The 288,358-nt window shown below is 36.4% G+C and overlaps 3 protein-coding genes across 3 annotated transcripts; all 3 read right to left on the reverse strand.

Annotated features, from left to right (window-relative positions):
* Nucleotides 1–30,866: 30,866 nt before the first annotated feature.
* Nucleotides 30,867–71,388, reverse strand: LOC145670753 (nose resistant to fluoxetine protein 6-like). Its single transcript, XM_081739521.1, has 5 exons — nt 71,202–71,388; nt 48,332–48,464; nt 42,770–42,959; nt 33,848–33,990; nt 30,867–31,055 (listed from the first exon to the last, which is right to left on the reverse strand). The coding sequence occupies exons 1-5, from the start codon at nt 71,360–71,362 to the stop codon at nt 30,909–30,911; spliced, it is 774 nt and encodes a 257-aa protein (XP_081595647.1). The 5' UTR covers nt 71,363–71,388; the 3' UTR covers nt 30,867–30,908.
* A 13,055-nt stretch (nt 71,389–84,443) lies between these two features.
* LOC145670633 (nose resistant to fluoxetine protein 6-like) lies at nt 84,444–131,439 on the reverse strand. Its single transcript, XM_081739424.1, has 6 exons — nt 131,375–131,439; nt 123,839–124,059; nt 118,595–118,680; nt 103,375–103,571; nt 87,947–88,113; nt 84,444–84,630 (listed from the first exon to the last, which is right to left on the reverse strand). The coding sequence occupies exons 4-6, from the start codon at nt 103,561–103,563 to the stop codon at nt 84,444–84,446; spliced, it is 543 nt and encodes a 180-aa protein (XP_081595550.1). The 5' UTR covers nt 103,564–103,571; nt 118,595–118,680; nt 123,839–124,059; nt 131,375–131,439.
* Nucleotides 131,440–202,456: 71,017 nt separating this feature from the next.
* On the reverse strand, nt 202,457–273,707 carry LOC145670486 (nose resistant to fluoxetine protein 6-like). Its single transcript, XM_081739208.1, has 13 exons — nt 273,370–273,707; nt 262,319–262,563; nt 252,071–252,288; nt 250,303–250,385; nt 245,268–245,464; nt 239,239–239,399; nt 235,827–236,037; nt 233,610–233,797; nt 230,040–230,169; nt 226,734–226,923; nt 221,052–221,194; nt 219,858–219,966; nt 202,457–202,661 (listed from the first exon to the last, which is right to left on the reverse strand). The coding sequence occupies exons 1-13, from the start codon at nt 273,617–273,619 to the stop codon at nt 202,549–202,551; spliced, it is 2,238 nt and encodes a 745-aa protein (XP_081595334.1). The 5' UTR covers nt 273,620–273,707; the 3' UTR covers nt 202,457–202,548.
* Between the last annotated feature and the right edge of the window lie 14,651 nt (nt 273,708–288,358).

A 288,358-nucleotide genomic window follows, 5' to 3' on the forward strand; every position in this document is an offset into this window, starting at 1 on the left:
TTTTTATTGTAACTAGAGTTTGATGTTTATGTAACTAATTTTTGAGATTAAACAGGTAGTGATGCTTAGTACATTGATTGAGGGATCATAAGATTAGATTTATACAATGTTGTATTAATTAGATCTAAAAGCCTCTTGCTAGTAAAAGTACAACTTTCATGTTAAGGAGTAGTTTATATGAGTAAATACTTAATCATATTTGTGAGAATCAACTTGTTAAGTTAACAATAATTGATATTCAAACATGTTAGTTTAGTGCCTTCCTGAAATAAGTTATTTTTGGTAAGTCTTCTCGGTCTATCAGCCAGGTGAAGATATTGACATTCGACATTTCGAATCAGACATGGCATTCATCTTCAGGGATTATGATGAAGAGGTCGGAGATGTATACAGGGTGGTAGATAACTCCACCGAAAACTTTGGGAGGCGGTTCCTTATACGAGATGAAAGAAAAAAAACTTTAATAAACATGGGACGAAAAAGGTCTCCTTTCAGAGTTATGAACTACAGAAAATTCGAAATATCTCGTTTCAAAACGCCTAGGGTTAGAAACTATAGGGCCTATTCCAAGCGGTTTAAGTAATTACACAGGAACGCTCTATCTAAATATTCATGTTTCAGAATTCACCGGTACCAGCGAAACGAACGCACAATTATGCCTTAAAGGGTATCCCTATACTTCAACTTTCTTTCTACAGTTCCTTTCACTGATAACGGAAGATGGTAAAACATGGATATTTAGATAGAACACATATTAGTTCCTGTGTAATTCCTTCAACCGCTTGGGATGGATCCTATAGTTTGTAACTAAGTTAGAGAGTTTGAAAAGTGATTTTTCGAATTTTCAATGGATCATAACTCTGAGAGGATTCGTTTTTCGGTCTATGTTTATTAGAACTTTTTTCTTTCATTTCGTATAAGGAATCGCCTCCCAAAGTTTTTCGGTGGATTTACCTACCACTCTGTATAGGTGACTATTTAGGGGCAGAGGTATGAATGAGAGCTTGTGATTGGCTGATTCAAATGCTGCCTTCTGATTGGAAATGAAATCTTTAAGTTTTACGTCCCACGGATATGCCGGTTAGGCTAAAGGAGACAGTGATGATGAGAAATGAATGAAATGGTGGAATGAAGAAAGCGGGAGGAAACGGGCGAACCCCGAGAAAACCCACGAGCACGGTGTTTGTCCAACACAAACTCCACACGGCGCGAGCTGGAATCCAAACTGGGATTCCGAGCACGGGAGGTGAACGCTCAACCATTGAGCCACCGCGTCCTCTGCCTTCTGATTGGCTGAGGGAAATGCTGCCTTCTGTTTGGCTATTGTTATGGGAGCGAGAAACAGCTGTGTCGAATGTCTGTTGTTTGTTCCTGAAAAGAGCCGAGCAGGTAGAGTTGGGTTGAAACCCATTGCTCTATTGAATTTGTTCCTTTCACGTGGGATAGGAAAGCGTCCATTCATCATCACAATCCCTGAAGATTAATGCAATGCTTGCATTCGAAATATTGGATGTCAATATGTTCACCTGACAGATAGCTCGAGTAGACTTAATAAAATCACATAGCCACTAAAAATTCAAGTTATTTTTAACTTGGCAAAAAAATAAAAGTTTAAATTCCCACATTTTAGGATTTATTTTCCTCTACGATGGGATGTAAGACAAATACTGAGAAGAATAACATTTTTGTTATACATTGCTTGATATTTATTAAACATGTAATTAAGCCCACTCCACGATGCACACACCTTCTGCTATTAATTACCTTTGAAAATGTGTTTAAAATATATACATGGTTTATCACATAATAGGGTGGGTGCGCCATATATGGAATACGTTCCTAATATGAAATACCAGATTATTTTGTCTGTTATGTTCTGCCACTGAGTGGACTGTACGTAAACTTGTACACCGTGGCGCCCTTAATCTGCGCATGAGGGGTTTGCTGCCGAACGATAACAAGCCATTTTCTTTTGTTGCAGAATATTTTTCTGAAGAACTTGAGTTTTTCGAACGGATCTTTCCATACTGCTGAATGTACGCAAAGAGTTATGTATTATTGTTGAGTTTGTGATATTTAGATTACATATATAGTGTACCATAAAGGCATAAAGATTCAGTACACAGAGAATCACGGAAGCGTGCGTAGGAAGAAAATTATCCAAAATGGCGATTTTCCCAATATGGAATACTAGCAGCATCCTAATTTGGAATATTCCTAATTATAATTACTACTACTACTACTACTACTCTTAAAGAAAGGAAGAAGGAAATTTATTAGCTCAAGGAAAGGAACAAAGGAAATGTTCGGGCCTCGAACTCCGAGATCACATCGGCCTTTAAATTAAGTCTACGAATTGGAAAGGACTCGACCCTGGCCTAAGAAAAAAGTATCATCTCGGAATACGCCTAATGATACTGAGGGAAAGCAGGGAAAACCTCATCAAAGGCCGGCGCCAGGATAGGCGGTCTGAGCAGGGATCGTGCCCATCCTCGAATTATCCAAACATCGCACTGTAGACAAATGAGCATGTTTTGTTCTAGTATTCCATTTTAAGAACAGGTAGTGTTCCATATTAGGAGCGGGGTGTGCCTAATATGGGAAATTGAGTTTCTTTCAATTTTGTAATATTGTAAAAAAATCATTAATGAGGAACAAACTTTCATACTTGTATTTTGTTTTGCAAAGGTACCACAAGTAGTATGATGCATAATATTTTTATTCTGGAATACGCATTTCTGAGAAATAAAGAACAAACAAAAAGTATTCCATATTCGGTTCCTTTACCCTACTACTAGTGTTGAATTTGATTTAATAGGATTTTACGTATCTAATGCATTTGATGAGCTCAATCTTAAAATTGTAATACTTAGTTTACGTAACTTATAATCAAATGTTCATCTTCATTAATTCATACTATAAAATCAGGGGAAAATAATAAGAAAAAATGTATAATTCTATTTAAAAATATTATATCACGTAAACGCCATAAACTCACTTTTATATTCATTTTATATACTAGCGAATTGTTTCGAAACTTCATGAAGCTTAATTGATTAATGTATGCTTCTGACAAAAATAAATAATAAATCTAATAAGATTTCTGGGATTGTATCATTTTCTTCAAATGTAACCCCTTTATTGTATGAAGGGAGTCAGTGGCGGCGGTTGGACGTTAAAAGTGGGGGGGCAAGACATGATGTTAACAATTGTATATCAATGTTAGATTTCGTGGTGTTTCCGACAATGGTTGATGAAAGGTTGCATAACTAATAGGATACTATATTTTTTCACTTAAAATGCCATATATCGTATTTCTGTTTTATTAAGTAAATTCGTAAGAGCAATACAGGTAGGTACCTAGCCCTTTATACTCTTAAACAACGAAAGTTAAGAAGATATTTGATTCCTTGCTCATGAATATCTTACAATTCTGTCTGGAAAATTGTGTGATCAGATTATTTAATAACAAATTTGCAAAACAAATAAATAGAAAGGATAATATTAATCATAGTAATGAATAATGATGCTTGTTTTGCAGAAGTTATATTAAAACTGGGAATTAATGAACAACTTATACTTTTAATTCCACACATGTCATTAAATGAATATTTTTACTCTTAGAAAATGAAATTGCTTTAAATTGCAATTAAAACGCAATTCCTGTAGCTTTCTTAACTCCACGGGAAGACAAATATCCAATTCGTACTCACGCAGCGGCAAATATCATATGGCATTATTTTTTCCTATGAAACAGTAATACATACAAAACCTTTACAAGGGTGTCCACATTCTTGTAAATAAGTGAAAGTCAGGGAAAGGTCAGGGAAGTAAAAATGTGTCAGGTGAAGTCAGGGAAATGGCAGATTGGACAGGGAAAGTCAGGGAAAAATCGATTTCGGTCCATTGTTCAATTACTGAATTTATGAAATAGGGTTGATTTCTTTACTGTTACTGGATGCAAAATGTAGTGTTCTCTGATATAGTTGTTGAAACTAATTTTCTGCGAAAAAGACATATCTAACTGCATCCTGGCATATTTGCTCAAAAGAGTAGACGCTATTCTAGAAGAATTGCATGGTGCCAAGAGGATATCTGATCAAGTGGCTGAGAACGCGAAGAAATATTATCTCCAGCTTACAGCAAAAGCTCAGACTGAAGAATTTAAAAAACACTCGAATGAATTCATAGTCAATGATAGAGATGGTATTGGACTTGATCAGTTTTTTACTTAGTCTTAGGAAATGGGAAGAACTTCGCTGACTTATGGTCAGTTATGAAATTGTGTTTTATCTTTTTTCACGAAAACGCATTTTTTGAAAGTGGTTTCACAATAAATAAAATTCTCATTGTTGACAACTTACAAGAAGAATCTCTGGTGGCTCAACAGATCATATATGATTCTGTGATGAGAATATGTGGATAATCAGGATTAATAATTACAAGAGGTATGATAAATTCAGTGAGAAGTTCGATGAGACAATACCATGTGTATCTGGAAAAGGAAAGAGAAATAAATGCTGGAGACGAGAAGAGGAGAGAGAAATGGAAGATTCAGCAACAACTAAAGGAGCTGGAGGAAGAAGAAAAGAAAAACTGCGGAGACAAGAAGAAGGATATTCAGATCAATGAGAAGAAAAGTATGCGAGAAAGGATGAAAACAAATTTCAAAATGTGTTTGCATTTAACAACTGCACCAGCAAAAGTATCTGTTACATAATGTGTTCTTTTTTTAATAATCGGTAAAATCAGGACTGTTTATTACTATAGGCAATATTATAATGCTGTGTAATTGGTATTATAATGTGTAAGCATATAATGTGTATTTTTTTTTTTTCATATCTTAAGTACTCTGTATATTGCACACTTTCGTTTGTAACTTTACATTTTGTGTATATAGGCCTAATCAATATCGGCCTAATGCATATTTTTGTAAATTTACATTCCTTTGGAAAGAAATTGAAAAAAGAAAGAAACAGAAGCGGAAGAGAACAAGGCCAACTATGGAGAGTGTGAAGGCTGGAGTTCCATTCTTTTTCCTATATGTTTAAGTTATTCAGGGGTCAGGGAAATCTGGAACTTTCGTCATGGAAAGTCAGGAAAAAGTCAGAGATCTTTTCTCCAAATTATGTGGACACCCTGTTTACATTTCCAAATGAAATTATATAAATTAGGGCGTCTCTTCAAAAAAGTGGGGGGGGGGGCAACTGCCCCCTCTTGCCCCCCCTAATCGCCGCCCATGAAGGGAGTACAAATTTAATGTAAAGAAATAATGTTATTTAACCCTTAAGTGGGGCACCTGGGTCCTAGAGACCCAATGCAGATTTTATTCTCTACCGTTCAGGTCATAATTAGCTACACTGAACTACGATTTTTCTGTTAATTCTCTGCTGTCAGTTTGCTTTTATTTGGCATTAAGAGTGGAAGCGTAATATCACCAGTCTCTATGATGTTGCTAAAGTTGAGTCTTTAGGACCCAGGCGTGATGTTCCTAAGTTCTTGTGTTGTAAACTTTTTCACTCTTAACTACAATGAATGAGGGATACATTTCTGCAGCTCTTTTTGACTAATACTGATGATATTAGTGATGATGATGATGACTATGAACCGGATGATTACAATGCAGATTCAAGTGAAAGTGAAATGAAATGTTCGTGATATAGCTATACAAAACAGAGAACAGATCGTAATGTTTGGACGAAATTGACTTATCGTAAGTGCCGTGAAACTACTCGAACTGAAGTCAATGTTTTTGTATTGTATAGCGGAGCCAAGGAAACAGAGAAGTTGAAATTCAAACAGTACTTCATAACTTTGGAATGCACTTAGTGGATGATTATATGAAACCTCATCTGGAGTCATTTTCACCAGATCAGGTTCATCAAATGGAGGGAACTCTCAACCTCAAAGGCAGTTTTGTTAAAAAGAATTCCAACAAAATGTTATCAAACAGTCCTTTTTGTTTAGTTATTTGTTAATTACGGTTACTTGGTTAATTTCCCATAGTGAAATAAAAAAAATAGCTCATAAGTAGTTTAGAAATCAAATAATTATATGGTAATGGGTTCGATTAGTCTCCTCTTTTTGGGACTACCTGGAACATTTCCTTTGAAGGTCAGAAGAGATTTAATTTAAGTACCAGACTCTTTTATTATCTGGCCATAATATCAAATATAATTTTATTTCCTATGATTCCGGCCATGCTGGGTAGACAACCAGGCAAATACGAGTACTATTTTCTACTATTGACAGTAGCCATGCAGAGGCGGATCTAACCTAGGGCCGGAGAGCATAGGCTCCCCAGGTTTTTGAGTGACAAAAGTAATTTAAGCTATTATTTATTCTATTATTGAATGTCTGGGTTCTTACTACCCCCCTTCCCAGTTCGTACCTTCTAGACCCGCCAATGCAGCCATATGTGTGAGTGAGTGCTTGAAAGTGTGTATATATAATAACATTATTAGTGGAAATAAATCCTTAGAATATCAGAACAACAAGCAAATGATTACAAGTAATAGTTCTTGCCACGAGGTGTTCCAGCGTAAGAAATCTGCCTACCATATACTGACATCTAGCGGTGTTATTTAGAACTAAGAGCGCCGATTCCAGACTGCAATGCAATATACTTAATTTTCGCCTGCGAAAAAAGATATACTACACAAGGGAACAAGAAACCGTCATCGTTCTGACAAAAGCCATTGCATGCAAAATGAAATCATTCGGTTTTATGTCCCAATATTATGACGGATTCGGTAAAGAAGACGGTAATAGTAGCAATGTAAATGAATGAAATGGTGTAATGAAGAAAATGCAAGGAAACTTGCACATGCCCACCACAAAGTACGGGTGTTCGATAAGGCTGAGGACCTATTGAATTTCGGGAGTAAAAATTTATCGGATTGTCATCGGTTACTCGAAACCGTTCGAGTATTTGAAATTATCGAAGTTTCGAGTATTATCGAAATTTCGAGTATTATCGAAGTTTCGGGTATTATCGAAATTTCGAGCATTATCGAAGTTTCGGGTATTATCGAAATTTCGAGTATTATCGAAGTTTCTGGTATTATCGAAGGTTCGAGTATTATCGAAAGTGTCTTGCAGCAAATGATTCCTTCTTGCAGCCAAACTAGTCACACAACTTTTATCATCTGATTAGTTATTGCAAAGTTGTATTTGTGAAGAGAAAAGAAAAGCATACAGAAAGGGACTGCTTTTTCAACAGACACACACACATACATACCCCCCCTCCACACACACACAGGAAGTTTAATTTCTTCTTGAATTCTAACTCTTGTTTGTTATTTGCTGATCACCTATCGTGTCAGTGTTGCCAGACAAATGGTTTTAAACGTACAAATACGATAATTTGCTCTTCGTACGATATAGTACACGGTCCAACACCTCAACCATATTAATCATGTGCGGTGTTGCTAAAATTTTGTGGAAAAATTCTATTTTTAAGTTAAATGTTTTATCTTCTGTCATGTTTTCTCTCTCTCAATGGCCTCTAGTTCACACATTGCCGCAATCAGATATGATGATGCTTTGGGCGCAAACACCCCATTTCACCTTTCAGTAAAATAAATGTTAATCAAATCAGTGGCGATTTCAGGGAGTTGTTCAGGAGAGATATTCCCCCACAAACATATCTCTGATCGTGTTCACCGTGGGTTGCCAGTATTTTTGCTACTTTCACCCTCTGTGTATTCAAAATCTTCCGGGGTATGATAACCATAATTTCTAGACTCCAATCCCAGACATTTTTTAAAGAATGGCGTGTGTTTATTGAGGAGTTAAAAGAAAGTCTAACCCAGCGTTTCCCAACCTTTTTCAACTTGCGGCACACTATGGGTGTAACTTGAAATCTCGCGGCACACTCATACATTTTATTATTTTTAAGTATAAAATACCATGGTATCTTTTTCTGTGATTACTGACTTCCTCACAGAGAAGAAAGCTCGATCACTGGTTTTCCACCATGGTAAATCATTATGCTTATTTTTCATTTTAATTTAAAAATAGAAAACAATTGCAATGAAATATTGGACTTAGGTTTTTAAAAATACGCTTTCGTTTTCAAAAACTGCATTCAAACTTTCACTAACAAGGAAGATCACTGAATAACGAACGAACAAACAAATCTCTTTTACTTTTGGGACACAAATGTAGGTAACTCGTATGCATGTTTGTTTTGTCGAAAGGATTGAATATTTTAAAATTTGAAGTTACGAAATAGTCTGCAACAATAAAGAAGCAATAATGGTCATTACGTCATAACAATGATAACAAATGCCTTTTTCAATATTAAAAATGTCCAGAAAAGTAACACGGTATGAAACTTAAAATTGTAGAGTCATATTAGAGGTTCATAGTAATGTGAAATACAAATATACATTTTTCTCTATGTCCTGCAATTTAATTGCTATAGCATTAATAATTTTGTCACGCGGTTGGAAAACGCTGGTCTAACCTTAAGTTCCAAAAATGCTTATGCTCATTTTCTTTACTTAAAACATATTTATATATTATTTTCTCAATTATTTTTCTGAGTAAAGTATTCTTAAGAAGAATACCTTATCGCTATTGATTTTTCATAAATATCAACACAAGACCATTTGCAAGCCAACCACTTGACCAAACGTAGCGAAATTTCCCGGCCTTCCATTTCCCCTAAGATTTCAGACATTAGTCAATTCCAGACAATTTTCCGTACACAGGCTTAAATCCCGGACGAATGATAAGTCTACCCGGGGGAAGCTTTGAAATCATTGAGTTTAATGAAGATGAAAAACGGAAATAAATCTTACAATTTTGCGAGCGGTGATTATATTCAATGAGAAAAAGCATAAAGGCTATTACTCACCGCAAAAAAAAAAAAAAAAAAAAAACTATATATATGTAGCAGAATTTTCTTTCACATGCAACAGGTAGTGCTTTCGAAAGATGCAACTTCCTTCTTCAGCCTGTGATAGACTCCAAAAAGGATTTCTTTTTAAAAAAATGAAGGAAGATTTAAAAATGGTTAAAAGTTTAGGATATGTAAAAAAACAAATCTTCTGTCAAACATTATTCCCCTGTGTTTTAATGTTTAACAGAATATTTTTTTTTTTTACATATCCTAACCTTTTAAACTTTTATTCGTAATGGAACACTTTTAGTTTAACTTAGAGCTAAGTTAATATTCGTATGATTCCGGTTTTGATCCCAATGAAGATGCTTGCTTGCCTTTGAGAAAAGTCAGAGTAATGTTTTGAATCTCACTTTAGGAAATAGGGCTTATCTCATATAGCTTTTGTGTTGAACTGTAATATTAATACCCAATCAAACAATCGATTGTGAATTTTACATTAGGATACATGACGATGCATCAATATAGATTACACACACACACACACACACACACAAAACTCATTTTCTGAATTGCAATCTAAAAGAATCAGTAGACCTGGTAATCCTGAACACCTGTGGAAGAGAAGAAAGTCAACAAACGTTCTGATAAGACTAGTTGCCACCCTCCCCACTGCCTTCATTGGTAGAGGAGTTTCGTTATCAGAATGTTCTTAGAAGGGACACAAAAATCACAAAGAAAGCTTGGTTTCTTGTATGCATGAGCAGTAGGCCCTCTCTCTCTCTCATACATTGTCCATCTTTTCTGCAGTATTGCTTTTGTCTGATTCCATCAATCCATCAACTGGGTCTACTCTTGAACTTGTGTTGTTTCATTCCGTCCTCTAGTTCCATTAACCGAATCCACTGTCTCAATCCGTCTCTTCTTTCCTCTGAGCGAATCCGTCTTTTGATTCCGCCAGTCAATCCGGTTCCTTTCAGAGATTCGATCCTTTCATTCCACTAAAGGATTCGTTGTTTTGGAACGAATCGTTCCGGAACTACCTATCACTAATTGAAAGTAGAAATATTATCGAAGTTTCGAGTATTATCGAAAGTTTGAATATTATCAAAGTTTCGAGCCTTATCAAAAGTTCGAATATTATCGAAGTTTCGGATATTTGAAAGTTCTAGTGTTATCAAAATTTCAGGTATTTTGAAAATTTGATTATTACAGAAATTTCAGGTGTACTCGAAACTTCGAATATTAACAAAATTTCTGGTATTCTCGAAACTTTGGATATTATCGAAATGTCGAGCATTATCCAAACTTTCAATATTACTGACATTTCGGTTATTGTCGAACCATTACGAAACTTCATTGGTCGAGTATTCAAAAGTTTTCGAATGTCACTAAATTTTGTCAATCATGATTTCTTTTATTGATGTGGTTTTAGGCCCGTCTCTTATGCGCGAGGCTAATGCCACCAAAAGAAATATATATGCCTGACTGACATTCGAATCAAGGATCCCTAGCTTCGGAGTGCAGCAAGCTAACCCTCTTTGCTAACAAGGTTGGCATGAAATCTTAAGTGCCGATAACAATGCAGAAATTAATAATAATTATGTCAGGTATGAACAAGGTGACCAGACATCCCGTTTTAGCCGGGACAGTCCCTTATTTTCAACCGTTGTCCCGTTTTCTTCTGAATCTCAAACGGGACACCTAAATGTCCCGTTTTTAAACAAAAATGACCCAGGTGTCAGGTGATTATTGTCAAAATATAAATGATCAATGCAAATTCTACACTCTTCCGTACCAACACTCTGGTGTCTGGACTTCTTCCGTGTCTGGAACTTCTTCCGTGTCTGGAACTTCTGAATATTCAAATGGGAATATAGTGTTCTGTGGTTCAAGTAGAAATTGAGTGGGAATTCTGAGTGTTCAAGTAGTTAAAAGTATTGTTGGGTTGTACTTAAGTTAGAAACGCTGTGTTATCATTCTTACTTGTGTATTTTGTAAATTGAAAACACTGCTGAGTCCCAAAATGCAATGTGGAATCCCCTCCCCTCGTCGCCGATTCATATGCGTCCCGTTTTTGAAAGTAAAAGTTCTGGTCCCCTTGGGTATGAAGGAAAAGTGCTTATTAATGATCGATATTTTACCTGTAATTTGAAAGGTTTAGAATTTATCAATATCTCCCCATAGGAGAGGGGATGGATACTACTAGATGTTAACATGACTTTCCAAAAAAATTGAATTCAAACCTTATAGCTGTCGAGCAGCCCACTCTGACCCATTTTTTCTTTCCATTTTAGCCCACCCTAAAGGGACGGGCTAAAGTAACGGCTCGCGCCGTGTGTGTGTGTGTGCGTGTGTGTGTCTGTGTCTGTGTCTGTGCCATGCAAAGGGCACTAGATAGAGCGATGCGCTTTTGCAGGCACTAACATTGTAAGTTAGTGCGACAAACAGAACCGGCATGGTAAAAGTTGTCAGTCGCACCATTTCAACATGGTGGCCAAAAGAAAATGGAAGCAATGGGAGAGTGACAAAGTATAATCATGCTAATATTCTAAGCTGATGAACCGAATCGCGTGATTCTTTGCACGATTACTGACTTCAGTCACCTACAAGTTACAGGCTTATAATTTCATGGGGGGCGGGCTCCGGGGGATGCCAAAAGGAATGTTCGAAAACGGCAAAAATGAGGGTTCTTCTGCGAACCTTCTTATCGGAGGGGGGAATGGGTCCGATTACTGCGGTACGTGGTTATAGGTATTTCAAGATGGCGGCAAAAGGGAAATTTTGGTCATAGAAAGGCGCGTTAAAAATATAAGGGAAGTCCCTATTTCTAATCGTTACATAGTACTGCAGTACGTGATCATAGGGATTTGAAAATGGTAACAAAGAAGAAAATGGAAGGAGAACACTGACGGAAGGGCGGGTCTCAGTGGCGGCGTAAGGCAAACTGGGGCCCGGGGCCAGCGAAGTAGATCGGGGCCCCTTCTCGAACAATCATGATTTATACACTGCTATTTTTGACATTCATTTGCATAATCATTCTTCCTGCTCACTCCTCCTCTTCCCTTTCGCATTGGCGTGTGTGTTTAAACCATCTTAATTTGGGATATATTAAATAAATGGGGGTGAAATTCAGCATTCCTGTATATTTTTATAATGTTCAGAATCGCCTTTAGGCTGGTATCTAAAAATAAAACGGACTTAATTTTTAAACAAAGGACACGATAGAAAAAAGATTAGAGACACAATTGTAACGGAAACTACAACCCACGCCAGAAATAACATAATCTTAAGAACAAACAAAACGCAACAACAAAGAATCCAGGATTTATCCTATACCTATCCTGCACTATTCCTAGTTTAAACGTGTAATGTAATTAGATGGAATAGTGGAAGTAATCTCCTAATAATACATTTAGAGAGAAATTTACGCACAAAATGTAACAATGAGCTGATATTGAAGAAAAAAAATGCAAATAATTTAACCGATGCGATTTCTAAATGAAAGCTCTGTTTTCTAGAATTTTCTTGTTCGGTTCTCGTCTGTGGTGTTTTTGCTGTTCAATTTCTCATATGGTTAAGTTTTATTCATGGTTTCTCATCTGTCTGAGTTTACGCCAAATGGGTTTTATTTTATTAGATTTTTCTCCTACAATTAGCCCCATTCACTTTAACATTCGGTTTCTCTCCAATGATCATACACGATAATTAAACACTTTTTTTTTTTTTTTTTACCGAACTATTAGTAAATAGTAGCTAGAATACATTTCTCTGTTGCGTGTCTTTTTCATTGATCTTTTAACAAGACTGCTTTAGCCGAAATGTCAATGAACAGTTAAGCACTAGAATGTTCCTCTCCAGTTTGTCTTTATGGATCAAAAGATTCGATATATTTCAATCAAAAATTTTCTTGTACGCCTTATGTCTGACAAACTACATATAGTGTATTCTAACCCAAACTATTACTTAAACTCAGTATGGTGTGCTTGTTCCGTTAAAAAAAAAAAGAAAACTCAATTTAGATGCCGTTCAAAAATTTTGTGGCTCCTGATCCAACATCTAATTATTGGCCAAGATCTCAATCTTTTGATGCATTGTTTGGATCATGCCTAAAATTCTTGTTTACTATTGTTTCCAGATTTCATACTTGATTTATGATTACATTACTTTGTATTTAAATAATTGAATCATATTTATATTCTGTCACTTATGACTGTTTCCATTACCACTTACTAACTCACTTAGTATTAGAAAATATTATAACAAGAAAACATGAATTTATTGAATAATTGTGGATATATCATAGTTTAAATATGTGAGCTCAGAATTCTACTACAAGTAGAATCTACTACGTACTTTTCATTACCACCCATCACCGTTCAATTGACAGATTTTGACGGCTTTTTATTATTCTTTTGGCATTTTTGTAATTTTATTGTCTTTAAGTTGAAACATGAAACTACTTTCGACGATAGTTCCACTACTTTATTAGCCTATTCCACCAGCATTCAGAATACTATCTTTCATGCTTTGATAGCTGTGAAAGTTTCAACTATATTATAAAAATCCAAAGTATATACTATTTCATTTTCGATAGAAAGAATGGCCAAATTTGTGAGTCTTTCTTGATTCATTTTGAAGATCAAGTATGATTGTATCAGCTTCATTTTGCTAGAAGACCTTTAACGTGATGCGACAGATACGGGCAATGTAATCAAAATCTGAAGAGCGGTTGCCAAACTTTTGTGAGCTTCAAGCCTCATTGAAGGCATATTTCAGTATGTCTTGTGGGGAAAAGTTAAGTTGTTCTTTAGTTTTCTGAGCATATCTTAGGGAATGGATTATATCCTCACAATCCTGAAATAATTCTACGGCATCCAGGTCATTTGGGTAGAACAAAGCCAAATAAGAGCAACATGCTTTTAGCCTTTCCTCGCTCTCAACATGTAGCTGCTGCACAAAGTTGGCAAAGTAAAAGAATAGTCTGTATTTTATTTTCATCTAAATATAGAAGGAAGTAGTATAACATATAATTCACGTAAATTATTTTTTCTTTTGAATATTTGAACATCTGTTTTCTTATTGAACATTTTCTTCACTCTAAATTTGTGGGCTGAAGTGTAAATTCATACGCCAAAAAACAAAAGCAAAGAAGGGGAAACCAGCTAAGGAAAAGGATTTCGCTCGCTGAAAATTAGACTTGTGAAGGACAAAAGAAACAAGACAGAAGTAAAACAAGTGAATCAGGACTATAGCGTCACCATAATAAAGCATTATGTACATTGATCACTTCTTTCTGCCCTTGCCTTGAACTGATAATAAATAAATAAATATATAAAAAATGATATTTTAGAAGCAGGCTAGCAAACGGGGCCCATTACTTGCATCATAAGACCTTAGAATGAAAACAGCACAATATACTTCGATTTTTCTTGTATTATATTTAAATCTATGCTCAGCTTTTTCCTTTAAATTTCTCTGAGGTTGTTGAACAGAGTGAAACTTTTATTTTATTCGTATTGTAATTAGGGATGGGCAAAACCGGTTTTTATAAAAACCGAAAACCGGTTTCCATAAAAACCGAAACCCGAAAAACCGACATTTCGGTTTTCTCCAAAACCGGTTCGGGTTTTCACCGAAACCGGTTTCGATTTTCTCCAAAACCGGTTCGGGTTTTCACCGAAACCGGTTTCGGTTTTCTCCAAAACCGGTTCGGTTTTCACCGAAACTGGTTTCGGTGCAAACTTTTCGAAAACACAAAACTATTTCTGTGGAAATGGATTCGGTTTCCGGAGAACAACGAAACACCATTCTGGGCAGAAATAGAACAAATTTTGGAAAAAAAACGGAAAACCGAAACCGGATCAGCTGAAAAACCGAACCGGTTTTTTCTAGAAAACTGATAACCGGTTTCGGTGAAAACCGAACCGGTTTTGAAAAAAAAACGAAACCGTTTTTTTGAAAATTTTCAAAACCCGGTTTCGGTTTTTCTAAAAACCGAAAAACCGGTTTTTGTGCCCACCACTAATTGTAATACACATTGGGTTTTTCCTTTAAATTTCTTTGGGGCTCCAAGAGAGTGAAACTTTTATTTCATTTATTTTTCACCTACATTTAGCTTTTTTCTTTAATTTTTTACGGGCCCCAAGAAAGTGAAACGTTTATTATTTTTTCACCTACATTCAGCCTTTTCCTTTACATTTCTTTGGAGCCCCCAAGATAATAAAATTTTTATTTTATTTATTTGAAATCTACATTAAGTTTTTTAAAATTTCTTTGCTGGCCTCTAAGAGAGTGAAGCCCTAAGCTATAGCTTGTTTAGTGTATACGGAAATCCGGCACTGATTAGTTTTATTCAGCAGATACATCTGTTATTTCATCTGTTATTTGGTGTAATATTGATTGACAATTAATTGCGTTTACTTTTAGGAAGGGTGTGGATTATAAACCTTGATGGCCTTTATAATTCTTATGCTAACAAGTTTCTTAATAATTATTTTTTACCTACCGTCCGGGGGCCCCCACAAAGTGAGGCCCGGGGCGGGGGCACCGCTCGTACCGCCCTTACGCCGCCACTGGCGGGTCTAGCTCGTTTTTCATTCACATGCAGCAAGTATTTGATGAAAAGAGATCTTTAGCAATGTAATGAAATTTATTTTTCTACTACCATTCCAGTATTCGCCTTTTTTGATTGTAGTTAAAATTTAACTGAGTTGTATAACTTTAAACTATTCTAAAACATATCAATCGTTTGGTGTGAAATCTAGCTACTTCACAAAACTTACATAATACCAAGAGTCTACTATGAAGAAAGGAAAAAGGCTGAAATATACAACTGAAACGTATTAAACGCCAGATCCAAAAAGACAGTAAAAGATTATAGTGGTAATAGTAATAAAAGTAGTAGTAATATTAATATTGAGAAAACCGTAATATTAATATTAGTCATAACATCACGAATACGCTCAAAGTAAGAACAAATATTCGAATTCAAGCGAGTTTCCCTTCTCATAAGGCTACCAAAAACAACAGGCGTATAATAAAAGCAAAAAAGAACAACATCTTAAAGTAAGTTCTATCAAAATCGTGCAATCAGTTCGAAAGTTATCGTCGGACATCACATACAAACAGACAGCGCGATCTATAGGGAGCTTCTCACCCAAAATTCCCAAAGTGTGTTTCAATGATACTCGAAGTTCAAATATTACACGAAATTTACACAATCTCAAATACTCGAAGGGTTTCAAGTACTGGATAATAAATTCTCAAAACCGAAGTTCGATAAGTCTCCAGCCTTATCGAACTTCCTTACTTCTACCTTTATCAGAAGCTGTCTCCATCCAAAACTTTAATTAAATCCTCGAAACCAGATACAAAATTTTCCTTTTTCTGCCTACCCTGTTGTTGACCCAATCGGTAAAGTGGGAGTTTCTAGACTAATGAGGCCTTATGCAGAGTCGTTTTGACGTATGATTAGTGTCAAACTAAATGATGACTACTGCAGGAAACATGTTAATCGAACTCTTTAGTATGACACTAATCACGGGTTAGAGCGACTCTGCATAAGGCCCATGGTGTCTTGGATTCCAATCCTGTTCGGGTGATGCATGTTTTACCTTCCTTTGACTCTCTCACTCCCTTCCCTGACAGATTACTTAATCCTTGTACATACATAAACATTGGTCTTAAAGACATGTGAGTAGAAACTCTTCTTTCACTTAATTTCAAGGGAGGCAACTTTTAAAATGAACACTCTGCGTATATGTAATACACACGTAGGCTTACACGTATGATAACATCGATTGCATTGTTTCTTCCAGATCTTTTAGTATTTGCTGCTTGCAAACAATTCGAGTCTCTCAAACTCGTTGAATATTTCTAATACTTCGAGTGTCTCAAACACTTCGAGTGTCTCAAACGTTTCGAGAGTCTCAAACAATTCGAGAGTCTCGAAAGTTCGATAATTAGATAAAATTAAAATTCTTTATCGACGAAACGGTTTTGAAATTTTATCGAATTGTTATCGATTACTCGATTATCGGAACAGCCCTACCAGAAAGCTCACTTGGTGCTAGTTGGAATCGAATCAGGGAAATTATACAATGACTGTATGTTTGCACATAAATTGGTGCGAATGAAATGCCTATGTTGGGAAACTCATCTCAGCAAGACAACACAAAGCCGGATTAAGGCCAACGAAGAACATCACAGACTTTGTACTTGTCTAGCAAACAGGTTGGGGTTCCCAAACAATCAGAAGGCAGTGAATTATTGAAGAGAGTCGTATGAAATTGCATCATAGGGAACACAATTATAAGCGATTTTTCTTCATGAAAACAGACTCTAACACTCTGCAGAAGCGAGCCGCAAGAATCAATTCTAGTGAATTTGAGCCAGGTATAGCTAACGAACGCACCATTCGTCGTTGGTTTGTCACATCTTGTTGTAGATATCACAGCATCAAGCATAAGTTTTGTGGGTACAGACCAACATCCTCTTGGGATGAGCATTTCAGAAACCTCGACGAAACGGACACTCAGAAAAATGTTCGTGCAATCACAGAAGAGATAATTATACCACCGTAGTTATTGAAATTTTCTTCTGACGTAAGCACCAGTTCGGCCGGGATTTCTTGACCTCTATATAAAGCATATAGATAGATTTTATTTTGGGTAAGTAATGGTATATAGTACCAGCATCTTTCTTCCGTAGTAAAAAAAAAAAATGAACTTTAAAACAGCTATTGTTGCGGGAGTCTTAAAGAAGTCATTGGAAAACGTGTGCTTAAAGAGCACAATACTGATTTGCTTCCATATGCTATGATTTTAGATTATATGTTTGACCAGAAATTCATGGAATGGCGTTTGGTGAAAACAAAATTAGAAAATTATAACACAAATTCCGCTTAGCAGAAGAAAAGCGGATCATTCGAGTAAAAAAGTACCAATAATGCTATTTTCTTCGGTTTTCCTAGTTTTATCAATTCTAGAGGCATTTTAGAAAACGTTACGTATGGTTTCACTGTTTTCTGCGTCGAGACGTAGGTGATGATTTTAAGTTTTTTTAAAAAAAATTTTTCTTAGGCCTATTTTTATTATTTTTGGGCTTACTTTTGTACCTAGAAGATTGAAATGTTGCACAAACTTTTACTCCACCGAGTAGTATTTATCGCATTTTTCAGATCTCTGCGTTAAAAAAGGGGTAAAAGGCAAAAAAGGGGTTGTTTTTTTTTATAAAAAACTTTTTCCCGATTTTCGCGCTGTAAATATATGATGGAGACATATGAATGGTACCATTTGAAAGGCAGTTTTATTTTGAAGAGAACAATGGGCGAACCATGATGCTAGGGTAAATAGAATGTCTCAGAAATGTTTTACCTGAGATCCTGAAAAGAAAAATTGGTTAGGCCAATTATTTATTATTTTATGGCAGGCTTACTTTAGCACCTTGAAGATTGAAATTTTGCACAAACATTTATTCACCGAGCAGTATTTATCAGATGGCTTTCGAACTCTGCGTTAATACAGGAAGGTCTAGAGGGGCAAAAGGGTAAAAGGTAATATATTTCTTTTTACCAAAAAAAAAAAAAAAAAAAAAAATCGAGATTTTCACGCCTTAGATACATGATGAAGACATGCGAATGATACCGTTTGAAAGACAGTTCTATTCTGAAGAGAACGATGGGCGAACCATGATGCTAGGATAAATAGGAGGTCTCAGGAAATTTTTAGCTGAGATCCTGATTTTTTTTGCCTAGGCCAATTTTTTATTATTTTATGGCAGGCTTTTTTTTCCACCTAGAAGATTGAAATTTTGCACAAACATTTACTTTATCCAGTAGTATTTATCATATTTTTCTCAGATATCTGCGTTAACGCAGTGGGGATCCAGAGGGGTAAAAAGTTTTAAAAAAGAATATTTTAACCAAAAAATCCCTTTCTAAGCGATTTTCGCTCCTCAAATACATGATGGAGACATGTAAATGGTACCGTTTGAAACTCTGTCCTATTTTAGAGAGTGATGGGGCGAATCATGATCCTATTATAAATAGGGATGTCTCAGGAAACTTTTTTTTTTACCTGAGATTAGGGTCTTTTTCGGTAATCTGGGGCATTGTGGAGATTGTTAATGAATATTTTTCCCGCCTTTACTATTTAAGATGGAAACTTGAAATTTCGTACACACATTTAGTACTTCCCTTAGTATTTTACAGTTGATTTTCAGGTCTCTGGGGCAACACAGGGGGTCTAGAGGGGCTTAAAATTAAAAACTAAATGTAAGAAAAAATTCGGATTTCTTTCAAACTTTCTCGCCTCAGGGACATGATAGGGAAATGTGAATGGTACGATTTGAAAGATTGGTCTATTGTAGGGATGCACGCGAGACGAGACGAGACGAGAAATGGAAAAGTCTCGTCTCGTCTCGCAGCCTCAAATGTTGGTCTCATCTCGCGTCTCGTCTCGTCTCGCATAAAATTTTAAGTCTCATCTCGCGTCTCGCGCGAGAATTTCTCGCATGGTCTCGCAGTCTCGCATATATTCTAGGTCAAAATTTTGCAATGTGTTATTCTATGGCTGTTAATGAATGATGATGTGATATTCTATCCGAAGGCAGGTATTTGATCTAAAAGTCCCTTGGCAAGGTGAATCCATAGTGGTTTGCCATTGCTTTTCATGGGATGAATGTTCATAACATCCTAAGGAGGCGGAACCTAGAGTTCAACATGGTATCCGAACTTGTGTCCTCTCCGATCCAAGTTAAAAGAAAAGTTGTGCTGGAATTTGATTGCTGGACCATTATTTTTCGTCAAATTAATAGCATAATTTACAGCAAAACCAGCATAAATTGTTGCTGGATCCAACATTGTTTTCCAGCTTAGAGGTCTCCAGCAATATTTGGCTCTTCTAAAATATCGTCGCCACTTTCAACATTTACACGTTTTGGTCGTTTCCTTGAAGGGTGATTTTCCATTATAAAGATGTTTTTATACCACCAAAAGCGCTTGTAGACAACAAAAGAACTCCTCACAACACAATACGACCCAATTCTTTCGGTTCGTTCGCGCTTTTAGCAATGTTGCATTATTACATTTTACCAACTTTCGCTTTCAACTTTTATAGTGTTGCCAGATCTAGAAAATAAAATTACTGACAGATATAGGGCCATTCCTACCATCTCCCACCAAACCTATAGGGCCATCCTACCAAACCAGTGTTTGAATTAATCTTCCGAACTAGAGGGGGATGTTTTTGATACATATATAGAAAGAAAATACTTATTCCATGTAAAAATATCATGTTATTTCTGCGAGCCGGGCCGGGGATAAACTTTGACGAGAGGGAATTCCCCCGCCATCCCCCAACATGAATCGCTAGTAATAATGTGAAAAAGACAGTAACAACAGAAATATCACATTTCGCAGCAATAGGGAGTCTTATTCGCTTTTCAGACCAAAAACTGAAGTTCATGTATTCGTGCGCACCCGCGTGTATGTGTTTGTGTCGCAAAATAAAGTCCTAAATCGATGCTGTAATAAATTTCCAATTTACAAACCTTTTCTTTTTTAATGATGTTTAGAAACTAAAGAAGGCTTTAATTCTGAAAATCAACCTTGAATAATAATAAATCTCATAAAATGTCTATTGCCCCAATCACTTTTTTGTTCCTGGAGGCATTAATGCAGAACCTAGAAAACTCAATAAATGTAAAATCACTAAATATACAATTAAATGTAATTCATAAATGTTACGAGACTGCGAGAAGTCTCGCGAGACTTCTCGTGCGAGACTTAACCGAGTCTCGTCTAGCATCTTGTCTCGCATGGTTTAGTCTCGTCTCGCGTCTCGCATAAAATTTTCAGTCTCGTTTCGTGTCTCGTCTCGCAAATACGAGACGAGACGAGACTTCTCGCATCTCGTGTGCATCCCTAGTCTATTGTGAAAAAACGAGGTATGAACCATGATCTTCCGATAAATGGGGATGATCCTGTAGCCGTTTGACTAAAAGTCTATAATTTACCTTTAAAAAATCGGAATTTAAAACATTTTAAGCACAATTGCAATGTCTTCTAGTAATTGTCAAACGGAATTTCCTCACAAGAATCATCCACGAACTTCATCTAGGCCATCTCTGCTTGTACGGAGTTATTCTTCACTCTTGTTTCTCTGATGAGGATGATAGCTTCTCAAAAAAAAAAAAAAAAAATCTACGAAATATTATGTGTACCCATCGCCGGTCCAAGATCGGTATTCTTCAGTCGATATGGAAAGAAAGAAGCTATCTAAAAACGACGAAGTTACATCGAACAATACACTAAAAGTATGGAAGTTACTATAATAGCACACTTATTCTTAATACTATAATCTTTTTCTTTCTCCAGAAGAAAAGCTCTGTACATGTATAAACTATAAAAGTGTGAAGCCAAGATAATTATATGAATGTAATATTTGACTATTGCAATTTTAGAATTTTATAACGTAACTGCAAGTTGGCGGAAGTCACATATTACGCAAGATTCTGAGTTACTGTGTGTGCATCGCTAATTTTATCTTTAACAAACTCTATAACAATTAAAACATATGTGACCCATTGTATATTATTTAGTTTAAACCCTTTTATTAAATGATCTGAAAATACTAACTGTTTAATTATTGGTAGTAACCCTTAAATGGCACATATAAAAGAACATACAACGCACACCTGGGTTCTAGGAACCCACTTCTTCTTTGTCAATACGAAATAAAGGAAGCGAAAACAAAATAGATACGTTTCTGAAAATTAAGGCTGAACGATTTATGTTATTTAAAGAAAATTGTAAAAAGAAAAGTTTTGCTTGGATAGCAAACCCAAAGCAAACAAAAATACATTTAAAACTTTAAAAAATAACATGTTTATTACATGCTTTAAGAATATTTTGAATATCCTAACTAGGGATAGGCAAAACCGGTTTTTATAAAAACCAAAACCGGTTTCTATAAAAACCGAAACCCGAAAAACCGACATTTCGGTTTTCTTCAAAACCGGTTCGGTTTTTTTTCGAAACTGGTTTCGGTTTTTCACCGAAACTGGTTTCTGTGAAAACTTTCCGAAAACACATAAAACTATTTCTGTGGAAATGGATTCGGTTTCCGGAGAACATCGAAACACCATTCTGGTCAGAAATAGAACAAATTTTGAAAAAAAAAAACGGAATCGGTTTTGAAGGAAACCGAAACCGGATCAGCTGAAAATACGAACCGGTTTTGGAGAAAACCGATAACCGGTTTCGGTGAAAAACCGAAAGCGGTTTTGTGAAAATTTTCAAAAACCGGTTTCGGTTTTTCTAAAAGAAGGAAACCGAAAAACCGTTTTTTGTGCTCACCACTAATCCTATCTATATATACAACTACATGAACTGACATAAAATAAAGGAGTACTTCCGGTTGACGTCGAAAGTTGAAATTTTGCATGGTTGAAGCTTTTTGGGACTAACCTACAAAAAAGAAATGCCAAAATTGAATATTTTTAATTTTTAGGGGTGTAAAGCGGGAATGAAGAAATTTCCAATGTTATTTAAATGGGCCTGCTTATGGACTTATAATTTAACGTTGTAGGTACTTGAAATTGGAATAAAAACTTGCAATTCGGTATGCTTGTACGTTTTCGTTAGCGTTTCCTAAGTAAATCACCAAACATAGAAATTTCCAACTGTAGAGTGGTTTTATGGGAAACTGAAAAAACTTCCCCATGTTATTTACATGAGACATCTTTTACACCCCAAAATGTTTAGGCACTTTCGGCAGCATTAAAATGATAAAATTTGGCATGTCTGTAGCCTCCCACTAATCCACAGTAAAATTTCTAAAACTGAATATTTTTATTTTTTAGGTGCCCTAAAGGGAGCATGGAGAAGTAAACATGTTATTTAAATGAGCGTTTTCTTCGGCTACATAATCTTATCTTTTAGACAATTGAAATGCGAAAAGAAACTTGAAATTTAGTGAATTGTGGGCTTGGGAGGTGCGAAGCCGTAGGTGGAGTAAACGCGGCACGGCGGGGTTTAGAGATATCCTTGGAATAAGGGGTCAGATAAGTCAGAGGCCGAAGCCCCAGCTGGGCTAAATTCAGGAAATGTTAAGAGCAAATGCACGAAATTCAATGTTGATGCAAAGGCTGATACAACGAGACAAGAGGCCGTTGGCAAGCAAACGCGGGGGTCTGCGGGCGGTGTCCTCAGCTACGCAAAAGCTAATCACTTTATATTTCCGGTATTGACTTTTAAAAAAGCAATGATACTTCAAATAAATATCCTAAAATGTTGCCAAATATCCATAATGAGAAAAAAAAGCAAACAAGGTTTGATCTTATCGTTTTCCTTGTGTTTCAACGTAATTCGAAACAGAAAAAAAAAAAAAATACAATAGAGAAGTAAAAGTGCACAGTATGTGCTTCTGTGGCACTTTTTCTTTCATACAACCCTGAGAATCTTTCACAGTCGTCTTTACTGATTGGAACATTTGTGACAAATAGTATTTGCACAATGTATGGATATTGGTATGTGGCACTTTTCATGTGATCCATTGTCTGTCGCAAAATCAGCTGATGGCCTTGTAACTTTTCAATTTAAGATGGCTGGTAAGATTAATGATTATGGTGAAGATGTCTGAAGTCAGCTAAAATATACTTATACACATGTTTCATCTGTAGTACCATCTGTGCTGAAACTGTCTTCTTTTAATTGCTTGATGTAAAGGTTGAGGTATGTTTATTTATGTGTACAGTAAAGCAACGAACAGAATCCAAAAGATGAAATATATTTATTTATGTTACTGAAAATTATTACAATGTTTAATGAATGTTGCATCATAATAATAAATAATAATTCTCTAGATATAAAATAATTAAATTATGGAAAATAATTCTAAAAAGGAAATTGGAAAATAATGAAAGTGAATATAATGCACGTGCAATACCGTTAAGTAAATCATAGAGTAGAGGGGGGCAAGAGTACGTGGGGGGTAAGGATACGATTCCCTAAAATCAGGTGAATATATTCGCGTATGGCAATAATGCGTCACGTGGAGTTTGATGTTAATAGCGTCTAGAACCTAAACAAGTTTGAGTGTGCTGCGGCAAACTACAAGCTATCTAGGTAATTATTTATGTTTTTCTAATAGTTTGATATAATATTGGGACATAAGTAGTTAATGAATAACTTACACAATTTTATAACGATTTCAAAGTACTATAAAGCGTTAGTTTCTAACATATCCATTGTTTGACAGGATGGAGTAAATTGACTTTCTTCCAACAGTTGGCTGTACAACATCATGGGAAAGTCAATTGTGTAGTGAGGGGGCAACGGTACGCAGATACCTTCGGGGCAAGGGTACGCGTGCGTACTCTTGCCCCTTCTGTTCTATGAAAAAGAATCCAATTTGATTTAGATCTAACAATCAAAACAGAATGTAGATTCCGTTGTAATAGAGAGTGACGGCAAACTTTACGAATACTGGTTCCCATATGTAGCCTCTAACGTTAAGAATTCTGAAGAATCATGATATTTTCTTATGTACGAGGGATAAATTTTTATTCTAAATACTATTCCTTACATAACAGTATCTAAGGTGGTGTTTGAGATTTCGAAACAGATAAACGTGTGAGATAGTGACATTTGCAGTTATTGAATAACGTTACGCTTGCTTATTTTATTCAGGTTTCAGAAATACTACGCTTTGTCCTCTTTTATCTTAAATGTCAGTAGTCTTCAGTAATAAATTTCAATGGGCCTTATGCAGAGTCGTTCTGACGCGTGATTAGTGCCATACTAAAAAGTTCGACTACCGTATGTTTCCTGTAGTGGTCAGTCCTTTAGTAATCATACGTTAAAACGACTCTGCATAAGGTGGTATCAGTCCAATGATTGGTATGGGATTCTATAAATATAAAGATATATGAAGCTAACCTAACCTAACATTTGAGAATATGTAGCTTCATCAAGGATAGGTCGAGAAGTTTTCAAGTTACCCTTGTAGGTGACAAGCATTCTGTAACTGATGGAATAAGCTGGAAATGTATTTTTATAAAGGGTCTAAATATTATCTGATTTGTTTTTGTATCCTATGCATTTCCATTACTGATATAAGGAGAATTAAAGATTTTTTCTTTTCTTTTCTTGAATGAGAATCTGCAACGTCTTTAGGTACAATAAAGCCAGTAGGCCTATTTACCGAAGAAATGGAGAACGAATTAGTGTAATATATCACATTACTGGATCAATTCTTCTATGAATTAACTTTAAAAGATCTAAGAAGAATGGGGCATACAATTTTGCTGAACGTAACTAGGTGCCCCATATCCTTTAGTCGTGTGAATCGAATGGCAGAAAGAGATTGGACAGAGTCTTTCCGTCGTAGACATTTAACAATTGGTTTGCAACAGCCTTCAAAGACTGGTCTGGGGAGAGCTCGTGGTTTTTGCAAGCCACAAGTTGAATGTTTTTTAATTGTCTAAAAGATCTTGTAAGACAAAACGGCTTTTCTCCACGGAATAACTACAACATGTACGAAACTGGAATAAATACGGTTCCTCATAAAGTTCCAAAAGTCGACTAAAAATCAGTTGTGAATAAAACTGTATCTAGTGATTTTGGAGTTAACATAACAGCTGTTTCATGGTGAGTGCATCTGGTTCCTTTATTCCCAGATATTTCCCACAAAACAAATGAAACAAAAATTATTCGATGGCTCGCCGCCAGGTTCTGTGGGAATATCTAATTCTGGTTCATCAACTCACAACTTTTCGTAGAATGGTTATATTATTTACACCAACATGTGCGATCAAATTCGGTTTCGAAAAAGGTATTTTTACTTGTTGACAATCAGACCTGTCACATTTCAATCCAAGCGATTGATTTCTGCAGGCAAAATAGGATAGTGATGTTGAGTTTACCACCAAATCCCAGTCATAATTTGAAACTATTCGATCGCTCCTTTTTTTGACCCGATGAAATCCTGGTATTCAACTGTGTGTGATAAATGGATGAGGAATCATCCATCCCACATAATTCCAAGTTGCGAGTTTGTTTACTGAGGCTTACTACAAAAAAGACTCATAAAATGCTTCGTGTGGAGTGTTGTACTGTATGGGGCGGAAACGTGGACATTACGTAAAGGTGATGAAAATCGACTGGAAGCCTTCGAAATGCGGGTGTGGAGAAGAATGGAAAGAATTAGTTGGGTCGAGCGGAAAACGAATGAGAGAGTGTTAGAAATGGTGGGTGAGAAAAGAACACTTTTAGATATTATTAGGAAGAGGAAGAGAAACTGGTTGGGACATTGCCTAAGAAGATATTGTATCATGAGGGACGTCCTAGAGGGTATGGTGATGGGAAAGAGAGGGAGGGGGCGAAGGAGACTACAATTAATGGATGATATAAAAACAGAAAGATCATACGCGAAGACGAAGAAGTTAGCGGAGGACCGTGGAGCATGGAAGCTTCTCAGCTGCGACAAGTGACCTGCTAATAAAGACAGAATACCTATGATGATGATGACTACAACGCTGCAACCATTGGTATCCAGCCTTCAAGAATCTGTAATTGTCCTACTGAATCCAGATGTGTTCACTGAAGATGATTTTCTTCCTTCTATTGTGGATGTGATAGACTTAAATGTAGAAGCCAGGTCTGAAGACGAAAGCATTCCTGAAGCAAAAAATCAAGCATCAGATCTGAATAGAGTCCAAAATCGTTCATCGGATGATTCACTGGAAGTAAAAAGGGACCCATGCGGTGCATCCAGATCAAACACTCCTTTGCCAGTTGCTCGTCCTCCTCCATCTGTTACCAAACCTTTAAACAGTAACGCTAGATCCTCACTAGAAGCAAGCAAGAGCTCATGCTGACTGTCCACTTCAAACACTCTTCTGCCGGTTGCTCGTTGTCATTCATCTGTTACCAAACCTTCAACCAGTAACGCTAGATCCTCACTAGAAACAAGCAAGAGCTCATGCGGACTGTCCACTTCAAATACTCTTCTGCCGGTTGCTCGTTCTCATTCATCTGTTACCTAACCTTCAACCAGTAACACTGGATTCTCACTAGAAGCAAGCAGGAGCTCATGCGGATTATCCACATCAAACACTTCTCTGCTGACTGCTAGTTCATTAGTCCAAACTTTCAACCAGTAAAGTAGATCTTAACTGGAGGTAAGCAGGGGCCCATGTGGACCATTTACACCATGCATTCCTTTGGTGGTTGTCAGTCCTCCTCCAACTGCTACCAAGCACTCAACCAGTAGATCTTGATCTTCTCGAAGTCAATCAGAGATTCTGACATCCTCTCCTTTCAAGCAGAACTTACTTTCGAAACGGCGCCCTCCAAAGAGCAAAGGCAAACATCATCTTGCACCAGAAAAGCTACAACCGAAGTTGTAGCTACAACTCCTCAGGTCAGTGAGGAAGTAGTGTACGAGTGTCCATTATGCAATATCATCTACAGTGATCCACCAATAGAAGACTGGATCAAGTGCGCACGATGCCATGAACGGTTGTTAATGCTCTTTTGGGTGCGTACTCTTGCCCCTTTGATTTCGTACTCTTGCCCCACATATAGGGGCAAGAGTACGAATTTGAATGTTTTCATTCTATCAGTTCTACTTCCTCTAAGAATAGAGGTATATAAAAGTTGAGTTCACATTTCGTAAAGGAGAGTTCAAGCTTTGTGTTCCATGTAAAAGTTTTCCGTTGTAACTATTTTTTACCAAAATATATAAGTTTAATTAAAATTTGCGTACTCTTGCCCCCCTTTCCTATAATAATCAACGATATTTCCTAATTATTATAGGATAATCTTTACAAACAATATAAATATTACAATCGAAATACTAAATATAACTAAACAGCTCAGTTACTATTACGTTTTAAACCTAAAGACTTACATATCTTTCTATGTAATCTACTAATATAAATATCTATCTATTATAAATATATTTCTATGTAATCTATCTAGTCTATCTAATAAATAAAATAAGGAGTTTGTTTGTGCGTGTGTGTGTGTGCGACCTGGGAAACAGACGAGTGGACTCAGAGTTACCAAGTTTTGGTCACGGTTACCTTGGTCCAGGCCCCAGATCAAGACGAAGAGATATTTCCAAATTCGAACCAGGGGGGTCTCAGGTAGGGACGTTTACCGGGACATGTAAAAGTAGTAGAATGTGACCGATATTAGTGTCGAATTCATAGTTTTCGGGGTCGCTGAGATCAATGGTGAAACTCCGATCGCATTAATTTCCCAATACACCCTATTCGGCTGCGGGCTGGGGGTCATCGAAGGGGGATTCCAAGACATATAAAAATAATCCTAAATGACCGATATTAGTGTCAAATCCATAGTTTCGCGATTGCTGAGATGAATTGTGATACACCCACAGACGTTGACTTCCGAATGCAGCCCCCATCGGCTGGGGGCCTGAGGCATTTTTCTTTCAAAATTCGAACCAGAGGTCTGACAGTGAGGTTGCGTTTACAGAATATGTAAAAGTAGTAGAAAATGACCGATTTTTTATCCTTTCGTTGTTCAGTTTGCTTACATAGATATTTTATCTGACCCATGGGAAGAATGGGTATTTCTACTAATGTTCTTTGTGAACGTATTTCATATGTTCGATTCCTTGGGGTACGGGCTTCCCACATTTCGAATTTACATGCGTTACTGTTGCTTGGACTACACTCTACGCTGGCGAATCTGGCTTCTCAAAGTCTCGTAGCGAGTTTTTTTTTTTTTTTTTTTTCAAATTGTGCGTTGGACGAACTTTTTTCTTATAATTTATTTTCGTTGCTCATTGGAACTTGAGAAGTAACTCAGCTTTGTCTATTGGGTCTACGTCGAACATGAAGAGGAAAGAGTGTAAATAACAAGCTCTCATTGCTAAGAAGATAGTAGCTACCGCAGTCAAGCTTAGTATACACGTTATTCAACAAATTTAAAATATAATGTAATATCGATTTCCTCTCAACTGTTTATTTATCTGTAAGTGGGACTTTGTATTTTCTTGTTAGAATTATTTAACATCATATTCTTTCACTAAATTCGGACAAGATCTATAAACATACAGTATCACGCTACACTTATTATTATTAACTTATTATAATAACCTGGCTTCTAATATAATATTTGTAGTAATTTATTAAATTTTATTCTCGTTGCATTCATTAAAAATGATATACAGTAAACCGTCAATTTAACGAGCTGAAACTTGAATTTTTTTCACTCTTCTATAAAAAATAAGTTTCAGAAAAGCGCAGGCTAAACAAGCATTCAATAGGAAAAGAGGACTGCTAACATGAACCAGACATTCGAAAACGGTTTATTAAGACCCTGGTATGGAGTGTAGCGCTTTACGGATCAGAGACGTGGACATTGAGAAAAGCTGAAATACCTAAGCTGGAGGCATATGAAATGTAGTGTCGGAGCAGAATGCTGCGCATATCATGGACCGAAAGTAAAAGGAATGAAGACGTACTAAAGGAAGCTAATGAACGACGATAGATTTTGCTCAAACAGTCACTGCATCCAGTAGTATTTATCAGATCTTTTTCAGATCTCTGCGTTAACACAGGGAGGTCCAGAGGGTCAAAAAGTTTTAAAAACGAATATTTTAACCACAAAATCCCTTTCTTTGCGATTTTCGCGCCTCAAATACATTATGGAGACATGTAAATGGTACCGTTGAAAATCTGTCCTATTTTGGAGAGAATGATGGGCGAATCATGATCCTATTATAAATAGGGATGTCTCAGGAAACTATTTTTTTCTGAGATTAGGGTCTTTTGCGGTAATCTCGGGCATTGTGGGGATTATTAATAAATAGTTTTCCCGCCCTTACTATTTAAGATGGAAATTTGAAATTTTGTACTCACATTTAGTACACCCCTTAGTATTTTACAGTTGATTTTCAGGTCTCTGGGTCAACACTGGGGCTCCAGAGAGGCTCAAAATTAAAAAAATAAATTTAAGAAAAAATTCGGATTTCTTTCAAAATTTGTCGCCTCAGGGACATGATAGGGAAATGTGATTGGTACGATTTGAAAGATTGATCTATTGTGGAAAAACGACGTATGAACCATGATATTCCGATAAATAGAGATGATGCTGTAGCCGTTTGAATAAAAGTCTATAATTTACCTTTAAAAAGCCGGAATTTAAAAGAAGAGAAAGAAGAAACAGCATGGCCATCTTGGCCATGTCTCATTCGGCAGTCTGATTGGGTCAGCGTGCTGATAGAGGGAAAGGCAAGAGGAAAACCAGGAAGAGGAAGACTGAGAATAGAATATCTAGATGCAGTTACGAAGCAGAGACCTACCAAAGTATAAAACAGTTCTCGCAAGGAGAGAAAAGTTTTAAAATTTCCATTTTGCCTACTAACCTATAGTTGAGCAAAGAAAGAAGGATAATACGAAGTAGTGTGTTATTTCTGTTACTAATACGATAACACAATAAATATATTAAATTTACACTAGGCAGCATAATATTAAGTAATTTAAATTATAACATCCTATTTTAAATATTGTTCATAAAATAATTCACGATTTAACCTATTTCCGAGTGAACAGACACATTTTACCGCAATCACTGTGTTAAATGGAGGTTTTATTGAATTTCAAATGTAACAATGAAACACTAATATATGAATAAAATACAACAAAAATTATACTTTTGGGACACACCAGATTAAGCAATACACTAAGAATACAGTTATTAACATTTATTTTAATTGTGTTTCTAAATTTTTAAAAACGGATTAATAAGCTCGATAAAATGGTACAGAAAATTTAATTATCCAAATAGTTAACGTAAAGTTATAGTATCAAATGCTTCAGGGTTATCAAAAAAAAATAATAATAATAATAATAATAATAATAAAATAAATGAATACTTCATACAGTACAAAGTGTAAATCATACATTGGGTACCAAAAATTGAAATATTAGTAAATATCTATATATAGAGAATAATATTCCATGTACAACTCACGGGTGTATACAATACAATTAATCACTGTTAAAATATGCATTGACCTCACTACGTTTCTTTCTTTGCTGTTTCACTAGAACTCTTTTGTCTCGATGTAAGGATATCAGCTACTTCTATAAATGGAGCTTCAACTGCAAGATGCAGAGCTAAAGCGGCAATGATTATATATACGAGGTCAGAGGAGAAGCAGTTCATCTGAAAAATAAATAAATAAATAAATAAGCGAGCATTAGCTGTAAACACAAGATTAGAAAGTCACAACAGTCCTTTTAAGGGGGCAGACTACTAAATATTTTTGAAAAGCTAACAAAGTTTCTTTTGCCCGTTTTTTGTAAGTGAAAAGAGATAATGAAATGTAACTTACCACAACAATAGACAATGGTATTCTACATCCGAAAATAGGAATCTGAGAATTATCAGTGTTGCCACCCATAGAAATTACAGTGTGTCCAAAATTTGAATTACCCAAAAATATAGGTTAAGGCAGCTACTAGAAGAATGAACTCAACGGTAGTTGATTAATTATCATGTTGTCTTGGTTACTTGTTTGCTACTTTTTAAATAATGTTTGTATTTATTTTGTAATAACTTATTTATTTTGTTAATAACTTCTGTGGTTTAATAGATGTTATTAGGTTATTATAGATTGTAAGAGTGTTATCTTGTTTCTCTTCGTCTTATGGTCGACGTTTATGAAAAATATTGGAATACCACATATGGAATAGCGTTTCCCATCCAAAGCGTAGAATGGTGTCCCTGGTCATCCTAGGAAGGCCGGGCTTAGCGTTGTCCTGCAACGGGAGGACCCCTTTGTGATTCAGAAGTGCTGGTTCCAGACTTTTTAGTTTGTCTCCGCGGCTCAACTGCTAACAGTACATTGTTACATTGATGCTCTGAACAGCTTTTTACAGTTTCCAGTGCAGGATGCCGCGAGCAGTCCACTAAAAACCCAGGAGGACCTTTTTCTGGTGCACTACATTTTTCGGCTGTTTTGTAACCGGAGCGTGTGATGCTAACCAGTGATGACGGCATTGTGGAGCTTCGTACAAGACCCACTTCTCATCACATGCCAACACTTTGAAAAAGAAATGGCTCCTTCCTAAGACGAGACATTTTTTAATTTTTTTAAATATTTTTAATGCTCAAATCAGCCTCTTCAGTTTCGGCATCTGAAGACTTTAACCGAAACGGGCTATCATCATCGCATTTTATTTTTCTTTAGCCTTTTTCATCGTCCTTTATTTGCAATAATTGGAAGGAAGAAAGGGAACAAGGAAAAGGCTGGGAAGGATGAGACCACGACACTCAACATCCAACAACGATGAACAAACAAACAAAACAAATAAAAATTTTCAAAAAAAAAAAAAAAAAAAAGAAAAAAAGAAAAACGAAAAGAAAACCAAAAGGCCTTGAGCTATCTATCTAATCAATATTAACTAACTAACAAGAATTTAATTACTATCTAATTCCTACCTAATTTTATTATCATATTATTTAACAAAATTTAATTGGTATCTACCTACTACCTAAATTGGCATGTATATTATGTTGACAATTGTTTAATATTTCCAAAACCTACACTTCTGTTTTCGTCTTATTGATTTTAGAGTTCATTAAAATAACACGAAAAACTTTTCCTGTTATGCTCTGATCTGAACTCAGATAATTTCGGTGTCTGCTACTGCTGATTCTCTTCCTAATCTTGGTTTCTTACCTAAAGGATTTTCACCTGTGTGTGTGTTCATCTCCTGTGTTATGGTTTCTCCTGTGTGGTTAATAATCACTATATAGAAAATACACATTACTTCACTAAACACTACACTACACATCACTTCACTAAACACACCACTTTTCTATAATGCACTTAAGTGTCGTATCGATAAAGTTGGTTCTCTGATTTTTTTTTTTTAAATTATGATTTTGGCTGTATTTGTTTAATGTAGCTGTATCACTCATTGATCTCGGTTCATTCTGCACATCATAAACGGACCGTGTGTATCGACATGAGGCCCAGGACCCACTCGGAGCACTTAGTGCGGGCCCTGGTCAGTTGTGTTCCGCCGCCGTGTACACACGGACCGAAAGTCGCACGCTATCGTAACCGAATCACGAAGCGGCTTCGAGATGATGCTCTATTTCCGAGTCTTCATTTCAGAATTTGGGATATTATTTTATATTATTGTTTCTATTACACATTAGTGTATATTTATTCCCACGGCTCCAGATTTAACACTCATTCCATCACCATCACATCACACACACGCTCCTAGAGCATCCGGAGTTCCTTACCAGTCAAAAGACCGAGAATGCTCTAGGCACTCACACCCCATCACTCAACCTCCTTCCTGGGGGCGCAGAGATCCAGCGCTTCCAGAAATTTCCTTCGGTCCAGGAGGGGGAATCCTCATTCATCCTATTTTCCATATTTTATGTCCACTTAGTTTGTGTTTTCTCTATAAAATGCTTTTCTGCATAGTTCTGAGTATTCCTCTGTTACATGTTCCAGGATTCTATAATCCTCTTCATCTTCCAAAATAGCTTTAATATCTTTCTGTCTAATTTGGTCACGAATTCGAAAGTGCTCCTCCAGGAACGGAGGAGCACTCTGTCCTACGTAAGTTCACGGTGTAACTGAACTTCCAAAATCAGGTAGTATGTTGGATATACTCATACCAACGACCTGACCTTCGACTTATCTCCATTCGCATTCAACTCACAGTGTGGTGGCCAATGGAACACAGGCCTCTACAAAAAGCGACAGAACTTTCTTGGTTATCTTTATGCAAATAAGACCCTGGAGAGAAGACAATAATACCTGCATATGGCAGAGAAAGCATGTTTTCTATGTATCACTACGTTGTATTGCATGGAAATGCAGAACTAACTTTTCCAGTTCACTGGAAACTTAGAGAATGTTATATATAATCTAAATATAAAGTACTAGTACAAGTTTAAAGATAATTATAAAATTATGGAAGCATACTCACCACAAATCCATTTGAGAAATACACAGGATCTTTGAACCTCTGTAATCTCCGTAAAGTTATGGGAAGACTGACCAGATAAAGCGAGTATAGCAAACGATAGAAGAATTCAAAGCCATGCCAGCTAAGGAAAGCGTTCAGCGATTCTAAAATAAAAACAAAGAATTATGTTTCTGTAAATTACAAATAATTCATAAGATATTAAATAGAGTAAATTATTTATATTCTGGTAAGTTTTCCTTTAATATTTGTTTCTAATACCAGAATTTTAAAGATGTCTTCAAAACAAAACATCGCCGAAAGCCCCGAAGTAAATGTTAATATACACTCAGAAACAATAATATCACGGGGAGAGACCTCCATACTAAATTAAATCTTTGAAACATTTAACATTCGTGTACTAGGACTATTTTGAGTTAGCTGTAGTGACTGATAGTCGTTAATACGCTATGTGATGTAATGTGGACTCGTAGAGTGTTGGTGTCATCTAGAGCCATGAGAACGATGATCATATTTCTTGGACAATTAGCCTTAAGTTCGTTATATTAGAATTTCTGGAACTAATTAAAGGTAATTTACTCACTAAATGTTCAATGATCACCAGTGGTCGAAGTGAGACGGTATGAGGTGGTATGCCATACCGCCTCTGGCTTTTCAGTGATTAAAACATACCATCATTGGAAAGTAGATGTTAAATATCTTTAATAAATTAATTTTTGTACACAGCAAGTGACGAATAGCTTTGCACGAAAAAAGGTTTTAGTTTTTATGTAGAAATATTAATTTCTAAGTTGACAACACCGAAATTTTGTTTTTGTTATCTTTCCCCTATCTTCTGTTTTTAACATGAAGTGTCTTCAAAGAAGTTCAACTAGGTTATACCCTAGGTTGTTATTAATATACCCTATAGGTGCATGATGAACCCGGAACACAATGTAACGAAACACACGTCAAGTTTTGAGGTGCTATATTGAATTGATTATTTCTGTGTGTCTATCTTCTTGCCTTAATGCAAATAAATGCCGTGTTTTGAGCATGGGCATGTTTAGGAGTTGTCTGCTGTGCGAGTGTGTCTTCCGGGTGTTTCGAATACCCCGGAGACTAGGAGTTTTCCCGCAAGAAATTATTAATTTCCTCATTTGGTTTTTGAGCATTTTGGTGTATAATTTTCTATAATACAACATAAGGGTACATTTTAAATTTTTTTCAGAAAGTTGTTTCGTGAGATTAAAGTTTTTCCATACCCCATCACCCATATTACCACAGAGAAGCTCTCCAATATTTTTCAATCATTATGTAAATAGAAATGCAATATTTTACACAACATACCCTCACTGCATTTCAACATTTAGAAAGCCGGCATGTCTAGTCAAAATCGTAACAAAACATACCACATCTGTTTTCTCTCCACTTCGAACACTGATGGTAAAATATATTTAAACGTACGTACTTTCCGAAGATTTTCTGCATTACCTTTTTATTTTTCACTAAATTACGTCTTCACAATTGAAAATACATTTCCTATTAATGGCTTCTTTACGTATTATATCAGAACTGTGTAGAAAGACATGTTCAAGTTTGGCCATAAAGAAAAATGATACCATGCGATACGGACTGCCATATGCCATATTAACATATGCATATTTATAAATGTTATCAATATACCCTATAGGTGCATGATGAACCCGGAACACAATGTAACGAAACACACGTCAAGTTTTGCAACGAATGCTCAATAAACAGGATACAGTTTTCTCCTTTCTCAAGCAAATCGATGCAAATCACTTGTTTTCTTCAGTTTAAGAACCTTACAGTAACATCTTCTGTTGTGATTTTCGGATCAGTTAAAAAGTTAGTGAAAGGCAGAATAATAGGAAATCGTGGTAAAGAGAAGACCGAAGCAGGATCCAGGGCCATCAAGCTGAACAGAGACCAGCAAAGCAGTTATTCTGCAAGCTATTGTCTTCATTCGGACCGATTCAAGACCAAGAATATAATAGGGGAGAAGACTTGAGTTTGGCAAGTGACCAACATAGGTTGCAGTCCATCGACGACGAAGAACCAATTGAAGATATCACTTAGACAATCACGCCATCCATCCAACCATAGCCCTTGTAGACACCCAGAAAGAGACGCCCGAAGTACAGAGTCCTCCAGAAAAGTGTATACACTGTTTAAGAAAAAACACATATATCGTATTTCTTAATTACATTTAATTATTGTTCAAACATATGTTACAGACCTTCAAGTAAGAATATTTACATTAGATGGTCAGAATATTGGCTGTTGCTTGGGACTAGGGCTGTGCGATATCCGGTTTTGAATATCGAACTTCGATATCGACCAAATATCGAAAGTCGATCGATATATCGAATATCGAAATATCGAAGGTTTGATAATATATCGGTCGATAATATCGAAAAATATCGAAGTATCGAAATATCGAAAAATATCGAAATATCGAAAAATATCGAAATATTGAAGTATCGAAAATATCGAAAAATATCGAAGTATCGAAATATCGAAAAAATATCGAAATATCGAAAAATATGGAAGTATCTATATATCGATTTTGATATTTACAAAATATCGAAATTTCGATATTCACAAAATATCGATCGATCGATCGATATATCGAAGTATCGCACATCCCTACTTGGGACGCTCGACAACCTTTGCCAGAAGATGAAGGGCATGTGCATTGGTTTCCATTGATACATTGACCGCTGTAACTGCAGCGACCGCTCGTTGTTTCATGCGCTTCAAACCTGCCAACAATGCGTTTCATTGTTAGACGAGTTGGTGGTTCAGTACCAAACTCCATTCTCTACTGACTCTGCTCTTTGATGACATTCCCAAAACAGATAAAACACTTAAAAACATAATTACGCTGCTGGAACGTCAAGCGTGCTCCTGCCATTTTCTTATCTCATTAACCATGTTGACAGTACCGACATCTGTCGAGCGAAAAACCATACTACAACATAATTTTAACTGAAAACCAGTGTAGCCATATCTAGCATCTTGGTGCTAGATCTAGCATAATTCACGTGCATTTAGCATCTAGCATCTTGGCCAAATCTAGCATAATTTCATTGTTCTCTCTGATGAACAGAAAAAGAACGAAAATTTAGATGGTTCAAGGACCGTCGGGAATTATTTTTCTTAGTTGAAGCGATGGTTGGAACAATCAGTATTTCCGCGGTTGTAATTTATTGTTGAATTCAGAGACATATTCAAAAATAGCAAATCGTGACTCTACAAAACATATTTACTTATCCATAGTTTTATTACTGTCAACTGAAACCTGAATCTGGGGTGTTTCTGTCCCTTTCAATTTACAACTTGAGAGGGGAGGAATATGAGCTTCAGGTGACAGCTAGTAATACACTAAACGAAATGCTTCAGGCATGTGTCGGAACCGGCTTGTTGTATATATTTCTTAAAATGTTAGCCATTCATAAGACATAAATTCGACCTTTCTCTCCTATAATGTGCTATTTACCAATTTATTTCATTATCATTCCTGACAGCGTCATATTAGCTTCGTACATGAATACAGTTAAAATAATGAAGATAAGTAGGGGTGGGTCTTTAAAATTAGTTAGGAAAGATAATTTGAAAATCTGGCATAATTTACAAAAATCTAGCATAATTCAGACCCGTGTTTGGCATCATCGAGAATCTCGAGTGTGGTAACCCTGCTGAAAATAATTGTCAATGCCCGTATCCTGATAAAGGATGACAAGGAGTGGATACATTTTTCTGGCGGACTCTGTAGTAAACAATATGGGAGCACAACCAGTGAGTAACATCAGAATTACAAGGATACTGTGCTTAAAAGTTTCTTGAGATCTTCGTTTCTTCGATTACTTTCTACCACTGTTTGTTTTCTTTCTTGTGTGATTTGTTTCATTTGCGGTCTAGATCAGGCACGTAGCCAAGGGGTGGATCTGAGGGGTCCGGACTTCCTAGGAAACCATAAATGACAATATTAAGGAAAGATGAAACAAAAAGAAACGAGAAAAAGAAGAATAAGTGTTATAAATATAACACTACAGCAAACGTTTGGTTACTCTTTTCTATGAGGAGCTTTGTGTGGAGGAAACGGAAGTTGTTCAAGTTTAAAATTGATATTATTTGAGCGGAGCATTCCGAATTCCATCTAGCTCCATGCTAATCCTATGGATCACAAATGACAATCGATAAACCAGTTTGATCATATTGACTCTCAAGTAGAACTTAAGAAATGCCCACTATCACCAATAATATGAGCCTGGCAACATAGATTCCAGTTACACGTGTTAAAGAAATTTTCAATTTCGCAGCAACATTAATCCATTTTGTAGGATGTCTTTACTGCTAAAGAGATCTCATTGCTATCCTTGATGGCATTAAACGAAGATGAGAAACAGAAGAAGAAAGAAGGCAAGAAGAACCTAGTTCGAATAACCTCGGAAGACTATATCTTTTTCAATATTTTTAAAATATTCTTTTACTGGAGGTTTCTTTATAGTTTGTTATTAAAATACTTACTAACATATCCTCATTTTATTGTCCTAATAAACCTATATGGGTATGTTGCCAGCAAAATAGTGTAGATTGATCGAGCCTTGGTGTGTAACCACAATATTTCATGTCACGATCCTCCCCCCCAGTACGAAATCCTGACTAAACGAACTAAATAAGTCCTGCAAGAAAGTATAAAGCTGTAACTTTGTAACCATTTATTGTATTTGTATAAAACTTTTAGTGGACTTGTAAGAAAGTCTGAAATTTTGTTTCCAAGCATTTTTTCAACGCTAAACCTCCAGCTGAGCACCATTTACGTCCAAACATTGCTGAAGTCTTTTCGGGAATCCAAGAATGGCATTTCATCCGTAATACTCCCAATGACATCACGTATATTCTTCCGGAGGTCCTGAACATCTTTCGGTTTTTACTTGTAAACTTCTGTATCATTTTCTTACGAACGATATCGTGCAGCGTTGTCATTGGCACTCGTAGCTCCAAGGATCTGTGTTTCAACGATTTCTTTGGACTTCGCAACACACTTTCTTGCACGGACTGAATCACATCAACACTGGTTGTTGGCCTTCCGCTACGAGGCAAGTCCAAGACACTCCCGGTAGCTAGGAACTTATCGTACCATCTCTTGATACTTGAACCTGCAGGTGGTTGTTTCTGATATTTTTGTCGGAAATTTCTTCTCACCAAAATACTAGATTTTAACTCACAAAACCACGCCACACACTGCGCTTTCTCTTGAGTAGACGCCATCTTTGTCACGTGATTTGCGGTTATGACGTCAACGTTTACATCCGCTCATTGTTGCCAACAAACATTTTGACATTTCCACTAAACATTACAAACAAAATATAAAATTGTAAGTAGTACTTTCAAAGTTACAACTTTTTACTGCAGGACTTTTGGAAGACTACAGTATGTTGCCAGTAAAATAGTTTAGAACGATCCAGCCTCTGGTGTGATAACCACAGTGTTTCGTTACACCCCACCTCCCTATTATGAACTCCTGGCTACGTGCCTGGTCTAGGCATAGAACTTCGTGCTATTTGTTAGTTGTAAGACCTAATACTGACATCTTTCTTATACATTCCTTCAATATTTGAGCTACGCAGATCCGAGAGACCACATGTACAAAATAGTACATAAATTGACAGGGCGCAACGTGTGATAAATACATTTTTTAAGCAATTTGGTCTGCGTGGGGGTGTAGTAGTTGGAGTGCCTTTAAACGTGGGAAGAAGTGAACACAAAATTTTACATCAAAATCCAGCCGTTTTTACCTTCAAAAACGGGTGTGATGTCGACTGAAATGAGTTGCTGAAAGAGCTCTTTTGTTTTCATCACCAATTCTGTCCCGTAAGAGATGCTCAGAAAAGACAGATTGACACATGAACTCAAATTAATTTATGGACACTTTTCCGATTATTCTTGTTAGTTTGAGAATCTAATTCAACGTTGGAAACAGGAACGGTGGGCTTGGACACCTAAAAGCTAATGAAGTAGTAAAATTACATCGATATGGCATAATCTGCACCACGTCACGAAGTAACTTCTTAAGAGAACCCATAATGTTATCAAGGATATAAGAAGCGATATTACCAGGTATTTGCCATGTTATCCGGATAGAAAATTATCTTCTGTCCACTGTGACTAAATCACACTGCGTATGTGTGTGTGTGTGTGTCAGAAATGTTAATGAATGGGACACACAGCATAACAAAGAATTGATCTTATTTCATTACATATAACGACTGTTTCATTTAAAACAATAACGTTTAGTTTAACGGCTGTATGAAAAGCTTATCAAGAAAACACACACACTCATATATATATATATATATATATATATATATATATATATATATATATATATATATATACAAGGGTTGGATTTTTAGTAATGGCAACACTGCTATATACATACTCGGGAACAAAGCAATTCATTATAATTCATACCAGCGGTAGGTTAGATGCCGACCCTCTCTCAGAGCACATGAACTCGCCTGCCCTCCTCTCCATGCGTGCGCAGCGCCAGCAGTTAGAAGACAGGTATGAGAGAGTGCTCATGAATTACAGTCACGCTGCTTAAGTGCTCGCAGAATAGTCTTGTTTTCGAAGCAAGATCAGAGAAGCAGGTTGAAAATTGAATGTATTAGATGTAGGAATGCAAAACAGTGCTACGAAGTATTGCAACATATTTGCGGTGCAAGTGCATTACTATATCGTACAGTAGCAAGGTGGGTCAAAGCCTCTAATGATGGACGACAAAATGTCACAGACATTCCTCGCTCCGGCCATCCTCCTGTAAGTGAAGAAGATGTGCAGCACGTGAACGCGTTAGTGTTAGCAGATCGGAACGTCACGGTTCGTCAATTGGCCAACAATACAGGACTACTGCATTCGACTGTGCTGAAAATTCTGAAGAAGAACCGGGGATTGCGTAAAATCGCCTGAAGGTGAGTTTCACATGATCTGACTGAACAACATAAGTGGCTGTGATGTGATGCCACTCGAACACACTAGAGCGGTATCAACGTGAAGGTGAGGCCTTCTTACGGCGGATCATTGCTATTAGTGAGACCTGGGCCAGATCGTATGAACCACAGCTGAAATGGCAATGAAACGAGTGGCGTCATCCTGGGTCACCGAGAAAAACAACAGTTCGGAATACTCCAACCAATGTGGAAGCTATGCTCATCATTGTATTCGGCTGGAATGGTGTAATCATAAACCACACCGTCCCCAAGGTTTTAACTGTTAGTGCATAGTACTACTGCAATTTTTTGCAAAACAATCTGCGAGCAGCTGTAAGACGAAAACGACGCCACTTCCTGACGGATCCACTCATCATTCTGCATGACAATGCAAAGGCACATTCAACAGGAGCCGTCACTGATTTGTTGCATCGTTGGGGCTGGGAAGTAATCTATCACTCCCCGTATTCTCCAGATTTAAGTCCCTGCGACCTCTTCCCGAAGATGAAGGACTTCGTGGGATACACTTCCGTGCAGTTGATGATCTCATGCGGGCGACCGATCGCTCTATCCGCACTATCCAGAGATTAGGCATTGCCAAGGACATCCAGCGGCTTCCACATCGCTGGGAACGCGTGATTCACAATACTGGTTATTACATCGAGGGCCTGTAAAACTTACAACCTTGTAAGTACTCTACTTCTCAAGAATATCGTTGTTGACATTACTAAAAATTAAACTATTGAGTATACATATACATATATATATATATATATATATATATATATATATATATATATATATATATATATATATATATATATATATTGCAATACCCAAGTGGTATTGTATGCAAATAATACTTTACGCTTCCTCATGGGTTTACGTCAGGTACTACGCATCACGTGGATTTACTACAACCAGCAGACGACGGATCTCTGGCTTCTACGAAGCACACGACGACATCAGAGCAGGAACGCCATCGCCGCAAGGACGCCTATATAATGGGACGCAGCTGGCAGTTCTTTACCAGTTTTCTGGTGTCCCTCCTACTGTTTGCTACGGAACATTAGGAATAACCTAACCCCAGGCCTCTAGTCTGCTTCGGGACTCTTGGCTTTTCCTTTCTCCTGGCTTAGCCTCCTTCGGGGCTCTGTTGGGTATCCTACGTCAGTTGCTTAGCCTGCTACGGGGCTCTGTGACTATTAACCGCTCACTGCTTGCCACGGAGTATTGACGATTCTTTTGTCACTCTGCTTAGCCTGCCATGGGGATGTGTAGAGATCCTGTCCACGGCCTCACGTTCAAGGACTACCTAATTTCTAACCCAATAAATTAGAGGAGAATTACTTTGTAGTGTTTCTGAAATACTGCTACACTGAGAAAAAATGTAGGTGGCATACTTCAAAAGATAGGTTACATGCCTAATTCCTGTAGGTTTTGGATTTAACGTACAGCAGACGTATAACTGAAAACGCATGTTTTATAATACTTTCTGTATAAATATTCCATCTATACGTACTTTCCGTATGAAACAATGTAGGCGGTCAGGATCTCACATACAAATGGACGTATATAACATATAGCTGACGAAGGTAACATAAGTATATGCATGTGATATACGGAAAACTGTTAGATGTCAGATATCCTGTAACGGCATAATGTAACATCTAAGGGCAGTGCCTATGTAGCATACGGATAAGCTTCGTACTGATTTCTGTAGTAAGCAAGAGGATAGCATATCTTTGTCCGGAGAACGGATTTTTCTCTGTGTATACAGTGACTTCTATAATACAAGCCGGTAGTGGGGGTCGATTCCGGACATTCATTTATTTACCTTGCTCTACCTACAACTTATATGGAACAGAGTTTTACGATATATACATTAAATTAGCCTTTATAAAATAATTTGTATCGAACTTACTGTTACGCCCTGAAGCAGAAGCGAAGATTATCCAGGACACTGATAGACTCATAATAAGTTTGTAAGAAATCAGGAAGAGACCATGCTCTATAGAATGATATTTATTATTAGGCAACATCAACCTAACACCATACACTAGGATGGTAGTATTCCCAATTATTGTGAATATCCAAGCACAAGTGTCAAAATACTGAAAAAAGAGAAACATGATTTAGAAATCAGTTAAGACAAGCAAAATCAATGTGTTAAGTTTTCTGATATATTAAATCGTTATAAATGAAATAATTTACATAATGATCACTACTACTCTCTCACCATTAGTAGGTTATATAACGTATAATGAAGTTATATAACGTTTTAATGCATTATGATCCTCTGTTTTTAGTGTAAATAATAAAATAAAATAAAGTTCTTATGAGAATACTTTCTAAAGTTTCGGGCTGAAATAAGCCAGTCGTTGTATATAGTACAACCCTGATAAACAGCACTACCTGTTTACGAAGATACTTATGTATTGGGTGTGACGGATTGCGTGCTACACTAAAACTTAGAACCATGTCGACAGTAGTTCACTCACTACCGGAAGGGCTACCCATACCAGGTTGGTCATTTAGTAGAGAGACGAAGAATATTCTGGGAGAAGGCAACAGTTCTCCAGTAGCCAAGTTGGCGGAAATTATAGTGGTTGGTATGACAATCTGGACGTTAGTCCCAGGGGTGGTCAGAGTGCCTTTAGCGGCTGAGGTATCGCAGAGTGGAAGGCAACAGGAAAGCACCACTCTATTTCCCCCCTAATTTGTTGACACCAGAAAAAATTGGTCTTTCGCAAGTTAAGCAAGAGCTACAGACGTAAAATATCTCCCATTCGTAGGTATAGGGATGTCTTGGGACGACTATTGGGTTTGAAAGTAAGAATGTGAGAAAAATAGATAGAGAAAGAAAGACAAACAAATTGAAAAGTTTTAGAGTAGGGACATGCATCGTTTCAGGGATAGAAGTTAGAACGTCATAAAGAAGAAATGAAACAAAATAATCCAGGTTTAGTAGGAGTTTATGAATTTAGTTAAAAAGGTAGTGGCGTGTTGTACAGTGAAGGATATACTCAGGTAATGAATTTTGCAGTCATAATGATGTAGGAGTAATTCTTGGTAAATATTTAAAGGACAAGGTAGTGAAAGATTTTGTTGATGATAGATTTATGATGTTAGGACTTAAAATAATAAAGAGGAGTGTGGTAGTGGTACAAAAATGCGCACCGAAAACTCTACATACTGCTAAAGAAGTAGAGGAAATTATGAAAAAATAGAAGAAACTGTTGACAGGGAGGAGAGGGGTCCATGTGTTATTGTAATGGAAGATCTCATTGCATTTGAGGGATACAAAGAAGAATGTAGTATTGCAAGCAAATATGATTTAGACGAAAAGAGGAGAGAAACTGATCAATTTCTGTAGCCAGAACTTACTGGTAATTGGAAACACTTAGCTCAAGCAGCACAAGAGAGGAAGACATACCAGAATATCCTCAATGGACATTTCCACTGATTTTTTTATTGCTCTAAAAAATAACTTCAGAGCTAGCTGATTACGGAGAACACTTTCTTTCGCTCATGCGACGATTCTAACATGTCGAAATTTGCGATTGAATTCTGGTCTGCTAGTCGTGCGCTTAAAACAAAGACCACCATGTTTGTACGTCACAGGTCGGTATCTGCGCCGCTCACTAGGGAAACGGCTTAGCGAAAGATACGATGCATGTTTTTCAAATGTGTAAGACGTTGCAAATAACACAAAGAATAAGAAAAGTAACAGAATTTAAGGTTTATTTATAAAGCAAGCTATTTATTTATATATTTATTACCAATTATTTGAATGTACTTAAATATCTTAGGACAAAGTTGAAATGTACTAATTTGCTATATTATTGATATTGTTTGCAGCTTGAGGTAAGAAACTAATTAATATGCTCATGTTTCGGTCACCGACCGACCTTACGAAGCGAATTTTATTCATTCTTAAGAAAAATCAACAATACAAAAGTATAGTTATTTGATAGTAGAGTGCTAATTTCTTATATGCAAGTTCATCGTGGATTCGATAGTTATGCGCTCAGGGAAAGGCCAATGAAATTAATACATTAAAAACGTTTTTCCAAGTAAAAATAATCTAAATTCTTTATTGAATTCAACACAAGGAGGCACAAACTTACGATGATAATTTTGCTCATGAACATTCTGATAATTTATCAGTGCTTTTATCGAACTACTTTACACAATAGCGATATTATTTCATCATAATATTTTCGCGCTTACTGTCGTCTTCTTTAACCCATGGAATATGCTCGTAAATTGTTTATATTAGTTCATGTGAACATTTACCAATTGGCTGAAGTGTTTTGAGAACATGAGTTACCAACAAATAAACAGATATGGTCTCACAGTAATAACAAACTAATTATAGTGGCTTATTTTTGAATAAAATAAAATGAAATTTCAACTTTTATGTTCCACGAATAGGCAAAGGGAGACGGATGATTAATGACAGTGAATAATTATAAAACAATCGGTGGAACGGTCATGTGGGAGGAAACGTCTGAATCGTGAGAAAACCCACGGATGCGATGTTCCCCACCACAAATTCATATAGCTTGAATTCGAACCACGTACCCCTCACACTAGAGGTGAGCGCTCCACTATTGATCCACTGTGTCCTTTGATAATGAATGTGATTTATGTCATGACGAGTAATGAACACAACATTCTGTTCCAGTGAGCGAAACAATATAAGAGATATCAATCTACCGGATGAAGCTTATCATAGGCTGAACTCTTCAAACGTTTGCTTTCATTATTATTATTATTATTATTATTATTATTATTATTATTATTATTATTATTATTATTATTATTATTATTATTATTTTGTTTTGCTTGTGGACCTCAGAGAACGAATCGCAATACTTTTACAATATGATCTTATGCAAATGCACTATCATATACCAAACATTAATCATCTCAGAGCTGAGGGCAGGCTTGTAGAAACTCCAAAAATGTAGGGGGGCCCGGTAGAAGTTAGGGGGGTTAATCCAACCATATTATAGTTCATCAACATATTATAGTTTATTTGCAAGCCTACATTGAAAATTTTAGTCGGCAGTAAAAATTTAGTGGGGGCTGCTTCCCGTGGATACGGGACTATCTGAAGGGGAGAAAGATTATAAATAAACTTATATTTGAACACTAGAACACTATTTCGTGTGAGGTTATTGAAAAGAAAAAGCTGGAGTTTCAAAGTAACAATATAAGTAACACATAATGAATTTCTGTCAATATTCCTCTTGTTCAGGCTCGAAAAATCCTGGACGCCAGGTAGTCAAGGCGATTGTAAATAGGAGTCTGGCTCCTCAATAAGTTAAATCAAAAATAAAATTGTGAAGGCCCATGTACGAAATTGTATTATTATGGTGCCTAGGTTTGAGAACCGGCGCTTAGGTCACAAGAAAAATTCTCTAGCACTTATCTTCCTTATGATGGTCTTTCGGCAGCCTAACCACCTGTCTGCCTTTATTCGCTACAGCTTCCTTCACCTTCAAACCACCGCGGTGACCACAAAACCATTTCCCTTGTAGAAATATAGTAAGAAAGTAACGCGCTATATAATACGATTCTTGTAGCATTAAGATGAGAATAGTTGTAGCAATGGTGTTGGGTGACCAATTGCTAATATGCAAACTAAATAGTGGAAAAATGAAAGGATGTAATAGAATACGAATATTTTTAAAGAGATTAAGAGCTTTCTGTTGCTGAAAGTGCTCATTTGTAGCCACAGTATAATAGCATGGAGATTCACGAAAAATCTTCAAAATAAAGTAAAGCTATATGATAGCCTAGATATTCTCAATCTGCGCATGAACTGATATAGTGCTTAGACTGTAATGTTTTTGGGGTAATACAATAGTAAAGTAATCCTGCTTAAGTGGATAACCGCCTTATGCAGAGTTGTTTTGAAGTATGATTAACGTCATACTAAAAGCCTGACTACTACAGGAACGTTATGTTAGTCGAAGTCTTTAGTATGGCACTAATAACACGTCAAAATGACTCTGCATACGGCCCTAAGTACCTAAAATATTTGTAATGATAGAACACTACAAATGACCATTAATATATTTCATATTAAAATAGGTCTTATTAACAGTTTACGTTTATATCAGTAAGTGTATTACTTATTTTGCCCTTTTTCCTTTCACTATTCTACTAAATTTATTTGTAGTTTGCAGTAAGAAACTGCAATATGAAAAAATTCCCTGAAGCTTCCAATGCCACTTACAGCACGCTTACAGACCTGTGACGTCACACCAAAACCCTTGTCTGTGCTGCCGTGACGTAAGAAGCTCATTTTTTCATTGTTTGAAGCGTTGTATCTCCGTAACGAAGAAATATTTTTCTGAGATTTTTGGTATGCTGTATATTGAAGATTAGTTCTACACGATGGTGTCTTTAAATTACAACTTTTGGTCAAAAAGTAAATGTCCATTGAAGGCCGAAGATTCCAGATAGACTATGTTGTGTTTCAGGACAGATATAAACGGGAAAGACTCCTCCTGGGGTGACGTTTTCTTTGATCATAACCTTGTGAGGGATAATCCTTGATATCATGAAGGATGTGCTAGAGGATATAGTGGCAGGAAAAAGACGAAGGGGGCGAAGGAGGCTGCAATTATTGGACGATATCAAAACAGAAAAATTGTACGTTAAGACGAAGATGTTCGTGGAAGATTATTGACCGTGAAAGCTTCTGCGTTGCAACAAATGATCTATCAAAAATGGCAGAATACTTGTGATGACGATGATGATTGATTTTGCTGACAGTGACACACTCTTAGCACTGACACAAATCCCAGCAGTGGCACATATGTTATTATTACTTTCTCAATAATCTTAACAGTATATATATATATATATATATATATATATATATATATATATATATATATATATATATATATATATATATACAGAACCAGATCTAGGATTTTCTGAGGGGGTGCACCAATAACTATCAGTACACCTGAATTAAATTTTTTTTTTTTTTAAATGCCTTGAGGCATCTGTGATGTGTATGACGAACTGACTTAAACTATTGTGTTTAGCAAAACCGCTTTCTTTTAAGCCCGAGACGGAAACATGACATTAAATTTTAGGAAAGTATTGCTATTTTCACAGCCAGTTTCTCACTTTAGATAGTGTATATTCAGAACGGAGGTGCACGTGCTCCCGGTGCACTCCCCTAAATCTGGCCATATATATATATATATATATATATATATATATATATATATATATAAGTACACTTATAATCCTAACATTGACACGAATACTCTTAAAACTGGCATATATTGTTCTAACAGTGTGTCACATACCCGTCCAATTCTGATTCTTATAATCCCAACAGTGATTCATATGTATTTCAACAATAACGTAGGCCTACTTTTAATTGTTTTCTACAGGTATGCGCAATTTAAAACCAATTACCTAGTAAATTAAAATGTTCATTATAAATTACCTTTGAAGTTCGTAGAGGCTTTGTTTTGTTCCGGTGAAGAAGATATCCCAAAACGGTTCCAAAAATGTATGGTGTTGCTCTTGTGTGAGTTGGAATGTACATACTATATAATAATGCTAATATAGTGTCTATGCTGAAAAATTAATCATAGAAAATATTAGTTCATTTAAGTACAATCATATCATTACAAAATTTCATTTAATGGGATGTGTAAGGGGCTTCGAGGAAACATTCGACTAAAATAAGTGCTCGTTCTTCGCAAGAAGAGAATACATAAATACAGTATGCGGCAAAACAAACAGCACTGAAATTCGCGTACGTGTGGCGCTCAGATGCAATATGGTATGGACTGTGAGTGCCACATGTGTGCTCAGTTGTGTGTGGACTAGCGTAGTGTGCAGTTGGTGCGAAGGTAATGTTACTCAAAACAGAGGAGGAGGTACTTATTGTCGAGCAATATTTCCGCTCATACACTGAGAAAAAAAAATGTAGGTGGCATACTTAAAAACGTAGATTACATTCGTAATTCCTGTAGTTTCTGGACTTAACGTATAACCGTATATAACATCCTGCAGCAAACGTATAGCTGAAAAAGTATGTATTATACGTACTGTCTGCATAAGTGCAATGACGTCATTCGTGTGACGTCATCTGCAGTAACAAGTATATACGGAGGTAATATCTAGCTTTGTGACGTCAGGGTCGTATGTAGCATGTGGGTTAATAATGACGACATACACTGACTATCAGGACGGAGCATGATTTCAAGAAGTATGCAATATACGTTCTGTACGTATGTTTCTTGCGTTCAACCCCGAGACAGCATCTATATTGTACTTGTGCCCCATACGTACGACTAGATACAGTATACGTATTGTACGTATGTATTATACAGATTTTCCTTATGTCGCACACAGCTTGTCCAGATACAGCATACAGAATATCCGTATGCACCATACAGAGTGCATATATGTAGCTTACAGACTGTCTGCATGCAGCATATAGATTATACGTATGTCGCGTATAGGTTGGCCATATGTAATGTATAGATCGGATGTATATAGCTAATAGGTTGTCCATATGAAATATACAGATTTTACCTGTATCGAATACGTATTGCCTTCTTGTAATGTATGGATCGGACATATGCAGGATCTAGAGTGTACGTATAGTGCACCATTATTAAAGTGCTGCAACATACTGCAAAGTGCATGATACATTCTTACTGTAATGTTGTCAAATATTGTTTTACTCTGTATGAAAACAAAAATAGCTTAAAATATGGTTGATCTCCTTTGTGCCAATAATAATAAAATTAACAATACTACACTTTTCAAATCTTAGTTTGGAGCAGTGAAACTGTCCAAAGAAATGTATTTACCTGCAGGGTGTCCTATAAGTTTGGGCTTCCTGCTAATTCGTTGGAAAGCTACTGCAAAGCCAAGTGTTGAAAAGTGACACAAGCGTTAATTTTAAAATTATGGGCACAAAGGAGGTTAACCATATATTAAACTATTTTCGTTTCCATACAGAGTAAATCAATATTACTGTAAGAATTTATCATATGGTTTGCAGTTAGTTAGTTGCAGCACTTCAATAATAATGCAAAATGCACAGCCTTATACAATCCTATATTCAAACTCAAACAAGATTTACGTACAATCATTTATTAAGCTGTTATCATCCATTGCTTGTATGATATAAAGATTAGTTTACCTCATTCCTTTCCTTAATAGTATCTTCTTCTAAAGTGTAGTTGTTACCACAAGAGGCCTGAATAGAATTTTCCAGAAATAACTTCTCTACATTTTAATTAACAGGTAAGTTATGTCTTGTCTTTTTTTTTTTTTTTTTTTTTTAATGTCGCAATAATTAAAAGTGTAGTGTCAGCCGAAAACGTATTCGCTTACAAGATGATTCCTACTCAGTACTCGCTATTAAAAATGCAACACCAAGAAGGAGACTGGGTAGATGCGCCAAAGTTCCCAGGCCGATACCTAATAGTAAGTGCAGAATACTCTTAAACGTTCGCTGTATTCGCTGTGTGACAACGTGGTGACAGCGGAGGCGTTGTGCAGCCATCGACTAAACATATTTATTCTTCCCTGCTATAGACGTTCTGCAAATTTGGACTTTCCTGGATGCATCCTTCTTAGTGCAACATTTTAAGCAACGAGCAATGTAACAGTCTCATACATTGCTTAAAGAAAGAGCAATGATTCTCAGAATTACTCGGAAGATATATACACACAATTTAAAACGGTTATTTCAAACTTTGCAATTCAAAGCACGAAAAGAACTATAGATAAAGGAACACTGATTTTAGCCAAATAGTAATTAGTAAACTCAATCACACTCAGTACCATTAGTTGCTTGGTGTTATCCGTAAGTCAGAGATCACGGTATCTCATTTCGTGTAGATTTTTGCATTTGTTTAACGCTAAAAATGTATTTTATCGCAAATTGAACCCAGTACCATATATATACCGACAGGACGTACCTTAGTCACAAGGTGACATGAGTGAAACACTAAACTATTCGATTAAGACCTGCGGTCTTGTCAACACTAGAGAAAGTTACAAAGTGATTAAGTAAATACGGAACATAGTTCATAGAAAGTATAGCGATGTATGAAGTCTCCGTTTCATACGACTTGGATAAAGGATACATCTGAAATAGCAACAAAGAAATATATAATGATTTCTCTGGATAATTTGGATTAGTCCAGAATTCGAACACACACACAACACGAACACACACAAGTCCAACTTTTTTTTTTTAACTTCTTTCTTCGGATTCCCAATAAAGTTGACTACTGAAAAGCTGAGTTATAGATTCTGTATTAAAACAACACCTTCGCTAGACATGTTCAGTATACACATTGTCTTACATACAGAACAATACATTAGTTATTAATGCATGTCTGAAATAATAGTGCTTCGTATAGAATTTTACTTCATCCAATCGCAATAGCACAAAGATAAAAAATATTGCGAGGGATAATGTTTTTATTACAGAGAAAAAGAATTAAAATGACTTAACATTAACAATCATTTTCTTTAAACAGAGATAATATTTTATTATAATTTATGGAAGAAAGAAATAATTTGTAGTACAGTATCTTTATTAGGGTTATATATTCGTACAAAATAATGTAAGTACAACTGGGTCTGTCTTCAGAAAGGACGTACTTTTAGCCACAACCTACACTGCTTCTTTTGACTGTCTTTCAAGCAGAATCCTGGTTTGAAGCACGAAATACCTGCAACAAAAATCAGAAAATATTTAAAATGTTATATTCAGTGTGTTTAATTTGGTTGTACTTAACAATACAAAATATCTTAACCTTTTTGAGATTAAATGGAAAAAATCTGTTCGGTCAGGTATGGACTTTTGGGTTGCACGTAGAAAAAATATGAGGTGTTTATTGATGCTGAACAACAACTCAAAATGTATTACCATTCAAAAGTAAGTGGGTACCCCAATGGTGTTCGGGGTACCATGGGGTACCTAATGTCTGTATTTTTTAGATATATGGAAATGTATGTCTCTAAAATGTAAGGAACTGATATCTGTTTACCGAAAACCTCAACTCGGTAAGCCTTATGGATATCGAGATATGGGAAAATAAAGAACGACACCATAGAAATGTGGGGTTTGCGTACTAGATGGGCAGTTTCGGAAACGTAATTACGAGAGCTTACAACCACCTCAAAAGTAGTTTCAATTAAATACACTACACACACGCCCTGATGGGGGTTTTCGGGTACCATAATATTCGCAGAACTCTCATTTCTAAACATTCTAAAATATGTTTTAATAACGTTTTAAAGAACCTTAGAGGTGTGTGTTTACCGAAACCGCAAGTCGGTACGCCTAACAGTTACCGAAATATGATGAAATAAAAAGTGACACCATAGGTACGTGGAGCTTGCATATTACACAGTACAATTTTGAAAATTAATTAAAATATGACTATCAAGATATTGTCAAATAAAGGGAGGATCCATACAGTTATGGGGTTTTCGTGTTAGGTGGTAAAATTTCCGAAACCGGCCATGGAAAGTTAATAAGCATCAGTAGCAATTTCATCTTAAAGTAATTAGGTATTTCCATGGAGTTTAAGAACATCATGGGATCTACCAAGATTACATTTTAAAAGCTTTGGAAAATATATTTTGACATTTATAAAGAGTATTAGAAATATATATTTACCTAAAACTTCCAGCTAGTACATCTAGCAGCTAGAGAGGCACTATAAATAAAAGCGTATTAGATCTTGAAATTTCAGAAAACAATTATTGATCCTAACAAAAGTTAAATAAGATGGTACTTCTATGGGTTAAGTGAGTACCGCAGACTCGTCAGTACAATTTCGATCGAAAGATTAATTCAGCTCTAAATTTTCTTTGGACAATTCCAAGCGTTCATCGGGCTCTGAAATAAAGTGAACATTTTTTGTCAATATCTAATATAGCAAACGAGATATAAGGAATTGTGTATTTTATGACGTCGTAAAAATAGAGACCCACATGGATTTGTACTTTTGAGTCTTTGCTGTAAGAAGAAGAAATTTTAGAAAACAACCGTATATACCTTAATAGACAATTAAATTGGCGGGGGCACAGTGGCTTAGTGGTAGAGTGCTTACCTCTGGTGTATTGGGTTCTTGGTTCTATCCGCGGCCAAGTCAGTTTGTAGTGGACATCGTATTCGTGGGTTTTCTCGGGGTTCTCTCTTTCCTCCCACCTTTGCATTCCATCAATTCTGCCAACAACATTCACTTGCTTTAATCAAAATCTCCCTGAGACTGAAATGCATAATCGTGGGTCGCTACACTGAAATATTTCCTTTTATTTAATTTAAAATTAAATAGGGAGTTAAGTATGATCGTATCTCTATGGGTTAAGTGAATACTCCAATAGTTTCTGCAAAAAAAAGATTAGTTAAACACCCTACCACTAAGCTACTGTGTCCCCGACCATTGAATTGTCTATTAAGGTATATACATTAGTTTTCTGATTTTTTTTCTTATAGGAAAGACCCAAAAGTACAAATATATAAAGATCTCTATTTTTACGCCATAAAATATATAATTCCTTTTATCTTGGTTACTATCTTAGATATTGACAGCGAATTTTCATTCTTTTGTACAGCTCGATGAACCCTTGGAATTGCCTGAAGAAAACCTAGGACTGAACTAATCTTTCGATCGAAATTGTACTGAGGTACTCATTTAACCCATAGAAGTACCATCTTATTTAATTTTGTTGCGACCAATAATTGTTTCCGAAATTTCAAGATCTCATACACTTTTATTTCACAGTGTTTCTCCAGATGTTAGATGTACTAGCTGGAAGTTTTGGGTAAACACATATTTCAAATACTGTTTACAAATGTCACATTATATTTTCAAAAGTTTTTAAAATTTAATATTGGTAGACTCCATGATGTTCTAACACTCCATGAATATATCTAATTACTTTAAGATGAAATTGCTACTGGTGTTTATTAACTGTCCATGAACGATTTCGGAAATTTTAGCGAAATCTAACACGAAAACCCCTTAACTGTGTTGGTCCCCCTTTATTTGATATCATCTTGATGGCCGTTAGTCATATTTTAATTCATTTTCCGAATTGTAGCGTCAAGTATGCAAGACCCACATACCTATAGTATCTCTCTTTATTTTCCCATATCTCGGTATCCATAAGGCTTACCGGATTGCAGTTTTCAGTTTAAAAAAAATCAGTTCTTTACATTTTAGAGACATGTATTTCCATATATCTAAAATGCAGAAATTAGGGACCGCATTGGAACCCCATTGGAGTACTCACTTACTTTTGCATAGCAGGGTAAAAACGCCAGTGGTTCTCACTTTAAGGTTGAAAACATACTATTTTGTCTTTTCTCTGAGCATTGTGAATCTGTCGGAGCTATACCGTAGTTGGAAAGACTCACTGATCCTTCCTATAATGACCATGTAGTCAGAATTCAAAAAGGAGTAGAAGGAAAAACAATATTTTAAAATCCTTGCACCAGTAGTCGTCACCTTAAAATCAAAATGTTCCAGTAGTAGTCAGGATTTTCTACCAGTGTTCATCACTCAAATAACTTGACAATTTATTCAAAAACGCACTGTGTATCAGTTTAGGGTTAAGAATACAATATAAAGTAGTAAGCTTAATAACTTTTCATCACTTTTAGCACTCAAGAAAGAAAAGAAAAAAACGTTTTTACATACTTTTTAAAGCAATTTCAGAAAGAAAAATGTTAACTGAATTCTAAAGTTAACTGTATATCACTTTCACGTTAAGAGTACAATATTAAATACTATGTTTAATAACTATACGTCACTTGAAACACTCAAAAATGAAAATAAACGTTTGTACATACATTTTGAAAACAATCTAAGAAACAAAATAAGTTAACTGAATTCAAAATTTAATTATACATCACCTTAAGCTTAAGAATACACTATAAAATACTGAGATTAATAACAATGCATTACTGAAGAATGAAAACAAAAATGTTTTAGCTACCGATATTGTATTTAGATGTTATTTCTCATTAACAATTTTTTTTTTTTTTTTTGAGAACTCGTGATCAAGTCTAGGGATGCGCAAGAGAAAAGATTTGAGATTGTCTCCTCTCGAAAAGGTGCCGCGAAAGTTATGTATCGTCTCGAAAACTGGATCCGTTTCTATTGGAAGAGCTCTGTCTCGTCTCGAATTTCGTAACAAAAATTATGTCTCGTCTTGTCTCGTGTGCATCCCTAATCAGGTCCATAGCCAAAAACTTCATTTCCGAAGGGTTCGATAGGGCTTTGCGATATCGGAATTTAAATATAGATAATCGATATCGACAAACTATCGAAACTTGTTCGAAATATTGAAAAATACAGCAATATCGAAATATAAACAATATCAAAAATCGAAAATATAGAAATACGAAAGAGAGAAAAGAATATGGATATATCGATCAAAAATTTCGATATCGATGTTTTGATATTTGAAAATATCAACCGTTCGATTTAAATATCACACAGCCCTAGGCTCCAACTGTTGTCACCTTTAAAATTAATGTGAAAATTACTGACTAATATTCTGTAAGTACCATAAGACGGGATTATTTTGCACTTCAGGATTAACTTTGCACAAAATACGGCAAAAGTTTCACAGTCCTCTGTCGGTAAAATGATGGACTGTAAAGAGAAAGTTTCAACTGTCACCGTAAGATAGAACATTGACTATTTGGTTGGCGGTTAACATCAGTTCTAATTACCTGAAGGGTTTGTTGTTGTAGAGGTATGGAAAGCAGTCACTGTAAAGGCCGACAAAATTTGAAAGATATCACCTACAAGAATTTTCGTCAAAGTCAAGTCAGTTTCGTAGAATACTCTGTGTATAATGGGACTTTGAGACAATAGTTGAAATTGAAGTGTGAAACGTTTTAAAGTCATAGAAAAATAAAACTGGGAGAAGGTTGTTTCAGCCTCTAATCGGGGCTACTTTGCACCGATCAAACGTAACCCCTCAGATAGGAAATTATTACTACGGGTACCTCCTGCCATCTAACTTTAGGAAAATTTCCTATTCAGGTAAATGTCGGGATGGATTTCTTGTTGGAAAATAAATTACGAAAAGCGGCGGATTCAGAAAAATAGTTTGAGAGTGACTTCACACAGAAAGACTTCCTTTATTTAGAAACGACTAGACTTTTTGAAGGGCTTGAAGCGTAGACGCATAGGAATGACTAACATCAGAATTTTGTAAAAAAGAAATCCTGTAATTTGGGTGAGCTTCAGCCTGAAAGCCTCAAATCCCGTAAATCTTCCACTGATTACGGTTGGGATGATATTCTTGGATATAAAGAGCAACCAAGGCAAATCAGATCTCGAAGATTTTTGCTGTTCTTGAGTTGCCATTTTTGTGGGACATACTAAACTATCAGAACGTGGTTCCTATGTCGGTACCAGAAAATACATAATTTTCTTTACAAATATCAATAATTCGTACTAAGTACTGACACCGGTACCGTAAGTCCAACCTCAATATTTGTAGACTGCATGCAGTTTTGTGTAGGAAGTGAAATGTATCAATAGAAGAGAAAAAACACTGCACAGAAACATTATGTTCGTATGCTGAAAATACTTTTTTGTATGTGTTGCAAAGTATCTTCAGCTATCAGGTTACTTTGCAACAAAGTTTATATGAAATGAAATGAAATGAAATTTTTGAGTTTTACGTTCCACGATTATGCCGGATATGCTCAAGGAGACGATGATGATGAGAATGAATGGAATAGTAGAATGAAAATGTGTGAGAAAACGGGAAAACCCCGAGAAAAATCACACACAGTGTTTCTCCAACACAAAGCCCATTTAGCACGTGCTGGGATCGATCCAGGAACTTCACGCAGGAGAGGTGAACGCTCCACAACTGAGCTACCACGTCCCCCAAAACACAACCTCAGAATATATTTCATATAGAGTAGAAATAACAATATGTTGTAAAAAAAAAAATGGCCGGTCTGAAAGGCATGTAAGCTAAAAAATTACAATTGCTACTCGATTTGTTTACTAGCATTGTTTAATTATCTACGGTACTGAACATCGCAACACCAACATCATTATGTTATGTCACATCCTTTCAAAACTATGAAAACTGCAAAGTACCTGCTTTGCTTCGTGATGTCCGAAGAGTAAGACGACTGAAGGCGAAAGCAGGCAAGTGGCATACAAATTTATGATGTTGAAGGCATTATTTTTCACAGCTATGGAGAAAAGAGATAGAAACAATAATAACGAAATCTTTGTTTTACGTCCTACGAATATGTTATGTAGGCTGACGGTCACAAATGAGTAATGAAAATTTATGATCTTGGAATACGATTTGGTGGAATAATGAGGGAGAAAAATAATCATTGATTAAATATTAAATTGAAAAGAAATAAGAGCCTGACGCTCAAATACTTATCTATCCGGCACCCATCTTGATCCCTCTAAAATATCATGAAATGCTTGATTGATTCTAAACCCAATAATAGTAATAATAAACACAGAATATATAATTTACGCACCTTGAAATGTAGAAATTAATGGTTGTAATTCCCAGCTCTCCAATAGACCTTTGATTTCTCCAAATGAAGATTCGGATATCTTGTTTCTTCTCAAGCAATAATGGGTTACAATAATCAGTTGCAATCCAAAGCCAAGTCACTAAGTTAAGTATGAATATAAAAGAATTCATTAGTTAGATGCATACAAAATCCTACGCATGTAAATCCGAATCTACTTATTAAATTGTAAATTTAAACAAACTAAATTATACTACAGATATAGTGACATCAAACATATATTAAATAAGATATACAGGGTGTCTCAAAAGTCCCCTGACATAGGGTAACTCTGTTATTATCCGAGTTATAACAAAATGTCGGAGGGGAAAGCAACTCCAAATATGATGTGTCCAATCTAAAGTGAAGGAATTTTTAAAATCGGATGACCCGTTTGCGCTGTACACTCTTTATGCGCCCAATGTGAAATGAAAATGCAACGTTGCCATTTACCTGGACCCACAACATAAGTGAGTGAAGTTACTGTCTTTTACGCTAACATGTTGATGGCCAGCCTCCGTTTCAAACAGTAACTTCATTCACTTATGTTGTGGGTTCAGGTAAATGGCAACGTTGCATTTTCATTTAAAATTGGGTGCATAAAGAGTATACAGCACAAACATCTCGTCCGATTTTTTTAAAGTGTTCACTTTAGATTGAAAACGTCATATTTCGAGATTTTTTTTCCTCTTACATTTTGTTGTAACTCTGATAACAGAGTTACCCTATGTTAGGGAACTTTTGAGACATCCTGTATACATCATAAGAAGTTCTTTTCTAAATTCTACACGGATGTGGTTAAATTGAATGTGAGGTGGGTGATACACATTAGGCCTTTTGGGAGTACGTCACACGGACGACCGTAATTTTGTGTTCAAAATTTTTATGAACTGGTGGGATATGTGATACATATGGCCACGGGCTAGAATTTTCTCAGTATGTCAAATATGCAATCAGATTTCATGCAGCTTAATTTGGTGGAAAGCTATTGCCAATTGAACGTTACATTTACCTCTTTCTTGCAGATGTTGAACCATGCCGTTAGCACGTGAGGAATGGATCGAAATAATCAAACTGTGGGGCGGGAGGAGTATATGTGCAGTGGTTGCCGATTGCAGAGTCATCCACAATGTGACTCTGTGTCACATGTTTCAGTGTCACAGTAATTAACTAAATTTGAGAAGACGGGCACATTCGTGAACATACATTGTAGCAGTTCAAACTCGCGGGACCTTGTTCCTTCCCCATTTTGAACCGGTACATGAAAATGCCATTTACTCCATGTTTGCCTGCGCCGATTTTGAAAATTCCTTCACTAATCGATTTCTCCCGTTGAGTACTACAAGAACCAGTTAAAATCTCGCGGGCCCTTTATTCTTCCCCATTTTGAACCGGTACATGAAAGTACGATTTTTTTTCATGCTTGCCTGCGCCGATTTTGAAAATTCCTTCACTAGTCGATTTCTCTCGACGAGTACTACAAGAATCAGTTAAAATCTCGCGGTCCTTTTTTCTTCCCATTTTGAACCGGTACCTGAAAATGCGATTTTCTTCATGTTTGCCTGTGCCGATTTTGAAAATTCTTTCAGTAATCTATTTCTGTCGTCGAGTACTACAAGAATCAGTTAAAATCTCGCGGGCCCTTTTTTCTTCCCCATTTTGAACCCGTACATGAAAATGCGATTTTCTTCATGCTTGCCTGCGCCGATTTTGAACATTCCTTCACTAATCGATTTCTCTCGTCGTGTACTACAAGAATCAGTTAAAATCTCGCGGTCCTTTTTTCTTCCCATTTTGAACCGGTACATGAAAATGCGATTTTCTTCATGCTTGCCTGCGCCGATTTTGAACATTCCTTCACTAATCGATTTCTCTCGTCGAGTACTACAAGAATCAGTTAAAATCTCGCGGTCCTTTTTTCTTCCCATTTTGAACCGGTACATGAAAATGCAATTTTCTTCATGCTTGCCTGCGCCGATTTTGAAAATTCCTTCACTAGTCGATTTCTCTCGACGAGTACTACAAGAATCAGTTAAAATCTCGCGGGCCCTTTTTTCTTCCCATTTTGAACCGGTACCTGAAAATGCGATTTTCTTCATGTTTGCCTGTGCCGATTTTGAAAATTCTTTCAGTAATCTATTTCTGTCGTCGAGTACTACAAGAATCAGTTAAAATCTCGCGGGCCCTTTTTTCTTCCCCAAGTCAATATTTTTTTTGTATATTTTGAATGTATTCAAGTATGGAACAAAAGTATTATATAATTCCCTTAGTAGGCTTCTCAACTTAATATTTTTCAACTTAAATTTTATTTATTTTAATTATTTATTTTCTTGTGACTCAATATTTAATTGCAATCGTTCATTGGGGAGAAGGGTGGCCATTCTCAAATATATAAATATAGTATTCTTAAAATTTATGTGTTCTCGTACTATTAGTTTCTTCCACTAGACCTGGAAATTGCAAAATTAATACCTGGAAAACCTGCAAAATTCAGGGAAATTGAGTTCCATATTTATGTATGAACACTGCTATTTACAATTTTTTTTTTTTTTTTCGAATAGGGAGAACTGTACGAAAGGGTGGTTTGAGAATAGTATAACAGTAGGTTTCTGGGAGTGTTGTTCGAAATGAAATCTTTAAGTTTTACGTCCCACTATTATGCTGGCTAGGCTCAAGATGACGGGGTGTTGTTCGGTGGGGGTCAATGTTGCCAATTTTGGGTAAAGTCGCTAAATAAGGGGAATTGGACCTCAACGATAGCGTAGGGTGACCATAAAATTTTCAGTTAAAAACGGGACAGGTTCTTGCAACACTAGACTTTTAGATCTACCTTTGTTCTTATCAGTGCCTTGATATCAGAGTTCCCCCTCTCTCTCTTCGTTACAGAGCGGGTACTTATGAAAAAGGAAAGACACGTTGAAGTTTGTTTAACACACAACCAACTGCTAAAACCTCTGCTGCCTTTCGAGCAGTACTGCGAACTATAGAGTATGTTTAATATAGGGATTTTCAGTTCAATTTTTGCCGCTTTGTTATTATTAATACTTTTAAAAGGAGTAAAGGTACTGGGTTTGTTATTTACTTCTTTCATTTACATAAAACGGGACGAATACTACTTTTTTCCATCTACTGACGGGACGGCCGCGACACGCCCCTAAAACGGGACTGTCCCGGTCAAAACGGGACGTATGGTCGCCCTACGATAACGACAAAAAAAAAAAATTCCGATTGGAGACTTTTTTGGGTGATTTTTAAATGACGATTTACCTACTTACACATTTAGCGACTTTTTGCTGCAAACAAAATGTTCATCTGTAGAGAAGCATTATTAGTTCAAAAAAGTTTTTACGTTATTTTTTTCTGTTTGTTTGTTTTAATCAGCGCAAGTGGTGAAGTTTGGAAATACAGCGTACTCACTACTCCACAATCCTGCATTGTTATGTTACCCTTGCCCTCTAACGAAGAATAACTACAAACTTGATGTCCTTTAGTTCGCAGAGTTTCCGTTGAGAGACACACGTAATACATCATTACCGATAGCAACAAGATTAGCTATAGATGCGTGAAAAAAGGCGAAGAAGGTGTTTGTTATATTTGTCCTCTGGGGTCTTTTAATTATTCTGCACTTTTTCTTTTACAAAAAATTGCTTAACGTAAGTACTGTAGTGTTAATTATTTCGGAACTATTTTGACCACAACATGAACAAAAGTACCCGAAACAACCTGAAATGATCCCTGAATTAAAGGATTGGTTGCGCCCTGTTTACAAAGATGTGAATAGAACCAGCGGCGCAAATCTGTCTTCAACATTGGGGGGGGGGGGGGTAAGACCGTTACCATACTTTTTTTGGCGATGTCCAAAATACTTATGAAGTTGAAAAACAATGTTGTGGAGGATCAGAGTTGTCTTTAGCGTTAGGAGGCTGCAGATTTGAGGCTTATTCTGGGGGACATCTCACGTTCCTTTGTAGCAATCGGACAAAAATCATCAAATTTCTCCCAAAAAACACATTTCAAATCGGATTATTTGGGAGAAGTCCCCCTCAGTTCCAAGATTGGAGGGGACATGTATCCGTCATCCCCCCCCCCCCGGGATTTGCGCCAGTGAGTAGAACATATTGTTTAGTTTACATCTACAACTTTTACAATGCTTATAGACAATGAATTTCTCGATTATTTCTTATAGCGACTTTTCACCCAAAATTGGAGTCGTCACCTCTCGTTTCGCAAACTTATTGCCAACATTTTAGAAACTGGCTGCGGGGAGAGCTACAATGGATGATTCAAGTTATTTCGTCGCTTCCGCTGTGAACCTAAGTACAAGATTCCAAAAGTCACATTTTTTTGGTTCCAAACAATATGTCTGCTGGGTGAAAGCATAGACTGGAATGTGTTGCCTTTCCTACCTTATCTTTAATCCCATAGTAGCTCCTTTCCCAAAGTTAAAAAAATGCAATTCTTCCTTTCTTAATAGTACTTATGACCCAAAGTATTAAGTAAGCATTGTATGTTACTTATGTAGCTCACAGAGCCGCAGCTATGGGCGAGCAAGCAAAGCACGTGTCCCGGGAGCGTGGTTGGAGGGGCGCCTAAAAGAGAGGTTATATATTAGTACTTTTCCTGGCGGTATTTAATACTTTTCATCAGAGTGCGAAATCATGAAATCAAAGTGAGAGGAAAAAATGAAATGAAATTTTTGAGTTTTACGTCCCACGGTTATGCCGGTTAGGCTAAAGGAGACGGTGATTATGAGAAATGAATGAAATGGTGGAATGAAGTAAGTGGGAGGAAATGGGAGAACCCCGAGAAAACCCACGCACACGGTGTTTGTCCACCACAAGGTTCACTTGGCGGGGCTAGGATCGAATCCGTGACCCCAAGCACCAGAGGTGAACGCTCTACCACTGAGCCACCGCGGCTCTAAAAGTGAGAGGAGACTGAAGAAGTGAAGAGAGAGAGAGAGAGAGAGAGAAGAAAACGCTCGCACTTTTACACTTCAAAGTAAATTAAGTAATTTATTTTTTCTGTCCCCCTCCTCCCCCTCCCCTAAGTTCTACTGTCAAAGTAAATAGCTAAAAACACTCCCAGGCCAGAACCGCATCTACGTTGGAAATTTGATCGAGATCGGTCGGTCGGTGCAAGAGATTAAGAAAAAATGAAATGAAACCTTTGAGTTTTACGTCCCACAGTTATGCCGGTTAGGCTAAGGGAGACGCTGATGATGAGCAATGAATTAAATGGTGGAATGAAGTAAGTAAAAGGAAATGGGAGAACCCCGAGAAAACACACGCACACGGTGTTTGTCCACCACAAGGTTCACTTGGCGGGGCTAGTATCGAATCCGGGATCCCAAGCACCAGAGGTGAACGCTCTACCACTGAGCCACCGCGGCCCCCGGCCGGGAATCGAACCCGGGTGTCCCACGCCAAAGGCGTGTTCACTAACCACTTAGCCACGAGGGAGCTCATCTGTGAGGCAGTGTAAACCCCCCAAAAAAGAAAGAAAATAAACGCACACTGGATGTTTGCGCAACTGAGGATCAAAACATTCTCAATGGAGTATGAGAAATAGTAAACGTCAATCAATGTGTGCTTTTGCTTATTCATTACTTCGTTAATACTTAATTTCTTCTAGAAATAGTGAAACAATACTATGAAGAAACACTAATTAAACTAATAACAATTACGTTGTATTTCTTACCATACCGTTTTTACCACCCATAGAATTTCAACCTAGCACTATACTGCATTAGTCACGCCGTAACGAAAGCTGAAATTCAAAGACCTGGCACTCGTAACTGTTGAAGCTGTGTTGTAGCTACCTGTATATCACGCGGCCTGCGTTGGTACTCCTCAACATAAATACGTCACAGCCCAAAGCCAGGAAACATCACAAACAGAAGACAGGGGCACAAGCAGTGCCTGACACTTCACGAACTCAAACCCACCAAGACTCAACTCAACATGACCTTCAATTACGTTCTAGAAACCAAACCAGTGCTAAGGCACAAACTCACCAACTTCCTATATGAAAACACAAGAAAAAAATCTAACGTTTTGGTTCCAAAGTGATGACATAACAATAATACTAAAAAGGTTTTAATTTTCAGTAACCCAAACATTAATTAACTAGGGAACATAACAAAGCAAAAATAAATAAATAAAAATAAATTAAATTAAAAATAAAAGCCTGACAAGTAAGCTCTCCCTGACTACTTTTTTTTTTAAATTTCAGTAAGGCTGTAAAATATGTCAATATCTTCGTATATATATATATATATATATATATATATATATATATATATATATATATTTCATTGTAAACAAGTTCTTTAAACAAAAGAAAGCTCTGAGAGCGCTTACCTCTGACGCGGTAGGTCCCTGGTTCGATTCCTGCTCCCGACAAATAGGCTTTTGGTGAACACTGTAGGTGTGGTTATTCTTAAGACTTTCCAGTTTCCTTACATTTTCTTGATTCCACCATTATCATGTATCTCATCGTCACCTTCTCTCTTACATTGATGTACAATCATGGGGCGTTAAACTAAAAGAGAAAAAATCTTGCAAATATCCTAGTAAAAATGAGTTTTCTAAACTACACTAGTGGCCCCGCGTAGCGTATTCGCTAACGCTCTCGCCTTCGGTGCGAACGGTCCCGGGTTCGATCCCGGTGGGGGAACTCGGTCGAAAAAGTATCAAAAGATTTTAAGTCCAGCCATCCTGAATGAGGTTTCCTTGGCTTTTCCTCATTCACAGCAGGCAAATGCCGGAGTGGTACCTAACATATAGGTCCCAGGCCGTTTTCTTCCTTCCCAAATCCAAAAATGAAAATGAAACCTTTGAGTTTTACGTCCCACGGTTATGCCGGTTAGGCTAAAGGAGACGGTGATGATGAGTAATGTATGAAATGGTGGAATGAAGAAAGTGGGAGGAAACGGGAGAACCCCGAGAAAACCCACGCACACGGTGTTTGTCCACCACAAAGTTCACTTGGCGGGAGCTGGGATCGAACCCGGGACCCCAAGCACCAGAGGTGAACGCTCTACCACTGAGCCACCGCGGCCCCATTTTTCCCCAATCCATTCTTCCCTTCCTTTCCCCGGATAGTGTGATCACCGAGGGAAGTCATCCCTCATATGCGACGGGCTAACAAGGCCATTGATGCCGAAAGCCCAGAAATCTAAATCCTAAATCTTCACTACACAAGGGAATTTTCGCTCTGAAAACGGTTTATTAGCAATTATGTTAAGCAGCCCTGTAGTAAATCTGCACCAAGTAATAAATCGTCACATATAAAACGGAATGAATAAACACATAACATTCATTTTGCTACCTTGAAATGTAAAATGTTTCAAAACATTAATATTCAAAGATTTCTCAAAATTCAGATTCACCCATTCCATTGTCCTCAATCATTAACGAGTTTTACAATAGTAAGAATTGTATTCATAAACTACATTACTTACTTAGTACTATATTAAAGCAAGTTACACTAAAAGAATATATAATTAATGGAATATTTAACTAAAGTAATAGTTAACTAGTGTACTTACCCAAGCATTTGTTTCCTTCCTCTCTTCTTTTCCGTTTGTAAACAACCTCGTTTCGCAAGGAAAAGACGGTAGTTCAATGACGTCAGCCATGGCGAAAGAAAGAGGTGTCTATAGGCGGCCTGGATCTCACACACAGATGGACGTATTTAACATATAGCTGAAGTATTTAACATACGTATACGTATGTAAAATACGGAAGATTGTTAGATGTCAGACATCCTGCAGCGACATGATGTAATATCTAAGCGGGTAAAAGGCAGTACCTATGTAGTATATGGATAAAGTACGCTCCGTACAGATTTCCTTAGTAAACATAACGAATCCTTGTATTTGTACAATATACCGCTGTCCGGATAATGGATTTTTCTCAGTGTACGGTGTGGGGCAGCGTCTCACTGCAGAAGATTAGCGTGAACCTCCACTGTATTGCTCTGGAGTGTTAGCTATGGTATATGAAAAAGAAGATTTCATCAGCAACATATGTATTTTCAGTGATGAAAGCCATATGTATTTTGATCGCCACATCAATCGACAGTTGATTATTGGCCCTGTCTTGCATGATTTGTGTGGCTTTTACCGGAAGAAAAATCTATCGTTATAACAACAATGGATGCGGGAAGACGAAGCTATTGTCCACACTGCAAGTGAGTCACTTATCCTTCTGCTCACGAGAGTTTGGACATTGCTTGATTTCCTGTGGAACGGATTTTCCATATCCTTCCCACTCCCCTCACCTCATGACTCCAGATGCCTACAGACGGGGTATGCTGAAGGAAGCAATTTTTCGAACAGATAACTTCCTACCACTATACCGGAGTTAAGAGAAAAGATTCGGTCATTTGCTTTGTCATTCCAGCAAACCGTGTTCACTGACATGTTCATCGATCTACAGGACCGCTATGAAGAATATGTGCCATACAATGTTTAACATTTTGAACACGTGATGTACTGGAATAATTCCTTCTAAATTTACAATATGCATTGATTAACATTTAGTTGATATCCATTTGACAACTTTTCTTATGTTTCATTATGTTGTCGATGTGATTTCAGTACTGTTTGTTTTGCCGCATACTGTATTTTCTCGAAATCATTCTAACAGACGCAAGGGGTTGAATCCCCGCTCATCCCCCTAAATATGAGTCTCTAATAGACAGATTCTGACATTAATTCTTAGCATACACTTATTTACTAATTTCCCTTTGTATCCAGACGTACTAATTCTGCGAGCTGTACCAAAGGAACGACAGAAATTTAATTTCCTTTAATTCATTGAAAGATTTGGGGTTCTAATGAGGATATCAGCATGTAGACTATTTGAACCTATTGATATTTCTTACCTATTGATATTTCTACTATAACATTGATATTTCTTACTTATTTTCATATTTTAGAATTTAGATGTTTTGTTATTAATTTTTAGGAATCCAAGTAACTAATATGCAGAGTCCGCCACAAAAATGTACACACTGTTTAAGAAAAAACCTATGTATCATATTTCTTAATTATATTTAATTATTGTTCAGACATATGTTACAAACCTTCAAGTACGTATATGTTTATATGAGATGTCCTCCCCCCATACTCCCATCCTCGAGGTAGCGTAACAGAACATAAAATGAGTAAAGTTTAAGTAGAAATTGATGATTATAGATTTTACTATGTTTTCTGTTGAAAATTAAGTGGATGGGTAACTTTGAAGTAATTCCCTTCTTTACAACTAAAGTTGTGTGTGTGTGTTTTTTTTTAAATATTTATACTAAGTTCTTGTTTAAAATCTTAAATTAAACTCGATTTATATAAAAGAACCACCTAAACACTATAACAAGAAGACACATACAAAAATAGCTAAAAAAAAAAAAACTATAATCTTATTCAAAGCTACCTGAGAAAAAAGTATGTGGCTAACGTAATATTGTGTTACATTTGTAAATCCTGTAGTTTTTGGACTTAATGTACAGCAAGCGTATAACTGAAAACGCATGCTTTACAATACTTTCTGTATAAGTGTTCCACCTACACATACTTTCCATATGCAACAATATAGGCGATCAGGATCTCACATACAAATGGACGTATATAACATATAGCTGACGAAGGTAACACAGTACTTCAAAAGATAGGTTACATGCGTAATTCCTGTAGGTTTTGGACCTAACGTACAGCAGACGTATAACTGAAAACGCATGTTATATAATACTTTCTGTATAAGTGTTCTATCTATACGTAATTTCCGTATGAAACAATGTAGACGGTCAGGATCTCACATAACATATAGCTGAGGAATCTAACATAAGTATATGCATGCGATATACGGAAAACTGTTAGATGTCAGACATCCTGCAACGGCATGATGTAACACCTAAGGGCAGTGCCTATGTAGCATACGGATAACGCAAGCAAGAGGATTCCGTATATTTGTACAATATACCACTGCCCGGAGAATGGATTTTTCTCAATGTGAGTAAAACGCAACACCCATCTAGTTTCGAGTAGAAGCATCACTGCTTCTTTCATGTTGAAATACAACATTATTACGCGTACGCGACTAAGAAATTGTTCCAATTTACAACGTTTTTATATGAAAACTAGCTACTTCCACGGGATCCCCCACCCAACGTACAATACAAAACATTCTGCTACTTAATTTATCCTCTAAATCTTGCAAAATTTTACTAGTCCTGGCTCCACAACCCGGAAATAATCCTTAAACCTAAACGTTAAATATGTTCACTTGCTCAGTTACTCATCTAATTAAGGTAATTTAGTTTTTTTTTTTTTTTTTTTTTTTTTTTTAACGAGAACAAACATATGAATGTCTTTGCAACCGTTACTTTTTCGTTGAATGTTCCACCATAGTTGTTGTTTTACATATCACAGCACAATAATTTACTAGAATCAATCGCCTTTAACGGAACTCGGAGCTCTTATTTCACTTCACAACTAATTGTTCCACAAGTAATCTAAGGTTTGCTGTTGACGAGGATTTTGCAATGCATGTATGTACTACTACACAATAGAATAACAATAACGTACCGCCGTTATTGCAATCGACAAAAGATAATCGCTTTGTTCCTGCTCCTGTTTTTATGATTTGGCTTGCAGTAATGCCTACCTCTCGGATCGCTATTACAACTGTGGCGTGAAGTATTATGAACATATTCATTATTTTCGGGAAATTTGCTTCAATATGTATTGTGTCATTTCATATCGAGATTCGAGAAGACTCATAAACTTTACTTTAACTCCTTTAAAATATGTTTAGAAGTGTTCGTCAAAGAGTTAAAATGGAAAAATTCTTGGAATAATCTCTTTTATATTGCATGTTATTCTTAGTGTTTACACATAGAATTAATCGATATCTTTTGCAAGCCTTCAGTGAAAATTTTAGGAGGGCAGTAAAAATTTAGGGGTGCCCGGCCCCCTTACCCCCGTGGATACGGGCCTGTTCCGGTTGTTACATTTTTTTTCCTTCAATGAGGTATGTCTGTGAAAGGTCTCCAATAAGAGAGAGATCAGTTAGCGTGAATGAGGCGCAAATAAATAAATACATAAATAAATTGAATAAATAAAAAAGGTTATCCCAGTTTTAATTAGCACGTATCATACATTTTATATAAATATTTGATCTATTCTTCGTAAAAAGGTTCTTTCGCATTCCTAGACCAAATAGGGAATGAACTATTCGAATGTGAAAATAACGCTATGAATATTGCGTAAAACCAGATAACTAACTAATTAACTCTATAGTCTACGGAACCTGGACATCCAATGCCGCGTTCACGAAAGCTCTCCATTGACTTCTATCCTTAGCCAATTAGATTCAGTTTCTACTTTGTATTTCTATTTCTGCTAGATCCATCCTAATACTGTCCTTCCATCTGCTCCTAGGTCTTCCTAATAGTCGTATTTCGATTGGATTTCCTAGTTTGAAATCATTCCTACTTTCTTCAATTCTGGCTACATGACCTACCCACTTGAGCCTTCTAGATTTTATGATCCTAACAATGTTTGATAAACTGTACAAATTATGCAGTTCGTTGTTAATGAAGTTTCCGTCATTCACCATGTCTGTTCCTCGTAGTTTCGAATATTCGTCTCAGGATCTTGTTCTCAAATACTTTCATGAGTATTGCACATCTTTCAGAAATTTGCCTGAGTTAAAATGGGGTTACGTGGCGGGCAGTCTTCAACTCCTGAAAATTATATATATATATATATACAGGGTGGGCCATTTTAATTAATCCACGGAAATATCTTAAAAATGATAAAACATAGAAGAAATTTTTGAAGTACACGTTATATATTGCTAAGGGGGAAAACCAATTCCGCCAAAAGTACCCCTCTCCGCCCCCCGTAAATGGGGGTAACGGGGGGTAACTTTGAAATGTCAAATGGGAACATGGGTCGAGTAATACCTCGTTCGAAAGGTCTTGGAAAACTAAGTAACGCTGTACCAAAAGATGTTTCATATTGTGCATCAGTTTCAAAATGGCCGCCATGATATGGTTCGGAAACTCCAGTACCCGTAGTATGAAAACCATGGAAGGTAAATGAATGGAACAAAATTGAAATAGTAAATATCATAGGGCATATCGAATGATGTAATCCCTGTGATCCCAGTGGCCTCCCTGAAGGGGTCTTGTGGGCTAACTTCAAAATTTCAATGTCCGACCGGACAACGGTTCGGGCGTACGCTTGACCTACCCAATGCTATTTGGAAGGCAGACTTCATGCATAGAGAATTGGTGCACTAAGTTAACGCGAATGGCCACAGTTACATTTTGATTAACTATTAGCATTCATGTCATATTGTGAGCTTGAGGGACGAAACGGTGTGTACGTATATCTCCGAAATGCTTTCTGAATAACCAGCACGCATTGCATAAAAGTTTCTCTTTTTTTAGTCACTACAGCGTCATTCTTACAAACAAATGTTTCAACCACACCATACCTATTTGTAGTGTAGTCTTAATTTGCGAATTAAAGTAGAGTTCTCATTTGAACTTTCACAGTTACTTTCCACCCCACTCACATACAGAGCGCAGGGGGAGATTATTTTGCAGGACTTGGATTTCTCTCTATACATTATGGCAATTTTGCTCTAATATTTTTATCTCTGTTGTATTATTCTCGAGCCTTGGAACTCCTCCGTGGTTTTCCTATTTAATTTTCGTTATTTTCATTTATGTCTAACCGTATTCATACTATGGGCACTAGACTTTTTCTTAGACACTGTCACCATGTCTTTGCGATCATTTTGAAAACGGTGTCTCATGTCGAAAATTTTCTTACAGAAGCTGTTTGATATTCATTTGTCTATGTAACGTGATGTTACTCTCTTCAAGTTGCTATTTGAAATTTTCAAGTTGGCTCCGGATACCTTTCAGTTGGCCCTTGGAGTCACCCCGACAACACCTCTCGATGTGCCTTACGTCAGTTAGCTACTCCAGTTTTTCTTTTGTTGATTTATCTCCAATCGCTTTCATACTACGGGTACTAAACCTTTTCTCTGACACGGATACTGTTTCGGCGGCCTTTTGAGAATACTGCCATTTCACATCAATCGTTTTCTCCTGCAATATGTTAGATTTTGCAAGATTTATCGAACGAGGTATCACTCGAATCATGTTACTATTTGAAATTTTGAAGTTAGCCCCCAAGACTCCTTGAAATTATGTCATGGGAGGCCACTGGGATCACGGGGACCACGCCGTTCGATATGCCCTATGATATTTACGTATTTCAATTTTGTTCCATTCATTTACCTTCCATTGTTTTCACGCTATGGGTACTGGAGTTTCCGAACCATATTATGGCGGCCATTTTGAAACCGGTGCACAATATGGAACATCTTTTGGTACAGCGTTACTTAGTTTTCCAAGACCTTTCGAACGAGGAATTACTCGACCCATGTTCCCATTTGACATTTCAAAGTTACCCCCCGTTACCCCCATTTAGGGGGGGCGGAGAGGGGTACTTTTGGCGGAAATGGGTTTCCCCCTTAGCAATATATAACGTGTACTTGAAACATTTCTTCTATGTTTTATCATTTTTCAGATATTTCCGTGGATTAATTAAAATGGCCCACCCTGTATATATATAAGTGAGAGTGGTTCAATTAGTTGTAGTTGAATCTTAAATTAAGGCATTACATCTATTGACAACTACTAAAGATATTTGTTGTTATGTCTTACTTACCTGAATAAAGGATATGTCATGGGAGGGTAATTTTTAGAGATAACCATAAATACTGGAATTACAAGGCTTAAGATGATAGCCGACGGAAATATGAACCATCCAATTCTGGGGCGTTTAGTAATGATATACAAGATCGCTATAGTCATACAAAATAGTTGCATTTCCACTGCCAGACTCCAAGCATGTACAAGGCACTGAACCTTCAAAATAAACAACTATTAACACACAATGATATATGATTAAAGTAAAATTACTTCAAACAGGTGAATATGATTAAAGTAAAATTACTTCAAACAGGTGAATATTATTAAAGTAAAATTACTTCAAACAATAGCAATAAAACATAGTTCTACTAAGCAGGATGTGTTTGAATGATTCCATTAATTTCAAATAATGATAACTAAGATTAATCAAAGGAATTTAGAGGTAACTTAAACATCGAAAATATATTTAACCCGTTTATTTTATTACGTACTACAAAGCAGTGGATTACAATATTAACGGTCATACACCAAGTATATTTCTAAGTTCCTACCAACAATGACCTGCATATAAAGACTAGTTCCTGTGATGACTACAGTAATGTGAACATTGAACTCAAAACAAGAAATAAAATCTTTAAGTTTTACGTCCCACGATTATGCAGGCTAGTTTAAAGGAGAATGATGAGAAATGAATAAAATTTTAGAATGGAAAAAGTGGGAGGAAACGGGAAAACCCTGAGAAAACCCACCACACTGTGTTTGTCCACCACAAAGCTCACTTGGCGCGAGCTGGGATCTAACCTAGGACCCCATGAACCAGAGATGAACGCTGTATCATTAAACAAGCGCGGCTCTTAACATAAAACTCAAGAAGTATAATAGTACAAATAATGAAACAATCACGTGGTTATATAACCATTAATACTCCTATCACATATCCGCATAGTTGATAGAATCCCACATAAAATAAATTGAAATTAGCGATACTAAAGACCAAAATCATTGAAACAAAATTAAAAGAAATGAACCAGTGTGACAGCTGAAGGCAGATGTTCCCACCATATGCGTCAATTTTTAATTACGTTACGGTCTTCTATTTTTTCAAAAAAGAAAAACATACCTAATAGATCACAGATTCCTAAACTGAGCAATATCACAGCCTAGTGACTTGGAAGATCATCAATAGACATTGATAAATGATTATTCAATGAATACGCGTTCCTAACTGAACGAAATTGTAATCTCGAAATTAATTCCAAGACAAAAGTTCAATCGGTGCTGAGCAAATATTAAAAATACGTGCTTGATCCCTGGAGCACCCATGTAGTCGGTCCCTATGGTGATCATGATCTCCAGAATCAGCATGAATAATGTATTGCTGAGGTATATCTCGCATCGAAGTAACTCTTAAAGCCGAGAGGGCAATATGGTGACAGACCACTTTGATAAGACATGAAGTTAGCATGAATTGAGTCCATGGCGTGACTCCATAATCCAGGAATCTTGGAAGCATTCACAATTGACCCTGCATGATGGTTTGGACAACCACCAACTTCAGCGGATTCAAGACCTGGTCGTAATTCAGAGCTGGCGTTGGTAGTAGAACCTGTCCTTCAAGACTTTAGTGTCTGTAAGGATTCAAAACACGCATACTACAACTCAAATTAAATCACCATTTTCAAATTATGCGAATATGTATTATGTTAACATGGGCGGGGTGAAAAGTTCTCGGCCTGACCCAGAGATGGCACTCCAATCAGCAAAATATTATTGTTATTGTTCTCCCAAGTAGTTTGTGTGCAGGCATTGTTGCAGTTAGACGTCTTGCTGTTAGTTGTGGAAATGGATAAACTTGAATATCGTGCGGTAATCAAATTTTTCGTTTTCAATGGATTAACCCCTACGGAAATTCATCCGCAGATGACAAAACTTTACCTGGACTCTGTTGCTTCCACGTCAACCATTAAAACGTGGGCAGCTGAATTTAAACGTGGTCGTACATCCCTCGAAGATGGTCCACGTGAAAGAAGGTCGAAAACCGCAACCACACCGGAAACAACCGAAAAAGTGCACGATATCGTGGTGGACGACAGGCGAGTGAAGGTGAATGAGATAACTGGGAGTGTGGGGATATCGGAGGAACGGGTGCGAAACATCTTGCACAAAGAACTAGGGATCCGAAAGCTCTGCTCGTGATGGGTGCCGCATTTGCTGACTGCCGACCAAAAGCATATGCAAAAACGGTTTTCGCAGCAATCTTTGGACCGATTCAAAAGGGATCCGAACGATTTTGTTCTGCGATTTGTGACAATGGATGAGTCATGGGACAATGGATGAGTCATGACTACACGTCAGAGATGAAGCAGCAGTCCAAGCAGTGGGTAGAAGCTGGTGGTGCAGCGCCGAAGAAAGCGAAGACGATCGTATCGGCCGGAAAGGTCATGGCCAGTGTGTTTCGGGATGCGAAAGGGATACTCTTAATTGATTACTTTACAAAAGTGAGAACAATTACAAGCGAATATTACTTCAACTTTATTGACCAGCTGGATGCCAAAATTCGCTATAAGAGGCCTGGCTTGAAGGAGAAGAAAATCATCTTTCACCAGGACAGCGTACCTGTTCACAAGGGTGCATTGACGATGGGAAAACTGCGCGATTTGCTAGGCCATTCCCCATAGTTTCCTGATTTGGCACCATCGGACTTCTGTCTGTTCCTAAACTTCAAGAAATTTCTTTCTGGGAAGCGCTTTACATCGAATGAAGAATTTCAGAGGGTTGTGGATGACTATTTTCACAACCTTCCAGACTCTTACTTCCGGGAAGGAATACTGATGTTGGAGAAACACTGGACCAATTGTATTGATGTTAAGGGAGATTATGTTGAAAAATAAAATCATTTTTGAACTGAAATAAATCAATCTTTCATTTTCAGGTCGAGAAGTTTTCACCCCGCCCTCGTACGATACGTAGTAACTGACACAGTCGTTTCACGATAGAAGAAACTGAAATCTTTTAAGTCTTACGTCCCATGGTAATGCCGGCTAAGTTAAAGGAGACGGCGATGATGAGAAATGAATAAAATGATGGAATGAAGAAGGTGGGAGGAAACGGGAGAACCCCGAGGAAACGGGAGAACCCCGAGGAAACCCACGCAGTCGGTGTTTGTCCACCACAAATATCACTTGGCGCGAGGTAGGATCGAATCAAGGTCAAGATAGAAGAAATTGTATAAAAATGTTAATCCTATGGGGAATAACATTCTATCAATAAGAGTATGATTAATTCAGTAACAGTAGTAGGTCTATGCCTGTTCATTTTCCCATAAATATAGTGTTGCTGCTATATCATTAAACATTAACTTTTCTATGGAGGCAATTATTATGTTTTCAGAGGAAGACACTTGGGAGTGAATCTCTGACCTTTCCAGACTTTCCATAAAATGGAGTTGGTATTTTCTTTACAATAGTATCCGCATAACTGTACTCATTTTTGTTTGAAATGCCTTTGCATTCTACTTAGATGTATCTTTCGCGGTATGTTTGCAAAGGTTCATGAAAATTCTTAATATACTGACCAGGCCTGTATTTATATATTGTGCGCCTCTGTGCTCTAAATAATTTATCGCCCATAGCACAAAATTTGCCGCCCGCCTTCCCCGTATATTAGAGTTGAATTCACAGTTTTGGGGGCGCTGAGTTGAATAGTGGCAGTTTTAAAAGAATTCAACTTCAAGGTCGTACTACACTCCGCAGGGAGTGAGTGAGATTTTAAAAGACAGATATTAGGATTGATTTCAGTTTTCGAGTCGCTGAGTTTAACGGCATCAGTTTTCATGATATTCAAGTTCATCCTCACCCCTTGGAGTGGGGGTGGGAGAGGATGACTTTTTAAAAATAATTTGATAAGCTACATAATTAGTAACTTCTTAATTTGAGTGAATGAAACACATGAACATATTTTCTCACGCAGGGCGGCGGTGGCTCAGTGGTAGAGCGTTCACCTCTGGTGCTTGGGGTCCCGGGGTCGATCCCAGCCCCCACCAAGTGAACTTTGTGGTGGACAAACACCATGTGCGTGGGTTTTCCCGGGGTTCTCCCGTTTCCTCCCACTTTCTTCATTCCACCATTCCATTCATCACTCATCATCACCGTCTCTTTTAGTCTAAGTGGCATAACCGTAGGACGTAAAAACTCAAAGATTTCCTCACGCATGTGCGGGACTCTGGGGATTGCCAGTTTATAATATTACTTTATTGTGATTTTTTTTAATTCAAAATTTTGCTACCCACTAAATCCTCCTGCCCTGTGCTCGAGAACAGAATAGCACTACCTAAATACGGGCCTGTTACTTACGTACTACCCAATGACCTTCATTTACAAATTAATCCACTCTCCGAAAACAGAAAATAGTATATCACTTACAAACTGCCTTATTGAAGATGATTTTGTAGACTTATTGGAATAGGAATATATATATATATATATATATATATATATATATATATATATATATATATATATATATATATATGTGTGTGTGTGTGTGTGTGTGTGTGTGTGTGTGTACAATGTATGACACATTCAACTACTTGTGGTTGCTTTTGGTATATTATACAATAAGCGCATGTGTTTAACTTGATTTTTCTCCATTTTTAAAAATGTTGGTTAGACCACTGTTACGCTCTCCCCCTCAATTGTTTTCACCTTTTTATGATTGCTATAAAAGTTGAAAAGAAAAACAGATTTGAACACATCTCTTAGATAATATATAATTTAAAATATCGACGATTGGTTTGGGTGTTGTTAGGCTAGTAATTAGTATATTCGGTTTTAATTAGAATAAAGTACGTATGTGCAGGTAGATATGCCATGTTAAGGGTGTTTGATTTTTTATAACCTTAATTTACACGAAACACAAAGAACAAGACATGTGAGTTGAAGAGTAGCGTTTTCCGCCCGTAGAAAAAAAAAAAAAAACGTGGCAATGATGCGACTTACTTCTATTCTGTACCCAAGGTAAAAGAAAAAGTGCTACGAAGTGACATATTTACCAACGCGTGCAAGTAATTATGCCAAGTCTAGGATACTACTAGTAACCTGTAATAAACTTAGCAACTGCTTACATCGTCTGTATTCCGCGAATTAAGTGTTTTAAAATACGTAGCGTTATTATGAAAGTTGTAATTTGTTATTTAGACATATTTGGATACAGTCTATACCTCCGTGTGCGGGGGCTGATGGTGGAAGACCGAATACCAACATTCACCTGTTGTTGAGCGTGGTGAGGGGAAAAACTTCTTCTTTTTCCTATCAGCTTACGTGAAACAGATTATAGATGGATTGTAATTGTGAAACCGAGAGGAATTCTACGTTAATAGATAATTTAAAACTAAAAATTTACTAAGTAAAGACCTTAGATTTGTATCTAACTGATATGTTTGAAGATTATGCCAACAATTTTTCACAATCATCATTATGGTGGCCATCAGAGCACTACCAGAATCAAGTCGAATCACCGAAGTTGTGAGAAGACACACACTTTGCGCGTACGGCTGTGTTAATTGGAAAAGTGACACTTAGTGGTGAAAATTTTCCGGAAAATTTTCCGATTCATAAAAACATACTCCACTTATTACTACATCGTTGTTTATCCGTGATGTAAGGTGCAAAATTTTCCGTTCTAAACAAATATCAGGGATCAAGTAAAAGTTCCTCAGTAATAATAAAAATTGATTGAATTCATGTATAGAAATGTTAAAAAGTGAAAGATCGTTTAAAGAATCTAAAAATTTCCATGGCTCACAAGGGAACCTTCCGAAAATGATAGTTGCAGTGAAAGATGTGGCCTATGCCAATTGAAAGAGCTGTAACAGAGATGAGCATTCCCAAAAAATTAGCTGCCCATAGCAATAGGTTCAAGAAATATAAGGGGTGGAAGTTCGGGAAACAGCAAGGTTGGACAAGGGGGAAAAGTGCAAATTCCGCAAAAAAAAAGGAGGGGTCACGGCAAAATACAATGCTGGCAACTGATGTATAGAAAGAGACTTGCCACAATAGGTAACAAATGGAGGCCGCCAGTAGGGTTAACAGTGTTGCCAACTGCAATAAAAAGTACATGTTTTGCAAAGAGCACTATATGAATTGAGTTCAATATTCAGTGTCATGTAGAACATAAGTTATGGCGTGTATAATCAGTGGTACAATCTAAGAAAAGAAAATAGAAAAAACAGAAGTAGGAGAAATACGGAAAAGACGAAGTTGGCCATAATGCGCCACATTTGATCACGAGCTGTGCATATTAGAATGAACAAAACAAGAAGCACCAACTATGCAGGAAACCGACGTACCTAGAGTCGAAAAGAAAAACGAGTTCCAAAGTTGGCAGCACTGGCCATGAAAATTCAGACAATTCTAATATAGTTAGGCCACTCGCTTCACAAAAAGAAAATACCGGCAAGAGGCATTAGCCTTCGCATCATTTGTACATGCTCGTCCACATTGTACGTGGAATTGTTCGATGAGACAATGGTCCAAACAGAAGATACATTTGTAGTGAGCACAGCGGAATACTGCCAATCCGTCATACATGGTACGAGGATCGCCTGTGAATGTCTCGAAACAGTACTCTAGAGGTGTCGGAACCTTTGGTGGTCTTTCTATCACATATCCACACCAGTCGAAAGCAAACATAATCAAAGGCTTGATCTGCTGTGTGTTGCTGTCTGCAGTACTATCACCGCCTATGATGTATTCAGAGTGTCCCACCTAACTCTGCGACTGAAATAGTTTCAAAGCGAAAAAAAAAATGTGACACATCCAGTTGTGTAGGAATGTACCCATGTCAGCGGGCGAGAAACTTCTGTGAGACGCAAGTGCCCCCAAGTCCCCCATCATAGGGTCCCAGGGGCCAACTTCAAACTTTCAAATAGCACCATCGGTCGAATTATATTTCTTTCGATAAATCATGGAATATGCAACAACGCATATCAGAAATATTTACTATATGGGATTTCAAAATGGCCGCCAAAATATCTGCTCGGTGACAAGAACAACGTGCATTTTTGGCGGCCTTTTGAAACCCGTGCTTCATATGGCAAATGTTTCTTATAGGCGGTGTTGTATCTATCCACAGAAATATCATCCGCCCCTTTGTTCCCATTTGAAATGTTGCGGTTGACCCCTCAAGCCTTATGATGGGGACCCTGGAGACTTGCTTCTTACAAAGTTTTCTTGGCCCTCGACATGAGTACATTCCTGTGCAATTGGATTTGCAACATCTCTTTTCTCTTCGCAATTTGAGATCACAATGTTCGATGTCATGTTAAGACACAACATATATTTGTGGCGGCCATTTTGAAAAACATGCTTCATATAGCAAATGTTTCCTATATGTGTTGTTGCACATTTCATGATCTATCGAGAGAGGTACCACTCGGTCTCTATTGCCATTTGAAAGTTTGAAGTTGGCTCCTGGGGACCTATGATGGGGATTCTGAGGGCACTTGCTTCTCACAGACTTTTATCATCCCCTGACATTGGTACATTCTTGCACAACGGATCCGTCACATTTTTGTTCGTTTCTCAAATCTTTCAGGTCACAAAGTTTGGTGGGACACCCTGTATATTCCCACATTCGACCCAACCATGACATAATGTTTACTTCTATTATAGGTTGTTGGCTCAACCCAACCATTTCATGTTCCCCGACTTGGCGTTGCCTCAATCACTCTAGCATTGAAGCATTCCGAGTGATACCTGTTGCCGGAATTTTCTTTTTGTGAAGCGAGTGGCCTAACTATATTAGACTTATCTGGATGTTCATGGCCAGTGCTGCCAACCTCGGAACTTGTTTTTCTTTTCGACTCTAGGTACGTCGGTTTCCTGCATAGTTGGTGCTTCTTGTTTTTTTTTCATTCTAGTATGCACAGCTCGTGATCAAATGTGGCGCATTATGGCCAACTTCGTCTTTTCCGTATTTTTCGTACTTCTGTTTTTTCTATTTTCTTTTGTTAGATTGTACCACTGATTATACACGCCATAACTTATATTCTACATGACACTGAATATTGAACTCAATTCATATAGTGCTCTTTGCAAAACATGTACTTTTTATTGCAGTTGGCAACACTGTTAACCCTACTGGTGGCCTCCATTTGTTACCTATTGTGGCAAGTCTCTTTCTATACATCAGTTGCCAGCATTGTATTTTGCCGTGACCCCTCCTTTTTTTTGCGGAATTTGCACTTTTCCCCCTTGTCCAACCTTGCTGTTTCCCGAACTTCCATCCCTTATTTTTCTTGAACCTATTGCTATGGGCAGCTAATTTTTTGGGAATGCTCATCTCTGTTACAGCTCTTTCAATTGGCATAGGCCACATCTTTCACTGCAACTATCATTTTCGGAAGGTTCCCTTGTCAGACAATTTTCAATACTATGTAGGAACAAGTGAAACAATTTTTCATGAATAGAAAAATTGTCTGTCCTGTATGTAAAAATTGAAAAACTTTATATGAGTCGGAAAACCTTCATCATTTTGAAGCAAAACGTGAAACAACTTTTTATGAATCGGAAAGTTTTTTTTGGTCTGTAGAAACAAGTGAAAGGAATTTTCATGGATCGGAAAATTTTCATTGCGATGTAGAAAAAAGTGGAAAAACTTTTCATAAGCCGGACAATTTTGGATATTATGTATAGTGATGTTAGGTGGAAATTTTCCCCCATATTTAACTGCAGATTGAGCTATAAAATTCAATTCCTGTAGAGGAAAATTATAATTTTCCAATTAGCTTTCGGGAACCGGAAAATTTTCTAACATTTTAAGTTGGGAAGTAAAAATTTACATAATGTTTCTCCCTCTCTCTCTCTCTGTGTAATGTGCAGGAAAAATACATCAAGAAAAAATTTCCCATTCCAATATTTAAAATGTAATAAGAAATTAAAAAGAAAGCTTTGTGAATTTATCAATTATTTCAAAAACAGAAAATTACACTATTTCTTCACATATAGGCGTGCCTACGTAAGGAAATAACTACATAAAAGTTCCTTATGAAGATTATTTTGTAACAGAAATTAAGAAATACTTTGATTTTATCGTGTTGAACACTCGTAAATATTGATCTCAATATTGGAATTTTGTGTAATCAACATCTTAGAGGAGATATTTGTATTATAAAACTACCAATATTATGTACAAAAATGTCAAATAATGATGATTCGATAGAACAATGACATATATATATATATATATATATATATATATATATATATATATATATATATATATATATATATATATATATATACACATAAGAAATATGTTTTTTATTTTGTAAATTGAAATGAAATTACTCGTAGCTTTTAGAACGCAGCGCTAATAGTGCAATTTTTTACGCTTCTTTTATTATTTTATTGAAAGAACAACTACACATATCAGCTTAAATAACTGTTTGTTTCCAGAAAATGGTCAGTATTTGTTTTCATGGGTTACTTAAACTCGAATTTTGTGTAGTCAAAAATTTACAGTAGGCACTTTATATTTTTCTACTTATTTATAAATGTTGCAGTATGTAAATCTAGAAAAGTAGTAAAGCTATGAGAAAACTTCGTCTTACGCGTATTAAACTGACCAAATATAATTTCGTGAGATCAAAGGTGGATTCTGAGGGAAGAACGCACTGATTTTTGAAAAAAATGATGCAAGATTAGTTAGATTTTCATTCCATGAAACCTTTTAAGACAATATTTATTACCAATAAGTTTTACGGCTAAACAACGATGTAGGAATAAGTGGAATATGTTTTTGTGAATAGGAAAATATTCATCACTTTTAATAAATTTAAATTTTAAATAATAGAATAGGATATTTTTAATCTACGAAATCAATGTATGTTCTCTGCACTTTACACACACACACACAAACACACACACACACACACAGAAAGAGAGAGAGAGAGAAACGCTATGCAAATTTTTACTTCCCAACTTAAAATATTAGAAAATTTTCCGGTTCCCAAAAGCTAATTGAAAAATTATAATTTTGCTAACTAACTTTCCTCTACAGAAATTCAATTTTAAAAGCTCAATGTGCAATTAAATATAGTGGAAAATTTTCCTCGTAAGGTCACTATATATAATATCTAAAACTGTCTGGCTTATGAAAAGTTTTCCACCAGTTTCTGCATCGTAATGAAAATTTTCCAATCCATGAAAATTCCTTTCATTTGTTTCTAAAGAGCAATAAAATTTTCCGATTGTTAAAAATCGCTTTCACTTTTTGTTTCAAATAATAAAAATTTTCCCACTCATAAAAAGTTCTTGAATTTTTCCATAGAAGAAAGACAATTTTTCGATTCATGAAAAATTGTTTCACTTGTTCCTACATAGTACTAAAAATTGTCTGAGCCATGAAAATTTTCAGGTTCTTTAAGTGATCGTTCAGTTTTTAACATTTCTATACATGAATTCAATCAATTTTATTATTACTGAGAAACTGTTAATTGATTACTGATATTTTTTTAGAACGGAAAATTTTCCACCTCAAATCACGTCACATTATTTTTTTTTACTTTACAGCTTTTATATAGGACTTTTGTAAGCTCCAAAAGGAGCTCCAGATAGACCCAAGATGAAATATATCGAAAATGATCAATCAGCCATATATAAATGCAGGATGGCTCAGGAAAACAGGAAAATTTTAATTGATTCAAAATGCACTAATCAACATAGGAAAGACATTTGATTCATGAAGATGATCAATGATTGTGAATGATTGAGATACATGTTAAGAGTATGCCATTAACAATGACATTAGCTATTGTAATTACATTTCACTTTATTTCCTGAAGGTGACATCGGAAATATGTGGCCTTCTTGACATAGACATGATACGAATATGCTTTGGAAATTCGCTGGAATGATCAGTGTATTTCGTCTTGAGAAACGCCAGTGAGTCCCTCTTTAAGCCTCAATTTCAGTTTAAAGATGTATGCAGGATGTGTACTATACTGTTTGCTTTCGAGATGTCCCCATAGATTCACAGCGAACACACATCCCGCACAACTTCAATGAATAAGTATTACTAAATGGCAGTCTTCTTAATGTTATCTGTTCCAAAGAAATGCCAGTCATACAGCGCTGCTAATTCTAGATTCAAAATTTCGCGTCTGCATGCACTACCATGTATAATCAAAGTTATTGTTTAAATTATGTGAATGTACGTACAATTAAATGAAAACAGTGCATCTTCCTGCAGCAACTTTTCTGATGACAATTATTTTATAATGAATGAATTGATTGCAAACCGTTTTATTAGTTACAAAATTCGATGTGGAGCATTGGTTTACCATAGTAGTTCTACTAAAAAGATATTGCAGTCTGTATGGCTATGATCCTTCGTAAAGCTATAGGTATATTAGACATAACGAATGTAATTTATCTTACGTTTGTCTAAATATTACCTTTGCGTTATTCAAAGATTAAGCATAGTTATTGATGTAAAAGAAATACTATAAACAATGCCTCTTGCACTAATACTCCACAGCATTGCCTTTGTGTTATTCAAAGATTAAATATAGTTATTGATGTAAAAGAAACACCATAGCCAACACGTGTTGCACTAATAGACTACAGCATTACTTTTGTGTTATTCAAGGATTAAATACTGATGTAAAAGAAATACTATAAGCAATACCTCTTGCACTAATAGTCTACATTGTTATCTTTGTATTATTTAAGGATTAAATATAGTTATTGATGTAAAAGAAATACGGTGCTATAGCCAACACAAAGGTAACACTCTACATTACTTTTGTGTTAATCAAGGATTAAATATAGTTATTGATGTAAAAGAAATACGGTACTATAGCCAACACAAAGGTAACACTCTACATTACTTTTGTGTTAATCAAGGATTAAATATAGTTATTGATGTAAAAGAAATACTGTACTATAGCCTACACAAACGTAACACTCTACATTACTTTTGTGTTAATCAAGGATTAAATATAGTTATTGATGTAAAAGAAGTACGGTACTATAGCCTACACAAAGGTAACAGTCTACATTACTTTTGTGTTAATCAAGGATTAAATATAGTTATTGATGTAAAAGAAATACGGTACTATAGCCAACACAAAGGTAACACTCTACATTACTTTTGTGTTAATCAAGGATTAAATATAGTTATTGATGTAAAAGAAATACGGTACTACAGCCTACACAAAGGTAACACTCTACATTACTTTTGTGTTAATCAAGGATTGAATATAGTTATTGATGTAAAAGAAATACGGTACTATAGCCAACACAAAGGTAACACTCTACATTACTTTTGTGTTAATCAAGGATTAAATATAGTTATTGATGTAAAAGAAATACGGTACTATAGCCAACACAAAGGTAACACTCTACATTACTTTTGTGTTAATCAAGGATTAAATATAGTTATTGATGTAAAAGAAATACTATAGCCAACACGTGTTTCACTAATAGTCTACAGCATCACCTTTGTGTTATTCAAGGATTAAATACTGATGTAAAAGAAATACTATAAGCAACACCTCTTGCACTAATAGTCTACATTATTACCTTTGTATTCTTCAAGGTTTAAATACCAATGTAAAAGAAAAAGTATAACCAACACCTCTTGCACTAATAGTCTACAGCATTACCTTTGTGTTATTTAAGGATTAAATATAGTTATTGATGTAAAAGAAATACGGTACTATAACCAACACAAAGGTAACACTCTACATTACTTTTGTGTTAATCAAGGATTAAATATAGTTATTGATGTAAAAGAAATACTATAGCCAACACGTGTTTAACTAATAGTCTACAACATCACCTTTGTGTTATTCAAGGATTAAATACTGATGTAAAAGAAATACTATAAGCAACATCTTTTGCACTAGTAGTCTACATTATTATCTTTGTATTATTTAAGGATTAAATATAGTTATTGATATAAAAGAAATACGGTACTATAACCAACACAGAGGTAACACTTTACATTACTTTTGTGTTAATCAAGGATTAAATATAGTTATTGATGTAAAAGAAATACTATAACCAACACTTCATGCACTAATACTCTACAACACACTGTGTTATTCAAGTATTAAGCATAGTTAATGATGAATAATAAATACGGCCACCAATACTTGTATTAGTAATCTACAATACCATCATTGCATTATCCAAAGATTCAACAGAGTTATTGATGAATGACAAACAGAGCTATCAATATTTCTTGTATTAATTCACTGTAACATTACCTTTTCATTATCCAAGGATTCCGCATAGTTATTGATGAATAACAAATACGACCACCAATATTTCTTGCAAGAATCTTCTATTGATTTTACCAAGAACAGATTAAATTTTCCAGTTGGTAAGTATAGGTAAGATACAGATAGTAGTAATACAACAGCTAATGTTGGAGCCAATCTGAAATTAAAGACCTTAATAAAGTATGTTTTTCAATTTAATTTTTTAAAAAATAATGAAACCTCACCTTGCTGAAAATATTCATTAATACTTTAATATAATTTTATACTGACTGTTAATATGCTGATTTGCTTAAGTTTAAATAAACGTATTTATTTATTAATTGACATTTTTTTCTTTTTTTTAATGGTGACATAAGAGCTGAGACCAGTAACGTATTTAGGATTTTGTTTCCGGGGTGGCTTTGCTAAATTTATTCCTGGAAATGTGAATATTCTGCAAAATATTTAATTTACTTCAAAACAGTAAATAAAGTTTCGGGGGGGGGGGATTCAGTCCTGAAGCCCCCTTTAAATACTGTACTGGCTGAGACTATTACCACACGAAAGGCCAATGGACAATACTTGACACAGGAAAAAGAACTTCCTAGGTAATACTAATAAGCAAAAGCATTACTTTAAAAAAAATAATCAAAACATAAGGATTGGAATTTGGATCAAATACACAATAATAATAATTAAAACATGCAAAGTAAAAATTAACACATATATCACGATAAGGCTAAATTAATAAATAACAGCAAAAGCAACACCTAATAATAATAATAATAATAATAATAATAATAATAATAATAATAATAATAATAATAATAATAATAATAATAATAATAAATATAATAACAATGACAAAAAATTGAATTAAATGAAATATTTCAGTTTAACGTCCCATGATTATGCTCTTTAGGCTAAGGGAAACGATAATCAAGGCAATAGAATGATGATAGAATTGGTGGAACGAGCATGTTGGAGAAAACGCAGCATCTTCAGAAAACCCACATTTACGATGTTGACCAAAACAAATCTATTTATTCGCGATCGAACTAGATACTTCCAGAAGTAAAATTAATCTAAAATAATCTCTGTCAAAAAAAAGTACAGAGTATCACACGTTTGAAGTTTTAATTTCGTCCGGTAGGTGTAATCTGATGAAGGATGTGTGCTGCAATCTAACGATGCAATGTTTAGCATTTGAAAATCATATATATATATATATATATATATATATATATATATATATATATATATATATATATATTTTGGTCTAGGAATTAATTCGTGCGGTTTTTAATAAAAATTGAAGCTTTATTTCAAAAACAAAGTAAATGAATACGTTAACAAAAATATTGTCCATCGCTAGCCACTACTTTCTCCCATCTTTCAGGAAATTTACGGATTCCGTGTCGAAAGAATTCCTAATCTTTTGACGCAATCTAATCAAAGATCCATTTTTCGATATTTTCTGAAGAAGTGAACCGCTGTCCAATCAAATCGTTATTCATGCAATCGATCAAGTAGTAGTCAGACGGAGCAGTGTCTGGTGAATATCGCGGGTGGAGTAACACTTTCCATCCGACATTTTCCAAATAGGTTTTGACCGGTTTTGCGACATGTGGTCGAGCGTTATCATCTTGATAAATAAGTTTATTATGCCTGTTATTTCATTCTGGTCGTTTTCAGGCCAGAGCTTGCTTCAAACGCATTAATTGTTGTCGATAGCGGTGTCCATTAATAGTTTCACCAAGTTTCAGAAGTTCATAGTACACCACACGTTTCAAATCCCACCATATATACAGCATAACCTTTGCACAATGAATATCTCGTTTCGGTTGTGAAGGACCTGGTTCACCTTGCTTCACCCAGGCCTTTTTTCGTTTAGGATTCTCGTAATGAATCCACTTCTCATCACCAGTTACAATTCGATGCAAAAATCCCTTCCTTTTCTGTCTTTCACGCAGCATTTCGCAAACGGTTTTTCTTCTTTCAACGTCTTTCTTTTCAATTCATGTGAAACCCAATAAGACATCTTTTGAATCATTCCTATGGCTTTGAGACGTTTGGAAACTGTTGTTTACTCAACTCCAAATGCTTCTGCAAGTTCGTCCTGCGTTTGACACGAATCCTGATCAAGCAATGCTCTCAATTCTTCATCTTAAAAAATTCTTTTGGCTGTCCAAATTGCTTTTGGTCTTCCAAGCTGAAATCACCACCTTTAAACCGTGCAAACCACTTCTGACACATTCGCTCAGCTAGAGCATGGTCACCAAACACTTCCACTAAAATATGATGACTTGCGGTAGCACTTTTCTTCATGTTAAAGCAATGAAGAATAACTCCCCGCAAAAACACTTTATCAGGCACAAAATGCGCCATTTTCAGTTGAAGAAAAAATGTTGTTGTTTCCGCTTCAAGCAACTGACATATACTAAACAAGATGCTCAATGACAGTAGTTTTCAACGCATGTTTGGATCAACGAAACTATGGGACAATAAGCTAGTTACGCCATCTTTTGTAAAACCGCACGAATTAATTCCTAGACCAAATATATTAACAGTATTGTACGCCATATCGACCGTTAAATTCGTCCTTACCCGTGAAAATGTTCACGAATAGACATCATTAAAAAACAGCCGACATAGTTGTTTTAACTATCTATTGAACAAAGGACCATTTTAAAAAATCATTTCCGTTTACCAGTAACCGTGTGTAGTAAGGGGTATGAACTAACAATACAATCTTATATAACCCAGTAGCGTGATCCTACTAATACAGGTAAAGGTTACCCCCCAAAAAAAAGCCTCAGAAAATGATGATTAATAAAATTTCACCAATAAAGTAAGAGAAAGTCCCTTAAAACCACATTATATCCCCCAATAACCGGGTATGAAGCTTTAATTTTAAAGAAGAACGGAAGAAATTAGTAATAAGCTGAGAATTGGTACAGATGTTGGCGAATGATGAATGAAATCCCACCTGATCTTCATCCGCCATATTGGAAAATGGCCGCTGGAAGTTTCAAATGAACAATACCCAGATAAAATTGCAATATCTTCGTTATGGTTGAACATAAAGAGATGAATTTAGTGTCCTTTCACACAACATAGATAGCACAATATTTTTACACGGAAACAATTTTTAATAAAACGCATACTTTTAGAAATATTTAGCTCTAAATTCTAAAATTTCAAATGATAACAAAAAGGTGCTGTCAACTTAGAAATTATTTCTACATAATAAATAAAACCTTTATCATGCAAAGCTATTCGACAGTTACTGTGTATAAACTTGGGTTTATTAAATTTATTTTAGCATCTACTTTCCAGTGACGGGATGTTTAATCATTGGAAAATCAGAGACGGTATGCCTTCATCACTTAAAAACCTGAGGCGGTATGGCATACCACCGTATACCGTCTCACTTCGACCACTGCGAAACATATTTTGAATTTATAATTTCAGAAAACTTGAACTATCCTCACCTCAAGTAACGCTTAAAATACAGTTTCCACAGCACGAAATCATTTCTTTTCCTTGTAATTTGTTTGAGAAAGTTGTACGAAGTCAACAGGCCACTTATTAAGAGAAACACGTCCACCGTGAAGTACATGAAAATCATAAATATTCCTGATACAGGCGTTTGTAACACCTGCAGAGAAAAGTAATTAACAGTATTTATAAATTTAAATTTCGCACCTGATAAAACATAGTGCGAGACAAGAATAAACGACCACAAATGCCATTAAAACTAATGGCGTTTTTGGTCGTTTATTCTTGTCCCTTACTTTACATATTCATATATACATATATCTCTAAGACAATTATTTTTTGTACATAATCACTAAAATCAAATTATTTTATGACTACTTTGACATTTGGTTTCTGAGAGGTTCATACTTTACACTAGGGTTTTCAACCTATGTGTCGCGACATACTGGCATGTCACATAGACCCCTAAGGTGTGTCCCGAAAGTTTAGAATTTAAAAATTACGAAGAATTTAATAATAATTAGTTAAAATCGAGACAGACTGTACCAATCAACACCTCCAGCGGTAGCAATAATGCTAAGTGCTATATAGAGTCATTATAAAACCTAATTGGTTTGACTATTATAATACAGGGTATCCCAAAAGTCACCGAACCCGATATTTAAGACCGTATAACTAAAAAATAAAAAACTAAACGGAATGAGAAAGAGCGCTATTTGCAACAGAAAGTCCTATATTTTGAGAAAATTTTCAGATACAAATATGCTTATTGCCATGCATGATTTAATCATAAACATTGAAAACGTTGCCCGAATCGGTTTTTTTTTTTTTTTTTTTGCAAATCCATTATACTGAATCACAGAAGCCATGCCCGTATTTTTTTTCAAAATTTCTCAATACTACTGAACAATCTGGATGCCCATATATTGACTTTGACAGAAAAAGTACGATGATGAAGTCTTACAAACATTACACACGTGTATTATTGAGCTATTCACAAAATTCATGTTTTTACAATAATATAAACCACGCTCGCAACACTGCTGTTGTCAAGTGTCACTGACAGATGGGTTTCACCACTAGCTAGCACACTAAGGCACTTTTAATAAAAAAGGAGAAAATTATTCTTTTAAAGAAAAAATCTGATAACGTACATACACCTTGAAACCCTGAAATTGACAAATGCTACAAATTACATGAAATGTTCAAAGTAAGTGTCAAAATGTTCACCATTCTCCTGGATACATAAGTTTGTACGTTTTATCATATTTTCGAACACCTTTCTGAGGGTTACAGCACCGATATTCCCAATTTCCTGTGTAATGTTTCTTTTCAGATCCTCAAAGGTTTTGAGTTTATTTTGGTACTTTCACCTTGAAGTAATTCCACGGGAAATAGTCAGCAGACGTCAAAACTGGAGAGGGACTGGTCCATAGTTCTTTGGAAATCAGACACTCGCCAAAAAATTCGCGCAGCATACTAAATGAATCATTGGATGCGTGGCAAGTTGCTTCATCTTGTTGCAGCCAAGCATCACGTTCAGCTTCTTCCAGGAGAGCAACGAATTGCATTATGAGATCCCCGTACATAGCAGTATCCACTGTTGTATCAAAGAATAACGGTCCGACAATACGATGCCTCGATATTGCGCACAACACTCTGATTTTTGGAGTTCAAGGGTTGTTCATGCAACCAGTGTGAGTTTTCTGTGACCCAGAATTTCGAATTCAGGTTGCTTACCTAGCCGTCTAAAGGAAAACAAAGCTTCGTCGATTAAAAAATATATATATTCAGAACATTGACACCACTTCTTCTTGTTAATGATTGGAACCAACGACAGTAACACAATTGTGATGCAAAATCCACCTCTTTCAATTCATACACAACATGAACCCTATATGGATAAAATTTCAATTTCCGTACAGCTCTGTGCACAGTTGACTTGCGTAAATCACATTCTGAGGCGAGCTTCCTAATTAAATTCTTTGGTAATGCCACAATTCTTTGCTCAACAAGCTGCATAACGTCAGCCACCAAAACAGAGAGAGGCGTCCTGAACGTAACCTGTCTGCTACTGAACCAGTTTCGCGAAATCTTTAAACTAGGGAGAAAATGCTTGACTTCTGTGGCAAAGGAGAGTGACACTGTCCGAAAGTATTGTTCCACAATATACACTCTTTCCTGCGTAGAGAATTTCATTTTGAAAAACAAAGCACTTCAGCACAAGTGGACACCACCATCTATCGAACAACGAACAGCTAACTAGATAGCAACTATTCTAGGCACATGAAACAAATGAAAAACTAATCGCTATATTTCAAGGTTGCAAGGTGTATGTATGTTATCAGATTTTTCCTTAAAAAAAATCAACTTTCTCCTTTTTCATTAAAAGGGCCCCAGTGTGCTAGCTAGAGGTCAAACCCATCTGTTAGTGGAACTTGACAGCAGCAGTGTTGCCAGCGTGGTTCATATTATTGTAAAAACATGGATTTTGTGAATAGCTCAATAATACACGTGCGCAATGTTTGTAAAATTTCATCATCGTACTTTTTCTGTCAAATTCAATATATGGGCATCCAGATTGTTCGGTAGTATTGAGAAATTTTGAAAAAAAAAAATACGAGTATGGCTTCTGTGATTCAGTATAATTGATTTGCAAAATTTCTTTTCCGACTCGGGCAACATTTTTAATGTTTATTATTAAATCATGCATGGCAATAAACTTGTTTGTATCTGAAAATTTTCTCAATATATAGGGCTTTCTGCTGCAAAGAGCGTTCTTACTAATTCCATTTAGTTTTTTTAGTTATACGGTCTTAAACGTCGGGTTCGGTGACTTTTGGGACACCCTGTATATATTATTATTTATAATAAAAATATCTAACAAATGTGCCGCAATGTCCTGGATGTTCAGTGAAATGTGTCGTTAGTCGAAAAAGGTTGAGAACCACTGTTTTACACCAGCTAACAAAGACTGGGCTCTGGATTGCTAGCACATTAAGTTGTATTCGTAACGTTCAACGTCATACCAGATTAGTTACAGAAAATATTTTTCTCTGAGTGTCGTAAAGTGGGCGCTTCAACTGCAGTGTGTCCCCCAAAAGTTTAGTCACTCATAACCAAGGTACTTATTATTTTATTGCACATCTTGTATATACATTTTTCAGTTCTAAACTTAAACTGTAAGGAACACACCATAACATAGTTTAGTATATGATATATAATATTACACGTGATGTAATTAGTGTAATTGGTATAGTGTATAGTGAATTATGTAAAAGGCTGCAGAAGATTTTCTTTTATATTTTCAACAATCTTCAAATTGATAGACATGTTGTTCCAATTAAAGATTGTATCTTTGGACAATGGATGACACAACATGGCGGAACATATCATTTATAATTGCAAGACATTGATTCGAAGTTCATCTTCCAGTGATGTGATTGTCTGTGGCTTAGAGGCATAAACCTTGTTCTTGAGGCATACCCATAGGAAGAAATCCGTGGAGGTGAGGCCCGGGGAGCGGCAGAGAATTTAGCAGGACCCCTTTAACGAACCTATATTTGTGGAAATATGGTATCACGATAATCTCTTACATGACTATGGAAGTGTCCCAATTTTTCTTTTGTTGAAATTTTAATATTGTCTCTAATTTCAATCCAAGTATCTTCAACACTAGTGCACTCCGACTGTTCTAAAACCAAGAATCTACTCCAGACTTCAATTTGGTATTCCTCTCTTACTCTAATTTCTTTAAATTAAATCTCTCTGTTTTCAGACATTGAATATTTCCTTTATTCAACGATAATCTCTGTCTTATTATCGCTGTTACTAAGTAGTGATCAGTGTCACAATCAGCCCCTCTAAACGACCGGACATCAATTATACTAGATCGTCTTCTTCTATCTACTTAAACATGATCGATATGTGTTTTTTCCGTCTGGTGAAGTCCAAGTGTATTTGTGAACGACGCTTTGTGGGAATTTTGTACTCTTCACGATAAGGTTTGTACATGCTGCAAAGTTCACGAGTCACCGTTGCCATTACTTTCCTTATGCAGATTTTCGTTCCATATAGTCTGAAAACACCCTCTCGTCTTACCTTTTCATTGAAATTCACTAATATAATTTTCATATGGTATCGCGGGAGTTGATCAAATCTTTTATATCGTCATCCTTATCTTCTGTTGAGACATGTGTATTTAGAACAATAATATCACTGCCCCTACTCTTGAAAGCAATAAAAGAAAGTTTATCATTTACAAATTCAACCTGCTAAATTGTTGATATTATTAGTTTGTGAACGAAAAGCTGTTACTAGTTGGTGATTTTTATTTAATTCCCCGGAAAAGACATAACATTTACGGATTTCACTTTTCCATTTCCTTCCCATCTAACCTCTTGAATTCTTAGTAAGTCCGTCCTGTATCAGAGCCCTGCAAACCCAGGCCCGAAGACGGCCCGGCCCGACCCGAATGGATCTGAATTTTGTGCCCGGCTCGACCCGGCCCGGCCCGAATCTCGAGCCGGGCTCTAACAGGGCCGGGCACATTTCGGGCCGAGCCGGGCCGGCCCGACTGGGCCCGAACACTGTGAAAGACGGATCGGAAACTAATGTTCGCAGACTGTGTTAATCGTAACTCTTTATTCAAGACTGTAAAGTACTGTACTTCTACTACTCTTATTACTACTACTACTGCTACTGCTATTATTATTATTATTATTATTATTATTATTATTATTATTATTATTATTATTATTATTATTATTATTATTATTATTATTATTATTATTATTACTACTACTTCTACTACTACAACTGCTACGAGCGTCAGAGTTGACATGTCTGGTGGTACATACTTTACAATCTAAGTACAGAAAAAATCGAAGAAATACTAGTTATTATGGCCAGTCTGCGTAGTCTGGCTAGTAGATTGCATTCACATCTGGTGCTAGAGGTCGTCGGATCGATCCCTCCTCGTGTTATGTGAGCTTTGTTGTGGACAAAAATCGTGAGCGTGGGAGTTTTCGGATTAGCCCGTTTTCGTCCACTGTCTTCATTCCACCAATTCACCCACCATCATTCATACGTCTTGAGCCGTAATTGCCTAAAGAACATATGAGAAAGTCAAGTCCTTGACCTACTAATTAGAATTTGTTCCGCTACATTAGACCACGGAGGCCGAAACCATGAACTGGCGTGTTCATAAGATTAGCGCAATTTGTAGTAATGTTCAATTAGCACGGCAGACTCCAAATCATATTACATGTTCCTGTATTCTTTATAATTCGATGCTACAATAATAATAACAAAAAACAATGATGAAATAAATCACCCGGACCCCAGGATCGATGAAGTGTTCCTGGAACGGTGCGTAACAAGTAAATAACAGAGCTATATGACGGAATGCGAGGCAGTAAATCAAAACAAAATCCACACATATCATTGTTGATCAAAAAATACCTCAAAAGTCCCCTGAATGAAAAATGTATAGATATCAGCTATCAGAAATGCCTCTTAACATCACATATAATAGAAGGGATAGTTGATATTAAGAAAATGAAAATATAAGGTTTCCTACGAAACCAATAGTGCAAAATGAACATCACTTTACTGTATGTCCTTGTACGCATCGAATAGCACGGAAACAGATTCAACAGTTTCAGGCTTTAGAGCATTTCTCCGTTCCTGAGTACTAAAATCTCTTTCAGTAGACGCACTAGAAGCAGGGATGACGAGATACTGACGCGTTAATTTACACAATTTTGGTAATGTTTGTTCTTGTTGCTTCCACCACTGCAGTATATCTAGTTCTCTTACACATGATGACATGTTGACGTAGATGTCTACTTCATCATCAAATTCACCAGAGACTGAATGTCTATCTTCCCAATCCATTAGTTTATTCTTCTTGGTAGGTGGTTCCAAGTTATGCCAACTAGCCTAAAGGAGACGATGGTGAGAAATAATTGAAATAGTGGAGTAAATAAAGTGGAAGGAAACAGGAGAACGCCGCGAACCCCCCACAAGGTGTTTGTCCACCACAAAGTTCACTTGGCGAGAGCTCGGATCAAACCAGGGACCCCATACACCAGAGGTGAACGCTCAACCGCTGAGCCACCGTTCCAGGAACACCTAATCGACCCTGGCGATTTGGTGATTTATTTGATCATTATATTTTGTTATATTTGTAGCATCATACTATAAACAATACATGAACATGTAACACCATTCGATATTTGCCTTGCTAATTGAACATTACTACAAATTGCACTGATCTTATGAGCACGCCAGTTTATGGTTTTGCCCTCCGTGGTCCAATGGTAGCGTACCAAATTCTACTTACTAGGTCAAGTACTTGACTTTATCATACGTTCTTTAGGTAACTACGGCTCAGGCTGAATGGATGATGATAGGATGAATTGGTGGAAAGAAAACAGTGGGAGGAAGCGGGACCACCCCAGAAACTCCCAAGCACACGATGTTTGTCCACAACAAAGCTCACATAGCATGAGCAGGGATTGATCCGACGACCTCTAGCACCAGATGTGAGTGTTTTTTCTATTGAGCCACTATTCTCCCTCGTAGATCAAGCATCGGTTCACATTCTACGCAGACCGGCCATAATAACTAGCATTTCTCAATTTTATTCTGTACTTAGAAGGTAAATTCGGTACCATCAGACATGTCAACTCTGACGCGAAGTCGTAGCACTTGTAGTAGTATTAGCAGTGGTCGTAGTAGTAATAGTAGAAGTAGTAATAGTAGTAGTAGAAGTAGTAATAGTAATAGTATTACCAGTACATCACAGTCTTGAATAAAGAGTCAGTTTCCCAAACACATTACGATTAACATAGGCTGACAGTAAGACCGTACAAACACGGCAAAAATAGAGGTAGTGGAGGACATTAAAAAAACAAATAGGCTGACAACATTAGTTTCCGAACCGTCTTTCAGACTATCGGGCCGAGCCGGGCCGGCCCGAAATGTGCCCGGCCCGGTTAGGGCCCGGTCCAGTTTGATATTACTTGAAACGGGTCGGGCCGGGCCGGGCCGGGCCGGGCCGGGCACCGGGCCGAATCGGGCGCGCCCGGCCCGTGCAGGGCTCTGTCCTGTATCTCTCTAACTCACTCATTACGGATTTTAACGCGCCTGCTCTATAAGGACTTTTTTATATTCCATGCTCCAAATCTCATGTTCGTTTTACTTTGCTGAGGTCGTGGGAAGTTATCAGTCCTGGTCCGAGGCTTCTATGAATGTTTCTGAACAAGCGCCTTTCTTTACAGGATGAGGTTGTTGTTAGCCTCACGCCAAACCCCCAAGCTGGGGGACCACTCCTTGTCGTCTTTCCGCGTCTGCTTATTCAGTATGTTCGCAGCTAACATCTATACTTAGAGGCCTTCTGCTCGATCCGTCACCTAAGGATGCCGTGGCGACAGGAACGCCCATTACAGGGATATTTTTCTTTAGATGTTGAAAATTTAAAATTTCTAATTAACTTGGTATCATGTTTATTCTACTTTTTCTTTTAAAGTACAAAATCTTTATCTTACTCGGCAAAGTTGAACCTTGAATCTGGGGATAATTTATATATTTCCTGAAAGGGTTTGTCGATCAAGTTCCAAAACAGGTTTCAGTTCCTTGCCCGGATACACTGGAATCTCACTTTCACGCCGTAGAATAAAGTGAGGCAGTGTGAGTTATGTATCACTCGCACCTTAAAAGCAAAAACCGAGTCCGTGCAGCACCATCTTGCCAGGAAAGTGACGTGTGAATTCATGGATCCCACACTGGCCAAAAACAAAAGCCATGCTCTGGCCAACAACATCCAGCCGGAGCCTTCTTCCTTCTCATTACCCGAGTCTTCTCGTAACGAGAGGGCTTAAACCCTGAAGGATGACCAATCGGGTCTATATAGCTGCCAAGAAAGAGCTTTTCTGATAGAGTAAATGAGCTCAAATTACCATCACGACTAGTTTTCATCTAATTAGTAACCCGTTTCCTCTCACTTTCTTCATTCCACCATTTTATTCATTCCTGATCATCACCGTCTCCTTTAGCCTAGTCGGCATAACTGTGGGACGTAAAACTAAAAAAAAGTTCAAAATTTATTCAACGTTTCTGTACCGTGTGACCTATCAAACAACTCGTCTAGATGAGCAGTTGACGAATATATAACGAACGTACAGATCTGACAACATACATAGCTGGAATGGAGGAAAATATACAAATCGAGATACAACGAATGTGTCAAGTCTACCCATAACAATGAGTCACATTAGTAGTAATACCAAATTACTTGCTGTTGACAGAATCTTATGGATATACTTTTCCAAACTTTATAGGTTTCTTATTATAGGATATTTATGGTGAAACAATGAATGTTTTTGGTTTCATTACTTTGATATATGATGTAATTCGGTAGTGTATGTTACATTCTTAATCTGCTAGTCATGCGGAGAACATTGATACAGGATATATAGATCAAGCTGTTACATATATTCGTACCCCTGAAGGGGAGCGGGGTCACTTCCGGGCAAGGAATTGAAATCTGTTTTGGAACTTGCTCCATAAGCCCTTTCAGAAAATATATAGGATTTTCCCAGATTCAGGGTTCAACTTCGGAATCATCTTGGATTAGAGATTTCTAATATCAAAATTGTGAATAGAAAAAATAATTAAAAAAATATTATTAAGACAATTGACAATGGGTATTTCAAAGAACACTACTTTACAACAAGTAATAATAACTGAATCCAAGTACACTGTATTATAGACATAACAGGTTCAGGGATTTGTAGATGTATCATTATTATTCAGTTTGGTGTCACATGGTTTTTACTCCCAAAAAGACTAAATTTTATCTTAGAGCAGGCCTGTCCATGAATTGGCTCCCGGAGTCGAAGCGTGAGCGAGCACGAGCGGAGATAAGAACAGGTGAGCACAGGTGGCTGGTAGCTTCGCCCCTTCCACTGCATCCGATAAGTTTTGCTAACCACACATGATGGCAAAAACCCTACGGCCAAGCCTGGTCAGAAATTCGCACGATGTTGAAGCATTCAGCAGACGCAAGCGTGAAATGTGCAGGTGTGCTCTCCCCCACCCCATTTCGAAAGCAGTGACGCGAAAACACTGCAGGAAATAAAATTGGTACGTTTTTTGATCGAGGAAGACGCATGATAGAGGTTACAGTTAGCGTTGAAGTAAGTAACAAATGAACAAGAAAGAAAGAAAGAAAGAAACTAATATTAAACATATCAGCTTACAGACGTAAAAACGACTGCAAAAATCGGAAACGAATTGTTTCAGGCCTTTTTAGCTTGCTTACACAATTCGTGACGTATTACATTAGCACTCGGTCTGTAACTTGTCACTCGTTTCACGTTTGCTAAGTTGTAAACGCCTTTCGTTGCTAGATTGATAGCAGAACGACGGGAGGTTGAAAATAATAATAATAATAATAATAATAATAATAATAATAATAATAATAATAATAATAATAATAATATAAGATCGTGTTCGAAATATGCATAATACCTGCTTGAGTTCTGCCGTAAATTGCCACTGGATGCTAATGTAGGCAAAGAAACAGAGATGAGGAACAATTCGAAAATCAGATTATTTGAGTAGATTTTATTCGAAAATATATTATTCAATTAGAAATCATCCAAATAGTCTATACTTATTAGATTTCCGTAGCTACAAAATATAAACATTGTAATAGCTTTTATAACTTACCACAGAAATCCGAGATCGTAGACAAAGATCCCAAAAGAAAAACACTTGTTGCACATTCCCAGAGGTTCGAAAAATGCAATCACTTTTGCCGAATAAAGATAGCAAGCTGCGCAGTATCTGTAACATCCGTACTTTCATCGAGCGCCAGGGAAAATGCAATAAACGTTTTCGAAAGTTCCGATAGCTGGCTCAAAACATCATCTGCAAGATATTCTACGCGTCGCGTAATAGTCTGTCGGGAAAGTGGAACCGATTCGAATTGCTGTATTCGAGATGGACAAAAGTCTTCTGCTGATATTACTATACACTCCTTTATTAGGTCTCCGTCTGTGAAAGGGCGCAAGAATCTCGCAATATGCAACGCAATTTTGTAACTCACCCGCACAGAGGCTTCACACGTTCTCTCCCCGTCTTCCTTTTCCGATGCGGCCTTATTCTCTTTCAACTTCTTCAATTCTTCTTTGCGAAAATGTCCTTTAAGTTCCCCGTATTGCTCCACGTGATAAATATTGTAGTGACGTTGAAGGTTGAACTTTTTAAATCCGTGTAATGTTTTAAAGCACACTAAACATTTGGCTACACCGTCATCTTCGACAAAGAGATAATCCTCCTCCCACTGCGTGTTGAGCTTAAGTGTAGGTGTAGGGCAGCGTCGTTTCGCCATCTTACCACTTTCAACTCTTTACAACGACTGTGCTCGATACTGGTCTCTATAAGCAGATGTACACATGGGGAGTTAGTGGCTAGATAACTAACATATTATGTATGCAGGTGCCAAAACTGGAAGCACGGATGATAGTAGGCTGAGCATAAGTGGCACTAGTCGCTGTCTGCTATACACTATTCTCTGTTTCACATAAAAGGATAGGAAAAAGAAGAAGTTTTTTCCCCCACCACGCTCAAGTACAGGTGAATATTGGTGTTCCGTCTTCCACCATCAGCCCCCGCACACGGAGGTATAGAGTGTATTTAAATATGTCTAGGCCTAAATAATAAATTACAACTTTCATAATAACATTGAGTATTTTAAAACACTTAATGACATTTACCTGCATTAGTGAGTAAGTAGCAGATGTGTCATTTTAATGGAAATTTTATTGAACAGTTGTATTGTTTATTTTCCTTCTTTTTTGGCAGTCGGGGTTATGACATAATGTTGGAATGGCAAGGGATGTCAGGGTTGGTAATTGAATTGGTATTTACTGCTTTGATACATGAATTTCATAATATAAAATCGGAAACCAAGTACAATACGTATGTATGGGTAAATTATCAGTGCGTTAAGATAATAACAATAGAACCTGAAATAATAATAATAATAATAATATTATTATTATTAATAATAATAATAATACACTTCTTGTTTCCTCTCTTATATACATGTGTTCTTACATTAAAAAGAACCAGAAGAAAAATAACCATATGTATACACACTGATAATAGTGAATAAATGCGTCTCGCCCCGGGCGCCTCAACTCAGGCAAATGCCCTGGTTTCTATTGATTATTTTTCAATGAAATCATTTTCCTACGTTTTTCTCTTCGTACGTACACCTGATGTGATGGTGGCAAAGTATCTTTTTTTGTTTGTTGTTTATTAATACGCGGCGATAAATTTACGGTAAAGCATCATACATACAAGATTCATCAACACTGAAGTCTTCTGAGTTTATTAAGGGGGAAAATTTGTTATGGTGGACTTAGAAAAACAATCCCAGATTGATTGAAGCCTGACACGAAATAGTAACTACAGATGCTACGTAATTTGAACAGGCCCATGTCTGAGTCTGTCGTTTCAAGCAAAATTATAATATTGGAGCTTAACCATCATAGTGAATTTGACGCCCCTAAAATCCCCTAAAATTTGGCGCCTTGTGTGGTTGCAATCCTCACCCGGCCCTTTCGTTGGCCTTGAGTTTAGCCAATTGATAATAGAGGAAACTGACTTTTGAATTGTTACTTGACTATTTTAATAAAAACGGAGTTGTCAACAGTCCTGACGACCGTTGAGGGGGAGGGAGAGTAACAGATGTTTGGAAATGAAATTAAATCTTTGAGTTTTACGTATCACAGTTATGCCGGGTAGGCTAAAGGAGACTGTGATGAGAATGAATGAAACAGTGCAAAGAAAAAAGTAGGAGGAAACAGTAGAACTCCGAGAAAATCTGCAAAAACAGTGCTTGTCCACCACAAAGCCCACTAAGCACGAGCTGGGATCGAACCAGGGCCTTATGCCCCAGAGGTGAACGCTCTACCACAAAGCCACCACGGCCCCAACAAAACTTTTTAGTTCTCACAGAACTCTTGTCTGGAGGTCAATGCAATTATACATACTTGAATTTCCTTATTTTCAACAGTCTATGGAGAGTTGAGTGAGAAAAGCAGGGCAGTTCATCATCGGTATTTATAGCTATCAGAATTTTATTTAACGTTGGCAATTCATTACGGGAAAAGACCTGATGAACCTTTGATCGAATTGCCGATTTCGTGAAGTCGTCATAGTTTTCCGAGAGGGGAAGTACTTCTACGCGTATTTTTGGGACTTCTTAATTTATTTTCATTAAATTTAGCCTCCCGCCTACTTCTATAAACAGTTGCCTTTCCTACACTTGTCTGTTTCCCAGTCATGTCGGCGAATTCTTCAACAGTTAAATTAGGGTGTTGTTCTCTTAAAGCATGGAAGATATTCAAAATGCAACGCTTCTCACCACTTCGTAACGCTGTCCCGGGCTCATGTTTTATCGCAGAACTACTGCAAGCATCATGAATTGTCGCTTCACAAAGCACTAAATACGCAATTATTTACAATTTAATATGCACTAAAATTTGTTTCAGATAATATAAACTATACAAAACATAATGGATACAGAATACAATTTAATATGCACTAATTTCACACGACACTATATATAATATAGTTACCACACACGCTAAATTCATACAATATTTGCACAGGTCGATAGTCTGCGCACTCGATACTCAGATAGCCAGAAGATTACCTTCCTTGAAATTGTAAATAAAGACAGAATGTCGACAGGATTGGTTTGCTTTCTCTCCCGATTCTTAAGTGAAACAATGATGGAAATTAACTTTATAACGAATTAGTTCTTATTTCTAGAAATGCAATTTAATAAATAGGACTAAAGCCAAAACTTTAATACATAAATAGTAAAAAATACTTTTCTTAAAGACAACAATTAAAAACAGTAATTGTTTGTTTTTCGGGGTTGACAGGTAAAAACAGCAGTCAGTGCTTTCTCACCATCAGGTGCGAGCGAATTGACGTACGAATTTAGTGTGTACACGATTTTGTTTCTTAGAAAAGCTTCCCTCCCTGTGAAGGTCAACGGCTTGATTTCCCCTCCGTACTGGAGAGTGGTGGGAGGAAGGGTAGTTTCCTATCAGGTTGCCTGGAATAGATCTTAGTAAAGCTGTTTCGTCATGTACTTAATCTTTACTTTTGTTACTACTACTACTACTACTACTACTACTACTACTACTACTACTACTACTACTAATAATAATAATAATAATAATAATAATAATAATGCGTATTATTATTATTATTATTATTAGTAGTAGTAGTAGTATTAGTATTAGTAGTAGTGGTAGTAGTAGTATTCGGACCAAAGAGGGATGAAAATGGGGATTGTAGGAAATTCATAACGAGGAATTGCATAGTTTATACCGCTCACCTAACATTGTTAGGGTCATTAAATGTAGAAGGTTCGGGAGGGCAGTCCATGTAGCCAGAATGGAAGAAATTAGAAACGCTTTCATAATTTTAACTGAAAACCCAATTGGAAGAAGACCACTAGGAAGACCTAGGCGTAGATAGGGAGGCAATATTAAGATGGATCTTGCAGAAATAAGAGTACAGAGTAGAAACTGGATGCAGTTAGCTAAGGACAGAAGTTAGTGGAAATATTTTGTAAACGCGGCATTGAACCTTCGGGTTCCATAGGCCATAGAGTTAGTTAGTTAGGTAGGTATTATTATCTAAAACAAATGTTCAAATGTTGTTAAGAGACAATTACACAGAAGAACTGAGTTAGGACCAAACACTAATTTGGCGGAAGGAAATTCCAGTGCACTCCAGCCCACTTTAAGCGTTATCCGTGCAACCCACGTTTCATGTTCAAGACATTGGGAATAATTGTTCGTACCATTCAGTTGGAATGTTTCCTTCCGAGTTTACGCTGTTACAGTAGGCCTACAACATTGTGACTTTCAAAATCAGTCAGCAACTATCGAAGAAAGACAAGCGTGTAGCTTCAGTCGTTGATATGATTTAACATTCTTTTTCACTTTTAACAAGCCACCGGCAAGCAACCAGCCAGGGACAATATATTTTTCCTTATTAGAAAGACACTCCTTGTTAAAAAAAAAAACACACTAATGGTAGTCACTAATGGTCACTCTTAAAAATGGAAAATCTCTTTCGCTCTCTTAACATTTTGTTTGATTCTTTGTGATCAAAGTAACTTTAAAAATGGAGTAAGAAATACTATTCTTCCTATTGATAGTGTAATAGTGGCTTCTAATCTTCACAACCAATCCCTTGCTAAGACTATTCGTACACACATACATGCATAAGCTAATTTTCTGGAGATAATACTTAGATAATTACAAACAAGTGCTATAATATTTTTTTTCGTATCAACAGATTATCTCTTTTCCTAAAAAGCGAAACAACATAATATAACAAACCCACACTCGGATTAAGAACTTGATTATATATATATTGAAAACTGGTTTTCCATTCGGCAAACTAGAAAATTTTTATAAATGTAAGCGATGGTTTGGTTCCACCACATCCTTCTTTAACAAAAGGAAAGAAAAAAGAAGAAAAGGAACGTACATAGTTTATCATTTGATTGCTGTTGCAAGTTTGTGTTGTTTATAGTTAACGGTTACCACATTGTAGAAAACACTTTACACTAAATGGCAATCAGTTACCATACATACTTTTTTTTATTTGGTAAGCTAGTGATTACCACCAAGGTTGACAACACTTCCGCTCCTCTAAGGATGAAACCCGAAGATGCACGAAGTACGAACAATGGTATTTGCACGTAGAATGCTCGTGAGCGCTCACGAGGAGAGTTTCCACTATCTGCTCGCCGTGGCCAGGGCTGTCTTAGAGATTTCTAATATTACAAAAATACTAAATTTTATCTTATAGATTTCTAATATTACCAAAATACTAAATTTTATCTTATAGATTTCTAATATTATCAAAATACTAAATTTTATCTTAGAGATTACTAATATTATAAAAATACTAAATTTTATCTTAGAGATTCCTAAAATTACAAAAATACTAAATTTTATCTTAGAGATTTGTAATATTACAAAAATACAAAATTTTATCTTAGAGATTACTAATATTATAAAAATACTAAATTTTATCTTAGAGATTTCCAATATTACAAAAATACTAAATTTTATCTTACAGATTTCTAATATTAATCTTGTAAATAGAATGAAGTGATTTGCCAAATAAAAAAAATTACACAATATTAAATAAATCACTTAACAAGAGTACTCATAATATAGTTCTCTTGTTAAATATTTATTAAGACAACGCATTTCTTTCATTAAATTTATTAAAGCAAGTTGTAATTAGTCAAGATAATCTTTTTATTGTATTTTACTCTTTAAGAAATTTCTAAAAAAATTACCTTTAGAAGCTCGAGGTAATTAACAGCAGGAATAATAAGAGTGATGTACGAATTTTCATGCATAAAGAGTATAACAGTCATGAAAATAATTTTTAATCCTTTTAGACAATCCATGTGGTCGTCAGAAGGTTTAGATGCAGTAAGATTTTTCCAGCTTTTTAGCAAAGAAAACGCCATAAATACTTTCATCAATTTCCCTGCAATCAAAAGGAATATAAAGCTTATTACAATTGTCGCATAACTGATATTTCTACTAGTAATGAACATATTATAATATCCTCTGCATATGACAATGCTCCGCGTACTCAACAGTAACAATAACATCAAGTAATCCACGAATGTCACCAATCAACATGCGATCCGAAAAAAAATACGAATATCACCACCAGCACGAGGTTGTACAAGAATCTAGCAGGACATGATGTATATATTGGAGCAACACCTTGAAAGGCATCAGTGTGCATTGGGACCAGTCTTCTCATCTTCCTTCTTTTCGCTGCACTGTCTTCTGGGAATTACCTTAACTTCTCTTGGCTGCCTCTGAACCCTGTTATTTCTTCGTCTCTGTTGGCTGCGTGCGGGCCCTGAACAAACTATCCTTTTCTCTTATATTTGTCTGGGCCCTGAAAAAAAACTATCCTTTCCTCTTATTACACTTATTAAAATTTTGTAATAACACCACTGGGTATACTGAAACGAAATAGACTGCTCAAGATAGGAAACTGTGGCCCGAAGACAAGGCTTAGCCTATAGACGAAGAGAGATCACCAACCATAGTATGCGCTGCCATCTTGCTAAAATCGTAATGAAAATGTTAATGACGGAATATTTCAGTACCAGTTGCACTTCCGTCGATGCGAAATTGGCATGCTTTTTGTACGGCATCAATTTTTAGATTTTTTTTACAAGCTAATTGTTTTCCCCCCATTTTCGCGGAAAAATACATTGATTTTTTACACTTATAATTTTGTTAAATTAGGAAACAGGATCGTACAACCGCCAACAATCCACCTAAGTTTAATGACTATTGAACATAACATTCTATAAAATATTACCTTTGTAGGTCATCTTTTTCCACGATTTTTCCGTATCAAAATGTAAAAGAAAGAGTTCTTTTATAATATTAGTTTTGCTATTAAGAAGTTTGTGCGTAGAAATGGATGATTATTGTGTTATTTTTGATTTGAATATCACCTTCATATACTCATTATCCTGTCATTATTGTCAGATCACTTGCCGTAACTGAGAAACTTCCATGCTTCACGGTCTTCCGTTAACATCTTCGTCTTCACGAACGTTTATTTTTTCTGTTTTGATATTGTCCATTAATTGTAGTCTCCTTTGTCTCTCTCTCTCTCTCTTTCCTGCCATCATACTCTCTAGCACATTCCTCATGATACAGTTCCTCCTTAACCAATATGCGAATTAGTTTCTCTTTCTCTTCTTAGTAATATAAAACAATTGTTTCTTAATACCTTACCATTTCTAACACTTTATCATTCGTTTCCAGTCCGACCCAGTTAATTCACTCCATTCTTCTTCACATTTCGGAACTTCCAGTCGTTTATCATCATTTTTGCATAATGTCCATGCTTCTGCCCCATACAGTACAATACTCCACACGAAGCATTTTATGAGTAATTTTTCTGAACCCTTTATTCAAGGTTCTACAACAGCGTTTCCCAACCTTTTTCAACTTGCGGCACACTACGGGTGTTACTTGGATTCTCGCGGCGCACTTATAGATATTATTATTTGTAAATATAAAACACAGTATTATTTTTTCCTGTGATTATTGATCTCCTCCTCGCAGAGAAGAAAGCTCTATCACTTGTTTTTCCTCGTGGTAAATCATTATGCTTATTTTTCATTCTAGTTTTTAAATAGAAAACAATTGCAATGAATTCAGGTTTTTAAAAATACGCTTTCTTTTCAAAAACTGTATCCAACCTTTTACTAAGAAAGAAGATCACTAAATAACGAACGAACAAACAAATCTCTTTTACTTTTAAAACACAAATGTAGGTAATTTGTCGAGAGGATTGAGTGATATTTTAAATTTTCAAGTTACGAAATAGTCTGCAACAATAAAGAAGCAATAATGATCATAACAATGATAACAAATACCAATGACAACATTACAAATGCATAACAGTAACCCGGTATGAAACTTAAAATTGTAGATTCATAGTAGATGTTCATAATAATGTGAAATACAAATATACATTTCCCCCTACGTCTTACAATTTTATTGCTATAAAATTAATAATTTTGTTTCGATTTCTCGCGGCACACCAGCGGCACACTCACGGCACACCGGTTGGGAAACGCTGTTCTACAAAATAGAACTACTTGTACAATAGAATTACCTGAGACTTAAAATTCAAAGAGTATATTATTATCATTTCCTGTGGATTAGTTGACTGAACTGCAGTTTAGTGCGTCTCTTCAGTACACTGCAGAAAATATATCAATGTTTGAAGATGTTTTGAACATCGTTAGAATTGTTGTTTTGGTAATTTTTTTAACATGTCGAAATATATCCAGAAGTGTTGTATCATTGAACAAAAGGGGCCTTATGCAGAGTCATTTTGACATATGATTAGGGTGATACTAAAGTTCTGACTACTGAAGGAAACATATGCTAGTCAAACTCTTTAGTATGGCACTAATCACGCGTCAGAACGACTCTGCATAAGGCCCAAGATGTCCAGAATGTCGCATAATAGTGGACAATAGCTGTTGCCCTAAAAGTATTCAAATTGAACCTGAATTTTAGATGTGTCCTATGAGTAAACGGCACAAAATTTATTTTTGAACAGTGTTAAGATACCTTACACACTTACAAGTCGTTTTTCCTCGCATGCTCATTTGAACTGTTTCAAAATGAATGTCCAGGTTTTAAGATTTTGTAATATTTATTACATTAAACGTCTGTGTATCTGTCTGTCTGTCTGTGTTCGGCCTGGGGACCAGATTAGTGGACCGAGAGTTACCAAATTTGGGTCACAGGTTCAAGCCCCAGACTAAGACTAAGTGTTTTTTTTTAATTTTTAACTAGGAGGGTCTCATGAGAGCGTTTACTGGGACATGTAAAAGTAGTGGAAAATGACCGATATTAGTGTCGAATTCATAGTTTTTGCGGTCGCTGTGATCAATGGTGAAACTCCGATCGCATCAACTTCGAAATTCACCTCATTCTGCTGTAGGACGGGGGTTACCGGGAGGGATACCAAGACATGTAAAAATAATCCAAAATGACCGATATTTGTGTCAAATCTATAGTTTTCTTGGTCGCTGAGATGAATGGTGATACTTCCTTAGGCGTTGACTTCCAAATACAGACCTCATGCGAAGAATGGGTATTTCAGCTAGTTATAAATAATGAAAGAGCACCTCAAACAGTTTTTACTACTAGTGTTCAATGTGACAACCATTCATCACACGGCACACAACGAGTCTATAGGCGAGTTCTTTCCAAACTTTGATCAGTGTGTTTGGAATAATTGTTGCAACTGCTTCGATCCTCTTTCTTAAGTTCCTCAATCTTAAAATTCTCGACATGGACGTCATTGGAAGCTAATTCATGATTTGCCTTCCGAATTGATTTCTTGGGTTACGAATGAAAGAATCTTTCAGTCGTTCAACGAATTTTTCATTCACTTTTGTTTAGGGATGCGCACGAGACAAGATTTGTGGCTGTCTCGTCTCGAAAATGTGCTGTAAAAGTGATGTCTCGACTCAAAAAATGTATATTTTTCTATTGGAAGAGCCGTGTCTCGACTCGAATTTTGTCAGGAAAATCCTGTCTCGACTCGTCTCGTGCGCATTCCTACTCTTGTTCGTCCTATACTTTTCCCTTTGCATAGACAGACGGTGTTTTCAAACTGTTGATACCATTACTTGTCACGGATGTTATTATCATTTGGTGGATTACAATTGGACTTAATGCAGAGAGCACGTAGCACTGTAACTATAGATTCAAATACAAAAAGCTTTTTGTTCACTAGTCGCCATCTTTGCTACTAGCGCTTTCTAACGGTAGACAGAGGAAATAGTGCATGCTCTTAGAGTTACTCTTTCATTTGATGTACTTTTTATAATTGTAAGTTAAATGTAGTAAATACTGCAGAGCCTTAAAGTTCCGATATTCACTTTGAAACACACTGTATCATAAGTTCAATTACTTTTTGACAATTTTTAGGGTAATTTATATTAAACACTGATGCTTACAATGTAGACATTTTGTGTCCAGTACCAAAACATTTTAGACCATTTTTGGACATGTTTAACAATGCCCAAAAGTCATTTTTAAAAAAAGAAAGGTCCAAATACTGATTTATATTTTTAACGTAAACATACAGTTAAGGTATAATCTGAACCGGTTATTATACAGGGGATTGAATCTGTAAGCCGGTTCACCAAAGGTAATCTCTCCAGTAAATAGATTATTATTATTATTATTATTATTATTATTATTATTATTATTATTAATAATAATAATAATAATAATAATAATAATAATAATAATAATAATAATAATATTTTTATTTTAGAGCTTTTTAATCTCGACCTTTTATCTCAAAGAAGAGAACGCGATAAGATTTTTAGAGTCCATTCTAGAAAATAAATTATAGAGTACCAACTCGCAGAGTAAGGAAAGGTAATTTATTGTGCAAGAATGGTACACAGAATTCTTTATTAAGTACCTTACTTGCAATGTTCAATAACAGAAGAGCAGAGTCTTAAAAATTGGGCTTGTGTTAAATTTTTTAGATTTATAGGGCCTTATGCAGCGTTGTTTTGACGTATGATTAGCGTCATATTAAAAGCCTGATTACTGCAAGAAACATGTTAGTGGAACTGTTCAGTATGGCACTGATCACACTTCAGAACAACTCTGTATAAGACCCATAATATTTTATCTGTTTTAACAACAATTCAGATATGATTCTCTTTTATAAATAGTTATATTTATATTTTACTAATAGACAAACTAATCATTAAGATTAGGGCTATTTTTGTGGTTTTACTTTGTTATATTTTGCTTTACATGACTCAGCTTTAAACTTCGAAATTATAATTGTACCGTGTTATGCAAAAGTGAACTAAGCGCCAAATTTTGAAAATCCACGGAAATGCGACGATTGGTTCCTGATAAGCATTAGAACGTTTTGCACAATCGAAAAGAGAGGGAAACCAACACCTTTCCAAAAAAAAGAAACATAATTTCACTTTTGATTACGGCTACACTAATGCTGGACATCAACCTTTAAACGTAATTTTCTCAAAAGTACGAAAGTGGCGCTAAGTTCGTTTTCGCATGACACGGTACAATTGTACTCTAAGAAGATACTAACATTGAATTTTAAGACTTTAAATTGTATTATGCACAAAATATGCAATTACATTGTACAGTGCTATACTTGGCTAAAGCTGTTGTTAGCACTTGAAATATGTTATTAAATTATATTATTATTATTATTATTATTATTATTATTATTATTATTATTATTATTATTATTATTATTATTATTATTATTATTATTATTATTATTATTGAACACTGTGAAGTTTGATAGATGGACCTATCAGTCACTGGGGAACAAAATAAGTTATTATTTTGACTCTACCGGTAATTAAGTATCTCAATATTCATTCTGTTTGCTTTCATTGAAATGAACAAAGAAGAAACGAACTCCTTCTGTTTGCATTTATCTGTATGTAATATAATTAATTAACGTACTTTTTTACATTGCGCTTAGGAATAATACAGACTTTACTTTCGCACAGCAGTAAAAGTTATGCATACGCGGTTCAAACAGGTCATGGTCAATAAATTACAGCTAAATAACAAAGTGATTCCCATGGTTAAGGAAGCTTTGGAATGTGTAGGAGGGTATAGTTATTTGTTCACATACTAGGAAATTATGCGAGGTGAAAAGTTACAAGAACATTTACATTTTAGATGGGAACAGACCGAAGTTCATTATAGTAATTATTATATCAACATACAAGTCAATTAGATCCTTTGTCTTTCTTCTTTTTCTCTTATAATACTCTACTAAATGCTCCCACGTTTTGCTGAAGTCATTATTTTGCGTTCTGCATTTGAAGACCTGAATTGCAAGTCCACTCTTTTCCTTCGTAATTTGCGTTTTTTTTTTCAATGTTAACATTTATGATTTAAGGACTATTCACTTGCATAATACGTAAGGGATAACCAAAACTGAATATATATATATATATATATATATATATATATATATATATATATATATATATATATATATATATATATATATATATATTCAGTTAAACGGAATAGCATGCCAAGTATAATCTTCTCGTCTTTCTTCTAAAAACATAAAAAGTACTCCGGTGGACTTGGGATGTTCTTCAATTCAGGTCTTCAATTGTCATATTATCACACTAACAAATGTATATTTTTTTCTATGTGCGATCAAAAGTGGAATATGATGCTGTGATGTGGAACACATTCAACGACAATGCCGACACCAATTGGAAAAAGTCAAATATAAATTATTATAACATCTATATATTGCCCTACGTTCGTTATTTCACAATTTCTGAAACTAATTAACACGTAGTTTACTCACCAAATCCTCAAAAAATAACACTCAAGATAAAATATATTTATGTAAACTGGAGCAGAATATGCTCTTCTTAAAACAAAATATGTATCGAACACGAAGAAATTGACATTTGTAATAAGAACTATATGTTTAAGAAAACTGTTGTAAATTTATTGGATAATACATCAACACTATAATTGGGCTTATGTATGTCTGTTGCGTTGATCATAAATAAATAAAAATATATAATTCGTATAAACTTGAAGTCTCTCAAGAAATTCGAATGCCTCGTAAGGATATCTTAGAAAACGGTCCTTACTCGTCTTTATTTCATTCCACGTCAGAAATCTAAAACTGCTCAGGCACGTGGATAACTATGTTAAATAAAAATCTAAATACCGATTTTGAAATCTCTAACCTTAAGGGATTCCTCGATAAGTGCATTTTATAACAATAATTAGAATTTCTCGTACCATCCACTTTCACATCTATAATTTAAAAAAGAAAAAATCCTTTTGTAGTGGTGCCTCAGGTGACAAATCTCATGTAATGCCTAAATTTTAATTTTTCATCTTAGGAGCATGCCCTACTAAGCATAATACATCTGCCATTTTTCTTTTGCTTGTTATTCATAAGTGAAAGGAGACAATGAAATGCAACTTACCACAATCATAGGTAATATTATTCTATAACAGGAAATACGAACCTGACGAATGTTTAGTATTGCCATGCATAGAAATTACAGTGTTGCCAGAATAACAACGCCCCTAAAGTCCAAGTTAAGGCAGGGAGTAGAGAAACGACCTGAACTGAATTTGGTTGCGTATCATGTTGTTTTGGTTTCCTGTGAATTACTTTTTAAATAAGAGTTGTATTTGTCTTGTAATAAACAAAATAATTTTAACATACAGTTATTAAAGCTAAATAACAATGTTGTTTAAAAAGTAGATCACAGGAAACCAAAACAACATGATACGCAACCAAATTCAGTTCAGGTCGTTCCCCTTAATTTAGATTTTAGGGGAATTGTATTCTGGAAACACTGTAATTTCTATGGATGGCAACGATGAAAATTCTTCAGGTTCATATTTTCTGTTGTAGATTGTGGTAAGTTGCATTTCATTATCTCCTTTCACTTATGAATAAACAAGCAAAAGAAAAAGGGTAAATTTTGTATTCGCCTGTGTGTTGACCAGTCTGTCAGGACTTCCTCTTTCACACAGAGAAAGTAGTAGTGGTTGTCAACCTTTTGCACTGGGAAGAAATATATGTGACGTACGTAAAATCGTATGTTAGATTTTTAAATTGTGTAGTTTTTGGACTTAACGTACAACAAACGTAAAACTGAAAACGCATGTTTTATAAAGCTTTCTGCAATAGTATTCCATCTGTACGTACTTTTCGTATGAAACAGTATAGACGGTAATGATCTCACATACAAATAGACGTATATTACATATAGCTGACGAATTGAACATACATATATGTATGTAAAATAAAGAAGACTGTTTGATATCAGACATCCTGCAACGGCATGATGTAACATATAAGGGCCGTACCTATGTAGCATAAGAATAACGTATGCTTCGTACTGATTTCTGTAGTATGCAAGAGGATTCCGTATATTTGTACAATATACCGCTGTCCGGAAAACGGATTTTTCTGTGTGGAGTAGGGTGGAGTGAAATAGTGGTCAAAACATTTTTTTTGGGAATTAATTTTTCTAATAGGGCGGAAAAGTTGCCTTACCATTAGAGTACTGTATCAGAAAAATATTAGTCTCGTTAATTAATTCCTTTGGGTGCCACACGGGACTTGAAATTTGGCTGAAATCCAATATTTTTATCCGTATTGGTAAAAGGGACAAAATTATTATTTCTGTATTATTTTTTCTAATAGAGAGAAAAAGTTGCCTTACCATTAGAGTACTGTGCCACAGAAATATTGGTCTCCTGAGTCATTTCCTTTGGGTGCTATACAGACTTGAAATTTGGCTGAAATATGTATTTTTAACAGTATTGTGAAATGAGGCATTTTTTTTCTGTTCGGAAAAGTTGTTATACAACAATATTGTATCACAGAAACCTCACTCCTCTGAGTCAGTTCCTTTTAGTGTTATAGATATAGAGGGCTCGATAAGTTAGTTGTAACGTACTTATATTTTTTACATTATACTTGAATGGAAAAATGAAACTAAGTATCTTACATATATGCTATATTCGAATACAACATCTTTATAATTATTACAAATATTACACAAGTTTCATAACATCAACTTTTTTGTTTCTTAATTTGAAAATCAGTTGGAAAATCTTTATAAACATATGTGAACAAACATAAAAAAGAACACTACCTTGTACGTAAAATTGGACCAGATTTATGTGCAGTCTGTATTACCCTACGTATATACTCGACTACAGGCATCATTGATAAATACTGTATATTAATAATATTAGAGAAGGTAGTGAGGCGATTTTTCATTCTTGTCTGTTTGAATATAAGGTAAGAAAGCTTTATAATATGATATTTGAAAAAAAGATGACAAAAATACACGACTCAGTACAAACATAAGATTTAGGTTTTTGTGTGTAGTGTATGTTACAATAGACATCTTCACACAATTTTTAGATTAATTGCAAATATAAGAAAAGTCATGTAATGACATGAACATTTCTGATCTCACAAGGAACCCTAGGTATCTATCAGAGCCCGATTTTCATGAAACTTTGTATATAGAGAGAGTACCTCGGGAAACTCGCAAAGCCAAAATTGTAGCTGCAGAGTCCAAGACGTTGGGGCACTAGGGCCCGAGAAAGATCAAAAGTGGAACGTCAGTACATTAAGGACATGGTGAGAAAATGCACGTTTTTCTTTAAAACTAATCATTGTAGCGACACGAAATGAGCATACATGGATACGAGATGGTCGATATGATCTGTTAAAAGTTATAAAAAGAATATCCGCCATCTTGAAAGAGGCCATGTTGAAACTGGTGTGATTGGTGTAAATGAGAAGAGGGTCGTCCGATGCATTAATTTGAACGTAAATAGCCACAAAAACCTATTGGTGAAGTCTATTGTGGGATTATATTATTCCTGTGCTTCTGGTAGAGTGGTTTAGGTACAAGATAAGCAGATTGTATGTCATGACACTCGAGCAGGGTATGGAGCGCTATAGATGGACTTATATGACGTTCTGATTTCTGTTCGAATTAAGTCAAGTCTAATAAAAAGTTACTAGTTAATATCAACCATGACATTATTATGAAGATTGAACCCGTCATATCAGTACATCCACACCAATTACATGGTGACTGTGATACAAATGATGTAGTGCTAAAATTATATTTCGCTCGGTTTTCTATTTGAACTGATCCCACTAATTGCGCTCCATAATCTGCATCTGCTTGAGTGTTATAAGATACACTTTGCTCATCTTGTACCTAATGCACAGAAATAATGTAAAACCACAAAAGACTTCACCAACAGACCAGAAGCACAGAAATAATGTAATCCAACAACAGACTTCACCAACAGGTTTTTGTGGCTATTTACGTTCAAATTAATGCATCGGATGACCCTCTTCTCATTTACACCAATCACACCAGTTTCAACATGGCCTCTTTCAAGATGGCGGATATTCTTTTTATAACTTTTAACAGATCATATCGACCATCTCGTATCCATGTTTGCTCATTTCGTGTCGCTACAATGATTAGTTTTAAAGAAAATCGTGCATTTTTTCACCATGTCCTTAATGTGCTCCACTTTTGATCTTTCTCGGGCCCTAGTGTCCCAACGTATTGGACTCTGCAGCTACAATTTTGGCTTTGCGAGTTTCCCGAGGTACTCTCTCTATATACAAAGTTTCATGAAAATCGGGCTCTGATAGATACCTAGGGTTCCTTGTCAGTTTGAAAATAACCTAGGAAATTTTAATATACAAATAATATGTGAAAACATGACAAAATACATTACTTTCTATTCTTGAAAATGAGCTAGAAAAACTTCATATCAAAATAATATGTGGAGATACATGTCAACATACATTACACTGTAGAAAACTCTGTGTTGAAGACAGGCGTACGTCTTCGGGGCTCGAGTCTTGCCCTTATGTAACCATCTCGTGCGCTTACACCACAAACACAAGATGATGCTTCTGTCACCAATTTTACACATCGTTCTACAGCTTGGCTAAGGCATGGAATATTCGGAATTTCAATATTTGTGGTATCACCTTGAATGACTCTATGAATATTCGCAGCAGTGAGATCCATAATAAGTGTGTGTGTGGGGGGGGGGGCAAGTTATAGCCAAATCCGTCCAGTTTATGAGTTCTGTGTAGTCTTCAGCTTCAAAATTGACTAATGGAATGTCGTAATTTCTGATTCCAGGCATTTGCGAGGTTTTTGCTTTAAGGAGTCGTCTTAAGTCCAGTTCTCTGATATGTTTCTTCTCATTTGTCATCATAGAGAGAAGAATATTTTCAGGATGTGCAAAGTATCCATTTCTTTGAAGTACAGGATCAATGACTGCTTTGTACTTTTCAGGAAGGAAGCGCGATAACTGAATTATTTTGAAGAAATGTCTTGATCCATTTGTGCAAAAATGTTTCTGTTTTATACTGAACCAAACTGGCTTTTACAACATTCTGAGAGAGCACTTTTAATTCTTCTGAAGGGTTTGGTGTAGCTACATACAATCGATTAATTCTGTTTGCTGTAGGAACCCACCTGACGTGCGAAATGTTTCCTGGATAGCGTTTTGCCAAAGAATCAGGAAAATGTCCATTTGAAACAGCCCTGCAAATCTCATACAAATATTTCTGATCCGCACTGAGATCATTATAATTCTCGAAAGCTGAAAGGTGGCTCTCAATTATATCTTATTCCACAACTGGTTGGTTTTCACAATTTAATAATGATCTTCCAATCTGTCCAGAAAATGCATGAGGACCTTTTGTCTTACCATCAATTGATTCTAGCAAATGTCTTAAAGGGAGCTCATTTACGTGCAGCAGACAAACCAACCATTGCAAAAGTCTCTGAACAGACTCTCCTAAACGTCGTATTATTCCACCCTTTCTGCCAGTATTTGTAGCAGTACTTGTATTTGTAGCACGAAAATTTAAAATATTTTCACTCTACGTATTCTAAAATGCTTTGGCAGAATAAAAACACACACTCTCCATTTCAATTATTTTAGTTCAAGTTTCTAAGACAATTATTTGGCAGGATATCAACCATTCCTCTAGTCTTCTTGCTCGCCAACCTAAAAGTTGGAAAATTTTGCGAAAGAAAAGGGTTAACCATGGTGGTGGCACCCAAAGATAATAGATTTCAACGAAAATAAATATTGATTTTTAAAATACTTACTAAGGAGCAATAATCCCGCACTATTAGAATACCGACGTGCAAACTTCAATTTTTCACTCCACCCTAGTGTGAAGTCTAGCGCTTCCTTGGATATATATAATAGCTAGATAGATATAAATATTCATTTTTTCTTTAAGGTTTATATTAAGAATTGAAGTCATAGAATATAAATTTTGTTTCTATAATTTGTCTCCTAAAAATACAACATTCTGTGTTTTTTTAAACACACGCTTGCACTCCAGTTTTTTAAAGAAAATGGACCAATGAATAATATTTTTAAAAAGTTATCAATTCTGTTAACTTGTAAATTGCATAATGGCTTTCGTCTAATAATAAGAGAAACGTCTAACAGGTCTTGAAATCTCGAAGACCCCAAGACCGCTTCTTTTTGTTCCAGTACCCTCTTTGGAAATGAGAAAGCACCCTATGGTGCGTTAACGCCCACATTAAGAAGGACTGTTCTATAGTATTTGATATTGTTTTGATATTGTAAAATATGTGTACTCCGCAACAAGATAGCCGCAGTTATGTTTTGGATACCAAAACATATTCATATGGGTAGCTTTTAATATGTTTGCAATGTCAGAAACAGAACCATTGAGAGTTCTCTTACCTATCGTACTTATGTTAATTTATTTATACCTGGCATTAGAAAGTAACGTTAGATATGAATAAAATAAAACTTGAATTGGAGGTACCTCTGGGGGCAGCCCGATTTCTCAGACAGACGAATGACAGACATCGAAATATCATACATCACAAAAAGGTTTACTTGCTTATTATACTCGAAACTGCAACAGAACTGAGGATCCTTTTCAATTTATAACATTGACTGCTTATTTTCAAGAAGTTTGCGTTACCAGGTCTTTTATACGTTTATCTCGTCTGTCTATGCGTCCGACCATCGGGCAAACAAGAAATCGTAGGAATTGCCTCACGAATCACCACCTATTTTAGCTAGAATGTAGGACAAAAGTTAGCAATGAGCTTCTTCGTGGTTAAGCGGTTAGCGTACGCGCCTTTGGCCTGAGAGACCCGGGTTCGATTCCCAACAGGAGCTCATGTGGTAAAGCCTCGCTTTTGAAAGGGACGTTAAACTCAAAATCAACTCACTTCAAAAGTTAAGAATGAAGCTCCCTGATGGAGGTGATCCATGCAAAGAGTGTGGTGGAAATCAATGATATTGACTTGAGTTAAGTTGATTTTGAGTTTAAGATCCCTTTCAGCAGCGAGGCTATAAGAAATATGGACCTACTGACTAACGTTTAATTCGAACCACATGAGCTCCCGCAAGGAATCGAACCCGGATCCCCCATATTAAAAGCGCGTACGCTAACCGCTTACCAACAAAGGAGCTCTCAACCATATCGAGTTTTAAAGTAAATCATTATAGGTCTAAAATCGTAATCCATACCGAAGAATGGTTACCTACAACCGATTAAACGTTCCAAGAATATATTTCATTTCCTTTGTGGTCCTTTTACATTTTATCAAACCCTAAAGTCATAGAAACGAACTGCTTCTTTTCGATTCAATACTGATGGACCTACATACAATACGATAAACAATAGCGAGCATTTTTTTAAAAGAATCGATTTAGCATTCTAAGAATAGCAACTATCTTCTCTCCATAATCCATTTTTTAAGCCGGAAGTGGCTTAAATCAACCAAGTGTGTTTTAACGTTGACCGGTATAAAGTAATAAGAATATTTGATAGCTAAAATCAATTTTAAGATCAATAATATATTCCTTTGAAGTAGATGATAAAGAAAAGAAAAAAGTAAAAGAAATAATCAAATAAGTAGTATCAAAAGAAACTAAATTTGATAATTGCAAAAAATGTCTATTTGAGAATATTTAAACATAGAAAGAAATAAACCTAATTCGAAGTCATAAGCATGGTAACAAGTATACTATAATTGTTAATAAGCTAGTATTAGATTTTTTTTTTTTAGATAATAAGAGATGTATATATCACGAAATAGTGTTATGCGCTAGTTTGGTTTCATTATGGGATAGAATAGAAATGTAATTATGTGTAGTGTAGTTTTAGGTAATAAGTTCTTTATGATTAAATATCTAACGTTCTATATGTTACCTAATATATTAATTACAAATTTATAATCAAGGGTATTTATGTACGAAACTTCATAAATTATTGGGCTAAAATTTCTATTATTAAATTTTGTAATGAAGTTGTTTGCAAAACATGCAACTACCCACTACTAAGAATAAAGTTTGAGATGAAGTGTTGAGCACATTATAAAAACACTTTACCTATCATTTTCAGCTTTAGCTCAATGGAAACTAATAATGAAAGTGTCAGTGGTAGTGCAGGTTTGACATCCGGTTTTGGTAGAAAGATAAGAGTGGAGCTAAAAATTACTTTTGGGACGCTATTTAGATTCCAGCAAAGTTCACTGAGAAAAATCCGTTCTCCGGATAGCGGTATATTGTACAAATATACAGAATCCTCTTGCTTACTACAGAAATCAATACGGATCATACGTTATCCGTATGCTACATAGGCACAGCCCTTAGGTGTTACATCATGCCGTTGCAGGATGTCTGATATCTAACAGTTTTCCGAATACCAGATGCATATATGTATGATACCTTCGTCAGCTGTATGTTGTATACATCCATTTGTATGTGAGATCCTGACCACCTATATTGTTTCATACAGAAGTACTTACAGATGGAACACATAGACAGAAAGTATTATAAAACATCCGTTTACTTTTGTTGTACGTTAAGTCCAAAAACTACAGGATTTACAAATGTAACATGATTTTACGTGCGCCACATACGATTGTTTTTCTCAATGTACGCTTCTCCCTATCTACTATCGTTTTTTTTTTTTTTTTTTTTTTTTTTTTTTTTTTTTTTTTTTTGATGATCGACGTTAAAATCGTAAATGGCTAATTTATATCATTTCGATTCGAATACAAGATTTAATGGGGAAATAAAGTTTAGTCTTGTAATGCTGAAACGATTCCAGATAACTGTTTCTCGCTTTTGTTGTAATACCTGTAAACATATATAGACGGACTTATCGTTTCATAAGATTTATCTTAATTATAAAGAGCATAATTTGAAACTCTAAATATTCAGTTCATTTTATTACATCGCCGCGGCTCAATGAAATAATTTAGGCATTGAAGTATAAAAAAATAATAAATTGGACCAAAAATTAATAACAAAACTACGGGTAATTCTAAAATTATTTTTATAAATATGTTAAATTACCTTTATCCTTGCAGCTGTTCTTTTTATAGAAAACATCGTAACAAGTTGCACACGTAATTAGAGCGCCATATACACCTAGAATAAAACTGTAGAGGAAACAATTGATATTTACAAATTAGTATTTCAACCACACAATTAAACACAATATGAATATGGCATACATATAACATTTCTTATACTCTTAAAATGAGAAAAAATGAAATGAAATCTTTGAGTTTTACGTCCCACGGTTATGCCGGTTAGGCTAAAGGAGACGGTGATAATGAGAGATGAGTGAAATGGTGGAATGAAGAAAGTGGGAGGAAACGGGAGAACCCCGAGAAAACCCACGAGCACGGTGTTTGTCCACCACAAAGTTCACTTGGCGGGGGCTGGGATCGAACCCGGGACCCCAAGCACCAGAGGTGATCTTAAAATGAGAATCTTGATTTAACAGTGCAATATACAGCTGTTAGGAGCAGGCTGTCTGGTATGCTCAATGACAAAAGTGGTTAAAAGTGCATTAGCAATGGAAATCCATTATGTGCGTTTGTAGGACATAGGAGGGCGATTTTCAATGTTACCAGGAGGGAACGTCTTGAATATGTGTAATTCCTCAATGTGTACCGCGTGTCAATGCGTTCCTCATCGCTGAAAAAATATTTGGGAACACCGTATTTAAAGTTTTTCAATATTTGTTACTGAAGTATCTTATTTTCCTTTCTACCTTTAAAAATTGTGATTACGTTTCCATATAAAAGGCCAGCTGCACTCTTCACCCGCAAAAGATAGGGCTGTAAATAGTAGTATTTGAATCCCTTCCACTCGCAGGATAAATGTGGGTGATGAATTTACACTTAAACGGCAGCAGGCAGTCACTACTCGCATCAGTATTCAAGAAAACTAAAAATATCCTTACATGTCAACCCCTTCGTTGACTGAACTCTCAAATTCAAGGTAACGGGGCCTGCAGATTGACTTCAACGACATCAAGAATGCCACTATGTATCTGAACGACCCCAAGAACTATGGATAGTACATTAAAGTCGGATGTTTACGATTATTTTTATGTTCAGACTCTTTTTACCATTTGCCGAAAATATAATTAATTCCTAAGTTAAGTCAGGGTCTGCTCATATATATATTTAAAAAAATCGTCAAAATCAGTGTAGCAGTCTGGAGGAAGCTCGCGAGCGTTTTTCTCATCGTTACATTTTTATTTATATAGAAAATTACTGATTGACTGATCGAGTAACTAACAGTCTAACATAAGCAAAGTCTATTCCACCCTGATAACCGTATTCAAAGCGTAAGATACCAACAAGAAATATTTTTTGTAAATTCAACGTGAAGAAAAAATGAGACAACATCTTCATGTTTTATGTCCCTTGCTTATACTGGCTAGGATAAAAAGACGATGATGGTAAGAAATGAATGAAATGGTGGAATGAAGAGAGTGGAAGGAAACGGAAGAACCCCGAGAAAACACACAGACACGGTGTTTGTCCACTACAAAGTTAATTTGGCGCAAACTGGGATTAAACGAAGTACCCAAAACGCTCTAACACTGATCCACCTCTGCTCCAGGAAGGAGAATAAATTTTATTTGGTATTATTATATTAATAACATGTTCGTATCTTGCAAATCTTTAAGGTTAAATATACAACATTTGTTGTTGTACCTTTATTTTAAAATAACTAAACACGAATTTTCATGTTTTCTCTTATTTGATTTAGAAAGGAAGAGAAAGAAGTGGTTAAGATTGTGATATAAAGTGGATCACATCTCGAACCCGTTAAGACATGAAATTTGGTGTTTTGACTTCTCATTTTAAAGTAATTAAACACATGTTTTTTCGATATTTGACCTAAAAGTTAAGAAAACAAGTGAAGGTAACTCACAATGATGCACATACAAAGTGTTCGAATCTTTTATGAGACTTCGAGCTTAGGGAAATCTTGTTTAAAAATGTACAAAGATACCCACAGTAACATTTGAGGAAATTGGTTAGTTTGTAGTAAGGCCTGAGAGAATGAGCTCTTTTACATTCTTTTTACATAAGAATAATTTACAATATCTATATATGAATCGTCTAAACTCTGAAATGAGCTTCAGACAGACATTCAAATTTATGTCCAAAATGCCCAAGCGTGCTTTTGGTTTCTTTGTGTACTGAACGTACCAGGCATATCCTACGAAATTATCATGGTAGTCTTTCAAAGAGAGTTCGTGTAGAGAGTAAAAAGGGTAGAGTGAAGAGTTCGTCTTTCTTATTTTTTTAAGAGTATTTTACATTCATAGATTTAGAAAAGTAAAAACAAACTTAAGTTATCTTATAAATTTACATTAAATATCATGAAGTTGCAGGCCTTCAAACTTTCTCTCTGTTTCTGACACATTTTCCGGATTTTTTACGCTTTTCTTTATTTATATTGCATGAAATCTAGGGAATGAAATTTACGTAATATCCAATACACCAATGGTAGTAAGTAACTTCGTGTTGTTTGATGAAATCCTTTAGGGGCTTAAGCATATTTTCTGCCTTACTTCGTTAACATACTTCTTCGTTTGACTGTCACTAATTCGTGATAAACAAGGAACACATGCAAAATTAGCACACGTATAACAAGCAATAGTACATTATTCAATGCACAGTTTGTATCAGTATGGATATGTTTAGCGAATTCAGAGTTTGTATCAGTGTAGGTATTTAATTGATTCGCAGTTTGCACCAGTATATAAATATTTAGCAGATTCATAGTTTACAACAGCATAAAATATTTAAGGGATTCAAAGTTTACGCGAATATTTGGTGGTTCATAAGTCTGAATGCAGACGTTTTTCGACCCAAGTGTATCAGTAATTTTTCCTTTCATTTCATATATGAAGTCACCTCCCAAAGTTTTCCGGTCTTGTTATCTTCCACACTTTATAGGGTGTCCCACCAGGTAAGTGCCATATTTTGAGGAACGAGAGTATTGGTAATGACAAGCAATCGATCGAGATATTGATGAAAAACCAAATTTCTTTTGTACATATTGTTTCAAAGGTACTTATCTCGAGAACTAATGGAGGTATTGGAGTCATTCAAAAACGTATTGCAGATAGGTAGCACACGTAATAGCCATTAGGAGCCGTTCACATATTATGGAACGCCTCTCCCTTGTCACACTTCTTAATGGAAGACTGAACCCTTCTCATTTGTTACGTAACGCTTTTTGATTTTTATTTCCTCACCAATTTTGCTTATTTTGGAGGTTATCACAATAAAAATAATTAATGGCACAACTTTTTCATTACAAAATACTTGTATTTTCAATATATTCGTTGTGTTTTTCGCTAACAAATTAAAGTATTAGAAAATGGTAGTACCGTAATAATATTTTAACCCCATGAGGTTGTTTAATTAACCCTGTCTTAATTCTTCGAAATTCCACTGTGGTTTTCCCAAGGAGATCACACTCAACTTCTTAGGCCACTGATGATTGGCAAGGAGAAAGTGCTGCAAGAAGATGCGGGTGTAACAGAATCTAGAGAATTGGCATTTACCTCTTTTTCTGGAATCCAGGATGCTTCCTGTATTTGAAGTTTACCGGTATCGACGATATAAAGAAGTTCTCTTCCCCGTAGATCACAGATTCGACGTGGCTGCGCACGTGAAGGAGCAGGGACATCTCGTTTGTGAACAAGCTTTCCCAAGTCTTTGGACTTCAGTTTACCCCTTTTCAAATTCTTCTTGTCCTAAATCAGTGCCAGAATGCGAATAAACTCGATTTCTCTGGGGAAATTTAAATCTAAAGCTAAAAAATTCAGTATAAGATGAATATGCGACGAATTCGTAATTTGCTTGGATTGTTCTGTCGCCGAAAATATGATTTCACGAAAAAGAGTTTCTTCTGTTTTACATGCGAAATCCCTTGGAAGAATAGAGTTGGTAATGATTCAAATCAAAAGTTTTAGATCTATTCTCTGAAATAGTGATACGAGTGGGAACCTGAGGGCGTTTTCAAGCGGTAGTTACGATCGCTAACAACTAACTCCAGAAAAGCGTGTACCGTAAATGCATTGCGGCGATAGGCACAAAACCGAGCTTTATTGTATTGTAATACACGCAGAGTTCATCACCAGTCATGCTGGTGCCTAGTAGCGTCTTCAAATCACTTCTGTATGATTAAATTTATACAGGCTGTATAGTCTCAATTTTCCAAACAATATAAATATCTATTTGAAAAATGAAAAGAACTGAATAAAAATATTTCTTTAAACGATTTCATATAAAATTGATAATAAAATCAAAGATTATAGAAAAAAGCACGTTACGTAACGTAACGAAGACGTTAACCTCCTTTTCCCTCGTGTTATATTTCGCAACGCCGTGTCGAACTCCCTCCATCCCTTTGCCGCGTTACGTAATAAATGGACGATCACATAGATACGTATCACATTCATTACACTCACAGATTCCAGTATCCCGGACAAAATCCTGGAATTCACATTCAAATTTCTATCTGGCCATTCAAATTTCTGTCTGCCTATTGAATTGAAACAATTGATAGTTCTTTTGTTTCCACAACAATACAAATAAGCGGGAAAATACAGAAGTGTTTTCACTAAATATGTTTTGCTTCTTTCTTTCGCTCTTGGTTAGGTCATGCATGTGTGCATTTACCATATGTCTTTGTACTACAAACGGTTCTGCAAACTCGAAATATTTTAACAACCAGTTCTAGCAAAGCAGTGCGGACTGGGTGAATAGCACCACTGGTTGAAGGTATAATAATCAGAAATTGACTTCTGTGAATAATATTACACTTTTTTCAGGAACGGGGCTGCGATGCTTCAGCAGTATGACAGTCATCTTTAGCGTATGGGATCTGTGGATCGATCCGAGTCTCATCAAGTGGATTTTGTATAGGGCAAACATCTGTTCGTGAGTTTTCTCCAAGTTCTCCCGGTTCTTCCCACTCTAGCATTCTGTTCATTATCTTCATAATCTTCTTGCTTCGCACGGATGAACCTCTCGTCTCCAATTTAATCGTAAAATAATAAAACTAAAAACAAAATAAAAGTTTTCTATGAATACTGGAATAGGACAGGAGTATTACCTACAATTAGTGAAATATCGATCAGCATTTGTTTCCCTCCGCTGCGCACAGTTATCAAAACTTAGTTAATAGCCACTCCAAATGTTTACTGATACAACTATGCACACTTAACGTTTAGTGAACCTACCACTAGTAAATAAGGCTTAATTTTTTACATACTTAGCAGTCAAAGAAACATCATTCTTCAAACTCTGTTTCGACACACACGTTACTTCTTGGACATCGACCTCTGCCTCAATACGTTGATAATTCAAAGTATTTTGCAACTTCTGGACTATAGATTTCCGTAGAGCAGAAGACGTCCAGGTTGAGGGAATGCAAATAAACCAGAAAACACGGCGATCATTGAATAAATATTTCTTCTTTTCTCTCTTAGGTATCTGCAAAGAATGACAAATGAATACCCTTTAGATTGTCATTAAAAATCTAGCTAGTAATATGAAATTCATGGAAAAGTGTTAACGATATTTCTCCAGGTACATTATGAATACTATTTTGTGATCGGTTACTAGGCATGGAAGTAAAGATTTTCATTTGTATAACTAAGAACGAGTAGCAATGGCAGTTTTATGCCAGGTGAATACTTTGGTTTGTATGAATGATATTTCGCCAATTAATATTGAAACCAGAAGCCGTAGATTTCTACTACTTCCGGTTTTAGTACAAACGCTAGATGAGAGATGGAATATATATATATATTTTAGGTCGTTTACTTGATTGCAGAAAATGGTTCTAACTATTTACTACATTGTTGCACTAGAGATCAACGTTAAAATCGGAAGTGGATATTTTTTTTACCTGATACTGTTTGAGTGGAGAGTTAAAACAGAAGATGGTACTCAATCTTAGAAGGCTAACGTCGATTCAAAAATAACTGTAATAACTGTGAAATGAAATAAGGCTAATACTAAAAGCATTTATCGTTCTTTCTTAAGTTGAGAGCTAATATCTGTAATATGAAGAAATCGCACTAAGACCAACAGCAATGGACACTCCTTCTAAAGCGAGAGCAAATGATTGTAACATCAAGAAACGGGGCTGGACAAAATGCATCAATTGCACCTCCAAACGTTGATAGATAATGAGCGTAAAATGAAGAAAAAGGTTAAAACTGAAAGTACTGGGTATTCTTCCTAAGGTTCAGAACTAATGTAAAATATTTTTAAGACATTAAAAAGTATGTCGCTTTTGGCAATAATAAATGGTAGTTTATTCTATTGAAATAGTATGTTTATTTATATATTGTATGTATAAAAATATACATAAATTAAATTGCAAACTGTATTTATTGTTGCTGTCTTCCTCTTACGTCGATACATACACCTAAGAGTGGCACACATGCTCTCCAATCATTCACGCTCTCACTACTGCTATCCCTGGTTATCTGATTTAGGATACTAAAGTTTGTAAGCTGCCAGCCCCACCAACTGTTTTGCATATCAAAATGTAAATATAGTAATTTACATATATAATTTAATATAATTTAAAAGCCAATTCTATTTATGAATACTTTGGTTTGTATGAATATAATTTAAAAGCTATAATTAATATAGCAATTTACTCGACAAATATCATTTTGTCGCTATAGCTGTCGAATCGGGTGGTTCATGGGGTCCCGAAGGCCTTAACTTTATAAAAGAAGTTGGTCATCGCATTCGTTTATCGTCAGGAGATGCTAGAGCAACCTCGTTTCTACTGCAACGCATCAGCAGGGCAGTACAAAGAGGGAACGTTGCATCAGTTTTGGGAACGCTACCCTCTGGTAAGGAACTGGAGGAGATCTTTTGTTTGTAATCTCAGCGAAGGTTTGAGGATGCTGTTGTGAGGCTTATCACAATAACGTGTATTAGTGAATAATTATATTTTAATAATCTGTAAAATGTAAATTGTGCACTGTTCAAGGAATGTAATATTTTGTAGTTTTGCCAGCGGACTTAATGCAAAGTGGGATCTTATTGTTGTCTAATTTATAATTTTAATTAACTTTGAATGTTACAAATTTGAATGAGGCCGTCGGTTTTAACAATATTTCATTGTTAAATTTTAATGTAAATAATTAGGCAAAAATTGCTTTGTTGTTGCAATACATATATATATATTTGAAAGCCAAATTAAGTAATAATTTTAATTATATTAGGATTTATTCAGATATAAATAGGTATAAATGGATGTATTTATATTCAAAAATGATATTCATATTAGAGTTTAAACGTATAACAGAAAAAAAAATCTCTGTCTAAGAAGCACTCATCTTCACAAAATTTCAACTTTCACATCATACAACAGGAAAATTCGAGAAGCCAAGAGTTCAATAACCTTTGAGCTAACATAGTAGCTAACCTAAAGTAAGGGGCATGTCCAAAAGGAAGCAGGTTTATAACGTATATTCTATAAGGAACAGAAATTGGAGAAATGATATGAAGTTAGAAGCATTGACTAGCAACTATTGTTACTTCCAAACTCAACTCTGTTGTTTGCGGGTACACACTTTAATGCTAAATTTTTGTGACAATAAGTGTGAAAAATCCAATCTGACCTGTATTTTCACACCTCTGAGGAAAACCGTTAGTCTGGTAAGCGAGCCTGACCGAAAAAAAGAAAGAAAACATAGCATTTATGTCAGGAGTACCAGATTTAAAGAGTATATTATTAATAAGTAATATTTAATATTAAAATGTTCTTGGAAATTCCGATACCAGTTAAGAAAAATGTCTTACGCGACCCTGCATCGTATTTTGTTTCTCACATGCTTCCAATTCACTCGAAAAGATTTTTCTCAGCCACCCCTGGAGGGTGTCGAGTGGTATGTCTGGGCGATGGAGAAGCAGACGACTCACTTCCTGAGAGGGATTTTTTTTCTTTATCTAACCTCGAAAAAGATGACAACTCCAAGGACTTACAAAAATAAGTAAATTACTCATATACTTTATTATAGTTGTGATTATTATTTGTTGTATGTAAACATTTCATAGTCAAATTAAAAAAAAATGTAAAAGGAAAAACAGAAGCAGACAGGTCCACCATTTCCCGCCTGCAAAGAAGTAATTTTAGAACCTGCCACTAGAGTGAACTAAACACCAGAGACACAAAACGTCTGCTTGGAGATTCCTAACGGATTTCCACGACTGGTAAACAAGATAGAAAATCGTGATTTAATAAAATTGTAATAATTGTTTGGTATAAAAGACATACCGGGGTTGTGTGGATAAACGCTAAGTGTACGTACAGATACAGAAAATGGAGTGACAGTATGTAAATTTTGAATTATTTACAAATTTGTAAAAATGTCGCCGGCTCAATGCGGGTGGCACATCACAAAGGGGAAAAGGTCAACAACCCCAAAAACAATGAAGGTAGAGAGAGTCTCTACGACTTTTGAGAGACAACCAGCGGAAGTAAATACTGAAGCTCAAGGGATAAACAGTTAGTTCTTAGTTAACCACCGGTCCTTTCGCCTTACGTACATAATCATTCTCGTGGGAAGATGTGTTTATCTAAGTCTATCTTGGAGTGGTGATCTTTTAGATGTCCATGTTCCTGGAGGCAGAGGTGAGTACCATTGTATATTTGCTTATCTCTCTTTCAGATGTGCCGCTTGGCCGGGTTCAGGAGAGGCTGTGAACACTCTTTCCCAGTCTTCATTTAATTTTTATCTGATGATAGGAGATCCTCTGGTAAGGGGATGGCAGAGAAAATTGAGTTCTAAAGGCCATAACCAGGGGAAGTCGTCAAAGGGGCAAGACGACTATAAAATATGAACTCACGTGGGAGGAGGATATTGATTTCTGTAAAAGAAGATTAAAATTAATTATCTAAATATTTTTTTGGGTTCAATTGTGTCAAATTTCTTATGAAACCCAATTCTAGTTTTAATTTCTTTTTTTTTTTTTTCATGGTTAAGCAGATTATCTTATATCTGCTAAGGGAATTACAGGTGTCAATATTTCCTCCACCCATCTCTCATGTGCTGGAAATTTGAGAATATATTCTTTGTGATGACTTCAGGTGACCATGCAAACGCATTCATCCAGCTTTGAGCATGAGAGAACCCTTTACATAGGGACTATCCAGAGTGATGCCCTTAACAAGTTCTTAAAAAGAACCTCTTTTATGTTGCATTCTGGAAGGCAAAATAAAATTTTGACGGTTTTCAAATTCAAATTGTGACTAGAACGATTATTTTTAGATGTGATTTTTATACGCTATTTGAAATATAACCAGAAGAGTTTTGCTTACAACATTTATCAAACTTATCGCGTTTTTTCAGATATTACATCAATACTCCTCATGTTTTTCTTTCCAAAGGACTTCCTCAATATTATCTGTAGTTCGAACAGTGCACGATTTTGATAAAGAAGTCTTCTTTAGGGTGCAAGCAGTTTTCCTTGAACTTAGACCTGGAACTTCATGACATTGCAGCTTGAAACATTATGATTCCGATGAATGTTGAATTTCTGGCAAAATTCCCACTGAATAGCAATCACTGACTCATTGCCTAAAAAAAAACTATCTCCAAGATGAACGTTCGATGTTCTGCTGGCTAACGTTTTAGAACGACTGAAATAATTTCAGCTAGCCACAGTGTTACGGTGAATGTCACAATTTCAACTTTGTAGAATTTATTTCTTTTTAAAAAATGTATTCAGTTGTATCTGTCATGAATACGGTTAGGGTTAACATCCATCCCTATTTTATCGGAACAGATCCGATTTCTTTGAAAATGTCCATCGTCCCGACGTGGGCTTGAAGAAACTTTAAAATATTTCGGCTTTCATGATTATTGGTGAAGTTCGTGTCTATTTAACTTTATTATTATTATTATTATTATTATTATTAATAATAATAATAATAATAATAATAATAATAATAATAATAATAATAATAATATACAAAAATATACATATTAATGAATAACATGTGATTGGTTGTTTTGTTTCAACTTTTGCTTTCAGACCATTAATGTGTTTCTACCGTAAGTGAAATTCCGTCACACATTTCCGCAGTTAACTTCTTGTAGATTGCATTTGTAAAATGTTAATTTTTACCAATGTCACTTCCTTCAAGAGTCGGTTTTGCTACGTACGTTAGTTGTTATTCCGTACCAGTCGTCGCAAAAAATCTATAAGTAATTATAACTACAATAACAAGAATCGCAAAGTAAAACACGAATCTTGCATTTCGTCGACGCAAAGAGCTACAAAATGATAGCCCGAAATTCTCAGATAGCCCCAAAATGGCTGCTATGTCATTGTTCTTAACTTAGATTTACTCACTGCGCCTTCGGAAACCGATTCACAGAGAGGAAATCTGCTTGTTTGCCTGCCCGTAAGTCGCTAGCCCACTATCGCTTAGGAACCTACGTGAGCGCTAAAGCAATTATACGTTTCTCTCTGCTGGCAGTAGACAATGGTAACCCAAAGGTTGCCAAATCATCAGTGCCTACGAAGGCGAGTGGGATTGCGTTCTAAGCTTTAATGGCTGCCTTAATACGTATTCACGTTTGTGAAAATATAGAGAAACCATGAAAAGAAGATAATAAACTATAAATTATTCTTTATTACTCTTGTAGGGCTACCACCGGTAGCCTCGGTTGCCCACAAAATATGCCGCTGTTTGTATAGCACTCTCTGTGATCAGTTGGATTCTAATCAACAATGGGTTTATATATGGTAAATCAGTTATTACCAATTATGTAACTTTTATACAAATCTATTTTCTAATATTCAATCTGGTGGTCAGACTGACATTAATTACTTTGATTTCGAAAAAGAATTTGATAAACTCCCTCGTCATTTATTAATAAATATGATGTACAAGTACTAATTGTCAAATCGTATAATAAAATGGTTAGACTCGTGTTTAAATAATAGGAAATTGAGAATTCGTTATTTGTTTATACTTGCTCTATATAAAACAAACTCTGGAATACCTCAGGGTTCTAACTTGGACCCCTTCCTCTTCTTACTTTATATAGTTGATTTACCTAACAAGTTAACTTATAAATATTTGATTATATCGATGACATTAAAACACTTAAAGGAAAAAAAACACTGTTTAAGATTAAGTTATGTGGCAAAATCATTGATTTATTAGCTAATGGCCATTAGTGATAGGGGACTTAAGTTTGGCGAATCTATGTAAATATTCAGAATAGTTGCCTTTGTTTTGAACCCTGCCAAATGATAAGTGGCATCTTAGGTGGTAGGTAAACTTCCTAACGCATACTGAATATTGCTAATATATAACTTTAACGTATATTGGCTAAATATGATTTTTGTTGTATACTCGCTAAAGGTGTTCTTAAGTAGTTCATCATGTGTATTCTCGTACTGCGCTTTCAACTCAGCTTCCGCATTGTAAAATTAAGGTTAGTTTGGTCAGTGCAATTTCTCAACATTCTTTACTCTGCAAGAGAGCAGAGTTGCGTTCTCGAATAGCACCAATGTAAAAGAATATGTTCACTGCAAGAGTATACAGTATTAATCTGCAATCGCCGATTGATACATTTCTTTTTCTCAGATTTCCATACTATGGTACGCATAAGTATACGAAGTATTTGAGAATGATCATGACCATCTGTCTGTCGATCCGTCGGTCTGTTGACAGGTAACCGAGCGAAACGATGATAAATAGCAATAAAGAGTTTCCTGCTATCAATTTAGCGTATCAAGAACATATTCCAACTTCAGTTTTAAATCTCCACTGAAACTAAAAGTGGTAGAACTTAACTACAATTTCCGGTTCCAATATTGATTTCTATATATAGGAAAAAACGGTAAGACGTTACGGGAAACGGGTTTTTTATATGCATCTAGTATCGCCAGAATAGGTTTTGTTTACATTTCTGTATCTCTATTCAAACTAAATAAGATGGAAATCTACATGTCAGACTGCAAGACTGATTACCACACGTAAAAGTAGAAAAATATAGCTAGAAGCTCTTTTTTTCAAAGAAAGGATAAGGCTTCAGTACATGCGTGTTACATTATGACTTAAGCTTTCTACTGCAATTGGAAGTTACAGATCTGCTACTTTTTTGCTTTTATATAGGAGCGTTTTTTTCAAAACTCGATAGAGCACAAATTTTGAGAAACGCAGGTATATATAGGATAGGTATTCTTTCTATCCTTCCAATCGACCTGTGAAATCTACAGTGGTAAATCTCGATATGTGTCGTGTGTATAGCTTACTGAATCATGAGCGTTTGTCAGAACTCGATAGAGCTCATGCACAGCAATTTCTCAGAACTCGATACAACACATAGGTGAATACTACCGAATCCTGTAATCCCACGGAGTTATCAAAGTTAACGAGAACTGGCAAATCAAAACACTGAAGGAGACTTCTCTGAAGATTTTGAAAGCACAGTTGCCATTTCACGTAGGGATGCAACGTGTCATATCCTACAGAAGTATGTACTGTTAGTGTAAGTGTGCAGTGCACTTACATTGGGTGATCTGCGAAGGTTTCTGTTTTCAAAGCTGGAATTAAAACATACCACAAAGAAATGCTGAGATCCTCATGCCTACAGATGAACATGGTGTCCAGTGAGAAGAAGGACGTAAAGAAACTCTTACACTTTTTCGAAATGCCGAAAGAAGCAAGAGGATTTTATGAAGATGTTCTCAGAGACTGCTAACTACAACGCAAATGTATGCTTCATTGCTAACTATTGTAAACATTTTGTAATCTTACATTCTGGTGTTACTTTTTGAAATTTTCCATAATGTCCATTATTTTTTCATTCGTGTAACAATGTAAAAAGTAATCCTGTACACAAAACGAACTCAATAAAACAAAATACTAGTAAAAATAAAATAACGAATATATCATGACGATGTAAAACTAAAATCACAATAGTAATATAACAGTGTAACACTATAAAACAATAATACTAGCAGAAAATTCAGGTTCAGTCACATTCCTTTGTTTCCTGCTCATGTACTCTATCGAGTTTTGAAAAAACCTGCATTTTTAAGTAGGCAATTCTATGACAAATATTTGTATTCTCTAGGAGATTCACGTTGTCTGCACTTGTCTCAGGATATTAACTAGTGTTACCTACAATTACGTTCTTTAATGAAAGATTATGTACTGTACAATAATAATTAAAATGCAATACCTGTAAAAATGATGTTTTGTGCTGTATCGAGTTTCGAAAGAACGTTCCTCATATATATTAAATCGCTTTTAACGGGTTTTGAATCTTTCAAGTGAGCATTATCGAATTATAAAAATAGCGAATATGCAAAGAGGAAGGTTGTTGGTAGAAATAACAATGTAAGTGTAGCCGTTTCTGTCAAAAAGGAATATACTTACGTCGTTCATTCACTTTACTATCTTCCCTTCTGAGAACAAGGTACTCAATTAATGTCATGAAAAAGTTCGTAACATTTGACAGAATTTTCAAATAATCAAAACTGTTAAAAAGAAAATAGCAGGGACTAATTATTAATTAAATTTCAGTTACAGTTAGTTAGTTTACCTTGTATATTGAAAACATTTCTCTTATTTTTTGTCGATTAAGGATAATGTCCAGATGTTCTTCCACTTCTGTATCATGTGTTACATTTTTTAATACATTAAAGTTTAATAAAACGGAACAGAACTGTCCAGAAGATGTCCTACTATGAGAGATGTGTTCTATTTCCAAACATTCTTCTAGACGTCCTTCATCCATAGCCCCTAAAAGGTTATTTGACTTCGGAAATGATATGGTAGACGAGTGGTACACTGTAATAAGACATAATATTAAAAATTACTTTTAGTACATATTCTAAACTGTAAAATGTACGACAGTTCAAAAAGTAGTCGAAGAACTGGAAAAATAGTGCAAACAATGCTATGTATTAAATGATTCATTCTATCAATAAATCATGAATACCAGTAACCCAGAATAGAATGATTTATTATCTTGAAGTAATGAAAGAAAAGAAAATATTAATTCACTTTATATGAGGCGTGCTTCTAAGATAAGTAACGTTTTGTAATTCGGCCACTGCAGCGCTTCGGTCGGCCTCCCACAAGTCCCAGATGCAGTGTTGCCACACTTGGTACAATTGTACCAAATTCAGCCCTTTTCGTCATTCATCGGCCCGTTGGTACCACGTTGGCATTTTCAGCCTCTTTTGTGAAAGAGTTGGTACAATTCTACCCAATTCAGCACCATGTAACAAATACTTGTCACATTTTCTAAAATGTCAGTAAGATTTTCCTACATCTCACGTTACTTATACTTTGCGTTGGACTCTTAAAAAAATGATGTTGAACTTGCATTCTGTGGCGTTGCACCGCTTAACATTAGGAACTTTGTGTGGAAAATTCGGAATTCGAACTATACTGGAAAAAATGACGCGAGACGGGCGCTTCCGCACCGTGCATGAAGGAGACTAGAAGGAAGCAGTGTGGTGGAAATATTATCTTCAAATACTTAAAAAAAATATCACACAAACACGTTGAATCAAGTGTTGAATATTCTGAAGAAGATCAGTGTGTGTTCAAGTAAGTATGTAATTTATGTCATTGCAAAGATTCTACACCGACAGATAATAGCACGAAAAATACATTGACATAATTGCTGACTTAGCGGGCTAAGTTGTTTACTAGTGACGCTATATTGACAAAAATAAAGGTATCCGAAAATTTCTGCGTTTTATAGATATATATCGACACGTTGATTTGTACTCTTGGAAGAGGGGTGTTGTTCTAGATAATTATCTCTTTCAGTTTCGTGTTATAGAGCCGTGTATAACCCTGGTATAAAATTCAGCCCTTTTTGTTTCAATTTGGTACTATTTTTCAGCCCACTTCAGAGCTAGGACTGTGGCAACACTGCCCAGATGTCATTGTGGAAGCATTCGGTCGAGTTTACGTTACTACGTGAGTAGTTAAAAGCCTGAGCCGATTAAGAATCCCGCTGAATGTGAAATACGCTCTGTGACCCCTTTCGTTGGTGCTAAAAACGTATGAACGATGGTAAATTGGTTAGAGGTTTTAAAGATAGCCACACGTACGTTTATGATGAGGAACGAAGTGGTTAATCTGTTACCAATGAAGACTGTGAGGAAAGTTGACGAAGAAATGAAGGAGAATACACGCTTTACGTTTCCATGGTTACCTGCTATTGGTCACAATGTTTCCGCCAATACATTTCTCTAATTTCGCGATGAACTTTAGCCGCTTTCACGCCTTTACCACTAAAAAAAATAAGCATAGCGCGTACTTCACACCCGACGGGATTCTCAATCGCTGGAGGCATTTGAAGTACTCACGGAGAAACGTATTAATAAACAAGATCATATGTTTCAGACAGGTACATAATGCGCATGTACAAGATGCCCACTGCAGCGGTGGAGCGGCAAAAACCTTTAGGATTTTTGGTAACTTTCGTTACTATGGTGTACTATTGTCTTCAACAGCTTATTTAGGTTCTATAACAGGTACTTAAGCCGATTATTATATTAGTCAAGTCACGGATGGACCAAACAACACCTCAGATGCGTTTTCGAATCGGATGGTCTATTTGGCGGCGACAAGTGGGTGCGGAGGAACGTGACTTTCTTTATTTTTTTTAAAGGCAAATTTCCAAAACACTTCACTCCTTTACACAATATCAGATTGGAACTTTGCATACCGATTGTGTGTACTTTTGAGTATTTCGCGAATTTTTTCTGAGATCCCTACGTGAAACCGGGTCCGGGCACGAGGGGCGCAAGTATTTTGAGGTAGTGATTTTTTCAGAAAAATTTCTGGGCTTTGCCAATTTTCCGATTCGGATACATGATTCGGACATATGAAGTGGTACCGTTGGAAATGCCTTATTATACTAAAGAAATTCACTTTCAAAACATGACTCTAGACCAAATAGTAATGACGCAGTAAATTTTTATTATATATATATATATATATATATATATATATATATATATATATATATATATATATATATATATATATATATATGTGTGTGTGTGTGTGTGTGTGTGTGTGTTTGTGTGTGTGTATATAGACAAAGCCTAAATTCAACAATTTTTTCGCCCTTTGTTTTCAAGATACGATATTAAAATTTTGCACACGTATTATGTACATAACAACGTATTTTAAGAAAAACATTCAGATCCCTACGTCAATCCAGGCCTAGGCCAGAGTGGCAAAGTGTTTTGATCTGATATACCAAAAAAATTCCGGGCTTTTCCCTAATTTTCCACTTCAGGTGTACGATATGGACATGTAAGTGTTACCTTTGTAAAGGGCTTGCTATAGTGAAAAAATGGAGTTCAAACCATGACTCTAGGCCAAATAGGAATGACGCAATACATTTTATTATATATATATATATATATATATATATATATATATATATATATATATGTGTGTGTGTGTGTGTGTGTGTGTGTGTATTTACATATATGAAAAAATGGATTACCTACAGATTTTCAAGAATTTCTCCCTACCTCAGTTTTCAACATACAAGAATGAGATTTTGCACACGTATTATGTACATAACAACCTTTTTTTTTAAAAAAAAAAAGTCAGATTCCTACGTGAACCCAGGCTAGATCCATAAATACCAATATTTTGTTATCGGATTCAGATGAAGATTCTGTTTTTCCTGCCCCGGAGAGAATCATCATGATGTCTCACTCTGTCTCATAAATAATTCTCAGGAAAGAAGGTCTACGTCATCGAGCGATTTGAAAAACATCAAGTGGATACCTAGAAACAAAAAATTCTCATGTAGATGTAAAATGTGAAGGACTTCAGGACTTACCTGAAGAAATAAAACAATTATCGACGCCTATTGAACATTTCAAGTATATTTTAACTGATGAGATTCTTCACTACGCAGTTGAACAGTCAAAGCTATATTCAACGCAAGTTCGGCCAACAAAATCATTTGTATACTGCTTATTGAGTGGTTTTCTACATATCAAGTATTCAACTTGCAGCTACTAGACAGTACTGGAACGGAAGGCTTGGTCATGAAACAGTAAATCAGCTGATGAGTTGAAATTGGTTTGAAGAGTTCAAACGATTTATTCACTTCACTGCCAATTCAACTTTTATTCCTGCAGGAGAACTTGACCATGGCATACTTCAAAAGATTTGGCCTTTTCTTGAACAGATACGAGAACGTCTCAGAGATGTCTCCCAAAAAGAATTCTTGGCCGTGGACGAGCAAATAACTCCCATAAAGTGTAGATCATCGATAAAACAATATAACAAAAAGAAACATCATAAATGGGTTTATAAAGCATTTGTTCTGAGTGGAATTTCAGGTTTCAGTTATCATTTCGAAATATTTAATGGGGCTCAAAGTAATATTGTTCCTACTGCGGCTCCAAACTTAGGCGATAGTAGTAACGTTGATATGTGGTTGACTCAGTTTGTACTTCGAAATATAAACCATAAAATATTTTTTGAAATTGGTTTAGAAGTGTATCCTTAGAATTGCATCTCAAGAAGGAAGGCATTCTATTCCTAGGCACAGTGCGTACGAATCGTATCCCAAATTTGGATGTTCTTGCTGAATCTGAAATCGAGAGAAAAACTGGGTTCAATGAAAGAAGAAGTGGCTGTAGCGGAAGGTATTGAAAGTCTGCTTGTGACATTGTACGACAACAAAACTGTAAATACATTGTAGACATACGCAGGGAACAAGGCTCCAAGTGAGAAAAAGGTATTTCAGAGAAAAGAAAACATAGAAAATGATTCCATGCTCATACTCAATTTGCGTTTACAGTAGTCATATGGGTGGTGATGACCTTTTAAACTCAATGCTATTGTAGTATAGAATCAATATTAGATCAAACAAGGAGTTCCGTGTAATTATGTTCCATTTATTTGATTTAGTGTGCATCAACGCCTGTTTTCTTTGGAAGAGAAGTACGAAAGAAACAATATATTTGGTGGATTTCACATTATCAGTAGCACATGGTTTACAAAAACCTAAACAGCCAGGTTCTAGAAAACGTGGAACACGAAGCAATGAAATAGAAAAGTAGTTTAATAAGAAGCAGAAAAAGGAAATACTTCTCTTGCTCCTATGACAAAAATATAAACAAAATTGTAAAAAATGCAATAAAAGGAAAGTTTTATACTGAAAGCAACAAATATGACAATTTATTTCCCAAACATTTATAATGAAGAAGCATATATGTAAGGTAATTGACGCATAGTATTAGGATCCCAAAGAACTGAGAGTATAGGATAGATATAGTAGAAATATAGTATAATATAGATAATACTGCATGAAGTGACATATATATGGCACAATCCATTCCCTACACACTTTTAGGAAAGTTTATCTTACTCCATGGTGTGCTATATATCGTACGTACTTATTTCTCGTCGGAATTAGGTGAAAAATCTAAAATTCAAGTTTTAATTCATTTTCAAGTTTGCATATGAAGATTTTGAATACTGATTATTTTTTACCTGAAAGAAAAAATCATGTGGAAAGGTGTTAAATGTTGCTCGCACCATGATATCCAACTGCTCGAGATTCCCGATGGTTTCAAAACAACAAATAAACAATAGAAAGTCTACAGTCTACCCATTAGAAATGTTCCAAAATATTGGCTAAGCGGATAACCGGTTTGGGTACGATTTAAGTTTTAAACCGAATGTGACGGTTTATTTCAAAAATCAAATCATAATTAGTTCCGTTTGCTTTGAAACAAATACTGGTTTGAATTGTTTGAGAATATTCTTATATACTTTGAAATACAAAGCCCAAATCTATATGTAATGATTTCTTTTTAGATTAAGTAATTGTGTATCTGCTATTTTACTTTGAACGAAATTACGATTTCACATGTTTTTCTCTTAATAATTTACTTTGGAGGAACACGTTAATGATCAGCATGAAATGGATCCATTTTCGGTTCAGTTTGGTTTCGGTTAACCATTTGAAACTGGTCTATATTACGAACAGAAAGTACGATTTACGATTCCTCTAACCGTTCATGTCTACATGCTTTTATCATATCATGGATCCGCGATTATATATATTAATAAATTACATGGTGAATGCATTTTATCTGATCGCAAACGTTCATCGACAAATATACACAGTTAAAGAAGCACTATGATTATCTGGTCGGCTGGTGGTTACATTTTCGAAACGGAAGTAGAGCCGCATTGAATCGTCACATTTTTTGCCGAGAGGCCGTTAGTTGAACATCGCTGGTCCAACGACGCTTTCGTCATGGGATAGATTGAGTTTCAGGTTTTTTACATTATTACTTTTCTTTTTCTACCTTTCACAGAAACAAAACTACCATACAAAACAAAGTGATAAACAAATCATATATATATATATAAGGTATGATTGAGTTTTCGGGGCTTCGCGGGCCAACGTTTAGAGATTTTTATTTCCCCAATATCGATTAAACTGGATGAAATGTTGAACTTGACAATGTCCAATGTAAATTAATGGCTAGTAAAAGAATATAATGAAATACCGAAAAGATAATATTTAAAATATAATTTCACATAATCTTTTCCTCGATGCTTAAACTTCCTCATATCTAAATGCTGCAACAACATCCAGTAATACTACTTCCATTATTCATTTTCCACAATTTACTTTGACAATTTAGATTTGAATTCTCTTGGCTATTGTTTCGACATAACACTTTCTATTTTGATATAATCGAAACAAGACTTTTACAACATTGAAATCGTAAACGTGTGCAAATTTCGGAGGACACTTCACTCCAACCTTTCCCCCTCCTTAACAGCGGTGTGTTATAGTAGTGGGATAAGCATTGATTTAATATCCCCGTGGTAGTGGGTTCGATTCCAGTTGGGTAATTAAAGGAAATTTTTATCATTTGCAATGTATATACATCCAATGTAAGACCACATTCAAAATATTCTATCTCTTTCGGTTTTAGTGTGGAGACGACTTTCTTCACTGCATTCGCAATAGTATTGTGACCTACAAAACACGTCTACAAGATGATGTCAGCCGTATCAACCTTGATTCATACTATCTTGGAACGTAACGTGTTTGGCGAACAATTGATTAAAACGTAAGGCATATCGTTAGTATGGGTCCTAACTACGACTGATCAAAAACAAATGTTATTGTTTGCCAGGAATTGTTTGTGTCTACTACTTTTTCTACCACTACTACTACTACTACTAGAAATTTTAATCTTTTAAGCAATTCACCATTTGAGATATCTTCATATCAACAAAACGGCTTTAAATTGAATAATCAAATACTAAAAATTAATATAATATAAAATATGAACAAACTCCATGGCTCTGGATAAGTAGCTTAACAATTAAAACACAGTTCTGACCAGAGCAGAATGAAATATAATAAAAACTATACTTACAATGTGTTACAGTTTCAAGGACCTAACGTCCTCTTCATCAGACACCAACACTCTGGAGTGTTGGTGTCTGATGAAGAGGACGTTAGGTCCTTGAAACTGTAACACATTGTAAGTATAGTTTTTAATATAAAATATATATAGTGAAGTCTCGACTTTCCAGTAATGATAATGATGGTGAAAAGTAGCAGATTTAAAATACCATACGTAAACAATATCTTCGAATAAAGAAAAAAATAATTGTCACGATGGGATTCGTCCCAGTTCTCTGCCATACGAGTTTCATGCTTTGTCCTTTTTTTATTTTGTCGTAACCGTGGTCTTGTGCGCCAGAGGCACCTCACGTTCTTTCGATTTATTCCAAACACGACAGGCAGACGAACAAAGAAATATCGAGGACACTTAAAATTTCACCATTGCTCTTCAGAGTGAGTCTAACCCCCAATGGGCTTCACCCATAATCGTCAGTAATCTGCCGCATATCCCTCATACAAAGAGAAGAAAATAAACTAGTAGTTGTGCAAGATAAAAATAGAACTTTCTACAAATGTTGATATAATTCAAAGAATGCGAAAATAATGTCTGTCGTATTTTCTTCTTTGGAAATTACAGGTTAAGGTGACGAAGAACAGTAGTAATGTGAATCGGGACCATCGTTAAAAACGATGAAGTAGCCTCAACTTGAAGAACGTTTTGTGACATTTTCTTCATTGACGAAGGTTTATATAACTTGTTTTGGAGTTAAAGGAAATCTCGAGTAAGACATTGTGACATTACTACATTACATATAAGTCACATACATCGTTACATGTAAGTCATTGTACATCACAAAAGGAATGTCTCCTTATACGGTCATTAGTATCTTGTGTATATTCTTACATGTAACATTTTAAGTAGCTAATAGTTTGAGTGTAAGCTGCAGTACCGTGTTAGGTAAGTGGTTTTCGCACTGAACTTCTATTCATCGGACGTGAATTTAAATCCCAGCCAGGTTTAAACCAAATGTTTCAATTTCAATGCATACTCAGTGTGACAAGTAAGATCTTCTCTTCCCTAGAAAGAAAAAAATGTTGGAATAAGGAGAATTGGAGAAGGTGTGTCGATGGGGACAATGATTTATAAACTTATTTCCAGCAGTTGCTGTAGATTTGATAATTTTGTCTACTTTCAAGTATTTTCTGATTCATGAGTGATCAGTGTTTTTATTTATTTGAACTTACAGTATATAATAAAATAATACGTTACATACACAGCAAAATCAAGATTAATATATGGTTTTCATTGGAACATACCCTCTAAACCTGAGAGAGTCATCTCAGAATGGAGAAATCTTTCGTGCGTCATCTACTCACAATTTTACTTGTATGAAGACCTGACTCAGTACTACCAACTGATATTTGTACCGAGAAAAGTTACGTGTAAGTTGGGTTACATCTGGCCAGGCGATTTAGAAACTGAAAATTATCTGGATCCCAAGTAATTTAATTAGAGTACTTTGGTGGGGAGATACTTTTGCTGATCGCGAGAAAAAGTTTTTTTTTTGTTTTGCAATAGATTCAGAGCCATAGATACATCGTGTCTCTATCCCTATCTGTCAAATAAAAACTAAAGTGGTAAATCTTTACTACAACTTTCGGTTTCATTATTGATTTTCGAGAACCAAGAATACGGTAAATCTATATTATATTTATAATTAAGAATTACAATAATTCCGTTTATAAGGTTATTCTTGTATTGACATTGGAAGTAATAACAGCCAGTACAGGTTCCGATTTGAATATTGACTTCTGTTTAGCAAACCCAGTAAGAGATGGAAAAACAAGAATTTTAGAAACGATCAAAAAAAATGATCAGAACAGTGCGATCTTGGCTTTAGAAATGATCCAAAAAATGCTTCAAAAGATTCTAATCTTGGCCAATAAGTACTTTTTGAATCAGGAGCCATAACATTTTTGTACGGCCCCTAAATCGAGTTTTCGTATTTTCCACGGAATAAGATCATCATATTGAGTTAAGTGATAGTTTGGGTTTGACAAAACTATATGCAGTTCTTCAGATATAGGGCGTACAAGAAAATGTTTGATTGATATATATTGGATCTTCGATCAAGGGCCACAAAACTCTTGAAAGGCCCCTAAATCGTGTTTTCGTATTTTTTATGAAATAAACACATCATACTGAGTTAACTGATAACTTGGGTTCGGCTACACTGTATGTAATTCTCAAGATATAGGGCGTACAAGAACATTTTCGATTGATATATGTTGGATCTTCGATCAAGGGCCACAAAACTTTTCAAAGGCCCCTAAATCGAGTTTTCGTATTTTCTATGGAATAAACACATCATACTGAGTTAACTGATAGCTTGGGTTCGGCTACACTATGTAGTTCTCAGGATATAGGGCGTACAAGAACATTTTTGATTGATATATGCTGGATCTTCGATCAAGGGCCACAAATTTTTTGAATGGCCCCTTAATCAAGTTTTCGTACTTTTTATGGAATAAACGCATCATACTGAGTTAACTGATAGCTTGGGTTCGGCTACACTATATGTAGTTCTCAGGATATAGGGCGTACAAGAACATTTTTGATTGATATATGCTGGATATTCGATCAAGGGCCACAAAATTTTTGAATGGCCCCTTAATCAAGTTTTCGTACTTTTTATGGAATAAACACATCATATTGAGTTAACTGATAGCTTGGGTTCGGCTACACTATATGTAGTTCTCAAGATATAGGGCGTACAAGAACATTTTCGATTGATATATGCTGGATCTTCGATCAAGGCCTACAAAATTTTTGAATGGCCCCTAAATCAAGTTTTCCTACTTTCTATGGAATAAACATCATACTGAGTCAACCGATAGCTTGGGTTCGGCTACACTATATGTAGTTCTCAGGATATAGGGCGTACAAGAACCTTTTTGATTGATATATGTTGGATCTTTGATCAAGGGCCACAAAACTTTTGAAAGGCCCCTTAATCAAGTTTTCGTACTTTGTATGGAATAAACACATCATACTGAGTTAGCTGATAGCTTGGGTTCGGCTATATTATATGTAGTTCTCAGGATACAGGGCGTACAAGAAAGATTTTGATTGAATTATACTGGATCTTTCCACCCAAAAATGTTTTTGATCCATATTTAATGATCTATGAACAGGCGCCAATTAAGATCATCCCACTTGGTTACTATCGGAAATAATAGATCTACAATTTCCGGTTTCAGTGTTCAGTCCCTGTAAGTTGGTAGTATACTGTAGTGAAACAAAACTAATTGGTATTGCAAGGGATGATCGGAAACTAAGGTTACAAAGCTGATATTTCTGTAGTTTCGGCTGTTACTGAAGTTCGTCTGGCAATTGTGGAGAGTTTCTGCCAAACGCCACATTCGGCGCAAGTTGTAGGCAAACAAAAATTGTGATTCGTTTGGGAAACTGATCTTGCGAGGAAGTCTGCTGAGTTATTTGATTTCTGTGGGTTAAACATGTAACCGCGGCCGAAATTCACCAGCAGCTGGTACAGGCAAAACATGTAACCTTGGCCAAAATTCACCGGCAGCTGGTACAGGTGAAACATGTAACCCTGGCCGAAATTCACCGGCAGCTGGTTAGGCGAAACATGTAACCCTGGCTGAAATTCACTGGCAGCTGGTACAGGCGAAACATGTAACTCTGGCTGAAGTTCACCGGCAGCTGGTAGAGGTTTACGGAGAGACTGTAATGTTTCGTCAGCATGTCGCAGAATAATGTCGAAAATTTGCTGCTGGTAGGGGAAACGTCACCGACGAGGAGCAAAGTGGCCCAACCAACACAGCAGTTTCGTTCGGACATCATCGGTTCTTCAGCCCTGACCTCGTTCCAAGCGGCATTCTCCTGTTCCCGCCAGTATTGACAGATTGAAAGATCAAAAATTAGCTAGGTTGTGCTCTAAAAGTAGCGGATTTGAACTATTTGTTGCCCAAACATAGGAGCGAATTATTTTGCAACGATACACTTTTACTAATCATATATAATCACGGCATATCTATTTATTAGAAACAAGTGTAGTTGGAAATACGTCAGATGTCTGCGTTGGTACGAGTCAGGCAGCGACCGCAGTTTCGGACTGTTGGCGGTGGTGTGTTAGGACAAACTGCATACTATATCAAGAGTCCTGAATTATGGAAGTTTTTATTGTAACTTCGCCTAATTTTTGTTAATATGAATAAGACGGTAACATAATTAAATTTGTTATGTTCACGTTTATACAGCTCCGTACAACTACTAGGTCTACGTATTAATTGAGACATGAACAAGCAACAGCACAAACTTAACAAAAGTCTAGTGTTGTCAGAAAGATCAAGAAAAACTAAACCAAAAATTAAACTAGTAATGAACATGTTAGTTTTACTATAACTATTGTTCGTTGTGAATAGAATATTCGGATTACTTTTATTGTTGAGTTGATTTTGGGTTTAACGTCTCGTTCAGCAGCGAGGCTATATGAGATCTAGACCTACTGATTAACGTGGAATCCGAACCACATAAGCTCTCGCCGTGAATCGAACCCGGGTTTCTCACGCTAAAGGCGAGTACGTTATTAGCCACGAAGGAGATAAAAAAATTTATTGTATTATGTAAAAATAATAATGCGTGATTTCATATATGAAAAATTAAGAAAGTAGCACGTTCTTAAGGCTTATAGCCTTGTAGCCAAAAGTAGCGTAAAAATTTGAAATGTTGGTAGCGAGGCCACTTAAAAATTCGTCCAATCCGCTACTTGTAGCCCAACCTGGCAACACTGGTTCGCCAACTTAAAGTAGCATCTCGAAGGCCGTCGTTTCGTTACACATGAGGAGGTGATGCACTTCGTTACAACGTGGCTGAATACGCAAGGAAAGGATTTTTATCCGGAGGGAATCTTCAAAATCATTCCACGATGCGAGAAGTGTCTCAATCGATATGCAAACTGTCCAAAAATAACCTAATATATGTATTGGGTGTGTTGGTTGTATGAAATAAAATATACACGTTTTACTGCAGGCTTTCCAACCTTACTTTCACATTGCTCCTCGTATTTCGTGTATCAATGTTCTCTAATTTTTTTTTTTTTTAACAAAAGAAGGTTGCATTTCCTCTTGATTTTTATCCACAACATGTGTTTCTAAATAAAGTTTGTCAATAGTTTGTACTTAATGACAGAACGTTCCGACATGTAACCTTAATGCAACGTCAGCAGAATTGATAAGCAGTTATTACTAGTAGAATTCCCGTCCTTCTCACGGGAAAAATACGTTTCTTTTTACACATAACTAACTAACTAATTAACTCTATGGCCTATGGAACCCGGAGGTTCAGTGCCGCGTTCACAAAAGCTCTCCACTGACTTCTATCCTTAGCTAACTGCATCCAGTTTCTACTTTGTATTCCAATCTCTGCGAGATCCATCTTCGTATTGTCCTCCCATCTACGCCTAGGTCTACCTAATGGTCGTTTTCCGATTGGTCTTCCAGTCAAGACTTCGAAAGTGTTTCTACTTTCTTCCATCCTATCTACATGACCCGCCCACCTAAGCCTCCTAGACTTGACGACCCTAACAATGTTGGTAAACCGTATAAATTATGTAGTTCCTCGTTATGAAGTTTCCGCCATTCCCCATTCCCCATTCCCGTTCCTCTTAGGTCCGAATATTCGTCTCAGGATCTTGTTCTCAAATACTTTCAGTCTATGTTCTTCCCTCAGGGTAAGCGACCATGTTTCGCAGCCATACAGAACAACAGGCATGATTATCGTTTTGTATATTTTAAGCTTCAAATTCCTCGACAGAATTCGCGACGACAAGAGATTTTGAACCGAATAGTAACACGGATTCCCTGCTTTTAGTCGACATTTAATTTCTCGGTGAATATGATTTTCCTCTGTTAATATTGATCCTAGATATTTGAAACTATCCACTTTATCAAAAGTATTGTTTAATACAGTGTGTCTATAAAAGAACTCCGGGGTTTAGAGGCAAAATATTTTAATTAAGTAAAAAACGTACATACATGTGTTATACATGATTGGAAAGCTTACATTTTCAAGTTTTGTTTTTAACAATTTAATAAAGTTCAATATGAGCCCCGCCGGGGTTTTGAGGCAAAATAAGTAAAAAACGTTACATGTGTTATACATGATTGGAAAGCTTACATTTTAACGTTTGTTTTAACAATTTAATAAGTTCAATATAAGCCCCGTGATTGGCACGGCACACAACAGACTTAGTTTCTATGAGCCAAATAACACATTGAGCCTTTTGTTCTGGCGTCACCATATCGCAAAGCGCAACAATCCACACGGCACGGCACTGATTCACTGACTACCGCAGCCGCTACGTCGTCTCAAGTCAACGCTCCGCAGCGCTGCCACCTGTTGATAAAAACATTTCCAATTAGTATGACTAAAACTTTTTGAGCTAGTCGTTTCAGAGAAATTAACTAAATTTTGCTCTCTTTTATCGTTAATAAGATATGAATTTTTAAAACCCCGGAGTTCTTTTATAAACACCCTGTATTTTAAGGCATCCATAATTTGCTGTATTACGGTCCCGACGCACTTCCATGTATTTAGATTTCTCTGCATTTACTTCTAAATCCATGTCCCTGCAAGCGTTTAATAAGATCTCTGCATTTCTTTCTATTGTTCTCCTATCATCCCCTATTAAATTTACATCATCAGCATATGCCATAACCTGGTGAATACCGTTCAGCTGTAGGCCCTGGTTACTATCTTTGATTTTCCTTATAGCGTATTCCAGAACGAAGTTAAATAATAATGGCGACAACGCATCTCCTTGTTTCAGGCCATTTTCGACGTGAAAGCTCGTGGACAAAAATTTTCCTACCCGGACTTTACTTTGGGATTCATTTAAACATATCTTAATTAATCTAATTAGCTTTCTCCGTATTCCAAGTTCTGTAAGAACGTTGAATTTGTCTTCTGTAAGTGCATATTGAATTCTGTATTCTGTAGCGAAGTAACGAAGAATTGAATTCTGTAAGAACGTAAGAAGTCTTTTTACACATAAAGTGGTGAATTTGGATTTAAATGGCATCAGAAGTGTCACTGTTTGTCTCAGTGACCCCGGAAACTATGGATTCGACATTGATATTGGTCATTTTCGATCATTTTTATTTATCTCCCCCTCCCCGAAGTTGTGGAGCTGAATTTGGATTTATACGGCATCGGAAGTGTCACTGTTCGTCTCAGCGACCACGAAAAGTATGGATTGGACACCAATATCGGTCATTGTCGATCATTTTTAAATATCCCCATCCTCCCCCTCCCCAAAGTTGTACCGTCAAAATGAAATAACAACTCCCAGGCCCGAGCCTCATCCGTGTTGAAAATTTGATCGAGATCGGTCGGGTGGTTCAAGAGTTATTAAGTCGCATACGTAGTCACTTTCATTTTTATATATACATAGATTTTCAGAATGCTTTTAGTATCCTAGAAGCATGAAAATGTTTAGACAAATGGTAGGCATGAATCTTCACAATCCACGACAAATACAATTTCCTGTTTTAGAATTCTATTCTTGTATACTAAGAAAAAAACCTATGTTGCATACATGTGTAAATCCTGTAGTTTTTAGATTTAACGTACAGCAAACGTATATCTGAAGAAATAAATTTTATATGAACATCCCGTAAAAGTGTTGCGAATAAAGGTACTTTTCCTACGAACGAAGAAACTGGTATATAGCTGACATATGTAATATACGTATACATATGTAATATATGTGGAAGACTGTTAGATGTCAGACATCCTGCAACTGCACGATGTAATATGTAAGCGAGGGAAGTATGTAGATAACTTATGCTTCGTACTGAATTCCATAGTAAATATAAGGATTCCGTATATTTTTACAATATTTCGCTGACAGAACAACGTATTTTTCTCAGTGTAGGTTAATAGTATGCTACATTTTCAAAAGGTGAAATAAAATACTTGTTTGTTTGACTTTTTCTACGAAAAGGATTGCATTTCATCTTTATTTTATAAACAACACGCATTTCTCACCAACCCTTTTCGGTATTTGTAAATAATGATAGAGTGTTCTGACATTTAACCTCATCTCAATGCCAACAAAACTGGTAAGTAGTTATCAATTTCAGAATTATTTTAGCACTTTACAAACATGAAAACAATTAGACTTATATTATACATGAACATCCGTAATACACAACAAAAACAAGGTTACCGGGAAGTAAGTGTGAGAGCAGGTATAATTAAGTTCAACACGTACACAATTCAATTGCAATAACATGTAATCACGAATGTATTTGCACAAAATAACTTCACACTAGTAACTTATCACAGGAACATGTTTTTGATCTCCGATGAAACAACGCAATTCAGTTCTTTCTCAAGTAGCAAGAAAGCTTTCGGCGAGTTGGCGCTTGCTTGGATTTTGGCTTTCTACGCTTGCACTTCAAACGCATGCTTTCATACAATCTGGCTTTTATTGTATACTTGCAGGTGATGCTTTAAAACCTTCGCAGATCGTCCTAGTATCACTGGTCGTTCATTGGCTATTGACTTGACTTGGTTTGTAAAACGCTTGCGTCAAGCTTGAATGAAATACTCAATGAATCTATTCTAGGTCGTCATTTGTGATTCTCGAGGAAAAAAATCTCCGATCTTCCGAAGTTAAGAACGACATTCAGTTAACTAATTGTATACTATAGTAATCGCAATGCGTCGTGAAGCTTTACCTAGATCAGTGGTTCTCAACCAAATTCCTATCACGACCCCCATTTTATCACATACTCTTGCCAACGACCCCCTTATAATTTCTGGTTTATAGTAAGTTTGTGTGGAATTTTTAATACACAATATCTATTGTGGAAATCTCACGACATTAATCTATTTCTATAATAGTAGAATCCATTTCTTTTATATAGTGGATACAGTAACTTCCCTAAAAGCGAATGGATTAAAATCAAATTTGTTTAGTTCATTCATAATACTAATATCGAATCACACTGTTTTAAAATGGAGGTCGTTTGAAAACCTTAAAACTTCACAACTCCCTTAATTTTGGGTGATATGATAAAAAAAAAGTGATTTCTAATTTTTGTTTAAAAAAATGTTTAAAAAGTTGTTGAATATTTTAATTTGCGAGAGGCCGCTACTTTGAGTTACCTAATATTGTTGTGAATTTGGTACATTCTTGTGTTTGTGTTCAGTATCACCAAACACTGTTAAAAACAGCTTGTTTACATTTAGAATTTGGGAAAATAAATAAAACGACACACCAGAAATCTACTTTCATTATGGCCAGCGTGTTGGAAGAAAGACTACTCGTTCACACACAAACGTGTACAATTCTGCAAAGAACAATAAATGATCCCAAATAAAGGGAATCCCTTTTATTACTGACAGAATAATTTGTCCATTATTGCTTAATCAACAAACGCAACACAGATGTTGCGGATTACTGTTTTCAATTTTAATTGTATTTCAATATGTAGTTCTCATTAGTTTCGTATCGTACCTTTTTAATTTAAATTGATTTTTAAACAACTTTATAGAAATACATCAAATAAACTGTTGAATCGTAAAAATAGTGAAAGATAGATAATGCAAACGGTGGTAGTTTCAGATATTGGCAAAAGAAGAATGTGCAGAGTAGATTACGAATCTCCTCCGCCATCTTGAAATGTGTGATTTTTTTTTTGAAATGGAAAAAGATAGTCATGTGGTGCATGTGTTAAGACTGTGTTCTGATCAGGAATGCAATGCTACTATCTATTTTGTCATATTACTAACCGCTGATGAATTATGGCGTGTTTTATACCTTTGGATACCATCACAATACATGCTTGAAATGCGACAGGATAGACACTCGACAAAGTCACCTCACCCGATTACTAAGCTATAACTTCGTTGCTATATTCGACTGCAGTAGTTCACTTTCCATCCAGATATCACATGCTATGTTCGTCCCAAGTTGTTATTGCTTATGAAGCTGGACAAAGAAAGTTGAGTGAAAAATTTAGGACGTAGTGAAAAAATAATGGTTTATGTACAGTACTAAATAATTGCATTCCAATCTATCAGATTTTATTGTGTTATGATCTATATTAGTAAGTATGTCATTTAACAAAAAGCAGCTACTGTATGTAAACTCCACATTGTTTTAGACTAAAAGCGAAAAAAAAAAAAGGCACAGAGAGGGAAGCAGAAGCGGTTCTTCCACACTGGAACAGTTTTCTTTGGCACTATATGAAGCAAATTGGAAGTAATGTCAAAGATAATAACGTAATAATACAAACTTGCATATCAAATTTCACTGTTAGTTTTTTCTCTCTCTCTTTTTTTTTTTTTTTTTTTTTGCCTGTATATATATTTAACTTACATGTTTTCTTGTGACAATCCAAACTTTCAACATAAGAGTATCAGTCTTCTAGATTTTCGTAAATAATTATAAAGATGATAATAAATCTTCCAAATAAGTACATATATCGATAACTAAATTTCATAATTTACCTTTTGAGAATATGCTGGCCCTAATTGATATATCACATGACTACCTTTGTGCTTCAAAATATATCGCAGATTTCAAAATAGCGGATTTCAAGATGGCGGCGGAAGTTCGTGATCTACTCTGCCCATTCTTCTTTTGCCAATATGTGAAACTAATTTTTGCATTTTCTATCTTTCACTATTTTTACGATTCAACAGTTCATTTAGGGGGCCGCGGTGGCTCAGTGGTAGAGCGTTCACCTCTGGTGCTTGGGGTCCCGGGTTCAAACCCTGCTCCCGCCAAGTGAACTTTGTGGTGGACAAACACCGTGTGCGTGGGTTTTCTCGGGGTTCTCCCGTTTCCTCCCACATTCTTCATTCCACCATTTCATTTATCACTTATCATCACAGTCTCCTTTAACCTAACCGGCATAATCGTGGGACGTAAAACTCAAAGATTTCATTTCATTTTCAACAGTTCATTTGATGAATTTCTATAACATAGCATAGCCATTATCCCACCAACTTTGACCCCTTTCCTTACCGTTTCTTATGGTGCACAGCCTATATAACTTTGCACATTCACATATTTTCACATCCTCTATTAGACCCACTCCGCCTTATGCAGAGTCGTTTTGACGTATGATCAGCGTCATACTAAACGTCTGACTACTGCACGAAACATGTTAGTCGAACTCTTTAGTATGACACTAATCACGCATCAAAACGACTCTGCATAAGGCCCACTGTGTCTCATCCCGCAACTCGATTCATCCATTTAACTCTTTACTTGTAACTGTGCTCCCCGGAACATTTTTTCTTTTTTTGAAAGAACAACTGGTTAGCTCCTTTGGTGCACGAAGTCCAGGGTTCGATAAGCTGTAGAAGAGTTTGAAACTCTGAAGTAATTTGTGTTCCACCTTAAACTATGGGTCTAAGTTTCAACTACATTAATGCCCGTGAACACCAACGAAGTTCAACTGTTGAACGAGGATGATAACCAAGCTCGGTGGAAATGTCTGTATCTCCAACAACATTCAAGGTTAAGTCTCAGTCAAATGGTGGACAACTTGGTTTTAGCTTGAACGGCCGAATTTGGAGTTTTAAACTTCGTTGATCCAAGTCAGTTTGTTTACATTCAATAATGTCTTTGTATTTTTCCACTAATGAAATTACAATACATTTCTCGTGTTCGGAAAAATTTTCTACTCGTGGTTTCATTGTTTTCCATCACAATTTAGATCACTGAAATTCGACTACTCACAACCTTATGCACACAATCTCGAAAGTCGAAAAGACTTTGCTTATTCATTTGTTACTTTGTTACACGAAGATTAGAGACAAAAAACGAGAACCAATCAGAGACGATTTTACAAATTGGTCGAAGTTTACTTAAACGAAATGTACTGAATTTCGACTTTGAATGGTACAAGAAAAGTCCTCGAAGCACGTTTAAAGTTAAAAGTGAAATGTTGAACGAGTTTCAGTGAACGCTTGTCTAAACTTGGTTCGTGCACACGACTGTAAGAGAGAGAGAGAGAGAGAGAGAGAGAGAGAGAGAGAGAGAGAGAGAGAGAAGAACTAATTTGTAGTGTAATCAGAAAGGTAAAATTTATCAGGATTATGTAACACACACACACACTGAGAAAAATGTGTTATTCGGATAGCGATATATAGTACAAATATATGTAATATTTATGTTTACTACGGGAATCTGTAATGAGCATACGCTATCCATTTACTACATACGTATTGTCTTTCCCCGCCTAGATGTTACATCATGCCGCTGAAGGAGGTCTGACATATAATAGCCTTCCGTATATTACATACGTATATACGTATGTTACATATATCAGCTATATGTTATATAACTTACGTTCATATGAATGTGAGCTCCTTATCGCCTATATATACATTTTTCTTCCATACAGAAAGTACGTTTATTCGGAACACTTATACAGAAAGTAGGTATAAAACTTACGGTTTCAGTTAACGTTTATTGCAGGATGTTGCGTGGTGATATACATCAATAGGGCCCGGATAATTATGTACTAAAAACAATGAAAATATGTACATATATATGCACATAAAATCTCAAAAATATGTAATAAAACCCTTCGAAAAGAGCAAAATATGTAAAATGAAAATACCAGCATTTTCTATTACGTTTTCTACATTTAATGTGGTAAATACAATATTTATTCAATTACAATGTTTACTACCTGTTACTTTTCCAGCATGATCTCCGCAACACTAAGAAACAGAATGAGTTTCAAATTTTCAGTCAGAAAACTTATCTTGTTATCGCGTATAAAAGAGTTTCTATGCACTAAATGGTCGTTTCACTCCACACAAAGTCTTGCTGCATATTTATACTTTTCAGGAATCATCCAAAGATCGTTCAACTGTACATTACGGAAGAATTCTAGAACACTGGCCCACCTACCTGTACAAGGATACTAACCTAACCTAACATAGCCTAACCTCTCTAATTAATCTTAACCTTATTTAGGAAGGAATTTTTACGAAAACTTTGTACCATTGTACTTCTAATGGGCGTCCAGCGTTATAGGACCTTCCCGTACTTTACACAATCAAAACATTTTAGTAAAAAATATCGTGAAGAACAAAACATTCTCAATTAGTCTTTTCACTATTTCAACAGACGATCTCCGTAACAGTAAGGAACGAAAATGTGTTTCAAATTTTCAAACTCAAAACCTCTCCTGTTATCACGCAACAGAGCTTTGTATTGACTAAACGATCATTCAACATCACACGAAGTAATTGGTGCATACTTAAACTTGCACAAATCAGAAGGTGTGTATTCAATAGCCACGACATCGGATTTAGCTTCTCTTAACACTAATTGCAAAGATTGTCTTATAGCCTGGATTTTTCTCCAAAACGAAAGTCATCTTCTTATTCACTGCATCCCCAACCGATCCTTTTACACCTACCAGAGAAACAACTGTTGAGCGAACAATTTCAAGATTGTCTGAAAGGCTAGATGATGATTTCTCCAAGGATTCAATAGCACTACTGAGATACGAAAAATTGCTCTGAATGTAGGCAATATCATGCTTCAACTTCCCGTCATCAAACATTTGTTTCGCTATTTCTATGGAAGATGCATCTTCGGAATCAAAATGTTGTAACACTTGTTTCACTGCATCAAAGTTCGTAGCATAGTAACACACAGCATCAATCCAGTTTCCCCACCTCGTTAGTACCGGCTGAGGAGGAAGAGGTAGTTCAGGGAACAGTTCTTTAAATTTCTCAACTCTACGGGGAGCCTTCGAAAATACCTTCTATGTATTTAAAATTAATGCATCCACATGTGAAAATCTAGAACGAACAAATTCTGCAACACGATGAAATGCGTGGGCAAGACAACTTAGATGTAACAGCTTCGGATACAATACTTGCAAAGCTTCTGCGGCTTTGCACATGTACGGTGCTGCATCAGTCACTAGAAGGAAGACATTGTTATGCTTGATACCATCAGGCCACATAAGTCCCATAGCATCATTAAAGAGTTTTGCAATTTCTTGATGGTTGCATCGCGGCAACAAATCACTAGTTAACAGGATAGGCTTGCTGACTTCATTATCTTTCAACAAACCTACTACAACATTACCAACATGTCGCCCCTCTACATCAGTTGTTTCGTCAATTGACACCCAAATAGGACCATCACCGATTTCCCCACGAATAGAGTTCATTGTTTCCACATATAAATCAGGCACGTAATGCTTTCTGATTGTAGATTCATCTGGAACTGTTTCGTGTGTGTATTGTTGCAGAAATTCACGAAGTACTGTATTGTTTAGTTTCAAAATAGGGATATCAGCACATACCATAGCACGGCACAGATCACTTGAAAACTGAGACTTCCGTGGCCCTGGACTACTTTGAGCTTGAGATTCAGTTACTAGCAATTGCTTTTGTGGTTTAGGTTTTGAAGCTCGGGTCTGATGGCGTGATGTGGATATGTGTTGCACAACTCGGGAACGTTGAGCGCATGAGACACCCTTCTCACAAACCTGGCAATAAAGCACTTTTCCATCGGCGAAAAAATGCTCAAATTCTTCCGTGAAATGCTTAAGTCTTATTGACAACGGAGTTTTGTCCTTTGGCATCTTGGAAACAGAATTTGCTGACAGCACAGGAGATTAAATCTATATATATAAAAGAGAACGCACAAATCCTTTTTTCCCTCATCACGCTAATACGGCTGAACCAATTTCTTTTATTTTTGGGGGGTTATTAGGATTTGGACCCTAGATGGTTTTTATCATATCACTTTAATTTTTAATTACCAGTGTCTTGAGATAATTGACCATTCAAGTGTCCATAACGTACAAATCCTTTGTTAGTTCATCATAGGTAAAAATAAACGTATTTATATGCAATCCGCATGACCGTGTCACTCGGCGGGTTAACATAAATGACAGGCGATATAATGTTAACATTTACTGCAATCTACTATGGTAAAAATTATCTAAGTAACAAAGTTTATTGCGTTCCGGGGTGACCGCAGCGAAGCGGGGTGAACGCTGCTAGTATTCGATAAAATAGCTCACACTTTCCCTACAGCATGCGTTGTGACGGCAGGCGCTTCACTTTTGTCAATCAAGAGTTCAGTGTTACCAATTGCGTGAATGCAAACTTCCCCATCTGATTTAATATTTTTCGAAGAAGGAAAATATTAGTGGGGCGAGTTTGCGACAACAACACGATAGGCAATCGTAAAACCGCGTCGCGATAGTAATTCGATTGAATTATTAATCTCACGTAAGGATGTGAGCGCTAGTACCGCGACCGAGAGTGTGCGATTGCTAATCAAACACGGTTGTGTCCAACTCTCCCTACCAATCCGCCAAACTACGCTTCAATACTATTTTAAAAGGGTGTAACGCAGTGAAACAATAAATAAATAAATAATAAAAATAAAAAATAAAGCAAGCACTTTAAATTCAAAGAGAGATGAGTGTTTTCTTCTTTTCAAAGTCTATTGTTGAACAGCTTTTGTATGAAAAATCCCTATAAAACATGAAAATATCAAGAAATATGTAAAATTATGTGCTCATGAATAAAATATGTAATTATATGTACATAAGTGTAAAATATGTAAATATATGTACTTTCAAATGGGTGTTTTTAGGCACTATAGGTCACAAATGACATTATTACACTGATTTGGTATAAAAATATAACCCCTACAAAAATATGTAATTAAATAATTATCCGGGCCCTATACATCAAGTACAAAAACTACAGGATCTACGCATATAACATACGTATGACTTTACTTACGCGAGATACGCTTTCTTTTTTTTTTTATCAGTGCCCAAATTTTTGATTATACAACACTAAATAGTTTGTTGCTTAGCCGGGACCAATCTATAAGATCACAAAAACACGGAAATAATGTGTATTCTCCGTCGACAAGTGTAGCATACACAAAATAATGGTTATATACTTTGATAACTCTTAATCTACTTCAGGCGAGCATGCAGAAATTTTTGTTGGAAGGGGTCCAAATTTTGAAGCGCGGAGGTCCAAAACTACAACCAACCACATCTATCTACAGTAGTATTGAATGGGTATTATTCTGCACCCAAAAAGACGATAAGTAATTGTAAAATACTTCCACCTGTATTTAATGCAAAAAATATACAGACCTGGATTTTTTTTTGGGGGGGGGGGGCATTGTAGCCTAGCGTTAGAGGATCGGATTCATGTCCGTGTGATCCCGGGTTCGATTAACAGCCGGTGCATCATCAATTTTCGGCGTCCATTCAGCGTCATGAGGCTAACTGGGAAGTGGCATGAGTAAAAGACGTGAAGGCCACTGGATCTAGAAAGTTCACGTTAAAACACTGGTTAGCGATGGGGCGACGCGGCGCGCTTACCACGCACTCGTAAAATAGGCTAGACTTAGTTCCGCCAGGCCCACGAATCGGGCTGATTTTTCTTTTGAATTGCTTTTATAAGAAAAGGAGTACAGACAAAGTGTAAGACCAAATTTTCATGCTATATCAATCATATGCATGTTAAGCAAGTATAGTTTTATTGAAAAACTGTAGAACTGTATATTTCAGAGGAGTGTGTCCGGACTGGGTGGACTCCCCCTTGGGTCCGCCTCTGGTCTAATTGTGTACGAACACTATATAGTCTCACTCCGACACAGTACAGGAAGTCCGGAGTACAACATGGATTGCAGTTTTCTTGCTTTGCACGAGCAGCATCAACAAGCCACCTGTGTGCCGTGAATGGGCCGTTGGTGTGCCGCGAGTAAATCGAAACAAAATTATTAGTTCTATAGCAATTAAATTGCAGGACATAGGGAAAAATTTATATTTGTATTTCACATTACTATGAACCTCTAATATGAGTCTACAATGTTAAGTTTCATACCGCGTTACTTTTCTGTGTATTTTTAATATTGAAAAAGGTATTTATCATTGTTATGGTGTTGTGACCATTATTGCTTCTTTATTGTTGCAGATTATTTCGTAACTTCAAATTTTAAAATATTCAATCCTTTCGACAAAAAAAAAAAAAAAAAAATGCATACGAATTACCTACATTTGTGTTTTAAAAGTAAAAGATATTTATTTGTTCGTTCGTTATTTAGTGATCTTCCTTGTTAGTGAAAGTTTGGATGCAGTTTTCGAAAAAGAAAGCGTAATTTTAAAAACCTAAGTCCAATATTTCATTGAATTGTTTTCTATTTTTAAATTAGAATGAAAAATAAGCATAATGATTTACCATGGCGGAAAACCAGTGATCGAGCTTTCTTCTCTGTGAGGAGATCAGTAATCAGAGAAAAAGATACCATGGTACTTTATATTTAAATATAACAAAATCTATGAGTGTGCCTCGAGAATTCAAGTTACACCCATAGTGTGCCGCAAGTTGAAAAAGGTTGGGAAACGCTGAATTAGATTAACTCCTCGAAGAATGATCTCAGTTCTACTTGTTCTAGTGCTCTGGTTACGGGTCTACGGGTAGAATCCAAAAAGAGTTGAGTTGATTTTGAGTTTAACGTCCCGTTCAGCAGCGAGGCTATATGAGACGTGGACTTACTGATTAACGTGGAATCCGAACCACATGAGCTCCTGCCGGGAATTAGAATCCAAAAAAAAGTTTTGTTCCTGCTGGCATTAATACCTTGGCTACCAACGTCCCATATATGGGACACAGCGGATTATACGAGGGACCGATTCATAGACATAAACGTCCACTATAGACCGGTCATAAGAAAATTACCTTACCCACAGACCATCTGCTAGCACGAGCCCAAGTGTCTCACATATGGGACGCTGATCCTTGGTGAACACCAATGCGTCCCAAATATGAGACGTTCGTACATTTTGGAAGTATAATTTTTTGTGTCGGTAGCGAACGTGTTAACTTTCGGATTTCGTAAAGCCATAGAATCAATTAAAGAAACTGACCAATTTTCTAACCTCGCATACTGAATTTGATTGATTAAAGTCAAAAAATGAGACAGTGGTGGCACATAGGCTACCGGCGGACCCTCAGTGGCCATTGACATAATCTGACCTATCCCTCACTGCCCTCAAACATACTGGCTCTTATGCAAAGTCGTTCTGAGACGTGTGATTAATGCCATACTAGAGAGTTCGACCAACATATGTTTCCTCCAGTTGTCAGGCCTTTAGTATGACGCTAATCATACTTCAAAACGACTCTGTAAAAGGCGAACTGTGTTTTAACGTAAGCCAAATAACATAAAACTGTTGTTTCCAATATAATAAAAGAAAAAAAAAAGCTACGCCTGAAAAATTTTCTACTTTTTCCCCAACAAACTAAAACTGTCGTCACCACTGATTACAAAACTACGTAAAAGCAGCGTGTGTTGCTCGTACTTACTTTTAAATAACCATGAATCACGCTTTTGGAATTGTTCCTTGTAAAAGATGTTGCTTTCATCACACATAGAGTTGTTGTGTAAAGGTGATTTTAGGAGCAAAGAAGTTAATACAGATGATAAAGGACTCTTCCAGGTTGACTCACATTCATACTGTTGAGAAAAATATGATTTTGTAGTATTCCCATTTGTTACTGTAACGAATACCGCGAATGCACTAAAAATTGAAATAGCCTTCAGAAAAGCAGACATCTTTACTGAATAGATGCTTTAAGGTTTCTGCTCAAACTTAAGAAAATGCATGTCTTGAACGTGTAATTTATTTATGCAAATTACTGTAGAAAAAAAACGAAATAACTGCGCAATGGAAATTAGTTACGTTATGATATGTTAGTTATTATTTTCATGTACCGAGAATTATTCATCTCCTCCCACTTTTCTTGGCTCTCCCAATGCCTCTTCGTTTCCCATGGATTTTCAAATTATCTATACAATTCACACAGTTGAAGTTTCCGCTTAATTTGCAGTTTTGAATTATAACCACATATATATTTATTAGGAAATTCACATTGTGTAATCCTATGTTACGTAACTTCCCGCATTGCCTTGCATCTCTATCAGTGGAATATATACTGCAAATGGTGTAATTATAAAAAAAAGTACTCTCAACAAAAGGCTTCAGTAAGTCAAATAAATCCTGATCTAAGACGTAATGAATATTTGTAATTAGAATAATTTTAAATAATTAAAAGAAAATGTTAATTGAACACTTTTTTAAACATTTGTTTTAAGAAGCCTTATGAGTCACATTTTAATTTCTAAAGCAAGGTCTTTTTTTCTGATGAATGTTGAAAAGAAAAAGCTTGTAAAAAATCTTATTCACCTCAACCATAGGTTGGTGGGCAACATGGAAATTTTAAAAAATTTCTCTTCATTGAGAGAGCTGTTTTATACTCTGATAAGGTTTCTTCTTCGTAACTAAATCTAGGTACTATACTTGGTCTTCCTCTTCCTGGTTTTCCTTCTGCCTTTCCCTCTATCAACACGGTTATTCAACTGGAGTGCCGAATAAGTATGCTGTTTCTTTTCTTCTTGTTATTTTCATGATCTGTAGTCCTTCGTTAAATTCCTTTAGTAATGAACTTCCTTCATTAACTTCCTTCATTCCTTTTCCTTTCGGTTCATGATATACGCAGCATTCTGCGCCAACAACACATTTCAAATGCTTCGAGCTTGAATATTTAAACTTTTCTCAATGTCCACATCCTCTGGTCCGTAAAGCGCCACGCTCCATACCAGTGTCTTAATAAATAGTTTACGAACGTCCGACGACAGACACATTTCTTGATATTAATAGTCCTCTTTTCATAATAAATGTTTGTTTAGCCTGCACTATTCTGGAACTTACGTCTTTTTCACTTCGTGGTGGACAAACACGATGTGGGTGGATTTCCTCGGGGCTCTCCCGTTTCCTCCCACTTCATTTATTCCACCACATCATTCATTATTTCATCATCACTCTCTCCTAAGCCTAGCCTAGGGATGGGACTTGGATATTTACCCACTGGGTAGGTAAATAAAAATTGGGTAAATACCCGGTAAATACCTAAATTTTATTTACCTACCCAAAAAATGGGTATTTATTACATACTGAAAGATTACATAATAAGAAGAGATAGTGGGTTCTAAAACAGCAGAATAAGACCTTCTATATACAAATGTGGTTAAATAAAGATGCAAACTTGCCACACTGGAATCTCATAACTTGTATCTGGTAACATTGCTTCAATCAATTCCTTTTCGAATTTAGTTCAGTACGGTTCAGTACTTGTATTGGGTTGAGACTTGTTGAGAGTAGACGTGCCTCTTACCTTAGTTGAATTTCCTGTTTTGTTTTACTCAGAGAGAGAAAAGCACTGAAAATGGATAAAAAGAACTGTAATGTTTCGAGCACTTATAAAGTACGAAGTGATAAATCTGTAAACTACAAGTACTGTGGTAAAAGTTACAAACACGCAAATGTGAATAAAATGTCAGATCATGTTAATAAATGTTTCAAGTGTCCTGAAAGTATGAAGAAAACAATTTAAATAGGTAAAGAGAGAAGTTTGTCTAATTGTTGCCAAAATATTAGGATGGAACAAGTGAATGAAAGTGAAACACCTACGTCAAGTTGTATCGTGAAGGAAGTCTTGTTTTATGAAAATGGCATCAAAGTTTTATCAGGCGCCCTCGGCACTAAAGAGTCACCCATGCTCTTATTGGTGCTTACCAGTAAGAACAAAATTCAGATAAAAATTGAAAATGGAAAAGGACAGTTAACAACTTGTGTAATTAATTCAACAATTATCTTCTTATGTATGACATTGCATTTACTCTAGCCCAACGCAAGGGTTTTCTATAAATGTACAAGTAATTTTATTTCTTATAACTCAACGCCTTGCTGTATGACCTTGTGAAACGAGTCAAAAAACGATGGCTGAAAAGGGGTTGGTAAAACACATTACAAGTATTTCCAAATAGATTATAGTTTGTAAAATAATGGCCAAATAAGTTTAAAAATAAGAAATGGTAGAGAGTTATGAAAACAAATGGTAAGCATGTAAGAAAATATTGATGTGTTTTACTTAAGAAATGTGAGGTACTTGTTCTTTAAGACATGCATCCAAGTTCCCAAGGATTCATGTTAATCAGTATATCAGTAATTTTCATTAGAACTCTTGTTATTAGTAAGTTTCCACCGAAATTAAACGAATGAATTACTTTTAAATAATAACAACTTCTACGCGCTTCGTTCAGAATTAAAAGTGCGGGGAGGGCATTCTTAAAGTCTAAGCTGATATAAGGACTATTAATCTTTACTTTATTTCAGTCAATTGTATATATAATCTTTTTAATTCGCTATTTTGTTACCTGGGTTATTACCTCGCGCAGAGAAACTTTTAAACATTGATCCTTTTACCTTCATTACATGTATACAATCAGTGGCGTATTTACGATTTTGTTTCGGGAGGGGCCTTGCTAACTTTCGGGGGGGGGGCTTTGCCTGGAAATGTGAAAATTCTGCAAGATATTTCATTTACTTTACTATACTAAGTAAGATTTCGTGGGGGGCTCAAGCCCGGAAGCCACCCCCCTAAATACGCCACTGTATACAATAAATACTGTTATTGACAAAAATATGTATAATATTTACTAACTTTCCAGGTTGAAAATTCTTACTGGAATTTCCTGCTGGTCTAACAAAATTTCTCAATTCCCATCAAGTGTGAGTGTGTATTGGTCCGATTTGCAGCGAGACAGCAATTTGTGTTTGTATCTAGCAAATAGCAACAGAGCTTTCAGGAGAAACAAGTACATACTGGTGCTAGTATGATTTCAAAAAATGACGATTGTGTGACGTGGACGACAATTGTCAAATGTGACGCCAGAAAGAATTTTTAACACTTGAGAAAGAATCTGTGAAATATAGTTAGAATTGATAAGTACAAGGCCATAATTTCAAATATTATTTCGCTTTAATACATATTTTATTTCAAAAACCAATTCCAACCAAACACAATTATACACACAAATGGTTGAATAGTACTTCGCTAAGATCAGGAACTTTTTCCATTTCTAGATTCCTAGATTGTTAACAAATTTCTATATAAAGGCAACACGTAACCGTTATAGGTATAGCTGAGTTTCTTGTGATAAATTTGTGCCCACAGTGAAAATTGAATGCATATTGGCCGTATGTGCAGACAACGAATTTATTTATTACCGGAATAGGTTAAGATACGTGTTCAACCTTAGATGACCTATTTCACAACATATTTTTATATTTTATCTTTTCAGGCAAAGTTAAACAGAATACTAGTGAAAGCTGCCTACGTAACTGGAGCGCCATTTTTGGTGGACATCATCTTTGGATAGATTTCTTCAAGCGGCTAAGACCCAGGCCCGTATCCAGGGCGGTCTAGAGGGGCCGAGCCCCCCTAAATTTTCGCTGGTCCCCTTAAAAGTTTCACGGAAGGTTTGCAAATGAACTGTAATATGATGATGAACTATAATATGGTTGGATCGGGCCCCCTCTAACTTCAGACGGCCATGGGCTGGCTACCGGCCTGCTAAGACCTTCATTCAAACTTCCAGATAGAAAGTCATTGTCAACTTTGCAACTTGATGCCCAGTTTAATGAAATGCAAACACAGCCGTGTGTTAAGCTAAAAGATTCGAGGTATCTAAATCTTCAATGTGACGGTTGGAGTAATGTTCGTATTAAGGAAATAATCAACTTAATTATTGAGAACCCTCATCCAATATTTCTTCAATTTATAAACACGAAAGATAACCGTCACAGTGCTGAGTACATTAGAGATCAAGTATTTGGGGTCATTGAAAAATACGACCCCAGCAAGTTGTTTGTTCTCATTGGTGATAATGCAGCAAATATGGAGAAGGCTTTTTCTCTTGTGCAAGAAAAGTATCCCCATTTGCAACCCCATTGTCACCCTGTACAGTTGAACCTTGTCTGCAATGATATTTTGAAGTGTTCTTCAATTTCATCATGTATGGCAAATGTTGTATACGTCATTAAAAAGGTTAGAAATACTAAGGTACTGAATGCACTTTTCATACAATTAACAATGAGATAAACATTAACACTTCTCTTACTCTTCCATGTAAAACCCTCAGGGGAAGCTATTTAAAATATCTTGAAAGTTTGAAAGCTACAAAAGTCACTCCACAGAACCTAGCTGTTCATGAAACCCTGCAAGATATACAGCATTTACCAAAGACCACAAACCAAGGTTGCTTGACGATGAGACTTTCTGGGCGACAGTCGAAAAGCTAATATGTATTCTTAAGCCAATAGTGTCCTGGATAAATATATTAGAATCTGAAAATCTGAATCTGTATTAGAATCTGATGAATGTAACATACACCGAATTTTTCCTGGTGTCAATGAAATGGAAGAGCAACTAGAAAGGCTGTATCCGAATTCCCATTGTCCAAAGCAGAAGAAAAAATATTCTTAACAAGTTCGAAAGCGGAAAAGCTACACCAATTCACTATGCTGCAGCATTGCTAGATCAATCATCACAGGGGTTTGACTTGACTCCAGAAAAACATGTCGATGAATTAGAGTTTGTACACAAGGTTGCAGAGAACATGAAAGCAGATCTTGTAAATACGATGATGGATTTCGCACATTATAAGGCAAAGGAAGGTTTGTGGAGCAAGAAGTTCATTTGAACAAGTTCTCGTGAAATGTACCCAGTGATTTGAAGGCAAGGTTTGTTTGGAAGTACCGGCTTATCTGAAGTCACACAAGAGATATCAACAGTACCGGTATCATCATCCACCACAGGAAGATCCTTCAGTACCTTCTCAAAATTAACACTAAGTCAAGGAATAAGTTGAATACTTCTAGAGCCGGAAAAAGTACATATATACCTTATAACTGGAAGTTCCTTCACTGGGAATAGAAGTCAAAAGTATCAACACAGCATAAAGAGACAGAGAAGATTGTTGAGTCAGAGCTGCAGAAAGACTTAGAAAATGGGTCTGAGTTATCGGGAGATGTACGTTCATCACACTTGAAATGCACCATGTACCAAGAAAAAGTAGAATCCTTGAAGAAGACAGTGACATTTCTTCCGTGTGTGAGATAGATGGAGACATTACCAGCGATGATTCGATATATTGATTCCATGTATCCGATGAATCTGATGAGTAATCTTGGTATAAATGCCATCTCATAACGAGATAACGTTTTGCCCTTATGTGTACAGACTATTTCGAGAACCTTGCTAAGTTTTAAATGTTCTATAATTCTTCTGTACTTTTATTAGCTTGATGCTGCCAATATTGAGGTGTTTGAAAACAGAGGAAAATAACTGCATTTTGCCACTTCTAAGTTAAAGCATGAAATCATTTAAATTAGGTATATGAATCTGATGACACACAATCAAAAACGAATTAAAGAAACTGACGTAACCGTCGTGTGAAACCCATTTTCCAATGTCATTTTATCTATTTTTTTTCAAGAATGCTAATTTCTCGCAAAACATGAAAATGCAGTTCCTTTATTCTGGGTTCAAATAGCTCATATTTTTTATTACAGCTCATCTTTTGATGCCCGGCTAGCAAGTGCAGCGTACGTGTGAAAGTTCCCGCAGTTACTCCTACCCCTACTCTGTTTTATTTGTAGTTATTAAAGCATGCATGATGTAGAGAAAATATATTTCAAGTCATGTCAGTTGTAATAACTCATCTACCATAGTCACTTACAGAATGTAAATTAAAAGAAAAGCACTTATCCGCCTTCCATTTATTTTTTTTTATTTTTTTTTTATTTGTAGCAAAATAAATATAGTCTTTTTCAGTCATCAGTCCTTATAAATATGTTCCTCGAGAAACATGCTTCTTTTATATTACTATTATCAAAACAGGAACGACCACATAACTCATTTCTATTAATTAAAATAATAAATTTATTGCCTTTTGATATTTGTTGTATCTTCTACTGGATCTACTGTTACTTTTTCATTATTTTATGCACTGCTAAAGAACGTCTGTATCACATATATGATTGAAAAGAAAAAAAAACCTTATATTTACCCAATTTGGGTAAATACCTGGGTATTTACCCAAGGTAAATATATAAAAAAATATTTACCGGTAAAAATCCCACCACTGGCCTAGCCGGCATAAGCGTAAGACTTAAACCTCAAAGACTTCATTCTTTCCTTTTTCACTTCTTCTGTCCGAGAATATTAGACTTCCAAAATATTGGAACGTTTTAATGTCCACGATTTTCTCTTCATCTAGCCATACGTTTGCCCCTTCCTGTCCTGCTCTTGTGTAGTTTATCACTTTGGATTTCTTCTTATTTATCTTTATTTTGCATACTGTTTCCAGTTGGTATATCAAGTTTGAAAGTGCTTCATAGAAGTTGTTTTCGTTCTCTGCTATCAGTGATATGTCATAAGCAAACCTTATTGTGTTGACAATCTGGCCATTTACTTTTACGTCTTTCTCTTTCTTATCAGAGAATTCTTTTATAGACTCTTCTACATACAGGGTGGCCCAGAAGTAATTATACAATACCATACTGATCAGCTCATTGCATTTTATATATTTTCTTATTGTTATCCATCAGGTAGACTTAGTTTCTTTATTATTTGTTCATATTGTATTTTTACTTATACCTTAAGCTCGGAACAGCTGATGCAAATAAACCCATCAACTAGAATGTTATATACTTCATCAATGCAGGTGTGTATACCTACTTTTGGGCCACCCTGTAGACTTGAACAGAAGAGTTAAAAGTCCACGTTCTAAAAATAATTAAAGAAAGCTGAGAATGTGTTAAGATTGGCTTCTAGTGAAAATTTACAAAATAAAAAATCTGTAAAATTTGGAGCTACCCCCGCATCTCCCTCATATCTTGAGTAACGAAATTAATTTAAAAACTGATCGTTCAAAGTGTATTTTTTAAAATTTTTGTTATATTAACAGTTTTAATTCTTCAAATCATAATAAAACAATGTTCAAAACACAAGCACACCCACAGTGAAGAAAACAACTCATTTTAATATCAAGGTACACTTTTGTAGTTTCTGAAAATTCATGTGAAAAATGAAAACAATAATTCATTATTATTATCGCTAGATTGTTTTTGTCGAAATTACCTAACTGGAATAAAGCGATACTAAAAAAAGGAAGTTAACGTTCTGCATGCTACCAAGAAATGAACAAAAAATAACAATCAGGGAAGCGGTGGTTCAGTGGTAGAGCGTTTTCCTTTAGTGCGCGTACTACCTGCGTCGATGCCAGCTCGAGCAAAGTGGACTTTGTGGTAGACAAACACCATGTTCGTGGGTTTTCTTGCTTTCTCCCATTTCCTCTCACTTAACTCGTTCTACCATTACAGTCACTTCTTATCACCATCTCCTTTAGCGTAGTCGGCATAAACGTCGGACGTAAAACTTAAAGATTTTGTTTTATTTTATTTCAAATAACGTTCAGATTCACATTTGCAAACTATTATAAAGAAACAAAAATAAGATAATAGATATTTCTTTGTTCGTATCCTTGGTTGCTGGTGGGCACAGATGAGCTAGCTGTTTCTAAATGTACAGTACAACAGGGTCACTCACCAAAGAGGAATGGGAGAGGAAAGGCATACAATGACTTCCGTACGTTTACGTCCGTAGTATATTTGCGTGGCGTATGCGACCCATACACGGTGAATGAATTTACGACCGTAGGCCAAGGAAAGTAGTCAATTCCCAGTCTCCTAGCCTCTGTATTGTTCGTTCAGGAAAGGTTGGTCGAAAGGCATGAAGCACAGATGCTATAAACATGGTGTCCAAGAAAAGTCACAAAAAGAAATAGAAATCTATTTCGTCAAGGATACGAATTGTACTTAGGTGTGCATCTAGATTATTTTGTTGGAAGGAGTCCAACTTTTTTTTTGGGAGGGGGAGCAGTACTATATGTCCATGTAGTATTGAACCTGTATTATTTATCATCCAAAATACGACATGTTATTGTTAATTTTTGCCACCTATATTCTCAGGAAAAAATATATAACTAGTGTGCCGTGGTGGGAATATCAGTTAATAGCTCAGATTATGATTACTAAGGGATGTAAAATATCGGGATGAAAACTCATATCTTACACGAAACTTAACTGCAAGGGTTATGCTTGAATTTAAATAAAATTCAAATGATTACAAGGGGACTAGTTACAAAGGTGACTGGCGTTGTTCTAATCATCCGAATGATGAATGTATCTTTCCAGTGTTTTCTCTCTAAACGAAACTGGAGAATGTGGAGCTATCTGAATACTGGAATCTAATCTTGTCAAGTTGCTATGGGCGTTGAATCAAATCTTCACGCAGCTAGGGCCAATAATATAGTTTTTATCTCTGCTCAATGAATACGGTGTTATGCCAAAGAATTTCTGCGCAGATGAACCTTCGGAATGGTATTCAAAAAAACATAGAGCTAAACGTCTCCAATGGAATGGTCTCTTCTTCACTCAGTGTTATCCTTTTCAAATCTTCATGATGAATATCAATTGTGTACATGCACTCATAAAAAATGTCCTTTCTCAGAAATGAGAGAAATGCATGTTCAAAACAAAATAAGTAATTTTTGCTCATATTTGAGATAAAATGTCTCATTATTTTCAAACGTGTTTTCATTTGTAAGCTCAAAGCAAGTTTTAAGGTTCCCATTTATTAGATTTTCTCATTTCTTAAAAATGAGAATGAAATAGTGCGTAATTTGTAATATCATAGATGACTTAAAAATAACGGTAACAATCTTGCCGAAATAATATTACTATGTTTTACTAGGCTGTAATATTGTAGGGCTTGATTACTATGCAGGAAACGAGATAAAAGATTTCAGTTGTAGCAAAATGCGAATAGATATGAGTACGCAGTATGGTGATGCGGCTGAGTTGGCGTATGAATACACCATACCATTACGAGAGTCGAGGAAGTAAACAGTGTTGGAAATAAACATATAGATTTGAGCAGACAAGGTCCATGTAAGTAACTACCTATGTTCTATTAAAATTAATATTGTAATGTAAGTTCATGTAGTTTAATGATGGAATACTATTGTAGTAATTGAACCGAGTTTACACTAAAAGCAAATATGAAGAATAAATGGATCAATTACTGTAAATACCCCTTTTCTTATGTAGCAATAAGTAGATTGGGAAAGCATGCCAATGTTTTACACCTTTTCTCATTTTTATAAGGTGCAGAATAGCTTATGTATAGAAACAAAGAACACATAAGTCATCTGTATAGTTAGAAACACCGTTGAAAAAAGCGTGACTCATTATTATAGAATTGTAATGCAAAGGTACTTTGTACTGATCACCTAGCATAGATTGGCGCATCCTTTTTCCTCACCAGTAATCTTTCTAATGAGATATGTTTGCAGGTTATTTATGACATATAGTGACTGTGCCAGTGGAACATTTCGTGCATATTGATTATACGAATCCATACAAAAATTCAAGAAATATATACTTCTTCCAGAGTTCACTTTCTGTACCTTCAGCAATCATTTTTCAGGTGTGCGCTGGCATTCCCAGGTGCAGATTCACTTTAAGGGACCTTGTTCAAAAACACCAACCAATCTGTGCTAGATGACCACTAAAATGCACGAATGCTATCTAACCGAGTCAGGGGAGGAATGCAGCAGGGTGATGCGCGTTAGCACGGGAGTGTGTCCGTAGGAAGCAGCCGCGTCAATGATGGTGGTTATAAGCGTAAAGGATGATTATGGAAAACCACCGTTCTTACGATGCAAAGATATATTTCTGTTAATCATTTGCTTGTTACATTGAGTTGTCCACTTACATCTCCCGGGACAAATTCACTTTAAGACGTCTTGTGCTAAAAACACCAACCCACAGGTGCTAGGTGGCCATTAAAAAGCATCAACATCCATCATCCAACGTTCATTCAGCAGTTCGAACCCTCTTTGTTTAGAGCTTCAATATGAAGTCTCTGAGTAGCGGTCGTTAGGACATTAAGTATAAACTTAAAGGAAGTATAACTAATGTATGGTATTGTATGAAAAGTTAAATTACCTATTAGCAATTCACATATTTTGTAGTTATTGCATGTTTCTTTCTTTTAGTATTATATTTCTGCCTTTTACTTATAAGTAATTGTTTCTTTTATTCTAAATATTGATCAATTTCATTATGCATTAATATTATTATTTTTATTCAATTCCTTTACAATCTGCCTCATTTGAATGAAGCGTCATAGACCATTTGGGTAAGGTCTCCTTGTGACAGGCAATGCAGGCAGTGGAATACACTATAACTATAATACCAGTATACTACTTGTTCCATTGCTGTGGTACGCTAATAAATTCTACCTAATCCACCATTTAGAATCAATATATATATATATATATATATATATATATATATATATATATATATATATATATATATATATATATATATATATAGTATTTTACAACCTAAGCCTCTAGTACAAAAGAAATGCATTGTAAGTGTGTCATATATATTTACACTTCATGTCATTACACGTTACATAGTTTGATTGTTTTAAGTTAAGACAGGGCGATGGGACTTTAAATTTTTTGATGTTCTTTTAGATTTTAGATACAGAATAACGGACTACATAGAAGATTATAGATTACTTGAGATTAACTACCGAATAATAGTTTCCTTTGCTATAAGAAAACGGTAAGTAGATGTGTTAGATGACCCAACCGTAGCTATGCATACTTCTTTATTTGTTTTGAAATTATGAGTGATGGTTAGTAATTTCGCGCTGTGCTTTCTCCTTGAACTTAACATTAACGATTAAAGACAAAAGAACTTCTACTAAGAACACTAAATTACTTATAACGATCTACTATAATTGCATTTCCTTGATTTAAACATAAGTGTTAGCTAACAAAATGAACTTTGCGTGTCAAATAGGTGAAGGTTTTCACGCGGAAGTTAAACCACAAAGCGTAAAATTGAAGTATTAAATATGGCGCTTCTTATTAAGTCAATGATTGCCACAAGTGTGTTGTTCGTAATTGTTGGTTTGCTAAACCGCCCTATATGTAGGGTAAATAATACATATATTAAAGTGCTAGGTTTACATGTTTGTCTCCAAAGAAAAGTTTATATGTTTGTCTCCAATCCTTTCGACAATGATATTTCGAAAACCACAAGTGCTAGAAACGTACCGTTTTCGCCGGTCAATTCTAAATTTTGTATAGATTGTCCACTTCTAATTGAATATTAAAGAAAAACATGGCCGATATTTCTTTATTACATTTTTTTTAGTAGTACACTAAATGTACTAAACTTTTAAAACGTAAAGCATTTTATGCTATGAGTTATACATCCAAACACAACATAATTTTGTATAGAAGTTATATATCTCCCAGGCGTTTTGATTCATGGCCAAATGATGAACATAATATACCACTGACATTATGATTAGTTGTGTATGTAATGTATTTGCTTATTACATACTGAATGCAAGACAAAAGAAAATACTGATCATACATGAATTAGAAACTCCAACTGGAAGTAGGCTCTATCTTGCAAACGGTGTGAGATATTGCAAAAATAATCGAAACAATCTCCCCTTTATAGCACCCCTTGCAGTTTTTTTATCAAGACATCTTTCACGTGTGTCTGTTAAGGGACATGTACAGATGTTGTGAGTGACAAGGATATGTTCATACGTGAACGATGCGCTGTGTAGAGATCGCAGGTTCAGCTAGTACATATTAATTTTAAATAAAGTTATTTTTCCCAAATGACACTGGAACCAATATAAAATTATATATTAAAATTAGTCATATATATATATATATATATATATATATATATATATATATATATAAATGAAAGTAACTAAATTTGCGACTTAATAACTCTTGAACCATAAGACCGATCTTGATCAAATTTTCAGCATAGATGAGGTTCAGACCTGGGAGTTAGGTTGTCATTGTACTTTGACGATTCAACTCAGGGGAAGGGGAGTGGGATATATATATAATAAGAAAGACCGATATTAGTGTCGAATCCATAGTTTTTGGGGTCACTGAGATGAGCAATGACACGTCCGATGTCCCGCAACTTAAAGAAGGGGATGATATATAAAAACGACAGAAATGATCGATATTAGTGTCAAATCCATAGTTTTCTGAGTCTGAGATGAACAGTGTCGCTTCCGATGCCATTTAAATCCAAAGTCGGCCCCCATTAGTACTTTTGGTTCAAAATAAAATGTATTCTCCGCTTGCGAAGGATTGGTTTTCTGCTAGTAGGCTATATTATAAGTTAAAGTACACACGAAGAGTATATTCTATGTTTACATCGCGTGGAATTATATTGCATAGTGAGCATCGGGAAAGCCTAGAATCGATTACGATTGACCGGATATACAGAGTGTATTGAAAGTACGGTATCTCTCCTTTTATTTAGGAACAGGTGAAGATTACAAGACCATATTTTACTAGGTATTATAGATGTTGATATTTTGAGCCATCACTGACGTCACTAGAGGATGATTCTGGTGCAACCTAAATACGTTAAATTGCAAAAACGATAGGAGAATACAGTAATTTGAAAGGGCTTTGAAATGTAATAATGTGATGTATGTTTCAAGTTGTTCGTTAAAACCATCAACAATGGAAAATCAAAGTGAGATTCCACAATGGTCATTACTACCTCTACGATTCCTAAACGGTCGAAAGTAGTGTTAAAACTATGAATCACGTCTTCCAGAAGCCTTGACACAACTAAAGAAATCTGAAACATACTCCTTGCAGAAGATAAAAGACCCAACTGGAAAATTGTAAACGGTAAAAGGGATCTTTCATACCTCACAGAGAAGTCTTTGTTACTTAGTAATACTCCGGTCGATATATAACAGAAAGTTGGTACGTCTATATGTGTCCAATTTAGACATCTCACCTTCGTTAATGAAAATCACGGGACCACAATCGGTTGCCATCGATATGAAAACAATGCGTCTTCTCAATAGCACTGCACTGTAACGTCCGTTGTAGGAGTCTCCGTTTATGTACAGGAACGTTAATCTTGAGCCTGATTTCCTGGCAGGCTTTTCAGAGGTCACGGACAGAAGTGACATGACGGGATGCAAGTGCTCTTTTCAGTAGGACAAGCCTCAAGAATCCAGTAGAATGACATCAGGTGACATAACTGGTATAGCCTGGGAGGGAATAACTCGGACGCCGCAGTCTGCCGGCATCTGTGTAGAATGCGGTGTGTATGATGAGGCCTTATTCATATGCACACAGATTTTATTTATGAGTTTCTATATACACTGGGCCAGGATCGGATTAACCCACCTGGTAGCTCGAGGCTACTACTGACTTCGCCTAATACTATTCTGTAAAAGTACAGTAGGGAAGTTAAAGGAATATGTTTCATTTTTTGATCATATTTATTTTAAGGTGATGATTGTAACTTTATTATTCTTTTTAGATAGCCAGTTGAGATTTTGACCAGAGTAGAGCCCCTACTCCACCTGGAGGCCTGGAACTACAGCCTTCCTAAGCAACCCTTCATCCGGTCCTGCACTGGGCAGGTATTGTGAAACAAATGGTGTGAGAATATGTTGCTGATAAATACGGAATTGATTCTGCACTTTTCAGGCACCTACAGAATCGTTAACTTGCCTTTATAACAGTACCTCGAGACAACCGAAACTTGAATAACGTAAGGCAGAGATTTTGCTTCTCGTAGAGTGTACGTTATGATTCGAATTTTGATGCAATCTGATAGGCAAATTCATGTTTCATCGAGTGTGGCAAAAAGGCTTTCTCGAATAGATGGCGTTCATAGAGGAACCTGTAGTGACTCTATCTTTTCCTCCGATATGTCGAAGTAAAGAATCTTCCCTACGGGTTTTAAACACCATCTGGAACTCTTAATTTGCCATATAGGTAGCAGTTTATAGTTGACTGCGTCATTTGAAATTATCTTACCATCGCACGTTATGTAAGACGGTTTCCCTACAGGGCCAATTGGTACAACTTCCAAGCCACATGTGAAGTCACCACAGCACACAGTCGATTTTCACTCCCATTACTGGGTGAACCTAGTGCTGGAACATCGTGGTATTTATGTCTATTAATTATGTTTTTTATGTTCGTTGGATGTTTTTGATGTCCATTTGCCCTGCAATTTTGAATCTGTGTCACAGAAAACTTGGTAAGGAAAAGTGCTACTACGTAGAGCCGTTCTATTTCAAGTGTGCCCCTGCTATCCCTGCTGTCGATGTGTGGTTTCTCGTGCCTCCCTCGAAGGAGGAAGGGCAAGTTTTTGTAACAATGATCCTTCTATAAATGGATGTGAACAAGGTTGCGACACTGACGGGATTCCCTGTGCACTGCCTTGTTAGCAATTCTACGTAGCTTCCTACGATCATCACTCGTCAAGACCAAAGGAGTGAATGCAAATTCGCAATACAGCCAATGGCATTCACTTATTTCCAGGCCCTCAACCAGAGGAGAGCTAGGGGGCCTGCCCCCCTAAACTTTTCGTGGCCCTTCCAGACCTCAATACAAAATTCTATTATTAATACAAAAAGCACAATTTAGATATTTGTAAGAGAATTTTTAATGACTTGGCCCCAGTAACATATTCATGGATCCCCCAAACCTCTGTGGCTGGTTTCGGGCCTGCTTCTTTCTTCAGAGGGAAAGAGAAGGTTTCATGCGGAAGAGGGTTGGTGGGGTTGGGGCCGAAGTTGTTTGCACATATTTTCCGAGGGTACACTTGAAATAGAAAAGACTCTAGCTTTCCCAAAACTGATTCACCTTGCGAGCTGCAAATATCATATTCAAGCGAACTTGGGATGACAGAACAGGTCTTTGGCTTTCTCCTACCGTTTGAATCATTTGAATCGATTTTCTTCTGTGAGGAGAGATGAAGGTTTAAAGTCTGGCACATAAAAACGGCTGAACTTTGCACGTATTCTGTAAATGGCAGGAGGTCAAATGTCAAAAAAAAAAAAAAACCTCTTTTTTGGCAATATGTAGAAGCTGTGACAAGAAGGCAAATATAATAATGGAACGTTTTTTTGTGTTTGAGCATTGCGTGCTATACTTTGATAGTCTGATCCTCTATACCCCGTCTCAAGAAAACAGAGACATGTCAACAGATAAATACAGTCTATCTTGTTTAATTTATCTGTCCGTGCGGCAAAATTGCGAACTAATTTCCTTGTTTACAAGTGTTGTTAGTTAGACTGCAGGGTTGCAAGTAAGAGGTCTTAATTGAGATTTCTTTCACATGCAATTTTTCAAGAAAACAAATGAAATGAAATGAATGTTTGAGTTTTACGTTCCACGATTATGCCGGGTAGGCTAAAGGAGATGGTGAGGATGAGAAATGAATGAATTGGTGGAATAAAGAAAGTGAAAAGAAACGGGAGAACCCAGGGAAATGGTATTTGACCAGCACAAAGTTCACTTGGCGCGACCTGGGATCAAACCAGGTACCCCATGCACCAGAGGTGAACGCTCTACCACTGAGCCACTGCGGCCCCATTTTTTCAAGAAAATCGGTAGCTCAGTGGTAGAGCGCTTATCCGTAGTTCCTGGGGTTTGGTTCAGTTCCCGACCAAGTAAGTTTGTGGTGGACAACTTTCTGTCCATGGATTTTCTCATGGTTACTACTCTTTCCTCTCAACTTCTCATTCTACCAATTCTTCCGTCATCATTCATTTGCCTTAATCATCGTTTTCCTTAACCAAAAAGGCATAATCGTGGGACGTTAAATTGAAATATTTTATTTAATTATCATTTCCCCAATAATGCTGGTTTCTAATAAGCATTTTCATTATTATTATTATTATTATCGATTGTGAAGCTTCACAGTGGACTGAGATTTCACACTAGTCTTAAATTTGAATCGAATGCAAGTTTTTGTTTATTTGAATATGGTGTTTTCCCAGCAATTTCACTCCTTTCTCATTCCAATCTCTTTTTAAAACGATTCTAATTTCGGTTCATATCCTTTGTTTAAGTAGACAATAAATACTGATATAAAAATATGCCTATCAAAATAAAGTAAAACAAATAAATAAATAAAATCTATAGTTTAAAGGCTGTAGATCAAGGATCTTATAAAATAGAGGATCTGCCCCATATATATCTTCATCCTATTAAATAATGAAGGTAAAAAGCAACCGAGCATCGGCACGTCTGATTGGCTACTCTCGTTTCCGACATCGCCTGATTGACTACTTTCGCTTCCGCCATGTTTGTTGGCTGGAAACATTGCGATCCTATTGGGCGGAGTGGGCAGAGTAGGGGGGATCGAAATTGTGAAGTATGGCTTCAAGATTTTATTGTAAGGGCAGATACTCTATTTATAAGATCCTTGCTGCAGGTCCTACAAATGTTACATTTGTGTCTCTTTCTTCTCTTCGTAAATCCCAGAGGCGGATCCAAGGGGTAATAAGTGGGGGCGAGGCAGTCAGGAACCAGACAATGATAAGTATATCATGAAATTATACTATAAACTTTCAAAAATATATAGATAAACAATAGCTTACATTGTTTTTGTCACTCAAAAAATTGGAAGGGGGGGGGGGCTAGGGCTCCGGGCTAAATCCGCCACTGGTAAATCCCCCATGTATTTTTCTCGCGGTCCTCCTAGGTGTCCCAATATCCAGGTTGATAAAAACCCGCTCTAGATTATAGCCTGAAAATAACCTTGAGAGGAACTCCCTGTCATTTCTCACACAATGAATAAACACCTGCTTTCTTTTTTCTTGTATTTTCCAGCAGTGTTGAATGATACCATTAATTATATAGATATGCTACACCTTCACACGCGATTTCCACATATATCATTGTTTCATTTTGTTTTCTCAAACATAATTTCTAGTGTTACAGTGTGATGTCAAGAGGTTTGATGGTTAATATTTCCAAATGTTTGCAAGTTAAAAAAAAAAAAAAAAAAACATTACTGTCCTTGACTTGTTCTTGACTTATATTGTTTACTTTCAAGCAGGATTAATAACAAGGAAATGACGAAAACAGTATTGAAATTTATACTAAGAAATTTACTTGTACATCTATAAATAAAAAATTGTTCTCGCCTACATAAAGCTTCTATCTCGTTCATTATGAAAAAAAATTGTCCATATTTTACAAGTCGAGACTGCCTATATCTATAAAATCAAAACTTTCTTTCCAATTACATTTTCTACCCGCAATTTACACAACAAAAGTGGTTCATGGGCCTTCATTCCGCAAACATTCTCGCATAATTTGCAGATTTCAAAGCTTCGCAAATAATGCAATAAGGAATTAGAACTGTAGAAATTTTTCTTAGTTATTACTTTCGACAATGATGCCAATTTGCGGGAAAAGTCGCTAAATCTAGGGAATTCGACTTTCAGGATAGCGACAAAAATATATCTTTTTCGATCAGCGGCTTTTTTTGGTGACTTTTGAATGAGAATTTGACGACTTACGTATAAATCTAGCGACTTTTGTGCTCCCAACAACTTGTCCTTCTATAATGAAGTACTATTAGTCGACTCAGTTTAGATACATGTTTGTTTTCCTTTTGTTTATTTGAATTAGCGTAAGCATTGATGAGCTAGGAAAGTATATAGCATGTATCTCCATATTTCCGTTATGATTGCTGTTACCTCTTGTCCTCTAACGGAGACCAACTCCAATTTATAATGTCTTTCAGGTTGCAGAGCTTCCGTTTAAAGGCAAAAATAATACTTTAGCAATAGTAAGTTGATAATTTGTAGAAACGTAAGTAAAAGTGAAATCGATGTAAGATTCAATCCCTTGTTCGTTTTTCTAAACTCATTTTTTATTTTGCTCAACTGACATTGATCATAAATTTCTATAGTTCTAAAATGAAATTATTCTTAGTTACATATGATTCTTTCAATTTGAATTGACCACAAATTTAACACATAACACATACATATAAATACACACACAAACACAAACAAAAACACACCCACACCCACACCCATATATATATATATATATATATATATATATATATATATATATATATATATATATATATATATATATATATGGAGAGAGAGAGAGACAGAATTCCACTAATAATTTTTTAGCGACTTTTCACCCGAAATTGGAGTCATTTCATCTCCCATTTAGCTACTTTTTGTGTCAATTTGTTAGCAACACAGACTTTCGACAGTTGTTAGTTGTAATTCAAGTCATCTGTAGTCAGTAACACCAAACCAAGGAACTATGTATCTTAATATAGGCCCTAAATACTATTCATACGGAGCTGTTTCAAAAAAATATAAAGTTATTAGATTAGTTGTGAAAAATTACGTAAGAACAAAGTGTTGTATGTTGTTTAATAAAACACGGTGTAATAATATTAAAGGAGCAGTTCGAGTTAAAAACAAGTTTGGTGCAATAGAAAGAGAAACAAAAAATAAGAGACCCGTATTTTTTTATATCTTGATAGGCCGTCTCGTTCAGCTTCTACAGACATTTGTCTTTGATGAATCGTAAATAGTGACGTCACTGGTGGGATACGCGAGAAACTCAATGTGAGTCAGCAACCACTCCCTTGTACGCAGCTGATAAACCTTTAATAGTGCATTGGATTTAATAGATTGTGTTTTGGATTTGTTAGCAGTCTTGCTCTGTTGAATTCTTGAGGGAAGTTTTTGTTAGTTGTTTTTCCTATAGCATTAGTATAAAAAAGAGTAGAGAGAGAGAGCAGTAATTACGTTTGTTGTGCGAAACAGTGTTTCTTCTAGACATGTTTTTAGGGTGGCACTGTCTCTCGGAGCTCATAGATTCCCCCGGAGGAGACCAAAATAATACGTCTATAATGTAATAAATATAATAGTACCGTGTAAAAATAATGTGCCTCGCCGAATACTAAGTGTTCCTTTACCCCCCACCCACCCACCCACCCCGGATTCTTTTCTGAAAGAAACACTAGTGTGAAGTAGAAAACAAATGTTAGTTCAGCGCGTGCTGTGTCTGTGAAGTGAAGTAACACCTGCTCTGTGTTCGGTTGTAATTCTTGTGTAATTGAAGCTGAGAACGTAAAGTACCTTTTCTTACGTTTCTAAGTCGTGAGAAATCACCAGATCGATATAAATTATGGCTCAAGAAAATCAATGGGGGAAAAAAATATACCAAATAAAATCACTCGTGTTCCAAACATCTTGAAAAGCCTGCCTTCGAGAAGTCAAGTCTACTGAAAGAAAAGTTACTGCCAGTGGCGGATTTAGGCTGGGAGCGGGGTCCTAGGCCCCCCAGTTTTTGAGTGATAATTGGTTTAAGCTATTGTTTAGATATTTTTGAAAGTTTTTAGTAAACACGATGTACATATCATAGTCTGACTCCCCCCACCTGAGTTTTTACCGTCTAGATCCACTTCTGGCTAATGCCAGGAGAATTGTTTACACGCAAACTGAGAAAGAATGCTGTTCCAAGTATATTATTGAAAGGTTTAAAATCCGAGCCATTGAACAAGCACCAATCTATCTCCAGTTACTAACGTACAAATATCGTACAAGACGCAATTGACGGTTGTAGTCAAGACGAGGCATTAGAGGGTAATAGAGACGATGTCACTCATGATTCTGAAGATACTGCTTTAGAAATAAGCTATACAATGTGAATTAGGGAGTGAAATATACCGGCTTGTAGAAGGAATCAGTGACGATGACTGTTCCTCAAGACATTGATTCATCGTTTAATTTCTCTGTATCATGTGACAATGATGAAACGGGTGATGAGAGTTGTTCTGCGGACAGCTATGAGAATAAAAGAAATTTAACCGGTGAAGTGTTTTTCGTATTCTGGCAAACTTTACAGATATTATTTCATTTTTGCCTCATATGTTGCGCTCCTGTACATACCTTGAAGCACAAAATTATAGGGTCAGCGTTAAAAATTGCAACAAAACGTGAAAATGAACATACTTATGTTTGAGAATCGGAAGAATGATTAAAGAAAAGGTACTTAGGTGTTGCAGCAATCTCGACTGCCATCTATTTACATATTGGTTTCGATTTTTTTTAAAACGTTGAACTCATGCTTTATAGAATACGTTTTATAATATTGTACAGCCCACCATCAGATATCATTTTCTATATGCAGATGATATTTGTAAGTCTTTGCAATCAGTTCTGGAAAAGGAAACCGCACCTCTCACAAACGAAATGCTTGGCACTGTGTACTGTGTAAGCCTGCTCTCGCTACTTGCTCACCTATGACGTCATCACAAAATCTTTCTTCCTCTGTTACTCGCTAACGACTGAACGTATCGCGATCAAACAAACACCATTTCTTTTAGAATTTTCAACTCTACAAATGGAAATAAATTGTAAAAAAATGAATTTCTAAGTCGAACTGCTCCTTCAATATTGATTCTATGTATACGGTGTAATAATTAATTCTATTGTTCATAACTGTTTTGTTCTTTGATTATTTTATTCAAATTTCCCCTTTTCCTTTAAATGACTTACATGTCTTTATTCTTATTGCAGTTCAGTATTTAATTTTAAAGAATAGGTTTCTTATTTTTCTAAAATGTGCCGCCAACGAATTTCATAGCTCCCACCCCCATGAATTTCCTTCTTCGTAAGTCAGGTATTGTCTTACCTTTCAGTTATTTCTGCCCCCTCCCCACTTTTACTCATTGTTTTCATTCCCCATACCTGGAAGTGTCATTACACAAATATTAAAGGAAGGAAAATGAACTTCATTAAAATTTGTGGACACCCAAATGAAAAAATATAAGTGCTTACGGTAAATGTGCCAGTCCTCGACCACCTAACTCATTTTCGTATGGTCCTTAATCGTTGTTCACTGACTGGAACAACTTAGAAGGATGCAACTAGCTCACATGTGTTCCTAAAGTTATATTTTATCTATATTTTATCCAAAACTGAGATAGTTTATACCATTTATGTAATATTAGTCTTAGAAACAGCAATGACTTATTTCTTTTAGTGTTCGACCACTTTTCATTAATGTTCGACCGCATACTGTTTAGTCATCGACCACTCCTCGATTAATGTGCTTTTAATTACAGTATGAAGGCTAAAGCATACCTTTACCAAACTAATAACATCTATAGATGTTACATCATTAGGTTTTCAGGTATTACTTTGCAGTTTCGCACAGTAGTCACTGAGAATAATGCGACTATTGTGATAGTTTGTCAAAAAAAAAAATTAAGGTTCAGTGGAATGCAGCACTAAACACGGTTCGACTTCTCTGGGTTGAAAAGGTATAAACCCCATCTTCTAAATTCGGTTTTAATTACTAATGGTGTTACTATCTTGTATATCACTCTTGTAATTAGTGGTGCAAAAGTAACGCGTGTAACATTTTGCTCATTTTCCATGTAGTACTCTCGAACTATATTCTTTCATTCAGTTTTTAACGATTTGAACACTAATTCGGTGCAGGATTGAAGAATATATGTGGTGTTAGGTGGGAGGGAGAAGAGTACTACACAACGAAATTCGCTGACTTCCATTGTCAAGTAAGTCTTGTGGCCGTCGATTAGCAGAAGGACTGGTTTCTAAATAGATATATCATCCACCCATTTTAGGAAGCCATTTGCTATCCATTCGTTGAACGTTTCACTTCGCATTCAACCTCTATCTGACCTGCTTATAAAAATCTCTAAAGAAACTGCACTGATGACGTCCTTTAGAAGATGTCTTATATACGGATATATAAGAATTTCTCCTGCTACGGAAAAAGTTCAAAGCACTGTTAGTGTTTCCTCTTCGTTACCCTTCACCTCGTACCAAATTTCACAAAATTAAATCCCCACGTTACGCGGGTTTGCATATCCAGGCTCCTAACTATGAAAATATTTACGCTCACTCTAACCTCAATCATTTCACGAATTCAACCTGTTTTACGTATGTTATTAGGACATAATATCGATTGTGATTTATTCTAAAAACACTTTTATACATTGCAAGAGCTGCAACGTCCAAATATTTACTGAGAACTCATAGTCGTATCTGAATGAACAAAAGCGAGTATGGAACAGTAAACTGCTTTCACAAAAGGCAAAAGAAGATGTGCAAAGGCATACAAAACGGTCGTGTGGTTTGGGTCGATACACTATCAATCACATGTTTGTGTGTTCAAACCCGGTAGCAAGTTGTTTCTTTTTTAAGTGTCTTCCTATTTTCATCCGGAGGCTGAAAATATTTCCTTGAGTAACTCACTGAAAACTTCTTTTGTTTCAAATTTGATTAGAACGGAACATTATATGAATTGCGTATCTTAAATCCCTAGCTTAAAAAAATGAAGTATACTCACTACTCCATTATCCTCTGATTTGTAACGAAAAACTATTTATAAACAGTGGTGACTTCAGAAAATTATCCTCGGGGGGAATTTCAATATTCGGGTGGAGGGCAAACATTGGTAGTCCACATTGAGCACGATCGAATATATGGTCCTGAAGGCGGAAATTTCTTAGCTCAAGAGGGGTCTCAAATTCTCCCTCAGATCATGTCCTCAAAGCATCATTGCTTAAAAGCTTTTCGTAACAAATATAATATTACACTTGTTTCTCGTTCTACATTTAGAATTGGTAAAATCATAACTTATAGAGGATTATAATAAAAGCATAAAAATTACAATACCAATCATGTATAAATTATCCTGTAAGTTACCAACTTTGGGTCAGATTAAAACTCAAATATTTGTTTTCGGATTGCACTTAGAAGTAAGTCCTCTCTATATAATCCTGATTGGAAAGCCATGTATAACTCTAATTAATTAATCAATATTTATACAAATATTTTTTTTATTTTACTATTTTTACTATTCAATATTATATACACTTCATTTCCAAAATCAAAATCTCGAAAATGTATATTGTACATGTGCAGATTCGCAAATAAATGATTATTTATCATATATTCGAAATTCTATTTAATCGAATCCGACAAGAACACAGACAGAAACATCGAGAACAGGTGAAAAAAAGAGAGAAAGATTATAAGCCGAACGCCTTAGACCACTCGGCTATGGTAACAACCTGTGATTGTAGCAAAGGCTTCGAGTAGTAGTTCTTATTACAGAATAACATTTTCTATTGCCTAAAATTTAAACCTAATTTACTTTGATATATCTATTAATTTGTTTCATGAACACGTTTTCGTTACTTTGATGAATGATGTATGTTGTTGATATAGATTCTATTATAATACACGTTCTTTCGTAAATATTATAGAAGTATCAGGGTTATTTATGACCTTTTATGGAAATTGACTGGCGCATGCGCAGTACACAGACAGTTCAATTGGAAGGCGAGGAAGGAAACGCTAACACGCTGTTAGAATGTTTCCCTCGCAAGCAGTAGATCCCAACCGAGGGACGGCGGGACGCACTTTCTCCTCCTGGGGTGGCGTGAAGGGTTTACGAAGTCCCTTCGTTGTGATATATTTCTTGAATGATTATGCACAATATCCAGTCACATCTACTACACATTTGGAAGTGATAAATCGTAGTATAAATAAACCGTCCTCCACACACAGAGATTGTTGCTTTTCCAAGATTATAAACTGAAAAACTTTTTATTTCAATAGAATATAAAAGTTTCAATGGGAGGGGTTACAACCCCGTCAACCCCCTGGGTCTTTGATATTTCACCGCCTAAACTGTAACTTTCAAGTTAGAATCGAAAAATGGAGACATGTGACCTACTAAATATATTTTTAGTTCATTATACATTTTCATAAATAAAATATCCACAATTACAATGACAGTAAATGCTAAGTAGTCTATTGTAAATCTTTGTACTTTCATTTTCCCTCTTTCTTCTCAACTGAGCTTGAAAAATGTAAAAATGGGAGGTTTAGAATTTCAAATATTACGTATATTTTAGCGTATTACGAAATTATATCTAATAGAATCCAGCAGGATCACAAACAGAAACGTCAAGAAGAGGTAAAACCAAATTGTACTATGGTGGAATTCGAACTACTCTTGAATGGTGCCTCAGAATCTCTAGCCGAATGTCTTAGTCCACTCGGCTAACGTTACAAGTTGAAAATATAGTAAGCGTGTTTCATGTTCAATCTTTTGTTACAGTATGAAATTTATTTTGTATTCTCTGATGTTTAAGCCTATTTTGGTCTGATGTAATAGTCTGTTGAAATTGTTTTATGTTTACATTAATATCATCTTAGTTTATGTTTACTGTATTCTTTACTTTGACGAATGATGTTGTTAATATAGGTTATGTTACGTATTCGTTCATAAATATTACAACAATTGTCAGGATCTTTCATGAAAATTGACTGGTGCATGCGCAGTAGAAACAGAAAGATGCACTTTACCGACATTTGTCATACACGCCAGAACGCAAATTTCTAACAGGTTCTGAAAATGCCTCGCTCTAAAGGTTGTGGAGAACTGTCTGTTGCTCTGAGAGGAGAAATCATAGGCCGAGCAAAAATGGGACAAACTGTGCCTCAGATTGGTAGAGATCTGGGATGTGACAAGAAAACGATCAAGAAATGGGTTCAGCGACATGAAGAAGGTGGTGAATGGTTCAGGTCTCGGTCAAGAAGTGGAAGGCCAAAAGTGACAACTGCAGCTCAAGATCAAGCTTTAGTTACAGAAGTAATCAACTGACCTCTACGCCACACGTTAATCCTCTTGGGCAAAGCCAGAGAATATAATTGTTCTCACGAAACAATAAGAAGAAGATTATTGGGGGCTGGTCTACTCTGTTCAAGACCCGCTAGGAAGACTCTCCTGACTGAAACTCACAAGGCCAAACGAATGGAATAGGCACTGAATAACATAACTCAACCTCAGTCATATTGGGACTTAGTCATCTGGACCGACGAGAAGGTTTTCAAGTCTAACCAACAAGGCAGAGGTATATTGTATAGACCGCGCGGAACCAGGTATGCTGAACAAAATATTATCAGAACTTCTTGTTTAGGGCGAATATCAGCACACTTTTGGGGATACATGACGGCTGCTGGTCCTGGAGATTTAGTTGCTGTGCCTGAGAGAATGAACAGCAGTGTTTACATTAATATCCTCGAAAATACGTTGTTACCGTCCTTAGAAAGAAACTTCCCCGAACAGGAAGAATATATATTTATGCATGACAACAGCACTGTTCACACTTCCCGGCAAACACGAGAGTGGCTAAGTGAACATCCAGAGTTAATTTGTATTGAGTGGCCCCCTCTATCCCCAGATTTGAACCCAATTGAACATCTGTGGGCCTACATGGTGCAAGAATGGAAAGAGAGACGTGAAGACAGAGACCAAACATTTTCATGACACACCGTCATATTGCTCGAGACTTGTATCTAGTATTCCCTCCAGACTTCAAGAAGTTATTGACTCTGGAGGTGATTACACGAAGTACTAGTGTGTTATTTTTTGTGTAAACATTTATTTAAGTTTCATTTATCTATTATATTTTTTCAAGAGCAATACTTTCGTTCTTCATTCTTTTCCTTTGCTTGTTTACTTATTAGTTCGTTAAAACGTTAAGGAATAGTAGTATATCTTGAAAAAGTATTTGTGAATTTACTTTGAACGTTTCTAAGAATACATTTACTTTTTTCTTACTCTATATCATGCCCAATATTACTTTCATTTCAGTTAATTAATAACTTCATTTCACATCTCGGATAAAAGTATTATTGTCTTTGTAACGATGTTTTTCCTTTTTATTGTGTAATTTCTAGTTTCACTGAATTATCTCAATTCGAATGAATAAATCACATTTTGTTTATTGTCCCTTCCTTAGCTAGGTTCGAATTCGAGAACAATGTGGTGTAATTTACGTTCTTTATTCTTCATATTCTGCAGTAATGACCATATTAATTATTTTTCATGAGTCCAGTTCATCAATGAGAACTTGGACAAACATTAACCTGGTGATTCTTTACGCAATTTCAAGCGTAATATACATTTTAGCTGTTCTTTACACTTCACAGCGATGAAACATTCTAACAGTGTGTTAGCGTTTCCTTTTCGCCTTCCAATTGAACTGTCTGTGTACTGCGCATACGCCAGTCAATTTCCATAAAAGATCATAAATAACCCTGATACTTCTATAATATTTACGAAAGAACGTGTAAGAGAATCTATATCAACAACATATATCATTCATCAAAATAACGAAAACGTGTTCATGAAACAAATTAATAGATATATTATATCAAAGTAAATTAGGTTTAAATTTTAGGGAATAGAAAATGTTATTCTATAATAAGACTACTACTCGAAGCCTTTACTACAATCACTAGTTGTTACCATAGCCGAGTGGTCTAAGGCGTTCGGCTTATAAAGCACCATTCGAACTAAGTTCGAGTACCCGCCAATTTTTCTCTCTTTTTTTTTCACCTGTTCTCGATGTTTCTGTCTGTGTTCTTGTCGGATCCGATTAAATAGAATTTCGAATATATGATAAACAATCATTTATTTGCGAATCTGCACATGTACAATATACATTTTCGAGATTTTGATTTTGGAAATGAAGTGTATATAATATTGCATAGTAAAAATAGTAAAATAAAAAAATATTTGTATAAATATTGATTAATTAATTAGAGTTATACATGGCTTTCCAATCAGGATTATATAGAGAGGACTTACTTCTAAGTGCAATCCGAAAACAAATATTTGAGTTTTAATCTGACCCAAAGTTGGTAACTTACAGGATAATTTATACATGATTGGTATTGTAATTTTTATGCTTTTATTACAATCCTCTATAAGTTATGATTTTACCAATTCTAAATGTAGAACGAGAAACAAGTGTAATATTATATTTGTTACGAAAAGCTTTTAAGCAATGATGCTTTGAGGACATGATCTGAGGGAGAATTTGAGACCCCTCTCGAGGTAAGAAATTTCCGCCTCCAGGACCATATATTCGATCGTGCTCAATGTGGACTACCAATGTTTGCCCTCCACCCGAATATTGAAATTCCCCCCGAGGATAATTTTCTGAAGTCACCACTGTTTATAAATAGTTTTTCGTTACAAATCAGAGGATAATGGAGTAGTGAGTATACTTCATTTTTTTAAGCTATGGTTTTAAGATTCGCAATTCATATAATGTTCCGTTCTAATCAAATTTGAAACAAAAGAAGTTTTCAATGAGTTACTCAAAGAAATATTTTCAGCCTCCGGATGAAAATAGGAAGACACTTAAAAAAGAAACAACTTGCTACCGGGTTTGAACACACAAACATGTGATTGATAGTGTATCGACCCAAACCACACGACCGTTTTGTATGCCTTTGCACATCTTCTTTTGTCTTTTGTGAAAGCAGTTTACTGTTCCATACTCGCTTTTGTTTATTCAGATACGACTATGAGTTCTCAGTAAATATTTGGACGTTACAGCTCTTGCAATGTATAAAAGTGTTTTTAGAATAAATCGCAATCGATATTATGTCCTAATAATATACGTAAAACAGTTTGAATTCGTGAAATGATCGATGTTGGAGTGAACGTAAATGTTTTCATAGTTAGGAGGCTGGATATGCAAACCCGCTTAACGTGGGGATTTAATTTTGTGAAATTTGGTACATGTTTCCACCGTTTGGGCCTCAACACTTTTCCTGATTAGAGACGCAGTTGAAAGCTGGATTCATCATCATTCAGAATCGCTCAGAATCATTCAGAATATCATATTGCCCCGTTTCTTTCAAGTATTTCACAGGGTACTCAAACCACAAACAAATGTTTCCCTTGGCTACAGCGTATTACCTCTCGTTCAAAGTTTCGGGACACGATTTGTGGGTGTCTTCTCATGTAAATGTACGTAGAACCAGATTTCACCAGGTCGACTTTCTTTGAACGGCTTTTCACATTTTTTTTGAATCGACATCATCTTAACACTGTTCAGAAGATCATGTTTCTTTTGTAGAAAGTCATTTTGCTCATATTAATGAGCCAGTTTGCTAATCCCTCTTCTTTCTGTGTTAGGTATGGTTCTGGACCCATTCTTCGCTCTATGGGACGGTGACTATGAAGTTTATCCATCAGCGTTACCCGAGGAATCCTATAGATTGCTGATGCCTTTCGTGTGGAGTGCTGTTTTTTTGCGACAAGTCTCCAGAGCTTTTTGTAGATCCTTGTTTCAATAAGCTGACAATTTAAGCTTAGGTCTACTCAGACTCATTATCCCTGAAAGAAACTGGAAAATTCTTAAGGAGATGCAAGGAAAACAGATGTATTCCAGACGTAAGCTGATAGCTATTTCGCTAACAATATTTGAATACAGTTCCACGACGAAGCTAGAAGAGTGTAGTTCAGTATTAAACGAATTAGACCAAATATAATAAATTTATTATTCAAATGAAATATCATCGCCTAACAGAGCCGTTAAGTTTCCATGAAGATCTTGGGGAACTACATGGATATTTAGTTACCTTAATTTGAATTTATATTATGGCCTTTAGGCATCTAAGATTCCGGAAGGGAAAGAGTAGAGGATGTTGGAAGTTAGATATCAGGGCCTATTTTGTAGGTACCATCCCAGTATTTGTCTGGTGTGACTGAGGAAAAGCCCTAAACAACTTAGTCAGGATGGTCGGCAGCTGGGTTCGAACCGAGGACCTCCCGAATGTTAAACCAACGCTCTACCATTCTTTTAAAATTAGTCTCAACCGAGACATTCAGTCTGATGGCTCCTCGCGCCAATTCGGCCTAATCCAATCACGACAGGGACACAAATACAGAAATATCGAGGACAATTAAAAATATCTTTGCTCTTCAGAGGGATTCGAAACCCCAGTGGATTACCTTCTCATGACCCGAAGCCCGAGACCACTACCACTGAGCCACGTCCATTCGGTGAATATTCACTTACTAAGAGTAAGATTCAGCAGGTGATTATACAACTGTAAATTGATCACTGAATTAATGCTTGAATGAAGGAATTCTGCGAGAAATCACAAACACAAAGCGTGGTGGGACACTAAAAAAAAAAGTGAATCCTCGACCAGTACAATAATATTACGAAAAGTAGTGGTCGAACAATAGTAAATGTTTTTGCACACCATTATAACTTCAGAATTGGTAACTTTCATGCAGATGAACCGAAAGGTAGTCGTTATCGACATTTCTACAATTTTTTAGTGCTCGACCACTCCGTGATCGAACACTAGTTAACAAAGAATATTTCATAAGTCATTGTCCGACCACTACATTTTATTGATTTATTCTTCAAAACTTACAGTTATCACTACAATTTTATTACAAAATGTACTCTTCAGTTCCATGCAACAGAATAGTATGTGGATTTCTTACCTGGTGCGATAAAACTACAGAAAAGCACGAAAAACAGGACACTGTCGTTCCCATTTGCAACAGATTAAACTTGTCGAAAACTCAGTGCGTCTTCCGTAGGCATACATTTGATTGGCTATTACCGAATGCATGTGCAATATATTTTGACAGTATCTTTGTGATTGGTTCACAATAAGCTGCAATTCAATTATAATGGAAAATCATGCCTTTTTATCGGAAAATAAGCCTGTACATGGTTTTAACCCTTTCACTGTGGAAGGTGACGGAAAAAAATTTCCCTAACCTGCGAATGTCGATTATAGTCGACGTGTTAAAATTTGTCTGTATCTTGGTTTTGTCGATTGTAGTCGCCAAAGGTTTTCTGTGTGATTTCTATTGTTTATCGAAAACAATAGAACACAAACCAAAATGAACGGTACAACTTTGGCGACTACTCTCGACAAAGCCAAGATACGGACAAACAAATTTTAACACGTCGACTATAGTCGACATTCGTATGTTAAGGAAATTTTGTTTCTGTCGACAAAAGTCAACTTCCTCTGTGAAAGGGTTAAAGTGAAAAGTGGTCGGCACCTAGGGGGTGGTCGAAGACAGGCACAGCTAGCCTATTTACGTGTTATGCAAAGCAGCGCCAGAAACAAAATCCTTAATACGCCACTGAGCGTTATGATCATTTTCTCGACATACTAAATGAGCTTCCTCATGGTTGTATAGATGCTGTGCTAGCGTTTGACGTGAGAGACTCGGATCCGGCTCAAGGTGAGAGCTTATATGGTTCAAACCCGACATTGCTGTCGGTGCACGTCTTATATAGTATCGGTACTGAAAGGAACGATAAATTCCAATTCAAGCAACCAACTATTGACATATTTAATAAACAGAAACTACTCGTCTCTTTAAATTTCATTGAATAACAAGAGTCGTAGTTTATTCCAAACTGAGGGATAACACATGTTTTGCAAAGTACAAGACATGTTAGGCGTGTAACGGTCTCGACCAATAACAGGACCGCTCACCAGACGGTGATACAAATCTTACCTGATCATTCAGTTTGATACGTAGTAGTAGGGACCCCCGTATATTGCGCCAAGTCAGCAAAAATTTCTCGATTCTGATTGGCTGAGAGAGGTCACGTGACGTTAGGCCCCGCCCACGCGGGAAATTCAAATTTCCAGGTCACGTGGTATGACGTCATGAGTCACCCTGCGGGGAAATCCCTCACCAGGGATTTTTGAAATTCGTTCCCTTTTACGGGTAAGATGAGTGCTTTGATACTTGATTCTGATTGGTTGACAAATGTCACGTGATCTTAGACCCCGGGATATTTGAAATTCGTTCCCTTTTATGGGTAACATGAGTGCTTTGGTACCACGATGATGATTGGCTGACAGAGGTCACGTGATCTTAGGCTCTGGGATTTAAAAAAAATCGTTCCCTTTTTACGGATATTTTCTCTGATGAGTACTTTGGTATCACGATACTGATTGGCTGATAGAGGTCACATGATTTTAGACCCGCCACACAGTGAACAGGTTACATGGTATAATGTGGGGAAATTCCTCACTTTGATTTTTTGAAATTCGTTTTATTTTATGTGTAAGATGAGTGTTTTGGTACCTCAATTTTGATTGGTGGATAGAAGTCACATGATCTTAGCCCCCCAGTCCATGAGGGAAATACAGAGCGATATGACGGCGATCCATCCTAGACCGGGATTTTAGAATTTTGTTCCCTTTTTATAATTATGCGTAAAGTTCCCATGGAGGGTTCAACCTCCTCCTTAAATAACCCTTTTTGGTATCATGATATTGTACTGAAGTTTACCTTAAATATTAGCATTCTCTTTGACAGATAAGATGATTACCAGTTTTCTTACCTTGATGGAGAGACAGCTTGCCTTATATGTTTACGTATGGAGATCATGTCCATTAATTAGTTGCCTATGCCTCTGAAATTATACATTTATTTTAACAATGGTGAAAGAGGGGTCCATCCTTGTCGCTTGTAGATTTCTTATAACACATTGTTGTGAGTTTAAGAGATTTTTTTAAACGCTCAGTAAGCGCTTCATTAATGGAAACAGTGTGGCCAGATTTTTTCTTACCTAAACTGCTCCTATTCTTTTCGAAACGGTTCCGCAGAGTGCAAGAATTTTCAAACTAAAAATTTTTCGAACTAAAAAAATTTCAAAACTAAAAATTTTCGAACAAAAAAAATTGTTACTAAAAATTTTCGAACCAAAAAAAATTTCAAACAAAAAGTTTCAAACAAAATTTTCGAACTAAATATTTTGAAACAAAAATTACAAAATTTTCGAACCAAAAAAAAATTCCAAAAAAATTTCGAACCAATTTTTAAAAACAAGTTTCGAACTAAAAATGTAAACCACATCTAAAAATTTTCAAATCAAAATTTTTTCGAAAATAAGTTACCATGATTTGAAAATAAGAGTTCAAGGTTTCAAGAAATAATAAAACATTTTTTTCAACTTGTTGTATTTTAACGAAAGGTATGTGCTCTTCTCATACAAGGTGGTTAACATAATAAATGCACGATCTATATAATGAATATTTTGGACGTGTCATCATCTTCGAATCCTGTAAAGAAAAAGAAGAAACAATGGATTACTTTATGAATTTCTTTTTTTTTCTGAAACAATAAAAACGAGTCAATATTGATAAGAGAGAAATAAAACTTACTCGTAAAAGATGGATGTATTTTGTTCCATCTTCCTCCTCGGGTACGAGATGACAGCATTTCTTCCACTGATGGATGTTTATGAACTCTTCTGGGTACTGCATTTTTCTTGGTGTTGCTCCTTTATGGTCAAGATTCCCCCTTAGGTACGAGATGACTACATTTCTTCCACTGATGGTGTTTGTGGTTTATAAACTCTTCTGGGTACTGCGTTTTTTTTCTTCTTGGTGTTGCTGCTTTGTGGTTAAGGAGTTGAAAAAGGAAAAGAAAAAATGAAATGGCGGCCTTATTGGGTGTTTACAGTTTTTTCTTCATCTTCTTTTTCCAGTTCCAACTTCTGTTTTTTAACGTACCCGTACGGAACCGTATCATAGGAATTGAGTTCTTTAAATCGACGTTTTGTGTACTGGATGCTGTACATTTTTTCTTCTTTGCGTGTGACGATGGTATGGTCTTTGGTCCTGCATATCTTATGGGGGATGGTAATGGTGACTTGTCCACGGCATTGATTTGTTATCATTTCTTTTAGCGTATTGAAATTTAATTGCTGTCCTGCATTGTAGTTTAATGTAAATCCTCTAATTTTACATATGTAGCTAGTGATGTTGGTATCTCGATTGTATATTTCTAGGCTGTATTTTTTTGGTCCTCCACTAACAAATGTCTTGATGTACGCTCGTTGTCCATAAGACTCCATCTCATCCGATAAGCATCCCAAGTACGTTGAAGGTTCAATGGTTGGCTCCCCAGGCTTTTCTGTAAATATCACAGAATCCGTGTCGAAATATAAAACACGTTCCTGCAACATTTCCAGGTACTTGTACAGTTCCAGACGTGCCTCACATGTTGTAAATGCACCTAACACGACATTGGTGTTTCGGTTTTGAACAGTCACATGTTCATTGTACTCCCAGAACGCATACAACATCGTATCATTGATGGGTACAATTTGATGGAGTTTAATGTCGGGGGAAGTGAGTTTTTCATAAAATTCTTCCGGCCGATCAATAATTGTGGTCTGGCTAAAGTTTGAACGTTGCGAAAGTTTTCCCCATAGAGCGTTAACACAAAGCTTAGATAAACTTCTTCGTGCAGGATTATTTTCAATTTTGGTCGGATCCAATGCAATACCTTCACGCTCCAGGACGGTTTGTATGAATTTTGATTTGTCTTCTTCGGTCACACAGGAACTGGGCCAGCCAGACGCTTCCATTTTCGATTTCAAAAACGTATTGATATATTCCGTGAACAAGCCACCTGTTTTCGTGATGGGATCATATTGTTCAATGTCATAATCCCAAATTTCAAAGATCTCCACCAGTTGATATCCTAATTCTATTGCTTTCTGTATTTCATATGATACCCATGTTCCAGTGAGGCATCGCTCCTGATCGTTGTGCGTACACGTTGTTGTAGGGTCCGGGTTCATTTCTTCGGCACAAGCAGCACACAGTGGAAAGAGTAGTTTCTTGTTCCATCGGTAAGGCAGGAGACCATGATAAAGATGCCGACTTGGTAATATCATTTTGATCAGACCATTGACTTTATTTATTGGTGGTATATTTTCATCACCCTGTAGATAAATTCTAGGATGTCCTACAGGGTATTTAGCACACTTATTTATGTAAGGATAAAGCGAAACAATATCGAAATATTTTATTTTTTCTCCTGCTTTTTCGTCGACTTGGTGGTATAATTTCACGCAATTGGTCCTTCCTCCAAAAAAGCTATCTCTTGGATTTAATGGTCTACGGTTCATGTACGGGTGATTCTTCAGATACGTCACCATTGTTGGATTTTGTTTCAAGAACTGATTAAATTCGCACTCCCACATTTCATGTACAGTGTACCCCAATTCACGCAGTCTTGCATTTTTTCGTTGCGATCGTTCATAACGGAATTCCATAGTGTCTTCTGGATTGCCGTAGATGGGTTGATTACGGCCTGTAGTAATACACACTTTACACCCGTGATAAAAACAGCCGGCATGCTCGTAGATGTGCTCCTCTGACGTCTCAGGATCTTGGTAGTAGCCATCAACATGGAATCCCGCAATAAACACTTCTTTTTGCCGGGCCGCATGTAAGATTTGTTTTCCTTCGGTTTTTTCAATGTAGGCCAGCCATTGCATTGCAGCGATCGATTGCGTACTTCTCCATCGATAGCCATGTGCCGGTAGAATTCCAATGGTGTTGGGTTTGAGGAAATTCCGGCGGAATACTAAATTGGAAGCACTGGCAATCGTGATCGTCTTCAAGAAGGGATTTACTTTGGTTTCTGCTTCAAATGACGTCATAAACGAAACGCATGCTTGTCGCAGTACATTGACATCTTGAATACAATACTTGATAATTTCCTTCTGAAAATCAAACGTGTCATTACGATGATCGTTGTACCACTGCATGAACTTGTTCCTGTCTTCGACGGCCATTTCATTTGCACCATAATACTTCGTTTCTGGAAGTGGTCCAATATATGATTGATTCTCCTTGGTGTTGAAGAAATGCGGGAAGTAGCCTTTGGTTGCGGGTAAATTGAACGCTTTTGACAATTTACTTAATGCCATAGGTAGGAAGTTCAAAGAGTCAATGAACGTCAGATTATTCAACGTTAAACTCAGTATCTTGGTCCCATTTAATATGACGTCAGGCCTCCATTGACATTGTTCTACCATGGTCTTTAGAATAAAATGTCCATCGTAGCCCTTCGAGTTGTGAGCGAGACAGAAAATTCTATTTATATTGAAACGACGTTCCCGCAAGTACTGGAGAAAATTATAAACTGGATCCTCTCCTTGGAAAATATGCTGGCGCTGACCACACGTACTGCAAGACTGCTCGATATTATCGTTTTCAACACATGCATAACATACTTGTTGTGCAACCAATAAATTTGGAACGTGTACATACGTATTATCGCCAATATTCGTGTCCTGCATAGATTCTATATCATAGAAAATCAACAAGGTTTTCTTTGCGTGCATGAGTGAAGGAACACCAGGTTTCAAGCATTGTCGATCGGGAAGCATGAAACATTGATGCGATCCTGGAACAATCTTCTTACAAACATTGCAAAAGATCTCATTACAATCATGAATGCGTTGTCCACTTCGTACAAAAGAATATACTCTGTAGCATCTAGTACATTGCTTCACCATTTTGCATACAGGTTCCCCTTGATGATATGGAGCATTACGATGATTGTTAAAACATTCTTCGCCGTAAAATTGACGATTGCAGTCGTTGCACAATATCGACGTTTGGTTCTTGTCGCATAGAGGTCTCTGTAAGCATTTGGAGCACGTTACAGGACAATTTTTCACATGTCTGTTACGCTGATCATATTTTTTATGGCACGCTTCACAGTAGAACTTGGTTGCAAAACAAGCAGTTAAAGATTGGATGATATCAAAATGGCCAGCCAAACAAATCAAATTTATGGGAGTGCGATTTTCGTCGTTGGGCCCCTCGTACATGATGTCATTTCCTGAGAAACTAGTATACACAGTAATTTTATATTCTTTAAGGTATGACTGGAATTGTCGAATTTCATTTACACTGGCACCATGATCCAAACTCACTCCTGTATTTGCACATAACGCATCGACTTCTTGGTCCACAATACATTTTCTCTGATGTTGATACTGTGTATATCGTTTCATATCTGTATTCTTGTATTTTCTCAGACCAATAGCAATAACAAGGGCGTACGCCAAACACCTTGAATCTTGATTTTTTACACGTTCAATCCCTCGCTTGCAACGTAATAATTCTTCATTTTGAAGTATTCCTTGCCGCAAACCGCCATAGCCACGTGGAATATCCACACGATGAAAATGAACGGTGAATGGTTCGTGCAGCAGAAATACATTGTTACTTTGTAAAACTCTTTCAAACGAGGGCCACATCGTTTCCAGTGTTAGGTTTCGTGCTTGGCGAAAACTCACCCAAAATGGTTTATTGGTATTGCGTGGCGATATTACCGATAAACCAACCATCGCCTCATCGTCGACATTGGCTAATAAATGGTCCAGCATTGCTTGGAAACTATTATGCACGTATTGGATAATATCGGTTCCTACGGGTGGTGCGTTGAATTGAATTTCGAGCATTCTGCCCTCAATGTTAAATCGTCTATAATGACGAGTGATTTCATTACAAACAGTAAAATCCGATTCGGCCATGGTTAATAAAAGGAGAAAACAAACAAACAGGTACAATTGCGATAAATGTGTAAGGGAAAAAGGAATTGAGCAGCGTGAATTTACTACAAAAGAAAAGAAGAAAGAAAAATCTTAATCACCTGATAAACAGGAAATCATAACGTTTATGATAAATTCTTAACTAAGTAATTCAAGTAAAGGTCCTGAGTTTGATTCCCGACGGGCGCTCAGAGTCCCATTATGAAAGCACGTGTACTAGAAATCAAAGTTTTTTTTAAATAATTATGTTACTGAAATGAGTGTTTTATTGCTGTCAAACTCGAGACCATTACATCAGCATTTAACTGACCTATCATTCTATAGTGATAAAAGAATGCATGAAATGAATGAATGTTTCATCAGTACTGAGATGTTAGAAAGTACGCGTAAGCATTTTTTTTCCACTCACAACGACCTTTAAATGATGCGTTTGCAAGTTGAAGAGATTCATCAAGCTTTAACGATACCCATGCGTAATTGTCGAAACAAAATCTGTATAGCGTATTTTTTATTATTATTATTGTGACTAAGCGGTTAGCGTACATGGTTCGGACGTGGAAGGCCCGGGTTCAATCCTCGGTGGGTTTGCTTTCCACGTCGGGGGCATGTCAAGCCTTTTCTGAAATTTAATATTCTCACGCGTTATCATACATTCTTTTCAAAACTAAGCTAAATGGTTGACGTACACACCTCATAATACATAAACGTACATAAATCGTCTTTAATGACGAGTGATTTCATTACAAACAGTAAAACCCGATTCGGCCATGGTTAAAAATGAAAACAAACAAACAGGTACGGTAAAACAAATATGTAATGGGAAAAAGGAATTGAGCAGCGTGAATTTACTACAAAAGAAAAGAAGAAAGAAAAATCTTAATCATCTGATAAACAGGAAATCATAACATTCATGATAAATTCTTAACTAAGTAATTCATGTAAAGGTCCTGAGTTTGATTCCCTGGCGGTGGCGTTCAGAATCTCATTATTAAAGCACGTGTACTAGAAATCAAAGTTTTTTTTAAAAATAATTATGTTACTGAAATGTGTGTTTTATTGCTGTCAAACTCGAGACCATTGCATCAGCATGTAACTGACCTATCATTCTATAGTGATAAAAAGAATGCATGAATGAATGTTTCAACAGTACTGAGATGTGATAAAGCACGCGTAAGCATTTTTTTCTACTCACAACGACCTTTAAATGATGCGTTTGCAAGTTGAAGAGATTCATCAAGCATTAACGATACCCATGCGTAATTGTCGAAACAAAATCTGTATAGCGTATTTTTTATTATTATTATTGTGACTAAGCGGTTAGCGTACATGGTTCGGACGTGGAAGGCCCGGGTTCAATCCTCGGTGGGTTTGCTTTCCACGTCGGGGGCATGTCAAGCCTTTTCTGAAATTTAATATTCTCACGCGTTATCATACATTCTTTTCAAAACTAAGCTAAATGGTTGACGTACACACCTCATAATACATAAACGTACATAAATCGTCTTTAATGACGAGTGATTTCATTACAAACAGTAAAACCCGATTCGGCCATGGTTAAAAATGAAAACAAACAAACAGGTACGGTAAAACAAATATGTAATGGGAAAAAGGAATTGAGCAGCGTGAATTTACTTCAAAAGAAAAGAAGAAAGAAAAATCTTAATCATCTGATAAACAGGAAATCATAACATTCATGATAAATTCTTAACTAAGTAATTCATGTAAAGGTCCTGAGTTTGATTCCCTGGCGGTGGCGTTCAGAATCTCATTATTAAAGCACGTGTACTAGAAATCAAAGTTTTTTTTAAATAATTATGTTACTGAAATGTGTGTTTTATTGCTGTCAAACTCGAGACCATTGCATCAGCATGTAACTGACCTACCATTCTATAGTGATAAAAAGAATGCATGCATGAATGTTTCAACAGTACTGAGATGTGATAAAGCACGCGTAAGCATTTTTTTCTACTCACAACGACCTTTAAATGATGCGTTTGCAAGTTGAAGAGATTCACCAACCATTATCGTTACACATACGTAATTGTCAAAACAAAATCTGTATAGCGTAAATCTTTTAACCAAATATTCATGCACTCTTTTTATTTAAGCGGTTAGTGTACATGCTTCTAACGTGGAAGGCCCTGGTTCAATCCTCGGTGGGGTTTGCTTTTCACATCGGATCGCTGTCAAGCCTTTTCTGAAATTTAATATTCTCACGCGTTATCATACATTCTTTTCAAAACCAAGCTAAATAGTTGACGTACACACCTCTGGCCCAGGTTCAATCTCGGGTGATTGCTCGAATATTACGTTAAGCTGAAGGGACGCTAAACTAAAACAATAGTTTCAAAGGGTATCGAACCATATTATTCTCAGGCATAGAGTTTAACATTTTGTAATGCATTTCTTTTCAAAACTAAGCGCACACATCTTTGACCATGGTTCAATTCCCGACGGGAGTTCACATTCAACATTAAGCTGAAGGGACGCTAAACCATATCATTTTATCGTGCTTAGTTTTAAAATGTGGTGGTTCCTGATTCGTACTCCCACTTTCCCATTCCACTAATTCCACATAGCGTAAATATTTCGTACTAAAAGTAAAACAGTGTATTCGTGATCCGCCCACAAATATGAAATAAAAATGATTTTCGAATCTTGTATGAAAAATAAAATCTCACTGAACTTACCTCAAATTCAATGAACAAAAAGTCGGTGCAGTAAAGCTTCTTAAATGAAGACACTTTTAAAAGTAGATCTTCTCACTTGATAGTTGAGAGCGGTGTAGGATTTGAAAAATGAAATTTAGATTTTTATTTAGGTCGCTGCGAAAACGATGTCATCATCAACCAATCAGAAACGAGGAAATTTATAAAATGACATCACAACGAACCAATCAAAACGCTCGCTGCTTTTGTCATGAATCACGAACCAAAACGATGTGTAACAATCGATCGTGACGTCATTCACGTTTCTCAATAGTTACAACATCTAGTATCGCAATTCCGATCATGACATCATCCCAAATGCCTTCTGTCAGGATCATGTCACTACCTGTCTTAAATTGTGACATTTCATTTTTCCTCATATTCCATACGAGAATGTCAATGTTTGCTTTTTTTCATGAATCATGCTGACACGTTCGTAGTAAAACAAAAGTAATACGATACAACATCCGCTGACGTTTGCATTTCAATCATATGTACTTCTTGGCGGGAAGTCGATTTACTAGAGAAGTTTGACACAGTTCTGAAATGTGGACTGGAATCGTTACTCAACTGTAACCTAAATAGCAACGCATGGATACAGGCCTCCCTTCCAGTTGATTCTGGAGGTCTTGGTATTCGTCGGGCTGTCGATTTGGCGTATCCTTCATTTTTAGCGTCGTTCTATGGCTCCCGGCATACCATTGAGATACTCCTCAACCAACTGAATGAGCCTCACATAGAATTTGACGTCCAAGACTGCATATCTGACTGGTCTAACCTAGTTGGTTTAAGCCCTCCTGAAATAACGGGCAGAAGTTCGCAATCAATTTGGGACAAGCCAATCATCAAATTACATCAATCAGTGTTATTACAAGAAGCAGACAGTCAAGAGGATAAGGCTAGACTTCTCGCCTCCTCATCAGCAATTTCAGGTGCTTGGCTACAGGCATTACCTTCACACACCCTAGGACTGCACCTTCCAAACGAAAGTTTTCGTATTGCAGTTGCACTTCGCCTAGGAGTAGACATCTGTGAATCACACAACTGCTCTAAATGTGGTGCATCAGTCAAGCAGAATGGTCTACACGGTCTGTCTTGTATAAGTAGCTCCGGGAGACATGTGAGGCATTCGAACGTGAATGACATTATCTGGAGAGCACTGACATCGGCGGAAGTTCCATCTGTCCGTGAACCTGTGGGGTGTAACAGATCTGATGGCAAAAGACCAGATGGCATGACGCTGGTACCATGGAAGAGGGGAAGGATTCTTCTCTGGGATTTCACCTGCTCTGACACTTTCGCGTCATCTAATTTGACTCTTTCTTCATCTCGAGAAGGGGCTGTTGCAGCACGCAGAGAATGCGAGAAAAGAAGAAAATATAAAGAGCTGCTCAATAGATACATGTTCGTGCCCGTAGCCATTGAATCGAGCGGCATTTGGGGTCTCGAAGGGCTCAATTTCATCAAAGAAGTAGGCCAACGTATAACACACCTTACTGGTGACAAGCGGGCTACTACTTTTCTGATACAACGTATCAGCATAGCAGTTCAGCGAGGAAATGTGGCTTCCATTTTAGGTACATTACCTCCTGGAAAATTATTAGAAGAAGTTTTTCTTTTATAACTAACTGTTCAAAATTTGCTCTTTTTGTTAATGTTTTTTGTAATAATTAAAATCTTGTAAATTTTTATGTAAATTTTTGAAAGGTTTTTGTCTGATATTTGTTTCCCTTTGGGCTTCACGATTCCACCAAATAATATTGAAATTATAGTATTTTTCTATGTCAACACACAAAGAAGTCTATCAGCATTTTATTTTAATCCACGAACGGAAGCGTTACACTGTCAGATTTATTTTCTTAAAGTATATGTGTATCTTTTTCAAAACCATGGTTCGAAACCCACCAAGCATGATTAAATCCAATCTCATTTAAGCGGTTAGCATACACATCTTTGGTTTGAAAGACCTGAGTTCGATTCCTGAAAAAACATTTCTTAGGATTTTTCTAAAACTTGGTTTAAATTTCTAGTTCGAAAATTTTAAAAGTTTAGTTCGATAACAAGTTTGATTTGAAAATTTTTAGATGTGATTTACATCTTTAGTTCGAAACTTTTGTTTTTAAAAAATGTTTTAGTTCGACAAAATTTTGTTTCAATTTTTGGGTCGAAAAATTTTGATTTGAAAATTTAGTTCGAAAGTTTTTAGTTTAAAATATTTTTTTCGTTCGAAAAATTTTTATTTTTTTTAGTTCGAAATTTTTTTGGGTTCGAAAATTTAAAAAAAATTAGTTCGAAATTTTTTTGATTTGAAAATTTAGTTCGAAAGTTTTGTTTAAAAATTTTTTTCGAAAAATTTGTTTAAATTTTTTAGTTCGAAATTTTTTTTGAAATTTTTGTTTCAAAATTTTTAGTTCGAAAATTTTTTGTTTGAAAATTTTGTTTAAAATTTTTGTTACAATTTTTTTTTAGTTCGAAAAAATTTTAGTTTCAAATTTCTTGCACTCTGCGGAACCGTTTCGAAAAGAATCGGAGCAGTTTAGGTAAGAAAAAATCTGGCCACACTGTTTCCATTAATGAAGCGCTTACTGAGCGTTTAAAAAAATCTCTTAAACTCACAACAATGTGTTATAAGAAATCTACAAGCGACAAGGATGGACCCCTCTTTCACCATTGTTAAAATAAATGTATAATTTCAGAGGCATAGGCAACTAATTAATGGACATGATCTCCATACGTAAACATATAAGGCAAGCTGTCTCTCCATCAAGGTAAGAAAACTGGTAATCATCTTATCTGTCAAAGAGAATGCTAATATTTAAGGTAAACTTCAGTACAATATCATGATACCAAAAAGGGTTATTTAAGGAGGAGGTTGAACCCTCCATGGGAACTTTACGCATAACCATAAAAAGGGAACAAAATTCTAAAATCCCGGTCTAGGATGGATCGCCGTCATATCGCTCTGTATTTCCCTCATGGACTGGGGGGCTAAGATCATGTGACTTCTATCCACCAATCAAAATTGAGGTACCAAAACACTCATCTTACACATAAAATAAAACGAATTTCAAAAAATCAAAGTGAGGAATTTCCCCACATTATACCATGTAACCTGTTCACTGTGAGGCGGGTCTAAAATCATGTGACCTCTATCAGCCAATCAGTATCGTGATACCAAAGTACTCATCAGAGAAAATATCCGTAAAAAGGGAACGATTTTTTTAAAATCCCAGAGCCTAAGATCACGTGACCTCTATCAATCAAGCAGCATCATGGTACCAAAGCATTCATCTTACCCGTAAAAGGAAACGAATTTCAAATATCTCTGGATCTAAGATCATGTGACCTCTGTCAGCCAATCAGAATCAGGTATCAAAGGACTCATCTTACCCATAAAAGGGAACGAATTTCAAAAATCCCAGGGCCTAAGATCACGTGACCTCTGTCAGCCAATCATCATCGTGGTACCAAAGCACTCATGTTACCCATAAAAGGGAACGAATTTCAAATATCCCGGGGTCTAAGATCACGTGACATTTGTCAACCAATCAGAATCAAGTATCAAAGCACTCATCTTACCCGTAAAAGGGAACGAATTTCAAAAATCCCTGGTGAGGGATTTCCCCGCAGGGTGACTCATGACGTCATACCACGTGACCTGGAAATTTGAATTTCCCGCGTGGGCGGGGCCTAACGTCATGTGACCTCTCTCAGCCAATCAGAATCGAGAAATTTTTGCTGACTTGGCGCAATATACGGGGGTCCCTACTACTTACGTGTACGTAGAATGAGAAAGGGCAGTGATATATCAAAAATTTTGTTAAAAAATTGAATCCTTGAGTTTAACGTACCAAGATTATACCGATTAGGCTAAGAAAGACGATGATTAAAGCAATTGAATGATAATAGAAGAATTGGTGGAATGAAAAGTGGGAGGAAATGTTAGTACCCCAAGAATACCCCTGGAGACGAAATTGTCCACCACAAACTTATTTGTCCGGGAATCGAACTAGAAGCCTCACGCACCAGAGGTAAGTGCTGTAGAATTGAGCCACCACGCCCCCGGTGCTGCATCAACCTTTGAACGGGGCTGGGCTAGATTGTGATGTCCAAAGAGCTGGCAACAACCATCTGGGAAGCAGCGCGACTTGAGCCGAAATTTCAGAATATTAGATATTTACATCCTTAAAGTTGTTAAACTATATGAAACAGTACTGTCTGGTACAGTAATTTTGCGACGACATAGGTTCACTCAGGACTCATCAATGGGTCGCGAACCATATTACTCATTGCGATATATATTGCTTCGTTATTCAAATGCAAAAATCAAATTCAAATAAAACATTCTTTTTACTTGACCATTCCATTTTTAAGCCCTTTAGGCGAAAGGCAATGGATAAATAACGGAAGTGAATGATGTTAAAATTAAAATTATATGCTCTCCCACCGAAAATCGAACCCAAGATCATGTGCACCAAAGGCGGACGCCCTAGTCAATAGATCAGCGGTAAGGGAGAAATCAAGTTGAAATTCAACGTTCAAATTATATACATCTGTTTTCCATGGGTCTGTATATAAAATTGTTTTACAAACGAAACTCACGTAACCATTTTCCTGACTATTCTTAAAAGAACATTAAACGATACTTATGTATTAGGATAAAATTCAATATGATCTATATTTAAGGGAATGCATGATATAGGATATACAGTTTGTTTCGAAACAACACCTACAACGTTTGAGAGTTGATTCCTGACAAAACGACAAGGCAAAAATAAGCCTTTTTTCATGTTTTCGGCAGCCTATAATTCCTAAAGGAAGCATTTGTGCACCCAAGTTGGTCTATACCTTTTGTCTTATCTTGGTGTCAGGAATCACCTCCCAAACGTTTTTGGTGTTGTTTTGAAACACGCTGTATAATAGTTGACAAATGCCAAAACAGCAATAAATAAATAAATAAATAAATAAATAAATAAGTAAATAAATAAACGTAATGTCTAAACGACAGTTCCACTGGTAAATTGCTTATGATAATGTCTACAATTTAGTTGGCAGCACTGGCCTTTTATAGAAGCGCAGAAGCCTTTGTAATGATATCCAAACTACTGAATCGACAAACCCATGAAATTGAATTACGACTCATATTAGTCTCGCTACCATGGCAACCTGTTCTAAACCTATACTTCCCAGCCGTGTGAAATGAGTTACTTATTTACACGGTCGGAAAATTGAGGCATAATTTGTAACTCAATGATAACAGTATTTAAGATTCTAACATAGAAATGGTTGATTTTATATAACGAGCTTTCGGTGGCAAGTGAACAGCTGAAAATCAACATTAAAGTTACCGTATGTTTAGAAATTCCTAACAATTTACATATAAAACCCATAGTTAAACAACTTCAGTCTTTTAAGAAATTGAGATGACGCTCTGAGCCAATTGCATTAAAGTAGAACCGCCACTGGTATGTACAATCGATACATTCTTTGATAAAATACTACATTTTTTCCGGTCAATACTTGGATAATTATACTTAATGTTTAAATAAACTATATATAATTTTGCAGAGAGCTTTATTTTGTATATCATATTTACATTTCATCATCAGCATTCACTCAAGGTACACTATGCACATTGACTTCAAAAGTAGACCTAAATATTAGTCCGCCTTTGGTTCTGGCGTCCATCCAGGAACAGGCCCACTTCTGATTATCCCATGCTTTTCTAGATCTGGCGCTGTCGGTCCATTTGTCTCTCTTGGCTTATGTGCACCTACAAATACAATAGTCAACAATAAAAGTAAATTGTAAAATCGACGAAAATGTTGTGATATTGAAATACACACATAATAAACGTGAGTTAAGTGAATAATAACTTTTAGAGCTATACCATCACGCCGAAAAGGCTAGTAGATCCTAAAGAAAGTTTACACAAAAGACAGACCTTTGCCCGGCAAAGGCTTTTATTAATGTGATGAAACTATTATCTTGAGTTGAAGCGAAAGTTTCTATAGGAAAGGGAAACAGTCTCTTGTGTTATGCGTTTAATGTGGCAAGAACTGGTATCATAATTGTTGATTTTGAGCGTTTTTTAATATTATACACTTTTCTTGATTATATAGTAATCTATTAGTAGAGACGGTACACGGATTTGTTTCATCACCCTCACCTTTTTATTACCAAAAGTTCTATACAAGTAATATGCCACAAATATGCAGTTTCCTCTATACAACAGTTCTTTCTCTGAGAAGCTGAACCTCCAGCCTGAAGCAGCGCAGAGGGTTTTGAGCTTGATGGTGAGGGAACCTCCTTCTTGAAGCAGCGCGAAATGCGTTGGTGTTTCCTGCCCAGTACAGCGCGGAGACGAAAGAAACCTCCTGCCCAGCGCAGCGCGGAGGTAAGATAATGTCTCCTGCCAGTGCATCTATGAGATAAGATAGACGTTTCTTGCCAGATGAGCGCAGAAGTCTTTGAGCTTGTTGTTAGGGAACCTCCTGCCCGATGCAGCGCAGAGATGGGTTGGAATCTCATGCACAGCGCAGTGCGGAGACGATAAAAATAACCTCGGCCAGAAGCAGCGCGGAGGTGGGTTGGAATCTTCTGCCCTAGCAGCGCGGAAAAAAGGAACTTCCTGGCTAATGCAGCGCGGAGGTAAAACAATATCTCTGCCCACTGCAGCGCGGAGATAGGATAGGAGCCCTTTGCCCGAGTAGAGCAGACTTGAGGTTAGAGATACTCTCCTGTCCATAGCAGCGCAAGTAAAAGGTAGAAGTGATCAACTGGAACTGATGTCGTCTTGGTCTTGTGCTTTGTGCGCTTTTATAGGCTTCCTTTGGAACGATAATCTATGAAGGGGTTGTCGGAGTTCTTCGTGGTTCTCTGTACTTCGTATTTCTTCGTAGGTGGCTCCTGTCGGCTGCTTGGTGATCCTCGTGGAGAAGCACATGACTTTATCTACAAATATATAGGGATATTGCAATATTTTCGTTTGTTATATACAATTTTGGTTGTTTTATTACATTTTTTGTTTTTAGGATTACACACGGACTTATAAGGTTATATGGTTATGCGTCCTTTCGTCTATAAATATTACCATTGATTCGTTACTCCATGCGACAACTGTTGAACGAAAACGAATCTTTGAATTACGTTTTTGCAATTGACAGTAAATGCAATAATCTCGTTTAATGGAATATCGATCTTAACGGATAACGATGATTTCAGCCCTCCGTAATTCAACACGTTATTAACTCTTCATCGGAAGCCAATTTTTGCATTCTGATTTTGGAATGGCTTGCTAGTGCAAGTATATCGACTGACTTCGTTAATGAAGTCAATTCTTTAACATCTTCATGGGTAAAAGATGACTTTAACACGTCTCACACTCCGTTCGATAACGCTTGAACGAAAGCGAATTTTTGAAAACATATTTTTTGTACGTAAAATAGAGTTAGAGAGACATTATCTCGGCTGATTTCGTTATTGGGGTCAATCCTTAACATCGTCAGGAGTAACGGTTCCTACCCATTTCCAATTCGTTCATTAAAAGTATAAGTTTGGAAAAAGCTAATATGAAAACATCGAAACATTTAAGAGTTGTGTGTTGCATAAATATCTAATCAAACTAGGTATTCTTTATTCTTAACGTCAGTACAGGGGGCAGAGTGGCTCAGCGGTAATGTTCATCTCTGTTTCGTGAGTCCCTGACTTTGTGGTGGACAAATACCGTATACGTGGGTTTTCTCTGGGTTCTCCTGTCTTTTCCCACTTTATTCATTCCACAATTTCATTCATTTTTCATCATCACCGTCTCTTTTAACCTATCCGGCATAACCATGGGACGTAAAATTGAACGATTTCATTTCTTGCAAATGCAAGCCCATTTGCTTATAAGTGCGTGTTGCTGTAATTTTCCTTACTTTCTTTAGGAGAGATTTGTGAGCGGCAACTCATTTGATTAAAAGGGGCAGAAAGTGACATCTGAAATTAAACGACCCAGGAACCAAAAAACCCTCAAAAAAAGTGAAACTTTCACCCCTTGTCGGCCAAGATAGTAACCAGCATGAATGTGCTTCCTCGTAAGTTGCTCAGAAACTCAGATAAACCACTTGCGAGGAAAGCTAACAGCTATTGGCATACGAAAATAAAGCAAGTGAATGAGTTTAAAGCACTGAATTAAAAATCACAGTTGTTAGCCTAAACCCCAAATACTCATTTATATCTACAAAGTAAATCACCGTATAAAATTGTTGAATAAATATTCGTCCACTGTTCTTACAAAAGAACTACACTTATATCACACAGTGAAGCACATGGTTTCCTTCCTCGTCCTTCACTTACGCGAGCTTACTCTTTGCTCCTTGTCTTGTTGGGTTTCAAATAAACTTTCTTCTTTTTTCACAGTAGGAGCTCACTACTTCCTCTTTCTGTTGTCGAGTTCCAAGTGGAAGAGTCGCTCCTGCTGCTAGTAGATTATTTAAGTTTTTTCGGTCGTTTTCGACCGATATTCTAGTGTCTTAAAGATTCGATTAAAAGAGAACTAAGAATGCTATTTAGTTCCAATTTTTTTAATTTTCCAAGAGAGAAGGCATTCAAGAAAGCGTTGGAAGGGTCTATATGCTTCCGAGCGTCAAAACATAGGGGGGTATGACGTCATCAATTTACAAATTCCCTTTTTTTACTGAGGTCTAACTTCAACATTTTTTGGTGAGCTTCTCTTCAAACCTAGAATCCTAACAGTTTCCATAAGCAATCAGTTGACCCAATAGTTTTTATGAGATTTTTTTCGGATCTCTTCGCCAACATAGAAGGGAGTTCAGAGGGACAAAAGGGTAAAAAAGGGATATTTTTGGACCAAAAATCCCACTTTCGCGATTCTTGCTCCGCTCGGCTACATGATAGGGACATTTAAGTGATACTTTCTGAAAGCCTACTCGATTCTGAAGAGAATGGTGTATAAATCGTGATCGTACGATAATTAGGGACGTGTCAAGAAATTTTTGAAATTTATATAGGGTATTCTAGGACATTCTGGGAATATTCGCAGAAGAGGAAAATATTTTACGCGTCCTTAGTATTGAAGATACGAAATTGGTAATTGACACACGTAAGTAGTACAGTAATTAGTATTTTTGAAAGTGATTTCCAGATCTCTGTGTGTACCCAGTCCCGCAACAGAGGGCTCCAAAACGGGAAAAAAGGTATTTTTCAGCAAAAATCACTAATTGCCTCAATTTTTCCCTCCTTAGGGACGTCTGAGGGACATGAGGTTAATACAATCTGGAAGCCTGCTCTATTCTGAAGAAAATGGTGTATGAATCGTGATCCTGCGATAATTAGGAACGTGTCAAGAAATTTTTGAAATTTATATAGGGTATTCTGGGACATTCTGGGAATATTCGCAGAAGAGGAAAATATTTTTCCCGCCCTTAGTGTTGAAGGTAGGAGATTAGTATTTGGCACAAGCAATTAGTAGAGTACGTAGCATTTTTGAAAGTGATTTCTGGATCTCTATGTTTACCTAGAGCCGCGACAGAGGGCTCCAAATCGGGAAAAAGGGATTTTTCGGCAAAAGTCCCTATTTTCCTCAATTTTCCCTTCTTAGGGATGTCCGAGGGACATGCGGATGATACCATCGGAAAGGATACTCCATTCTGAACAAAGCAACGTATGAACCACAATTTGACGATCATTAGGGACGTGTCAGAATTTTTTAAAATTTGTAGGGTGTACTTTAGGAAATATTTGGGCGTTTTTTTGATGCTCTCTCAACATGGGTAAAAATTTTCCCGCCCTTACTATTCAAGACAGGAAATTCGAATTTCTCACAAGTAATTAGTACACTACGTAGTATTTTTCCAAATTTTTGGAGGTTTGTGCGCAGGCCCGGTAGAGCCTCAGGGGGCCCCAAACTTTGAAGAAGTTTTTTTTGTGGTGCAAAAAATCCCGATTTTCCCTCAAACAATTTCCTTCTGGTACATCATAGGGACATGTAAGTGGTACCGTTTGAAAAGGCTGTTCCATTCTGAGAAAAACGAGGTATGTACCATGATCCCAGGGTAAATAGGGATGACACTGTCGCTGCTTATGAGACTCAAGAAAAACGGAGAAAAAGGCAAGAATTTAAAAGGGTTATAGCTGCTTGATAAGCTCGCCAACTGGATAGCAGCGTTGCCAGTCTGTAGGTTGACGTCACTTGAGTGGCTGTGTGTACGTCACATGGAGAGTTCTGTGGGGGGGGGGATGGACTAGGACAGAATGCTTAGTTTTTTTTTTTAAATATAAATTTTGCATTCACTGTTTCCATTCATGTTTATTTTATTTATATATAGATACACGATGTTACAGTAATATACGAACAAGTTACAAGACAAAAAGTTAATTTGCGACTTTGGTTGGAAACATCTAATTGGATATAAGTGGCCTTATGCAGAGTCGTTTTCACGCATTATTAATGCCATACTAAAGACTTTGACTAACATAAGTTTCCTGTAGTAGTCAGGTCTTTAGTAAGACGCTAATCATACTTCAAAACGACTCTGCATAAGGCGGAATGTAATTAATGAAATTCTATTACTTCTACTTTTCACGCTATTTTTACACATTGTTGAGAAGTGGAAAAGGGTCATTGTAACCCTTTATCGCTTTAACAGAAAGCCCCAAAGCGAACCTAGCAGTAGGAAGTTGATCAGTTCTTTCCTTCAACGTAGCCACCCTACTAATTATTACACTAATACCCTTAAATTTGCCATCTCCGTAAATAGGCGTTTCCGACAATTACCACTGTAAACACATTTTTTTGTATTGAGGTCTTGAACACGTATGCAAAGTTTTTTATAACTATTCCCCAAACACTCTGTATATGTTCGCATTTATTCCTTCTTCATGTCTTACTACTGCTTATGTTTAAGTATGTTTAGCTTAAAATTATAAAACTATAATTATGTATGGTTTGCTCTGAATGGCTGTGAAATATGGTGGCTTATGTTGAAGGGAGAACGCACTCTAAAAATATTTGAAAACAGCATTATGAGGCTGATATTTGAACCCAAGCGTGACAAAATTGGGAAACGGTAAAAACTTCATAACGAGGATATACTGTTTACCTAATACTTTTGTTATCATCAAGTTATAGGGTGCTCAGGTGGGTTAGTCATGTAGCCAGAATGGGAAAAAAGTAGGTACGCCTTTAATCTTAGTAAAAATCCCAATCGGAATAGATAATTAAGAAGACCAAGGCAAAGATGGGAGGAAATTATCAAGATGAACCTCGCAGAAATAGAAGTACAAAGTAGTAAATTGTTTATCTTATACAAAAATCTCTGTACATAAACTACGATCGTTTTTCCCTGTATTGTACGAAAAGAACGTAGTACAACACAAGGGAGAATTTATTATGAGATCGAAATAAACAATGTTAAATGTAAAAACAACGTACATGGGTTCACTACAGTGCATAAGTTGGTTAAGTAATTTGGTTAAGTAGTAAGATATTTGTTGATAGTAATAGTGAAATATACTAAGGTCGCTATATTAACACAGTGTAGCAATAATATAATTAATCGAAAAGATATAGTGACCACTAATTGAACAGCTGTTTTTAGAAATATAGTAATCTGAATAGTAGTCAAAACGGGTATTATGCTGCATTAAGAAATCAAACGCACCCTTTCGATATTCATATTTACGTTGTTATATTTGCATATTTATATGTTGAAGTTACTCGTTTATTTGTTACAATATATTGTTATAGTATCGAAAGGAGATTTTATATCCATTACCTGGTTCGAGCAATACGTTAGTATCAAAACTTCTGAACCTAACCACGAGTCCTCCCGTGCTGCGTGTACCTATCAGAGACCCAGTTTCGTTTAAGTTACCTATCTTAAACTACCTGAATTTGTGGTGGTCGTATTGAACTTTAATGATAATGAAAATAAAGGGAATTGGACATATGTAATAAACATTACAATTGCTAGAATAAAGTATATGCCGGTGAATCAAGTATATCACATAAGCTCTAGAAGTAAAGTTGTGACAAGTACTATAAAAGGATATTGTAAAGGTTCAACTACGTACTTTTACACAAGGCGTAATGCCAAGTCGTGAACGCGATCAATTAGTTTTTGGTTGTATAATTAGAAATTATCTACTGTTTCAAAATTTAAAATTGAGCATTTGTTAGTTTTTACTGAGGTAGATTAATTTGGTGCGTAATTAACGAGCCACGGGAGGCCCAAGCAGTCGTTCTTTCACAGAAAAATGTTCCGGGGGGCACTGCTGGTACAATTTTATTTATTATTATACTATAGACGTATTAATTTTGTCTCGTCCGGGGGTACTCGCAGAGCTGACGTGTCAGATGATATTGATTATGGAGTCAATCAACAACAAGAAAGTTCACGCTCGGTTGAGCCCACAAACCTGCGCATGTCACAAGGTTATCCGTCAGCTTGTGGTTTGCGACCGCCAATAGAATGTATGTAATTTTACCAGGCTCTTTTCTGAAAGCATATTTAACTCTTTGAGGTTACAAGTTAAGGAATTACCAGTAGTGAAGGAGATAATGATTTTCAATTGTCTGAATTTATTTCACGTTTGAATATAATGATCAAGAAAATTAGCTTCTGCAGATGCAATTTTGGTCGAATTGGACGAATGTACGAATGTACGAATGTACCGGTAGAATTTTCAAAGAAATGCAAACACCTCTCACAATTACAACGGAATGGGATCATATTTACGAAAAATTCTTTGAGAAATTTATGACTCCATTAGTTAGTTTGGAATTATATAAGAATAAATTCTTCCGCATGATGTCAGAAAATGAACCTTTAGTAAATTTTATTACGGAAAAGATTGCTGTATTGCGTATATTAGATAAGGGAATGGAAGATGTAGAATTTTGTAAATTTCTAACAAATTTAATTAAGCCCGAAATTAGAAGTAGTACAGGGTGCGGCACGTAAAACCGGCCCGTAAAGTGAACACATAAAATGAAATGTAATGCATTGAATATGATTAACTACAACACATAAATGAAATGTAATGTATTGAATATGACTACTCACCTTCACAGCAGCCTTCACAGCAGGTGCTGAAAGTGTCCTCCGCCCACTTCAACACACATGTGAGCACGATTGAGGAGATTCATATATACCCTTGTCAGTTCTTGTGTTGTAATGCTATTAGTGACATCCTGAATCCTGGTCTTGAGTTCTTCAATTGTGTGTGGATTTGTTTCGTATACTCTTTCCTTTAACAGTCCCCATAAGTAAAAGTCACACGTGGACAAGTCTGGTGACCGAGGAGGCCACAAGTCTTTGCTGATTGTCCTCTCTGATGTAAACATCTCATGCACAAGGGACAATGATGCAGCTGATGTGTGGCATGTTGCACCGTCCTGCTGAAAGTAACATAACTGACGCTCCTCTTCGGTCAAGTGTCTATAAAACTCCTCCAGGATTCCCATATACACGTCACTGTTCACTGTCGTCTCAAAGAATATGGGCCCAATAACGCGTGTGGCGGAAATGGCACACCAAACACCAATCTTCTCATCATGCAAGGGTACCTGGTGGATTGCATGTGGATTTTCTGTCGACCAATACCGGTTGTTTTGAGAATTTACGTACCCAGACAGGTGGAACCACGCCTCGTCACTCATGATGAGCATTAGTGGATCCAAGAAACCACTGGCAACGTTGCTCAACAGCCATGAACAGAAATGCACCCTCTTCTGCAGGTCAGGCTCCTTCAGTTCTTGCACAACACTTATCCGGTACGGTTTTAACTTCAGTTCCCTTAAAACACGTCTGCAACTTCTCTCACTCGCATGAACCTGTTGACTCAATCTCCTGGTTGACTTTCGAGGACTTCTTGTCCTTATCTCCTCCACCTGCATCTTTAATTCAGGTGTGCAGACAGATGGTCGTCTGTTCCTGGGAGCATTTTGAACCGATCCTGTTCGCCGCCATTTTTTAATCAATTCCTGAATGGTGCTTTTTGCTGGCACAGAACGTCCTGGAAATTTCTCCCGAAACAAATTCTTTGTTTTCACAAAAGATCCAGTGAGAATGAACCCTTCAACAATGGCAATACGCTCGGGTATCGAATACGGCATTATCACACACTGACACTCACCCGGCTTAACACAACGAGGCCTTTTTCTCAACTGGTTTCGACAAGTTTCACTGGCTGCGGCTGCACGTGACTGCTGCAGGTCACGTAAGTCGACCCGACCTCGACACGCCATCTCTTGGTAGAAAGGTAGATTATTTAAATGTTGCCAAAAACACAATATACTAGAATATTACGACGGGCCGGTTTTACGTGCCGCACCCTGTATGTTATTAAGTAGGATACCTCTTACATGGTCTGAATTAATGGAGTTTACTGAATGTTATGAAGTTAATTATCCGTATGATAGGAAATATTATCAGATTTTGGGTTAACAAAACTTGAGCAATAAGATATTAATAGGGAGAAGAAAATATCAAACTGTACCGGGTGCTTGTCTCTTCTTGTCGATTGAAAAATCATTCGTGCAGTTTTTCTCCTCATAAAAATAAAAAGAAAGGAAATACAGAAACTACGTATTTTGAGCCGAAGAAAAACAGAATAATTGTTTACTTCAGATGTCACTTTCCATTTGTCATGACTTATATTCAGCTATAATAGATACTGGTTCAAGTGTGAATCTTGTTGATAGTAAAGTGTTAACTAAATTACGTATTAAGTATAATCCACTCTCGAAGACTGTAAATTAAAGGAGAACTGTTATGAATAAGCAATCGATTCACATTAGTTAGATGCTTCAGTTAATATTTTTTGTTCGTGGCATCCGATTCGTTGCGTTGTTTGGTGTGATACAACATCCGATACATAAAAATACTGTTAGGCTTAAATTTTCTACGTGAAAATATTGCACATTTGGATATTCAAAAGAAAACATTATTTTTACATCTAAATCAAACGATTAAGCTAAGTGATTCGAGCTGTTGTTCCCTTGTTACCAGTGATCTATCGTCTTTGAATTCTCGTTGCAAGTTCCCAGTTTTGACTCCGGATACCCAGGCACCATTGGTGTTTGGGAAGGCGAAGGAAGGACCAGAGCCTATATTAAGAAGAAATTTGGATAGTGAAGAAGAGCAAGAACCTTCAAATGGAATTCATAACGTCTACAGTGATGAGGCATCTGAGGAACGTGGTGTTCCAGTGTCTTCGCAACGACGTCGTTCTCGCCAGTAGCGGCTCCGGAGGCAAGTCACCCAATCCAACCAAGTGCTTACATATGATGCCAGGGATGTCCAGAACAGCGTCCAACCAGTGCCATGGACTACGGCAAGTACAATTTTACTTTCTCAGCGGAATCGTCGACCCAGACGGGCGAATTCCTAGGGCGAAGTACAGTAGCCGGGCTTCTGCTAACAGACCAAGTCATCTATTAGGAACGAGTGACTACAATCGGACTTTGGCATCTATACCTGATCAATCCTTAGGAACCAGCTGCGCCAATAGACCTATGGAAGGTGGACCAGTGGTTCAATTAAAGGCGAGTGATACCATCATGGCTTCTGCTTGTAGGAAAGCTATTTACTTTGGAGAAAATGATATCGCCAGAGCTTCAGGTTCAAGGTCAGTGGTTTCATTCGGGTCCAAAGAGCGCCCCCAGACTTCTTAATCTACTTCAATGGATTCCTTAGATGTGAACAATATTGGCCGCCCTACAGCGGACTACGGTTCAGCGGAGAATTATGAAACAGTTTCACTTGGTTTTCCAAATGCTAATACTGTTTGGCACGAGTTTACGCAGCGCATTCAAGAAGAACATATGGAGGCTCCAGGTGCAGGGCATAATACTGATGATATATTTTCTCCTGAATTAATATCTTATGTAAATAGTATTTTTCAAGATTACAGTGATTTGATTAATGAGGATCACCATAAAATACAATTAGTTGATAATAGAACTTGCATCACCCAACCATATCAATTACCGAAGCACAAGCTTCGCGAATTGGACTCATTTATTGATTCTTTGATTGAATGGAGTATTTAAACTGAAGTTCAGAGTTCTCCATTCATATCCCCATGTTTTCCCGTCGATAATAATGACGGATCTTAGCGCTTTGTTGTACACTATGGTGACATTAACAAGCGGGTGTTAGTAACGGGCTTTTCCTCCCCTCACATGGATTTAACTATTACTAATATTGGAAAACATCACATTTACTCTTGTCTGGTCGCTAAGAATGCATTCCATGAGATTTCCCTTCATCCTGACTCTAGAATTTACACTACAGTCGCTACATCTACTCGTCTATTATTCTTCACTCGAATACGGATGGGGTTTGTGCGTTCAGGCTTTATATTTGGTAGTTTAATGCATACAACGTTGCCTGATCTAGTAGGCGAGTATTTAGATATTTTTTGCGGATGATATAATGATACACGCTGACACAGTCGAAAACCGCAATGAAACTTTAGAGAAGGTACTTCAAAGGTTGCGAAAATATGGTGTTACAGTTTCTGCTCATAAAGTTAAATAATGTAAAATGAAAATTAACCCACAAACGCCCCTTGTGCCACCAGTGACCCACTTTATGTTTCACTACGTTACATGGGCTATATCATTCATTTAGGCAAAACAAAACCGTTGTTCCACTTCAGGCACACTACCCGTTCTCTTGTAAGAGTTTCGTTCACTTCTCTTCTCAGGTTTTCGATGTAACACGGTATTGTTCAGGCAGTTGCTAGTGTATGCAAATTTTTGTTACCTTACTGGTCTTGGGGGGCCGCGGTGGCTCAGTGGTAGAGTGTTCACCTCTGCTGCTAGGGGTCTCGGGTTCAAACCCTGCTCCCGCCAAGTGAACTTTGTGATGGACAAACACCGTGTGCGTGGGTTTTCTCGGGGTTCTCCTGTTTCCTCCCACTTTCTTCATTCCACCATTTCATTCATTACTCATCATCACTGTCTCCTTTAGCCTAGCCGGCATAACCGTGGGACGTAAAACTCAAAAATTTCATTTCTAACTGGTCTTGGGCGTTTGTGGGTTAAAATCTTAGGATACGAATTCCCTAATGGAAACATGTACGTACGTAGATGAAAGACAGAGTAAAAGGTATTAGAAATTTACCACAACCAAAAAATAGGAGAGCTTTAAACAAATTGTGAGATTTTTTCGGTTACTATCTGAGGTTTGTGAAAGATTACGCTGAGTTGTTTAAACCATTGTATAAATTGAAGAGTAATAAAACTCCATTTCTAGGGGAGAAAGAGGAAGATGAATTCCTAGAACAAATCAAAGAAGCTTTTTTATACCATTCGTATTGAAAGTTCCGGATTTCTCTAGTCATTTTGTGATTCATGTCGATTGGAGCACGTATTGCTACAGAGCAGTTTTCTCGCAGTATGATGCATATGGTAACCACTGAGTCTTACTTTTTGCTTTGGAAGTGACGAAATTTCATATGTATTTACATAATAAATTTACAGTTTACTGTGACAACGCAAGCCTCATCTGAATCCTTAAGAATCACAAGAGACAGAAAAACTACGGAATATTAATTGAGAAAATTAGTAAATATAATTTTAATATATTTTCCTCAGGTCAAGAAGTAATCACTTAGCAGATTTTCTTAGTAGAGTGTACAGTTATGTTGAAATTGAACTTCCTTCAGATGAGATCCAAGAAATAGTAAGGATTAATGATCAAAATGTACATTTAGCATTTGTTAACTTTTACAACTTACCTCTCTTTAATCAACCTTTAGGTCAACTTCAAAAGCAGGATCCGAAATTAAGGCAGATTATAAATGATTTGGAACAAAGTAAGAAAGTTGGAAGTTACTTACTAAAGAGTAATGATTTATTGAAGCGTACATATGGGAAAGTATGTGGTGGCCTAAGAGCTGTAATACCAGAAGCCTTGCAATATTCAGTTATTCAAATCTTTTACGACGAATTAGTCAGTGGTGGCAATGCTGGCAAATCTCGTACATTAACAAATTGACATCCCTTTTCACGTGGGATAAAATATATCGACAAATAAGCGATTCCATACGTAGCTGTGAGATAAGAGAGAGTATAAAGGACCGAAATCATCCTTTGTATGGTAAATACTATGCTGAAAAAGATTGTTTTGCAAATGGTTGCTTCCACGTTGACGTTACTGGGCAATGGTTACCTACTAAAGGTTACAAATATCTAGTGGTTGTTACCGATGCTTATAGTCGGTTCGTTATAATTGAACATATGACAACTGTTACGTCAAAGATTATTTGTAATAAGCTCGATAATACGTGTATCTTTTATATGTACAGGTACCTTGATAAACATCTGCATGATAATGCTTCTTACTTTTTCTGAATATTTCAACTACTACTTGTTTAGTCTTGATATTCAGAATCTTAGTACCGCTCCTTACTCCCCATCAAGTAACCGTACTGAACGTCAGAATCGAATCATAAAGCTGGTACTGAAAGCGTATGTAGGAATCAAAGAAAATGGGTGGAGTATATATATACATACATATATATAAGGTTCAATACACATTAAATTTAAGCGAGAATGTTGAGACGAGGAAGACAACAGCAGAACTATTTCTGGGGCGCCATCTATTGAATCCATTGGAAATCCGCTGGATTTTCGATCTTGGTATTTTGACAATTCTCAAAATAAAAAACAACTATCTTCCACGATCGTAAATAATATCGAGAAAGCGTAGAAGCGAAAGGAAGCAATTTACAACAAAAGGCATTTTCCTATTACACTACCTGTTGGTGAACAGGTATTAGTTAAGCAAATATTAAAAGCGTCAATAGATAAAAAGTTCATGCCTCGTATGTCGCTACTATATGACGGCCTGTACCAGATACTTCTACGCCAAACACAGTATAGTTAATGTTGGTAAAGGACAATAATATTAAAATGAAATGTCATGTGTCATTCATTAAAAACATTGTGCTGGAAGAAATCGAACTTAAATTGAATTCACTGGTTTGTAGGATTGCAGTGTAAAAGGAAAGATGTAATAGAGTCGTCTGATAAACAATTAATTTCATTCATTATAGGTTTAAATTTGTTGTAAAATTCAGTATTGTTAGAGAAATTAACACTTTGATGTTGTAATTTATATTTTATGTGTATACTGTGTGTATGTTTTGTATTCCCTGCGTGGTATATCATGATGTCATCTGGTGTTATATCAATGAAAGTATATGTATTATTATCTTATGGGGTATCGTCTAATCCTGACACTACCAAGGAAACTGCATAGAATAATTCGACTCCTTCATATATATTTCGTCTCATAGAATAAGACGTTATCTGAAGCTGTGATAGCTTCACGAAAAATGGCTGAAAAGGCTAAATTGACCTTGTTATTTCGTACTGCTTATATCCAGCGGGTATTTAATCATGTCAATGCAAAATGAAATAAAATTTTGAGTTTTACGTCCTACGATTATGCTAGTTAGGCTAAGGGAGATGGTGATGGTGTGGAATGAAGAAAGTGGGAGGAAACAGGTGAACCCCGAGGAAACCCACGAGCACGGTGTTTGTCCACCACAAAATTCACAATCGCAAGGTGGGATCGAAGCTGGGACCCCTAGCACTGGAGGTGAACGCCCTACCACTGAGCCACCGCGCCCCCAAGAATATTGATGGAATACTTTGTGGAATAATAACGTGGGAGGTACCTGGAGTACAAAAAGGATGCACGGACACTACGTTGCCTATCACGAACTTACTTGAACGGGGATCGAATTAGGAATCTCATGTACCAGATGTAAGTGCTCTATCACTGAACCATCGTGCCGCATGTTATGTCAGTCTGTTTCGGGGGTATATACTAAGGAAAGTATGGTTTCAAAGTTGGGGGCGCGATGGCTCAGTGGTAGAGCGTTCACCACCCTTGCTTGGGTTCTCTGGTTTGATTCCACCTCGTACCGTGTGAACATTGTGGTGTTCAAACACCGTGCTCGTGGTTTTTCTCGGGTTCTCCTGTTTCCTCCCATTTTCTTAATTCCACCATTTCATTCATTTCTCATCATTACCGTCTCCTTTAACCTAACCGGCATTACCGTGAGACGCAAAACTTAAAGATTTCATTTCATTTTATCACTTTCAAAGTTATATGAAAAAAAGCATCCTACGAGCCCCTGAAGCAAGAAACATGATACTGTGTATATTACATACTCTTTTGATAAAGAGGAAACGTGATCCTTCCTTTTTGAAATGTTCCATATTTAAGAAGATGGTAAAAGGAACCATTTATATATTCTTTTGCTATATTGACAACGTTGTATTTTGACGGTAATCACGTTGTGGGGTAAGAGTTGGCCCATTGAAATAAATTTTACATGAGGGCAATCCAGAAAGTACCTGAAGTTTTCGCCTATCGCGCCAGTGGGCATGGCTAGAGTCTTCATCTCGGCGTCAGAATATAGCCACACTCAGTACGTATCCAGCTATGATAGCTTGAAGACTGCGCCGCTCTTAGTGTTCTCTATGTGACGTGTTACAATTTGCACTGCAATAGAAGATCCCGCCTCTTGTGGGATATGTGAAACTCTGAGAAAGTTAAAGCGTCCAATTGAAACATGCAGCGGGTAAAACTTAGCGCGTATGTATTTTTTCCACGACAACACACATTCATACATGGCGAAGCGTACCCGAGATCTCTTAGATGGTTTTGGCTTGTAGGTATTCGATCACCCACCATACAGCCGAGATTTGGTGCCGAGTGACTACCACCTTTTACCAGCGATGAAAACATGGCTTGCTACACAACGCTTTGATACAGACGCTAAAATGAATGCCCGTGTAAGTGAGTGGTTGAAATGTTAGGCGGCAAATTTCTACCGTGACTCTATGGAAAAACTTGGGCCACGGTATGCTAGATGCCTTAGTTTGCGTGGTGATTATGTGGAAAAATAGCTTAATAGTGTACCTTTCAAATTTATGTAATATAATTTGGTTTATTCATTCTATTACTGTTCTTTTATTTCGAAACATCTGTTACTTTCGGAACAGCCACGTAGTTAGCACATACCTTAAAATGTATTTTTATCATGCTATTTTCATTAATGGGCGAAGCGTAAGTGGGCATAGGGATCGAAAATTTATCTCAATATTAAATTATCTTATGGGCCTTCATCATCACACTTTTCTTGAAATGTTTATTCTGAAGATTGGCAGGGTTCAAATGTTTTCCATAAATTATTATTCCGTCATAGAACGGGCATTTCAGCTATGAAGTACTTGAATCAATTCTTGCTCTTGAAGAACAGAAAGCAAAACCTGTGCTTGTATAGGATAGCGGATAGTGACACGAGCCGAAGTAGTTAGCAGAAGAATAATTAGCCTTTCAAATCTGTTTGTGACTTTCGAGTGGAATGAAGAGAAATATTTATTTAGTGCCTTGAACATGTCGAGTTTTGTATCTACAAAACATTTGTGGGAAATGTTATTCTTCTACTTTCATCTAAATAAATCTTCTGCGGAAGGTCATCCTTTGCTATTGGAAGCATATGGAGAACATGTTCTGTCGGGAACAAAGTGCAGAGATTGGTTTTCACGATTCAAAGATAGCAATTTTGATGCGAGTGACAAAATGTGTCCTAGTCAACCAAAACCTGTCCTAGAGGATGGACAGTTAGAGGCATTACTGGCGGAAGATTCATTTCAGACACTTATAAAGTTGTCTAAAATACTAAATCTGGCTGCATCAGCTGTCAGTGAGCGTCTAATAACAATGGACATGATTCAGAAATAAAAACAAAGCTGTGTACCACGTTAATTGACAGAATGACACGCTGCGAAACACCTAACTAAATACGAAGTATTGCTTTGAAGACACAAACGGAAGTCATTTTTGCATTGCATAATGACAGGTGATGGAACGTGGATTCGTTACGACAATCCGGAACGCAAGAAATCATGTGTGCTTCGCAGCGAACGATGAACATCAAGATATTCATGGCAAGACGATTTTGCTGAGTATTTGGTGAGACCAAGTCGCTGTAGTGTATCATGAGCTCTGGAACCGGGTCAAATGATAGATGCTGAGCGCTACAAAGTACAATTATTCAATTAGAATAACACACGTCAAGACACATCTGCAATATACTCAGGGTCATGACAAAGACATTTTCCTTCATGACAATGCAAAAACACATGTTGCAAATCGAGTGAAGGAAACATTCAAGGGACTTGGATGGGATGTCTTACCCCACCGCCATATTTACCAGACGTTGCCCCTTCCGATTACCGTTTGTTTAGGTCTATGTAGACAACACCACATATCTTTTTGCTAATGAAATACGACAGATCATGAAGATATTAGAAAAAGAAGAAAGAGCATGCTTGGCTATCTTACTCAGGTATCCGATTGGATCACCGTGCTGATAGAGGGAAAGGCAGAATGAAAACCAGGAAGAGGAACACCATGAATAGATATATAGATGCAGTTGCGAAGAACAAACGTTATCAAAGTGTAAATAGCTATCCCAAGGGAGGGAAAAGGTTTAAAATTTCCATGTTGCCCACCAACCTATAGTTGAGGTAAATGAATAACAAGAAGAATAAAACACATCTTTTAATGATCTCGAAAACTGGCTCCGTGAGTACATCACCTCAGAATAACAACCATTTTTTTTTATCACGGAATCCATTTGTTACCCAAAAAGTGGGAAAGGATTATAGCTGTCGAAGGACACTACTTTCAGTAAATTATTTGTGCAATTCTTTTGGAATAAACATGGTTTTTATGTCCATTAAACACCGAGAATTTCAATTAATCATCCAACAGTTTCTATATAAAATCTCTATATATAATTATTCAGGCTCTTATTGACAAATTGTGACTAAGTTGGCTGTATTGAATGTTAGTGATATAACACAAATATACTAGTGTTTAAAACATTTCATCACGATTACGAGTATGAAATATAAATGAAATTTTACCTTTTTTGAAGATTGCCCTTTCCAGGATAAGTATTGGAGATTCAAATACTAAGGACAGAACAGCTGCAGTGGCAAGGGTCATCAGTATATCGCCGAGATAGGTATGTACCTGGAAAGTAAAATTGTGTATTACACTACATAGATATTTTAGATATTAGTAAATTGACTGGAAAATCTATCTTCTGAAATATTAAAAGATGCTGAAAACTAAATACAAGAATTGATCCTAATAAAAAGTGAATAAACAATTAGAACACAGAACACTCTTTATATATTACAAAAAAGTATATTTTGTAAAGTTAGTCTGCAAGACTGGTTACAAATATGTTATTTCAAAACCTCTTTGTAATTATAAATACAAAAAGTGTTGTTGTAATGTTATTGAAGGAAAGTAAATTTTCTTTTAAAACTTCAAAATTCCAAAAATAAGTAATTTAGAACAATATATCAAATTTTACCACTTTTTTCATATCTTCCGAATGTTTGGAGGTATGAAATTGCTGTAAACAGCATTATGATCGTTATGTTTATTGAAATTCTTTTTACGTAACTTGGGATATTGATCAATATACTCAAGAACCGATCTTTTCATTGTAACAAATTTCAGCGTTCTCTTTCTCTCTCTCTCTCTCTCTGTGTGTGTGTGTGTGTGTGTTTCTTCATTACTTACTGACTTCTGACCGGGTTTGATCTAAATTTGGTAAATGGGTAATCCATTGATGGTTACGTTTGGTGGCTGATCTCGTTACGTTTGACATTTTATTTCTTGATAACTACTTGCCGAAACTGAATGAAATTTGGTGAACAAATAGCTCATCGTCTAGAAAATAAGGATTGTTATACTTGATGGTCAAGCTTGGCCAGGGGAGGCAAGCTCGCTAGGCAACAGAATAGGTATTCCACAATTTTATACGCCGGGAACTCTTAATTTCCGTTCATCGACTGTCTTGTGTTTGTTCCCTACTAATGTATTTATCTATTGCTATCTTAGAAGGGTTAATTCTTCCTGAAGGATGAAAATAGAAAGATCTATTACTTTCGACATTATAATTTATCAATCCACTGTTAACTTGCTAACAAGAGCACAGAAAATACATACGTGATTTTTTGAGCGAGGCAATGTGTTTACTAATTATATGATAATACAGCTAAACATGTGTGAGATCTTATATTAATATAGGGCGTGATACTTACAGCAATGTAATCGTCCACATATATAGAACTTTTAGCTGAACCTTCTTCATATATGTGATACAACAAGTGTGTCAAATAGCAGCAGTACGTTAAGCGACTCAAAGGCTGAAATAAAGTCCATGAGAGAAAAGCATTCACAGGTCCTGCAACGGAAAACAAAATACGTTCGATTTTTTAAATAACTATTACATTTTTCTGGGTGTTATAGCGGAAACTACGTTCTAGCCAAAGAAGCTAACGAAGAGTGTGACTTCAAGGAAAATTAATGCTATTCCTTCTTTTCTGTTACCAACTAATTAGATAAGTATAAAGGATCTGATAGACAATTTCTTTCCTGTATGTTTAGAAAAATGTAGAAAATTGTAAATTAGGGATCTCTAAAGGATTAGGGATTGAAAGGTTGTACTGTATTCAGAATTAAGGATACGGAAATTGCTTGCACTCGATCTCAGTAATATTTTCTGCATCAATTAAATATCAACATTAGACCAATAGTTCGAATAGAGTGACTCCAGACATAACTAATTGCAAAATTTGTCAATGTGGAGTAGATGTCTTGTGAACTTAAAGTCTAAAATACACGAAATGCCTAATGCTATGACGGAAGTCGCTGCATTTACCTACGCAACAAATCATACTATTCTAATAAGCAGAGCTGCAGTCCTAAAATTTTCAGAGGCTATTTTCAGTTTTGTGATCATGTATGATTGTCACAAAAGACATAGAAGGCATTTTTAAAATAAAAACACATGTATTAATTCAATTAAAACATAAAGGATACATTACTGTTTTATAGTTTAAAGGCATTTCATGCCATATTCTTGATCACACATCTTACTGAAATCATCACTTCCCAAGACTCCCACCAACCATTCACGGCACCATTCGATCAATTCCATGCGCTTCACTCCTCTGTCCCATGGCTCCGAATCCATGCGTCTTAAAACCACAAATCTATTTATCATAAACAGGCCATATCAAGGTTGGCATCTAAAACTAACAGTCCACATCCTAATCTTTCTACTGTGCTTGATCCCATGATTTAAATTCCGGGTAATCGGCCAGGCACAACCCCTAGCCTGGAGGACCAGGCTAACAGCAGTTCCGAAGAAGTGAGCGATGAAGGCGCCACATCCTGACGCTAGGTTGTCATTGAAGTCATGGCTCTATTCAATAAATAAAAGAAATGAGAGTACAAAGTACTATACACTTGGAAGCAGAACGTACACTTAAGGTACAACTTAAGGCAGAGGGTACGACCAAGCTTACATGGAGCTTTGCAGTTCTTCTTCTCGCGTAGTTTGCCTAGAGTTTTGTGGATTTTGAATTGGTCTTAGGACCACACCTGCAGTGATTCTGTGTTATATTGCTTTATAACAGAAGCTTTTGTAATAAAAGGTTGTGGAAGAAAATCGAATCCCTTGTGTAAATTGCTCTATCTTCTGTTTTAGGTCGCCGGGTATGATTTTACTGCAAGCGTTATACGGCTCAGCACACATTGGCAGGAACTTCAACACTTCACACAGTCTGAATATCGTTTACTTCACCATTTCTCATTTCTTTGTTCACCAAAGTCATGTACAATTACAATACTTAATCAGGTCATAATTAACCTAACTGCAGCAATAGTAGAATGTGCTTCTCCATTGCACTTATCTAGGTTAGTTCATATCCCATGTGTCGAGATTTCACTTTTTTCAGTAACACATAGACATATTGGGCATAGTGACATATATGGACTAATCTTCGATCACTATAAAAGTGCAATGCACTCTGACAATTTAATAATTCAATTTCTCTTAATAACTACAGAGAAGGCGTAACCTTCTGATTCCATATATTTTGGTGAATAAGGCTCGTTAAGAATAGAAAGAAAATATGATATAAATTTAATATCTAAAGATATTAATTGTTGTTCGTATCTAATAGTAAAATTATGGTTTGAAATTAGAAATCAAATACATATTATACTTAGAGCTATACAACCATATTGTATATATGTAAAGACAAATAATGAACATAATAATATAACAGTAACAAAAATTTAATTGGTCGTCACCAAAAGGAAATATAACCCAATATGTTTCAATGGCATCTCCACCCATTTAACAAAAATCAACTTAATTGATGGAACGAACTACTAGCGTAACACTCAAATTAAATTCATAGGTATGATCATATCCACTTTAAGAAAGAACCAGGAGTCGTTAAAAAGTGGCGGATCTACTTTTGAATCACACTGCCTTACTACAATGGAAATATCAATTCGTATAAAGTGAAATGTGAGAGTAACTCGTTTCTCTTTTATGGCAACAGAAAGCCAATGACTGGAATACATCTTTCAATTGGGAATTTACCAGTACTGTATTTTTTACACATCAAACAGTTAAAAGAAATATCTATATTAAATAAACATAAAAGCAGAAATTATAATATTGTAGAAATTGACTTCTTTTTCTTCTTGGTAACCAGATTTTTGAGAATGTTGTAACATATATTTGATGACTTTTATTGGACGTTTATATTGCTGAATTTCCCACACACTACTCCATCAAATCCTCATATTGAGTATTTTCTGAATAGAAAACGGAAACTTGAGTACTTTATAAATTACATTCTTTTATACTCTAAGGAGCAATACGTCCCAGCCAGACTATCTTCCCAACATCATTCCAAAACGAAACAAGTACGCGCAACTTCCGGCTCTTATCAGTCTCAGCAACAGATAACAAATTGTCCAATAGAAAGTCAAACAGACGGAAATGAACACCCAATAAGGAAAGAGCAAGTAGATGGAATTCAACCAACAGAAACACTCACCAACGAAGCTATATATTAAGCCACACAGAAGATCATGAAGTGGATCGCTTCTCTTCTTACAATCACAACTGCTCCAGATCGCCAACCACTGCTAAAAAAGCTATCACAAAGCATCGACTCAAATTCTTCACAAAGATATAAATGTCCTAACTTCTACGCATGGAAATATATAAAGGTAACCAAGAAAGATCTGTAGCTTTTTGTGCAGATATGTGTTCAATAGGCACTCACACCGTGAGTTGAATGCGAATGGAGATAAGACGAAGGTGAATTGTTTTTGTGGGGTATATCCAACATATTACCTGGTTGTGACAGTTTAGTTACACCGAGTACTTGCGTAAGAACAGAGTGAACATGTGACCTCCACAGAACGTCATAAGCGCGTGTATGCTGTACGAGTTCAAACTAGGGTCAAACGCCGCTGCAGTGGAGCGGAAGATACGCCTGGCCTTTGGTGAGTGTGTCGTGACTATGCGGAGAGTGCAGCGGTGGTTTAACAAGTTTAAAGGACGATGACCAAAGACTCAAAGAAGCATCACGTGCTGGAAGACCAACACATGTACAAAATGAAGATCTTCAGGCAGCAATTGAGGGGAACAGTTGCAGACACGTGAAGAACTGGGACTACAATTCAGTGTGACTGGAGAAACCATTCGGCAGCACCTCCATCAACTTGAAAAGCACTACAAGATGGGTCGATAGGTCCCACATGATTTGACTCCGGGCCAGAAGGCCCTGTATTTCTTTGCTGTCTCGTCTGAGGAAGAAGCCATTTCTAGACAGGGTGTTGACATATGATGAGAAGCAGGTCCTGTACAGAGATCCACGGCGCCATAATCATTGGTTAGCATCCCATGAACCGGTTCAGAAACAGCCGAAACCAGTACTGCACCAGAAGAAGGTCTTTCTATGTGTTTGGTGGGCTGCTCGCGGCATCGTGTATCGGGAACTGCTACCAGCTGATTAGAGCATCAATGCAACTATGTACTGTAAGCAGTTGAGCCGTGTTCAAGAAAAACTCGAAGCTCTGCAGCCGGCACTTCGGAATCGCAAAGGGGACCTCCTGATAGAGGAAACCGCTAAACGCCACGTGGCTAGGATGTCACGGGACACCATTCTACGTCTTGAATGTTAAACACTATTGCATCCGTCATACTCCTGGGCATTATACTGTCCGATTATCACCTGTTCCATTCCTTGGACGATCACCTTCGAGGACGCCAGTTCAGATCCCTAGTAGAAGTGTAAAATGCACTTGATACCTTCTTCGCTTCACAGTCTACCAAGTTATATGGCGATAGAATCCATGGCCTTCCAGAACGTTGGCAGAAGGTCGTCCATGCCTTCCAGCCAAAGAAAAACTCCCATAATCAGTTATCCCAATCACCACCCACATACATAAGAAAGCTCCATAATATTTATCACCTAAACATAGTTTTTCAAATAAATACTTGGGGCCTCTGACTTTGCACTCTCCTTGGAATACCAGGTACCTCCACAAGAGAAGAATAGGCAGAATAGAAAACCTTTAGTCGTCGACAGACGTCACTTCTACAATCAGAATGGAGCAGCACCACTAGACCAGGCGAACACACACACAATACCATACTCTCTGCACTGTTCCCTGGGTTATATATAATACAAATCACACACATGAATATTTCACTTAAGGAAAGTAGTCAAATTTCTAAACACCCCTCAACTCCCCCCCTAGTGTAAGAGTGGTAAACTGGCTTCACTTGAACTTCCTCTAAGGAGCAGAATTTTCGATAACGCTGAAACAAGTATTTCCTTATTTTTAATTAAGGATTTCTATATTAAATTTAACACATCGAAATTAAGGATATTCTTATACTGAGTGCTTTCTTAATAAAGATGGTGTAGTTTGAATGTTATAGAAATGATCTCCCTTTCGTTGTTTAGAAGCCAAGTTTTCGAAAATGCTGAAACACGTATTCAGTTATTTAGAATGTGGAGTTCATATCCCGATTTCAGCTTAGGATACCTATTTTAAAATACGTTTTTCTTATTTTTTGCTTTCGTAACAAAGGGAGGATTCTGTAAAAACTTGTCACGTTTCTAGCCTTCTGGGCGTTGATGACTGATCATTTTTTGCTCTATTACACAATAGTATAAATAAATAACAGGTAACGAATATCTGATAGCAAGTTAGAAGGACAAACTTTCTGAATAGAATTCCCTGCTAGAGATGAGTCAGTTTGGCTTTCAAACCTCCAAGTTCTGATCTACATGTATAATTGAACAACTCTTCTTCCCACGTATGTTGCATTTTAAATATAGCTACAAATTTCATAAGTTCAGGTTAAAGAATTATCTTTAATTAATTACATGAATATGCTACTTACAATATTATCATGAAAATGAATACCTTGTAGTAGAGTGCAGCGAGTGTCAGATGGGTATGATATAATGAATATAATTATGCAATACTATATAAATTATATTACATTATACGTATATGTGAGGACGGAATTTATCCAAGGTTGTCTGATTTAACATTGAGAGTGTGACAGAAGTCAGTTCACAATCAGCGATTTCGTATGTTTCAAAGGGGAAAAAATATTGATTTAGTTGTTAGGTAAAGTGGAAAAATTCAAAGTTTCCTTACAATAATAATTATAAAATGGCGGCTCAAGCAAATGAAGATAACTTACAGGAAGATTTCAAGCGAAACTTAGAAAACTATAACTTCACGATATTCAGTAATATTCCTTCAGGGTACGGGTATGTATAGAAGTAGTACATGCTTCTTTATCAGGCACTACTTACATGTGTGCCACGGTAGTGTGTATATACAAAATTATACAAAATAAATAGTACTGAATGAATGACAATACTTGCCTCCGTAGCCTTTGACACAGGCGAAAATAATCCAACAGATCCCTAATCCCCAACCTAACCGATGTAAAGAGGAGTAGAGAGACGCCTCCCACACATTATATTCATGGCCAGCCTTGTAATGGACGAAAACAGTATATACAGCAACGATACAAACAGCAGTCGAGAAAGACCAGCCTGCTGCTACTGCAAGCTGCAAATAAGCACAAAGTATATTGTCTTAATTATACACTATAGTTCAAAAAAAATTTTTTTTAGAATACTTACTGTTCTGACACGAGAACTTTGTTGCTGTTTCAAAATAGATATTGCATAGTATAAGCAAAAGAGTGGAAAGTGGAGCAAAATATTAATTTGTTTTGAAAGGCAGAGATATAGGATGCCACTGCCATGACAAAAACTGGAAAGGAGAACATATTTTGCTTATTTCGTAATGGTTTCTATCTAAAAGATACACTAACGTTTAAAAAGACAAAGTACCATAATTTCAAAAGTATTTACAACAATCTATATGCGGTCTTATGTGCTCAGTTATCATTCAGCGGAAGCGTATAAGGAGTGTTCGTTGTAGATATTCTAATGATGACTACTCAAGCATTCGAAACCATCCTAAATACTTTTCAACATATGATATTTCTGGCTTTTGGAAACGTTAGCATATAAACAAGAAACCAAGAGCTATTACTCCATTAATCAATGGACCGTTAATTTGTACCTTTCACACAAAATCAATATATTGGCTCACCTTCCCCATTTTTTAATACAATGTGTTAACCATCATGGAAATCTTTTGTGTATCCATTTAAAGAATTATAACTAGATACATCATCTACAGTTTCGATACTGACCTGTCGTCAAATGTTAGCTTTTAGACAGGAATATTCTGAAATACACGACAGCAAAGTTATCGTACCAAAATAGTCTATAGTAGATGCTCACACAGAAAAAAATCCGTTCTCCGGACAGCGGTATATTGCACAAATATACGGTATCCTCTTGCTTACTATAGAAATCAGAACGGAGCATACGTTATCCGTATGCTACATAGGCACTGCCCTTAGATGTTACATCACGCCGTTGCAGGATGTCTGACATCTAACAGTTTTCCGTATATCACATGCATATACTTATGTTACCATCGTCAGCTATATGTTATATACATCCATTTGTATGTGAGATCCTGACTGCCTACATTGTTTCATACGGAAAGTACGTATAGATGGAACACTTATATAGAAAGTATTATAAAACATGCGTTTTCAGTTATACGTCTGTTGTACGTTAACCCTTAATAGGAAACGCTATTTTCTTCGCTTACAGGAAATGTGTGTCTGTGAGACACGGACATGTATCAAGTAATATTTTTTTAAGAAAAACATATGTGTAATGTTAAATAATAGGAAGGTACTGAGAAAAACGATACCTTGAGTGAATCAGTGTTGCCAATGTAATACAAAGAAAAACCATACGTGTCTGACAGACACATATTTCCTGTTAAGGGTTAAGTCCAAAAACTACAGGAATTACGCATGTAACCTATCTTTTTAAGTACGCCACCTACAATTTTTTTTCTCAGTGCACTCGAATCCGTATGTTCACATACTTTTGAGCAGTACTGGACATTATTCTAATTAAATATTCAGTAAAGCATGTGCATTTTGCATACTATAACTGGTTTGTAGTAGGCATATATATATATATATATATATATATATATATATATATATATATATAGAGAGAGAGAGAGAGAGAGAGAGAGAGAGAGTGTTGGTTAATTCGTGTGTCAATTTCATTTGTTCACTGTGCAAAAGTGGTATGAGGTAAAGCCGTGGAATTTGGTGTAACTTTAGACGAAGGACGTAAGTTTTGTTTCGCCATAGAAGCATGCCACTTGTACCGAAGATTGAAGAGATATAGGGTCAAAGATCAAATTTCGATTTTTTTCTTATGGGATTCCAATGTTAAATTCTGAAAGAGCCTGAAAAAAACGTAAATCGAAGTGATAACAAAGACAAAGCTGTATGGTATGATTCTATGTCGCAAGCCGACCAAATATGTGTCAATCAAGTGTCAAGGTCAGAAGTCATGGTCAGATCAAGGTCGGAGGTCATCTTGAGAACCTATTTGAATACACTGAAAAGAACGCAATGTCCGTACCTCATCATGTCAAATGGGTTCTCAAGGTGACTTGTGACCTTGATCTGACAGTAACCTCTGACTATGACACTTAATTGACGCATATTTGGTTGGCTTGCGACATAGAATCTTACCATACAGCTTTGTCTTTGTTATCACTTCGATTTACGTTTTTTTTCAGGCTCTTTCAGAATTTAACATTGGAATCCCATAAGGAAAAAATCGAAATTTGATCTTTGACCCTATATCTCTTCAATCTTCAGTACAAGTGGCATGCTTCTATGGCAAAACAAAACTTACTTCCTTCGTCTAAAGTTACACCAAATTCCACGGCTTTATCTCATACCACTTTTGCACAGTGAACAAATGAAATTGACACACGAATCAATCAACACTCTGTGTATATATATATGCCACATTCTGAATTTTTTATAATTTTGTGGGACCACGATCGGTCAGTGTGGTTGTCAGTGGGTGTAACCGGGCAATCTGAGGCATTCGGCTATGATCTTGAAGTAAAACAACTTCGGAGTTCAGATCACTTTGTAGTAGCAATAGCAAGACTGGAATTTTATGTGTCTACGATATTTGTGTGTTGGTGTCACTGTTGAGGTCCAGCAGCCCTGGACAGTCATGAAAATAGTAAAGCAGTCAGGGAGTTTCTCAAATTGAGCGCTTATCTCTCGCGCGTGGGATTCCAGGTTCGATCTGCAGTTAAGTAACTTTGTGGTGGAAAACGTCATGTCTGTGTGTTCTCTCGGGGCACTTTCGTGTCTTTCCACATGCTCATGCCACCGATTCTCTTAACACCAATCACTTGTCTTAATAACCTATCTCCCTTGGCCTAAAGGGCAAAATCGTGGAACTTTAACTGAAAGATTTTATTTTATTTTTTAAATGATTCTGTTTCACCAACTTATGACAACACAGATAATATTTTCAATAGCAAGAAAATACCCATATTGCTTTACTCGCCTACTGTAAGAAATAAGGTAGGCCTAAAGAATAGCAGGATTATCTCGTTGCTGGATTGTCAATAACCAATAGGTCAAGCCTTTGTGATTTTGATTTTACACCACTATCTTATAGGATTTTACGAGATTGACCGGTCTGTTTTGCAAATAATGAAATCTGAGATACGTGTGTTGGTTATTTCAGTGACGATCTACATACCTTTGAAATCTTGACTTTTTGTCCTCGAGTCTGGTACAAATAATAGCCTAAAGCTATTCCTACAAGGTAAGGTGATGCTCGGGTATATGCTGGCACATAGACGTCCATAAAATAGTCGTGAGTTGTGTCACTGTTAAAAAAAAATAAGTCAGATGTAACATTTAGATACATGAAGTTACTGTAAACCAAAAAATCAACACATGGTTACGCTGAGTCAAGGGAAAAGCTACAAAATTTACAAATTATCAGACAATTTTAACCAACGATTTTTCTGTATTAACACAAAAAGTAATTTGATATCACAAAAATGCATTTTTTAGTTGAGGGGTCAATCCAGGATATGATATATATACAGGGGCGGATCCAGGATATGATCAAGGGAGGGGCTAAACCATATTTTGCCGTTTTATCCAATGTAAAGCAGGATTGAAACCCATTTTATCTAGTGTATACCTGAGCGTCAAGGGGAAGCTTAGATTCGTCACTGTGTATACTATATATATACACTGCACTGTATTTTGTCCCTAGTTCGATCCCAACTCGCGCCTTCTGACTTTGTGGTGGACAAACGCCGTGCTCGTGGGGTTGTCCCGTTTCCTCCCACTTCCTTCATTCCACCATTCCACTCATTTCTCATTATCACCGTCTAGTTTAGTCTAATTGGCATAATCGTGGGACGTTAAATTTAAAGATTTCATTTCAATTTTTACACTGTATTTTGCATGTGAAATAGATAAATTAAGAGATTGTTTGTATTCTTCCGAAAACTAACAACTTCTAAAACGTGGATTGTAATGTAAATATATATAACGATTGGATATTACACATATTCATATTAATCATATTAATGACGATGAATAAAAGCCGAGTCTCATCTAGTTAAAATGAAAGGAACGAACGGTCTATATGCAAACCGTTGAAAATGCGAAATATATAAAAAACCGTCATTTAAAATATCCGTCATTTAAACTACGGGAGCTATTACAAGCGTGTCAAGGAAATTTACAGGAACTTGAACTTTTCTATTTCAACTGTGCCCTTGCTGACGCTGCTGTCTACGTGTGTTTTCCCGTAGCTCCCTCAAGAGAGGAGGAATAAGTTACTGTGGCCGACACCCTTCAATTGTTGGATGCGGAAAGGATTGCCACATTGAATTATTTCACGGGCTTCGCTCTGCACTATCTTGTTAACCATTCTAAATAGCGTATGATCTTCACTCGCCAAAACTATAGGAATGAACGACAAATTGGCAACACAGCCTAGATCATACAATTCTTTCCCCAAAGCAAAAGGAATGTTTTCTCCGTAAGAGAGGCGGGAGTGGGGCCGAAGTATATTTCATGTTTTCCGAGGGAACACTTGAAATAAAAAAGGCTCTACTAGGCGCTCTAACTAAATATTTATATTTTACCATTCTCCAGTACAGACGAAATGAACTTATATCTGAACAAAATGAACATTAGTACTTAAAAGTGCATCTCCACAGTTCAACTTCCTTCATATAATTCGTTTCGCTGGTACCAGAGAATAGTAAACGATTTATTCTTAAAAGGAATTGTAATTTTTAAATCGCTTGGGATAAGTTCAACAGTTTTCGAATCAGAGCATGTTAGAACGTGACATCTCACATTTTCGGCGGTTTGTATCTATGAAAGACGGTATGTATTTATCGACGAATGTTTATTGAAATTTTTGCTTTGATTTGATATTATACCAATCATCTCGCAGAATTTCTAAATGTATATAAAACATTATTAGAGATTATAATTTAACTAATATATTACTTTCCAAAGATATTTGTTTACTTAAATTTAATTTGTTTCAGTACGGATTTATTTTTTACGTATTTTATTTGTGTGTTATTTGAGTATGGTGTGACGAAAATACAGCCAAGCTTTCCAAACCTTTCTACATTATTTTTATTTATTTATTTAACAATCACCAGATACAGCTCAGAGGCCATTTTACACTGGATATCTAACAATAACAATGGAAAGGATTTGGGAAGATAGCGGCCAGGGCCTGTTTAGTACGTACCATCCCGGCACTTGCCTGGTAGGACTGAGGAAAACCCTGGAAAACCTCAGTCAGGATGGTCGGCAGCGGGAATCGAACCCACGACCTCCCGAATGCGAAGCCAACGCTCTACCTTTTTTTCAGCTACTTAAGATTATGAAAGATATATTTTTGTTTCAATTATTTTTAAGCCTTGATGTAATGCTTTTTTCTTGTTTCCCATTATTCGAACTTATAGTTATGATGAGCACTTAAATTTTTATACTAGATTTCAAAAGTATGTCAGAGATACGAAAATGTGGAATGAAAAAATTTCAATAAAGTTTTGAAGTATGTTTTGGAAATATCTTTTGTACAATTTTAAATATTAACGTTTCGGAAGTAATGATTTTCTTAAGATTCAGAATATTCTAATCCGCAAGAAATACGAGAGTATTCCAAACGTTTTCTGCCTAACTCTGAAAACAGACCATTGTTTTAATAAGGTTGTTGTGGCATCTAAGAGTGCACTACAGAGTGAGTTGCAAATATCCTTGAAGCCATACTCTTTCAGTGAAGTACCGTACACTTTTTATTAGCAAAGAAAAATCACAGTTACTCAGTTTTCACTGTTCCGGAAATACTGATAATTTTGAATACTAATTATTGTAACTTTCCGTACGACTTTAATAATTCTGACGTAACAATTTTAAAGCAAAATTCACTTTTAAGCACTGTCCATTTTGGACCACTCACTGGAGTCCCAAGGAGTCTTAGCTACTTTGTTCTGAGGAAAGTAGGTAAGAAAAAGTTTATTTTTAGAAATGATCTGATTATGTCATTGGTAGCTTCTAATTATATTCAATTAAACGAGGAATATTCAAAATATCGATTTTTATAAATTGATGACCAATGACACCTCTATAGTGTAATAATTTGTGATTTCCATTATGTTCACTCGAGCCAATCATTTGCATAATTTTTGAACTCCTACATGGCTAAGAGGTTAGCATACGCGCCTTTAGCGTGGGACAACCGGGTTTGATTCCCAGTGGGAGCACATGTGGGTCGAATTTCATTTCAATTAGTGGGTTCATGTCTTGCTGAACGGGACGTTCAGCTCAAAATCAACTCAACTCGACTCTTTAGCATTTTTTGTCATCAAGAACTAGTTAGGCCAAACTCTGGCACTATTATTCAATAGTGTAGTAATAAATTCGAAATTGTATACTCTCAATTAGCCAAACGGGAGTATAAAGTCAATGTTTAATTTCAGTTGTTTCAATTATTTTAAGGTTTTGACGTAGCTTATAATACATTTTTAATATATATATATATATATATATATATATATATATATATATATATATATATATATATATATATATATATACCTTCTTTCACATTTTATTATAAACATTCTTGATTTGTGGTAAGTATTAAACAAATATAATAAACATTTATTGTAGATGAACCCCATTTTGGGGATACTGGGCTCACATTTGCTTTACTCTAGTGGCTACACACCTGATCATACTGCATATATCCTAATTTCATAATGAAAACAGAACTTACTCCAACACCATTGTCCAAGGGTACTTCATCACATACGTAATAGCGAATGGAACAACTACAGAAACCCAAACAAGGAATCCCAGTAACCAGAGTCCAAACTTTGGCCATTTCCATAGTGGATACAGAATTATAGGAGAAAACACAAACAGCTGTGTGTCGACAGACAGATACCATGATTGCGGAACGCACTGAAAAAAAAGCACTATGGTTAATAATATTAGGACAGATGTTATAATATAGAAGTGTCTGCATTTAATTTTATTTTTCTCCTTGCATGATTGAAGTACTAAGTTTGCTCTTACCAGCCACGGTATGTTAAGATTGGTTGTATAATTCAATATGAATTGAACTTCATAAATTAGATCCTGGTCTGTAGCACAAGAAAGGAGGAACTGACATTTTATATTGTAAAGCTCTGTGCACCCATACATACTATGAACATGTGTTTTCACGACTTGTAAATAAATAGTGGCAGAAGATAGAAGAAAACCACACTTACTGGAAGACACAAACAGGATACGGAGGACCACAAAGGGCTCTGACAACCCCTTCCCCCCACAGGTTTCCCTCCAAAGGATATTTATAAAAGAGCACACCGCTCAAAGATATGGGAACGATTTTCTGGCTGGCCCGAAGCTAGTTACAAACATTTGCATGTGATGTGGCATCTTTCCATCTCACAAGGAAAGTTCGGAAAAAAGCACTCGCCTGCAGAGAAACTAAACATGCCATTTGAAAGACCAATTCATGCTGATTACGAGAAGCTAATAAAATTCCTGTACGGTTGAGAACTGTCTAAGAGATTCAACTTAGAAGTTTATATATAAAAAATTAGTATAGGTCATTTAAACGCATCATTTAAGTACATTATTAGTAACGAATGTTGACATTGTACGAATTGAAATCTATCGGAGGTAACAGAAAAAACTGTTTTGCAATAACTAACAGGTTTGTTATTTAACCCCTTACCGCATGCTGTGTCATATATGGCTCATACCCTTTTTTGAATTTAGCTTATTTGTGATTTACCAAAGACATCAAATGACTATTTTGTTTGTTGTGTGAGATATTGACGTGTATGAATAAGAGAGTTTGGTGTCATCTGGCATGTTCTTTGTGAGTTGTAAGTATGTCATATATGGCACTTACTTATTTATTGTCGGAATTAAGTGAAAAATCTAAAATTCAAGTTTTAATTCATTCTTCAAGTTCTCATAAGAAGATTTCCAATACTGATTATTTTTTTCGCTAAAAGAAAAAAATCATGCAGAAAGGGGTTAACATTAGTAATCATACAGATTACAATAATGATAGGTTAGATATGAAAATTGACCGCTGTTGTTCTTCTCTTCTATGAAGAAATTACATAAGCAAAAGACTTCCTTGCACCATGAACATTTTATACTGTATGTGTAATTGCTTAGAATTCGTCAAGGGAACAGTTCGCATAACCAAAGCGAAGAGCAAGTTCGATATGATTCAAAAAGATATAATTTGTTCGGTAACCTGCCCTGTGGAACACAAACTAAAACAATCTAATGTTTCTCGGTGATCGGAACTGATTCATTAGCATGGACACAAACTTTATTTGATTGTTTAGTTGGTACATCAAAACGTCCGGATGAAGTTTCATACTATGTAAACATCTCCTGCCATAATCTTTGATTAGTCGGAATCTAAACACATCAAAAGGTTGTATAAATCATGTGCAGTTCTTTGGTATATTCTCAACCATTATGTTTTTGCTATCTGTCATCCAACTTACAATGGACAATTTGTCTGTGAATGAACACCAATAATCAAGCAATAGCAAGTTCAAACTATCAGGTTTCACCATGGGAGAGAATACATGACACATTTAAATGCGCATATACCCATTTTTTCATATAAACTTGCAAGTTGAATCTCTCGAACAGTTCTCAACCGTACAGGAATTTTATTAGTTTGTAGTAATCAGCTTGGATTGGTTCCTCAAATGGCATGGTTAGTTTCTCTGCATGCGGGCTGTACCCCTCAACTTCCCTTGTCAGTAGCCACATACCGTTTGCTGGCACATATCCTAAAGTACAATATCATACAGAACTTTCTTAATGAGTCAATTATAATTACATAGTTTCCAAACACCAATTCCGTTTCATATGAACTTGACAGTCTTACTTTACAACATATGCAATACTAATTTAAGATGTGTGAAGAAGTGCGTGTTCATATTCTTACCTGATCTCTGGAAATTGGGTGATAGTAGTTATTAATATAAATCAATGCAGCCCACCAGTTGTTTACGCATGCATCTTTGACGTGCCCCACTCTGTAGTGCCACAACGGACCATCGCCCAGTCGATAAAGTAAGGTAGCATAGAAGCCTATCATTATGGCCAAGGCAGGTGTAGCATAGAAGCCTATCATTATGGCCAAGGCAGGTGTTAACCTAGAAGTAAGGAATCATGTGTTTTAAAGAGGAACATTTAAAGAATATAGTATAACCATATAATACTTACAACTTAAACTTTACATACTCTATGTTTGAATAATATTTTTCTTTATGAAAATTTCTAAAATTTATTGCGCAGGAATCCTCTGCACTATTATGAGAGTAAAGGTATTGTAATATTCGTTAGAGTAACCGTGCCCCGGTTTTCCCTCACATTTTTAATATAAAAGGCGTCATATACTTTATATACCTAGATAGAAAATTACATATAAGTAATTCCGTAAAAAGTTCTTTCCTCTATAATTGGGCTTGCTATCTTTTTCATAATAGAGGCTTGGGATTTGATAGTTAAGTATGGCCCTGCCCGTTGCAGCTAGTTCTAATAAAAGCCTCTTAGTCGTTGCAGCTCAAATGTAGGCTGGTATCTTTTGCCCACTGCAGCTTGGAGACACAAAAGGAACTTATTTTCCGTTCAGAGGTAGGTTAGAGGATTCTCTCCCATCCAATGCAGCTCGGAGAGATAGGTTGGGTATGACCACTTAATAAATGATGTGGTCTGTTTCAAGATGTCCGTTTTTATAGCCAGTCTTTGCAGATGGGTTTGTGGAGGGGTTGAAGGGGCCCTCTTCGTATCTCTTCGTGTTCCATCGGTGGCAACATCCGTCGGCTGATTGCTGGTACTTGTGCTGAAGCGCATACTTTTATTTACTAATAGAAGGTCCTTTCAGGAAGTGAAGATATTGGATTATTGTCAGCAAAATAGTGAGACTTTAATAGGATGATGATTAGACTCTACACCATTTTGAATTGGAGTTTTTCTCTTATTCTAAACTGAAATATTAGTTTCTTAATTCAAGTACTATTTCTACTGCAAAAGAATTCTCACTGAATGAGAGAAATTATATTTCATCATAAGTTGAACCTAGAGCCACGCATGCCAAAGTGTGAAGTAAACGTAAATTTGCACAAGAACATGAAGCAAACCGAATTTTTCTTTGACCCATATCACAAATAATCCAGATACACAATGGTGACTTGGAGAGTGATATATATGGTACAACTATTTGACAGAATGATCGGATAGATGGCGCTAGTATCAAATTAAATATTTTTCCAATGAAGAATCATTTACAATTTTATACATTGTAAAAAGTGCAAAAAATTAATTTTACAGAATAAATAAAAGTTTCAGTTCATCCTATGTAACAATTTGATGAAATATTCAAATTTGTGCCTTACTGTTTAATGGTCCATGTAAGCTGTCCCTATATATATATATATATATATATACATATATATATATATATATATATATATATATATATATATATATATATATATATATATATATATATATATATATATATATATATATATGTGTGTGTGTGTGTGTGTCTGTGTGTGTGTATCTTGTTAAACGAAGATCAAGTTTTCCATTTCTCTTCTCTTAAAACATAAACTTATATTTCATATAACACTCTTTTTCTAATTGTCGCAAAACGGTTTCATATACGGGTGGAAAGAAGGACACGATGTCATATATTTAAAGATACTACCCCGGAAATTGACAAGTGAAACTTATAAAATACCCTGGAAAGATCTTAGTCAGAATGGTAGTCCGCTTACTACAATTAGAACTTGTTGTTTACTAAACAAGAACGCTATCCACTACATCACCTTCATTTTTATTTCTTTAATTGATTAATTGATTGGATGGGAAATTAGTGTCCCTTTCAACACAGAGCCTGGAATCCAAATCACATGACTTCCAGCCTGGAGTTGAACTCTAGCTCCCACTAGAAAAAGCGAACCCTATTCGTTTAACCACGAATAAGCATTGTATAGCCACAACTTTTTCTCTCACCGTAACAATCTTTTCATATATTCTAAAGGGTTATTCATAAAGCGCACCGGTTTTAGATCGTCCGGCAAATCATTGTTTCTCAGTTACCGACATTGTTTTGTATTGTTGCACTACCCACGAACAATCTGATTGTCGCCTTATTCTGAATTTCTCGTATTTCCTCGGTCTGTGTCTAGCCAGGGAGCAGCTTATTATAGCGCAACGTGTAATAATTGTAAAAGCTTTCTATCTGAACGGAGAAAGTTATGCAGCAGCTCTCAGACGACTTTGCGCGGTTCTAGGGCAAAATGAGGCACCGAATGAATCAACAGTTCGCAGACTTATGAAAAAATTCATTGAAACGGGTTCAACAGTGAACATTAAAAGTCCTGGGCATCGTCGTAGTGGTCGTCCTGAGCAAAACATTGCGGTGCTTCGTGACAGTGTAGCTGTTAGTCCAATGAAATCGGTTCCTTGCCGTTCCCAAGAATTGAGCATAGAATGTTCTTCAGTTCAGAGAATTCTCCAGTATGATCTCGATTACTTGAAATCGGAATGTGTGATGAACATGTTTATGAATTCTGTTAGTGTGTTTTGAAAAAATAACGTTCATAATTTAAAGTAACAAAACTCTTTGAATAACCCTATATTGTAATATCCTATGAGATGTAAACAAACAATTTCACGTGGCAGTGTTTACAAACACCACCACGTATTTCGGCAAGAGGATCTCCCACCAGATGGATCTACAGTCACATGCAGACGACTGCTTCTGGCCCCTCCCACGGAGCAGAAGACGGCATCGGAGCAGCAGCGCCACCACCACCCAAGGAACCATATAAATTGGACGGACGAAGACAACTCGACATCAGTTTTCTGGTGACCCTCCACTAGTCTGCTACGGGACTTTTGGAATAACGTAACCCCAGGCCTCTAGTCTGCTACGGGAATACGCCTATCCTATCTCCTGGCTTAGCCTTCTACGGGGCTCTGTCTGGGAATCCTAACCTCAGCCGCTTAGCCGCTTTTGGCCACTTAAACCGCCTCTGCTTGCTACGGAATACTGATTCCTTAATTCCTCTCTGCTTGGGCTGCTACGTGGCTCTGTGGATATCCTGTCTGCGACCTTACGATCAAAGACTACCTATTTCTAACCTTTCATATTAGAGACTATTTTCTATAGTACTTTGTGAAAATACTTTTATAATGGAAGCTTTTATAATAAAACTGGTAGTGGGAGTCGATTTCGGGCGCTCTTTTTATTAAATGCTCTACCTACAACCTATATGAGACAAAGTTTTACAATATATATAATGTAATAGGGAAACTACAAAAATTACAAATTGTCAATTTACCTAAAGTATCTATATAGGTAGAACGATATGATATTGAATCCTCCTCTTGCTCTGACATCTCGAAGAAATATGTAACAAAGAAGAAGTCCACTCAAAACAAAGAATGTGTCCACTGCAAGAGCTGCATTGATTACCGGCATCTCAGTAAATCTCTGCGTCAACTATTTAAAATACAAATAAATAATATATAAACAGTGTATTATCAAATTACATGATTATTAAATTAAGAACACATTATGTATTATATGTAATCTGATGGTAGTTCAGATAGACTAATCTCAATGACGGGAAATTCAATAGTTTCTTGTGAAACATGAAAAAGTACATACACTCCAAATTTCAGATTTCCAAGGACCTTATAAAATAGAGGATCTGCCCTTACTACAAAATCTTAAAGCAATACGTCACAGTTTCACCACCCCTACTCTGCCCACTTCGCCCAATAGGATCGCAATGTTTTGAGCCAACAATCATGGCAGAAACGAAAGTAGCCAATCAGACGTGTTTATGCTCGATTGTTTTTTTGGCTTCATCGATTTAATAGGATGAAGGTACATATGGGCAGATCCTCTATTTATAACATTCTTGAAAGATTCTTACCCATTTTGCTGATAGTTTCCCCCTTTTTTGAATGAAGAGTTGAGAAAAGACTTATAAAATGTTTCGTGTGGAGTACTGTGCTGTATGGGGTAGAAACATGGACATTACGTAAAATATGGTGAAAAACAACTGGAAGCTTCTCAAATGTTGGTGTGGGTAAGAAGGGATAGGTGGGTTAAGCTGGAAACGAATGAGAGGGTGTTAGAAATGTTAGGGGAGAAGAAGAACAATTTTAGATATTATTAAAATGAGGAAGAGAAACTGATTGGGACAGTGGTTAAGAAGGAACTGTGTCATGAGGGACGTGGTAGAGGGTATGGTTGCATGAAAGAGAGGGAGAGGACGAAGGAGACTACAATTGATGGACGATATCAGAACAGAAAAATCGTACGTGAAGACGAATAGGTTAATGGAAGACCGTTGGGCATACAAGCTTCTCAGTTTCAGCAAGTAACCTGCCAGTAATGGCAGAATACGTATTATGATGATGATGTTTGAGTATTGTTCTGACAATTAATTGCTATTTCATAATATAATGAAATATAAATATTGTATAATAGAATTCTATGTATTGTCATGTTTTGTCAGGAATCAGAATATACCTTTAATATATACGAGTAAAGAATTAAATATTCTTGATATATTTTTAATGTGATATTGTGTCATTTAAATATTACCCATCTTTAGCCAGTTAATTGCTAAGCCTTTCTCTGCCAGATTTACTACGATAATGATATGATTTATCAAATACAATATGGATTAATTGCGTAAATTATTATAAACAGCAAATATAAAAATGTACGAAAACTACGTCTTTAAAATGAAAGGATGTCAACCGGAGCCCAATTCGTGTTCTGGGAGGGTTGGACCAACATTGCCATGTTTCGGTTTACAAGAAAGTCTCTCACCAGTAATTGTGATGGTTAATAATCAAGGTATTGGAACTTTCCGGGTAGAAGCTTGAGACTTCGTGTGGTATAAATAATTCTAAATGGATGCATTTAGAATCAGAAAAGATTATGAACATTTTTTTCATCCAATTCTTGTTCATTCTTTCGTCAATGAGGCTTGGTAGAATGCCACTTAGGGCTATAGCACCGAAACACTTGTGTGTGACCAAAAAAGTATCTCAGTCGCGGGTTATCCAAGTTCAACATAAAACTTTATCGTATACCACTTTTTAACGCAATGATTAAAAATTTCATTAAAAAAAGTTGCACTGGCAGCTTTTTCTGAAAACTTAGTCAATAACTAGCATACAGAAAATCGTTTACCTGATATTCCGCACCAATCGTCTATCTCGAATACTCACAAGGGAACATCTTACGTTGATAGTAGCATTGCTCAATTAAACAATGCACAATTGATAGAGGAGTAAAGAAAAGTGAGAAATCCAAAGTTTTACGGGCCGACACCCAAAAACACAGGAGATACAGAGGAAAGAAGGATCTAGAATCATGTGAAGATAGCAAAGCAAAAGATACACTGACACAGAAAGAACTTCAAAATGATTAAAGTAATCAAAATGATATATACCCAACAGTATAGTTACCAAACATTGTACCTACAGACATGCTTAATAACATCGTGTGTAATGCAGTGTTGCCAACGGAGCACAAAATGAAGTTTTGTAAAATAGCACGGAACAGAAATTATAACATCTAGAAAATTTAATTATAAGTAGCACCATACCTGCGAAGTCGTGATATACAGTGTTGCCAACGTTTGAAGATAGGCCTATATGAATCCCTATATGAATCTCGTATGTAGAAAGGTACATACAGTACATGATTCAAACTAATTGAAACTAAAAATGAAAGAAGTAAATAAATCCAGTACCTATACACCTTATAAAGGTACTAATAATTAATAATAACAAAGAGGCAAGAATTGAACTGAAATTCCCTATATTAAACATGATTTATAATTCGCGGGGTTGCTCGAAAGGCAGCAGAGGTTTTAGCAGTTCCTTGTTTGTTGAAGAAACTTTAACGTGCCTTTCCTTGACCCTGTCCAGTTATTGATAGAGAGAGAGAGAGAGAGAGAGAGAAAGGAAGAGAGAGACGAGGGGAAGATATGATATCAGCGCGCTAATAAGAACAAAGGTAGGCCAAAGAATCCAGGGTTCATAATTCAGCAACAGTAGCAATCCTAGCTAGTCTTTTCACTTCTAGTCATTTTATAGCCAATCTTCATATTCATTTTTACGTCTCTAAAAATATACTGATTATAAGTAAATTGTGGGTAGGCAGAGGAAATTTAAAGGCTAAATTTTTAAAGCCAAGTTTCTTACGGGCATGCACTTGGCAGCTTGGCACCTGGTGGGCGAGGGTGTGTTGGTTAGGTGTTGGCAACACTGCAAAAATCAGTAAAACGGAAGTGTTCGTTGTCTACAGAAGGGATTTACTATATATGCAAGTTAAATATTTATATTTTATAGCTTATATGCAGGCCCGTATTCAAGGGGGTTCTAGGGGACCGGTTCCCCAAATTTTTACTGCCCCCCCCTAAAATGTTCATGATATCCTTGCAAATGAATTATGATATGGTAATATGGTTGGATCGGGCTCCCCTAATTTCTACCGCCTCCCCTACATTTTTGGGCTGACTATCGGCTTGCTTACATGTATTATGTTACGTTACAACATAAATGTATTAGGTGTTGCTAAGGTAAACAGGAACTAATCTATACACTGACCTGTTTCTCATTTCACATGATTTTTAAGGGTGCACCGAAATTGCGCAAACTTTCACTCTCTTATCTGTTGACACGAATTAAACCTTAATGAGCAGGCAACAAAATTGGAAAAAATTGTTGTGCTACGTTGCCATCATTACCACAAGCATTTCGGCTAATAAAAACAGTCACCAAAACGCAAGTTGTTTTAGGAAAAAAGGAATACACAGTAATAGATGACAATAGCATTTTCAGTTATCGCTATTATATGTGTGCACTGGCATCGATAGAGAGAGAAGAATAGAGAACATGTCCTATTGCACAATTTCCTGTATCATGTTTAACTGTAAATTTGCCTGTAAGATTAAAACTGTAAGAAAATAATAATTGAAAGCAAATAGTTATTGGAAAACTGTAAGAAAACAAATTTATATAAAAGAAACAAAAAAATTATAAATATATCTATATATCTATAAGTTTTACATATCGAGGACAGACGTTCGATCAATCAGATATAAGGATTTGTTTCCATTTTTCAGTTTTCCACGAAAGGAAAGATATGCACAATCGTTGTGAAGATGAAAATGGTGTTCAACGGCATTTTCTTAGAGAAAATTGTAAGCTACGAGCCATTGAACAGTTGAAAGAAAAGTAAAATAAAGTTATAAGACAGGAAGTTTATGAATTTACATAAACCATGAGAAGTTATGTAAGACATTTTTAAAAGTTGTAGGATTTAAATTCCAAGGATTCAAGCTGTAAATATGAAATGTTCTGTAAATATATATTTTGCTTTGTAAATATTAGGTTGCAATACAAGTATATCTCACAAAGGAATGCGCCAAAACAAACAGTACTGAAATTCGCGTACGGATGGTGCGCAGATGCAACATGGTATGAGCTGTGAGTGCCACACATGTGCTCAGCCTGTGTGGACTAGCGAAGTGTGCAGTTGGCGCAAATATAATGTTACTTACAACACAGGAGAAGTTCTTTATTGACGAGCACTGTTTGTGTGGAGCAACATCTACTGCAGGAGATGAGCACCCATGTCTACTGCATTGCTCTGGAGCTATGTCAAATGAACATGAAATCTTCATTAGTAACATATGGTTCAGTGATGAAAGCCATGTGTACCTTGATCGCTATATCGATCGCCAGTTGATTACTGATGCATTCTTGCATCTTTTGCATGGTTTCCGCCGCACCAAAAATCTGTCGTTACAATAACAATAGATGCAGAAAGAAGGGGCAGCCGCCCACATTGCAACTGGGTCATTTGTCCTTCTGCCCACGAGAGTTTGGACATCACTTGATTTCACGCAAAATGGATTTTCCATATACTTTCCACTTCCCTGGCCTCAGGGCTCAAGACGCCTACATATGGTGTATTCTGAAGGAAGCAATTTTCCAAACAGATAACCCACTACCAGTATACCGTAGTTCAGAGAGAAAATTTGCTCATTGTTCTGTCGTTCCAGCAACCCGTGTTCACTAACATGTCCATCGATCTATAGGACCTCTATGAAGAATGTGCGCGATCTAATTGTCAACATTTTGAACACATGATATGCAGGCATGTATTTTCTTAAATTTACAATATGGGTTGAGTAACGTTTAGTTGACATCCATTTGACATTTCTTATGTTTCATTATGTTGCACAACAAATAACTAAATAAATGCCAACGATGCGATTTTAGTACTGATTGTTTTGCCGCATACTGTACATTTTGTATAGGTGCAAAATTTCACACAATTTCCTGATTCCTGTTGTTGACAACGTCGTGGTGGAAATTTGCGCAATTTCAGCACTTTCTGCTCCTAGTTAATGAGTCATACATTACAGAGATTATCAACGATATTATCCTTAGAAAAATTTGCGCAATGTCGTTCCTTCGATTTTTAAAATTCCGGAACCTGTTAGGCTAGTTTTAGATGGAAGCATTTATCGTAGCATTTCTCGTAGGAGATGTGCTGCCGAAAATTTCATTTAATATTCTATGGCATCAAAAGTATATGGTGCTTTTAAAGGGTAGCATTTTGATAAGCATCTGTCGTGACGTAGCAAACAAATCACTGGAGAAGAGCGCAATCATGGCTCCGAAATTAAGAGTGAGGTAGCTAAAGCTATAGTAATTGTAACAACAGTTCCCGCCGGTCATATTAAAAAACGAAAATCACAAAGAAGTATGTGGACAAAGAGCATCCCTACTCCAATTCATTTTTCTTTACTACAATTCAATTTTCCACACAAAACAAAGAGCATGGATATTTGGCACAAAATCTTTCGCTTCTTTTTAACACACCACGGCGCTGCAATCGGGCCAGAAATGCTGGGGAAAATGCTACGAAATAGAGCAGGTTCTATCGACAAGAAATGCCATAGGATATGCCATGGCATGGGAAATGCTATAGCATTTGCTACTTTACACGATAGGATATCGATGATACGATTTTTGCTACGAGAAATGCTACGATAAATGCTTCAGTCTAAAACTAGCCTTAAGCTTTCAGGTGAAAATTTTATCGTCACCCTAAGTAACGGCTACCGGGTAGTCATCGTTAGCAGTTAAAAAAATAACAGATTGGCTGCATTAACGAATTTCTTTGAGACTAGAATATATTACAAGAAAATATTCTAAAATTCTCTTTTCTCAAGTGGTATTGTGAAGAGTAACTGATTAACATTATGTTCTTACAACTCTCACTATCGTTATCTTAATAAGTCAATTCTTAATAGTTAATACTTACATCGAACATAATAATTCCATTGGTCAGTGGCATGGATTCAAAAGCTTCGTATCGATGACCTAGCATCACCCACAGAATGCTGAGAAATCGGATTCCGTTAAGGCAACCAAGAGTGTCAGAAGATGAGCCTATGCTTAACAGCTTTTTCCCATTCGAGTATAAAGAGAATGCTAACAGCACATTGTTCCCTCCTGATCCTGAAATTAAATATATAATAATTAATCGAAATGAAGTGAAATTTTTGAGTTTTACGTTCCACGATTATGCCGGCTAGGCTAAAGGAGACGGTGGTGATGACCAATGAATGAAATGGTGGAATTTAGAAAGTGGGAGGAAAGTGAGAACCCCGATGAAACCCATGCACATGGTGTTTGTCCACCACAAAGTTCACTTGGCGAGAGCAGTGTTTGAAACCGGGATCCCATGCACCAGAGGTGAACGCTCTACCACTGAACCAACGCTAAATGTTAAGTATACTAGAAAATAGTTTTCGTGATGAAGATTAAATCGTAGTGACACATCCGAATGGGAAATATTTTCGATGTAGTTTCTCTTTAGATTTTTGTTTTTTGTTACGTCAACCATAGGTTGGTGTGTATCCTTTGGGAGAGCTGTTTTATACTGAGAACAAATTCACGACTTGTAGTATACACTGAACTCTTCGCTAAAATTTGATTTTTTTTCTCGTTTGCCTTGTTAGTACCTTGCAGTTCTTGCAAAAGCCGATTAGTAGAAGCAGTAGCAGAATGGCCTAGGCGGGTTGGAGGTTATTCTTACTTGAGGCTCTTAAGTCCAGCATATAATATTAGGGATAACCATTAATAGAGTATAGGTATTTAAAGATTGAAAAGTCGTAAGTGTCTAATAACTGATAATGTAATTAACCATATGATATACGTATTGCTACTTTGAAGATTAATGAGTTTCTTTCAATGTATAAGGTGTGTAACACAAAACAATGGAATGCCAAAATTGGTTTTGTGTGTAAATAAATTTTACACAGCACAGTGTATTGAAAAGCGATTACCAAGTTGATTTATTCGGTATGCAAACCCAACCAGACAGAAATAAGAAACCCATTATAGTGTATTAAGACCATTTGATTAAATGTTTGTTGCGTGCCCAAAGAAAATCCAAACGTGCTGTACAAGTCGCATATAATTAGCTACATATATTTTTTAGACATTTGGTGCCCTGTTTTTTTTCTACACAGGTAATGGTTCAGGGTTTGCCAACGATCTTCTTGAAGAAATGAAACAGTTATGATCGGAACTAAAAGTTGCTTATGGGAAACCAAAATATAGCAAATTACAGGGTCTCATTGAAAAGGCAAACCAAAATACTGAAAACATTCTACCAGTTTGGATTCATGGATAATATCTTGGAGTGGGCTGGAGGATTATGTTTCTCAAATTTATGTACATGGCTTGGGACTTTTTAATAAATTAATGCTTTGGATTGAGCCTCGAGTTGAAATCAGGACATTTTTATTACTTTCAAATGTAATATCAAATTTGTTACAAGAGGAAGATTTAGAAAATATTATAAGTGGAATCACAGACAGTCATGAATAAAAGTATAGTTCAAAGCAATTTTATGGGCTTTCATAACAATTCTATTCGATCTATTCTGGGAAGGTGCAGAAAAGCTTTCGCAACAGGGACTGTACACAAATCTATAATAGAAGCAGCAAGATCGTCTAGCAAGCATTAGGCTAGAGCAGCAGCCAAAGAAAAAGAAAGGAAATTAGCAACAAAAATAATTCACCAGCTGGAATTAGAGGGAATGTAATTTCCCAGTCCAGACGTTGATAAGACCAAAGGTTCATTATGTAATGTACTGGTTGTGGTTTCGAGCAGTAGCAAAGGTCATTTATGCAAACTTGGGATAATAGGTGGGTGTCCTGCAGAGACTGTATTGAAGATCGGAATTTGCTCTAAGTAAACAAGGTTTCTTCCGTACTACAGATGTGAATATGTAAAAGGAAATGTCTCTCATATATACAGTTCTCTTTCTGCTGTTGGATCTAGACAAGAATCTATTAAAATACAACTGGAGAGAATACTGTAGTTCAAAAACGTACTTGTGCAAAAATAGTAATAAATAAATAAATAAATAAAAAGTAACAATAAAAATAAAAAATAAATAAAATAAACATGTAAATGCCATAACTACTTCGTGTACAAACAAATATGTAAAAACACACTTGATATTTTCCACTCAAGTTCCAAAGGTAGCAGCTAACAGTAATTTCAAATTTCTTCTTTTCTAGTAGTATTTACTAGTAATGTCTATTATAAAACTGAAAGTGACTTTGTGACTTCAAAAATGTTGAACCACAGGGCCGCTCTCGAACAAATTTTCAACATATTTGAGGTTCGGACTTGGCATGGTTTTTATCATACCACTTTAATGGTGCAACGTAGAGGAGGGAGGCGATATAAAAATGATCGAAAATGAGCGATATTAGTGTCAAAACTATAGTTTTCGGTGGTCGCTGAGAAGAACAGTCAGATTTTCGATGCTGTTTAAATCTACATTCAGCCCCGCAACTTGGGAGAAGGGGGCATATATATACAGGGTGTTTCAAAACAACACCGACAACGTTTGAGAGGTGATTCCTCACACAAGATAAGACGAAAAGTATAGACCAACCTGGGTGCACAAATGCTTCCTTTCGGAGCTAGAGGCTGCTAAATACATACAAAAATGAAGTTTAGAGGTCCATAGCACCACAACTATAGGACTTATCGTTGTCGGGTCAAGACTTCACTTAAGAACTAGTATATGCAATATCCAAAAATACATGTTTCAGAATCCTAAGGTCCTCACGCAACAATTTTTATAGAGGCAGTTTGACTACGAGCATATAGCTAACTTGAAGTACTCACCAACTACGTCTATAAAAATTGTTGCGGAAGTACCGCAGGATTCTACAACATGAATATTTGGATAGAGCACATACTAGTTCCAAAATAAAGTCTTGATCCGACTCCAGTAGTTTTCATAGTATTGGAGCTATGGACCTTTAAAGTGAATTTTTTTATGTTTTCGGCAGCCTATAACTCCGAAAGGAAGCATTTGTGCACCTAGAATGGTCTAAAGTTTTCGTCTTATATTGGTGTCAGAAATCACCTCACGAACGTTATCCGTGTTGTTTTGAAACACCCTGTATGTATACAGTGTGACCCATTTTAATCTTTCCACGGAAAAACCTCGAAATCGGTTCAACATAAATGACTGAACAAACATTCAAATAGGAAATACCATGGGGCAAATAGAATGGTGATGTCGCGGTACCCTCCAGGGCCGCTCTTCAAAGGGGCGCTTGGCCCAACTTTAAAATTTTAAATGGAAAGATGCAGCGAGTGACACCTCGTTTGATAGACCTTTATAAAGAGATGTAGCAAAAGATTTTTCATATCGGTCACCGTATTCTAAATGGCCGCCAAGATATGTTACCTGTATCAAAGTATATGCTTGTTGCTCACATTGAATAGGTTTATTTCTGTTTGGCGTCGCAATTTTGTGCCTTCTTTCTACCCTGTGTAGAGTTGACTTGTTGGAATTCCCTGACTTTTCAGTTCTGGCAAATGTCGCGTCAAGACGATAATGATTGCAGTGCACCACCGAATTATTGTAGTTGAAGAATATATGTTTGTGGGATTAATTGCAACATTCAAATGTTCTTTCGTGTCAGGTATCCAGGAACAAAAACACTTAAGAAACGATGTGTTCAAACCCTGGTTCAAAAACTGTGTCAAACCGGGTCTGTGTTCAATATGAGTAGGCGGAAACCAATTGAAGGGGTAATTTGGATAAGGGCGTATCGACCTATTTCCGGCAAAATGAGATATACATATTTTCTGCAAGTTTGAACATGTATGTATGTGTCTTGGTGGTGTTAAGGTAATATGTCTGCTCCGTAGCGATCGCCTGTCTCCAAAAATGGTGTGTGAATACGTTGGTTAATTGGATAAGGGCGTTTGTTTTTCTGCTCTCCTGAAAAACTGAAGAATTGCTAGTTACGCCCTTATCCAAATTTATCCCTCATATTGTTATCCAACCATCTGAGGTCACCTGTCATATCCATAAGCTAATAATACGAAGTCCGCAAAAGATCGCCCGCAAATTATCTAAGCAAGTCCATAAGCACGAACAATGTGTCAGCGTATGGCGAAGTCTCTCAAACTGAAACAATACCGAATAACATGTGTTCAGTAACGGAAGGAACTGAAGGAACAGGTAAACAAGTTTCGTTCTGTAATTGGTTACTGACAGTGATTGCCAAAGAATATTTGAAACCTTAAATTTATGTCCAACAAAATGTCCGACATTTATCGGGTTACATGAATGCTCAAAATAGGCGGCAATGTCTGTCAAAAATCTATATACCTTTCAAAAACACTCTCCTTAACAAAAAAAGAAAGAAAGAAAAAAGAAAAAGAAAGAAAGAAAGAAAGAAAGAAAGAAAGAAAGAAAAAAGGTGTTTGGTGCGAAGTTTCTGGGACGTGTGTATTTGGTCCAGTACTCTTTCAATCAACAACGAGTGAGTTTATCATGGCTTCCTTTGACAGTATATAACGAATTGGGTCCACTAATAATACAATACTCGTATTCTAAAAACATGGATGCCATGCCACATTTTGGAAAACTCCGTTGGTGCATGAACTGCTTACAACAGCCCACAGTAAAATAAGAGGTTGTTTCCCTCACATTCCTCGGATTTTTAATTTTGTTAATTTTATCTCATGGGGATATTTAAAGTAGAATGCGCAAGCAAATAACTCCTATACCCTAGCTCAATTGTAACAAAACATTAACCATACTATTCGGAGTATTAGCCATGAAGAGCACCAGAGGGTATCAGCCAATAGGCTGCAATCTACACATAAGTGTCTCGACGTTAGGGGATACAACTTTCAGCATCTTTTGTAATATACAGGTAAGCCAATGTTTATATTTTCCTAATCTTTCGACAGGTATCACACCGGGCTACTTTTATGTAAGACACCCTGATTTGTAACTTGATTACCTGTAGCTCTAGCGGGTCTGCACAGAGCTATGTCGTAAAGCGTACTGGAAATCACCAAAGCTCCAAAGAAGATTAATAAACCTCTGGAAAGGAAATTGATCGAACATTAATGGGATAAACATCACATTCACGTTTTTTTAAATAAATAAATTAGTAAATATAATTATACTATTTATTTATTTATTTATTGAAATTTCGCTTTTCAGCTTAACAATCAGAAATTTAGTTTGACTTTATGATTGATGACTTCATTTCTAAACTAAATCTTATGGTTTCAAAATATTGTCGTCTTCCAAATACGTATGCTCCTACTCAATATATGTCTCAGCTACACTAGTTCTTTATGTCAGATTCCCTTAACTTGCAAACATTCTGTTTTACAATGTTTAAGTATCATCGAAATGTATACGCAGTCATCTATAATTGAATTCGGTTTCTCTCGAATCACAACCATACTTGTGACAAATTTGTTATGAAATGTATTAGATAGACATCAACATTTTATCTGAATGTGCAGGTAATGTATGCAGTAAGGTGTTTCTCTGGGTGTGCCAAATATATTATTTTAGAAAAAGAATCCCCTGTCTTCTGAATTTGTACAGCGGGGGACACTTCTAAATGGTACACCTTAGCCGTAAATCTCCATATGGCTGTACCATTTAGAAGTGTCCCCCGCTGTACAATGGAATATTAGAAACACACACCATAATGAAGTTACGTAAATGTCAGTTTAACGAGATAAGCTTAGTATCATTAGCTTCATAAGGTAATAAGTCAGTAGATAAATCAGAGAATTTATAGCATAAATGATAGCTGGAATCTATCGTTGGATACTGCGTTACATCACAATATACAGTATGTGACGAATTGCTTGTTTTCAACGAAACTAAATAAAATAATATGCCAGAACTATCAATGTATCAATATAAAGAACTTTTGTGACTCACAAATAAATTAACTTTTCCACAATTTCAAACAATAATTTGCTGCCGGTTCACATATATTCGACATTTAGCACGCACAGAAATTAATAATAATACGGAAATTGAGACTAGAAACTGAATTTACATTAACGTAAGTTTCGTTTATCAGTCTCGTTCAACAAGTTAGCTTAAATTTAAAATTGGCCGTTATCCTAGAAATCTCATAATTGTAGGATTAAGGTGTTATACATCTACGTAAAGGATATCTGATCATACAATACATTTATATAACAACAAGTTGTTTTTTGCTTTTTGAGGTCTACGGCCCCTATTTAGTCCCAGGGATATATGAGTTGTGGAGGCACAGTTTAAAGTGAAATCTGAACTACTGCAATGGATTCAAATCTTAATGCACTCACACTGGGAATTGAACTGAGCCACGCACACCAAAGATGGACGGACTACTCAGTAGACCAGATAGGAAGGCTAACAATAATTCAGGGATTAAGAATTGAAAGAAAGGATTTGCTTATAACTTTCCTAGCATTCTTGTGTTGGAAGTAGTGAAGATGCTTTGTTGCATGACTATAATAATAATAACAATGATGGTGATAATAACTCGGAACTCGGATGTTCAATACCGTGCTCACAAAAGCTCTTCATTGATTTCTGTCCTTAGCCAACTGGATTCAGTTTCTACTTTCAATTCCGATTTCTATTGGATCCATCTTAATATTTTCCTCCCAACTGCGCCTATGTCGTCTTCCTAATGGTCGTTTTCCAATTGAACTTGTAGTAGTAGTAGTAGTAGTAGTATTCCTTATAATAATAGCAATAATACTTACATCATAATCCAGTCATTTCTATCGAGCTTATTACCATCTTTGACGTAACAGTCATCATCCGAAACAGAAGGCTTAATAAGTCTGTTGATTTGGAGTCTATCAACCAATGACTGGACAGCTACTTGGAGGTCTTGGGCACTGCATCCAGACGGAATACACAAGGACCACATCAATTGCTGACCACTCAATTCTTGAGCTATTTCAGCTTTCGGACTCGCCTGAAGAAAATACAACAAAATGTAGTCACTAAATGAAATACAATTATTTTAATGATTTAGTGTGTGAAAGATTCTTCGATTAATAATCTCATTTCGTATTAAATGAAAATAAAAAGTGAAATGCAATCTTTCAGTTTAATGTCCTATGTTATGTCCTTTATGGCAGATATGACGATGATTAAGGCAAGTGAATGATGATGGATGAATTGGTGGAATAAGGAAGTGGGAGGAAACGGGAATACACGAGATAGCTCACGAATACGATGTTGTCCACCACAAACTTACTGACTGGGGATAGAACCAGGAGCCGCATGCATCAGAGGTGAACGCCATACCACTCAGCCACCGTGCCCCCACCCCTATTAAGACTTCCTCTGTCAATTAACAATACATTTCAGTAAGATCGAGTTTAACATCTCTTCTCAGCTCCGAGGCAGAAACCTCCTGATTAAAGTTAAAGTCGAGGAAGCCTAGAATTTGTATTGAATCTTAAGCATTTACACAGAGACTCGAATTCAAGAGGAAGCGTACTTTAACCATGTGTGTTAGTTGCCTACTTGACCAAGTGGGAACACTCGGACTGTTCTGAAACCAAATTAAATCAATTTAGTAGATTTTAAGTATTAACCAGAAACATGTAGGAAAACTCGATAGCAGTTTTTCTTAGGCAATACCTTGGAGAAAGATGTCCAGGGAATATCTCGAAAAAGATGTCCACGAAATATCTTCAGAAAGGTGAAGATAGAATAAAAGAGAATGAAATTGTATATTGAAGAGGCAAATTTTATGCTGACTCATATAGTTTGGTGTAATTTTTTATATTAGTTACGACTTACTTTATAGCCATTAGTGCTTATTGATTGGATGTACCTAAGAGGAATTATCAAACTAACACATTTTTAAAAAACAACACTCCCTTTACTAGAATTACCCACTAATGTAATGGTAAAAATACCCCGTTGGATAATTTTGTAATTTCATTTCGTATATTAATTTGATGGCGCGAAATCTAACGAAACATTTTTTTAACATAGTGTCCAACCAGTCAGGAAAAAAGATTTGACCTGGAAGCTAGGACATATACTATAAAAATAATGTTAGGAATGAGGCTATAAGGTTATGGACACAAAATGTTACGGAATAGTGGCACATGCATGTACCTAAAGTTTGTTGCTACAAGAGATTCTGCATAAACAAAATCATGTTTGCATTGCAAGGCGGATCAAGGTAAATAGGTAAATTTGGAATATACTGTATGCATTTTTCACACTCTACCCTGGCCAAGTGTTTTAAGTTGGTTACAAGGGAGGAATGTGGATAGATTTACATCGACGTTGCACCACTCGAAAAAAAAAATGAAATGAAATCTTCCACGGTTATGCCGGTTAGGCTAAAGGAGACGGTGATGATGAGAGATGAGTGAAATGGTGGAATGAAGAACGTGGGAGGAAACGGGAGAACCCTGAGAAAACCCACGAGCACGGTGTTTGTCCACCAGAAAGTTCACTTGGCGAAGGCTGGGATCGAACCCGGGACCCCAAGCACCAGAGGTGAACGCTCTACCACTGAGGCTCAAGGTGAAACAAAACGAGCCCTGCTGAGCTTCTGAACTCCTTCGCTCGTTGACGCTGTTTCGTAACGTAAATAAATTATTTTTATTCATTATATATTACGTAAAGGGCAAATGATCTTCTTTTAATGACAGAAGTGTTGTTAAATTAATAAGATATAAAAAAAACGTTCCCGAGGCCGGGTTCGAACCCACGCCAAAAGCCAATTTCAGTATTAGCCCATACGCTAGTATGCTCGGCCATGTGGACCGACAACAGTTCGTGTTTGATTTGTGCTATATGTATGATACGTGGCGAGAAAAGGATAACTTCAGAACCGTGTATTTAGCTCCTATGGCTAGAGTCGAGCGTCATTAAAATATATGCATACTGTATTATGTTCTCTCAGTTTGGAATCTCTGCCTCAAATTTGATTAATATAATTAGATGAGCATCAGTCTGAATTACTATTGGTGATGGAAACTCTGTTGTGGAATTTGGAAGTGTAATGAAACAAATATCTAAGAAGTGATAGGCGAGATTATGTTTGTTTTGTAAAGACGTTTGAGCCTAAATCAGAACCATGGTAAGTACTCAGATGAATGTAGAGTTACTCAGTTTTGGATATAAGTTTCTTGGGCATAGTTTCAGATTAGACGTAGCATTCTACATACTTATTTACAGATAAATAAGTAAAAATTATTTATTTACATTATTTTGAATAAATAAATATTCCAACGGTGCAGTTTTACTATACGGATCCACAGATTATAAAATATACAGAAAAATGTGGACAAGTCTTTAATTTGCCCATTTTATGTCGAGAACAGAACCCATCCAACCCCTATGGGACTTCTAACCCGTTCCTACTATTACTACTACAACTATTCCGTCTTCTCCTCCTCCTCCTCCTACTACTACCAGTATTATACTATGGATCAGTGTTGGGCAAAATCAATTGAAATCAATTGCAATTGATCAATCAATTGAAAGTAATTGCTCTGAAAATCAATTGCAATTGATTTCAATTGCAATTGATTTCAATTTGTAATTGACAATTAATTTCAATTGCAATTGAATTCAATCATAAAATTTGCAATTAAATTTTCGTCAATTGTTAATTGTTAATTGGTCACCAGGCAATTGAAACTTTTAATTGTTAATTGTCAATTGCAAAGGGTGCAACTGAAACATTCAATTGTTAATTGCAATTGACAATTGAAACTTGTAATTGTTAATTGTAATTGTTAATTGCAATTGAAATCAGCAATTAAAACTGAAGATAAGAAGATGTGTGTATATTGTATTGTCCACTTGTTACTGTTTTACATATTTCAAATAAGGTACTTAAAAGAAATGCTGGATACCTACCATCCCTTTCCCCCCCTTGGAAGAAAGCCGTGAAACTAAGTATTTTTTAAATATATTATGTTTATGGTTCTATCCCCCTCGAAAGAACTCTATATGCCCGTCATGACTACAAGAGGAATGAGCACGAGCGAGTTCGAGCGAGTTTTCTTGAAAACTCGACTCGACTCGAAGCAGACATCTTTGAGTTCGACTCGAGATCTCGGCTCGAAAAATTTTCCCCAACTCGACTCGAATTCGGATCGAGTTTCCAGTCGAGTCGAGCCAATTCGAGCTAAATCCTTTGTGTAGTTCCAAGTACTACTATCTTCAAGTATCCTACATAGACAATATAATTATCAATGATACTACTACTACTACTATACCTAATTATTATTATAACACCGTGTATAAACATGGAATATAGGCGGTTTGTATCGGAATACTAAAAATTAGTTAACTGTCGATCTCGGTAGTCAAGAAATCTTCAGGAGGCAAGGACATCGGTCACGAGGTTCTTGGTTTGAGTTCAGGAGGAGCAAGTATTCGGGCTCGAGCCAAAAATTGTTAGAAGTTATGGGACTCCAGCCAAACATGTTTAAAACTGCTCGCCCCGGGTTTAGGGTTGTCAACGACTCAAGCGGCTCGCTCAGAGCTCATTCACTTATCGAGCCGAGCCGAGAAGTGAGCCGAGCCAACAGCTCATCCAACCGAGCCAGCTCGAGCCGAAGGCTCACACGAGCCGAAACGAACCGAACCGAGCTGTGCGCGTATTTCGACGTTTTGTGCGCCACTGGAAGACGGTCAAAATGGGCCTCGAATGTGGGACGAAAATGACCCACTGCTCCGCCACTACCGAATTTCGAGGTCCTTCCTTTTGCATCGACTACTCGACTACTGAATTTTCGTGCTGTTTCGTGCCCCCATTTTCACGTTTTGTGCGTCACCAGAAGTGGGTCAAAATGGGCTTCCAAGATGGGACGAAAATGACCCACTGTTCCGCCACTATCGAATTTCGAGGTCGTTAATTTCACATCGCGTACCCTTTTGTGCGCGTATTTCGACGTTTTGTGCGCCACTGGAAGACGGTCAAAATGGGCCTCAAATGTGGGACGAAAATGACCCACTGCTCCGCCACTACCAAATTTCGTGGTCCTTCATTTCACATCAACTAGTGAATGCTTCGTTCCGTTTCGTGCCCTTATTTCTACGTTTTGCACGTCACCAGAAGTGTGTCAAAATGGGCCATTGTTCCGACACTATCGAATTTCTAGGTCGTTTCTTTCGCATCGTTTAGTGCATATTTTTTAAAAAGTTTTCTGTACCTACTTCCTCGTCTTGTGCGTCACCGGAAGTGAGTTAATCAGGCCTTTAAAGTGGGAGTTAAATGGCTCACTGTTCCGCCACTATCGAATTTCGGGGTCGGTTCTTTCGCATCGTTTAGTGCCTGTTTTGTACGTTTTGTGCGTCACCAGAAGTGTGTCAAAATGAGCTTCCAAAGTGTGACGAAAATGACCCACTTCTCCGTCAATACCGAATTTCGTAGTCCTTCCTTTCGCATCGACTAGTGAATGTTTCGTGCCGTTTCGTGCTCTTATTTCCACGTTTTGCGCGTCACCAGAAGTGTGTCAAAAGGGGCCTCCAAAGTGTGACGAAAATGACTCACTCCTCCGCCACTACCGAATTTCGAGGTCCTTCCTTTCGCATTGACTAGTGCCTGTTTTGTTACGTTTTGTGCCCCTATTTCCACGTTTTGTTCGTCACCAGAAGTGTGTCAAGATGAGCCTCCAAGGTGTGACGAAAATGACCCACTGTTCCGACACTATCGAATTTCTAGATCGTTACTTTCGCATCGTTTAGTGCCCCTTTTTTAAGTTTTCTCCGCCTATTTCTCGTCTTGTGCATCACCCGAGGTGAGTTAAACGGGGCTTTAAAGTGGGAGTTAAATGGCTCACTGTTCCGCCACTATCGAATTTCGGGGTTGGTTCTTTCGCATCGCTTAGTGTGTATTTTGTACCGTTCTGTTCACCTACTTCCACGTTTTGAGCATCACCAGAAATGCGTCAAAATGGTCCATCAATGTGTGAGGAAATAGAGCCATTGTTCCGCCACTATTGAATTTGGAGGTCGTTTCTTTCGTATCGTATAGTGCCTGCTTTGTACTGTTTTGTGCTCCTATTTCCACTTTAGTGCGACAACGAAAATGGGTCAAAAGGGCCTACAAGTATAGCGGAATAACATAATGCTGTTCCGTCACCATCGAATGTCGAGGTCGTTTTCTTTACATTTTTTATGCATGATTTGTGTCGCTTTGTGCATCAGTGGGAGAGGGTCAAAATGGACCTTGAAAGGGAAATGAATATGTCTTTTTCTGCCATATTTGTAGGTAGTCTTTGACCCACTTTCGTTGGCCTACAAAACGTGAAAATATGCGCAGAAACGGTAAAAACATGCACTAAACAATGCGAAAAAGCGACCTTGAAATTCGATACTGGTGGGAGAGTGGATCGTTTTTCTTCCCACTTTTCTTCCATTTTGACCCACTACCATTGATTCACAAAACGTGGAAATAGGCTTACAAATTCTTAAATTAATCATAATTCTTAAATTAACTTTGTGTTCACTCCTTAATTGTCAACTTTGCCGTCGAGAGAAATGTAATACTGTTCTATTGATAGCACTAACCAAGGGCGCCCATCACGGGGGACAAGGTGGGGCACTTGCCCCCCCCCCTTTAGAGGACATTGTGCTTCGGAAGATCGAAAACCCAATAGATGTTTTAGAATAGTTACCGCAGAATTTGAGACTACATTTGAAATGTCGCTTATACTTGCCCCCCTTGGAAACCACAACATGGACGCCCTTGGCACTAACGTAACATATGCTGTGGATAATATTACACTTTCCTACACCTGGCTAGCTACTTGTAAAAGACAACGAAAATTGAACACAAAATACTATGAGTAAATATTTTCTATTAGCATGTTAAAGGTAGGTATGCTTTTATTGTAATAGATTTGTAAGTTACATAGGGAAATAGAAACTATATCCTGGATCATGATGGTTATTGAAAATGTGATACAGATTCTGCTCAGTTCAATATCTTACGGTGACGCCATTTAGGCTAAAGGAGAATGATAGTTAATGAAACTGAATGACTGAAATTTTATTTTTTCTCTCTCCCCGCGGGAATCGAATCTGGGACTACGTGCATCAGAATTGTATGCGCTACACTGAGAAAAATCCTTCTCCGGACAGCGGTACATTGTACAGCGGGAGACACTTCTAAATGGTACAGCCATATGGAGATTTACGGCTAAGGTGTACCATTTAGAAGTGTCCCCCGCTGTACAAATATACGGAATCCTCTTGCTTACTACAGAAATCAGTACGGAGCATACGTTATCCATGTGCTACATACGCCCGGCCCATAAATGTTACATCATGCCGTTGCAGGATGTCTGATGCCTAGAAACTCGATACTATTCGTATTATACGAGTAAGGTAAGGCTTAGCTCATAGCATTACAGTCTTCCGTATATCACATGTATGTACATGTGTTATATTCCTCTGCTATATTGTTATATACGTCCATTTGTATGTGAGATCCTAACCGCCTACATTGTTTCATACGGAAAATACATATAGATGGAACACTTATACGGAAAGTATTATAAAACATGCGTTTTCAGTTATACGTCTGCAGTACGTTAAGTCCAAAATCTACAAGATTTAGAAATGTAACATACGATTTTACGTACGCCACATACATTTTTCTCAGTGTAGAGTTTTCTTTCAAACTTCTACAAATAGCCTGGATGGTCAATTTACGCTGCAATAATTAAACCTTTGAAAATTACGAAATTGAAAGAAAATGTTACTTAATATGTTACTGTTCTTTCCATAATTATCTTAGATTCATTGCTCGTGCATCATTATCTTTGAAACATATAGAAATCTTGAATGATGCCACACGCGTATCTTGGTCCCTAACTCGGAAGAGAGTAGGCAATTGTCAACAAAACGATTTTCTGGCAAAGAGCATTTCAGTGAGGTTCGTGACAGAGGTACCTCCGCCGAAAGCATCTTAAAAAGCAATACTTGACTTCATCTCGAGTTTTTTTCTCAAATGAGTGAAAAAGGGGCAATATATATATATATATATATATATATATATATATATATATATATATATATATATATATATATATATATATTTGAACCAATATGTATTGCGAAATGGGTTTAAGAAACACTAAATTTAGGAAATTTCATCTCGTATAAATTATGCTAATTGATGACGTCATTGTCTTCGGAATTAATCGGTTTCATGTTGTTTAACAATCTGAGCGCTTCTTGCGGAAGTCTCAGGGTTAGGTACAAGATCAAATGGACCCAGAAAATTGCATGCCCAATATTACATTTTTGTCAACTTTCATTGACATATCATGAATATTTATTAAGATATCCAGGATGTTCGAAAAAGTCATTTACAACGCATTCAAGGTGAAACAACTCACAGAAACAAGAAAATAATTCCGGCGTTTATTCTATCGGAATCACTTAGTTTTCGCTTTAGAGGCTTAAGAAAGCATAGGAAAATGAAATTTTGAGCTGGATATCTCCCAAATTATTACCCATGGATCTGAGGTAGTATGTTATGGTCTTGAACTTCCAATCCGCACTATCAAAAAATGCATGATTCAAAACTTCTTCGTGACGGCGCAAGGGATTCTCAGATATTTCGTTATGGAAGGTGGGTCCGATTGATAACGTGTAAGACGACGTCCCAGCAAGTACCAAAAATTCGTTAACAGAATATCGATATCTTGAACAGAATGAAGATAGTGCAGGATTTTTAGTGTGTCTTGAGTGTTGCATGACTAGAGGAAAGAATGAGTGCTGTGGAGCCTAACTTGGAAGGGGGTTCACCATTTACCAAAAATACAGCATCTCATGAGCTCCTCAAGATTGGTACTTGAAACGTAGTATATAAACTACTTATTAAACATAATTTAAGACGAGTTAAGGATCAGCTTCCATATTTTCACTCTGTATAATTAGCACGGGAAAACGGATAAAGCTTTTCAAATGACATTTTGATTACACGTTGTAGTTACCAATTACATGAAGTCGGAAGTTACCTTGCCCCGTTTATTAATACACATGACTTGAGAAGAGAAGAGGGTCCAGACTGTTTGCCAAAAATATATTATCTTACGAATCCTTAATTGTTTAAAATATAGTTTTGAAAATAGTTGGAACTTGGGTCGAGTTGGGTTTTTGAACTCTCATTTCGACTGAAATACAATTTCTAAGATGTGAAACAGTATTAAAAGTTCTCAAACAGAATAACAACTACACTGCCACAGGTAATTTTTCTTCCCCAGAATTTTCTTTTATTATATCATTACAATTGAACTGCATACCCAGAGGGAGGAATGGAGGTTCAAATATATCTTCATTTTTCTTTTTTTTCTTTTTTTTTTTTACATAAACCTATTCTTTCCGTGCGACGCTAAGTACTTTACCTAGTATATTAAACAATATATAGACTTGTTACATAATATTTCAAAAGATCAAAGAATAAGTTAGATCCCATGAAAAGACAAACGAAATACTTTTGCTTGGGAAGTCATGATTTGGCATCGCCATGGTTATGAATAGAAGACATCGCCAATACAGGAGAACAGATGAAATGGTACTATGTTGCAGGCGAAAGGCCAATTTTAAGGGAGCAAATAACACTATTATCTGTCAGTGTAGCTGGTGGTGATGCATAAAATGCTCCACTACTAAAACTACAAGTAATGAGACGTGCAAATAGATCGTTACGGAATATTAAAATAGTGTACAGTATATCGCAAAAAATGTAATGATACAACAGTCAGCCGTAGTCTCTGGATAAGCTTGCATATGTGCATTATTTTTATTCATATTAGTTTCATTTTTTTGTATATAGTTTAGTAGTTTTAGTGAATTCTTTGTGATTCTTTTAGTGATTTTTGGTGAGTTTTAGCGAGTTGTGTTTGCATTAACTGGCAACAGTGCCTTCAGTGTTCTATTCAAGTGGTGTCTCTGCATTCGTACAGTGTGTTGTCAAGTTCAACTAGACAAAGCATTCATTCATAGTTTCAAAAAAGCATATTTGTTCACAGTTTTTAGAAAAACACTCATGTTAATTAATATACAACATTTACATGTTCTTAACAGTGTTTCAGAGTGCTATTCAGTTTATGTGTAATCGAAGACAATATTGTGTGATCGTTTAGCAAGCAACCATGTGAACAAATAATTACTGCAGAAACAAGTTAAGATAAGTAATTCATTGTACTAATATTTAAGTATTATATCATTATATTAACATATGAACTAAGCATGTCATGTTTATCATATTAACGCATGTACTTTTGAATAAGACTTAAAACAAGTAACATCTAAAATATTCGTTAAGTCTTACTTCTCGTTCCTCCATGATATATGGGTGAATCAATAAAATGGGTTTAATCATACAGTTCATTAGCTTTGGATGTGATGTGTAATTTATCAGTACATAAACATATCAGCCCTTTTTACATCATCAGTCTCTATTAAATAGGCTGTAGTGATATCAACATTTTTGTATTTTTTGTCTCCCTGTCGTTTAAATTGTAAGGGAAAATGGCAACCCATAATATTTCATTGAGATTGTTTGAAGCTCAAACTTTCATGTGCTCCTTTGTAAACTGTTATTAAAATTAGGGAAGAACTATAACGCACATAATACTACATTGAAGAATGTGTGATGTCAAAAATTGAATGTCATTTTTTCCCCTAGTTTCTTAACTAACGAAAAAAGAATGTAATCAATGCAATATTGTCTTAAGCATGTTTGATGTCAACATTTTAATATCATTTTTTTTAAATATAAGAACAATCCAAACAGTTTTACCTTAATAATATCTGGCTTTCAAAGTATAGCGCTGAAATAATATTTAGTAACGAAATATGTCCAACTGAATGTCTTCTGTGCACAAGCTAAAACAAGGGTAGCCACCAGCTAATTACCACCCCGTTTTAATCACTAGAATCACACTCTGTTAATAAATCTTCGAGTACAGTAATTTCTTTTTAATGTTGATTCGAATACATACCTTTCTGACTTGGCTAAAAATTTGTCTCCAGAAAGTAGTGAGCGCCTTCGATAACTGAGACTCCGGTTCAATATCTCTTGTTTCTTGTGGAGGTGAAAGGAATTCCAACATAGCAACGCAGTTCTTTCCAGTAAAGGAAATGCTGCCAGATACCACCTCAGCATCCAGACACTGGTCGTAGTTACCAAGATGTATCAAATGACCAGATAGCAGACCTTCTGGTATTTTCGTTGAAGCATCGAACACTGGGAAAGAGAAGACGAAATATAAGTGGAAATGGATAATTCGCTGAAAATGTCACTGCAAATTACATACACAGTATGTCAGAAAAGTAACTGAACGTTTTTCTTTACAGAAGAGTCATTTAGGGGGCAGGAAGGGGCAATTGTCCCCTGAGTTTCAGATTTATATATGGGGAACCAGGGCAAGAGTGAACACTTTTTATAAATCAAAGGATTGCGGGTAATGGTGACAGCGAAAGACGTAATATCTCTTTGATGTAAAGACTGTTATCTCTAATAACATATACAGTCTAATTGCGACAAAGCAAGCAGAGGATGCAGAGGAATAACAGTTTTGGCGAAGGAAAAATTTTCTACTCTTGTCCCATGTGGTGGGGTAAGAGTAAACAATGGTTGGGGCAACACTGTACAGTCGAATGAAAACATAGAAGCGTAGACATAAACGCCAAGAAACACTTTGAATCATGGGTACGTATATACTGGTGACATGGAACTACAGGAAGTTATAAAATACCAAAGACATTAGTGTCAAATGGAACTGCCAACAAAAGTTACAGTAATATATCATACATGTTATAATGACAAAATATGAAAATAGGAGGAATCAGTTCAACATTCGTCACAAAAATGTTCCGTGCGGTACTACATACGTACACAGTGGTCACACACGTATACAGACTTCCTTTGTTTAAAATTGGAATATTATTAATGAGACTGCTCATTGCATATGACACAGGAAATCTACATTTCAACGTTAGGGGTATCTGGAAAACAGTTTCCCACAGAATTGGCACATCATATCCATGTTGCCCGGTACAGGTATATTTGATTGATGAGTGATGCTTTGTAGTTGATTGGATGACTTGGATGTGAATTACTTGTTTACTGTTCCTAGCTTCTTTTGTGTTCCCGCGCAACATTGCCTGTCGACATTCCCATGCAGTATGGCATGTGCTCAGGCTGTGAATTTCAAAACGATAATTCAAACGTTTTGTTAGTAGTCTATGGCCGCCAATTTCTCTTACCTCTGCAAATGTCTTTTACTCAACGTTATATATTGGCTCCTATATTTTCTTTACCCAACTATATCACAAAGGGCAACAGTGAACGTTCACGCTTGTCCCGTACACTCTTGCCCCGCCTCAGGCATCTTTCAATCATTGCCCGCCATCCCCAGTCTAAGGACTTTTTCTTTTTGCTTACTACTGATAAGAAATACGAACCGACACAGCTTTGCCATGAAATATTTCCAGTCCTGTAGCTTCAATTGAACCTACATTACATACTGTGACACGACCTACGAATCTTTTACTGCTTTCCTTCTACGGTAAAACAAACTTTCCACTCTGCTGTACTTCACACTTCACGCACACGGCTCGTTTCCTTTTCCGTTCTGACATGTGCAATGCCGAACTAGTTTTCAACATTCGCTTATTTACCGACGTTGCCAACTCTTGCCCCGGCGTTCACTCTTGCCCTGGTTACCCATAGATGTTATCAATAGAACAGTAGTAAATCAGTGAAAAATGCGAAATATTACTTATCAAGGTGTCTTACCCCCCTATCCGTCAAACAAAATCTGAAATGACACTCATTTTTCTTTATATATATAGCCATTAGCTCCATCTACTGAAGCAATATATCATAGGATAGCTTGATATACGCTCAACAAAACGAGACCTCAATCATGAGAAACAATTAACAGAGTGTCAAGTTAAAGCAAAAAAGTTAGTGCATCTTGTGTCACCTTGTCACAGAAACAGGATGGAGCACAGAGCTAATATTAAATTTTCTTTCAAGCTAGACAAAACATTTACACAAACATTGGAAATGATGAAACAAGTGTATTGTGATGAGTGCTTATTTCATGCGCATGTTTTCGAGTGGTATACATTATTCCGGGACAGTCTTGAGTACTTGGAAGACGACACAATCCAGACAGACCAAGAAACAAAAATCGTGATGAGTTGGTGGAACAATTGTATGAAATGCAAATTCTTATCTGGGTGTTATGGAGCGTTTGTGGAAGCTAATCGTTCGCGCGTAAGACCAGAGATTGAGCGCCAGGCAGTTGGTCTTTATTGCACGACAATGCACCATGTCACAAAGCCGTCGCAGTTCGTGACATTTTGGATTTAAAAAGTCTCTGTGTTTCTACATCCTCCTTATTCGCCTGACTTATAGCCGTGTGACTATTTACTATTTCCAAAATTAAAGTTACCCATAAAAGGAACATTTTATGACAATGTTAGACGTCCTGTCTGCCATGATGAAGGTGATTGAGGCGATTCCGAACAAGGACATTAAAAACTTTACACTAGCATTGGTTGAAGGTACGTTTTGTTTAATTGTTAAAAAGTTCCGTTATTTTTTCGGCATACTGTGTAAATTTCATTAGTACTAGCTATGTATAAAAGTTTCAGATTTGGCAGTGAAATATCATGTTATTAGTAATGCTTCGCTTATAACATATAGTGCAATTTATGAAATAAATAACATGTCAGTTTGTACTGTCCAGTTGCGTTAGTTTGTTAGAGGCATTTATTTTAATCAGTCGCAGTGGGGTGAGCTGGAATCCTGTATAACAATTCTCCATTTTACCTCAATTTCTCCTAATGTGTTTGAATGTCCCTGCAGAAAAGTCATGGCTGTCCTTTTTATATATAAATCGTGGATAACACCACCTATGTGTTAGGAAATACGAAAGTTAGCATCACGTGTTAACCAAACTGTTAGTACGACGCTAATTACACGTTATGAAAACGTCTCTGAATACGGCTGCTTATGCCTTGTAGATCTGGCTACATTTTCAGTATTTTAGTAAAATGACTTAAACCAGTGGCCGACGCTATTTAAACAAAATTTGTACGTTTCAATACGCAGTATTCCGTTTAAACGGACAAGAAAAAACTTTGATTTAACACTAAATTATTGCACTAATCATGCAGATTTTCAAACGCAGAAACACTAAAAATCGTCAAATAAAGTGATTGACGTTGTTTAAACAAATATTGATTTATATGTATAAACGAGGGGTGACTGAAAAGTTTTGAGCCTTGAGGAAACTATATGAAGTACAGATTTGGTAATACCTTTATTTTTCAACATATTCCCTTGGACAACAACACACTTGCTCCAGCGGTGCTGCAGTGCTCTTATCCCAGTAGGAAAAAATGTCTTAGATTGTGACTACAGAAACACTTCCTCGGTTGTCATGACGTCATTATGGCTTGTAAAACGTCGTATAGCTAGAGCCTTTTTTTAGATTAAGGAATAAGTATAAGTCTGAGGAGGCCAGATTTGGAAAATAGGTAGGATGAGGAACGAGTTCAAAGCATCATTCATGAATAGTAGCCATGGCAACTGCTGATGTGTGGCCGGAAGCATTGTCATGATGGTAGAGAACGCCTCTGCGTATCATTTGTGGCCTTTTCTCTTGCATTTGCACTCTTGCATTTGCAAGTTTTTTCAAAAAGTAACTATAGTACTGTCTTGTGATGGTATGATCTCCTTGAAAGTAATCAATGAATATCACACCTTAGGAATCCAAACGACATCATTTAATCAGCGGAAGGGATCAACTTTGCCTTCTTTCGGTTACCGGGAGGAGTGACGCTTCCATTGTTTGGATTGCTGTTTTATTTCTGCCTGGTAGTAGTGTACCCAACACTAGTCCATAGTGATGAATCGACAGAGAAAATCGTCCACATCACGTTCTAACAGTATCAAATTGTCCACGGATAGGAGGTACCGAGTGCGTTTTTGTTCGGGAGTCACAAGACGTGGGACGCATCGAGCAGAAGCTTTTGATAAACCAATCTCATTCTTCAGAATATGACCTGCTCGCTCTTGTGATATGCCCAGCCTGTCTGTTATCTGTTGAGTTGACAATCGGCGGTCTTCCATGATCGTATCAAGTACCAGGCCAATGTTTTCTGTGGTTGTAGCACTTGATGGTCTCTCAGATCTCGGCTCATCTTCAACACTCTGCCTACCACACTTGAATTCCTGAACCCGCCGTTTGATGGTGGCATATGAAGGGGCGGATTCACCTACGGTATTGACGATATCCTGGTGGATCTCAGACGCCGGAATTCCTTTTAATTGCAGATACTTGATGACTGACATGTACTCGATTTTTTTCCATTCTCCCAACTTCTGCCATCTCACTTACTTATAAAGCCTATACAAGACAAAAGAAATTACTTAGAACTAAGAGTTTGATACACATTAATATCAAAGGCTGTACTATTCTAATGCACATAATTATTATATTCTAGATTCTCATTTCCTAAACTTTTCAGTACACCTCATATATATATATATATATATATATATATATATATATATATATATATATATATATATATATATATATATAGATATAGATATAGATATAGATATAGATATATATATATAGATATATATATATAGATATAGATATATAGATAGATATAGATATAGATATAGATATTGCAGTTGTTAATCTGGCTATATTATTCAGTACTCTATAATTTATGGACATCCAGTTACTAGAATGGTAAAATTTAAAGAGAATTATCTCGCTAGAAATGTTGAGAAGCATATTACAATGAATGAATACGCATGTTCATCAAAGCTGGAATCTGAATTCCGATCCGAATAGCTATTGTCTATAATATATTGACGGCCTATAATATCCGGTCTGGCTTTTGAGAATATAATTAAGATTTTCCATTGGTGATTATAAATCAACTTTAGTTCGTCCAATTTGATAATGAAAAACGGACGAACTTGTGTACATGCTATACAGTTAGAGCAATGCTACTGTGAAACATAATTTCAGTACTCTTGGAGGCTACTACTGATGTGAAGAATACAATTATTTTCCTATATTTGTGTACTTTTTTGTTTTTCCTATACATAGCTGGAGCTGACTCTTTAAAGTAATAGTAATGATTAATTAACTCTGTACGATTCACATTATACAGTTAAGGCAAGAGCTCATCCGATACCAGTGTTAATGAAGCTTAACATTTCTTTTAAGGAATTTTTTACAAGAGGTAGGTAAAAGCGTAAAACTAACTTCACTGATTCAAAGTAGTTTTGGTTTGAACACTGCAGTTGTATGCAATGTGGAAGTATAATTTAATTTAGTGTCGAAATTATATGGAGTCAAATTAATTTTATATCAGAAAACTAGCCTCTGGGTTTGTTGCGGAAGGCTACAATCATGCCAAATTTCATCATTATAATTCTGCCAGAAGTATCTCAACATTTTGTGTGTAGAAGATGTCCCATATAAATAACATGGGAAAGATTTTTCAGCTCTCCATAAGATCCCTGTAAAGTTAGAAATTTTTATTTTTGGTGATTTAGTTGGGTAAAGCTAACGAAAACGTACAAGTGAACCAAATTTCACGTTTCTATTCCAATTCCAAGTAACTAAAATAGAACGTAGTAGTTCCAAAATGGTCAATTTAAATAACATGGACAAATTTCTTCATCCCCTCTTTAGACCTCCTAAAATTAAATATATATATATATATATATATATATATATATATATATATATATATATATATATATATATATATATATATATATATATATATATATATTCAGGTTTGACTACTTTTCTGTGGGTTAGTCTAGAAAACCTACAATCATAAAAAAATTTAATCTTTCTAGTCCTACAGGAAGTGTCCAATAATTTTGGGGTTTAGAAGATGTCACATATAAATAACATACACAAGTTTCTTCAATTACCCGTAAAACCCCATTAAAATTAGAAATTTTTGTTTTTAATGATTTTGTTAAATAATCCTATAGAAAACGTACAAGCATACCGAATTTCAAGTTTTTGTTGCAATTCCAAGTACGTAAAACATGAGATTATAGGTTAAAAAAGAAACAAAAGACCCATTTAAATTACATAAAGAATTCCTTCATCTTCCATTAGAACCCCTAAAAATTAAAATTATTGACTTTTGGCAACTTTTCTGTAAATCAGTCCCGAAAACCTACAATCATATCAAATTTGATCCCTGTAGCTCGACAGGAAGTGCCTCATCAGTGGGTGGCAACGTCATTGATATTTTCGATAGCTGAATTTCTGTGATGAATGGGCTATATTGGCACAATACTTAAAATAGTGTAGCTAAATCAGAGTGGTGCAGAAGGTGCTTCAATATTAAATGAAATAATTATGTACATGTAGAATATATACAATAACAAGAGAACTCAGAGAGTTCAGATCTTAGTCAAGGGTCATGAAACGGAACGAAAACATTTCCACATAACCTAAATAAAAACATTGAAAGCTTTGTATGTAATCTGTGAAATATGTGTACTTTCTGCACAACGTTAGTGACAAAGAAAAAATATATATATACATAACCTCCTTGGCGGAAGTAAAAATAATAGCAGTATAGTAATGATAGCGGTAATTGCTGATGATACTTATGATTGAAGATCTGATGAATGACATTGTAATTACAAAAGACTCAAAAAGTTTTCCATAATAATAACTTTTCAAATATGAAACATATTGAGCCTCTTGTTCACGAGATGTCCTTAGTGTTGTCAAGATTAGGGTATATAGATCACACTAGACAGGAATATCATCTTTTGACATGTGATAGTTGAAAGAGGGAGATGAGCAAAATGTGGTGGATATTACGTAATTAGACGTAAAGTATTGCACCGAAGGACGAGTGAATGAATTTTACGCAAAACTGAGCTACATTTTACAAGTTTATTTCGATAAAAAGGCTATGCTGCGCAGGCTCGCGGAAAAAAAAATCTGTTTTTTTTTTTTATGGCCAAGATAGGTTATCAAAAGCCATAATCAAACGATGGTTTTGTCGTGTTCGTTCTGGGTGTCTAAGATATTCCTCGTAGACGGCAACCAATCATAGCAAAAGTGAATAACGTTCTGGCAAAAGTCGAGAAAATCGGCATGGGATCTCTAAGGACCTAAACATGCATCAGCAAACAGTGATAGAACATTTGGAGAAAACTGGCTACAAGAAGAAACCCCACTCATGTTATGACTCAAATATTAATACTTTACTCGATCGAAGTTCTGTCAGCAAATATCTACTGAACTCGAACCACTTCTGAGCCCTTGCTCAAAAGCAATGAAAAGTGGATAACTGAAGCCAACAGTATGCGGAAAAGATCCTAGTAGAAGTAAGGAGTAACTCCACAATGCGTAGCAAAGTCCGCGTTGACACTCAGGAAGGTTATACAGTAAGGTTGACGGTTCGGACGGACATTGTGTATTACGAGCTATTGCCCCAGGCAGAACGATAGATTCGATACTGTTTTCGATAATTGACGCAATTGTACCTATCAAGTAAATAGTAACGGCCAGAACGGGTATGGTATGCTTGATGACAATACCATACCAAATACGTTTCTAACGACCTGTCAGAAATTGAGATCACTGAACTTGGAAGTTTTAATGCGTCCACCGTGTAGCCAGGATCTGGCACCGTCAAACTTCCATCTTTCTCGGTCTCTGCAGAACATCCTGAATGGTCTTGACTTAACTTCAAAAGAGGCCTCAGAAACTATATGTCACCAGTTTTTAAAATTGGGAACTATGTGTTTCAATCCCAGCTCGCGCCAACTGAACTTTGCGGCGGACAAACACCGTTGCATGGGTTTTCTTGTAGTTCTCCCGCTTCCTCCGACTTCCTTCATTCCAGCATTTCATTCATTTCTCATCACCACCGTCTCCGTTAGCCTAGCCGGTATAAGCGTGGGACGTAAAATTTAAAGATTTCATTTTTATTTTCATTTTTGGAAACTATGTGTCTTTTATAACAATAGAATTATTGTATTGGCGGAAAAATGGAAGATCATCAAACCAAATACTGCTTGTGTTATTTCATAATGCTATTTTCGAATCAAAGTTAATATATTCCCAGTTTTCACTTCCAACGACTCAATAATTTTTATAGAACCTAGCAAGGGCGCTGATCATGGGGCCCCTCAAAGCTCATGTGAGCCCCCCTCATTGTATTTGTGAATATAGAATATTTGGTATAATTTGAATGCAATTTGTCTTCAAATCCTCATATATATGCTGTCTGCATCTGAATGCCCCCCCCCCCCAAATTTACAGAGAAATCGGCGCCCTTGGAACCTAGTACAAATAAATGATTCATGCAAACACAAACACTATTTTTGAACGTACTGTAAGGTTTGTTTAATTTCATTTTATTGTGTGTTATTATTTATATTTTAAAATGAAATTAAACGAAATATTTCAGTTTAACGTCTCACGATTATCCTTTAGGCTAAGGGATACGGATGACTAATGTAAGTGGATTATAATGGAAGAATTGGTGGAAGGAGAAATTGGGACTAAACGGAATCACGCCAAGGAAACCCATGGACACGATCTTGTCCACCACAAGTTTACATGGCCGAGGATCGAACCAGGGACCTCACGAACCAGATGTAAGCGCTCTACTACTGAGCCACCATTGTCTGTTTATATTTTAAATTACAGTTACATATGGAAGTTTCAAAATATTTTAAGTGCTTAGGGCATCTGAGTTTGTTAATAAGGCCCTGTCCAAAACTGCACAGTAAATATATGAAGTATCTTAAACAGATATTTTAGCACTTGCAGTAGAGGGTCATTAAAGTGAAGCAATTAATTAAAAATAAAATAAAATACATTTTCAGTAATTATGTGTAGAGGAAAATTATTCAAATATGCTAAGAATAACAAGGTAGAGGTTCTCACGGGCCCGGCCTGGCCTGTGAATTTGTAACATTTGTCCCGATCCTAACCCATGTGATAATCATATGAGCCCAAAATAAGTCGGAATTACAGAAAATTAATAATTAATACAAACTTTTATTATTTACAACATTTACAGGTTTAATTTTGCAGTTTACTTTTGCAGCGTTTATTTTCCACTAATATATATATTTTTTCTTTTTGTAATTTTGCAATAATATTTTCGACACCCATTGTGTTGCGATTCAGTTTCAGCAACATTTAAGTGAAAATGGGAATCCGATATTTTTTTGTAGAAAATTTGTGAAAGAAATGCTTCAGAAATCAGCAAAAGAAATAATAATAATAATAATAATAATAATAATAATAATAATAATAATAATAATAATAATAATAATAATAATAATAAACTAAAATATAAACTAACATTGTCTTGAAGAAGAAAAAAATAAGAAAACTTTTTCTGAATCCTTTTGTTCCTTGAATTCAGTGTAAGAAACAGTACTTTCATTCACAGACAAGCTAAGCATGTTTATTTCCGTTACTTTTAGTTTTTTTTCTGCACTACACAGTTTTACTTTCTATTGCATAATGATAATCAGAATTTTAGTATGGGCGTCTCAAATTACAATGGGCGTCAACCAAATTTAGATGTGGTTTAAAAATTCTCCAGAAAGAACGATCCGATAAATATCGTTGTAGAGTATGTTTAGAAAGGTAGGCACGAAACGGCACGAGAAATATGATTGTATATTTAGAAATTTATGGCCCGTGCCCGGCCCACGGGTAGGGTTGCCAAGTGCCCTGTTTTTAACCGGCTTGGGCGGTTTGTTTTACTGTTATTTTGATTAAAGCCGGTGACCGGACAAACTTCTTACCAGTCCATTTATGACCGGATTTTTCCAAATTTGTATCTAGTTCGAAGCAACTTAATCTAGTTCGAAGTATAGATTTAAGAAGTAACTTTCATTCTGTAAATCGAAACTGTCATTTTTCACCATCATCTGTTTAGATAATTTTAAAGAGATGACAGGCACTGTATCTGGGAAAATTTGAAATTTACTTAGAAGGAATTTTACACATTTATTGAAAGTGAAAAAGGACTTAAAGGAATTTCCTGTCGTTGAAGTACAAGTTTAAAGAATAAATTTCATTTTCCAAATCCAAAATTGTCACGTAAGGATTAATAAACTTTTCTTCGTTTGTTTTGACATTTTTAAAGAAGTGGTAGTTACTGGTAAATACAATAAAATGGCCAATGCCGATTTCAGTTTCTCATTTATAGAACAATGTATTTATTAAGCTTATTAGTGATTAGTGAATTTACTAAGGATATGCAGAAAACAGGTGCTAATGCACTTTTGTTCACGATAGTACATTTCCTTCCCATGGATGTGTCCAAACAGAGATACTTCACACTTATACCTATATCAAAGGGAATTTTGAGGAAGTGCCGGTTTTTTTTATTTTTTTAGAGTTGGCAACCCTACCCACGGGCCGGGTTGGGCCTAAGCCCGCGAGCTCAATCCAAGCCCGTGCAGACCTCTATAACAAGGGCATAGTCCGTGAATGAACTCAGAAGTTTTTGGTGTTCAATGGAATGGAACATGGCTATTGTTTCCTCCTATATGTCCATTTAAACAGTAACTCCTATAGAAAGTACGAAGCACAAAGTGCAATATGATTTGAACATGGCAATGAGATATAGTGATCTTTTTCCCAAGAATATAGATTACTTGCACACCAAATTTGGTTTTGATCTGGTCAGTAATTACCGAGAAATAAAGTACCACATGCACACAAATACACACAAATACACCTGGATTGAAACTAGAAGTTTTTTTATGCATTCACCAAGACAGAAGCGTCATTTCAGATTTTGCTTTGGGGGATGGGCAAGACCCCTTTTAATTAGTAAAATTTCGCGTTTCTCACTGATTTACTACTATTCTATTGATAAAATCTGTATACATCTCAAACTCGGGGGGGAATGCTCCTCCCTGCCCCCCCCCCCTAAATGACGCCCCTGCACCAAGAGCTAACAAATATAGCCTAACAAAGTTACTTACTTTGGATTGCTCCGAGGTCGAAGTTCAAAAGATTCTGTAAATAAACGGCAGCTTGTTCCGCACACAAATCACTGGCTTTTCCTGCAACATTTAAAGTATATATATCAACGAAATTAATGTCGGTATTGTTCACTAAAGAGAATAAATAATCATTGTTAATACCATGTTTTAAGTAACTTTGAGTGCATGTTGCAACCTGCCAAAATAGGACGAACCACAACAAGTTGAGAACTGGTTGCCTGGAATCCATGTTGGATGATGATTATTTTCGACAAGATTGAACTTGAGAAAAAGATTTAAGAACAGTCCAACCACATGATAGAGCGAAGCATCAATGGAATAATATTTGCTTTCTTGTAGACGATTTTTGTCTGTTGGTACAGAAATGAATATCTTATCATGTTTTTTTTTGACAGGAATCTTCCATGTGAAACACGGTAATTGTGTTATGTTATCAGTGAATACTGATAATGATAAGCCCATATTTTGTGTATTACAGACAACAGATTTAGCAAAAAAGAAATCAGTTAAAACAATTTAAATAACTAGATGTAGGTAAGATAAAATTACAAACAAAATATCTGATTACTGTTGACAACTATCATGATTTTATGAGCATAATTGCCAACAAGAGTACTTATAAAGGTATAGAGTTGCCAACCATCTTGATTTTATCATATAATCTCCTGGTTAACAGCTCTCACGTCCTTTTTCCTTGGCGTAAGTAGATTGTTTGCAAGAAAATAGAATAAGGGCCGACTCTAGGCAATTTGCCGCCCCCTTGCGATGGCGTCATTTGCCGACCCCTTTATCCAGAAAGAACAAATCTTAAAAGCCACGATTTTAAGTATGCTACCACATCATAAACAACAAAGGGGAGGGAAAGTGAACTCGCACTCAGAAACGGCTAAACACTACAAATACAACTTCGTTGTTTGTTCTTTTAAATAATAATCTATTGTATTATTGAAGTATAAAGCAAACACACCTGCAGAGGAAAGAAGGTAATCCTTTTTATAGAATTCAATATCAAGCTTCAATCTCAATATATCAGTTTGCAATTCCAGTGCAACTAGATATTTTACTTGTATTTCTTGATTTTACTTCTATATCTCTTATTATTATTATTGTCGAGTATTATTTTAAAAAATGTTTCCACCTTCAATGATAAGGAATTTGTTCGTGAGAAAGACAAGAGTAGTTTCCATATCAAATCTGCGATAACTAACTAAATTGAACAAGTGTTCGCTACTGTTCGAGAATTGAGTTTTTGTATTTGACAAAAATCAAGCATTTCATGCCGGGATGTGTTTAACCATTTGCTTTAGCACTGTGCATATGACCTTAAACTATTGCTTATGAATGTAATATTCATATAGAAAGCCAGCTTCGTAAATTTAACTGTCATCATCATCATGAAGTATGTTTCCAACAAAGAAATTTTTGTTTTAAATAATATAGTTATGACAGATTTTGACACCGCTCCGTGCAAATGTACGTGTTACACGTAGGTAGATCCGACCTTGGGTGGAATGGCTCCTTAGTTCTGACAATTGAAAGAATGACCACAGGCAGGGGTAAAAGTGGATCTGGAAAGGTAAGGGGACACATTAGGCCACGGCGTACCCCTTGCGATGGCGCCGATCCTGGGGAAGGTCGCCCCCTAAAGCTCATGTGGGCCCCTATGTATTTTTATGAATATGATTTTTAATATGCATTTTTATTGTTATATGTATTGTTAAATGTATTTATTTATGAATGGGCCGCCCCAAAGTTACAGAGAAATCGGCACCCTTGCACCTTTGCTTATCTTTGCCCATTGTAATTTTTCAGAAAGTGGGTGGATGGCATCCTCCCGCGTTCCCTCACACTTTTACCCCTGACCAAAGGTTAAGCACGCGGTCTAACAACATTTTAGAGTAGCGAAAAGTGTTCTCGGTGTACTTTTCTTCCCAGGCCTCCACTAGTTACGTTTATGATTCTCTAATGCCAAATTCTTGTCCATGGCAGTTTTCACATATATTAATACGAAATACCAAATTATGGAAAAATATAAAACATGCATTCTTGTTGGGGTTGTCATTCTTTTCCGGCTTTTTATCTTTTTTCATGTTCCGAAGACTTCTATTTAAATTATATTTGTATTTGTCAGATTTATATTTGTCATTTTGTCCTTAGAAATTTACAAAAAGTGAAAGTAGTTCTTAAACAGTTTGCCTCATCTGAGCAATTAAGAACATTTGCGACTAGACTTATAAGGGATCCCTGATATGGTATGCATTTTTGGTGTATATGAAAATTTAATCTTTCCGAGTAATGCTCGGAAATTTGCACAAGTAACAATAACAAAGAAACATTTAGTGCATTTCTTACACAATTTGTCAATTTCATTTTGCAATTCCAAACATAATGCGTCGATTGGAACAGTGTTTTCTCTAATAAACGCTCTGTGACAAAATCAGAGAAACTATTTATTAATACAGATTGTTATAATAAAATATAAGTTTAAATACATGACTTATGGAGGTTTTACAAATACTGCTTCAACATTATGAGCACAATTATAAGGTAAACTGTTTTCAAATTATCTCTATCTGTCTATATGATACGATATGCAGATGATACGGTTATTATATCTAAGAAGTGAAGAAAGACTATAGGAGATGATTCCTCCGGTCTTCCCTCCCGAAACAATTTGTGCCAGTCAAAAACACTTGATGGAACCATGACATCACTCTCATGTGATCATGTCATGGATATCACTCGTAGTTTTACCCAGTTTGACACAAAACTTCACCATGTAATGCAGCTGTAACAAATGATTCACTGCGGAGATGAGAAGACACCTTGAAGAGTATTAACCTTAAACTCGATCTACACTCCGTGAAGGCTTCGAGAGGTCTGAAGACTGGTGCGTTGGTAGCTAAGACCCCCCCCCCAGACAGCAATTTAAACTTGCTGCAAGTTGCCACAAACTTGCTGTTGCAAGGTAAATTAGCTTGCCGCAAGCTATACTACGCAAGCCAATTAGCTTGCTTTAAGCTTGTGGCAAGCTAGTTAGTTACATCTGGGCAAGGCTTGGGGCAAGCTTGTCTTCACAAGTTAAATTATCTCAAACGCAAGCCAAGTATAAGCGTATTCTCATCAATGGCAAGCTTTATTAAGCTTATTGCAAGCGAAACACACGCCAAAGAAGTTATATGGAATCTTGCACTAAGCGAATTTACATAAAACAGTATGAAATCAGTATAATTTAACCGTCTGACTAAATCTATGCTACAATATATTGTCCCCTCATCTCCCCAATTATTGAAGCTCATGCACAAGCATGAAAACACCCAAGTCTCCCATCCGCTTCTGCAAAACATCAAAATAAGCATAATTGTTACGGTTTACTTGTAACACGCAACACGTTTTTTTTTTTTTTTTTTTTTAGCTAGCCAACGGCTAGCACCCTGTTAGAGGGTTACGCCCTCTTTTAGGTAAGGGAAATTGGAACAATTATTGGATTAAGGATAATGGTTGGTCTAAGGGGTGTTATGAAGTAGAAAATCTTTATTTATTTAACCATATCAACAAAACAGAGGACTTAAGGCCATTTGCGGCCTTAACATATTGGATGGAACAGGAAAACAAACAAACAAACAAATAAATAAAATACAATATATGCTGTGATACACAGAATCAGGAAATTACACAATATACATATTGAGAAAGAAACAAAGTATTATCATATTATGAAGCAAGGGTGATCGATGAAAGGAAAGTAATGATGATGTGAAAGTGAGGCTAGCGGCATATGTTTATATATAAGATATAGGCTGATATAGGTATAAGACTTGTGATTATGGAGATGAGGAATGAGATGAGGTGCAAATCACGCCACAACACGCAGGTTATGTAAGAACACAGATGAAATCATCTTCTTGCCTAGGGGCTACTCTAGGCTATAATGGAGACAGAGGGAAGCCCATGTTAGTTAAAGGGAATGTCACTGTGCACTATATGATGGGAAGATGAGAGGGTGATGAACGTGAGTATGAAAATCATCAAGTAGAGTAAGATCAGGATGATTCGGTGGAAGTGTGTAACAGTATAGTGTGAATAATAGTGACAGGGGTGTGTGCAGAAAGCGAGAAGGTGCGGGGTGTACTGCTGAATAATGCATCGTATCCAACAAAAGAGGATGATGATCTTGGTAACGTCTAGTGATATAATTTACCCGGAGTTTCTCGATGTGGTACTGTAAGGTAGGAAATGTAATGAGACGGTATAGGTGTTGTGTAGGACTGGGTAATTTAATCCGGTAAGCAATTCGGAAGGCATGTCTTTCAAGTATGAGTAATTTCTGGTAAAAACTGTCTGGAGCAGATACCCAAGCTGTATGGCCATGTGTAAGGGTCGGACGCAAGAAGGCTTTGTAAGTATTGAGTACGGTGGCAGGTTTTAAGCCCCAGGTTGTGCCAGTTAAACGCTTCAGAAGATTTAGGCGATTGTAAGCTTTACTAGTAATCGTAGTAAGGTGTTTCTTCCACGTAAGATGCCGATCGAAGGTTACACCTAGGTATGTTGCTATCTTACTGGCTTGTATTGGAACGTCGTCTACCTGAAGCGTTAAGCGGTTTGGATTACGGCGTACTTTGGTTGACTTTTTCGGCGGTAGGAAGACGATGGCCTGAGTTTTAGAAGCGTTAATTAATAAATGCCATTTTTTGCACCACTGATAGAAATTATCTATGGCTGTTTGTAAAAGTGTATTGATTTCCTGGACTGTATTACAAAGGGCAAGGAATGCAGTGTCATCAGCGTACTGAAACATGTGCAGTTTGTCTGGAAGTTGAGGCATATCCGTAACAAAGAGGAGATATAAAAGAGGCGATAATGCAGAACCTTGAGGGACACCAGAAAGTATAAAGATTGGATGTGATAGATGATCGTTTATGGAAACGTATGCAAGACGGCCAGTCAGAAAGTTGAAAATAAATCTGATATAAGGGATTGGAATATGAAGGCGAATAAGTTTGTGAATGAGAGCTAGATGCCAGACTTTGTCAAATGCTTTTTCTAAATCAAATAGTACCAGACAAGAGGGTTTGACGCTATTATAATGTGTGGTGATCAGATTCGTAAGTCCAAGAAGTTGGTCGTTGATGGAGAAAGCAGGTCTGAAGCCGGCTTGATATACCGGAAGAATGTGATGATGAGCAAGGTATGTATGAAGTCGTTTGACCAGTATCCGTTCGAGGATTTTGCTAAAGGTGGAGGTAAGCTGAATTGGACGATATGATGAAACATCACCTAACGGTTTGTTCGGTTTAGGGAACATAAGTGTTTTCGAAGTTTTCCATGTTGTTGGGAAATATCCAGTGCGGAGAATGAAAGTATAAATGGTTGCTAAAAGAGTCAATAATGATAAAGGGCTTTCTTTGATATGGCGGTAAGTTACCTGATCCAAACCTGGGGCGGAATTACGTTTTCGGTTGACAACAGCTCTGAGTTCATCGACTGTAATTGGTGAAGTTAACGGTGTCTCAGGTAGAAGGGAATGGCAGGTATTGGGTTGTAAGGAGTAAGAATTCACATTAACTTTTTCAGCTGGATGTGAAGAATCGTCGGAAGGTAAAGGTGTGAAGATGCGCTGTAGATTGTTTGCAAAAGCATTTGCTTTGTCTATGTCGTCCTGTGCTGGTGAGTTGTCGATTAAAATAGGATATGGAGTCCTTGTATATTTGCCACATAGAGCATTAAACCGCTTCCAATACTTTGAAGGATGACTTGTGTCTGAGAGTTTATTACATGTTTTAATCCAACATCGAAGTTTATAAGCGCGAATATAATTGCGTACTGTGCGTTGTAACTGTTTATGATGGCGAAGGGCATCTGGATTATGCGTGCGAGTATATTCACGATACAGCTGTCGAGAACGTGTTACCATGGTGAGATAGTTTGGCGGCAAAGTAGGCTGATATGGGCGGGACGTACTTGCAGGTATGAAACGTGTACTAGCTTCATGGATTGCGACAGTTATAGTGTCTATTGCAGTGTAAAGCTCGTCTTCCGTTGTAGGTTCAGTGAGGTGACCTGTGCTGGTAGTGAGATGTGATCTGTAGTTATTCCAGTTTGCTTTATCGAAACGAAGGCTGGTGGAGAGAATTGGTTGCGCTTGAGTTGTGTTAGAGCTATGAGTGTTAATGGTAAGCTTTACTGGCACATGATCACTACCAAGTGGGTCTAAAATTTCGACAAGACTATGGGAGACTAGAGTTGTTGATAAAATGACTATGTCCGGCGTTGTATTTGAAATGGGCCTAGTATGTTTCGGTAGATCTTGTATGATACCAGTCGTGTGGGTGGTAAGGAAATTTTTGAAGTTAGTTCTTTCGTGATCGGGCCGGCTATGCATATTAAAATCGGCCATAATGATGTAGTGATTGAATGAGTTTGATATAAATTGAACAAACGCTGTTGGTAATGGGTGACCAGGACGAATGTAAATAGTTGCGACGGTGATGGTGATGTTTCGAAAATATAGAGAAGTAAGGACGTATTCTGGTAGATGAAGAGTATTGCAAATATGTCTTCGATGCGGAATTTTATGGAGGAAGCCAACGGCCGTACCACCATGAGCGCGTTGGGCAGGTAATGTGCAATCCTCACGTAGTAAGGTATATCCAGGTACTCGACAACCCATAGATGGCGTTAAGAAAGTTTCGTTCAACAGAAAGGCTGTAACGTGTTCTTCAAGGAGCAGCGTTTCAAAGAGAGCTTTGTTTTGACGAAATGAACGGATATTAAGAAACAGGAACACTAGAGCCATGAGAATGAGAATCTGGTAATGAGGTGTGAAAATGGACGGTGTTCCCAGAATAAGTAGCAGTGAAGTTAACATGGAATGTGGACTTTGCGGCTTGAATGATTTGCTGGAGAATGTGAGGTCGTTGGAATGGTTGGATGTTCTGCATGGCCAAAGTGAAGAAGGTCAGAAGCTGGTCAAGGGTTATCGGAGCGTCTGTAGAATGATGATGTGTGATAGGTTGTTCTGGTGTACGAAGAGGTACTACTAATTCAGGATGGTCCCGTTGTGGGTCTGGTTTGCCCTTGCATTTATAGCTATAAGCAGGATGTTGCTCCTGACAAGTGGGACAAGTCGGAGGAGACTTTAGGTTTGTGCAGGCACGGGTAGAATGTGGGCCGGAGCAATAACCACACTTGTGCGCGTTCCGACATTCAGAAGTTGAATGTGTGTTATATAGCTGGCATTTTTCGCAGCGCACGGGCAAGGGTGGTGGTGAACGTGATGGTTCCACTCGATGCTTATGTTGATAGATGACAGCACCATTTGCTAGCAAATCGTCGATGGTTGCTTGGTGTGATGTCAGCACCCGAACCATGTAGGTGGGGCCTCGATCATTCTTGATCCTAATGGCCTTTGTGATGGTGTGCCCTTCGTATTTGAGTTCTTCTAGCACTTCTTCATCGGTGTATGAGGGATCTACCCCTCTAATAACAACGGAAAGTAATGGTGTGCGTCTAGGAGGAGGCATCTGCTTACGGCGAGTATCTTGAAGTGAGGTTAATTGCGCGTTTTTACCAAAAATGTCAATAGGCACTTTGTTTCTGATGGTTTGGAATAGTGCTTGATCAGTAGTCTTCAGTATGATACCATTGCGGGTATGGACGATCTCGGAGATGGCCGCGCGTGGTAAGTACTTTCTAAGTTGAAGTGCAACAAATTTGGAATTTGAAAACTTGCTGTCAAAATTGGTTAGAAGCATAGAATGAATAGTTTGGTGGGGAGTACGTTTAGAGTTCTCGTCTGAAGAATCGGCAATGACCATTTCATCTGAGTCTGAATCGGAGTGCAGATGTTGTTTTTTCGATGGAGGCGAAGTGCTGAGGCGGGCGGCATAGCTTTCTTTCTCTGGAGGTGACCGAGAACGAACAGAGCCAGTAGAGACAATAGAACCTACAGATGTCTGTGAAGTTCGCCGCTGGCGTCTATGTGTAGCACCAGAGTCCTTCCGTGGTTCTGCCTTTCCGGCACGCACGGATGGCCCGGCTACGACGCGCGGGAGACTGGAATGACGACCTTTGCTCTTTAAGCCAGATGTCTTGCCTGAGTCCGCCATCGTAATATCCAAATCGGGGGGCAAAAGCCCAGGAGCTATGTAGCAGAGAGTTCCAGATGTAGGTGATAATGATGTAATGTATGATAAAGGTCTGACTACCCGTTCGGATAGTAGTCAAGGTGGAGTAGAATCCCCTACCAAATCTGTAGCACTGCACACCCTTGGCTTGATCAGTCTGGACTACAGTGCTCGAAGAAATGGCGTGGAGAAGCACCCAGGATGAGGAACGGGAAGGAATTCAAAAAGCAGCTGTCCTGACGTCTGGTACGTCACAGCTGATAGTAATCGATTGATTGAACAATCGATCGGAAGTATGACGCAACACGCCGTTGCTTCTTGCAAATATCTAACATGTTACTATATTAGCCGCGAGTACTTGAAATTTCTACCTTTTTATATAAAAACGCAGAAAAATGTTTATACTTTAAACACAGCGTTCAGATAAAGTTTATAGTAAACTTTAAGTTAAACTTGAAGTTTATATTAAAATATATGCAACAGTTCTGTATTCTTTCGCGAAATAAGTAGGCTCAAATCTGCTGCCATCTATGTCCACATTTATGCTTTATACATAAATACTACAATTCGTTATGCCTCATAGTTACCGAAATATGAGGAAATAAAGAGCGATATTATAGGTACGTGGGACTAGAGTACTAGAGTACTAGACGGAACAATTAAAAAAATAATTAAGTTTGTCCTTTATTCAAGCTGAATGCTAACAAGACACTAACAACGCGAACACTACCTTATCGCCGAAAGTAAGAAGGTCAGCGTCACGTGGATTTTGAGAACAACTGAAAATCGAACGCGCGCTGGCTTTTTACTTCAATCTAAAAAAAAGCGTCTCGCAAGCGAAGCGTGGGTTGCCCGCACTACGGCTTGCGCTAAGCAGAAATAAGCTTTTGTGTATAAGCCAAAGCGAAATAAAATCAAATAAAAGCGATAGGCAAGCTTGCGGCAAGCAAACATGCTGTCTGGGCCACCACCCAACCAACGCAGTAACATTCCCTTCGTTTACCACGTTTTGGCGGGAAAAAATCAGTCTTACTACTTCCCAGACAAGCCCTGTACTTTTGTTGCTATCTCTGTCTTTATAGTTGTCACAGAATCTTTCATTAAAATTGCAATTGCTTTCGGAATCGTGATAGCTCTGAGCATTCGATTATGACGCACAAGGTCTCGTTCGTTCTCAGATCCCAACAAGTCTAACATGTCGTAAGTGTCGGTGATCCAGCGATGGGCGACTAGCGACATCCTGCCAAAAATTAGCCGCCCCGTAGCGACGAACAGCGGTGGCCCCACTTCCGTTTTGAAAATTATACGACCAGCGGCAGACATGCGACGGAACGCCAATGAATTACAAAATTACTCCCCAAATAACCTATATGCGTGATTTGTTTACGTTTAGGTGAGTCCTAAAAACACTTTTAAAAAAGTAAAAAAAAAGTACGCCGGGGTGGGAGTAAACAACTAATTTTATGATTACTAGCCGCGTGTACTTCCGATTTCGCCACGGAGGAGATGAAGAAAATATTGCTTTTAGGCAGATAAATCGTTGAAGTCGTTTTAATTTGGCTAATCAGAGTACCCCTTTAACCCTGTGTATTCGACGATAGCCGTTTGGGATAAGATAAAATGCATTTGCCCTGTAATTTTATAACAAAATGACACACGTCTATTTACTTTATTTCATAGTTCTCCCATATTCACTTTCTAATGATCGGCGACAGTTGTCGTCTAAATTCATACAATTATACGCACTCATCTCGAGATTTTTCACTTCGTGATGTAGAGGTAGGGGTTACTCTTGACTCCTGGAGATCACTTTAGAAACAATTCGTCATGGAAAAATAATATATAATAATAACCGCATACAGATGACTGGTGATAGTTCGTGTTGGCCCCTTCGCCAATTCCGGCAAAGAATCGAAGGAACGTGAGCCAAAATGAAGTCCTCGCTGCTACACGGTGGTAACTTCAACACCCCAAATCTAGATATATGTTTCGACTCGACGAAATCCTACCACTAGTAGTACACTAGCGGCAATCGTCCGAGACGTCGCTATGTCGACGGTCGACATTTACCCGCAAGTGGGCCACTAGGTGTCGGGGACGTTTACGGCATGGGGTAGGTTTTGTGCTGGACACACAATGTACCTGCAATTTTTTAGGGGCTCTTCCATTTCCTTCCATTTCCGTCACTCGATCGTTATCATTCATTTTATTATGACCTTCTCGCTTAGCATTGACATATAATTGTCAGATGTTCTAGAGAAAAAAAAAACACAGTTCTTTTGTCAGTTTGTATTCATTTTAACGTCACATGTTTTCCCGAAGCTTTTATTAACATCTTCCAACAACGTCCTATAAGAGACACTCCTGGCTATATATTCATTCAGATGTATCAAGTTTCTTGGAGTCTAAAATATAACACACAGTTAAACCAAGAAATAATGATTTTTATGCAAAATACATGGTATCTAATTAATTTTCACTTCCCATTTTTTTTCACGAATCAAGTGTGTCAGAACTATTCATGTTTGCAAGTTGGCAGCCCTGCGTAAGTGCATGACAATGAATTTCTCTTTATAGGATGAAAACCCAGTTTTGTCTGTGTGTATGAGTAAACAAAAATTTATTAGATAAAGTACTAGGTTGTACTTGGATAAAATAATCTACTTCGAACATCACTTTTTTAAAAGTTGAATAAAGTAGCGCTAATGACGAATCAAAAATTTACTCATGTTTTGTCTCATCTTAAAAACACAAGGGAAAACACTCGTTGTAAATTTCAATCATGATATTGTTTTAAATTCTCAAAACTTCTCTGCCCCTGTTTATTGGATTTAGAAGACCATGGAGACACAAATTATGACTATTGTAACCAGTGGCGTATTTACGATTTTGTTTCGGGGAGGGCTTTGCTAACTTTCGGGGGGGGGGGGGCCTTTGGCTGAAAATGTGAAAATTCTGCAAGATATTTCATATACTTTACTATAGTAAGTAAGATTTCAAGCAGGGAGCGTAAGCCCGGAAGTCCCCCCCTTAATACGCCACTGGTTGTAACGACTGATACTATTCAGCCGGTTTTTAAAATATTATGATTTCGCAGAACCGTTCGTTGTACTTAGTCATAATAGTACAATTTACTCAGTTATACCCTGGAACAGTAAATTTTAGTCAGGGTTAACCATATGATCTCTCAGAACAAGATATAAACGTTTACTACTTAATCTCAAATGCTCAAATACCAAGAATGAGAAATGGGATCGCACGAGTGTAGTAATGATGGTTATTTATATTTGAAACGCATACATACCACTATCAACAGCTGTTGATCCATTGGTATATTAAAGTCTTTCAAATAGTTTTTGGTTACCATCCATCGTAGATAATTTGTGTCGAAGATATTCACAGTCTTAGTTAATTTGATGACACCAGCTTCTAATAGAACGCTGTTTTGGGTCTCCTAATTTGCATTTGTTTATCTTGTATGGTGTGTTTCGCAAGAGAATTATATATATCAATCTACTCCCTCCCTTTCTCTATTTCTCTCTCTCTTATATATATATGCACATATGCAGAACCGGTAGTTAAATATTAGAATAATATCACTGGTTGAAACTTTAAAATGTTCGATTACCGCAGTAGTTCCCAACCATCGTGTCGTAGCACACTTGTTCGTCGCCCAATTCCCATAAGGTGTGTCGTTAAAGTTAGGAATTTAAAAATCACGAAGCATTTAAAAACTAGTTAATATCAATTTTAAAACAGACTGTACCAGTCGATGCCTGCAGCGGTAGAAGGAACACTGAATACTACATGAAGTCAGTGGTTTATGTCAGTATAATCATACGCTAAGAGAGCCGTAGTTATTCGGGGGGGGGGGGGAAGCAGCGGAGAGTCACCCTGAGCGCTGGTAGCAAGAGAGCGCAGAAGGAGCAAGAAGAAAGAAGAAGTGATGGAGATGAGTAAACGACGCATATTGGCGCCATATTAACCCTTTTAAATTATGATGGCACAACACCCGTGTCATGGCGTCGACCTTCGGAATTTGCTTTATACTGTAAGTCTCTAGTAAAGCTTTTAGACCGGGTTTTTTGCATTCATTCAAATATGAAAGCATCATAGAACATATTTTTAGGCATTTTGCAGCCTCGCGTGCTCTGCCTGGGGGCTGTGATGTCACAAACATGGACGATGGGTTTTAAAAAAGGGTATATTTCAGAATTTTTTTTTCAAATAATCTGACAAATTACTATTTATCCTAGAATCATGACTTGTACCTCGTTGGTTTCGCTGTGAGATAGGCTTTTGAAATGTACCACTCAAATTTCCCTATCGGGTACCAGAAGCGGGAAAATCTCGTCCAAAATAAAAAAGGGATTTTTTAAAGAAAAAAAAACCCTTTTCCCATTTTTATCTTCACAGGTACACGATAGCGAAATTTGAGTGGTACCATTTGAAAGACTGCCTTACGCTGAAGAAAATGAGGTTTGACTCATTGCTGGAGTCAACAGACATGTGTTAAAAAAATCTCGATTTCTTTATTTTTTTTCATTTTTTACACATTTTTAGTCAATTACTTTAGTAAAGTATCTATAGTATTATCACTATTTATTCTAAAGTCATGATACCTCGTTTTCTTTGGCATGAACCAGTCTTTCAAACGCAGCCACTCGCATGTCTCTAGCATGTACCATAGTGGCGGGGCTCAAAATCGGGGAAAAAGCGATTTTTGAAAAACATTTCCCTTTTTCGCAAATGTTCTCCACTATGGTACATCCTAGAGACATGTGAGTGGTACCGTTTGAAAGACTGGTTCATGCCAAAGAAAACGAGGTACAATTCATGTTTCGACAATGAAGTCTTTATGATCATGATGATAGTATAGAAATTCACTAAAAAGGTATTATCAAGGGAAAATATGTTAATCGGCTGTAGCATCAAAACTATTCATCCCAGGGCCACTCTTTGTATCTCATTCTCTTTACCATAAAGCAAAGTTTTTTTTAGCAGCATTTGCATGATCGTATCCTATACAAAAGGGGAGCTATTCGCGATAAAAAAGGATTTAAAAAAAAACTTTTTCCCATTTTGAGCGGAAATTTCTCGCATTTCTTACACTTTAGGGAAATTTTATGGACGCAGTTGGAAACACTGCTTTACTAGAAACAAAACGGGGTATGAACCATGATCCTACGATAAATAGTTTTGACGCAATAGATGATTGAGTGAAAGTCTACAAAATACCTCAAAAAAGCCATAATTTAAAAGGGATAAATAAATCAATATTGTTGACGTTTTGCCAAGAAAGGGATTTGTTAAAAATTTTCTTGCTCGCTCCGCTCGCAGAACAAACTTTTCAATAAGAGTCACAGGTTTTTACTTAATGCCTTAAAAAATATATATGATTTCTTAACGACGATGTGATATAGAAGGTGCCGAGTGATAACTTATGGTTTACGCAGGAGCGTTTTCAGTCAGAAATAAATGATCGGCGTTTTCATAGTGATGAGTTTGCTTCGATAATTATGTTTTTCTACCCAATCGGATTAATCATGACGGTGAGAATGAAGGCTTTGAGAAATTCACAACGAAGGCTCTTTCTGAATTTTTTATTGCATTTCATAAAATACTTTTAGCGTAACAGAATCAAGCTTAAAATGTTGTTCGTGTGGTCACATACTGATAAAATTACAGAAATTTACAATTATTATTGGAAATCAATGCTGTCACCATTTTGAACATTTTAAAAGCACATAGTTTGCAACGTATTTAAATTTCATTTTTTATGGATAGTATGAAGCGTTGTACATAGTTGTGAATTACCATAACTGTTCTCCAAGTAGATTTGTATACAACCAAAGGTAGTTTTCTTAAGTTTAACAAGAAGTCCAAAATAAGTCTCTTGAAAACAACTCTGATTTGTAATGATCAATTTTGTCTGTTGCAATGGTCTGTCCAAGCAGCTTGTTAATAATAGCTGCTTCTCTAGCTCTAACAAAAATAAAATAAATGCTTGTTAAGGTGAGTGTAAGTGGGCGCCGAATTTTACTTCGCCCCGGGCGCCGAACTTTTTAGCTGCGGCTCTGTGCGCTAATATAATTTATATCATTATTAATAAAAGTAATGGAGCTCATTGGTTGATCGCTTACGTGTTGAATTAACTTGTGTATTTTCAATGTAGTTCATTTGATGGTTGAAAGTCGTTAATTGGAAATAAAGGTAGTATTCATTATTTTACTTTTAAAAAACAATTCTTTCCTTCAAGTTAGTTGAAAACCTATTTCTTTCTTCTCTTTTGTTTTTTTGTGCAAAATCCTAAAATATTTACCCGGAAATCAATATTTATAACATAAACAAAAAATTCTTATTTTTCCCATGATAAAGCTTTTTTTTCTTTTTTTCTTTTCTTCTTCTTTTGTAACTAACTGGTTCATATTAGCTTTGTTAAGTAACTTGAACTAAAACCTGTTCGGCCTAAGCTCTAAACTGCGATAAACAAAGCCATGTGAAGCCAAATCTCGCTGATTTGCTGTTGGCCTACCGACGCTCGTGCTCCTCCGCAAAATAGTTCATATGTTTTGATTATTACTTTTACTATGAAGCTCCATATAAAACTGCTACATTATTAGAAATGACAAAAATATAATACGAATTATCTAATAATACTGCAATCGAGTGTGGTTAATGAAACTATAGAAATAATCACTAAGCATGCGTAGTAATTATGGCGCCAATTCAAGTGTGGACGCGTGTTCTGCTTTCAAGCCTGAAAGACGGCTGGCATGAATCTCGGTTCCGCGAGTGTTGTGAGACACAAACAAGGGAAACTTTTACTAATTAAGCAACAA

Source organism: Thermobia domestica, chromosome 14, assembly GCF_964235325.1.
Source record: "Thermobia domestica chromosome 14, izTheDome1.hap1.1, whole genome shotgun sequence".
Lineage (NCBI taxonomy): Eukaryota > Metazoa > Arthropoda > Insecta > Zygentoma > Lepismatidae > Thermobia > Thermobia domestica.

Bases quoted from the DNA above. Each gene is read 5' to 3' on its own strand.
- LOC145670753 (XM_081739521.1), bottom strand. From the start codon at position 71,362: ATGCAACTATTTTGTATGACTATAGCGATCTTGTATATCATTACTAAA. The intron at 42,960-48,331 runs GTAATTTATAAT...CTCTTTTTTCAG, and splicing joins AGCCTCTACGAACTTCAAAG to TATTTTGACACTTGTGCTTG. The intron at 33,991-42,769 runs GTAAGTTCGATA...TTTTTATTTTAG, and splicing joins TTCTGCTTCAGGGCGTAACA to AATCGCTGAACGCTTTCCTT.
- LOC145670633 (XM_081739424.1), bottom strand. From the start codon at position 103,563: ATGAAAGTATTTATGGCGTTTTCTTTGCTAAAAAGCTGGAAAAATCTT. The intron at 88,114-103,374 runs GTAATTTTTTTA...TTTTCTCTGCAG, and splicing joins ATTACCTCGAGCTTCTAAAG to GTGTTACAAACGCCTGTATC. The intron at 84,631-87,946 runs GTGAGGATAGTT...CTTTAATTTCAG, and splicing joins TATTTTAAGCGTTACTTGAG to ATTGGCTCCAACATTAGCTG.
- LOC145670486 (XM_081739208.1), bottom strand. From the start codon at position 273,619: ATGGATTCCAGGCAACCAGTTCTCAACTTGTTGTGGTTCGTCCTATTT. The intron at 252,289-262,318 runs GTATGTATTCGA...TATTTTCTTCAG, and splicing joins TTTTTAGCCAAGTCAGAAAG to GCGAGTCCGAAAGCTGAAAT. The intron at 202,662-219,857 runs GTAAAATTTCAT...TTGTATTTGTAG, and splicing joins AAGGGCAATCTTCAAAAAAG to GTGCACATAAGCCAAGAGAG.